The 288,358-nt window shown below is 40.6% G+C and overlaps 3 protein-coding genes, 1 long non-coding RNA gene and 1 pseudogene across 14 annotated transcripts; 1 reads left to right on the top strand and 4 right to left on the bottom strand.

Moving 5' to 3' along the window:
• The first annotated feature begins 17,066 nt into the window (after positions 1-17,066).
• CLTA (clathrin light chain A) lies at positions 17,067-36,456 on the top strand. Its single transcript, XM_061200248.1, has 5 exons — positions 17,067-17,387; positions 24,312-24,349; positions 26,456-26,573; positions 30,604-30,715; positions 36,001-36,456. Exons 1-5 carry the CDS (start codon positions 17,186-17,188, stop codon positions 36,170-36,172), a joined length of 642 nt encoding a protein of 213 aa, XP_061056231.1. The 5' UTR covers positions 17,067-17,185; the 3' UTR covers positions 36,173-36,456.
• Positions 27,817-37,873, bottom strand: LOC133097874 (uncharacterized). The gene is made up of 3 exons (XR_009702079.1): positions 37,712-37,873; positions 37,291-37,415; positions 27,817-28,540 (listed from the first exon to the last, which is right to left on the bottom strand). It is a non-coding gene; the product is annotated as an uncharacterized LOC133097874 (long non-coding RNA).
• Positions 37,874-40,661: 2,788 nt separating this feature from the next.
• On the bottom strand, positions 40,662-81,563 carry GNE (glucosamine (UDP-N-acetyl)-2-epimerase/N-acetylmannosamine kinase). Of its 3 annotated transcripts, XR_009702078.1 has the most exons (13): positions 81,414-81,563; positions 75,882-76,087; positions 60,164-60,615; positions 57,275-57,427; positions 54,717-54,929; positions 52,242-52,329; positions 51,281-51,491; positions 49,033-49,162; positions 48,437-48,658; positions 46,283-46,465; positions 43,540-43,656; positions 42,548-42,836; positions 40,662-41,753 (listed from the first exon to the last, which is right to left on the bottom strand). XR_009702078.1 is itself a non-coding variant. In XM_061200246.1 (12 exons), the coding sequence occupies exons 1-12, from the start codon at positions 81,486-81,488 to the stop codon at positions 42,601-42,603; spliced, it is 2,286 nt and encodes a 761-aa protein (XP_061056229.1). In that variant the 5' UTR covers positions 81,489-81,563; the 3' UTR covers positions 40,662-42,600. The 3 variants fall into 3 exon arrangements, 2 of the variants coding, with proteins under 2 accessions (XP_061056229.1, XP_061056230.1); XM_061200246.1 differs by having other exon boundaries at positions 40,662-42,836; XM_061200247.1 differs by lacking the exon at positions 81,414-81,563 and adding an exon at positions 81,204-81,341 and having other exon boundaries at positions 40,662-42,836.
• Positions 81,564-96,892: 15,329 nt separating this feature from the next.
• Positions 96,893-112,643, bottom strand: LOC133097301 (pro-neuregulin-2, membrane-bound isoform-like; annotated as a pseudogene).
• Positions 112,644-141,338: 28,695 nt separating this feature from the next.
• On the bottom strand, positions 141,339-270,861 carry RNF38 (ring finger protein 38). Of its 9 annotated transcripts, XM_061200240.1 has the most exons (13): positions 270,761-270,861; positions 211,802-211,872; positions 192,325-192,372; positions 180,945-181,138; positions 172,688-172,901; positions 156,928-157,095; positions 155,537-155,707; positions 153,340-153,501; positions 152,742-152,848; positions 151,314-151,398; positions 147,865-147,986; positions 146,198-146,297; positions 141,339-144,764 (listed from the first exon to the last, which is right to left on the bottom strand). In XM_061200240.1, exons 4-13 carry the CDS (start codon positions 181,049-181,051, stop codon positions 144,702-144,704), a joined length of 1,299 nt encoding a protein of 432 aa, XP_061056223.1. In that variant the 5' UTR covers positions 181,052-181,138; positions 192,325-192,372; positions 211,802-211,872; positions 270,761-270,861; the 3' UTR covers positions 141,339-144,701. The 9 variants fall into 9 exon arrangements, with proteins under 9 accessions (XP_061056223.1, XP_061056224.1, XP_061056220.1 ...); XM_061200241.1 differs by lacking the exon at positions 192,325-192,372; XM_061200237.1 differs by lacking the exons at positions 211,802-211,872; positions 270,761-270,861 and adding an exon at positions 200,169-200,305 and having other exon boundaries at positions 192,223-192,372.
• Between the last annotated feature and the right edge of the window lie 17,497 nt (positions 270,862-288,358).

Genomic DNA, 288,358 nt, shown 5'->3' with positions numbered 1-288,358 from the left:
AATCAGAGTCCAATTCTTTTGTTGCTAGGGGAACTTTAGCAATTCATAGCAGAGATTATGGTCTTGAAAGACATGACTTTTGTACTACAATCCAGGTCTTCAAACTGGGGTACATGAAGTCTTTCCAAGGGAAACTCAGACATTCACAGTTTTAAGGGAATCAGTTTCCAGATCCTCAACTTTTTCCTAAAATTGATCTGAGAATACACCTGTGGTGGAGATTTCATTCTAGCTCCCTTTTCCCGTCTTCCCTTTCAAAATTATCTGTCAAACATTTTACACACACACACACAGAGCAAACTTTAACCATCCCAAATCTTCCCAGGATGCACTGCCCCGGATGCCACGTAAGGGTATAAACTGGTGTCAGTGAAGTGTCGGTGAAGACTCCTTTCATCAAGACACCAATATCCAAAGAAGAGTTTGTTGTATTTTTCTGGCTTTTCTAGACAGTGTTTCTGCTAAGGTGTGAAATCTGGTGTTAGAAACTGGGGTATTTTGGTCCAAGTTGGGTTTTTCAGAAATGTTAAATAGCACAATGGTACGATGACATATTTTTAAAAGCTTTATTGAGGTGTAATTCACATACTACAATTCACCCATTTAAAGTATAGAATTCAATGGCTTTTATATATTCGCAGAGTTGCACAATCATTGCCACAATCAATTTTAGAACATTTTCATCGCTCCAAAAAGAAACCTTGTACCCCTTACCTGTAACACTCCAACCCCCTCATTTTCCCAGCCCTAGGCAACCACTAATCTACTTTCTGTCTCTATGGATTAGCCTATTCTAGACATTTCATATAAAATATGACCTTTTTTCTAGCTCTCACTTAGCATAATGTTTTCAAGGTTCATCCATGTTGTGGCATGTGCTAGTACTTCATTCCTTCTTACAGCTGAATACTATTCCATTGTGAGGTTATACCACATTTTATGTATCCATTTATCAGTTAGTTGATGGACATTTGGGTTGTTTCCACTTCTTGGCTATAATGAATAGTGCTCTATGAACATTTGTGTACAAGGTTTTGTGTTCACATATGTTTTCATTTCTCTTGGGTATATACATAGGAATAGAATTTTTAGATCAAATTTTAACTCTATGTTTAACCATTTGAGGAACTGCCAGACTGTTTCCCAGAGGAGCTGCATCATTTTACATTCCCACCTACAATGTATGAGGGTTCTAATTTTTCTGCACCCTCACCAACACTTCTTATTATCTGTCTTCCCAAATATAGTCATCCTAGTGGGAGAAAGTAACATCTCATTGTGGTTTTGATTTGTATTGCCCTGATGCCTAATGATGCTGGATATCTTTTCAGGGGCTTTTTTTTTTCTTAATTAATTTATTATTTATTTATTATTTTATTTTTGGCTGTGTTGGGTCTTCGTTTCTGTGCGAGGGCTTTCTCTAGTTGCGGCAAGCGGGAGCCACTCTTCATCGCGATGCGCGGGCCTCTCACTATCGCGGCCTCTCTTGTTGCGGAGCACAGGCTCCAGGCGCGCAGGCTCAGCAGTTGTGGCTCACGGGCCTAGTTGCTCCGCGGCATGTGGGATCTTCCCAGACCAGGGCTCGAACCCGTGTCCCCTGCATTGGCAGGCAGATTTTCAACCACTGCGCCACCAGGGAAGCCTCAGGGGCTTATTTTTGATTACAGTTGTTTAATAACCTTGCCTCTTCTGTGCTCGACTGTTAGCAGAGAAAGTATTACTCTTGAGGAAGAGTTCTGTGAAGACAAAACAAAGATAGCATGGCTCAGAAACATGACAGTTGTAGCGCATTATTTCATTCAGGCCACAAAATCATGACAAGTCTCTATGCCTTCCTACCTAGCCATCTATCTTAGAATATTTAAGATTTTAAAAAATATGTTAGAAAATATCCACTACCAAGCATGTCCTCTCTGCATTTTCACCATTCTCAGTAATAAGAAAGCACTCCCATTCTCCTGGGTCTATTTGCATATTTGGTACCATTTAAAGGATGATATAAAAAGTTCCACATTTATTTTCTTTTTTTTTTAATTTTTAAAAAAATTTATTATTTAATTTATTTATTTTTGGCTGCGTTGGGTCTTCGTTGCTGCGCGCGGGCTTCTCATTGCGGTGGCTTCTCTTGTTGCAGGGCGGGCTCTAGGCACGCGGGCTTCAGTAGTTGCCACGCATGGGCTCAATAGTTGTGCCTCGCGGGCTCTACAGTGCAAGCTCTGTAGTTGTGGCACACGGGCTTAGTTGCTCCGTGGCATGTGGGATCTTCCCGGACCAGGGCTGGAACCCATGTCCCCTGCATTGGCAGGCAGATTCTTAACCACTGCACCACCAGGGAAGTCCCCCACATTTACTTTCAAAAGAACAGTGTTATATCTTTGAGCAAAAGTAAATATATCAACTGTAAGTTAGACCGCTTATTGGGAATTCCTTGGCACTCCAGTGGTTAGGACTCCGCCCTTTCACTGCTGAGGGCACGGGTTCAATCCCTGGTCGGTGAACTGAGATCCCTCAAGCGCGCAGCATGGCCAAAAAAATTAAAATTAAAAAAATCAAAACAAAATTTGGGACTTCCCTGGTGGTCCAGTGGTTAAGACTCTGTGCTTCCACTGCCGGGGGCGTGGCTCTGATCCCTGGCCGGGAAACTAAGATCCCACCTGCTGTCCAGTGCGGCCAAAAAAAAATTTTTTTAATTTTATTATTAGAATGCTTTATTCAGACTTGTAAGAAACATTTAAAACCTTTTTTATTAGGGATATAACACACATAGAAAAGTGACAATACATAATTGTATAGCTTAACGAATTATTGTAAATATTATAAATATCCATGTAACCACTATTGAGTTCAAGAAATAGAATATTGCCAATACCTCAAAAGTCTCCTATGTGGCCCCCTTCCTGATTATATCCCTTCTCTCCCCTCTGACCTTTATGATAATGCCTTCCTTGCTTTTCTATATAGTTTACCATCTAAGTAAGCATTTCTAATACACAGATGAGTTTAGCCTGTCCTTGAACTTTACATAATAGAATTGTACAGTGTGAATTATTTTGTGTCTGGCTTCTTTCAGTCAAATTGTTTTCACAGTTGATCCATGTTGTTGTATGTAGGTGTAGTTCTTCCCATCCCTCTTCTGTATAGTTTTCTGTCATATGAATGTATTCTTTCATTTATCCAGTCTCCTGTTGATGGACATCTGGGTTGTTTCCAGTTTGGACAATTACAGGCAATGCTATTCTTGTGAATGTATCTTGGTGCACGTGTACTCAAGTTTATCTGGGACATATACCTAGCAGTGGAATTGCTGTCTTCATTTCTAGATAATGCCAAACTATTTTGCAAAGTGATTGTGCCAATTTACATTGCCATCAGCAGTACGTGAGAAGTCCTGTTGTTTCTACATGCTTGCCAGTACTTGGTATTGTCCGACTTTTATTATCGCCGATCAGATTATGAAGTATTATCTCCATGCAGTTTTAATTTGCATTCTCTTGATTGATAATTATAGGTTAAGCACCTTTTAATGTTTACTGGACATTTGGATTTCCTCTTTTGTGAAATCTTTGCTTTTTTCTATTTGGTTGACTATTTTCTCTTTTTGACTTGTTGGAATTCTTAATATAGCCTGGATATGAGTCCTTTACCTGTTTCAAATGTGGTAAATATCTTCTTCCACTCTGTGGCTTGCCCTTTCACTCATAATGGTATATTTTAATTTTAGTTAGTCTATTTGTCTTTTCGTTTTTGGTTACTGCTCGTGATACTTGAGGAAACCATTCTCTACCCAGAGGACACGAATATCCCATATGGATGTATAGTTGTCCCAGTACCAATTTTCCCACTTCTCTGCAGTGCCACCTTCGTTGTAAATCACGTGTCCATACGTGGGTGGACATGCTTATGAGCTCTCTTATTCCATTAGTCTATCCGTCTGACCTTATGCCAATACCACAGCCTCCATTTCTATAGCTTTAACATATCCTATACAGTTTAGAATTCATTTGTCAAGATCCCCCCCAAAAAAACTTTTGGGATTTTGGTTGTGATTGCAATGAATTTACAGATCAATTTAGGAAAATTTCATATATTTAGAATATCAGTTTTTAAAATTCACGGACGTGGTATGTTTCCATTTTGGGGAGTCTTCTTTAATTCCTCTTAAAGTTTTATACTTTGTAGAGGTCTTACACAACTTTTGTTAGATTTATTCCTAGGTTTTTGATGTTTTAAAATTAACAAATGTTATTAAAATATATATAGTTATGTATATTATATATAATATTCTTTTAAAAATATGTAGTATTCTATTAAAAATTCATTTCCTCTTTTTATAGTTAGTCTATAGAAATACAGTTGATTTCTGTATATTCATTATGTACTTAGCAGATTGTAGGAGATGTTTAGATATTCTAGATGTGAGCCCTTTATCAGTTGTACATGTGGTAAATATCTTCTCTCCACTCAATATGAATCACAGCTCTAAATGTAAAATGTAAAACTACAAAACTTCTGGAAGAACACATGGACAAAATCTTTGTAACTGGGGGTTAAGCAAAGATTTCTTAAATACGACACCAAAAGCATGATCCATTTAAAAATTGGTAAATTGGACCTCATCAAAATGAAAAACTTTTGCTCTGGGAAAGGCACTGTTAAGGGGATGAAAAGACAAGCCACATATTGAAGAAAATATTTGCAAATCACCTATCTGGCAAAGGACTTGTATCCAGAATATGGAAAGAATTTGTAATAATTTATTTGGAGATATTTCCATAGTTTCCATATACACAATTATATCATGTATAAATAATGACTTGTTTTTTTTTAGGGAAGTTCCCTCTATTCCAAGTTGCTAAAAGTTTTTATTGTAATAGATGTTGAATTATCAAATATTTTTCTGAATCTATTGAAATGAGCATGTTTTTTCCTTGTTTTAGGACAATTCACTTTTATTAATTTTTCAATGTAAAACCATCCGTCCATTCCTGGGATAAACCTAACTTGCTTATGACATATTACATATATATTTTTATATAAAATACAATATACATTTATATAATTATTAGCCTCAGTAATTATATAATTTCTTTAAAATATTACCGGATTCCATCCACTATATATTGACTCAGGTTTTTACTTGTGAAGTTCTCATATGGAGCTATTGTAAACGGTATTTTCAATTTTTTAGTTTCTAATAATACACTGCTAGTACTATATAGAAATACAATTGATTTTTGTGTGTCGACCATATACCTTGCAACTTTGCTGAACTCACTTATTTTAGGAGTTTATTGGGTAGATTTCTTGAAATTTTCTATGTAGACAATCATGTCATCTACAAATAGGGACAAATTTATTTCTTCCTCTCTAATCTGTATGCCTTTTATGTCTTTTTCTTGTCTTGCTGTGCTGGCTAGGACTTCCAGTACAATGTTGAATAGGAATGATGAGTGGGAACATCCTTGACTTATCCCTGATCCTAGGGGGAGAGCATTCAGTCTTTCACCATTAAATAGGTTTTTCATAGATGTCCTTTATCAGGCTGAGGAAGTTCTGCTCCATTCCTAGTTTGCTGAGATTTTATAAAAAGTGAATGTTGAATTTTGTCAAATATTTTTTCTGTGTGAATTAATATAATTATGTGAGTTTTATTCATTAGACTGTGAATGTGGTGGATTACAATGATTTATTTTGCAAATATTGAACCAGCTTTGCATCCTGGGATAAGGTACATTTTGTCATGATATATTGTTCTTTTTATATGTTGCTAGATTCAATTTGCTAACATTCTGTAGGATTTTTGCATCTCTGTTCTTAGGGGATATTGATCTACAGTTTTCTTTTCTTTTTTGGTACTACCTTTGTCTACTTCTGGCATCAGAGTAATGCTTGCCCCATAAAATGAGTTGGGAAGTGCTCCTTTTTCTCTCTCTCTCTTTTTAAAAACTTTTTATTGAAATATAGTTGATTTACAATATTGTGCATTTCTCTCTTTTTTCTTTCCCCTGGAGACATTGTGTAGAATTTGTCTTACTTTTTAAAATATTTAGTTGAACTGGCCAGCAATGCCATCTGGTCTGGAGGTTTGTTTTCATGAAAGGTTTTAAGCTACAGACTCAATTTCTTAGATCGTTATACGACTATTTAGAGTATCTATGTCATCTTTGGTGAGTTTGAGTAGCTTATGGCTTTCAGGAATTTGTCCATTTCACTTAAATTGTCAAATTTATGTGCATGGAGTTGTTCATAATATTCTCTTATTATCCTTTTAATGTTTGCCAGGTCTTTCATTCTGTGATAGTGGTAATTTATGTCCTCTATCTTTTCTTGTCAGTCTTGCTAGAGATTTATTGAATTTTTTCAAAGAGCCAGCTTTTAATTTCATTCATTTTCTATTTTTCAGTCTTCAGTTTTATGGGTTTATGCTCTTATTATTTCTTTCCTTCTGCTTGCTTAGAGTTTATTTTGCTCTTCTTTTTCTAGTTTCTTAGGTGGAAACTTATATTAGTTACTTGAGACCTCTCTTCTTTTCGAATATAAGCATTTAATACTATAAATTTCACTCTAAGAACTACATCCCACAAGTTCTATATGTTGTATTTTCACTTATTCAGTTCAAAATATTTTCCAATTCCCCTTGAGACTTCCTCTTTGACTCATGAGTTATTTAGAAATGTGTTGTTTAACTTCCAAAGGTTTGGAATTTTCCTAATATCGTTCTGTTTGTGATATCTACTTTAATTCCATTACAATCAGAGAACATACATTGTACTTTTTCCAACTATGATTGTGGATTTGTGTTTCTCCTTTCACTTCTGTCAGTTTTTGCTTCATGTATTTTGAGATTGTTGTTGCTTACATACATATTTAGAATTGTAATGTTTTCTCGGTGAATTGATCCTTTTATCATTATGTAGTATATGCCTTTATCCTTTGTAATTCTCCTTGCTTTGAGTCTACTTTGTCTGACATGAGTGTTTGCATGGTATATCTTTTTTCATCATTTTACTTTGAATCTATCTATATTATTATATTTGAAGTGAGTTTCTTATAGGTAGAATACAACTGGTTCCTGTTTTGTTATTCGTTCTAACCACCTCTGTTATTTTTTTCCATTGGTGTGTTTAAAATACATTTAATGCAATTGATTGATACATTTGGATTTAGGTCTATCGTTTTACTGTTTTCCCCCTTTTCCCTCTTTCATTCCTCTGCCTTCCTTTGGGTTATTTGAAAAAAATTTTAGTATCCCATCTTAATTTATTGTGTTTTGACTATATCTCTTTGTATAAAGGCTTTATGGTTGCTTTAGGGATTACAATGTACATACTGAACTTAATAGTCTTTAAAATTTTTTAAAATTTTATATTGTAGTATGGTTGATTTATAATGTTGTTTTACTTTCAGGTGTACAGCAAAGTGATTCAGTTATACATATACATATATTTTATTCTTTTTCAGATGCTTTTCCCATTTAGGTTATTACAGAATATTGAGTAGAGTTCCCTGTGCTATATAGTAGGTCCTTGTTGATTATCTATTTTATATGTAGTACTGTGTATATGTTAATCCCAAACTCCTAATTTATCCCTCCCTCCCACCTTTCCCAATAGTCTTTTTTAAATTAATATTTTCCTACTTCAAGTGGAATATAAAAACCTTACTGCCATGTAGATTCTTTTACCTCCCTCCTTTATATTATAGTTGTCTTATATATTACACCTACAAACACTGAAAACCCCATCAGACACTGTTATTTTTTTGCTTTTCAAATATCAAGCATATTTTAAAGAACTCAAGAGGAAAATAATAGTCTATTATATGTACCTAGATATTTATCATTTCTCTCACTCTTTCTTCATTCCTGATGTTTCAAGTTTCCTTTTGGTGTCATTTCCCTTTTCTCTGAAAAACTTTCATTAGCACTTCTTTTGGAACATGTTAGCTGGCCATGAATTCTCTTACTTTTCCTCCTTCTGAGAATGACTTTATTTTATCTTTATGAAATCTTCATGAAATATTCCCTGAAGGTGAAATAGTCTCACTGGATATAAAATTCTAGCTTGATAGTTCTTTTTTCCAACACCTTAAAAATGTTGTGCCACTTCCTCTGGCCTTCATGGTTTCTGATGAGAATTCAACATTCATTCAAATCATTGTTCCCTTGTCAGTAATGTGTTATTTTTGTCTGGCTGCTTTCAAGATTTTTTATTTTCTTTAGCTTTCAGCTATTTTATTATGATGAGTCTAGATATAAATTTCTTTGGCTTTATTTTGTTTGGGATTCACTGAGCTTTTTGAATCTGTAGATTTATGTCTTTGCCAAATTTGGCGAGTTTTCAGCTCTTATTATTTCAAATATTTTTTCCAGCTCTGCACCCTTTCTCTTTCTGGGAGTCTGATGGAATGAATGTTGGACTTTTTGTTGTGGTTCCACAAGTCCCTGGGGCTCTTGTCAGCTTTTTTCTTTTTTTTCCCTCACTGTTCAGACTAATATCTACTGATCAATCTTCATGTTCAATAACTCTTAACCTCTGTCATCTCCATTTTGTTTTGGGGTCTATCCAGTGAGTTTTTTAAGTTTGTTTTTAAAATCTTCCAGTTCAAACATTTCCATTTTGTTATTCTTTATATTTTCCATTTCTTTACTGAAACTTTATAGTTTTCCATTTGTTCCAAGGGTGTTTACAGTTATTTGTTACAGCATTTTTATAATAGCTGATGTAAAGTTTTTGTCAGATAATGCCAATATCTAAGTCATCTTGGCATTGACATGTGTTGATTGTCTTTTTATTTGTGAGTTGAGATCTTCCTGGTTATTCATATGCCAAGTAATTCTAGATTGTATCATAAATATTTTGAATACCATGACATGAGACTCTTGAGTCTTATTTAAATCCTATGAAGAATGTTGATATTTTTGTATTAGTATGTAATTGACCTAATTAGTTTCAGGACATAAGTTCCAACTGACCTGTTGTGAGCTGTGGTTAGAATTTCATTTCAATCTTCAAATATTTTGCAATGGTATTTGGATCTGTCCCATGTTTGCACACCCAGTGGCCAGTCTGGGACCTGGATGATGGTAAATTCAGTTCTGTAAGTCTTTTATATGCCGACTAAGACCAGATCAACCAAACTGCAGGTAAGGGTTGAGCCCAGGAATTTGTAAACAATTTTTTATGGGGTCACTCTCCCAAGCTTCTCACTCTCTATGATCTCCCTTGTACTCTTCAGTTCCCCAGGGTTACTCTTTTTGATTCGCCAGCCAGAGAAAAGTAAAAGCTAGAGCTTTACTTAGCCCACTCTGCCATGCATTTTCATAGCTGTGCCTATGTCTGCGGTCAAGTGGCAGAAGGACCAGAGGATAAAAATGGTGAGCTCATTGCCAGTTCAGAGCTCCATATTTCGGTCTTCCCCAATTTGCCAGAGTCCTTTCCAGAGTCCTCAGATAGCTTCTGCTCTGTTTATTCCGGCTAGGTTTTATAGCTGCATTCAGTGGGAAAGACCAAGAGGGATGTGCTTACTCCATCTTACTCCCACTCAGGGTTTTTTCAACTATATTCATGAATGACTTCATCTATAATTTTCCTTTCTCTTACTGTCTTTGTTGGGTTTTGTATCGAGATTATGCTTCCCATAAAACGAGTTAAGAAGTGTATTCTCCTTTTTAAAATTCTCTGGAAGAATTTGTGAAGACTGGAATTTTCACTAATGAAGCCAAATGGAATTTTCTTTGTGTGAAGTGTTTTAATTTATTAAAATGTTTTTACTAGTTATAGGAATATTCAGTTCTATTTCTCCTCGTGTTATTTTTTTTTTTTTCCCTCGTGTTATTTTTAAGTTGTATTTTCTAGGAATTTCTCTATTTCATTTACATTTTCAAATTTATTAACATACAATTGTCTGTATATACTTTTATGATCTTTATAATCTCTTTAGACTCTTCAGTGATCCTATTTTTATTCCTGATTTTGAATTTTTAAAAAACTTTTATCAGTCTCACGTAGGTGCCTTTATGACTTTGGATAGTCAGTAGTTTCTTAGATATTACCAAAAACATAAATGACCATCATAAAAATTAAAAACTTTTGTGCCTCAAAGGACACCATCAAGAAAGTGAAAAGACACAAATGGAAAAAATATTTGAAAAGCACATATATGACAAGGAACTTGTATTAGAATATATAAGGAAGTCTTACAACTCAGTAATAAAAGGGAAAAAAAGCAATTTAAAGATGGGCAAAGGATCTGAATACATTTCCTCAAAGAAGATACACACATAGCCAACATGCACATGAAAAGATGCTCAATATCATTAGCCATCAGTGAACTGCAAATCACAACCACAATGAGATGCCACTTCATACCCACTAGGATGGTTATAATAATTTTATTTTTTAATTTTTTTTTATTTTTGGCTGTGTTGGGTCTTTGTTGCTGTGCGCGGGCTTTCTGTAGTTGTAGCGAGCGGGGGGGCTACTCTTCGTTGCAGTGCGCGGGCTTCTCATTGCGGTGGCTTCTCTTGTTGTGGAGCACGGGCTGTAGAGCACACGGGCTTCAGTAGATGCGGCACGTGGGCTCAGTAGTTGTGGCTCACAGGCTTAGATACTCCACAGTATGTGGGATCTTCCCGGACCAGGGCTTGAACCCATGTCCCCTGCATTGGCAGGCGGATTCTTAACCACTGCGCCACCAGGGAAGCCCAGGTTATAATAATTTAAAAAAAAAACAGATAAGAAATATTAGTGAGAATGTGGAAAAACTGGAACCCTCAAACAATGTTGGTGGGAATGTAAAATAGTACAACCACTTTGGAAAACAGTCTGGCAATTTCTCAAATGATTAAACATGCAGTTACCATATGACCCAGTAACATATATACTGGGTATACATACCCATTAATTTCATTCCTAGGTATGCATACTCAAGAGAAATAAAAACGTATATGCACACAAAAACTTGTACGTGAATGTTCCTAGCGGTATCATACATAATAGTTAAAAAGTGGAAATAACCCAAATGCTCGACTCATAAATAGATAAATAAATGTAGTATATCCATATAGTGGAATATTATTAAGCCATAAAAAGGAATGAAGTGCTCACACATGGTACAACATGGATGAACCTTGAAAACATTATGCTAAATGAAAGAAGCCAGTCACAAAAGACCACATGTTGTATAATTCCATTTTTATGAAATGTCCACAATAGGCAACTCTACAGAGACAGAAAATAGAAAATTAATTGTTGCCTAGAGCTGGGGGATTTGAGAGTACTGAGAAGTGGAGACTGAAAGTACAAAGTTTCTTTTGGGGGTAATAAAAAGTTTCTAAAATTGATAGTGGTGATAGATGCACAATTCTGTGACTATACTAAAAGCCACTGAATTGTATACTTTAAATGGGTGAATTGTATGGTATGTGAATTTTACCTCAATAAAGTTATTAAAAAGATACCATGCCTCTGTCTCGGTCATTCTTTCTTTCTTGGATTACTCACTCTGGAGGATGTCAACTTCTGTGTCATAAGCAACCTTTTGGAGAGGCCCATGTGGCAAGGGACTGAGACTTCCTGACAACAGCCATGTGAGACAACCTCATGGGAGATGCCCCTCAGATTCCTGACCCTCAAAAACTATGTGAAATAATAAATGTTTGTTATTTTAAGGTACTAAATTCTAATTACACAACAATAGATAATACAAGCCCATCAAGATTTTTAAGACATGATGTTCTAATAAAAGTTTACTTTTTCTATTTAGTAATATTTAGTAATTATAAAATTTTCTGGTATATTTTGTTGCTTTGGTTAAATGTATACTACTAATAATGATGTCAATGCAAAACAAAATTTTAACATTCAGAGCCTTATTATGGTCATAGGATATTTTAAAAAGTTAATTATATTACATATTTTTGTTACCAGGAAGTATGATAGGGGCAAGTGTTGGAATGGTAGTATGTGTTCATGGAGCAAAAGTAAGAATCTGAAATTTAATACTAATGAAAAGCTTTATCATTTTTTAATGGATTATGGTATCAAATCACTATGGTATTTAGATGCTACCAGATACATTTAAAAGAGCAATGCAATGATTTTATTTGAAAGGATCACTATTACAAGATATGAGAAATTATATCCCTTGCAACTAATTAAGTTATGAAAAAAATTAGATGTCAATTTAAAAACGCACAAGAGGCATGTAGATTTTAACAGTTCCTTTAGGGAGCGTTTCTTTTTATCTTGCTTGGAGTTCATGGTGATTCTCTTAAATCTGTGGTTTGATTTCCTTTACCAATTTTGGGAAATTCTTAGCCATTTTCTCTTCCAACATTGCTCCATTCTTTCTCTACTCTCCTTGCTAAAATTTTTTTTTAATTAATTTTTGGCTGTGTTGGGTCTTCATTGCTGCACGTGGGCTTTCTCTAGTTGTGGTGAGCAGGGGGCTACTCTTTGTTGTGGTGCGTGGGATTCTCATTGTGGTGGCTTCTCTTGTTGTGGAGCACGGGCTCTAGGCGTGCAGGCTTCAGTGGGTGTGGCACGCGGGCTCAGTAGTTGTGGCTCACAGGCTCTAGAGCACAGGCTCAGTAGTTGTGGCGCACGGGCTTTGTTGCTCCGCGGCATGTGGGATCTTCCTGGACCAGGGCTCAAACCCGTGTTCCCTGCATTGGCAGGCAGATTCTTAACCACTGCGCCACCAGGGAAGTCCTCTCCTTGCTAAAATTATATTATAAAACCTGTCCCTCATATCCCATGTTTTTTATGCTCTTTTCTGTGGTTTTCATCCTTTTGATTCTGTTTCAGCTTGGATATTTTTCTGCTCTGTCTTCTGGTTCATTAATTCTCTTTTCAGCTGTGTCTAATCCACTATTAAACCTATCCATTGAACTCTTAATATCAGATACTGTAAATTTTAGTTCTCAAAATTTTAAACTGCTGAAATTCTCATTATTTTAATTCCTTGAAGTCTTTAATCATAGCTAGTTTAAAGTCTAGGTCTGATAACTCCATTATCTGAATCCTCTGGAATTTCTGTCGTATGCCTGTCCTTGAAAATATTTCTGAACATGTTTTGTCTTTTCGTGCTTATTTTTGGATGAAATTTTTTTCTGTCAGAGAGAATTTACTCTTGCTTTTGGCAGGCAGCTCTAAGGTAAGGGCACTAGAAAGCCTGGATCACTTTAATTCAATCAAGGCCTTTTCCCCCTTTATTCCTAGTAGGTAGCCCTTTGGGGTCCCAACAAAAAGCCTGGTACATTTATCAGGGCCCCTTCTTCTTGGTAGGCCCTCAACTATTTTCTTCTCCCAGCCTTGTTTATTGAAAACTCTACTCAGCTTCTCAGCCTCTGCTTTTACAACTAACAGTCTCCTTGAGAGGAAAAATGGCTCCAAATGTTAGGCTCACTTTTCTTGGCTTCCCTCCCCTCCTAGAACTTTGGCCCACAATTCCTCACTGCTTTGGTAGTCCTCTGATGCCTTTAAAGAGATTTTTAAAACTTTTTGCCCAGATCTTCTAGTTGTTTTCAGCAGAACAGTTGGCCCAAAACAACTTGCCCACCATTGCTGGAATTAGATCCTCCTCTCTCCTGAACTTCAGACTTAGATTTCCAATATCCTGTGGAATGTCTCCTGAATATCCCACAGGTCCCTCGTGCTCAATATGTCCACACTGAACTCTTCATTTGTCTCATCTCCTCCCATTCCACACAACTGGCTTTTCCTGTTGTGGCTATTTCTGTTAATGGTTTCACAAGCTATAAAAGTTATCTGTGAATCTCCTCTCTCTCTCTGTGCCTCCTCTCTCTGCTATTACTTACCAAGTATTATACTATGTATATTAACTCCATTATTTTCCTTCCACCTGAGCCCACTGCTCTGTTTCCTAGAATATCATACTTGGCCCCCTGCATCTCCCTCCTGAACCACTGCAGCAGTCTTTCCTAACTGTCCTCCCTGCTTTCAGAACCCTCTGCCATGCTAACTGCCTGAGCTACCAGAAGATTCTTCCAGAACAGGGTTCTGACCGAGTCATTGGCCAGGTAAGGTCCGTCAAAGGCTCCCCACAGCGTCTGCAAATTTAGTAATAATCCTCACCTGGGCTCTCAAGTCCTCCATGATTTGACTCCAACACACTTTCTTCAGCTGTATCCATTTACTTTCCTGATCTTCCATCACGTAGCCAAATCACTTCCCAGAGCACAGCCTGCCTTTCTTCCTCTCCATCATATATATCTCACAGCCCTTCTCCTTTGAGATCCATCTCAAATGCCACTCCATTCCAGCAACAAATATTTATTGAACACCTGCTATGTGCCAGGTATAATGCTAGACCCTAAGAATACAAAGATAAGTAAGGCATACATGGCCCCTGCCCTCACCTAAAGGTCTAGTGGGAGAGATAGACACTGCACTTATCTCCCGTATGAAACTTTTCTAGGACTTCTCAACCAAATGTGACTCGCCTCCCTTCCGTCTTTTCAGTTCTTTGCTTGCTCACCACTGCCCTCTCCACACCCCTACCATATCACCATCTGCACCTATCTTAGAGTAATTTGTATGCATTTCTTACCACCCTTCTTCTGGATCAGATACTTTTTGGCTTTAGAGAGTGGGGTCTGTGTCTTAACCCCTCAACCAAGACCCATCAGACGTCACTGTGTGGCCCTTGGTCTGGCTCTGGCAGAGTGCTGAGGAAAGATCCTGCACAGTCCAATCTCTGCCTCTCCCTAGAACCAAGGGTTCTTCCCAGCTGTGTCACCCAGTACTTCCCTCTCCCCATCTCTCCCACTCCAGGCCAGGAGCTCCCCTCCTTGTGTATACTTCTAACTACCTTCTGGATATCACCTAAATCTTCTTCTCTGTCTCCTGGCAATTACTGGAACTCCCCCAGAGAGCATAAACTAGTGGCTTTGGTGATTTCAGGTATGATTTATGATCTCATCCTTTCCCCCTGCAACTCTCCCAGTCCCTACATCTTGTGGTAGGTAGGGACTTCCCATCAGTGCTCCCTGGATCATCCAACTCCACATCACTGCCCTGCCCAGACCTTCATCATGCCATTCCTCAACTTCTTTCCCACAGCCTCTGTTCCCATCCATCCTGCACACAGGGATCAGATTAACCACCTAAGCAGCACTTTGATCAAAGCATTCCTTTTTCTGGAACCTTCCATAATTTCCTATTGCTAATAAGCCTCCTTAGCATGGACTGCATTCAAGACCCCAGCATATGTCTCCAGATTTACCTTCAATTGTTCCTCTACTTAACCCCTTCAGGTCCAGCCAAACTAATTTACTCTCTGTCCCCAAAACATGCCAAGCTATGAAACCTTGCACAACTGTAACATTAGGCCGCCAGGAGTAACTCTTCTAAACCTTACCCAAATATCATAACTGAACTCCAAGCCACCTCCCCTGTGAAGTCATCCCTAAACACCGCAGCTGATTTCCTCAATTTTGAGTGAATAAACACTTGCTGATTTTGCATGATGAGAGGTGGTGCCCCCTCTAGCAAGTGACTCTCAGGACAGCTTCCCCAGAGTTACGTGCTTGCCCCTGAGAGAATGCTGTCTGTCCCTCAGCTACTACTGCTGTGAGCAACCAAAAGTTGTCTTCCTTGGGCCCTCTCAGGGTAGTCCCTGTCCCTTATCCTCCTAACAGGGGCAGGATATATTGTTTCAAAGAGAAGAGGAATGTGAAACTACTTCATGCATTGTTGCCAGTTTCTGTTAGTGATGAGCCCATTTATGTTAGGGATGAGCATTAAAACAAAAAGAGAGGGGGGAAACTGAGTCAGGTGCAGGCCCTAAAATTTTAAATTTGTTAAATGATTTTCTTCAAAACTTTCCTACACTTCATACTTTAAACGACTTTAAAGGTAAATACATGCTTTAAGGAAGCAATTACCCTTTTGTGTCAACAAAGATTAGTGTATATTTTTAGGAACCACTTTCTTGTCCCTTGCTGACTATCTCTGGAGGCAACTTTGACCTCTGGCTGGTTCTTTTGGTTTGTTTCTGTTTTCGACTTTTTAGGGTGGTGGTGGTGAAGGAGGAAGGTCCTTCTTTTGGCCAGTGGATAAGCCCCTCAATATGAGCACAAGAAACTGGAATCACTGGATTATCCTCCCTAGGGTGTAGACAAAATTAACTAGCCATGTTATTAACATGTCCCTGATTTAAAAGAAATACTGACAGCACTGTTTTCTAAGCAAGTTCCTGCTGTCCTTAGGTGGGAAGGGTGTGCACATATAAGATGTTGTGGCTAGTACCATTCGGGATTGCCCAGGAGACCTGGGTTTCCTCTTGGCCACTGACTCCCTGTGGGACTGACCCCTCATGGGGGCCTCAGCTTCCCTACGAACCCGATGATCTTTGAGGAATTTTTCAGTCCTAGAAACTTCTGTCTAGCTCTGAAAAGAGTACTGGCTGCAAAAGGGCTTTGTATAAGGGGATATATTCGCCTTTTTATAACAATACTATAGGGGAGAAACGTCAGAGTGGATTTGAATTGATTACATTTAAGTCAGGCGGCTCTAGGGGAGAAAACAACCCAGACTGGGTCAATGGGTTAACAAATAAAAATTTTTTTAGAAAGCCAGTACACAGCCGTAAAAGGAGTCAGTTTTCCCAGTAATCCTGGGAGGGAGATAGTGCAGGATTCTTGTTCCCATTTTACAAATGAGTAAACTGAGATTCAGAAAGCCTAAGTGGCTTGACTCTTCTGCAATCGGCCAATCATCGCCGCCCGAACTTCACCTCACTTCCCGGTTCAGCACGAGAGTCCTCTGTGAGGTGGCGGTCCCGGGTCTGTCCAGCCCCAAAGGCGGGTCAGGCAAAGCTGCTTTAAGTCACTCACCACTTCCGCCTGCCAGGGGCCGGCCGGGCTCAGCACGCTCCACGCAGGTGCTTCCCGAGTCACGAGCCTCACTCGGGGGCCCAACCCTCCTCCGGCTGATTGGTTAGCTCTTGAACCACTTCTGTCCTCTGATTGGTTATTACCTTTTCGGCTCTCCAACACCGCCCAGACCGACCGGATATTGGGGCAGGGTTTCCGCTTCCGTCTTCTCCCTCCTCCCGCTTGATATCAGTCGCCAGCACAGCGGCCGCTGGCGGGCGCGGAGTCGGCTGGTCGTTTGGTGTGTCTCTCAGCGTCGGTGTCCGTGCTGTTGAACTGCCCGCCATGGCTGAGTTAGATCCGTTCGGCGCCCACGCTAGCGGTCCCGCGCTGGGGAACGGAGTGGCCGGCGAAGAGGACCCTGCCGCGGCCTTTTTGGCGCAGCAGGAGAGCGAGATTGCGGGCATCGAGAACGACGAGGCCTTCGCTATCCTGGACGGCGGCGCCCCCGGGCCTCAGCCGCACGGCGAGCCGCCGGGGGGTCCGGGTGAGTGTGGGCGCGTTCGGGGCGGGAGCACTTGTACGGAAACTCGGCCCGGAGCGGGTCTGAGAGCTCTGTGTAACTCTTGTACCTCGCTGAGCGGGAGGTTAAGGAGGAATGCAAAAAGGAAACGGGACCCCGGCTCAGTCATGCAGAAACGCAGGCTCGGCAAGCCTGGTCCGTTCTGTGAGTGTGTTTGAGCGCTCCCGGGCACGGGCGGGGGATAAAGTCAAGAAAATAGGATGACAAGCTGAGGAGCCCGAAGAAGCCCGTTCAATGCAGGGATCTTTCATTGAGCACTTGCTGTGCCTTGAGCCTGGCCTCAGAGGCACAACCGCATTGGCGCACTTTGGCCAGACTTACAGGCCAGTCTGAGCCTAACACAGACCAGTTAGTAGGAAGGAAGGCCGGAAAAAAAAAAAAAAAAAAAAAAGAATCGTGGTATCGTTTTCGAGACAGAAACGAAAATGGCAATGCAGTTCAGTATTTCAGCACTTAAGGTGTACAGAATGTTGGGTGAGGGGGAGGAAAGGAGGAGTGAATAGGGAACGCGAGAAAGACGGTCTAGCCCTGGAGAAACTCTGGCCAAAGAGGGCAAGAGTTTTACCGCTTGTGGAACGTATCACGGCTAGGACTTCCGGAGCTCTCCTTCCTCTGGGAACAGCTTTGGTAGGCAGTGTTGCCTAAGCAGAACCTGAGATTAGCCTGGATCGGTCTTCCAGGAGGTGAAGGGGAAAAGTAGTGTGGCCTTTCCCCAGCCAAGCTCCAGCAAAAAAGAGAAAGCGAGCACGTGGCAGGCTGCCAGTCTGACTTCTGAATGCCTTACCTGTGTGCAGTGCTTCGGATTGTGGCGGTAGGAGGAAAGGATGAGTCGAAGAGACCTTTTTAATTGTATAGGGAAGTAGGAAATGAGCTAGAAGAAACGGGAGGCAGCTTTTCATTTCTTTAAAAAACGTTCCAACTAAGGGAGAATAAGGTACAGGTGGGACAGATAGGGTTGTTTATGCTACCCTAAACTCAGACCTTAAGGGGCCAGGCAGGTAACATAAATGAGAGAAACATGCGGGCTGTGAGATAATAAGGAGTATTGGAGACTGCGGCTTTGGTGCACTAGAGTAGTGAGTGGTCTTCGTAAAACCGTTCGGACTCTGAAATCTCAGTCTTCAGCCAAGCAGAACCTGTTTGGGGAGTGGGGGTGGGGAGACTGCTAGTTTGCAGCCTGAATTTTTATACTACATCATGCTGCCTCCTGAGCAAATCAGTTCCCCAATAAGAATTTATTTACAGGAGAATGGGTAGTATACCTGAAAATGCAATTTATAGCAAGCAGGTTGGGCTGAACTAGGCTGTGGCTGGAAAATGAATTTGGCTTTAGGTGATTAGGGTTTCTTTGTTGTTGTCGGGAGGTCTTCAACATTTGCCTGAGAATCGTAATATTTTTAGATCCTTCGTTTATCTCCCTCATTGAATAGAAGGAGAAAACTGAGTCCTGCAGAGAAACGACTTGCTTAAGAAAAAAGGGCAAGTTAATAATAGCTGAGCGCCAAGTCCCCCCACCTTAGACTGTGCCATAGTCTGTTGCAGTTGTTTAAGCAGGGGTGGCGTGGGGTAAGAGATTGTCATTTCTGAAAGGCAGTTGTGGCTGCCCTGGGGAGGACAGTTGGGGGTATCAGGACTCATAGAAGACTGTCCTGATTGAAGGACGGTGTTGACTCTTGCTCACTGTTGTATCCCTGGTGCCTAGCAGGGTGTCTGGCACGCAATAGATAAAAAGGAATGTGCAAAAATGTCAGGTACAGGGGTCCTGTATAGAACCAGCAGATCTTGGTGATGGGAGGGGTAAAAGGGGAAGAAAAGAGCTGGACACACAGATCCCTTGTGCATCAAGCTTTCAGCAAAGGGAAGGAAGGGATGATTGCTGACTTAGTTCCTAGGAAGGACTTTCTTAGTGAACTAAGCATTTAGTGACTTAAAGCCAGATCTCTGACAGTGTAGTTGAGGTTGGTAATAGTGCAGTGGTCAGCACTTCCTTTGAGGATTAGAGCACTAGTTGGACACTTTATCTTCTTTCTTTTTCTCTTTTCTTCTCTCTCTCTAGGGGTTAAGATTCTGTGCTGTCCTAGACTGCTTGAATGTGAGTTTAGCTTTGTGGTCTCAGACAACTTACATAACCATCGCTGCCACTGCCCTGCCTCAGTTTTCTTCTCTGTAAAAGGTGCGGATACACACCACACAGGATTGCTAGGATTATATTGGAGAGCACCTGTAAAGTGCTTACACACAGAAGCTGGTATGTTATGACTACACACAGTCCCTGCCTATTATTCCTTGGGAGTGAGGTGAGAAAGGTGTTACAAAGCCTATAGGCTTTGGGGTGTACTGAAGACACAGATTTTAGGAGGGAGCTCTGTATCTGATGTGTTACCGTACGGAGATATATAGGCAGGAGGCACTAACAGAGATTGAGGAGAGAGGAACATACCTAAACTCCCCTAGCCTTGGGGAAAACTCCCATGGAGGAGGGGCTAGGCCTGAGCCTTGGATGACGCCCTCAGTTGTTAGGACATCCGGAGAAGAACATTAGCTTAGAGGTGGGAGGTAACCAGCTGAGTGAAGTGGCTCGGGGATACTGAGTAAGAACAAACGGTCAGGAAAGAGGCAGCCTGAGTCTAGAGCCGAGGAAAAGCCCTCAATCGTGAGGGCTGAGGATGGAGGAGGAGAAGAGAGGCGATTAAGGAGCTACTGAGAGAGTATGGTAGTGAGGCACTCATCGAAGGAAGAGAGGTACATAAAGGAAGGCTTTCTGGAGGTGGAGAGTAATTTTCTTGGTAGCAGTGGTGGGGGGAAGTTCGGGGAAATTGCATGCATGATACTTAGTGATACTGCACACTTGCTGTGCCCCGGGTTCTCTGTGTACTTTCAGATCCATGCAGTAACTCTGCAGGCAGAGTGGTAGTGTCATCCTGTTTCAGGTGAGAACTGATGGTTGTGGAAGTTAAGCAGTGTTCCTAAAGTGGCAAGCTAATGCATGACTCCACAGGAATTCAGACCCAGGTCTGCTTGACTTCCATTGGTTGGGGAACATGGGAAGTTGAAGGTGAGTTTGGGATAAAGAGTGTTTCATCTCTGGAAACTTATTCTGGCCCTTGTTTCTGTCTGGAGTTCTAGAGATGCCCTAGAAAGTTTCCTTCTGGAGCATTAAGTTGGTTAGCTTAGTTGTCCTAATAAATCAAGGCCCTGGGTGGCCTTTCTTCTGCATGTTTCTATAGCAACAGATGATCCTTTGACTTGAGGCAGTTGAATGTCAGTACAGTAGTACTGTAACTAATAAAAGCTCAAAGCACTTGCCAGTGAGTCTGGTTGAGTCTTCAGACCTAAAGGACAGGCAACATGTGACTTAGAAAGAGCTATGGGATGAGAATTGCTTCTGATGTTGTGTCTGGAGTAGTGACCAGGGTCTCTCCTACTGACAGTGGCCCTGGGTTGAAATAAATATTAACTGGATAGTTGGTGTGTTAGTTGTAATATATTAACCAGAACGTAGGCCTGGCCAGACTAGCCATTGTAGGCCCGAAGATTTAAAATTATCTCACTTTTTTTAATAGTATTTACTTACTTATTTATGGCTGCGTTGGGTCTTCGTTGCTGCGTGTGGGCTTTCTCTAGTTGTGGAGAGCAGGGGCTACTCTTTGTTGTGGTGCGCGGGCTTCTCATTGTGGTGGCTTCTCTTGTTGTAGAGCACGGGCTCTAGGCGCGTGGGCTTCAGCAGTTGTGGCTCTCGGGCTCTAGAGCGCAGGCTCAGTAGTTGTGGCACCCGGGCTCTAGAGCGCAGGCTCAGTAGTTGTGGTGCATGGGCTTAGTTGCTCCGCAGCATGTGGGATCTTCCCGGACCAGGGCTCGAACCCGTGTCCCATATCTCACTTTTTAAATTTTACTCAAAAAAAAAAATAAATTCCAGGTGGATTAAAGAGAGGCTTTTTTTTTTTTTTTTTTAAGTACCAGAAGAAAAGTGAATATTTATCTTAGAGTAGGAAAGGCCTTCATCATAAATGCAGACAGAGAAATCATAAAGGAAAAAAAACTGATAGTGTCTCATACAAGTTAAGTAGTTCTAGGCATTGACTATTGTAAACCATACAAAAATATAATGGGGAAAATATTTGCAATGTGAGAAAACAAATAATACAGAAAGAATACTTAGAGATCAAAAGATAGCAGAAAAATGGGCAAAACTCAGGCAGTTTAGTAAAGAAGAAAATCAAATGTCAGGTGATCACCTCACAGAACATTGGCACAACAAAGCCACCTTAAGGGTTTTTTTCCTGATAATCAGATTAGCAAAAATTTTAAAACACGCTAAAACTCAGTCTCTAGTATCAATGAAGGTCTGAAAAATGGGGCACTCGTGGTGATGGTGGAAATACAAATGGTGGACCAAAGGGGGCAAATGGCTGGTGTTTAGAGGTCTTTAGAATATATATTCTGTGATCCATCAGTTCTATGTCAAGAAATTTATTGCTGAGGAAGGATTGAATATGCCCCCTGCAAATACTTTTATTAGTTTTTTGCTAAATTTACATTTTCAAAACTTGATAGAATACTTTAAAAATGATAGGGATAGGTGGCACAGAAACAGCTTAAAGTAGAAAAAAGCCACTGACAAAAACTACAAGAAACTCATTTTTGTACTTTCATAAATAAAGCATAGGAGTAAAACAAGTAAGGAAATTAAGAAAAGTACGAGAAATATGTTGAAATGATTGATAAATAACCAGCAAGTGAAACATGGATCAGAGCTGTGGTGGGTTGGTAAGTGCTTAGATCCTGTGGTTTGTCTTCATGCCTCAGGTTATCAGATGATCCTTCCTCTGACTTCTTGCTTGCCCAGGTATTGCACCACTTTTTAAATGCTGATTATCTCATGATACATGCATTTAATGTTTTTCTTATATATCTTAAACATAAAAAATAAATTTAAGAGTGAAAATAGTGTCATTAGTTATCTGCCCCTTCAAGAACACCTTACTTACCTCTCAAGGAACCAACCCTACATGTATTTTAAGGTAGTTTGTGAAGTGCTGATACATACAGATGTTGTGAGGATTAAACTTAATGTATAGAAAGTGTTTAACGTTGTGCCTGGCACATTGGAAGCAGTAAGTAGTAGGTGTTTTCATACTAAAAAAGTTGAGAATTTAATGATACAGATGAATGGATTACTAAAAAGCATCTGTTATAGGAGTTGTTTTGCTGGAAGAAATTTTATGTATATGCATTAGATAAAGTAAAAAAATAGAAACCAATAGACTGAGTAATGAAATTATGTGGCATCTTCTTCTGTCTCCATTTTCCTTTTTTTTAAAACAATGTTTTGGTATCAGGGAGACATGCTGGGGAAATGAAAGTTTTCAGTACTCCCAAAGCTAAGAGGAGGGTAATTGGGAGAAGCAAGAGAACGAGGCTGATTTGGAAAATAGGCGGTTCAAGTTGGGTTTAATTAGTTAGGAACCAAGAAAACTGGAGGAGTGGTTTGATGAAATCTTTGCCTGTTCAAAGGAAAGAATGCGGCTGAGAGCACCCTGCCTCTGGCTTCTAGGAAAACCTCTGATGTTTCTGAGGGCCTTGTGATGGTGGCCCACACTAGCTGCTCTGCATTCCTTTTACTGCTTGGGTTCTTGTATCTTTTAGGTTCATCTCTTTTCTCCTCTTCCCTCTCCCATCCCATGCAATAACATGGTCATCATAGTTTGAAAACAATTGGACAAAATACTGGAAGTCCTACATAGTAGGCAGTAAATACGGGTCAACCAACAGATAGAGAATACGTAGAATATGTAGGTGGACGCTGCATTTTTATGGTGCCTGTATTGACGCTTTCAAGGGGAGGCAGAGCAGCCACTCCAAAGGGCTGGTGTGCGGCCTGGGACAGGCTGTCTCAGTGACGGTTGTTGGGTCAGGGCATGGGTTAGAAACACATGCTTATTGGGCCAATCAGGTAACTGAATTAGTGACACACAGAATGGGTTAAAAAAAAAAAATGAGGCTAGTGGGGACTGGCAAATTGTCCAGAGCATGCTGCACGTAAAGGCTGCCTTCATTTAAGGAATGCAGGCCCAGTATTGCCAGATCTTCTGTCTGCACCCCCCCACACACACACACACACACTGGGAATCCTGATTTTGTGAAATTTCCTGATTTAGTGCTTTGTATTTTAAATAAAATATGTTCAGCCTGTGGACCACCATTTTGTACTGTATGGATTGATAATCTCTGGGTCTTAACTTAGACATTTTTCATATTTCTGAGATGGACTTTCTCATTTAGCTCATGAACAATTAATTGTGCCAATAAGATCAGATTGTATACAATCTGAGTTTTTGTAACTTGCATCCTTGAAAACACTAATTTAATTTGGTATGCCCAAATCTTACTGTTCTGGACTAATTCCAAGTAGACTAGAGGAATTAGCAAGAAGTCTCAACTGTAGACCCTCAGGTGCCAAACCTATTCTAGCCAAAGGATGGAGAATCATGACCCCCAAGAAAGCACCTTGGTTTAAACATGAAGCTGCATATCTCTGCTCGCTGTGAAGGATTCCGGGCCACCCTTATCCTTTGCCTTCTCTAGAACTTTCATAGAGAAACTGTTGCTCTGTGAGGCACTTCTGCCGGGCTTCTAAGTGTTATCTCTAAGCCAGAAGACAATTATCAAAAGTTTTTGGACAGATTTGTCCACATTTTGGTGAAGTCATTTGTGTAAGCACATCTTGATTTCATTAAATAGAAAGTTGTCCATTCTTCTATCTGGTACCTAGCACAGGGATAGTATTTAGTAACTTAGAGTACTTACAGCACTGTGTCATACTCTGTAACCCTTTGGCCCAGCATATGACCAGCCCTGATTGACAGATTGAAATCTTATGTCTTGCAGATGCTGTTGATGGAATCATGAATGGCGAATACTACCAGGTACAGAGTACTCTGATTACGTTGCATGATAGTGTTGAGAGTCTTCCTTTCCTGTGATTTGAATTGACTGACCTGGAAAGGACCCCACTCCTTTGACTTCCCTGGATGTATTAGTAACTGGTATGTTACCTGCCAAAGTGGAAGGATTTGAAGAGAGGTGACATTGATAGAGTAGTCTTTTAAAATGTGATTGACCTGGCCCTAGTGTTACCAACTTAATTCTCAAGAAATGACCCTTCATGATGATGGCAGTGGTGGTGGCAGTGGCAGTGGTGGCTAATTTAAACACTGTGCCATGTAGTGTCAAGCACTGTTTATACTGAATTTTCTTTAATTCTCACAACAATCTGAGGGACCTGAACTATTGTTATTCCCATTTACAGATGAATAAACTGAGGCACACAGAGGTTAAACCAGGAGTCTAAAAGTAACAAAGGTAGTATGTGGTGGGGCCAGCATTGGAACCTTTTAGCTTTTAGATTGTCTTGAGGGTGGGGGGTGGCTGGTATTTGTGATGGCTACCATTATTTTCCCTCTGTATCACTGAGTTTTTGGTCACCAGCCCAACTTGCATTGGCTTAAATAGAGAGAATTCACTAGCTCATATAATTGAAAGAACTCTGAGATAGGCTAGGGGTCCTCGGACCTGGATTCCGACTCAGTTCCTCTAGGACTCTGGTTCTGCCAGCTGAGTGTGAGGTTTTATACTCTTTCACGGTGGCAGAATGGCTACAGCACTTCGAGGTCTCACATGTACATGTCATACTATCTAGAACAACTTGGAGGTTTCTCCCAACCACTCAACAAAAGTCCTATGTTTCCCTCTTGACCAGATGGAAGTAATCACTGTAGGCTGAGGAAATAGCGTGGTGCTTTGCTTCTGCCTGGGTTTCTGCCCACCCTTCAACCAGTTAACTGTCAGGAAGGATGAGATTAGTCTAATTGGTTTAAGCCAAAGGTGGACTAACTTTTGCTGTAAAGGACCAGATAGTAAACATTTTAAGCTTTGTGGGTCATAAGGTCTCTGTCAGCCTATTCTGTTGCTGTAACATGAAAGCATCTGTAGACAGTACGTAAACGAATGGGCACAGCTCTGCTCCAGTAAAATTTAATTACAAAAACAGGTGGCCGAGCCTGGCTATAGTTTCCAATCCCTGGTTTAGAGCTTGGTCTTTAGAGTGAGATGGAATGGGGTTCAGTCCTGGCTTTATCCCTTACTAGCTGTGAATTTGGACATGTCATTTCTCTGCGCCTCAGTTTAATCCCCCGACTGTTGACATGGGAATAAAAATTTGACTTGCAAGGTGTTTGGGAGATAAAGCTTTTATGTGGCTGAAACATGGAAAGTGCTAACAAGTTAGTTACTAATAAATACTACTGTAAATAATTTTCTTTACATCTTTGTTTATAGTCTGGTTAAGTTAAGCTGGTAATATTCCCTAGTTCAGTAGGTGAAATAATTCTATAAAGATTAGATTCTATTTGAATCTTTATCAATTTATTAGCTCCCAAATCTTAAACACTGTAAAGAACCTGTGTGTCTCCCTCCCCTCCCCATATGCTGTGGCTCACATTGGCCTGCCTTTTTATTTTCTTTGGTGTGACTGTAGTAACTATACATTTTCTTTTGGACTCTCTTTTTCCTAGAATTCACTATATTTTGATTAGGTGGTATTAAGTGTACTTTTCCCTGTATTGTATAACAACATTCAGAAGTGTCAGGTTCTAGACCTTGCCGTGCTGTGTATTTACCTTTGTTACTTTGAAGATATCACAATCTCTGTGTCAAGTAAGGAAACTAAAACTGATCACACTGTTTCCTAGTAAGTCCATTACTCACTTCCCCAGCTTTCCTATCTCCCACTCATGTCCCATTTATTAACAGGATAAGAACTACTCAGGCTCCCTTGTGGATTGCAAGGATTGAGTGCATAATGTTGAAAGCTCCCTATTGGCACGTAAGGTGGTGGTGTTGCTCAGAAGGTAATCCTTTATATTTACCACAGCCGTCAGTGTTGCACATAACCAGCAGTTCTAACTTGGGTGAAGCGCGTTTCTGGGAGGAGGTTTTGGTACTGACAGAGCACAACTGTGTTTTGTGTTAAGGAGAGTAATGGGCCAACAGACAGTTATGCAGCTATTTCACAAGTGGATCGATTGCAGTCAGAGCCTGAAAGTATCCGTAAATGGAGAGAAGAGCAAACGGAACGCTTGGAAGCCCTTGGTAAGGAATCCCTTTCTGTCTTTGGGTGTCTGTTTTCAGTGGAATAGTTGACTTTGACTCTACTTTTATCCCTTTTTAACATGAATTAGCCATAATGTCCTTGTACAATTTCGGGGAAGGTATCTTTCCCAACAAGGTCACAAGGCCACCACATGGAGATGCTTAATCACAGGCCGCTGTGTGGGGATTCGGGCAGCCCGGAGAGCCACAGTGCATCTCTCCTCTCAGGAAGGGCAGAGTGGTGCTGTGGAAAGAGCCTTGGACTTGGAGTGAAAGACTGGGCTCCAGGCCCAGCTGTAACTTACCAGCTGTGGGCATTTGGTTGCTCAAACCTTACAGAGCCTGTTTCTTCATCTGTGAAGTAAGATCAGTGTTATCAACCCCAAGGGTAGTCTGAGATGGTATTTATGAGAGTGCTTTATAAACCTGAAGGTGTTATATCCATGTGAGGGACTGCACAGTCCATTTACCATTTGAAGGCTGAATTTAAAGTAATGCTGGAGAGGAAAATGTGAAGGATGTTAGGTAATATGTACGATTTGGTTTTCTTACCCTAATATCCCTGTAAGTTTTTACTTTTTATGGGTGAGGAAAGTGAGGATCATAGGAAGAGTAAGTTTTTGAATCACCACGGCCAGAAGTGGTAGAGTCAGAATTTCAGCTTAAGTCTGCTCTGCTTCAGAATCCACACCCATCCCTTCAGCCACATTGCATTTAGTGTACGCCATCTCGAGGGGCAGGCCGAGCCTGAGAATCAGGGCCAGCCAGCCTGGCCTTTGCTGAAGAGCCTTCTCCATGGAGTGTCAGCTGTTGGTCAAGATCGGGAGAGACTTGGTATCTGTACATGTGGGTTGGAAAGGTGTGGCAGAGGCGGGGGGCTGTTATCCACAGGGTATTTTCTCAATTTTTTATTAAAATTTCAGACACAGAATAGAGTAAAACAAACGTGTGTGCCCCTTCCTCCAGATTCAGTAATGAACATTTTGCCATATTGGGTTGTCTTTGTATAAATGAGGCATGTATGTCTATGTTTTATACACTCACATGTGCATACATTTATATGTGTATTGTGAATATACACATAATTTTTTTTCTGATCCACTTTAAGATATAGACACCACCACATACATCGTACCTAAATATTTTATTGTACATCTAGAAATAGCAACATGCTTCTGTGTTACCACAGTGTCAGCATTATTATTCCTTCTTGGGAATCGCTGAACTAGTGAAAACATGACTCAGATGGTGTAGAAATAGGAAAGGACACCTAGAAATAGGAAAGGAATTGACCCAGATAATACAGCCAATTAGTGTCTCTCCAGCCCAGTTTCTGTGGCTTTCAGAACAGAGGGCACACTTATGTTTAACCTTTACAGCAGTATCCAATAGTAGTTTCTTTGATGACGGAAATGTTCTATATCTGTGCTGTTCTGTATGGTAGCCACTAACTGCATGTGGCTGTTATGACTGAGGAACTGAGTTTTAAATTTTATTTAATTTTAATAAATTTAAATAGCCACATGAGGCTAGTAGCCACTGTAGTGGATAGTGCAGCTTTAGAAAGATGAAGATAGGTCTTCATGGTGCAAACAGCCTTGGTCCTTGCTTGTTCTTCTTTGAGCATCTCTTCTGAGTAGACTTAGAGGCAAGACTTAGCAGGTATTAGTACTATTGGAGTCTTTTTCATGATGCAGAACCCAGCTTTATCTTTTCTCTTTCCCCAAAGTTTAGCAAAGTTGTCTTCTCCATGCAGAAGCATACACTTTGGTGTCTGGAAAATTTTCATTTTCTTTTTCAATTATCAAATTGGGCTCTTTGGGAATATTCCATAAAGTGCTGTTTTCTTAACTCATGTTGCCTTCCTGAGGGAAGTCAAACATTTGGCCTCGTATTCCAGTAGAATCGAATTAAACTGGTCCATGAATTAGGTGTTTCTGCAGTTTCACCTTTTTCCCTTGCAAGAACTGTGAGAAAGTGCAAGATGCTAAAAATAGAGAAGCAATGTCCATGGTTTTAAGCTTAGCTGTGTGCTACGTTTTCCAATAATTTTCTGTGAACAGTAATGCGTATGGCCAGAGAAGACAGCTGTCAGTGTACCCTGCTCTCTAAGAGGATTTTTCACCCTCTCCTCTCCCTCCCAGATTCAGAGATGCTGTATTACAGCTTGGATCTTTGTTCCATCAAGCTAAGCATTTAAGAATTCTAAATTCTTGTTGCCAGTGTCACTTCATAAATTTATAAAAGCAAGAAGACGATTTAAAGGAACTATTTTATGCAGTAAAATGATCATTAGACTATACAGAAAGAAAATACTCTCCAATCAAAAAGTAATTCTTTGGAAGTAATTTCACAACTCTTGAAAAGGAGACCTTATTCTTTAAAGTTTTTTCAGTTTCTTGTCCACAGGGCACCGTCGGCCCACAGCATCTCTCCCTGCATCACAGCACCCTCCATTCCACATATACTTAATGCCATGGACAGACACACATCACAAGTTTACTGTGTATACTTGAGTCATCAGTGGAAAATTTGAGCAAAATAATTCTCCTCCTGAGCCAATAGTTCACCTTCTGATAAGTTAGGTAACAGGGTAAAAAGTTCTTTATAATCTGAAACTTTGGGGGAGTTTCTAGCTGCTACTAGGTTATTTCTAGTAGTTACAAAGTCTTCTGCAGGTTGTTACTACAAGACCTTTCTTGCAAAGGCCCTAAAATTGCCCCTGAATGCTTACTTTCTTCCCTTCAAGAAGTTGTTTGCTTTGTACTTTGCTCCTCAAGGACACTCATTACAGGTTGGGCTCTGGCTCTGCACTGTCCAGACTCTGGTCTGGATCACTGATGCCCATCTGCTGGTCACATCTGTGACTGTTGCTGGGCCTGCCTCCCTTTCCGTCCCTCGTCCCTCTCTTTGGAGGCAGCACAGTGAAGTAAGAATGTGTGAGCTTTAGAGTCAGACCTGGGTGTGAATCTTGGCTCTGCCACTTATTATAACCTTTGGGAACGTTACTCAAACTTGCCAAGCTGTAGCTTTTCTCACTGCTGAATATGGGACTAGTTTACCTTCTTGGGATTGTTGTAAAGATTAAATGAGATGTCTGTAAAACACCTGCCAGAGAGGACATCCTTAAGAATGTGCTTAAAGTTTAGGTATTAGGGTGACTTCCGGTGTCAACTATGGCAAAAGTATGACCTGTATTTCCTTCTCTCTACCATTTACTGACATGTTTCTTTAGCTCAGTATCTTAGGGAAACTCGTATTTAGTCCTGAGAAACTTCGTGGCTGAGAATCCAGTCTGGCACACCTGCTAGGTGTACATTTTCTCTCTCACCTAGAACCTTTTGGATAGCTGTTAATGACGACCCTCACCTCTCCCCCCACAGTTCTCCGCATTGGAGTTTCTCCTTTAGTTCTGCCCTAGCCCTGCCACAAACTCGCTCTGTGGCCTAAGCAGGAGTAGATATTTTGTGCTCCCCTCAATTCCATCTGTACCCTACTGTTTCCTGGTTCTGGAATCATCTCTACCTCTGATAATTTTTCTCATAGCTCCCTGCTTCATAGATGTGCATCTACCATTAATTGTCCAACCTGTGTGGAATATAGTTTGTGAGGAGATTTTATTAAAAGATTATCTAATATGAATAGTCCACCCTGAACTGGCAGCATCATTAAAGAGTCACCTGTAATTGCTTTTTCCCCAGTTGGTGTCCCAAAAGCCTTTTTTAAAATTAAAAGTCAGTATTTCCACCTCTCCCCCACCTCAAAAAAACCCCCAAACTAGTGATCCACTAACGTGTAGGTGGACTGGGATAAATGGTGGTGAAACACTTTGAATAGAATTGCTGAGCTCGAGAGCTGGACATACAATCAGGGAAAAGAGAATTTTATCTTCCCTCCCGACTGTTCTCCCTCCAACACACACATGCGCCCGCACACAGCATGAGATTAATAAGCCCAAATATACGGTGAAGCGGACTTCAGTTTGCATTTCGCCTCATTTGTATTGTCTTTCTTTTCCTTCCCTTCAAAGATGCCAATTCTCGGAAGCAGGAAGCAGAGTGGAAAGAAAAAGCAATAAAGGAGCTGGATGAGTGGTATGCGAGGCAGGACGAGCAGCTACAGAAGACGAAAGCGAATAACAGGTCAGTCCGCACTGCTTCTAGAACAGCTCGTTTGTCAAGACAAAATCAGGTCCGTTTTCACCAGCCAGTGTAGGTTTTCAGCTGCCGCGTCTTTTAGTGTGAAATGTCTTTGCAGGTTTTCAAAAATATACTTGAAACATAAGGGTTACAAGTCTCTTGGATCTTGTGAGAGTAATTCAGCCTGTTTTTTCGCCACACTAGTTGTAGTGAGTCTAGCTCTGCAGCTGAGAGTTTGGTTAGTATGCACTACCTGTAATGGTATGATTCTGCAGAAGGAAGTGTCATCTCACGGGATCAAGTCCACATGTAAAAATGTAACCCTGGAATGAAAGGCCACTTTCATGACTATTCCAGGATCTCAGTACTTTGGAGGTGATTATAGACTCAGTCATGTCGCATCCCCTACCTCTGAGGGCTGCTCCCCAAAGGGTCCAGTAGCAGGGATGTGTGTTTCGTCATTAGGTGGCCAAGATTTTCCAACACAGTGACTTCAGAATTAAGGGTTCTCTGGGTGCTTATTATCTGTGTCTAAGAAAATCATGAGTTGACTTTTTAAAAATGCTCTTTTCAGAATTTACTCACTTACTGAAGGTTAAGTAGTTGTAGGGAGTAAAGGGTGTCATTCTCCTTCACCACCGACCAGCAGCTGTGGTCTTTAAATGCTCCGTGCTCGGAGTCCACTTGGAAGCAGCTCAGAGAGAGAGATGGGGGCAGCACTGCTCGCCTGGGCGCAGGCCGGTGGGCTTGCTTCCCCTGCCAGACTCGAGACTCTGAACTGGCCTTCACTTCATAGTCACTCCACCCACTTCAGTGTAAAAGATAGGTTAGACTCGGCCTGGGGCTATTTGTAATTTTCATGGTAAAGAGCCTTGGGTCCTTGTTCTCAGAGGCAGGAGTGGGTTTAAGTACCCTTGTCTCTGGCAGCTCTTATGTGGAAATCTGCCAGAAGAGAGGGAGCTGACCTCTTTGCCAGACAGTTTCTGCCATCGTGGGGCGGCTACGGCAGAGCAGATGGACTGTTTGTGCAGCAGCCTTCAACTACCTGTCTCCCGTTGCCCGTTCTTGGTTCTGTCACTGCCTCGGGTGGCAGGCTCGAGCCTCTGTCCTGGCCACCTTCCTGTGGGGCATGCGTGCCTGTCAGGTTCCATTTGAAGTTTTATGACAAGTGTGGTGGGGCTGCCCTCTGGTCAGGGTTGTGTTGCTGAGGGTAGTAGCGTTAGCTCCCGGGGCTTCTGCTGTGAGATTGTGGTCAGTTTGAAGTGCTGACAGGTCCAGGCTCCTTTATCCTGTGCTCATTCAGGATGATTTCCCCCAGATGCAAGTTCAGATTTGCCTCAGGCCGTGAATCTGCTCTGAAGTACTTGGTAAAACCAGGCTGACCCTCCATGTGTGGAGTCCCCTTCCTGCCTTGCCTGAGGATTGCTGCTTTCAGGCCCCTCTAAATAGGTGGAAGGGCCAGCTGAGTTTTTGTGTGTGGTTTCCCTTTTGTTCTGCGGCTGTAGCCTCGACAGGGCTGTGCTGTCCTGTCACCAACAGCTCCTTCCTCTCGGGCTAGCTGCAAAGGAGCAAAAGCCCGACAGCAAGCTTTTGTTGTCTTAGTAATGCTTTGAACAGGAGTCATTAAACCTTTATTCTCTCCCAGTAGAGGCAAGCACAAGTTGAAACTGACTAGGTTTAGCCCTTTGTGTAAACTAAAAGGATTATGGGTTTACAAGCTGGCCTGCCAGTTCCTTTCCCTCCCACTCATTGTGCCCACAAACTACTCTGTTTTCCTGCTGACTTATTTGGAGTTACAATCAGTCTGTTCTTTTTGCTTTCTTTAAATTTCCACAAAACACCTCCTATGTATAAACCAAAATGGGAGAGAAGCAAGGGTATGTGTGAGTTTAAAAATAAAATTACTAGAATTTCCCTGCAAATAAATATGGGAGCTTAGGTTAATGACCAGGCATGACTATCCTTAAAAGGTCCCTCCCACTCCTGTGCCCCAAACCCACTGGACAAAGGAGAGGGTAAGACTCATTGAGGGAGGTTCCCTGCCCACCCATGCTGGATGAGGGGGGCTGGCTGGGCCCAGGGATTCAGCCTGTCCCCTGCTTTGTGAACTTGTCCACCCAGCTTGCCCCCCTTTCCTTCTTGTCCCAGAGTTGCCATTTTGGTCCATCCCCGTGTGAGAGTGAAGGGGGGATGAAGTTCTGGCCTCTGGGCTGTACGTTGTCAAAGCAGTCGAGTCTGGCAGGGACTGAGCGGACTGACGGTTGTGTTCAGGGACACACAGTACGCCAGAGCCAGGACCCTTGTCTGCTGGTCTTCTCACTGCTTGCCTCCAGCTCCTCTTTTTTCAAAGGTGGGCATTTTGAAATGACCATCTATGTTCCCAGGATACTGGCAGTTGGTCCCAGCTAGTCAGTGTGGGGAAGCAGTAGTCGGATAATCCAAGATTAAGCTGGCTTTGGGCCCTGGCGTTCCTGGCGTCTGGCAGCGTTTGTGCCCAGTGGTGTTTTCTGAGGCTGGCAGGAAGGAGGCGTGGCTTCCCGAGCGCGCACCAGCTGGGGAGCAGCAGTAACTTACAGTGAAAAGAGCCAGGCTGCCTTGGTTGTGAGTTCTGCCACCCCTGTTGCTACTTGCTGCCAAACAGGTTGCTTCTTCTCGAGGCCTCCCTTCCCTATCACGTCATCTGTAAAGTGCGGGGAGAACACTCAGCGTCCTAGGTTGTTTGGGGTTGAGGATGGAATGGACACAATGTCTGTCAGAGGGCTCAGCCCATAAGTGGGTACCTAGGAAATGCTCGTCGTTGCTGGGGCAAGGCCTGGGGATGAAGCTGGCAGCACTCACTCTGGAGAATCCCGTGGGGAAGGCCAGTAGGAAACCTCACCTGCTGGAGTGTCCGGTGCTGGAAGCCTCGCTCGGTTAGGATGGAGCCTTGGGAACAGCTCCCCAGAGCACAGTCGTGCCTCTACTGTGGATTTGAGATGTTTCTGCTTCTCAATGTTCTCTCTTTTTTCCTGCCTGCTTGCCTGCCTTTTGGACCTCTTGCTGTCTAGGGTGGCAGATGAAGCTTTCTACAAACAACCCTTCGCTGACGTGATTGGTTATGTGTATGTTGCAAAACTAATTCCTTTTCTTGTCTTGATTTGTTCCTACTTTTTGTTTATAGTTAATGCTCCTTTTATGTCACAAGTTGCTTTGCTTTTAAAATTATTTCAAACTGGCACTGTGGGGGCTGCCTAAGAGTTGATAAGCTGGGGGAATGTTCCATTGATTGTCTCACAGAACCACGACTCCCTGCAACTCTGGTTGCCATTTTTCATTTTGGGGTTTGGAGGGAAGGAAGCTAACTCACTTTCAAAACGTGAGTCATTCGTGATCTCGTCTGGGAAGGCTTTGGGACTGGGGAGGGCGCTGACCTCTTGTTGCTGCTGCCACTGCTGCCTCCCTGCAGCAGGTGGGAAGGGGGAGTGTCCCCGCCTGGGGAGGGGGAAGAAGCCCTGGGTTAGGAGCCAGTGCCGGCAGCATTTTCTACACTGGGTTCCTTTGAAGAATGTGAGGTTAGGGCAGAAGAGTCAGCAGAGGGGGCAGTCTCCCGTGGGGTCTGTAATTGTTTCTCTGTGGTCTCATACCAGAAATTGTTGTTTAGTGGCCAGCTTCTGATGCCCTGTCCCCCACTCTGGCATAAAGAGACCCCCCAGCTTTGAGGTTGAGATAGCCAGAGCTGTCTGATACAGGCCACTGTGGCTTTTCCTCCTAAAGAAAACTGCAACTTCTCTGGAAAAGTGTTGTTTTGTTTTGGTTTAAGGATTCCTGTTATCAAAGCAGTATTGCTGAATCGCTTGTTTCCTCCTTGAAAATTAGGACTAGCCTTTTGATGTAAGGGAGATGAGGGTGGAATGAAGGAAGTGAGGAACTTGTGGGAAGAGTAGACAACAGGCTGAGGTCTGTAGAGCCTCTTAGGGCGCGTGACCTTGAGCCCTTCATCCTGTTAGGAGATAGAGCTGGGTTTCCTGGGCCCGTGGGTGCATTTGCAATGAGACTTGTGAAATGCTGGACTTACAGGTGGTGTTGGATTTACTTTTTGCACATTCTCTCTGGAGTAGAAATGGAGACTGGAAAAGTCAAGTCTGGGTTTGCTGGGCAGCAGGGTGGCCCAGCAAAGCCAGCCGCACGTCCCCAAGAGTACAGAGTGGCAAGGGCATGTCTAGCTTACTGACCATCTGCATTGAGCTCATTCTCATTTTCTGTATCTGACCTAAAGTTTTTCTTGTTTCTTTTCTTCTCTTCACCTTTAAGCACAAACATAAACCATCCTTGCTACAGCCTAGAACAGTTAAGTAAACCTTTCTCACTGCCCCTGTGTGTGCCATGAAGTCGCAGTGTTGTAGTGGCTCTGGGCTTCAGCGGTGTTTGCCACAGCCATCCCTGTGAGAGTGCTACCCCTCTGTCCCCACAGACCAGTCATCTCCATTGCTTTCGCTTTGCCCGTGATGCCTGTTGGGAGTAGATGAAGTAGTGTGTCTTCCCTCCTCTTAGCATTGTCCTTTTAGGCTGTAGCTCCTACAAGTTAGTTCCCAACTGGGGATGGGCTGACCTTGGTGTGAAAAAATGTTGGAGCAGCATCCTACCAAAAAGCAATTCACACTGATTGGCTCTCGGCCATTGGGTGCCCACCCCTGCCAGAGTGCCCTGAGAAGCCCATGGTACCCGGCTGGAGGGAAAATGGCAAACTTTTGGCTGAACTGGAGAATGTTGTAACAAACCCCTTCCAGAATGGCTTTAGTCTCTAGTGCCTGCTAGCATGGGAGCTTTGTCTTGAATTCCTTTTGATCTGCCCTATTTCTCTCCAGCCTTAGGAATAAATCCAGAGGCTATTGTGCAGTGACCTGTGGGCTTCTTTGGAGGTCTCTAAATTTACTTGAAACTCAGTACAGCCCAACATAAACTGCTGTTCAAGTTCTTGGCCAGCCTGCTGCTTTGCCCTTGCTAATGAAGGCGGTGAGTAGCTGGCTAAGGACTGGCTTTTTAAATTCTCTGTATCAACAGAGAGAGTGAGCCCTGAACCAAACACCTGTATTCCAACATTTTACACAGCAGTCCGGGCACCCTGTGCCTAGGAAAGCTGGCCATGTGTCTGCTCCCGAGTCTGACCTGGGCCAGGGGCTGTTATTCTTTGGAAAACCAGAATGCCATTAAGTCAGGCATAAAGAGGCAGTTGCTTCCATAACAGGGCAGCTGCCAGGTAGCTAACAGGGATTCTACATTAAACCAACATCTTTTGTTGTTGCTTCCAGGGCAGCAGAAGAAGCCTTTGTAAATGACATTGAAGAGTCGTCCCCAGGCACTGAGTGGGAGCGGGTGGCCCGGCTGTGTGACTTTAACCCCAAGTCCAGCAAGCAGGCCAAAGATGTCTCCCGCATGCGTTCTGTCCTCATCTCCCTCAAGCAGGCCCCCCTGGTGCACTGAAGAGCCACCCTGTGGAAACACTACATCTGCAATATCTTAATCCTACTCAGTGAAGCTCTTCACGGTAATTGGATTAATTATGTTGAGTTCTTTTGGACCAAACCTTTTGTCTTTAGAGTTGATCATTGTTTGTGATTGCATGTTTCCTTCAACTGTGTTGTCCCTGGCATTCAAAGAGGAGGGGAGGCAGCGGAGGAAGGGAGGGAAGCCTCCCAATGGCAGCCTCAACCTATGCTTTTGTGCATTATTCTGAGAATAAATTTCTGTTTCAGACAATAAACAAACATGAAGCTTCATTATTGACCACAAGATGTGCTGCAGTTGGGAGTGAGGTTGGTGAGGAATTTCCTTTTATCCTTTCTAGGGCTGAGGCACAGCCACTGGGTGCCAACCCCTGCCTTGAACTAAAATAGCTCTGAGTTTCTATTGTCTATAGTAGGAGTCTGTGGAAGTTTCCATTTGAAAAGGGAGTTCCTTGGCTAAAAGTTAACCCCTCATTGCCCGCCAAAGGTAGAGCTTTGAATCCCCACGCCACCCTAGACATTTTCTCCCAGGTGGCTCTTGTTTGTCACTGTCCCTTACTGTAGGATCTTGGATAGTATATTTCAGCAGGGGTCTCTCTGGGAAATAAAGCTAGTGAGACCCTTACTCCTTTGGATTCAGCCAGTAAACCTGAGTCAGGATGGCATGAATGTGGCTGGCCCCATTAACTCTGAATCCCTGTAGCACACATTGGGATCTGTGCCATCCTTAGCACTTTGCTAATATTTCTATTGTCAAGGCCTTCATCTAGACCTTGCTGGCCAGTACAGTAGCCACAGGTGGCTATTTAAATCAATCAGAATTAAAAATACAATTCTAGCCCCTAGCTCCATTTCATATGCTCTGTGGCCACATGTAGTTAGGTAGCATTCGGATTGCACAGGGCAGATTATAGAACATTTACGTCATCACGGAATGTTCTGGACCACACTGATCCACACAATAGGTGCCTGTAGGAGACTGTTCCATTCAGGCATCAACACATTCATTATTTGCTCTCAGAACCTGTCACATTTTAGGTGATGGTTCGAGTGACTGATAAAGCCATATTTCAGAAATCTGCTACTAATGGTTACCTGATACTAGTCCAAGTTGGAGATTGATGTAAACACCTGTAATGCCACACTCAGGAGGTGGAGCAGGGTTAGGTCTTGCCATTGCCGAGAAGGAAAGTCCACCATCTCTCCTATGGTAATTATGTCTGGAAGGGAGAGGAACATTTACTTTTCTGCCTACTTTCCCCTCTCCAAGCTTCTTAGTTGGGCATTCCTTGATCTGGCCCACATTTCTGGCCTCTTTGCTATTCCTCCCCTTTAGCCACCTCCACTTGTAATCAAGCAGTCACTTGCTGTTGTTCACCAACCATTAGTTGCTTCTGGGCCTTGCTAATGCCCTTGAAAATGTTGAAATCTGGTTTAAGAACTAGCTGAAAGGCCACCTCCGTAATGCCTTTCCTTTCCCCTGAGCTCCCATGGCCCTCTATGTGCAACAGCTTACCTTTTGATATTGTCTTGGTTGGTGTCATCTGGACTTGTCTTGCCTCCCACACAGGATGGGCTTCTTGAGGGTGGATGTGGCAGTTAATCAGATGTCAGTGAAGTCTGACTTTCTCAAAATCAAGAGGTGACTGGATAATATGACAAAAGTAATGCTATATGCATCCAAGGTTAGGTTGTAAAAGGCAACACAGCTTACGGCTGGTTTGTTGGAACACAGAAGCTGGTAGTCCTTGAGCCACCATGTAAAAAGCTCTACAATCCTGAAGCCACCATGCTATGAGGAAGCCCAAATCAGCCCACATGGAGAGACCTGGAAACTACAAGCAAAGAGAGATGCATGGCCAGCCCTATTCCAACCTATTCCAGCTCCAGCCACTGTCTAACTGCAGGTGCATCTGAGGCCCTGAGTCAGAATTGCCAAGTAGAGCCTTTCCAAAATTCCTGACCCACAGAAACCATGAGAGAAAATGATTACCGTTTAAGCCTCAAGTTCTGAGGTGGTTTGTTACACAGCAGTAGTAGCTTTGGATTGTTTCTAATGCCTACATTACTCACATGGGGCTTCATAAAAAAGGAAGGAGTTGGCTCAGAAACTCAGTGAGTGCTCAATATTTAGTTTCAAACCTTTCTTGGGACCACTTTGCTTTTTATGTCAAATTTTAAATGGATTCAACATAGTATTGGAAGTCCTAGCCAGAGCACTTAGGCAAGAAAAGAATAAAAGGCATCCACGTTGGAAAGGAAGAAATAAAACTGTCACTATTTGCAGATGACATGATTTTATATATAAAAAACCCTAAAGACGCCACCAAAAAACTGTTACTAATAACAACTAATAAATGAATTATGTTGTAGGATACAAAATTAGTATACAGAAATTTGTTGCATTTCTGTACACTAATAACGAACTATCAGAGAAATTAAGAAAACAATCCCGTTTACAATTACATCAAAAAGAGTAAAATACCTAGGAATAAATATAACCAAGGAGGTGAAAAAACTGTACACTGAAAACTATCAGACACCAATGAAAGAAACTAAAGACAAACAGATACCAAGCTCATGGACTGGAAAAATTAATATTGTTAAAATGTCCGTACTATCCAAAGCAATCTACAGGTTCAATGTAGTACCTATCAAAATCTCAATGGCATTTTTCACAAAAATAGAACAATCCTAAAATAAGTATGGAAACACAAAAGACCCTGAATAGCCAAAGCAATCTCAAGAAGAACAAAGCTGGAAGCATCACTCTGATTTCAAACCATATTACAAAGCTATAGTAATCAAAACAGTCTGGTATTGGCATAAAAACAGACACAGAGATCAATGAAACAGAATAGAGAGCCCAAAAATAAACCCATGTGTATATGGTCAGTTAATTTATGACAAACGAGCCAAGAGTATACAATCAGGAAAGATAGTCACTTCATAAATGGTGTTGGGAAAACTGGACCATTATCTTACACCATACACAAAAATTAACTCAAAATGGATTAAAGACTTGACTATAAGGCCTGAAACCATAAAAATCCTAGAAGAAAACACAGGCAGTAAGCTCCCTGACATCAGTCTTGTGATGATTTTTTTGGATTTGATGCCAAAAGCAAAGGCAACAAGAGCAGAAATAACTGGGACTACATCAAACTAAAAAGCTCTGCACAGCAAAAGAAACCATCAACAAAACGAAAAGACAACCTACTAAAAGGGAGAAAATATTTGCAAATCGCACATACAGTGAGGGGTTCATATCCAAAATATGTGAAGAATTCATACAACTCAATAGCATAAAAACAATCCAATTTAAAAATAAGAGGATTTGAATAGACATTTATCCAAAGAAGCCAAACAGCTGGCCAATGGGTAAATGAAAAGGTGCTCAACATCACTAATCATCAGGGAAAATGAAAATCAAAACCACGAGATACCACCTCACATTTCTTAGAATAGCTGTTATCAAAAAGACGACAAGTGTTGGAGAGGAGGTGGAGAAAGGGAACCCTTGTGCACTGCCGGTGGGAATGTAAACTGGTGCAGCCACTATGGAAAAAGAGTATGGAGGTTCCTCAAAAAATTATAATGGAACTCCCATATCCAGCAATTCCAGTTCTGGGTATTTATCTGAAGAAAACAAAAACATTAACTCAAAAAGATATATGCACTCTTACATGCAGCATTATTTACATAGCCAAGGTAATGGAAACAACCTAAGTGTCCATCAACAGATGAATGGATAAATAAAATGTGGTGTAAATATATATGACAGAATAGTATTCAGCCATTAGAAAAAAAATGAAATCTTGCCATTTGTGAAACATGGCTAGACCTTGAGGGCATTATGCTAAGTGAAATAAATCAGACCGAGAAAGACAAATACCATATGATCTCACTTATATGTAGAATGTTAAAAAAACAAAACAAAACCAAGCTCATAGAGAACAGATTGGTGGTTGCCACAGGTGGGGGGTTGGGAGGTGGGGAGTGGGTGAAGAGGGTCAAAAGTGGGTCAAAAGTGGGTTGCCACAGGTGGGGAGTGGGTGAAGAGGGTCAAAAACTTCCAGTTATAAGTCATGGGGATGTAACGTACAGCATGGCGACTATAGTTCATAATATATAGACATATAGTTCATATGGCATATTTGAAAGTTGCTATGAAAGTAGATCTTAAAAGTTCTCATCACAAGGGGAAAAAACTCTTAACTATGTATTGCGACGATATTAGCTAGACAGTGTGGTGATCATTTTGCAATACATATATTTTAAAGTTATATAACAATGCTTTCTATTAACAAAGTTTTTTGGTGGGGTGGTTGTTAAATCAATATTAAATGCCTTAAAGAAGTTATATGACCTTCAGGAAGTAAGGAGCACAACAAATCTCTTGGGAAGGGGAATGCTTTTAGCTAATGAGTTAATTAAGAACAAAACAAAATACAAAAGTGGCAGGATTTCCACAAGGAAATACATTTATTTTTTTAGAATTTGGCTCAGAACAGTAACATAAAAATATTTACATTAAAATAAATTAAGATGTGATCATTTATCTATATGTAATAATTATGTTGGAATATATTAGCCTTTCCATGAATTTAATAAAAACTAAGATTTGGTTTTAGATTCAATACCATCCTTCCAAATATTTGGTATGAAACTTGGTAGCAGTGCAACTGTCTGGTGTATACAGTGGTTGTAGGTTTTGTCAAAGAACAGCTGATGCCCCTTCACGGTATACCGACCTGCCCCAGACACTGATGGCCAAGCCAACTAGCTTCCTTTCCAGGAATCAACCAGGACCTGGAGATTATTTCAGAGCTGACAGAGTTCTAAGAATCAGCCAACCTATCTTTTCACATTAACCCACCAGGAAGGAAGTAATTCAAATGCAAACTTGATTCCTTCATTTTATATGTGAACACTGAAATAATGTTGTAGAAACCTTCAGGTTTTCCTAAAATAATAAACAATCTGAAAAACATATGCATGTCCTTTTTTAGGTCATCTAAAAGTACCCATAAAAACCTGTCACTAGGCCAAATACTGTACTGACAAAATTTCCACAGCATACAGGAATATTTTATTAAATTCACCACTGAGAGTGTCAAGGATGAATCGATTCATTTGGTAATGAGATATTCTTGTGAAAGCTCTTGGTAGCCTGGAATAAATTAGAATATATTTGCACTTTGGAAGTTTTTGATATGAAGAGAGGTTTGTGTGGCTTAGCAGAAAAAACACAGAGGGACCCGGGTCAAACCCTGTCTTTAAGACTCATTAGCCACGCGGCTTTAGGCACACCACTTAAGACTTAGTTTGGGGTTCTATAAAATGGGAATTAAAACACCTACCTTACTGGTTGTGAGAATTTAGAATAATGCATATGAAGCACCAAGTTCAGAGCCTGGCACACGGTAGGCACTTAATAAATGGTGGCTATCAGTATTTCTTCCAGGTTGAAATTAATAGCTTGGCCTTTGTTATCTTGACACCAATGCGAGCGTGGAATCCTATTTAGCCAGAATCCAGATTCACAGATGTGGGCTCTAGGTATGACACACAACAAACACTGCCTTAATCAACACTCCAGGGTCATATTCAACATAGTATGAAAAGCTATTGAAGGGAGAGGTGTCTGCTTGTCAGTAGCAACGATCCTTCTGGGATGGTTAATCTTTCAGAGGCTGTAAGTCCTAGTGCTTCTCAGCTGGCCTTAAGAAGATAAGGACAAGGTCACTAAGGCCACTGTAATTCAGATCCCTGATCTAAAGTTGCTCAAGATTCTGAGAGAGTAATAGCAAATAACATCTTTCAACAAGTAACGTTTGGGGGTGAGAGATATATACACCTGATGTCCTTATCGTGGCCATGGTTTCATAGGTATATATATGTCAAAACTTAACCAAATTGTGCACTTTAAAAAATACCTCAATAAAACTGCTTTTAAAAGGTTTACTTAAGCCCTTCATGGTGAGATTTCCTTCTCTTCCCTGACTGGATCCCTTTCTGTGTTCTGAACTTAGGGTCAGAGGAGGCAGGATTAATAATCCAAACTCCAGTATCAAGGTCACACCCCAAGCAAGGCCTGCAGGTCTAAGTGGTACATCTAATAAGCAGAGTCATAAGGCTTCCTCGGCTGCTACTGTAGCTCCTTTTGGCACAGAAGATTGTGACAAGGTTTGAGCTGAAATGACCCCACAAGGAGCAGCATCTACAAAAACGGGGGTTGGGAAAAGTGACTTTGGAAGAGGAGACTAAAAGTAGAAACTGCCAAAGTTGCCTGCCAAATAAACTGAAATACCAAATTTGCCTTTTAAGAAATGCTCATCTAGAAGACAACCTGATTCCACTAAGGAGCTCTTGAATCTCGGTCCACGTCCACTCTTTGGAGGACTAGTAGATCCTGCGAGTCGTGTAGTCCAGAACCATGCTGGCGGCGCCGAGCAGGGCGGGTTCCACCAAATCCGAAACCACCACGTCCACGTCCTGAACCGAGGATAAGGCTTGCTGGCGGATGACGTCTTTGACAGTGTGGATATAGTGACTGGCCAGGACTCCAGAGAGGATCACAAGGGAAGGATTCATAGTGTGGAGGATGTTCACAACCCCAAGACCCAATGCTGTTCCAGCTACAGGAAAACAAAAATTAAAAACAAGTTTTCAGGGAGAGAGCCAAATCCAAAGTCAAAGAGGAAGGTGGAAAAGAGCACCAGCCAGGAATAGTTCGTTCACACTACCTCATGGAAGCAGTACTTTTAAAGCTGTTTATATGATTTATCCTTAATATGAAAAGATGATTATGATACTTGGAAATGAAAAGAGCTGGGTATAAAACTGTACATATACTATACTATATGATCTCAACTATGTAAAAAAAAATAGACTGGAAGGAAATGTTAATAGTTGATATCTCTGAACAGTAAAACTAAAAGATACTTTTTCTTACTCTCCTGTATTTCTCTAAATTTCCAGAAAATGGACAAGTAGTTTTTTCATAGTTGTAAAACAAAACAAAAACCTGTTTAAAAAGGCAATGCTGCCAAATACCTTGAATGCAGCAAGTAGGACAATTACCTCTGCACTGGTCCTGAGGGCTGGGCATTTGCCGGAGCCCTGGGCCGTCTGAGGGCTCACCGCCCCCCCGCCGCCTCTCACCGCCCCCCCCCGCCGCCTCTCACCGCCCCCCCCGCCTCCCACCACCCCCCCCCCGCCTCCCACCCCCCCCCCCCCGCCTCCCACCACCCCCCCCCCCGCCTCCCACCACCCCTCCCCCCGCCTCCCACAACCCCCCCCCCCGCCCCGTGGCAGAGCTGCCCAGACCTGCCTGCTCACCTGTTCTCAAGATGCTCTGGGCCTTTGCATTGCCAAGTTTCGCAGCTTGGATGAGATGGAGTGCGCCCACAGCTTCGTCTTTTGGCACTGACATCCCTTCCACCAAGAGCTGGTCTTCTGTTTGAGCAGAGGTGAGAAGGAGAAGCAGTCATTCATGAGCTGCGGAAGGCCAAGCTCATAATTATGCCTGTGGGCGGCAAGCCCCCCCCCCCAGTGGGAAGATGATAATCCCTTTTCACATTTGCAAAGCTTTTTATCATTCGTAAATATCAATATACATTTGCCAGAGGGCTTTGCTGCCCTCTTGCTGCCTGCTTATACATCATCCAGAACTTCTCTAACTGGAAATCCTCAACTCTGGTCAGAGCCTCCTTCACTTCCCCCTTCCATATTAAACAGTCTCGAAGTGTTTTTTTCCCCCAAATTACCAGAACTCCTCTGCATTCATCTCCTTCCTTATCTATCCCAGATGCAAGGCTGCATTATTTGCCAGTGACCCACAGTGGCAGGAAGGCGCAGCACCTCAGAAACGGACAGACCTGGGTTCAGCTGTCAGCTCTGCCACCACTGGCTGCACTACCCTGCCCATGTCGTGTCACCTCCACGTGTTTCTCTTCCAAGACTGGGGTAATGATACCTACCCTAGCAGGATTCCTTTAGGGATTAAATGAGAAAATGGACTTAAGTACTCAAGTGCTGGCCAGAGTAAATGCTAAATAAACGGTAGATATTTCTGTAGTTATCTATAGTCCTTGACTTTCTGCCCCTCACACTGCCAGCCGCCAACCCAGATCAGACTCCTTCCTCATCTGCTATTACTTGGGCTCTGATGGGAGAAAATCCCAACCAAGCAGACGGTTACCTAGACGCCAAGTGGTGGTCTCCTATCTTCCAGGGGCCCTCACAGCTGCTCTGGCCACTCTCTCCCATTCCCATTCATTGCCCTTCTCAGCCTTCATCTCCTCAGACCGTCTATCCCACTCCCGCTACCAAGAGATTTCCCCATTTCTGACCGCTCAGATAAAGGACGCCTCCAGGCAGAACTCCCTTACTCTTCTGCCCCTGCTTATAAACAGGTCTGTGTTCGCACATCCCGCTGCTCTCCCTCTCTCGCCCCTCCACCAGGGCTTTGCAGCTCATCTCTTCCGCCCTCCCCAGGGGCCTTTTGTAAGGGCTCGTCCACCCTTCCTCTCCTGCGTTCTCAGCCCTCGCTTCTGCTCTTACTCAGCGTAGTTAGGCTTCTGCTCCCACTTGACTGAACTTCTTTAAGATATGCATTTACCCCCATGGGGGCAAAAACTGGTTCTTGTGGGCAAAAAAATTCTTACTCTTTTTATACAGACAGTAACAAACAACAGATAAACAATGTATCTGTGGTATTGAAGTTTCATGGGGCTGAATGATTAGGAAAATATGTCTAAACATTTAGGCTCCTCAGTGGGGGCGATGATAAAAATGAGACTGAAAAATAAACACTGTTTTCAGGGCTTCAAATGATGTCCTTCCTCACGGTCAAAGCCAATGACCTTTCTGGTTTCCTCTTACTCAGCACTTGACACTACCCACTACTCTCCCTGAAATACTCCCTTTTTGGTTCCTGTGACTTTACCCTTCCCTGGTTTTCCTCCCTGCCCTCAAGTGCTGACATTTCACAGGATTCCACCCTCGACTCTCATCTCACTCCAAGTCTCATTCACAGGTTTAATGGCCACCTCAATGCCCATGATTCCAAATCCCGACCTCCAGTCCTGTCCCCTCTCCTGAGCATCAGACCGCTGCAGCCAGCTGCCTCCTGCGCAGTCCCACCTGCATGTCCCACTGGTTCCCAACCGTCAGCTCTGCCAAGCCCTGTTCCTCCTCTCATGTCCCCACCCCCAAAGTTGTCCACCCAGAAAACTGGAAGTCACTCTAGAACTGTCCCCCTTAAAGCCAGCCTCCATTCAACTACCATTTTCCCGCTAGGAAAAAAAAGTGTGGTGAAGAATCTAAAATTTGGATCTATGTCTTTTCCCTAAAATTTTTCAGTGGTTTTTCCATTAGCTGCAGGTCCTGGCTTACCTCTTGCTGCACTATACCCTGCCTTGCCCTTATGCACCAACACCACTGTTTCCTATGCTTGGAAATGCTCCCTGGCTCATCCAAACTTGCCTCAATAACTCTATTTACCCTCTTGACTCTCAACTCCCAGGACAGCACCCTAACGCTCCCTTCCCTATATGGAGAGGGCGGGGAGGGAACACTGGTGTCCTTCCTATATGCATCTATGTTCCTTGGCCATCGTTCTCATTGCACTTGACACACCATGTTGTAATGATACTAAACGACTCCCTCTTGCATTAGACTAGAAACCATCCTGACATTTATAACATGTCCAGAAATAGGTGTAATTCAAATAAACCTCTCAGAGTTGAAAAATTGTAATATGTTCATCCATTTAATTCTCCATTAAAATCTGTATTAAGTACCCAACCTGTGCTAGGGGCTGAGAAGGCAAAAATGAAAGACATCTCCCCTGCTATCCTGGAGCTCAAGACCCCAGCCCTCCCAGTGCTGGAGAGGAAGGGTATTAATATGGGTCAGGACCAAGGAGACTTTGAGCTGCAGTATGTGGAGCCCTGATTTTCCTCTAGGGAGTGAAAAGGTTAAAAGTTCTGGCGTCAGCATTCAGCTCTCTTTGGAATATCTACTTTGAAGTACTTGTCTACCATTTGGCTATTTAATTCCTCAGGTGAAAGAAACCGACCATCATGTAGCTTTTTTGCTTCCCTCTGCAAGGCCATTCCAGAGGCATATGCTTCAATACACCCATGGCTTCCACAGGAACAGTCAGGCCCATCCAGGGACACCACAATGTGGCCAAGCTCCGCAGCGCAGAAGGAGCTGCCATGGATCAGTTCATGCTGATGGATGATCCCCCCGCCAATTCCTATAGTGAGAGACGACAATCACTGAAGTGGCTCTGCACCTGAAACAGCAAACTGTGCTATGGCAATGCCTCCTCTGTTTAGCAAAGCTTTGGAATGTGAGGTTCTATATGGTGCCTACTTTCCTAGATAGCTGAAACTTACTAAGTACCAAAGCTTTACCTGGAATCATTTTGTATGGAAATATTTTTAGCTGATCCTCCGATGCCCTGTGTTGCATCTGCTTGGCTCACTATGATTTCAACTTGGTTCTCACCAAGGCCTTCTCCAACACTCAAGTAAGAGCCTAGCAGCCATGCAAGCACAGTTGCCCAGAAGCAACCGTCAACCAAGGAGAGACAGGAGCCAGCAGATTAAGTGGACAACTCTGGGTAGTAGTCTGCAGGCTTTCTGGGAGGTTCTGGTAGATTTCAGCCCCCACTGTCCTCAAGGCAACTTTGATAATACATCCTCTAATGGCTCTCCTACTCTGTTCCACTGTTCCCACTCCCTCACTCCTGCTTCTCAGAATCACCTCCAAAATAAAATACCCACACTGAACTCCTTGTCTCAGGCTCTGCTGTGGGAGAAACCCAAGATAAGACAATCTTTCTGAAAGGATTCATACACCACCTGCTTTCTTAAACAGAGAATATGAAACATGGTTTTGCCTCTTCGTAATGCCACCATGGCTAAAAATCTATGATTCAATAATTATGAATATCGATGACTATTTTTTGTTATGGAGTTGAGGAGTTAGTAAGGGGTAAAGGGCATTTTGCTTTAATAGGGTCTGCATTTTAGAGTTGTCCTGCCATCTCTTACTTCTTGTGGCACCTACTCATCAACGCTCACTCCTCTAATTTGCAGGTTATTACTGCTCTGAACTAGGAAATGATATCCAAGCTTGCTAAAACTGTGTCCGAGACTAAGAGAAGTGCATGAGCTCAGCATTAGGGAGGTAGTATAATGTGGAGTTTAAGAGCACACACGGTTTTATACATATTAGGACAGCGCAGGGAACTCCACTTCGCTGTACAGTAGAAACTAACACAACACTGTAAAACAGCTATACCCCAATTTAAAAAAAAAAAAAAGAGCACGCATGGTTTGAAGTTAGGCATACGTGGGACCAAGTGCTGCCTCGAACACTGACTAGCTGAGCCCGTCTTCTCATTTAAACAACAAATTGGGACATCAGCAAAAGTGGCAGAGTAGGGAACTCCAAAAGCCCATCCCTCCAATAAAGCAATGAACAAACTGGCAAAAACTGTCAGAATCGAGTTTTTTGGAACTCTGGAAACTAACCAAAACTTTACAACCAGGGGAATAATTAATCAAGAAAAAAAAGGCTGAATCTTAGTAAGAGATTTCTGGCATTTTCTGGTCCCATCACGCCCACCCCTCACGCCCCAGCTTGGCGATGGCCTAGAATAATAGCCTACATTCCCAGTACAGATGGCAGTACTGGAGAGAGCAGAATGAACCTTCTTCTCAAAAAACTGTGGTGGTTTGTTTTGACCTGCTTGGTGGCTCCCGGAGGACCAGCTCAAAGGGCTTGCCTTTATCTCACCTACCCCAGAACTTTCCCAGGGCTGAGGGGGCTATCCAGGGGGCACTCATCAAAAACATTTAAAGGCAAAATATAGTTATTAGTCTCTACTGCCTAGGGCAATAGACAACAGTTGTGACAAACAATATACTAACCAAAGAGAGTAGGAGGAAATCCTGGGGAATGAGCAATGAGAAGCTTTGGGGAATAAGAGCTTTGACTAGCTCGGACAATTCCTGGGAATTTAGAAGGCCACATGCATGCACAGGGCCGGGCACATGCTCAGAAAAGACATGGGCGGGCCCTCAGCTCTCACCTTCAGGCTCTACTCAAGCAGGAAGTGAAGGTGAAAGCTGACTTGTAAACTGCCTGGCTGAGTGGTAAAGGCACGTGCCCCAACACACACCCTAGCTCCTGAAGCAGCCGTCTCTACTCCTCTTACCTGTGCCTGTGATAAGTGTCACAAAGTTTTCAAGGCCCTTTCCTTGGCCGAATTTCCTTTCTGCCAGGGCAGCACAGTTGCCATCATTGTCTACCCATACGGGGAGATGCAAAGTGTCAGACAGAGGGGTCCTGAGATCCACAGAGTTCCACTCTTGAATCAGTTTGGTTGAATGCAGCACAATTCCCTCCCGAGGATTTACACGGCCACCTGTGGAAATGCCTGAGCTCCACCACAAACACAAGGAAAATGATTCTGATGAGCAATCTCAGAAAAGTGTGCCGACTTTCTGGGCTTGGAACACAAATTAATTCACCCAAGATCTCCTAAAACAAACATTACCAAGGACTGCAAGGAAATGTAAGGCAGTTCTGAGCTAAATCTGTGGCTCCCCATAGATTGACAGTTCCATCAATGCTTCCCTCACAATGTTTATTGGGGTCCCAGGAAGGCCCCATGCTTGGGGCCCACAGACAGGACCTGGAGCCATCTACACACAGGGCAGACAGTGACCTGATGTTCCATCATGCATCAGAACTCAGCAAACTCTGTACATTAAAATGAACATTGCTTAGGTATGTAATTTACAATCTCACCTACTCCCAAAATTCTGCAGTTCAGTTTTACAGCTTCTGCTGCAGCTTCTACACACATCTGTAGGATTAAATTAATCCTCTCTTCATAGGTTTTAGGATTGAACTGAGTATACTTCTTAACTATTTCACCCTAAAAGAGAAAAAACAGATCTGTCTCATGGTCTCAGCTAAGGAGCATACAGTGAATCTTTGACCTTTTTCATGATAAATCAGACATTACTCTAGGGCAGTACTGCAGAGTCAGATGACTGCTGGGGAAGGGATCCACTGTCTGGCTTGGGCCAGCCCTGGGATACACTCAAGTAGTTTCCTGGGAAGACAACCTAGCATATGGCCGTTGAAGCAATGACAACTCCACAGCCAACCAGATGGGCCCTCTCTTAAACATAAGGTGAATGTTGGCTAATCTGAATCGTCATTAAAAGGTCATTTTTAACTCTTTCAGGTTGACAAAATTTCCTTGTTTAAATACTGAAGCAACTAAATAAATATCCTAAGTCGTTAAGCTTTAATCATCTGCCATAACTGAAGTCAATAATGGTATGGAACCATGATGTTTAAATTACTGTGCTTGGTGATATGTTTTAATACCAATCAGGGACCGTCCCTCCTAATTATTCTTGTTTTTAAATTTCTTTGCTCTTCTCACTTGTATATTATTTTAAGTAAATTTTAGAATAATGCTGTTAAACTTTAAAAAACCTCACTGAAATATTGACTAGAATTACGTTAAACTCATAATTCAATTTGGAAAGTGCTGACATTTAAAAAAATACTCAGCACTCCTAACCAGGATATTTTTCAAGCCTTTATATTTTATAGTAAAGTTTTTAGATTTTCTTTTTATAGATCACATAGTTTTCTGGTTTAGGAAACCAGAAAACTTTATTTTATAAGTTCTGCTGTTGTTCTAAATAGGATCTCTTTTTCCATTCTTCTGTTATTAATGGATTTTTATCCATTTACAAGGGTTAAAGCTGTCACTAATGACTGTCATTAAAAATAAACCTAGTTGTGCTTCTCCGCCTTCACTGTGCATCAGAACCACCTGGGCAGCTTTGAACAAATATTGATGCCTAGTCCCTACCCCCAGAGACTGGCATCTAACTAGTCTGGGGTGGGAGCCAGGCATCCATATATTTTTTAAAGCTTCCAGGTAACACTAATGTGCAATCAGGGTTGATAAATACCTACAGAAAAACTCAAATCTTTACCTACAATTTCATATAAGTGAAAAGTTACTGATCTTTATCTATTTATCATAATATCTAGCCATTTTACTCAATTGTGTTATTAATTCTACAAGCTTGTTGGTTTATTCATATTGTCTATAAATAATATTTTTTGTTTTACCCTGTCCACAATCGCCATTTTTGCTATTCGTTCTTGCTTTATTCCCTTCCTAACTTTGAGAATTATGTTAAATGTTGCAGAAAACATCCTTCTTTTCCACTTGATTTTAATAGGAATGCCTCTAGAAATGCCACTACAGAGGGTGTTCGCCATTGATATGGAACATATCATCTTTATGTTAAGAAAATATTTTTCTATTCATACTTTTTAAAGAGTATTTATAAAGGAGGCCTTTGTCTTCACTAGATAAAATTATGTTTTGTTTTGCTTTTCTTTATTTGGTCTAAACAACTCTGTGTTTAAAATCCTCTGTATTTCTCATGGATTCCTGAAACTTCACACATCTACAATGCTTCAAACAAAGATTTTTCTGTTAGGTTTATTCTTCCTTGTTAAGTCATCAGAGATCATTTTAACATGGACAGTTTGGTGTTTTATAAAGGCTCTGTCAACACTGTGGTGATGGTTTGGTTAAGAGATTGAAGGTATGCTGTACGCAACTAAAATCATGATCTAGAGGAGAAGCAATTCCCCTCACCATTTGCAGACACCCTCCCCTGGGTAGTGAGAGTAATCAACATACTCCATGCTCCAAGCTGTTACCAAGTATAGAATTTCAGGTCTCCTGGGTGGCAGATGCTCTCTCTGATGCCTAATGGGTCTCCCATTGTCAACTCAAGTCTACTAACTTGGATTCCCTGAGAACTTTACTTCTTTAAAATGTTAGTGATTAGTAAAATAGTGAGACACACATTGTAATGGAACCAAAAGTCAATACTGTGGGCAAATGATTACAAGCTCTTGTGTATGTTTCTAGTCCTACCTTCCAACCACACTTTTTAAAAATCAACTACTCATATGGGATATAAAGTTAAGACCTTAGGAGTTATTTTACCTTCATGCTGACTATTGCAACTCGGAGGTTTGTCCCACCAAGATCAACAGCCAAGGCACTTAGAGTTTCAAGAATATGGTCAATATCTTGGGAGATGTTATCCTTCACAGGAGGAAAACAGAATTTCTTTTGTAGTGGCTCTTGAAGATCAATAGATTTGAGAAACTTCAAAATCCTCGGAACAGCATTTCCATCCCCATATATCTTTGAACTGCAATGTCCAAAAAGGCAATTAAATTGTTTCTCTTGTACATATTAAATTATATTGAGGACACAGTATTATTGGAATCTGAAATTTCGGGTAATAAATAGTTTGGGCTTCTTCTTTTAAAATAACAACATCTGGATCTCTTCAGCAACACTGTAACTAAATACCTTCATATTATCAATAGAATATCTAAAACCATTGTTGATTGAAATACAACTGTTTCCTGCCTGAGATATCATTAACAAATTGCCTGTAAGATCAAAGAAAAATTACCTTTGTTAAGCCAATTTCAGAATATATCATAGTTTGGGACAGTAAAAAAATTTTTTTTTGCTTTTTTCATCTTTTTGTTTTCATCTTTACTTCTGTAGGGAAAAAATTATTTTCAGAAAAAAAGATTCAAATAAAGGAAAATCTGATTAATTTGAAACATGATAGTCTAAATTAAAATGCTGAACTATACTATTTTTAAAGAAAATCGTTACATTACTTTCTAATACTTATAAAAATTCAAAATAGGCTAAAGCAGTAGTTCCTAGCAGAAGTGCTATATTAATTAACTGAGACAAATAAATTATTCTCCACTGGAACCCTTGGTAGAGTAATAGGGGGTATATTAGCAAGCCCTGTCTCACCAGCAGATAGGGACCTCTAAGGATGTAGAATGAGAGCACCATTAGGATGACTAAACAGCTTGAAAATGGTGCCCAGAGCAGCTCCTGTTTTAAAATCACTTTAAAAGTATACACTCACCAAGGGTACTGTTTACCAAACTGAAGGTGCAGCGCTTGCAATATTTTGTCTTGGGTATCAGCATCCCGGACATGAAGGACATTCTCCCCTAGGTAAATCCAGTGCCGTATGGTGATTCGGAAGTGGGAGAAGCAAAACAATATAGAAATGAGCAGTGTGTCGTGCTCATAAGTAGCCCTGAAACCCAGAAGCCTTCGAACAAGTCTTCTATTAGAGAGACGAACTTTTCTACTTTGTACCTTTTAAAGCACTCTCAGCAAGATCTCCATATATCAGATACTTAAGGGCCATAGGTTCCTTTATTCCCAAAGAGAATAAATCAAGCTCTTGTTTATTGGAATAAATAAGGTAATTAATCCAGTATCCACTTGCCACTCATCTATTCATCCAGCATGTCCACTCTTTCCATCTGCCCTGCCTTCCATCTACTCAGCCAGTTGTGGGATCAGCTGGTCAGGCCAGGTTGCCAGTTAGTCAACTGGCCAGTCAGCTGTTGATGCAGTCACTTCCTTTCCATACATTTTCTGACCAATTTGAGGGAGTAAATACAGTGACAATGACATGTTTTTTCAATAGACTTGGCTATGAAGAGGAGAAAAGCAGAAGGGTGGTGGCTGGGGAGAGGTGGTTTTGTATTGTTTTGTTTTGAAGATACCAGCGACTTAGGCATGTTTAAATGCTGAGGAGGCTAAAGATACATGGAAGAGAAACGTCCTTGAGAAGGGAAGAGGGGTGGGGATTTAGAACACAGGCAGAAGGCTGAGCAGTGGACAGGCAGGGGTGACCCCACACCCTCCAATGTAAAGAAGGTAAGAAGGAAAGGATGGAGGGGCACGTGTTTGTGTAAGTGTGATGGCAGAAAGGACAGACTGCCATTTTTTTTTTTTTAAGAGAAATCTTTTTTTTTAAATAAATTTATTTATTTTTGGCTGCATTGGGTCTTCGTTGCTGCGCACGGGCTTTCTCTAGTTGCGGTGAGCGGGGGCTACTCTTCGTTGCGGTGCGCGGGCTTCTCATTGTGGTGGCTTCTCTTGTTGTGGAGCACGGGCTCTAGGCGTGCAGGCTTCAGCAGTTGTGGCATGCAGGCTCAGTAGTTGTGGCTCGCGGGCTCTAGAGCGCAGGCTCAGTAGTTGTGGTGCACGGGCTTAGTTGCTCCGTGGCATGTGGGATCTTCCCGTACCAGGGATCGAATCCATGTCCCCTGCCTTGGCAGGCGGATTCTTAACCACTGCGCCACCAGGGAAGTCCCAGGACAGACTGCTTTTGATAGAAGACCCTGGTACCAAATCCAATGTTCACATCTTATTTGAACTCTTAGCATCATTCAACACCATCTCCTTGAAACCCTTTCTTTTCTGGACTTTATTAAATATCACACTCCTGGTTTTCTGGCAGTTCCTTTTCAGTCTTCCCTCCTGGCCCTTCCCTCCTCATCAGAAGGGCTCCAGAGTTTGGTCCTAGGCTCCATTCTCTTCCCTATTTACATGTTCCCCCTGGGTTATCTCATTTCATCCCTTGGTTTTAAATACCATTTCTGGCAGAGTGCGTCATTATCCTCAATATCCTTTGTACGGTAGCAGAATTTTTAGCTTGGCATCTAATCACCCAGCTAAAGGGTATATGTATTCTTCAGCTACCCTTGCAGCTGGATGTGGCCATGTGACGACATTCTGATAGGATGTATGAAGAAATACTTGCAACTTCCAAGTTGTGCTTTTAGAGGGAAGGACATCTTCCCCTCTCCTCCTTTCCCAGTGGCTAAAATGTGCACTTGACAGCAAGAGCTGGAGCAACCATCAAGAAGATAGATGGAGGCTAAGTCTCTGATGACTTACCAGTGAGAAACAAAGAAAATCTAACTTATTTGAGGCACTATTATTTTGGGTCTCTCTGTTACAGCAGCTGAACTGATATCCTAACTAAACACCATCTATATGCCATCACTCTCAAATTTGTATCTTCAACTTCAACTCTCCCTGGAACAACATAGCTGCCAACCTGCCATCTCCACTCATATCCAATAGGCATCTCAAACTTAACATGGCCACTAGAGAACTCTTAATTCTACCCGCTCCCAAATTATTCCTTCCTCAGGGTCCTCCATATCAGGAAAGAATACCCCCACTACTCAGACCAAAAGTGTAAGAGGTGTTGTTGATTCCCTTCCTCATTTTACTGGGCACAGGAAAATGAAAGACTAGCATTCATATAACACATTCAATCACATTCTCTCTTAAACACACCCATCAAAGACCATAATTAACTAAGAAACTCTTAGCTCCGATATTACACAGACAATAAAAAATTTGGTAATCATTGTGTGCTACCTATAGGTTTCAGGCTACAACTGGTCATTAACCTCATTCACTCACATATTGATAAACACATATGCCGGCACTGATACGTGCATACTTTATAATAACTCATACAAATGTATTAAGCTTAGTCAGTTGAAATATAAGCAAAGGTAAATACCTGTTTCTCTTCCAATCTGACGTGTTCCTAGGTTGATCACAGGTGTTCCAAAAGCTCCAACCTCTCGTACCCCACAGCTGCTGTTCCCAATCATACAACCAGCATGGGCAACCAGCTGTATAAACTGGTCAAATGGGACATGTTTAACTGCACGAAAATTGGGATGATGCTCAATGCCCTTCTTCCGCATCACTCGAACCATCTCTTTGCTCCCTGTGAAAATGAAAAGAACCAACTGTTAAATGGTTTACGAGATAAAGGAACAATTTTCATTGGCAAGTATAGCCCCACTTAAAGAAATATCCCCAATAAAAACTCATAACAGTTATTAGGGAAATAGTCATTTTAATTACTGATCTTTTCATGAATGATGAACATCCAAAACACCTGGTCAGCCCTCTGTTTCAACTCATCTAGAAATGTCAAACAGCAGCAGTGGGTCTCTTCAAACAGCGCTCCACAAAGCAAATACTAACACCCCAGTAAAAGCTTTTACCTTACCAATTAAGAGGCTCAAGACAGGCCAACAGTCTCTATCTCTTAAGCCAAGAGTTCCTAAATGGAAAGGTCTCGGGCTCCACATATCAAGCTGATCAGAGGGCCTCTGCCTCAGCTATGCTCACATCTACATTAACGACAGCTCAAGGGGACAGCAAGCACTCCCACTTACATGGACTGAACAAGCTCTAAGCAAATACAGATAGATTCTGATACTGTGGCTGATATTTTACTTTAAATGCATGACTTTTTTTGGAAAAGTTACGGGTGTATGAGGGGGAGACGATATTCAATGCCCCTCTGCCTGCCTCTCTACTCACCCTTTCCTAGTGGCTGTGACCAAGGCGGGCAAGGCGGCTAATCTGATCAGTTACAAGGCAGGACAACGACCACACCGTGTCCACTGGTGTGCAGGAGCCGTGAATTTAACAGAAGCTGGGCATGCATGTGTTCTCCTTTTAACTTTCTCCATGGCAAGGTAGGCAACAAACTCAGGGGCTAACTCCTTAGAGCAGGCCCGGCCACTTCTCTCCTGCCAGAACATGCCAGTCATTGCACGCCAGAAGCTGCTACTATTCCAAGATTCAGATTTGGGTTCAATTGAAGGCTTCTCTTTGGCCCTATATCTAAATGACAGGCACTAAACCTGTTTTCCAGAAAACTCTACATTAGGGAATGGGGCACTAAGTCAGATAATGAGAAAGTGATGCCTTGATTCTTATTTCCCTCTTGTTCCTTCTGTATATTTTATCAAAAACCCTGTGAAAAGGAGAGGCGAGTGGCAGACATGATTTAGGCATTCCTGGGACCCTTTCCTTTCATAGGGGTAAAAAATCTCAAATTCTAAAGTATATACAATAAGGAAGGTATATTACAAACAGAATATCACTGACAATGAATACTGAACAAGAGAAATAATTACATTATAAATATTTATGCAAAAATTTAAAGGATTAGAAAAGAATAAATATTAAGGTTTTTGAAATATTGATACATAACCTGGATGAAATCTGGGTTGGGGGTCTTAAAGTTTTTTTCCTACTAACACCCTACTTTGTTCCCCCTAACGGAAAAGATTATTCAAGACACACTAAGGGAAGGATTCTTTCAGTGTAAGATGGTGACATCTTGGCACTGCAGAGAAGGGATCCTGCCTCCTTTACCAAAAAATGCCTAAGAGCTCAGCAATGAGTGGTATCAGCTAATAATAACCAGTATCTGAAAATCCCTCAGTATCAGGCCCTGTTCTGGCATTTCCCATTTATATATCCCTACCATTAACCTAAGGTCTTACCTGCACTGGTTCCATCCACCAGTAGGTGATCAATCAGGTTAGGCTTAAGGATCAACTGGTTGGGAACTAGAGATCTAAATTGCTTAAGCTCAAGATTAAATTAAGGTATAGCTAACATAAATAAGAGAACAAGAAATAAAAATAATGGCTATTTTACTGCAGTCAGTAGGATCATTACTTTCCTAGAGACACTCTTTCAGCTTCTAAGGTTTATATCTCTTGGCTATTGCATTTTTTTTTAACATCTTTATTGGAGTATAATTGCTTTACAATGGTGTGTTAGTTTCTGCTTTATAACAAATCAGCTATACATATACATATATCCCCATATCTCCTCCCTCTTGTGTCTCCCTCCCTAGAGTCTGTCATACAGAGTGAAGTAAGTCAGAAAGAGAAAAACAAATACCGTATGCTAACACATATATATGCAATCTAAAAAAAAAAAAAAATGGTTTTGGCTATTGCATTTTCTCGTTGATGGAAACTGGAGGGAAGAGACTAAACATGAAACTAGAATGGAGAGTTGAGATTTTTTTTTAAGTATTTATTTCTTTCCTATTAAGTTTCTACTAGACTTGACAATAATATCGCAAACTCCTCAATCTACTGCAAAATCGGTGATCCTTTGAAAATCAGAATGCATTTCAGAATAGAATGGCCTTCAATGATAAGATGAGCAAGATAGGAAAATCGGTCAAAAGAAGACATAATAGAAACATAAAACTGGAAAGGTAGGTGGCATACTTTCATTTTCAAGTTCAATTACCTGCATCAATATTTGGAAACAGAACTAGGGTCCGCTTGTTAAATGAGATAAGTGCATCCAATGTTAATTCAAACATTTTTATGGAATGCTTAATGTCCGTGGTCACAGGGTGCTGTAGTGCAACAATGTAATCTTTAGATTTTACATCATCACCTGTTTAAAGAAAATCAAACCACATTGCTTCATTAGTTAAGAATCTTAAAGGAGGAAGAAGCAAATTCTAAAAAGCAAAACCCCAAAGTCTATGTTTTAAAATTCTAAGGAAAAAAACAATTTGTCACATTCTAAGCAGGGCATCCAAATTCGGATCAAAGGATAAGAACTTATAGCAACAAGCCCAAGGATTCCTCAGGGAACTTAACGTTTTACAAAGGTGCTTGCTACCACAAACAAAATATATAATTTTAAATAGTAGACACTAGACTTCATTGTTTTAAAATTCAAAATATTTCAAAGCGTTAGAAAAATGTGACTCTTCCCAATTTCTAACTAGTGTTTCTAATGAATTATCAGCAATATTAATGAGTAATAATGTGTTGCAAATCAGGGCATTGAGAGATTGATTGAGCATGAAATAAATTTCGTATAATGCATAGGCATTTCCCCACTATCGCCCACCAGATTCAACAAACCATCAGTGTTTCTAACTCTGTTCAAAGGACTAGAAAGGCTTCACTCATCCCCAGGCTGGGATCCCAAGGACAGTTCCTCAGCAAAAATGTAAAGTGTAAAAGATTTGGATGGACAGTGCCATGCCAAATAACACAAAGAATTCTGCAACAGGGCCTATATTATCCCATAAAACTGAAGATGAGCTCTACTCACTTATTTTTTTGTTTGTTTTGTTGTTTTTTTCTACTCACTTATTTTTAATGAAAGAATATATTTCTTTGTGATATTAATTTTAATGATCAACTTTATCATGAACTATGTTTATCATTAATCCAAATTCAATCAGTAGCAGTTACTTTTTATGATTTAATGGTAACAGAAATTTTTTACTAAGAATCTTCAGTAGTATTTGATTTAAAAGACTACAGGCTCCAAAATTTTATTTTAAAAAATGACTGGTTCTATATCATGTTCTAAACTGGGGGTGGGGTGGGGATATAATTACTAAATTTTTGTACAAAGTAGTAAAAAAGAACAGTGAAAAAGAAAACACAGAGCGATGAGCTGGAGCTACCCATCCCTGGCAATAATATATTTTGTGCAAAGCCTGCACCTGGTCCTCGATGTATGACTTCTGACATTTATCTGCCTTTGTCTCCAGAACTCAGCAGCTTCAGCCCTTCCATACAACCCTTTCCATTACGGTACCATTACTTGGTTTTGGGTCAAAAAGTTCTATATTTACTGTGGTATTTCTTTCAGTATTAGGAATGTAACATGTCTTTTTAACTTTGCTAATATTTTTATTAGGACTGTTATTTATTAATGTTCTGGTTACAAAGCTGCATGTTCTGAGTGGCTTACCCAATACTATTTTTCTTATAAGCAGAAGGATAATGTCAGAAATTGCAGGTTGAGAAGCAGGTACAGGCTTTGCACAAAAGGTATTATTGCCAGGGACAGGTGGCTTTGGCTCAATGTCTTTTCCCCCCCAACTGGTTTAAAAAAAAAAAATCTAGTTTTTGCTATTTTGTCATTCTTCTTTTCACAAACAAACTGCTTAAAAGGTTCCAAAGAGAACCTTAAGCCCTACAAGTACAATTTTGCTGTATTCTGCTTTATAAGGGTTATTTTCTATTCATTACAAGTTTTTCAGAAATACAAAGTTTTTCAGAAGACACAGTGAGCTAACACTATAATCAGAACAGAATGCAAGAATGTTTACGTAGAAGCATGCAGAAAGGGGAGACTGAAGAGACAGAAGCCTGTTCCATCAGCATTATCTTGACAGGTTCCCTGGTAGCTACGAATCTGTCCAAGGATAAGAAATATATAGACTGGATTAACTTATATAGTGGAAAAACCCAATTTATTTCCTGTTCTAATGTAATCTGGATTTAAAATATACACAATCACCCAATCAATTTACTATTAACTTCATTATTCAACAGATCTACCTCTTCACAGAGGAAAGTCCTAAATACCTAAATAGACGATTAGTCCTGATTGGCCCTCTAAATAGTACTCTCACTATAAATTAACTAATTGACATTGTTTGTAAACCTATTTTCTTTGCCTCTGATTAGCAAAAAGTAATTTCCAGGAATCTAGATCATTGATCATTGAAGATTTCAGACCTTAAGGCTTACTTACAGAGGTAACAATCTCTAATGGTACAACTATGACTTCTCCTTTTTAATAATAATCATAATCCCTTATAACTGCTTTCAACATTCATTATCTCATCTGAGTATTCCAACAAACCCATAAGAAAGGCATTAAAATTAAAAATAACAATTTTTTTCATTGTGCTAAAAAGCAAAATAAAGGAAAAAAAAAACGCTTAATTCTACTAACCAGAAGTGAATATTATAAATGACTTGGTGCACATACTTCCCACCTTTCTACGTTACTGTTTTTACAAAAATGTATCATTATACATATAATTTTATAGCTTGCTTTTTCTTCCTTTTTGATATATCAGGATCAGTCCCTGTAACTAATATTCACCTATAACATTATATTTAATGGATTAAAAGCATTCCATTGTATAAAAATAGCACAGATTTAAAAAATTCAATCCATTAAGTCTATTTTATAGAAAAGGTGAGTCTCAGAGAGGTGAAGTCATACCATAGGGTGAGATCTATGAACTAAAAACCTTGGCCTTCTGATTGCTAATGGAACATTCTATCCACAGTAGTTTCCAAACGATTGAAGCATACCCAAACTTTCGGACAAAAGCAACTATTAGACTGAATGAAGTCTGATACATACCTAACCACATCCGAATGATGCTCATGTAGTCTTTGTTCTTGGCGGAGAGAAGTTTGTCATAGGAAGGGCAGCCTGCCAACAAGATGCGATCATGGTCCTCACACATGGAAATCAGGTGTTGCTCTGCACTTCGGGTGCAGCACACATGATAATGAGCCAGTTTCGTTATAGCGTGTCTGATAGAGTCATCAATGGTCCCACTGACTTCCCCCCCTTCAATGTGAAGGATTCGGATGTTCATCAAGGCAGCAGACGTAGCCAGAGCCAGGGCATCAAACCTGTCTCCATGAACAATCATGATATCAGGCTTCAGGCGGTTAAGAACATCTGGTAGCTTCACAAGGGCCAGGCCCACTGACTCCACCATGGCTGCCTCATCTTCCCCTCTGACAATTGTGTGTAGTCTGGTGTTAATGTCAAAGTCATCTTGTTCAATCATGCGATATGTGTTTCTAAAGCAGGAGAGAAAAATGTGAGAGCATGTTCTTAAGTATAGGGCTATAAAAACATCAACATTAACCCTGAAGGGAGAAATATTTCACAAAATTTCCTTGTTAAAATAAACTGAAGTGTAACGTACACACAAAAATAAAAGCACAGACCATAAATATACAGATCACTTGGTTAATTTTTCTACACAAACACCCCTCTAGCCACCACCCAGGTCAACACATCCCGCACCTGGGAGGTCTCACTTGTGCCCCCTTCAGTGAGCACCTGGAGGGAGAAACATCGGAGGGAGAATGTTTTTATCAGGAAAAAAGAGAGTAAATTTTATGGTGGTCACAACTTTTTCTTTCTTTTTTAAAATATATATACATTTTTAAAAAGAAATATGCTATTTAATAGAAAAAAATTACTTATAAAAGCAGAGCTCATTAAAAAAAATAGTATGGAACCAGGATACCTGACATGTCACTATAATATAAATTTCTGAATGATGGAAATTATCTCCTGAATTCTCTTTGTATGTTACCATTAATGCAGCATAATTGTGACTGGGGTGAAAATGTAGGTTTTTAAATTGGCTGTGAAATGCAGTTTCAGGTCTGTTTCATGCTTCAGTAACAACAGCAATTCTCAGTGCCTTAAAGTTTCCTGCCTGTTATGACTAGATATTAAAAGATCTGACTTTTTTTTCTAAATATATAGTACATTTATTATTTAAAACTTGGAGGGGCTTCCCTGGTGGTGTAGTGGTTGAGAATCCACCTGCCAATGCAGGGGACACGGGTTCGAGCCCTGGTCTGGGAAGATCCCACATGCCGCAGAGCAACTGGGCCCGTGAGCCACAATTACTGAGCCTGCGCGTCTGGAGCCTGTGCTCCGCAACAAGAGAGGCCGCGATGGTGAGAGGTCCGCACACCGCGATGAAGAGTGGCCCCCGCTCGCCGCAGCTAGAGAAAGCCCTGGCACAGAAATGAGGACCCAACACAGCCAAAAATAAATAAATAAATAAATTAATTAAAGAAAAAAAATTGGAAAATACAGAAAATTATCATGCATAAACCTACCACTCAGCAATATCAGTATTACCATTTTGATTTCTTTCTAGCCATTTTATGCATAATATTTTAACATGGTTGAGAACACATCATAGTACAATTCTGTAATCTAGTTAATCCATTTAACACTATATTTTCTCAGATCATGAAGGATTCTTTACATACATCATACTGATGGCTTAGTAGTCATTTTATAGATTCCTTTGGATTTTCCTACAAAAGCTATGATGTCGTCTGTAAATAAAGACAATCTTGTGCCTTTATTTATATTTCTTGTTTCATTGCACTAACTGTTACATCCAGTACACAGAGAAGTGGTGAAAGTGGATGTCCTTACCTTGTTACCAATCTTTGGAGAAAAGCACAAATTTTATGTTAGCTATAGGTTTTTCACAGGTGGTCTTTATCAGACTGAGGAATTTCCTTTCTATTCCAAGTTTGCTAAAGGTTTTACCATAACTAGTTGTTGAATTTTGTCAAATGCTTTTTTAATATCTATTGAGATGATTGTGTTGGTTCTCCCCCCGCCCCGCCTTTTTCCTTAATTGGGGTATAGCTGTTTTACAATGTTGTGTTAGTTTCTACTGTACAGGGAAGTGAAGTAGAGTTCCCTGTGCTATAGAGCAGGTTCTCATTAGTTATCTATTTTATACATATTAGTGTATATATGTCAATCCCAATATCCCAATTCATCCCACCCCCCCTTTCCCCCCTTGGTGTCCATAAGTTTGTTCTCTACATCTATGTCTCTATTTCTGCCTTGCAAACCGGTTCATCTGTACCATTTGATTTTCCCCTTTACTCTGTTAATACGTGAATCACACTAATTGATTTTCGAATGTTAAATCAATCTTGAATTCCTGAGATAAACCCACTTGGTTATGACGTATTATCTGTTTTTGTATATTGCTTGATATGATTTGCTAATTTTTTGTTTAAAATTTTTATGTCTATAATTCGTGAGGGATACTGATCTGAATTTTCTTATAATGTCTTTCTCAGGTTTTGATATCAGGATTATGCTGACCTTATTAAATAATCTAGGAACACAAATCAAGCCTCAGTAAATTTAAGAAAATTGAAATCATATCAAGCATCTCTTCTGACCACAACGCTATGAGATTAGAAATGAATTACAGGGGAAAAAACGTAAAAAAACACAAACACACAGAGGCTAAACAATACGTTACTAAATAACCAAGAGATCACTGAAGAAATCAAAGAGGAAATCAAAAAATACCTAGAGACAAATGACAATGAAAACACGACGATCCAAAACCTATGCGATGCAGCAAAAGCAGTTCTAAGAGGGAAGTTTATAGCTATACAAGCCTACCTAAAGAAACAAGAAAAATCTCAAGTAAACAATCTAACCTTACACCTAAAGCAACTAGAGAAAGAAGAACAAACAAAACCCAAAGTTAGCAGAAGGAAAGAAATCATAAAGATCAGAGCAGAAATAAATGAAATAGAAACAAAGAAAACAATAGCAAAGATCAATAAAACTAAAAGCTGGTTCTTTGAGAAGATAAACAAAATTGATAAGCCATTAGCCAGACTCATCAAGAAAAAGAGGGAGAGGACTCAAATCAATAAAATCAGAAATGAAAAAGGAGAAGTTACAACAGACACCGCAGAAATACAAAGCATCCTAAGAGACTACTACAAGCAACTCTATGCCAATAAAATGGACAACCTGGAAGAAATGGACAAATTCCTAGAAAGGTATAACCTTCCAAGACTGAACCAGGAAGAAACAGAAAATATGAACAGACCAATCACAAGTGATGAAATTGAAACTGTGATTAAAAATCTTCCAACAAACAGAAGTCCAGGACCAGATGGCTGCACAGGTGAATTCTATCAAACATTTAGAGAAGAGCTAACACCCATCCTTCTCAAACTCTTCCAAAAAATTGCAGAGGAAGGAACACTCCCAAACTCATTCTATGAGGCCATCACCCTGATACCAAAACCAGACAAAGATACTACAAAAAAAGAAAATTACAGACCAATATCACTGATGAATATAGATGCAAAAATCCTCAACAAAATACTAGCAAACAGAATCCAACAGCACATTAAAAGGATCATACACCACGATCAAGTGGGATTTATCCCAGGGATGCAAGGATTCTTCAATATACGCAAATCAATCAATGTGATACACCATATTAACGAAGAATAAAAACCATATGATCATCTCAATAGATGCAGAAAAAGCTTTTGAGAAAATTCAACACCCATTTATGATAAAAACTCTCCAAAAAGTGGGCATAGAGGGAACCTACCTCAACATAATAAAGGCCATATACTACAAAACCACGGCAAACATCATTCTCACCGGTGAAAAACTGAAAGCATTTCCTCTAAGATCAGGAACGAGACAAGGATGTCCACTCTCACTATTATTCAACACAGTTTTGGAAGTCCTAGCCACGGCAATCAGAGAAGAAAAAGAAATAAAAGGAATACAAATTGGAAAAGAAGAAGTAAAACTGTCACTGTTTGCAGATGACATGATACTATACATAGAGAATCCTAAAAATGCCACCAGAAAACTACTAGAGCTAATCAATGAATTTGGTAAAGTTGCAGGATACAAAATTAATGCACAGAAATCTCTTGCATTCCTATACACTAATGATGAAAAATCTGAAAGAGAAATTATGGAAACACTCCCATTTACCACTGCAACAAAAAGAATAAAATACCTAGGAATAAACCTACCTAGGGAGACAAAAGACCTGTATGCAGAAAACTATAAGACACTGATGAAAGAAATTAAAGATGATACCAACAGATGGAGAGATATACCATGTTCTTGGATTGGAAGAATCAATATTGTGAAAATGACTATACTACCCAGAGCAATCTACAGATTCAATGCAATCCCTATCAAATTACCAATGGTATTTTTTATGGAACTAGAACAAACCATCTTAAAATTTGTATGGAGACACAAAAGACCCCGAATAGCCAAAGCAATCTTGAGGGAAAAAAACAGAGCTGGAGGAATCAGACTCCCTGACTTCAGACTATACTACAAAGCTACAGTAATCAAGACAATATGGTGCTGGCACAAAAACAGAAACATAGATCAATGGAACAAGATAGAAAACCCAGAGATAAACCCACGCACCTATGGTCAACTAATCTATGACAAAGGAGGCAAAGATATACAATGGAGAAAAGACAGTCTCTTCAATAAGTGGTGCTGGGAAAACTGGACAGCTACATGTAAAAGAATGAAATTAGAATACTCCCTAACACCATACACAAAAATAAACTCAAAATGGATTCGAGACCTAAATGTAAGACTGGACCCTATAAAACTCTTAGAGGAAAACATAGGAAAAACACTCTTTGACATAAATCACAGCAAGATCTTTTTTGATCCACCTCCTAGAGTAATGGAAATAAAAACACAAATAAACAAATGGGACCTAATGAAACTTCAAAGCTTTTGCACAGCAAAGGAAACCATAAACAAGAGGAAAAGACAACCCTCAGAATGGGAGAAAATATTTGCAAACAAATCAACGGACAAAGGATTAATCTCCAAAATATATAAACAGCTCATTCAGCTCAATATTAAAGAAACAAACAACCCAATCCAAAAATGGGCAGAAGACCTAAATAGACATTTCTCCAAAGAAGACATACAGATGGCCAAGAAGCACATGAAAAGATGCTCAACATCACTAATTATTAGAGAAATGCAAATCAAAACTACAATGAGGTATCACCTCACACCAGTTAGAATGGGCATCATCAGAAAATCTACAAACAACAAATGCTGGAGAGGGTGTGGAGAAAAGGGAACCCTCTTGCACTGTTGGTGGGAATGTAAATTGATACAGCCACTATGGAGAATATGGAGGTTCCTTAAAAAACTAAAAATAGAATTACCATATGATCCAGCAATCCCACTACTGGGCATATACCCAGAGAAAACCGTAATTCAAAAAGACACATGCACCCCAATGTTCGTTGCAGCACTATTTACAATAGCCAGGTCATGGAAGCAGCCTAAATGCCCATCGACAGACGAATGGATAAAGATGTTGTGGTACATATATACAATGGAATATTACTCAGCCATAAAAAGGAACGAAATTGAGTCATTTGTTGAGACGTGGATGGATCTACAGACTGTCATACAGAGTGAAGTAAGTCAGAAAGAGAAAAACAAATATCGTATATTAACGCATGTACGTGGAACCTAGAAAAATGGTACAGATGAACCGGTTTGCAGGGCAGAAGTCGAGACACAGATGTAGAGAACAAACGTATGGACACCAAGGGGGGAAAACTGCGGTGGGGTGGGGATGGTGGTGTGCTGAATTGGGCGATTGGTATTGACATGTATACAGTGATGTGTATAAAATTGATGACTGATTAAAAAAAAAATTTTTATGTCTATAATTCATGAGGGATACTGATCTGAATTTTCTTATAATGTCTTTCTCAGGTTTTGATATCAGGATTATGCTGACCTTATTAAATAATCTAGGAAGTCCCGTGGCTCCTCTATTTTCTGAAAAAGTTTATATAGAATCTTAAAAGTTTGATAGAATTCAAAAGTGCAGCCAACTTTGTAGGAAGTTATTTTTATAGGAAGTGTTTGATAATGAATTCAATTTCTTTAATATAGAGCTATTGAGATTTTCTATTTTTTTCTGTCAATTTTGGTAAGCAGTGTTTTTCAAGGAGTTTGTCCATTTCATCTAAATTGACTGTCAAATTTACTGGCCTAATATTCTCCTTTTATTCTTTTAATGGCTGTAAGATCAAGATGATATTCTCTTTGTTATCCTATATTGGTAAATACTGTGTTCCCTTTTTCTTGTTCTGCAGGAGCTTGTCAATTTTATTATTTTAAAGAAATAACTTGCCTCGATTAATTTTCTCTACTGTTTAATCTACTCTTATATTTCATTGATTTCCACTCTATTGTTCCTCCCTTCTACTTACTTTGGGCTTAATTTTCTTTTTCCTGTTTATTAAAGTGGAAATGGATCCTTGACTTTAAATTTCTCTTTTTTCACGTAAGTATTTAAAGCTATAAATTTCCCCATAAGCACTGCTTAATCTATACCCACAAATTTTGATATACTGTAATATTTTTAATTTAAATTTATTTTTGACTGCATTGGGTCTTCATTGCTGCGTGCGGGCTTTCTCTAGTTGCGGTGAGCAGGGGCTACTCTTCGTGCGGTGCACAGGCTTCTCACTGCAGTGGCTTCTCTTGTTGCGGAGCGTGGGCTCTCGGTGCACGGACTTCAGTAGTTGTGGCTTGCGGGCTCTAAAGCGCAGGATCAGTAGTTGTGGCGCACAGGCTTAGTTGCTCCGCAGCACATGGGATCTTCCCCGACCAGGGCTCGAACCCGTGTCCCCTGCATTGGCAGGTGGATTCTTAACCACTGCACCACCAGAGAAGTCTGATATACTGCAATATTTATTATCCAGTTCAAAACATTTTGTAATTTCCCTTAGGATTTCTTGTTTGACCCCTGAGCTTAAAACTCAACAATAAAAAACCCGATTTAAAAATGGGCTAAAGGGCTTCCCCGGTGGCACAGCGGTTAAGAATCTGCCTGCCAATGCAGGGGACGTGGGTTCGAGCCCTGGTCCTGGGAGATCCCACGTGCCACGGAGCAACGAAGCCTGTGCACCACAACTACCGAGCCTGCGCTCTAAAGCCCGCGAGCCACAACTACTGAGCCTGAGCGGCACAACAACTGAAGCCTGTGCACCTAGAGCCCATGCTCTGCAACAAGAGAAGCCACTGCTATGAGAAGCCTGCGCACCACAACGAAGAGTAGCTCCCGCTCGCCGCAACTAGAGAAAGCCCGCACGCAGCAACAAAGACCCAACACAGCCAAAAATGAAAAAAAATAAATTTATTTTAAAATAAATAAATAAAAATGGGCTAAAGACCTTAACATACACCTCACCAAAGATGATATAAAGATAGCAAATAAGCATATGAAAAGATACTCCACATTATATGTCATCAAGGAAATGCAAATTAAAACGAGATACTGCTACACACCTATTAGAATGGCCAAAATCCAGAACACTGACAACACTAAATGCTGGCAAGGATGTGGAGCAACAGGAACTCTCATTCACTGTTGCGGGGAATACAAAATGATACAGCCACTTTGGAAGACAGTTTGGCAGTTTATTGCAAAAGTAAACATGCTCTTACCAAACGATCTAGCAATCATGCTCCTTGGTTTACCTAAACGAGCGGAAAACTTATGTCATACAAAAATCTGCACAACGAATGTTTATAGCAGCTTTATTCATAATTGCCAAAAATTGGAAGCAACCAAAATATCCTTCAGTAAGGGAATGGAGAAATAAACTATCATACATCCACACAATGGAATATCATTCAGTAAAAAAAAGAAATGACTATCAAGCTATGAAAATACATGAAGGAAACTTAAATGCGTATTACTAAATGAAAGAAGCAAATCTGAAGAGGCTACATAATATGATTCCAACTATATGACATTCTGGAAAAGGCAAAAATCTATGGAAATGGTGAAAACATCACTGATTGCCAGGAGACTGTTGGGGGGAAGGGATGAATAGGCAGAGGAGAAGACTTGGGGGGCAGTGAAATGACTCTGTGTGATACTATAATGGTAGATACATGTCATTATACATTTGTCCAAACCCAGAGAACTTACACCACCAAGCTGAACCCTAATGTAAACTATGGACTTTGGGTGATAACAATGTGTCAGTGGAGGTTCATCAATTGTAAAAAACGTACCACTGAAGTGTGGTAGGGGATGTTGATAACGGGGACGCTATGCATGTATAGGGGAAGAGAGGTATATGGGAAACTTCTGTACCTTCTGCTCAATTTTGCTGTTAGAGCTAAAACTGTTCTAAAAAATAAGGTCTATTTTTTAAAGACATTCTTTCTTTTATATATATGCATACATTTTACCATTTCTAGTCACTCCTTCCTGTAGATCTAAGTTCCCAACAGGTATCATTTCTCTTCAGTTTGAAGAATCTGCCTTAGCATTTTTTTGTAGTATATACCTGATGGTGATAATTTGCTTAGCTTTTCTCTTCAACTTTATTTTTGAAAGATATTTTCACAGATAAAAAATTCTAGGTTAACAGGAGGTTTTTTTTCCCCCTTTGAGCACATTAAAGATGCTCCATTGTCTTCTGGCCTCCATTGTCAGACAGTGAGTTAGTTATCATTCATATCATTGTTCCCCTGTAAGAAATGTAATTTTTGTCTTGTTGCTTTCAAGATTTTCTTGTTTTCAGCAAATTGACTATGCTATTGTCTACAGGTAGTTTTCTTTGTATTTATCTGTTAGGGGTTGTTGACCTTTCTGGATCTGTACATCAATGTTTTTTTTGTTTGTTTGTTTGTTTTACCAAATTTGGAAACCTCTGGCCAGTATTTCTTCTAAGATTGCAACATAGCTTTAATTCTGAGACTGTCCTGCCTACAGAATGTTCATACCTAACTGTTTGAATCAGGAACCAGAATCAGAATCCCCTTGAAATAGCATCTCAAAAAACAAAACACTATGTCCCATAACACCAAATATACTTGAAGAATTTGCTAAGCCCTGAATTAAACTGAAATATTGAGTTTATTTTTAAACTAAGTTCTGTATTAAACATGTATTAAACAAACATGTTTTAAGTATTTAGTTTGAACTGCTGCCAAACTTGAACATTTTCAAAAACTATGGGACTGTAACAAAACTAGGCCACCGATATAGTCTCTAAATGAAATTAGACTTGATCCAGTGCATTTGTCTTAAGTCCCCAAACTGAACCTCTTCACAGCAGTAGGGGCTGTCATGGTACCCACACCACCACAACCAATCTTCTCATTAATCTTTACTGATAGTACCTCTCCTCCTCCTCTTAAATAACCTTGTCTCTAATTTGGAAGCATCATTCTTAGATGAAAATCAGTTGAATGATCTATCAGTTGTTGTTTTCTGATTATTTCTTTTCTTTGTGCTGTTGCATATTAAAAGTATAAAAAAATATGATTAGCAGTTCTCAAACTTCACCTCTCCAATAGCAGAAGGAATCATCCCTGAGGGATTTAAGTTTTCTCCTCAGGTTTTATATTTGGGATGGTCCCCCTACCATGTCTCTTCCTGCAGAAAAATGCTCAGACAGCTGCATAAAGAGTGCCAACTATCTGCTGTCTTGAGATACAAAAGTTATGCACAATTGTGCTGAAGATACTTATTCTGTTAGAGTCAATTAGACTTAAAAATTACTCAGTTCCTCCCGAGAAGATACTCCCACCTCCACAATTAATTAGCATGTTTGGCAGTCTTATTCTAAGTTTTTCACCTTAATTTGTTTTTATTTTCACTTCCTATCCAGAGCAACTTCCTTTAGTTATTAGAATATTAATCCTTCTGAGTCTACGACAGTCATTTTTAACCCTCTCTAAATGAGAAACTAGTTGGGATGGGAAAGTCTTCACAATGCAGTGAGCACCAGTTGAGCATACAGTGCAGGGCACTCTATCTGTGTTAAATATTGTGTGTTGAGGAGAGAGAGAAAGAAGAGAGAGAAAGAAGGTTATTTACTTACACACACAGAAAAGAAAGTACAGCAGATTTTTTCATGCATGACTTTAAAATTCTCAAGCATTCCTAAAATACCAAGTCATGGAGTCATGAAGTCATGCGCAATTTTGCTAAGCATGAATTTGAATCCCACCTATTTGACATTAACCTTAATAAGCGAGCAAGTCACTTAGCTAATGATTAAGCCAACCTTTCAGACCAAAATACAGCATTGTTCCCATCATTTTCTTCATGTTTCTGTGGGGGAAATACCATAGAGCAAGGTCTCTCAATGTCAGCAGTATTGACATTTTAGGCCAGACAGATCTGTGTCGTGGAGGGCTGACCCATGAACTGTAGGATGTTTAGAAACATCCCTAGCCTCTTAAAAAAAATGTGCTGAGATCGGATCAAACTGGAGGAGTAGGATGTGGAGCTCACCTTCTCCCACAAATATGGGGTTGGCCAAAAAGTTCATTCGGGGTTTTCCGTAACATCTTACGGAATATGTTACGGAAAATATATATCAAAATGTTTAAATCAAAATATATCTACCTGTGGAATGATTCTCACAGAACATCTACTGAATGCTGGCAGAAGACCTCAGACTTCCAAAAGGGCAAGAAAATCTCCACGTAACTGGGAAGGACAAAAGAAAAAAGAAAAAAGAAAAATAAAGAGAGAAAGGAATCAGGATGGGACCTGCACCGCTGGGAAGGACCAGTGAAAAAAGAAAGGTTTCTGCACACTGGGAGGTCCCCTCACTGGCGGGGAGATCAGCTGGGATGGGAGGGGGACTTCAGAGCCTCAGAAGAGAGCGCAGCAACCGGTCTGTGGAGGGTAGAGTGGAGAGAGACCTGCACCAACGGTCGTGCTGCTGCTCGACACTCCCCAGCCTGAGATGCTCGTCCGCCGGGGCGGGTGGGGGCTGGGAGCTGAGGCTCGGGCTTCAGAGGTCAGACCCTGGGGAGAGGACTGGGGTTGGCTGCGTGGAGACAGCCTGAGGGGGCTAGGGTGTGGTATGGGAGAAGGCCTGGGCCCGCCAGAGAGGCAGGGTGCCATTGCTGGGTGGCACACAAGAAGAGGGGTGGGACCGCCATAGGAGCTTCTTTCTCTGCTCACACACTAGCCAGCGGCAGGGCACTGCCTACATGACCCCCAGGGGTAGGCGAGAGCCGCCACTGCCATCTTGGACTCTAGAGGCAGGCACGGACCACTGCTGCTGCTGAGGGTCCTATGAGCAGGCACCGGTCACTGCCCCCACCTTCCTGGGAACGTGCGTGGCCTGCTGCCACTGCTGCCAAGAATCCCTCGACCAGGTGCCATCCGCTGCCCCCACCTTCCCAGGAGCACACACGGGCCATACACCTGCACACCCCCTATCAAGGGGCTAACAGCACATGCTGAAGAAAGAGATGGCAAGCACCCAAACTAAAAAAAGCCCTTGTGCCAAAAAAATATTAAATCCACACAAGCTATGCAGGGATGCTCCCACATATAAATAGCCCTCCAAGACTAGGGTAGATAATTTTTCACCTAAACTCACAGAGTAAAAGAAATATAAGCAAAATGAAGAAGGAGAGAAAGCACTCCCAGTTAAAAGACCAAGAGTATTCCCCTGAAAGAACAAACAATGAAACAGACCTCTTCAGTCTAACAGACACCAAGTTCAAAAAGGAGGTAATGAAAATACTGAAGGAATTAAGAAAGGCTATCACAGAAATGCAGAGTACTGTAAAAAGGAACTAAAAACTATAAGGTGGAGCCAAGAAAAATTAGAAAATTCATTTGCTGAGATGAAAGCTAAGCTAAAAGCAAAGAATAGCAGGATGAATAATGCAGAAGAAAGAGTAAGTGATTTGGAAGATAGAATAATGGAAATTACCCAATCAAAACAGCAGACAGAAAGCCAAAAAAAGAAAGTAATATAAGAGACCTATGGGATAGTATAAAGCATGCCAATCTATGCATAATAGGAATTCCAGAAGAAGAAGAAAGAGAAAAGGGGATTAAAAATGTATTTGAAGAAATTATGGCTGAAAACTTCCCAAACCTAAAGAAGGAAACAGATATCCAGATACCGGAAGCACAGAGGGTCCCAAACAAGATAACCCAAACAGAGCTACACCAAGAAAGACATATCATAATAAAAATGGCAAAAGTTAAAGAGAGGATTCTAAAGGCAGCAAGAGAAAAACAAAGAGTTAATTACAAGGGAACCCTCATAAAGCTATCAGCTAATTTATCTACAGAAACACTGCAGGCCAGGAGGGAGTGGCAAAATACATTCAAAGTCTTGAAAGGGAAAAATGTGCAACCTAGAATACTCTACCCAGAAAGATTATCATTTAGAATAGGAGGAGAAATAAAGAATTTCTCAGACAAGCAAAAACTAAAAGAATACAGCAATACTAAACCTATCCTAAAAGGAATATTGAAAGGTCTTCTCTAAACAGAAAAGAAGCAAGAAGATATAGGAAGGAGGAAATCACAGTAGGAAAGTAAATCACTTAAGCCAATATACAGATTTCTTTTAAAAACGCCTATTTGTGAAAGCAACGATAAACACAAGAAACGGCAAAAGCATAAACATGAAGTTGTAAAAAAGGAAATCAAAATCACAAAATGTGGGGAAGGAGAGTAAGAAAATGTAGATTTTTTTTTTTTTTTTAGAATGTGTTTGAGCCTATATGACTATCAGTCTAAAGCAAGCAAATATAGGAAGGGGTTAATATAACATACTTGAAAAACAGGGCAACCACAAATCAAAAACATACAACAGATTCACAAAAACCAAAAAGAAGAAAACACAAGCATAAAATAAAAGGAAATCATCAAACCACTAAAGGAAAAAGAAAGGAACAAAGAAGAAACATAGAATCAACTGGAAAACAAGGTTTAAAATGGCAATAAATACGTATGTATGAATAATTACCTTAAATGTCAATGGACTGACTGCTCCAATCGAAAGACACAGAGGGGCAGACTGGATTAAAAAACAAGGGACAACAATACACTGCCTACAAGAGACCCACCTTAGGGCAAAGGACACACATAGATTGAAAGTGAGGGGATGGAAAAAGATGTTTCATGCAAACGGAAATGACAAGAAAGCAGGAGTTGTAATACTCATATCAGACAAAACAGACTTTAAAACAAAGGCCATCAAGAAAGATAAAGAAGGACACTATATAATGATAAAAGGATCAATACAAGAAGAGGATTTTACACTTGTCAACATATATGCACCTAATATAGGAGCACCCAAATACATAAAACAACTACTAACAGACATAAAGGAAGAAATTGATGGGAATACAACAATAGTAGGAGACTTTAACACCCCACTCACATCAATGCACAGATCTTCTACACAGAAAATCAATAAGGCAACAGAGATCCTAAATGATACAATAGAACAAGTTTGACTTAATTGATATTTTCAGGACATTGGTTACATCCAAAAAACCCAGAATACACATTCTTTTCAAGTGCACATGGAACACTCTCTAGGATTGACCACATACTAGGGCACAAAACTCACCTCAACAAATTTAAGAGTATAGAAATTATTTCAAGCATCTTCTCTGACTACAATGGCATGAAACTAGAAATCAACCACAGGAAAAGAAATGAGAAAAAACCAATTACATGGAGACTAAACAACATGCTACTAAAAAACCCATGGGCCAATGAGGAAATCAAAACAGAAATTTAAAAATACCTTGAGACAAATGACAATGAAAACACAACCATACAAAATCTACGGGATGAACTGGGAGTTTGGGGTTAGTAGATGCAAACAATGACATTTAGAATGGACATGCCACAGCAACTAAGCCCGTGCACCACAACTACTGAGCCTGCGCTCTAGAGCCCATGAGCCACAACTACTGAGCTCGCGTGCCACAACTACTGAAGCCCGCACGCCTAGAGCCCATGCTCCACAACAAGAGAAGCCACTGCAATGAGAAGCCCGCACACCACAACGAAGAGTAGCCCCTGCTCGCTGCAACTAGAGAAGCCCCACACGCAGCAATGAAGACCCAACACATCCATAAATAAATAAATAAATAGATAGATAGATAAATAAATAAAAACAAAACTCAAGATACAAAAGCTTGTACAGTGAAAAGGCTACTTCTCATTTTTGTTTTACCAGTTATCCAGTTCTTCTCCCCAGAAGCAACCAATTTCTTGTGCTAGAATGCACTGTAGACATACATTTCCATTAAGTACTAGTCAAGTTTCCATTTCAACAGTCTCACCTGACAAATACTACCTTCCCCGCTTAATTACTGTGGTAGGCAGATAAGAAACCTACCACAATCTCCTTGAAAGTCTCTCCCCCACTAGTCTTCTGCCAAACTTTTCTCACAGAAGTAAAAGAACACACTTAGACTTTCCCCTCAGGCTCTAGCTAAAATTTCTCCTTTACTTTGTCCTATCTCAATAATGTAAGAAAACCCAAGTGGATTTTCTTAGATAGCCAGAATTCATTTCACATTTTAAAAATCTATGAACTTTTGAGCTCTCCATAAGTTTCTTCTCTTGTCTTTAAAAGTATTTTCTTAGAGCAAATTGCTAAACTGGTTTTTGGGGGCAGGTTTTTATTTGTTTTTGCTGTCATTATCTTATTGTTAAAGGACATTTAAAAAGACAATTTTACCTTAACACAAGCTTCTTTCATATTTAATACTTTGGAGGCTGCATTAATGTTTTCATGCCATAAGGGTGCACTAAGTGCCACTTTATTACATATAACAAAATGAATGTTCATCTTTGGTTTATACATCTGCTCCCTCAAAGATTTCCCAAGTTTCATTTTTCATATTTAGAGTATGATCGATAACAAACCTAATGTCACCAAAATAAGAATTAATGGTAATGGAAATGTAAAATAGATAGCTAGTGGGAAGCAACCGCATAGCACAGGGAGATCAGCTCGGTGCTTTGTGACCACCTAGAGGGGTGGGATAGGGAGGGTGGGAGGGAGGGAGATGCAAGAGGGAAGAGATATGGGAACACATGTATATGTATAACTGATTCACTTTGTTATAAAGCAGAAACTAACACACCATTGTAAAGCAATTATACTCCAATAAAGATGTTTAAAAAAAAAAAAAAGAATTAATGGTAATGGTATTATAAAATTCTACCTTATCTTGTGGATCAATTAGATTTTAAAAATCTTGTTCCATATCTACTACTTTATATGCAGTTTTAATATAGGATTAGCATTAGAACTCACAAAACAGATTACATAGAATCACATTATAGTCACACAACATATATTTATAAATGACATTTCCGGATGTAATAGCAAATAAAAGTAATAATAATAATAGCTATAATTTACCAACCATCTAATAGGCAGCATCCCTGTATAGATACTTTATGTCACTATCTCCATTCTTCACAATAACCTACAACACAAGTTTTCACTCCATTTTATAACTGAGGAACCTGAGGCTCAGAGATGCTAGGCAACTTCTCCAAGGCCACCTAAAAACTAAGTGGTAGAATTGGGATTTGAAGCCAGGTCCACACAGCTCCAAGACCGAAGTTCTCACCAGTACATCATGTTGCAATGAAGAATATCATAAGAAAATGCTTTCATCTTACCCATAGTCATCTATCAGGTGAGAGCCAAGTACCACCACATCAAGTTCAAAGAACTCAGGTTCCATTTTAATGCCAAACATGATTGGGGCGAGTTTAGAATAATCAGCACGGTTGCAAGTAGCAACACAAACCCGAAGCTTTCGGTTATTCTCCTTCTTCTCCATGACTTGTTTTTTTCTTTTTGAGAGGTTCTTAAAATAGAGTTCCTGAAGTTGCAAAAATAAAAATTAATATCCTATGATAAACCATAATGCAAAAGAATATGAAAAAGAATGTATATATATGTATAAATGAGTCACTTTGCTGTACAGCAGTAATTAACACAACATTGTAGTTCAACTATACTTCAGTAAAAAATAAATTTTAAAAAGACATTATAAACACAAAAAATAAAAATTCTTTATAATCAGAATGATAGGTCCTAGATATAAACGTAAAATTTTGCAGTCTTAAGTCCTTAAGCACCGTTTAGTATAGTGATTCTTAACTTTTTTCCACCCCACTTCTGTGTGACACACCCAACTGGTATATCAAGTTATGAAATTCCAGCAGACCAACTATGACTCCACCCTTTTCTCTTACACTTAAGAAAGCATGCTGGAATGCAATTTAAAAAGAGTTTAATATAAATCAACTCTCATTTAAAAGGCAAGCAAACATCAGCTCTTTATTATTAATTAAAAATTACTTGCCATTCCTCACAATTGATCCAAACATACCAGACTAGAGCTAAAGTTTGGTTGAGAACCACTGACCTAGTTCAACTCCCCCACTTACAGAAAGAGAAAAACACAAGTCTTAAGAGAGGAAATTACTTCCCCAAGATTCAAGATCACACCTGTAAGGAATGTGAGCTATTCACCCTCACGCTACACACTATATACAAAGCACTGTGATTAGTGCTGAGGAAAAGATGAGTAAGATGAAACAAAAACCCCTACCTTCAAGGCCTCATTAGCATCCATAGCCAGTACCTACACACTTGACCACTCCAAATACCTACCAGCTATCTCCTGTCCCATAGGCACGTCAAAGTCACTGTCCCAAACTGAACTCACTTTCTTTTCCAAACCTGTTCCTCCTTCCTTATTCTCTGTTATGAACTTCCATTCATCCAAATGCCTTGACATCCTTGTCTTCTCTGCTCCTCACCCTGTACCTCCTCAGTCCTGTCAATTCAACCTCCTGAATGAATCTTTCAAATCTATCTCCTCTCCATCCCCACCCACCAGAACATCCCCCAGTCCAATCCCTGATCTTAGGTCAGAACTATTCTAACAGCTGTCAAAGTGGTTTGCCTGTCTCTAGTCTTGCCCTGCCTCCCAAAAACTTTCAGGGTGATCTTTCCAAAGTGTATAAATCTGATTACATTGCTGAACAGGATATACCACCTATGGATAAATTCCAAATTGCTGATCTGGACCTAGTTCATCCTTCCAACCATTTGTCCCCTTACAACTATCCTTACTCTGAACCAAAGCCATGCCAAAGTGCCTGCAGTTCAACCTGTGGGTCTCCATATCTCTGTGCCTTTCTAGATGCAAGCTCCTCTACCTAAAACTTCCTTTCCCTCTTGCCTGGATTCTTCCTCATCCTTTAGAACTCAGGCTAAGTGTCATCTCTTCTGGAAAGCCTTCGCATAAACCTCAGTTCCTCCTTACTCCACCCCTCTTCGTGGCTGCCTCCCTCTCAGCAGTGTGGCCCCATCATACACACATATACTATTCCTCAACTCCTTTGCCCACCCATCCCCCCACCATTCTATACCCTCCTTTCAAAAAGTAAAAACCAGGGGCAAGGGATAAGAGCTATGTTTCAAGGAGCTTTTTAAACTTCCTTATATCAATGTAAAATTTCACTTCATGGACTGATCTCAACGCTTATGTCTCTGGAAGTGTATCAATATTTAGAATTTGCAATCAGGAATCCAGAGAAGCTTGAGTAAAGATGCCAATAAAAGGGGAGCTGCCTTTTCAATCAGGGTAGACTCTGAAACTCAGTGGAAATCTCGTCAGTAGCCTTCTGCTATTGATATCTCATCTCTCGTAGGCTAGAACTTCTATAATCACACAAATTGCCCATCATTAGGCCCATTCAGAATTTATAATCTCCAGTAAGAGCTAATTCCACCCAATGGAAAGCATTTGTAAGATAGTGAAGTGAGCATTCGTCAAGCGAGTTGTATTTGTGAGATCTAAGCACTACCTAACCAAAGAGACAAAAATATTTTTCCAAAAACGGTTGTCCTAAGTGTTCTTGTACATAAACCTTTTTCCACTCATCATTAAATTTGAGCTGAATAAATTGTTGGTGATATTTAATTTGCTGGGTGAGGCAAAGCAAATCATTTATGGTTGATAAATTTGTATTTATTTTAAGAGAATAGTAAACTTTCCATTGGGCAATTCTAAAATGTTAGCATTTACCAAGTAACTCAAAGGTTATTATACCAAAACTGAAAGTAAGGTAGCCATATACACAAACTATGAAAAATAAAACAATGTTACTAAGGCCAAAACTTTTTTAAGGAAGAAAGTTAAATCTTAGGGGGAAAAAAATGGTAAAAATCCTTTGTTAAGGGGAGAATTCTTTTTTAAAAATAATTTTTTATTTAACTAACTTATTTTTTTTGATTAGGTAGTACATTCACATGGTTTAAAATTGAAAAGGCACAAGAGGCTACAGAGCAAAAAGTCTTCCCATCTGTGTTCCCAGACATGTAGTTCTTCTCCCTGGATGGTTAGAATTACTAGTTTCTTATCTATCCTTCTGCAGATAAACTATGCATATACAAATAAATACACATTTCTTCACACATATAAATACAAATATATTTTATAAATACATAGAGTGTGTATCATGCAGTTAGTAACATATGCTACACTGTTGTTGCATACCTTGTTTTTTTAACTGCTCTTAATTATGTTTCTGAATTAAGTGGTAAAATGGGAAAGTTCAAAGGCATTAGAAATATCAAACCTAAAAGTGCAATTTTGAAAATTGCTGGCCATCAACTTTTCAAATATATGTAGGGTTATGAGAACCCTGGAAGTAAAAATGACCAATGTCACAAACACTTATTGAGAATTGACTCTGTGCAGAGCATGGTAAAGAAAACTGAGAGGGACTTCCCTGGCAGTCCAGTGGTTAAGACTCCACGCTTCCAATGCAGGGGGCGTGGGTTTGATCCCTGCTCGGGGAACCAAGATCCCACATACCACATGGCATGGCCAAAACAAAACAAGAACTGCGAGACAGAGCTGAGAAAGACCTCACCTCTGATTTTTAGGAACTTACAATCTAGTACATGACACCTGGCCACATAATAGATCTTCACCAGTTCACTTTCCCAAACAGAAGCACCAGGAACAAAATTAACAAATTTTCTTTCTCCACCTAGTATACATTATTATTTGTTCTGTATAAAATGTCATGCCCAAGGATCCATTTTTATACTAAGAACTGTGACCAAAGTCTCCATGACCAGTATGGAATGAATAAATGTGACATAATGGACTTAAACTATAATCGGAGGATTTAAGTTGCATAAAGTGCAATGTAAAACAAGATAAAACTAGTTTCTTTACACAATGGAATCCTAGTCAGCAATGAAAACAAATGGACTATGTCTAAATGTGTCAATATTGATAAACCTCAAAAACATAACATTAGAGGAAAACAAAATTCTAAAAAGTTAGATAAAAAAGGGCCATTTTAAAAAATATGTAAAACATTACTGTATGTTGTTTATTAATCTGTAGTAAAATTACACAGCAACTCAGGAAAGTAGTTACGTCTGAAGGAGAAGGGAAGGGAAAGGAAAAGAGGGCCTAAAGGGTTTTTGTTGTCTATGTAAACATTTATAAAAAAACATAAGTAGAGGTCTGAAACTAACATGGTAACATGTTAATATGTCTTCAATCTTGATGATTGGTAGAGTGTCCTACTGTTCTGTCCTTTTCAGCATATTTGAAATATTTTATTAAAAACAAGAAATCTTTTAAATGGACACTGAAGATGCACTGTCCACAGTCCTTAAAGCCTAAAGCTCAGAAAGCAGGTGGACTGGATATTTACATCCATTTCACTCAATTCCGTAATAGTTAGTAACCAGAGCCACTAAAACCAGAAAAATACCCGAAAAATACACCTTCACCTTGAACTCACTGGCAATCTCTGAGAAACCTGCATTCTTTCAACTCAAGACTGACCATTATAAATACTGACAAAAGGTGAGTGACCCTGTCCAGAAAAATAAATACTGTTGTCCCACTCAACTATGGAAAAAGACAAACACTTGGCTCAAGCAGTCTCTGAGCAGAGGCAACCAAAGTAAACAACTGCCAAGCACTGTGTTAAGAGCTTTACAAGCGTTAACTCACTTCATCCTCACAGCCCTATCTTATTAGCCCGATTTCACAAACGGGCACACTGAGGTACAGTGAAAACCAATTTACTTGCCCCAAATCACAGTTAACAATTACCAGAACCAAATACCAAATCAGCATTCAAGATAGTGCCCATATCCAGTGTTTGCCTGTGTCTGTTCATTTCATAAACACCCATGAGTGAGAACCTTCCTTATGCCTGGTCCTGCCAGGCACCATGGGAATGAAGGGAACGTATGATGTATCACTCTCTTCCCTCAGTGCAGACGGGATGACACAGGAATCAGGAGGATCTGAAATTCAGAACCCTATCCTGAGCTATACTCTGGTGTGACTTCTTCCTGAGCTTCCATAGTCGGCTTAACCAGTTATCTCTAAATGCCAAGCTGTACCACACCCCTCTTCTCCATCAGGATTCCAAAAAAATACTTTTTCGTGCTTTTTTACAAGTGTGCTCCGGATTGGGGGGAAAATAAACGCATAACAAGCTTCCTAGGAAGCCCAGACTCAGAATACAGTCAGGGTTGGGCGCAGACCCTCAAGATGATCTTTCAGTCCAACCCTTTACACCCCGGGGCCACATGTCCGTCACGGAGCTCTCCGCCCTCTCCTGCACACCTCCGTGACGGGATGCTCGCTATCTTTCAGGACAGCCGGTGGGATGGAGTGCAGCTGGCCTCCCTCTAACACCCCGCGCCCCACTCCCGGTTATTCGCCCGGGGTCCGCACTCAACCCGTCTGCTCCACGGGCCAAAGGCTGAGCCCACAGCGGAACTAAAGAGCGGCCCTGGCGTGCAGGCCCGCGGGGGACAGAGCGAGGCCGGGCCGGGTGCGGAGCCTCTGGCCGGGGAGCTGAGGCCTCAGGGTGCGGGCCCGGAGGCTGCGCTCCCCGAGCCCGCCTCCCCCGAGTCCCCAGCGGGCGCACGGGTCTCACCAGGCGCCGCTCCGCCGTTCCTCCCGCGTCGCCGCTGCCGCCGCCGGGCCTCGCAGACGAGAGCTGAGCGCCGCGCCGGAAAGCAGGCCGGCGCGAGACCGCCCCCTTGGCTTCCGCCACTCGGTCCCGCGGGCGATGACGCGCCTCGACCCCCACCCCGCACACCCCGCGCGCCCTGCATTCCCACCCGAATCTGCCGACGCGCCTTACGTGAGCGGGGAGGAATTCTGCGATTGGTTGCGCGAGGAGGCCGCGGCGGGGTGGCGCCTTCCGTGGTCGTGGCATAGCCCTGGGCGGCCGGCCAGTGTCCCGCCCCGGCGGGGCTCGTCTGTCTGTTACGCGAAAGTTCGGAAGCCGAGCGCCGCACGAGGCAGTTGTTTTGGCCTTGGGCCCGAGATGCAATTTCTTACGCCTTCCAGTCACGCAGTCATTTCATAGGCATGACCAAAACAATACGGTCGTCTGGGGGTCGACCCAGAGCCCTCTCCTGGGTGAAGCTGTGCCACTCCAGAACCGTGTCTGCTAGAGGGCTCAGTGAGTGCTGATGATGACCCAGGCAAGGCAGAGACCAGCTGATCCTTATAATGAGCTCAGCCTCTGCCTCCACTGCAGGGAACCCCCAGGCCTTCCTGCTACAGGGAGGAGCACATAGGTGGCAGAGAAACTGGCGGGAAAGGCCTCACACAACTCCTGATGAAGACTTTCTAATGATCGTTTCAAATTCCTAGTCACCATTGACAAGAAGCTTTGAGTTGGTGATACAAAACATTAAAATATTTTTTTTTACAACCATTAAAGAATTTATCACAGGCGAAACTATTTAAACAGCCTAACAATTCATTGACGGTTCTTGCTATAAAGTGAATTTCAAGTCCAATCAAACTTTTGCACTTGATGTATTTCAGTTAATGATGCTCTAATTTGCGGAATACTTGTGAACTGTTAGTTCCCCTGCAGCTAGCTTGGAGCCACCAAAAGGTCATATCAGCCACAAAAGGACAGACATTAAGGGGTTTCATGCAAGGAAGTGCCAGGAGATTTCTTTTTTAAATATCACTTTGGCTGTTCTGTGGAGAAGGGATTGGGTGAGAGTCAAGAATGGTAGCAGTGGGGAAAAAAAAAAGCCTCTGAAATACACACACACACGCACACACACAAACATACACATACAAACAACCTGGTACCACTAATTGCATCTGGAAGGGCTGGGAGGAGATAGACTTTTCACTGAATTCCTACTTATATCTTTTGTATTTTGTAGTATATGCACACATTCCATATTAAAGAGAATAAAATAAAAGTAACTGTAAAAAAAATGGTGGCAGTGAAACTCATTTGAAGTAGATCGATATGATATTTAGTTTGGAAGTAGAATTGATGCAACTTCATTATGGATTGGGTATGAGAGGATGACAGAGAAAACGAAGGAAACAAGGTTGACTTCCAGATGTCTGGCATTAGTAGTTGGGTGATTGGTGCCATTTACCAAGATGAGTAAAGCTGAAGGAGTGATCAGGTTTGGGGAGTTAAAAAGAAAAGTTTAATTTGTGATGTTAGGTTTGAGATGCCTATGAGATAGCCACATGAAGCTATTAGATAGGCAATAAGATATATGATTCTGGACACAGATTCACCAGACTCCAGATGGTGTAGTAGTTTCCTACTGCTGCTGTAACAAATTACATAAAACTTAGTGGCTTAAAAATACAATTGTATTATCTTCCAGTTCTGGAGGTTAGGAGTCTGAAATGGGTTTTGAGGGGCTAAAATCAAAGAAGCAGTGTAGATATCATCACAAGAAAAATTTTTTGTAACTATGTGTGGTGATCAATGTTAACTAGATTTATTGTGGTGATCATTTCATAAGATATACATATGTCAAACCCTTGTGTTGTACACCTGAACCTAATATAATGTTATATGTCAATTATATCTCAATTAAAAAAAACAAAGGTATCAGTAGTTTTGTCTTCCTTAGGCTGCAGGGGAGAACCTGCTTCCTTGCCTTTTCCAGTTTCTAGAGGCTACCCACATTCCTTGGCTTATGCTCTTTCTGACATCTGCTTCCCTTGTCACATCTCCTTCTCTGACTCTCCTGCCTGCCTCTTTTACTTAAAAAGACCCTTATAATTTATTACATTGGATCCACTCAGATAGTTCAGGATAATCTTCCCATCTCAGAAGCCTTAATTCAATCACACCTGCAAAGACTCTTTTGGTATGTAAGGAAACATATTCACAGGTTCTGGGGATTAGGACACGGATATCTTTAGGAAGCTATTATTTTGTCTACCACAAGTGATATTGAAAGTCCCAGAAGGGGGACTTCCCTGGTGGTCCAGTTGTTAAGAATCCGCCTTACAATGCAGGGGACGTGGGTTCGATCCCTGGTCCGGGAACTAAGATCCCACATGCTGTGGGGCAACTAAGCCTGCGCGCTCCAGAGCCCGCGCACCACATCTAGAGAGCACAAATGCTGCTACTACCTAGCCCATGTGCTCTGGAGCCCGCGAGCCACAACTAGAGAGAAGCCCGTGCACTAAAACGAAAGATCTCGCATGCCTCATCGAAGATCCGCTGTGCCGCAACTAAGACCCAACGCAGCCAAATAAATAAAAGTGAAAACAAAACACACAAAAAAATAGAAAGTCCCAGAAGATGTTCAAGATGGGAATGTTGCTTTTAAAGTTACATGCCATACCATCAAGTATCCAGAATAGAACATTAATTTTTTCCTCTTGAAAGTGAATAAAAAATTTCAAAAGAGTGTTAATGTTCAGTTTTTATCTAGGGGCTTATAACATGGGTATGTGTAGTTTGTAAAAATTCATATTGCCCACCTAAGATATGTGCACTTTTTTGTATGTATATTGTAAGTACAATATGTTTCTAAAATACTTAATGCTTAAGATTATAGATAGGAAAAATGTAACTAGAAATATAAATACTTGTAATAATAAGAAATACAATTTTGAGAATTTGTACACTTATTAAGCCACTTGGAGATTTTGTGTTTGTTTGACCAATATTGAGAATTTTATATTTCCATATATAGTTGAATGGTTCTGTGTTCATAGAATCATTTAACCCTAAATAAAGTGACCCCTTTTTATGGTTTTCTCCTATGTTCTCTTGAGATGAAGTTGCAGCAAGGAGCTGTAGGGGGCATTTTCTCCTGACTTTTTAAGATCACTTTTCTTTGGGTAAATATTACATTTCTGGATCTCTGTTACTTTGCTATTTAATAGTATAAATACATATCAAAAATCTCAAGCCATTAAGTTTTAATTTTTTTACTTTAAATAATAATTTGCTGACTTTTTCCCAGTTTCACTGAGTTATAATTGACATACAGCACTGTATGAGTTTAAGGTGTACAATACAATTTGACTTACATACATCATGAAATGATGAACACAATAAGTTTAGTGAGCATCCATCATCTCATATAGATGCAAAACTAAAGAAATAGAAAAAATACATTTTTCCTTGTGATGAGAACTCTTAGGACTTACTCTTCCAACAACTTTCATTTATAACATACAACAGTGTTAATTATATTTATCATGTTGTACATTACATCTCTAATACTTATTTATCCTGTAACTAGAAGTTTGTACCTTTTGACTGTCTTCATTTAATTTCCCCTCCCCTCACCACTGGTAGTCATAAATTTGATCTCTTTTTCTATGAGTTTGTTTGTTGGTTGGTTTGTTTTTGAAGGATAATTGAATTATAACACTATATTAGTTCCTGGTATACAACATAGTGATTCAATATTGCTATACATTTCAAAACGATCACCATGATAAGTCTAGTTGTCATCTGTCACCATACAAAGATATTACCTAATTATTGACTATATTCCTCATGCTGTATATTTCATACTTATGACTCATTTATTTTGTAACTGAAAGTTTGTACCTCTTAATCTTCCCTCACTTATTTCTCTCCTCCCCCTAGCCCCCTTCGCTCTGGCAACACCTGTTTGTTCTCTGTATCTATGACTCTGTTTCTGTTTTGTTATGTTTGTTAATTTGTTTTTTGTTTTTTTGGTTTTTTTAGAGAAACTCCTTTATTTGGATGTTTTTGGTATTTAGATTCCTGGATAGTTAATCTTCTATTGTATTTTTCTATTTCTTCTTCTGCCTTTTCAGTGAGATATTGGGGTGTGAAAAGATGTTCAGTCTGCTGTTTCAAAATGGAAAAACGTTGTTTTTTATTTTTTTTTTTTAAATTTTAAAAAATATTTATTTTTCTTTTTTATTTATTTATTATTTATTTTTATTTTAGTTGCAGCAGGTGGGCTCTTCGTTGCGACACAGGCTTCTTTCTAGTTGTGGTACATGGGCTCCAGAGCGCATGGGCTCATTTTCATTTGTTTTTTAGATTCCACAGTAAGTGATATTATGCAATATTTGTCTTTCTCTGTCTGACTTATATCACTTAGCATAACACCCTCTGATCCATTCATGTTGTCACAAATGGTAAAATGTCATTCTTTTTTTTGTGGCTGAGTAATAGTCCTGTGTGTGTGTGTGTGTATCACATCTTCTTAATCTTTCATCTTTTGATGGGCACTTAGGTTGTTTCCATATCTTGGCTATTGTAAATAATGCTGCAATGAATATAGGGGTGCATATAGCTTTTCTAATTAGTGTTTTCATTTTCTTCGGATAAATATACAGAAGTAGAATTTCTGGATCATATGGTAGCTCTATTTTTAATTTTTTGAGAAACCTCCTTACTGTTTTCCACAGTGGCTGCACCAATTTACATTCCCACCAAAAGTGCATGAGGGTTCCCTTTTCTCCACATCCTGGCCAACAGTTGTTATTTGTTATCTTTTTTATAATAACCATTCTGACAGATGTGAGGTGATATCTCATTGTGGTCTTGATTTGCATTTCCCTGATGATAAGTGATGTTCAGCATCCTTTTCACATGCCTTTTGGCCATCTGTATGTTTTCTTTGGAACGATGTCCACCCAGATCTCTGGCCATTTTAAAATCGGGTTGTTTGTTCTTTGATGTTGAGTTGTATGAGTTCTTTGTGTATTTTGGATATTAATCCCTTATTGAATATATCATTTGCAAATAGGTTCTCCCATTCAGTAGGTGGCCTTTTAATTTTGCTGATAGCTTCCTTCACTGTGAAAAACTATAGTTTGATGTAGTTCCATTTTTAAATTTTTGCTGTTGTTGCCCTTGCCTGGAGATATATGAAAAAAAAAGTATTGCTAAGACCAATGTCAAAGAGAGTACTGCCTATTTCTCTTTCAGGAGTTTATGGTTTCAGGTCTTACATTTAAGTCTTTAATCCATTTTGAGTTTATTTATTTATTTATTTATTTAAATTTTATTTATTTATTTATTTATGGCTGTGTTGGGTCTTTGTTTCTGTGCGAGGGCTTTCTCTAGTTGCAGCAAGTGGGGGCCACTCTTCATGGCGGTGCGCGGGCCTCTCACTATCGCGGCCTCTCCTGTTGCGGAGCACAGGCTCCAGACGCGCGGGCTCAGTAATTGTGGCTCACAGGCCTAGTTGCTCCGCGGCATGTGGGATCTTCCCAGACCAGGGCTCAAACCCATGTCCCCTGCATTGGCAGGCAGGTTCTCAACCACTGCGCCACCAGGGAAGCCCCATTTTGAGTTTATTTTTTATATGGTATGAGAAAGTAGTCCCGTTTGATTCTTTTGCATGTAGTTGCCCAATTTTCCCAACACCATTTATTGAAGAGATTGTTTTTCTCCATCGTATATTCTTGTCTCCTTTGTCATAGACTAATTGCCCATATAAGAATGGGTTCATGGGCTTTCCTGGAGGTCCAGTGGTTAAGTCTTTGTCTTCCAGTTCAGGGGATGTGGGTTTGATTCTGGTCGGGGAGCTAAAATCCCACATGCCTAGCGGCCAAAAAACCAAAACATAAAACAGAAGCAATATTGTAACAAATTCAATAAAGACTTTAAAAATGGTCCACATCAAAAAAATCTTGAGGACTTCCCTGGTGGTGCAGTGGTTAAGAATCTGCCTGCCAATGCAGGGGACATGGGTTCAAGTCCTGGTCCAGGAAGATCCCACATGCCGCGGAGCAACTAAGCCTGTGCACCACAACTACTGAGCCTGCGTGCCACAACTACTGAAGCCTGTGCACCTAGAGCCCATGCTCCGCAACAAGAGAAGCCACCGCAATGAGAAGCCTGCACACTACAATGAAGAGTAGACCCCGCTCACTGCAACTAGAGAGAGCCCACACGCAGCAACGAAGACCCAACGCAGCCATAAATAAATAAATAAATTTATTTTTTAAAAAATCTTTAAAAAAAAGAGTGGGTTCATTTCTGGGCTCTCTTTTTGGTCCCATTGATCTATATGTCTGTTTTTTTTTATGCCAGTACCATACTGTTTTGATTACTGTAGCTTTGTAGTATAGTCTGAAGTGAGGGCACATGGTTCCTCCAGCTTTGTTCTTTCTCAAGATTATTTTGGCTATTCTGTGTTTGTATTTTTGTGTTTCCATACAAATTTTAAGAGTTTTTGTTCTAGTTGTGTGAAAAATACCATTGGTATTTTGATAGGGATTGCATTGAATTTGTATATTGCCTTGGGTAGTACGGTCCTTTTAACAGTATTCTTCCAGGGAATTCCCTGGCGGTCCAGTGGTTAGGAGTCTGCGCTTCCACTGCACAAGGCATGGGTTCGATTCCTGGTTGAGGAACTAAGATCCCCCATGCCATGTGGCGCAGCCAAGAAAAGAAAAAATCCAATCCATGAACACAGTGTGTCTTTCCATCTGTGTCGTCTTCAATTTCTTTCATCAGTGTCTTATCAAGTACAGGTCTTTTACCTACTTAGGTAGGTTTATTCCTAGGTATTTTATTCTTTTTGATGTGATTGTAAATGGGATTGTTTTCCTTAATTTCTCTTTCTGATAGTTTGCTGTTCACATATAGAATTGCAACAGATTTCTGTATATTAATTTTATATCCTGAAACTTTACCAAATTCATTGATGAGCTTTAGTAGTTTTCTGGTGGTGCCTTTAGGATTTTCTATGTATAGTATCATGTCGCCTGAAAATAGTGACAGTTTTACTTCTTTCTTTCCAATTTGGCTTCCTTTTTTTTCTTTTTCCTATCTGATTTATGTGGCTAGAACTTCCAATACTATGTTAAATAAAAGTGGTGAGAATGGGCATTCTTCTTTTGTTTCCGATCTTAGAGGAAATGCTTTCAGCTTTTCACCATGTGTATGATGTTAGCTGTGGGTTTGTCATATATGGCCTTTATTATATTGAGGTAGATTCCCTCTATACCCACTTTCTGGAGAGTTTTTACCATAAATGGATGTTGACTTTTGTCAAAAGCTTTTTCTGCATCTATTGAGATGATCATATGATTTTTATTCTTCAGTTTGTTAATGTAGTGTATCATATTGATTGATTTGCAGATCTTGAACCATCCTGGGATAAATCCCACTTGATCATGGTGTATAATCCTTTTAATGTATTGTTGAATTTGGTTTGGTTTGCTAATATTTTGTTGAGGATTTTTGCATCTATGTTTATCAGTGATATTGGCCTGTAATTTTCTTTTTTGTGATATCTTTGTCTGGTATTGGTATCAGGGTGATGCTGGCCTCACAGAATGAGTTCAGGAGTGTTCTTTCCTCTGCAATTTTTTGAAATAGCTTGGGAGGACAGATGTTAACTCTTCTCTAAATGTTTGGTAGAATTCAGCTGTGAAAACATCTAGCCCTGGACTTTCGTTTGTTGGAATTTTTTAAAATTACTGATTCAATTTCATTGCTGGTAATTGGTCTGTTCATATTTTCTATTTCTTCCCGATTCAATCTTGGGAGATTGTACACTTCTAGGTTGTCCATTTTATTGGCATATAATTGTTCATAGTAATCTCTTATGATCCTTTGTATTTCTATGGTGTTGATTGTAAATTCTCTGTTTTCATTTCTGATTCTATTGACTTGGGTTCTTTTTTATTTTTTCTTGATGTAACAGCTAACAGCTTATTGATTTTGTTTATCTTTTCAAAGAACCAGCTCTTAGTTTTTATTAGTATTTTCTATTGTTTTTTAGTCTGTATTTCATTTATTTCTGCTTAAATCCTTATGATCTCTTTCCTTCTACTAACTTTGGGTGTTGTTTGATCTTCTAGTTCATTTAGGTCTAAGTTTAGGTTGTTTATTTGAGATTTTTCTTGTTTCCTGAGGTAAGCTTTTATCAGCATAACTTTTCCTCTTAGAACTGCTTTTTTTTTTTTTTTTTTTAATTTATTTATTATTGGCTGTGTTGGGTCTTCATTTCTGTGCAAGGGCTTTCTCCAGTTGTGGCGAGCTGGGGCCACTCTTCATCGCGGTGCGCGGGCCTCTCACTGTTGCGGCCTCTCCCGTTGAGGAGCAAGGGCTCCAGACGCGCAGGCTCAGTAGCTGTGGCTCACGGGCCCAGTTGCTCCGCGGCATGTGGGATCTTCCCAGACCAGGGCTTGAATCTCTGTCCCCTGCATCGGCAGGCAGACTCTCAACCACTGCGCCACCAGGGAAGCCCCTTAGAACTGCTTTTGCTGCATCTCGTAGATTTTGGGTCATTGTGTTTTCATTTTCATTTTTCTCCAGATTTCCTTTTTAATTTCTTCGATTTCTTCAGTGACCCATTCGTTGTTTAGTAGTATATTGTTTAGCCTCCACGTGTTTGTGTTTTTTGTAGTTTTTTTCTTACAGTTGATTTCTAGTCTCATAGGTTTGTGATCAGAAAGAGGCTTGATGTAACTTCAATCTTCTTAAATTTACTGAGACTCGTTTTGTGGCCTAGCATATGATCTACCCTGGAGAACATTTCATGTGCACTTGAAAAGAATATGTATTCTGCTGCTTTTGGATGAAATGTTCTATATATATATATTAAGTCCATCTAGTCTAATGTGTTGTTTAAGGCCAGTGTTTCCTTATTGATTTTCTCCCTGGAAGAGCTGCCCATTGCTATCTGTGTGTTGTTAAAGTCCCCGATTATTGTTTTACTGTCAATTTCTCCCTTTATGTCTATTAATATTTGCTCTTTGTATTTAAATGCTCCTGTGCTGGGACTTCCATGGTGGCACAGTGGTTAAGAATCTGCCTGCCAGTGCAGGGGACATGGGTTCGAGCCCTGGTCTGGGAAGATCCCACATGCCGGGGAGCAACTAAGCCCGTGCACCACAACTCCTGAGCCTGTGCTCTAGAGCCTACGAGCCACAACTACTGAGCCCATGCACCACAACAACTGAAGCCCACGTGCCTAGAGCCCATGCTCTGCAACAAGAGAAGCCACCGCAATGAGAAGCCTGTGCACAGCAATGAAGAGTAGCCCCTGCTCACTGCAACTAGAGAAAGCCCATGCACAGCAACGAAGACCCAACACAGCCAAAAATAAATAAAATAATAAATAAATAAATTTAAAAATAAATAAATAAATAAATGCTCCTGTGCTGAGTCCATATATATTTACAATTGTTATATCTTCTCGTTGGATTGATCTCTTGATCATTATGTAATGTCCTTCTTTGTCTCTTGTTACAATCTTTGTTTTAAGATCTATTTTGTCTGATATAAATATTGCTACCTTGGCTTCCTTTTTGTTTCTATTTGTATAAAATACCTTTTTCCATCCCCTCACTTTCAGTCTGTGTGTGTCTTTAGATCTTAACTGAGTCTTTTGTAGGCAGCATATATGTGGGTCTTGTTTTTGTAGCCATTCTATGTCTTTCATTGGAGCATTTAGTCCATTTACATTTAAAGTAGGTATTTGCCTTTACTGATGAGCTTTTTCATTTTGTAATTTTTATGTTCCTAGGTGTGGCCTTCTCTTTTTTGCTCAGAGAAGTCCCTTTAACATTTCTTGTAACACTGGTTTGGTGATGCTGAACTCTTTTAACTTTTGCTTGTCTGTAAAACTTTTGATCTCTCCATCAAATCTGAATGAGAGCCTTGCTGGGTGGAGTATTCTTGGTTGTAGGTTTTTCCTTTTCATCATTTTAAATATATTGTGTCACTCCCTCCTGGCCTGCAGAGTTTCTCCTGAAAAGCCAGCTGATAGCCTTACGGGAGTTCCTTTGTATGTAACTTGCTGCTTTTCCCTTGCTGCTTTTAATATTTTCTATTTATCTTTAATTTTCACCATTTTAATTACAATGTGTCTTGGTGTGGTTCTCTTTCAGTCAATCATGTTGAGACTCACTGTGCTTCCTGGATCTGGATGTCTATTTCCCTTTCCCAGGAAGGGACGTTTTCAGCTATTATGTCTTCAAATATTTCTCTGCCCCCTTCTCTCTCTCTTCTCCTTCTGGAACCCCTATTATGTGAATGTTAGTATGCTTGATGTTGTCCCAGAGGTTTCTTAAACTGTCCTCATTTCTTTTTATTATTTTTTCAGTTCAGTTTCAGTAATTTCAGACAGTAATTACTCTGTCTTCCAAATCACTGATATGTTCCTCTATATTATCTAATCTACTGTTGATTCCTTCTAGTATATTTTTAATTTCAGTTATTGAATTCTTCACCTCTGTTTGGTTCTTCTTTATATTTTCTAACTCTTTGTTAAAAACTTCTAACTTCTCACTCTTTTCATTCATTCTTCTCCTGAGTTCTTTGAGCATCTTTTTTTTCCCCCACAGCAACTAATTATATTTATTTAGTACTCATTTTATATTTTCACAGTTCTGAGAACCTTTTCATTTAATCCTCACCAAAAATCCACAGAGAGAGGTTCTGATTTTATGCACATTTTCAGATGAGAAAACTGAAACTGAGAGAGGATAAGTTAACTTGGTAGAATCACCCAGCCAGGAAGTGGCTTAACTGGTATTCAGATCTGGGGCCTCTGACTTCAAAACTCAAATTTATTCAGTCTCCTCCTAAGGAAGCATTTCTAAGCTTAGCCAGAGCACACTGAGGGAGGCAGGTATCATCCTGGGCTTAGGAGACTAAGGAAGCTGTAGAGCCAGATCCAGTTAATTAGCACAGCTTCCTCCCTGCCTGTGGTTCTGTCAATAGCCACCTCTCCAGGCAACCATTGACCCCTCTGTCCGGCCCCTCCTACTTTCCTTTATACCTTCCCTGAGACCAGAGGAAGGCCTTACAAGGTGATATGATTTTCTGTGAATAACATTCCCACAAGATAGGAGCCACCTGCAGGATGTTTCAAGGGTCTTACAGGATGAGAGAGACAGAAGGAGGCTCTTCTTTGAGCATCTTTATGATCATTGCCTTGAACTCTTTATCAAGTAGATTTGCTTATCTGCACTTCACTTAGTTCTTCTTTGGAGGTTTTTTTTCTTTTCCTTTATTTGGAATATATCTCTCTGTTGCCTCATTTTGCCTAATTTCCTGTTTTTATTTCTATGTATTTAGTTGGTTGGTTATGTTTCCCAATCATGGAGAAGTGGCCTTATGCAGGACATGTCCTATGGGTCCTGGCAGCACACTCTCCTGTGGTTACCAGAGCTACTTGCTTTAGGGGTGCCCTCTTATGTGGGCTGCTTGGGACCTTCTATTGTGGTCGGCTGACTACTGTGGGCATGCTGGTAGGTGTTGCTGGCCATCATTCCAGTTGGTTGTAAGGCTCTGTTTTGTTCAGGCTGGGTCTTGGCATGGCTGACTGCACAGCCAAGGGTGTCCTGGTCCTTGTGCCAGCTCACCAGTGGGCAGGCCTGGGTCATGAGGCAACTGTCTACAGATCCTGCCTGGGGGTCCCAGGGATAGTGCTAGCCCATTGGTGGATGGAGCTTCGTCCCAGTGTGGCTGAATGCTGGGTGGGGGTCCCAGAGCTAGTGTTGGCTTACTGATGGGTGGGGCCATGGCCCAGGAGTGTCCTGGGGCTGGTGTGGGATGCTGGTGGGTGGGGCTGCTTCTTGATATGGCTGGCTGAGGGTCCCAGGTGACCCAGAGCTGGTGATGGCTCACCATTAGGTGGGGCCGGATCCTAACATGGATGGCTGAGGGGCCCAAAGTGTCCTGGAGCTGGTTTTGGCCTCCCATTGGGCAGGGCCAGGATCCAGGGCATCCTGGAGTGGTGCTGGCCTGCTAATGGGTGGGTGTGATCTTGACATGGCTGGCAGTGGTCTGTGTGGTCCTGGGGTTTGGTCAGCCCACTGGTGGGTGGGGTTTGGGCCCAGGGGGTCCCAGGGCTGATGCCCATCCACTAGTGGGCAAGGCCAGGTCCTGGGGCTACTGCTAGCCCACTAATGGGTGGAGATGGGTCCTGGGGTCTCTGGCTCTGGGGGCCAGGGTTTGCAGATTTGGTGCTGGCCCGCAGGTGGGCAGGGCCAGGGCCCTGGTGATCCTGGAGTTGGTGTTAGCTTGCTGGTGAATGCACCGGGTCCTGACACAGCTGGCTGCAGGGTCTTGGTGTTCATGGGGCTGGTGTCCCCCCAGTGGTGGGTGAGGCCTCTTCCCAAGGCTAGTGTCAGCCCACTGGTGGAGCTGGGTCCTGGGGTCTCTGACTGAGGGGCTGGAGGTTCCAGAGCTGGTGTAGGCCCACTAGTTGGGTGGGGCTGGGTCCTGGGCCATCTGGTAGGTGAGGGTGTGTCCTGGGGCAGGGCTGGGGCCTCAGGGGGTCCTTTCTGCTGGCGGGTGAGGTCGTGTCCCTGCCCATCTGGGGCACCTGGTCTGGGGCGTCCTAGGAGGGTGCTGACTGGCTGGTGGGCAGGTAGGTTCCAGCACTAATAAGCTAGAGGGAGGATTCCAAAGTGGTGCTTACCAGTGCCAGTGTCCTCATGGTGGGTTGAACTCCCAAAAATGGCGGCTGCTGGCATCTATGTCCCCAGGATGAATTTCAGTTGCCTCCTGCCTCTTCAGGAGGCTCTCCAAGATCAGCAAGTGGGTTTGATCCAGCCTCCTTTCAAATTACTGCTTCTGCCCTGGGTCTTGGAGTGTGTGAGATTCTGTGTGTGCCGTTTAAGAGTGGGATCTCTATTTCCCACAGACCTCTGGGTCTCCCTACACTGGCCTTCAAAGCCAAATGTTCCAGGGGCTTGTCTCCCCAGTGCAGGATCCCTGGGATGGGAAGCCCAGTGTGGGGCTTGGACCCCTCGCTTTTGCGGGAGAACTTCTGCAATTGTAATTATCCTCCCATTCATGCGTCATCTACCTGGGGGGCATGAGTCTTGACTAATTGCATCTCTGCCCCTTCTCCCCTTCTCATTGTGGTTCCTTCTTTGTAACTGTCAGCTCTTAGAAGACCTTTTTTGCTAGTCTTCAGGTTCCTCTCATGGATACTTTGTCTATAAATAGTTGCAATTTTGGTGTGCCTCTGGGAGAAGGTGAGCTCAGGGTCTTCCTGCTCCACCATCTTGGCCACTCCTCAAGTCATTAAGTTTTGTTCATTTGGTTTGATTGCCTTTGGCTTTAATCTGAGGGCTCTACACGCTGCAAAAAAAGTCCTGATGGCTTTGTAGTATAATAAAAGCAGATTTTTAAAAAATTAGCAAACAATTTCTTGCAAAAAAAGCAAGGCAGTTACCTTGATATTGTTGGCAGATTACTGAAGGTGTATATTCCTATTGGGCCTAATGTATATTTCAGATGATGTGTAAAGGCAGGTGTTCGTTTTAAAGAACAAACGAAGCAGCCAAATCTCTGTTTCTTTCTTCTTTCTTCAGTTTTACAGGTCGGTGTTTTTCTCTAGGTTGAGGCAATGTATCTTTCTCATGTTTTCACCCAACATTGGAAAGATAAGCTACTGGCTTTCCGAGTTCTCAGATGTTTCCAAAGCATGCCCATTTTGTTATGGGTGACCCCGTCTCCTCTTGGCAAGTAATTCTATAGAACTACTCCATAAGCAGAATTATAACTTCAAGTATTTAGGGCACAATTAGACTGTCAAAGAATCCTAGACCTTGAGAGATCATCTAATCCAATCTTCTCATTAAAGGAAGGGACCTCTTTACAGCATCCCTGACAGATGTTCATCTGACCACTTTGGGGACATTTCTTCTAACAGGGACTTGTCTTGCTCTTTAACTTGGTGATTTAATTATAAAGTACTCTGCCACTGTACAAATTCTACCTGCATATTAGTGGCCTACTATTCTGAACACTATTTATGTTCACTCAGTACTCTAAACCATCTTAAGATGTAGACTCTATCACTCCCATTTTATAGATAGAAAGACTGAGGCACGGAAGGAAAAGTTCCCTAAGGTCAAAGAGCTATTAAGCAGAAGAGCCCAACCCTTGATCCCACATGCTTGGCCTGTATTTCCTCTCTATACTAAACAGAACCCTCACACATTATGACAGAAACCTATCTTCAGGATGATCTTGATTGTCAATTTTTGGGTAAGTTGTTCCACTAGTTAAGAATTCACATAACTCTTCTACTATCCAGCCCGCATCTCTCTGAACTGCACATAACGGTCTTAGGAAATTTTAAAAGATGTCTTCTTTAAGATGAACATATATGTCTATGACATTCTCCTGATGTACTAGTTTGATAAAGCCTTCAAAAAAGAAAATGAGATCAGTTTGCCACAACTATTTTTAGAAAAATAAACTTATTAAAATATAACAAAGAAACTTGCACATAAGCACGTGTTGAATTTTGAATTTTCATGAAGTGAACACACCTGGATAACTACCACTAAGATAAAGAAAACATTACCAAAAAAAGAAAAAAGAAAACATTACCAGTATCCATGGGCTGCCTACCCAAGGGCTGCCTATTCATGACCCAGGACAAAACCTGGCACCAAGGCTACCCTTAGTAATAGACACAATGGTAATTAACGAAGCATGTTAAATTAGCTCTCTGAAGCATTTAGACTGTGGAATACAAAGAGGATTGGCCAGTTGGGAAATGGGGGCACATTAAAAACAGAGACACAGATATGTTATGAGAGGTTGAACAGGTGGCCCATAGGGCGAGAATCCAGTCTCTGACTTGCCTTGGATCCTGAACAACTCTCTGACTCCAAACTATGTGTATCCTTAAAATAAATCCTCTTTTTCTTAAGGTTCCCTGTTCCTTGTAATCAGAAGATACTAACACCAAAACTGTAAGCCACAAAGAATCCCCAACCTCATAATTTCAATTCCCCACTCGAACCAACTGGTAGTGGCTGCCTGGAGAACTGTGGAAAATGACTCTGAGGCTGAGTTCAATGGAAAAGAGTATTGTGGTGTCTGCCATGCGGGCTTTTTTTTTTTTTTTTTTGGTGGGGGCGGGGGTGTGCGTGGAAGAGAGGCAGGGATGGTGCCATGAACTTGCCATTCCTGCTCTTAGCCCATATGATGAAGAAATCAATAGATGGAAAAAACTGAGTAATTAATCACCATATTAAGCTGGATATTTCAGTTTAATAAATATCCTTCCCTTAGCTGTTCCCCTCGCCCCACTCTATATCTCAGCCACAACATTTTTATTTTTATTTTTTTTCTTTTTATTCTGTTTATTTGTTAGAAATAACACATTCTGAATTGAAATGAACTTACCATCATTTCAAGTGTGTACTGGTTACAACTTAGCAAACATCCTTTTCAGGATGGGGTCATTTTATAAAGAAGATGGACTGTCCAGTGGAATGATTTTATTTTATCAGTAAAAGTGAGACTTTTAAATGCCTTTATTATCATTGTACTGTATGTATAGACTATCATTTTGTATCACATTATTCAAGATAAATTTCAGAAACATCGGAGCCTCACACACCTATGAGTGTCTCAGAGCCAACTAGGCATGAACAGAGGAAGTAATACAGTTGCTTTTGTTAATGTTCTCATGCGACAGGCAGAGGCAGTCAGTGTTAGACGTGGTAAAACACATCTAGCTCTAGGTGAAATCTGAGGGAAGATGCAGCAACAAGAAAGCAGCACCGACTGAGCATGCTCCTATTCAGGCAGAGACAGAAAGGGAGTGGACGTACTGTAGAAGCTGGCCATTACGTAGTTTTGGCAGAGATCACCAGTAAACTCATTTGGGCACTTGCACAAGTATCTTGAGGGGTTTGAAAGGTCTTTCACCATGAAGCACTTGCCTAAATTCACACAGAAAGTTTTCTCCTTCTGGCACACTTGACAAGATGGCTTGTCCCAGTGGTAGATGTAGATGTGGATGAAGAAGTGTTTGCTCCTTCTGTTGATACTGATATTCTAATGGGAGACTCTGAAGACACACACGTTGTCTCAGTTGAGGCTGGCATGCCAGTGATGATCTCATTTGAGTCCACAATGGTGATATTGGCAGAGGCACTGTCATTTCCTAATTTGCTGATCACTTTGCACATACATTCTCCAGAATCAGCCAGTGATGCTTTGTTAAGGCGAAGTTCTCACTTCCCTGGCCTTTTTTTGTATCTTGATGTTTTGAGGTTCGTTCTTTCGGTTTAATTCATTCCCATTCTTGAACCATTTGAATTTGAGAGAGGAGTATTCAGAACTGGTCTCGCACCGAAGCACTAGTTTCGAATCTGCTGCAGACTCCTGACTTTTCATCTCTTCCAAACGGGGAGGCAAGGCGCACCGATTGCGCAGCACTCGGCTGACCTCCATCTTGAGGTTCCGGCCCGTCTCGAGAGGAGGGAAGGATGCTCAGAAGGCGGCCGGCACGCGGCCGCTGCTGTTGGCGGCATCGGGCTCCATGAAGAAGATGTACCTGCTGTCCTCCTTGAGCCGCCCGCAGGAGGGGAACGCGGGGTGGCCCCAGGCGCCCAGGCGCACGCTGAGCAGCGAGTCCTTCTTCAAGCTCCCGGCTTTCACCGCCCACACCTGGTGCACCTTCACCAGATAGGGCGCCTCGTCTCCGGGCTCGGCGGCGCTGGGCGCGGGGCCCGTGGGCCAGGAGGGCACGGTCCGGTTGCCGGCGGGCAGCGCTCCCAGGCCCACGGCTGGCGGCTGGCGCTCGCCTCCCCGCTCCCCTGCCTCGCCGGCCGCCCCCTTCCTGTCGAGTGTCCCCCTGCTGCCGCCGCGGCGGGTGCGCATTTCCCTCTATAGCCACCGCGGCGCGCTGAGCCAGCTCCTGCACCGAGCCCACGCTGGGCGGGGATGCCTAGCACACCGAGGCCCCCGCGGGAGCCGCCTCCTCGCCGGCGGCCGCCCCCCGACGCCACGGCCGCGGTCCACGGCAGCGGCAGCGGCGGCGGTGAGAGGGCTGCGGGGCCGGGCCGCGGGACCGGGGCGCGGGGCCCGGTGGTCGGTCCTCCCGGAGCGGTGCGGGGCGCGTCGCCGTCTCAGGGTGCGAGGTGCGTGCTGGCTCCTGGCTGTCGGTTCGGACTCTCCAGCCACAACATTTTTAATGGCCAGTCTCTTGAGTATATAAAGAGGTAAAGCACATCTTACAAACCAGGTATCACTGCATAAGCCAGATGGTTTACAGCCTAACCAAGTCATATGGGCACTTCCCCACAAGAGAGAGAATTGCTCCTGTTACACTGATGAGGCTTCACTACACAGAGGGGAAAGCACTTCTGTTCCTCTTGGGAAAGGCATGTGAGGATTAAGTTTACACTAGCTGAAAATAATTCAGTAACAATCTAAACTGTATGGGTCAACTTCAGGTTTGTAAGAGCATGAGATTGAAAGATATGCTTGCAAACGTCCTAAGATACTCATGACAAGAGAAGCCTTTTTGAAGTTTGTATTTCGGGATCATATATCACAATTCATATCCCCAATTACTAATCATGTCAGCCAATCAGCTTCTTAGAGCTCCTGTGATGTTGAGACATGCCTGTGCTAGCTCTCCCAATTATAGAAGGAAAATACAAAAAAATTCAATGACTATGTGTTTGTTTCTGAGAAATACTGCCCTTCATTGGACAATTTTTATATGTATTTTTATGGGCTATGAAAGTATCACATTTTAAACCAATAAATAGTTTTATTTCTTATCTGTCTGCTAGGGAAATGAGGTAAGCCAGAGAGAACTAAGTCATCCCTGACTAATAGGGGTTCAGAAAGTTTAACTGGCACAGCTATTCCAGCTGAACTGGTAAAGTGCTAAAAACTAGTTTGCCTTTAACTTTGACTCTGTTATAAAAAGTTGGGTCAACAAAATTACATTCTTAGATAACTGCTCATTAAAGAGCTAGGTGGGAAGTACGTTCTTTTGGACTTTATAGGATCTGGCTAAGATTAACTGCACGTGATACTAGCAACAAGCCTTTGGAGAAATTTCATGATTGCTCGACAAAGGCTGAGGAACCAGCCAAGGTACTGGTCCAGAACTCCTGGAGCTGAGGAATAGCCCACAGTTAGTAGCCAGCATCCAGCTAAGGATGAAGGTGGGGGCCCAAGCGAACATTGCTTTGGAATACTGCAGTGGGCTTCTTCACACCAGTGTGAAGGCTTAAGGCACACCCAAATGCACATGATGAACACCCATAAATCCTAAGCATGAATATAAGGCTTCAACCTCCCTCTTCTTGTGGCTTTCATGCCCCTACTATGGAATGAATCTAACTCAACCTTTCAGATCATTTCTGTTTTTCTCCCTTACCCTGCTTCCTGTCCTGAAACGTGGGCACTCCCTTGCAATTACACCTCTGCCCCGGTCCTCTACGTGCTTGACCTTTCAGAATGTCATTCACTCTCAGACCTTGCATTCCGACTTGTGTGTAGCTAATGCCTTGGATAATAGATCCAAGATCTATTATCTAGAAAGATCTAGCCTGATCTTCCTTCCTAGTTCTAAGCCCATATCTTCAACTGTCTATTAAATATTTCCTCACCTCCAACTCAATATATAAAATTTAGTTTGGTTTTTTTTTTACCTCTTGACTTCCCCATTTCTTTTAATGGTACCAACTTGGCACTTTCATTCAGACTCAAAACCATGGAGTCATATTTTAATCTTCTCTCTCTGACTTTTAACATCCAAATTCTCAAATTCTTCAAGATTTTTTTTTCTTGTTGCATCTACTCTTCCCTTCTCATTCCCACCATCACCACCTTAGTTCAGATCTTCATCTTATTTCCTTAATTCTAAGATGCCTACATTTTTGTAATTTTACATACCTAAAAATAAAGATTTATTTTATAATCAGTGTATACGTTTAATGTGAGTTTTTTATTACAAAAATCTATCATGTCAATAGTCTTAGAATCAAAATCTATAGCATCTCAGACCTACATAACTGCTTCTACTTGTTCTTCTGGCCTCCATTCCCTTGCTTTTCTAATCTGTCCTGCACACTATTGCCTGATTAATCTCCTTAAAAGACTGCATTCATTGTGTCCAGTGGTTAAGACTCCACGCTTCCGCTGCAGGGGCACGGGTTCATCCCTGGTGGAGAACTAAGATCCCGCATGACGTGCAGCGCAGCAAAAACAAAAACAAAAACAAAACAACTTCAGTGGTTCCCATTCCCTGATAGGTAAAGTATGCAAGTATGCCTAGGGGATCAAGCTGGGCATTGAAGGGACACCGCAATCACACCCTGATGTCTTTCTGTCCTTACCAACATTATTCCCCTACCCAGGTCTTTCTGCCATGAACACATCCTCCTCTGCCTCTGTTTGTGTCATTCCCCACAATTAGAAGGCTATTCCTCCTGCTATGTACACCCTACTCAGGCTTCAAGTCCTATGTCTGTTGTGAAACGTTATCTGAACACCCTATCCGGAAGTAATCTCTTCCTCCTCTAAATTCCTGTAGGACTTGTACTGACTACTTATTTCACACTTACTATTAATTATCTGGTATCTTTGAATGTCTGTATATGTTTATGAGTGTAAAGCAATGAATCCGATGTTTTATAATGAATGGGAAAAAATCAATCACATTAGTTACCTCATTCTATATGTCTTATCGCTCTCATCAGATCATAAATTCCTTGCAGTTAGCTCTATTAGGTATACTTGTCTCCCTTGAATTGTGATTTATTTAAGAAATATAGTCTACTAAGCACTGAGTTCAGTGGGGGGTATCACATCTCTCATCAGAGAGGCACCGCTACCCCTATTCTTTTCTCTATGGCTGGTCCAAATCACTTATATTCAACTTCTCCCGTCTGCCCTCCTCCAGCACCCAAGCTTATAATCTTAGTAGCACAAGACTGTTGCTCAGGCTTTAGAGTGAATCAAGTGTAAAGGAGTGGGTGAGTTGAAGAACAAGGAGAAACTTCGCGGTGTTCTAAGACAGATGTGTGGAGGCAGAAGGTCACTGTGATGCAGCGAAGGTGAGGGGGCAAGGCCAGGTTGGCAGGGACCTTGCATGATGTCATGCTAAGGAGGTCAGACCTTCTTTCTCCTCACTGGAATTGGGAGATTTTTTTAACCAGTGGAGGGACGTGATCAGATTTGCTTTATTAGAGTTGTGGGAGATGGACTGGGAAGAGGAGGAAAGACTAGAAGAAGGTAGGCCAGTTAGGAATACTATTTCAGGACCTGGATACAGTGGCAGCTGTGGTGGTGGGAATGAAAAGCAAGAGGATGGAATCAAAAGAAGGTGGAGAAAGAATGGACAGAACTTGATGACAGAGATGAGACCAGAGGGATGATGATGGAAGAGAACGAGTGACAGAGGTTTCCACTTCAGACTACGGGGTGGCTCCAGTGCTATTCCCTGAAATAGAGGAGAAGCAGGTTAGGGATGGGCTGGAGTAGGTGAGAAGACAATGAGACATAATTTGGATATGTTGAATTTGTAGCTTCTAAAGGACATTTGCATGAGATTGGGGACCTGGAGACAGATATGGGTTGGAGAGACAGACTTGTGATAGGCACAACTCACTCAATAAAATGTATATCTGTCTTGAAGTACCCTGCTCACTCTAAGCCCAATGCATCCAACTACATTTCTTGTCCTACCTGTTTCACCAGATTTTTATAATGTTCCTGGCTCCCAGTTTGTTATACTTTTACTCTTGGCCAGTTCAGAACTCTTTTTATAATATTTTACGTATAGTAGTTATCTAAGTCTTAGGCAATCTGACTCTTAGACATTACTCAATTTAATTTCATAGAGAGTAAAGTTCTGTGGAAGCTCAGGGACTTCAGTTTACTGCACTTAATGTTAAACATTCCGTGGTGTTTCCTGGCCATGTTCCCCCTTTTCCAGCTCACTTCATCCAACTGCTCATGCACATAATCTTTTCTGCCCTCCAGCTTCTATGCTCTTAACCCCTTCTTTACACTTTTGGCCACTGCTTTATTCTTAAAACTTTCTTCTTCCTGGGCTTCATGACATTTCCCGCCTACCTCCAACCTCTCTGGCTGCTATACTTCCCCAAACGCCCACTTAAAAGTTAATGTTTTCTAGGATTCCTTATTTAGCCTTCCCTTCATCTCGTTTTAGTACACACTTAGTGTGACCTCATCCACTTGCGTGGCTTAACAAACAACCATTAATATTATTTCTAAATCTGAAGGTCTAGCCCAGTCTTCTCAGTCCAAACCCAAATATCCAGCTCTTTTTAGGACACCTTTATTCGGATGTGTTCCACGGGCATTTCAAATCAACTTGCCACAGTGAAGTTTTCCTCTTCTTCCTCTTCTGTATCAGTGATGGTATTGTCACCCTCCCAGTAACCTGTGAGCCATCCCTGACTTCTCCTCCTTTCTCTTTCAAACTCAGTCAGCCAGGAAATCCTGCCTATTTTACATTTTAAATGAGCATTTTCCTAGATGAGAACACAGTGTGGTTGAAGATAACAAAAAGGGAGTGAGACTAGCCTGGTGGGAGAAGTTTTGTTGAGAAATATTGGGAAAAAATGGTTGGATTATTAAGTGGGAGAGTACCTTGGAAGGTAACGTTAAGGCCGCACAGAGTATTTCAGAGTTGATGTGGTTGGAGAACCACCAGACATTAGGCAGATGGATGAAATGGTAATTTCATCAGTCACTTGAAAAAAGGGAGTCAGAGCAACTATTACCTTTGTAACTAGAGACAGCCATTTCTTACACTTCATTGACGACATGAGGAAAAAAACCCGAACAAGTTACAACTAGAAGCTCAGAAAATCTGACCCTGAATTTAAATGATGTACAAGTGCTACTAAAAAATAAAAATAATAAGTTCTCTTTGAAGAAGACAAATTGAAATTAGGCATTAGTGATATAACTAGAAGTAGACTGTGTTGAAAATAATTGCAAGAATGACATCATTTGATGGAAAAGTGCTTATAAGCCAATTCCTTAACTGTAAATAATTTTAAAATTGAATATATATAGACATCTTTTTAAAAAATCACCAGGCTTCCCTGGTGGCGCAGTGGTTAAGAATCCGCCTGCCATTGCAGGGGACACGGGTTTGAGCCCTGGTCCAGGAAGATCCCACATGCTGCGGAGCAACTAAGCCCGTGCGCCACAACTACTGAGCCTGGGCTCTAGGGCCCGCGAACCACAACTACTGAAGCCTGCTTGCCTAGAACCCATGCTCCACAACAAGAGAAGCCACCACAATGAGAAGCCTGCGCACCGCAACGAAGAGTAGCTCCCGTTCTCAGCAACTAGAGAAAAGCCCACACGCAGCAACGAAGACCCAATGCGGCCAAAAATAAATACATAAAATAAATAAATTTTTAAAAAATCACCAAATTGAAATGTAATGATGATTTCCTAAAACATCTGGATTTCTATATGCCTCAATAAAAATTTTAGGCTAAATAAGCTCTGTTATAATATAATACACTATATGACATATTTATATATTGATAAACATGGTAATTTCCATTTAATTTGGCTTAGATACTAATTAACTCAAAATAAATGCACTCCCCTCACCAATGTAGTAAGTCAATAGGTAAAGAGCTGGGAGAAAAAGTACTCCAAGCCAGGCAGCTCTGTATGTTTCAGAAGCAAAGGAAAAAATAAAAATAGTCACAGTAAACACTGCACTTCTGGAAATAAACTACATTTATGAAGCAGAAGATTCAAAAAGTGAAAGCTAACCCTCTTTATGTGATGAAAGCATCACTGAGAAACAAATAGCAACCAGAGAATGACTACCAGGAGTTAGCAGTAAAAAAAAAAATGACATTAGAAAAAAATGGCAGACGTGACAGATTTAAAACCAAAGCTTTCCTCTTACTCCTTGTCATTTTCTCCTTTTTTCCTGATTGCAGTTTCAATGATAAAGGTCTATTGAATTGCTAAGTTACTTACATGAGGGCCTGGAAAGCACACTTGGTGAGGATACACATTGATTTCCATCCTGTGGCACAAGCTCCGTACCTGGTGTTGTTTGAATCAATGAGGAGGGCAGCTATTTGTTCTCTTGGTTTAACTGCCACAGAGCAGTGATAAATAGGCATCTGATTTCCAGACTAAATCTTGAGCCCCGGCTCTCTGAAAAGGAAGAAAAAAAAAAGGTGACTCTAAACTCTTCCTGTATTTCTGGACAGTAGCTTGAAAGTAGGACAGTCAGTGTCTGAGTGTTACTTTCCTGTTTTTGATACACAATTCTACCTGATGATTTTATTTTCCACTAGAAAAATTATTTTCTTCTGAGTTTCTTGAAGGTAGAAACAAAAATCTACAATCAAAATCTCAATAGTCTTTTTCACATTGTTTTCACACAGGTTCATTTAAAACATTTATTGATATGCTACTTAGAGGAAAGAAGTAAAAGAGATTAAACTAGAGGATTTAAGGTTCTTTAATAGTCACAGGCCTCAACATACTTAGAACCCTTAGTTTCATGAGATTGAAGGAAAAATCAATATTGTTGCACTTTATCTAAGCTATATTAGGATAGAAAACTGTTGCTACATTTTATAAAGGAGGAACCTTATACTTTTGGTGCTCAGGGACCACACAGCCAGATTGGTGGCAAGGGATATAGGCTGATAATCTGCTTATTTTGATTTCATTGGTATATGTTCATTTGAACACATCACCATCCTAGCCTTTTCTACCACATAACGTTACATTCTACTTAAGGAAAGCTAAAATTAAAAGTGATCCATTTTCTACTGTATAGCACAGGGAACTCTGCTCAATATTATGTAACAACCTAAATGGGAAAAGAATTTGAAAAAGAATAGATACATGTAATGTGTATTACTGAATCACTTTGCTGTATACCTGAAACTATCACAACATTGTTAATCAAGTATACCCCAATATAAAATAAAAAGTTAAAAAAAAAAAAGTAATCCATTTTTGGGAATGCCCTGGTGGCCCAGTTGTTAGGACTCGGTGCTTTCACTGCGGGGGCCGGGGTTCAATCCCTGATGGGGGAACTTAGATCCCACAAGCCTCTTAGCCAAAAAAAAAAAAGTAATCCATTTTTAGGAAGAGAACATGCTATACTGCCGTTTTTAAAAACTAATGAACATAATGGGGAGCATATAGCCTAGCATAGGCTAGCACATTTACTGAACTAGCACAGGCTGGCACAAACCAAAATATGAAATTGATTTAAAGAATCCTAAATAAAATATTAGTAAATAAAATCTAACTACGTATGAAAAGAATAATACCTAAATGACCAAATAATGTTTGTCTCTGGACTGTGAGGATGACCCAACTTTAGAAGTCTTTTGATATAATCTGTTATATTAACAAAAAAGAAAAACTAAATAAATTAGATTTTGAAAAAGCGTTTGCTTCACCCATTTCTAATTTTTAAAAAAAAAACAAAAACCAAGACAAAAGCTCTTTTTGTCATGTAGGATATCTGGAAACTTCCTTAACTCATTAAAGTACAACTACCAAAATCTATAGCAAGCCTCACATGTGATGGTGAAACAAAAAACCTCTCATGCTATTGCCACCACTATTCACATTGCGTTGAAGGTTGTAACCAGTGCAACAAGAAAAATATATGCCATATAAATATTGGAAAGTAAGAATTAAAGCTATTATTATTTGTAGATTATGTGGTTGTCTACCTAGCTATCCCAAGAGGATCAACTAAAATAACTATTATAATGAATGAGAGGTTACTGAGGTGACTAGATACAAAATCCCTAGTAATAATCAACAAGAAAATGTAACAGGAAAAAGAAATCCCATTCACAAGAACCACAAAGACAATTGAGTACTTGGAACTAACCTAATAAAAATTGTGCAAGACTTATATGAGGAAAACTTACTGGAAGAATGTTGATTCTTCCCCGATAATCTACACATTCATTGGGGAGCCCAATGAAAATTTTCACAATATTTTTAATTGAACATGAAAAGCTGCTTATCAAGTTCTTCTAGAATAGAAAATAAACAAAAATAACCAAAAAAAAAAAAATTGAGGAAAAAAATGAGGTGAATTTGCCCTACCAGATAAGAAAAAAATCTATAAAACTACAGTAATTAAAACAATGGAGTGTCAGAGAACAAATAAACATATGGATTAATGAAAGAGAGTAGAGTCCAGAAATTGACCCATGTATTCAAAGGAATTTAGTGTATGATAAAGGTGGAATTTCTAAACAGTGGGAAAATGAAAGATTACTCTAAAAATAGTACTAGGACAATGGGAGCCACAAGGAAAAAAAATAAAGTGAATCACTTCCTCATCCCATACTCAGAAAAAAATCCAGATTGATTCAAGATCTGCATTTATAAAAGTATAGAAGAAAACACCAGACAATACGTTTATAATCATGGGGTGGGAAAGACTCAGTCGTCAAGAAAAACCAGACAGATTTTATTAAACAGAAATTTAAAACTCCTCAGAGCAAAAGACTGGGAAAAATATTTGCAACATATACCACAGACAAGTGCTTAATAACTATAATATATATCTAGAATTCCTACAGAGATGTGACAAAACATAAGCAAGCTAATGGAGAAAAAAGGCAGGGGAGAAAAACATAATTCTTAGAAGAGGAAATAGAAATATTTCTCTAAATATTTGAAAAGATGCTCAACCTCACTAGCACTTAGGGAAATATACATGAAAACAAACAAGGAGGAATTATTTTTTGCCCATCAAATCTTACAAAGCTAAAAGGACTGATAATGTATAATAATGGTGATGGTGTTGGGGAAGAAAACTCTCATATTCTGTTGATGAGAGTATAGATGGTTGGAGGAACAATTTGGCAACATCTATCAGAATTTGTAATGTACATACTCTTTGACTCACTTCCACTTCAAGTCATCTATCATACATGTATACCTGCTAACGTGTACAAAGATATATGTACAATTACGATCATTGCACCTTTAAAAAATTGGAGATAACCTAAATAACTCTCACTAGGAGACTGGTTAAATATATATAGAAATCCATACTGTAAAATACCATATACTTGTTAAAAGGAATACCTAAGTATTCCTTTGTATCAGTATGGAATACTTCCTAAGGCATATTACTAAATGAAAAAGCAGCATCAAAACTATATGAAGGGTGGGAGATGCAAGAGGGAAGAGATATGGGAACATATGTATATGTATAACTGATTCACTTTGTTATAAAGCAGAAACTAACACACCATTGTAAAGCAATTATACTTCAATAAAGATGTTTTAAAAAAAAAAAAAAAAAAAACTATATGAAGGGACTTCCCTGGTGGTCCAGTGGTAAAGAATCCACCTTGCGATGCAGGGGACGTTGGTTCGATCCCTGGTCAGTGAACAAGATCCCACATGCCGCAGGGCAACTAAACCCAAGCGCCACAAATACTGAGCCCACGCCTCAACTACAGAGCCCGCGTGGTGCCAACTACAGAGCCCACGCACCCTGGAGCCTGTGCACCACAACTAGAGAAGAGAAAACACGCCCGCGACAACTAGAGAGAAGCCTGCGCACCACAATGAAGAGCCCGCACACCACAACGAAAGATCCCGCATGCCTCAACAAAGATCCCGTGTGCCACAACCAAGACCCGATGAAGCCAAAAATAAATTAATTAAATAAATAAATCTTTTAAAAAGCTATATGAAGTGTGATCCCACGTATGTAAAAAATTATCTAAACTATATTCTATGCATTTTATAGACAAGTATGGATATGTAACTAACCGTATTGTAGTCATTAAACCACATGTTTTATTCCTAAAGCAATTCAACATTCAAAAAAGCACAATTCAAACAGGATTTCCAATTTTCATTTATGCCTCTTAAAAACTTAGAGAATTCAGATATATAGTCTTTACTATTTTAACTATTTTACTATCATGACACCCTTTAGTATTCTCTCTATTCTTTGCTTTTCCATGTAAATTTTAGGATCAACTTGCCAAGTTCCATGAGAAACTCCATTTGGGATTTTTATTGGTTTAATTAATTTTTAAAATTTCTCTGTCCCTATAGACTGAAAACTCCTTGATGACAAGAGACCATGTCTGTCTTGTTCTTACTGTGTTCACAGCACCTAGCCAGTGCCTAGAGGATAGTAAGTACTCAATAAACTCATTCTAGAATGGTTGGATGAATGAATGAATGAACTACGATAGCATAATGATAATATAAAATGTTTTATAGGCGTTAAAATTTTATTTTGGGGCTTCCCTGGTGGCGCAGTGGTTAAGAATCCGCCTGCCAATGCAGGCGACACGGGTTCGAGCCCTGGTCCGGGAAGATCCCACATGCCACGGCGCAACTAAGACCGTGTGCCGCAACTACTGAGCCTGCGCTCTAGAGCCTGTGAGCCACAACTACTGAGCCCACGTGCCACAACTACTGAAGCCCACGCGCCTAGAGCCCGTGCTCCGCAACAAGACAAGCCACCGCAATGAGAAGCCCACGCACCACAACGAAGAGTAGCCCCCACTCGCCACAGCTAGAGAAAGCCCGTGCACAGCAACGAAGACCCAAGGCAGCCAAAAATTTTAAAAATTTAAAAATTAAAAAAAAGAATGTATGCACATGCATTTTTTTTAAATTTTATTTTCAAACTATTGTAAATTATGGGAAAATGTTCACAATGTATTATGTGAAAAAAGTAGGCTTCAAAAAATTTTAAATAAAATGATCCTAATATTGTAAAAAAAAATCTATCTATACTATATATAAAGTTTATGTATGCATTAAAAAAACTAAGAAGGAAATAGAAAATAACAGTAGTTGCCTGGGTGGTAAAATTGCAGATTGTAATTTTCTTATTTATACTTTTCTAAATTTTCTATAATTAGCATATAGTACTTTTAGAATAAAATAATAGACATAATTTTAAATGATTAACAAAAGAAAATATCACAATATTTAAAGTTTCTGGGATAGTATGAGAGGGAAGTGCTAATTTGATAAGTTCAGGGGATTAGCTTGAGTTACTGTATTCTAGTTAAGGCTGGAGTTTTGTCAGTGGACCAAAGGAAAATTTTAAACTTTTTCTTTTCACTTGAAGTAGAACACATACACAAAAAAGGGGCACAAATCATAAGGTGTACAGCTCATGAATTGTTACAAGGCGAACACACTGTGTAACCATTGCCCAGGTGAAAATGGACTGTTAGCAGCGTCCAGAAGCCCCCTTCCAAGCACTGCTTCCTCCCTCCTCCATAGAAGCTGCTCACTGGGTTCTGCAGGACCTCCAGGCTCAGCTTGCCAGGCAAATTCAGGGAAGTCCACTGGGGAAGCGGGTAGAAACACCTCTGGGCGAGGGGAAGAACCTTACCACCACCCCAGCCTCCCTCCCAAACTGGGAGCCCCTGGCCACTGCCAAAGTGTGATACCAAGATTTTCTAAAGGTAGAGTGCAACAACACCTAAAATAAAAATTTAAAATACCTCCAGACTCACTCTCTCCTGTCTTCCTCCACTGCATCTGCCATTGTGACCCCAGAGATGGGGAGAGGTCAAACGCCACCACAGCAAGGAGATGAGGCAGGGGAAATTCATGCGAGAGAGAATAAGCCCACTTCTTGTAGCCCCATTGGATGGCGGGAGGAAGATGGGAGTGGGGTGGGGCGACAGTGATCAGGGGAGCCTGACTTGTATTCTCCCTCTCCAGGCTGAAATCTGGAGTGTGCTCTGGGGTGTTGACAGGTTAAAAGGGATGACAAAAATAGAGGAGATTTGACCCAACTTGCCATTTGGGACCTGGGATGCCTTAGTCTGTTTGAGCTGCTGTAACAAACTACCAAAGCACTACCATAACACATAGTGGTTTATAAACAACAGAAATTTATTTCTCACAGTTCTGGAGACAGAATGCCCAAGATCAGGGTGGCAGCGTGGTGAAGTTCTGAAGAGGACTCTCTTTCGAGGTGCAGACTATGGACTTCTCCGCTTCTTGTGGTACCTTCACGTGGCGGAGAGCAGAGGGAAAGCCAGTGCTCCCCTCTTTTTTTTTTGGCTGTGTTGGGTCTTCGTTGCTGCTCTCAGGCTTTCTCTAGTTGTGGTGAGCGGGGGCTACTCTTTGTTGCGGTGCGCGGGTATCTCATTGCGGTGGCTTCTCTTGTTGCAGAGCACGGGCTCTAGGTGCGTAGGCTTCAGTAGTTGCAGCACGGGGGCTCAGTAGTTGTGACACTCGGGCCCTAGAGTGTGCGGGCTTCAGTAGTTGCGGCACACGAGCTCCAGTAGTTGTGGTGCGTGGGCTCAGTAGTTGTGGCTCCCGGGCTCTAGAGCGCAGGCTCAGTAGTTGTGGAGCACGGGCTTTGTTGCTCCGCAGCATGTGGGATCTTTCCGGACCAGGGATTGAACCCGTGTCTCCTGCATTGGCAGGCAGATTCTCAACCACTGCGCCACCAGGGAAGTCCTCCCCTCACTCTTATAGGTGCACTAATTCCATTCATGAGGGGCTCCACTCTCATGATCTCATCTAATCCTAATTACGTCCTTAAGGTCCCACTTCCTAATACATCATATTTGGGGGGGGGGTGGTTTCCAACATATGAATTTGGGGGGACACAAACATTTAGTTCATAACATTGTCTCTCAGGATGGGCCCCCTTCACCCGGCCCCATCAACATGGGGTGGCTGCAGAAGTGAAATAAACAGTATGATAAGGTTAGGGAGAGGGAGGCTTGGGCTGAATTTCCCAGATATTCTCCATCTTCTCCTGGATGGCAGTCATTCTCAAGGGAGGCAATTCCATCCCCAAAAGGGGTATATTCCAAAATGTGTATGGGGGCAGGTAATCTTTAGCTGTCACAATGAAGAACAGGTGCTTTTGGTTTCACTGGGTAAAAAGAACTTTCTTGCAATGCCAGAAATTGTCCTGCACACTAAAAAATTCTCCTGCCCCAAATGGCAGGAATATTTCCACTGAGAAATTCTGCTAAAGTATTATGCCCACTCTCCTTTCACCATATGTAGAAAGCTTAAGGAATTTGCAATTCCATAAAAAATAATAGAATTGTCTTCTGCAATTTGGTTGGGAAGTTCAAGAGGGTTAGGCATCATGGATCTCCCTCCAGGCACAGAAATTCCTAGTTAATCATTATATATTTACAGACTATGAAGCAAGCCATGGTCTGAACTTGAAGCAGTGTTGCAATCAGAGAAATCAGCTGGGCCACCAAAGAGTAATTGTTAAATAACTCAAAATTTTTCTTACGTTTCCCAAATATGATGAAGGGTATACATAACCCTCAGCAGCATTTTTTTGTAAAATATCCACCCTTCATTCCCATCCATTTCCTCACATCCAGTTTGCTTTTTCTCACTTAACTAAAAACTCTATTTTAAAAAGCACTTTCCCTCCTTTTCTAGTCTCTGTCACTAAAGCTCAGCTCTGAGGGCTGACTTGGAGAATGTTCTCATTGCTGGGTTTCAAGCTGGGTATCTGGGGGCCCGATGGCTCAGCCATGAGCAGAGTCTTGTGCAGGGCACCCAGGCGACAGCTGCCCTTTGGTTGCTCATATTTGTCAAGCACACGGCAGGCCAAAGACGGGGCCTGACCAGATGAAGAGTAAAGATACAACAAGCCACTTTCATGGTGCCAACTCCCTTGGTCCCTGTCACACACACCAAACAGGACAACACAGAGACAAAAAGGGCCCGTTGACTGCAATGCGAGATGTGGGACACCCCATTGCTGAGGAGCCTATTCTAGGCTACAGCAAGGAGTTTCACATTCTGCAGCCCTATTTTGAGGGGACTGGGGCAGGAAGCCCCTTCCTCCTCAGAACCCAGAATGCCTAAGAAATCATGCCATGATATCCTCCCGGGGAAGGTAGGGAGGTAGGTGGGAGACGGGCTACAAGCCTCCCATTCTCTCACGTTAAGGTGTCTTTAAATAGAAACACACACCAAGCAAGGTTATATATTGACCAGTGGGCAAAAATGTTGTGACCAGAGGCTCACAGGAGCCTAAGTTTATGTTTCTCTTAGGGGTGATAAACAGTTCGGTATTCACTAACTCGGCGTTTCACAGCAACTGTATAGACCCTACGTACTGCAAAAAATGAGAATAGGCTGTATTATGATGAACACAGCAGTATGTTTGGGCTTCACACACAGCCCATCTCAGGGACTCCTCCTCCCTTCCCAGCGGACCCCAGACCACACTTTGAGAACCGCTGCTCCAGTGCACGACAGTTCAACAGGCTGGCGCTGGGAGTAGACTGTAAACTCCATTAGGGTCACCACAGCTATTTTGTTCATCTTTGTATTTCCAGAATCTCGCATAGTGCCAAGCACATAGTAGGCACTCAATATGTGAATTAAATTAAAATGGGCTGGGATGAGGTATTTATGAGAAGGCTAAAGAAACCTGAGAAAGGCAGAATGGTCTCTTCGGTGCTGAAGGTCAGCTCAGTCTTAATCTTCATGATTTTATGTCTAGAGAAGATTATTTGATCTATTAAAAGTGATTCAACATGCTTTAGATTATTGAAAGCAAGAACAACTATATCAAAGATATGAAAGAGGATTTTTTTTTAAAAAAGAAAGTCAGATGTGGAGAAAGCATACTCATACTCAAAGAATATGAGACTGATAAATAAATACAAATCTATACTGATGAACTATCTTGATTATTGAAGTGGATTTTGCAGTGTGAATTTTTTTTTTCTTTTAAGATGCAGGATTTAAAATCAGGCCTCACCTCACATTTTTCTAGTACTGTGTTAACACTTATGTAAACTTTAACTACTCTAGATTGGGAAACATAACATCATTGTTCCTTATCTTTTCTTATACAAACACAACTAACATTGGGTCCATGGCTTTGATGAAATAACGATTGGTAACTCCTTGTGTCAAATTCAGCCTCTGCCTTACTTCCATTTGGCCTATGGCTTCTTCCACAGCAAAGACCAACAAATGACACCGTGTACATTTTTAAGAGGGTCCACAGTTAAATTCTGGTTCTAATATCCCGCACAATGGGATCCTTGCACCCAGAAGGTAGAGGAGGGGCAGGCACTAAGCAGATTGCTAGAAACTGGTGGCAATTGCTAGAAACTCCTTCTTGTGTGTGCAAGTGCAAGGGTGAGGAACCACAGCACAGAAGTGAGGGAGAGGAGCCTCTCACAATTGTCCAGCTGAATTAGTTTCCCATGGCAGCCGTAACAAGTCACCACAAGCTGGGTGGCTTCAAACAACAGGAATGTATCCCCTCACAGTCTAGAGGCCAGAAGTCCAAAATCTAGGTGGTGGCAGGGTTGCACCCCCTCTGGAGACTCTAGGGAAGGATCGTTTTTTGCCTCTTCTCACTCCTAGCGGCTTATTTGGCTGTGACTACATCACTCTCGTCTCCTGTCCGTCTCCACGTGGCCTTTCTCTGTCCTGTGCATCTCTCCTCTGTGTGTCTCTTGTAAGGACCCTTGTCATTGGATTAAGGGCTTACCTGGATGATCCAGGATGATCTCCCCATCTCAAGATACCTAATTCCAGAAACTCTTTTTCCAGATAAGGTAACATTCACTTGTTCCAGGAATTTGACAGGGACATACCTTTTGGGGGATATGATGGTGAATTTTATGGGTCAATTTTGCTGGGCCATGGTGCCCAGATATGTGCTCAAACATTATCCACTGATTGGCCTCCATATTGTGGGTGGGCCTCACCCAATCAGTTGAAGGCCTGAATAAAACAAAGGCTGACCTCCCCAGAGCAGGAGGGAATTCTGCCAGCAGACAGCCTTTGGACTTCATCTGCAATATTTGTTCTTCCTGGGTCTCCAGCCTAACTGCCTTTTGACTCAAACTACAACTCTTTCCTGAGTCTCCAGCCTGCTGCCTCCCCCATCAGATTTTGGACTTGCCAAGCCCCCATAATCATGTGATCCAATTCCTTAAAATAATCCTCTTTCTCTCTCTATATATTTACATCCTATTGGTTCCGTTTCTCTGGTGAACCCTACCTAATACAGCAGACCACCATTCAAACCACTACACGAGTATCTACCCCAGGGGAGGGGGGATTTGTGAAAACTTCAGACTTCCCTTGAATGTGGGGATAAGTGTAAAGGTATCTTGCAGTGGACAAATCCATTAAGTATTAGTTCCTGACGCGGGGTGCCATGGGTGTTACACACTCTCTAAGTGTCTTCCTTTCCCAGTTCTTTTAATTTTCCATTAGTCAGGGTGATTTCTTATCAAATTCCGCACAGTGGCTCAGCAGATGGACTCACCACTGACTTCATGGAGACAGAGAACCTTCCAAGGAAACTCCCTCCTGCTTCCTACCCTAAGCTGAACATTTGCTATAGACTGACTCACTCTTCTCCTTGCCTGGCGGATAGTGAAAGGAGCAGGGCTGTGAAGTCAGCCAGAGCTGTGCTTGAATTCTGCTCTGCCATTTACAGTTGATTGATCTTGGACAAGTTGCTTAACTTTTCTAAGGCTGACAGTACTTTTGAAGAGATAATATTCAGAGGGCTGGTACCAGGTTGAAGGAGACACTGACTCAAAATGTATACCCAGTACCTGACACTCAGTGAATTTCTTTCCTTTCCCCCAACCAGGACGGAATGGTGACAAGGCCCTCATGAGCGATGCAGGCAATGGGGGAGACAGTGCACCTTGGTCTGATGACTGCCCTATCTGCTTGTAATGTTATTTTACTTATATTTTTTCCTGAAATTAAATCAATTCTTTTTTTTAAATTAGCCTTGTCCTAGACACTTGTGAAATCATGGGTTTAACTTGCTAATTATATATATATATATATTTTTTTTAATTAATTAATTTATTTATTTATTTTTGGCTGTGTTGGGTCTTCGTTGCTGTGCATGGGCTTTCTCTAGTTGCGGTGAGCAGGGGCTACTCTTCGTTGCGGTGTGTGGGCTTCTCATTGCGGTGGCTTCTCTTGTTGCAGAGCACGGGCACTAGGTGCACGGGCTTCAGTAGTTGTGGCGCACGGGCTTAGTTGCTCCGCGGCATGTGGGATCTTCCCGGACCAGGGCTTGAACCCATGTCCCCTGCATTGGCAGGCGGATGCTTAACCCCTGCACCACCAGGGAAACCCTATATATATATTTTTTCCAATGCACAGTAAATACACTTAGTCGCTCATTCAAGAGTGCATTTTATGATCTCAGTAGGGTTAACAGGCTGGTTATAAATCTTTTTTCTAATATGCAATAGATGAATACGTTCAAGTAGTCATTCATTCAGCAGGTATTAGAGTGCCTTTTTTTGTGCGAACAGCCTGGCACAGCTCTAGGCTCTGAGCACCCAGGCAAGGCAGTTGACTCCAGACGCCACTCATTCCCAGGGCTGAGAGGGTCAGTCGCACTGGTTAGGAAGCTCTGTCAAGTGTTTACCAAGGTACCTAGTTGGGGTGCACTAAACCCCAGGCCTCGAGTCAGAGGCTTTCTTCTGCTCTGCATTTGCCCCCATGCAATGGGAGGGAGGTAAGAAAGGGCGGTGGATCTATTTTAGACCCTGGGTGTCTTCTTGCTTTCCATCTGATTCTTCCTTATAGGTGACTGAAAGAAAAATTGACTCATGCCTGCTCTGTGGGTTTGGCCATCGTGTGTGTGTGTGTGTGTGTGTGTGTGTGTGTGTGTGTGTGTGTGTTTTCTCTCCCTTTGTTTCCTCTTTCCAGGCAGTTGCATGAGTAAATGGGCTCAGGACCTCACAGTGACTGGCCAGCCAGCCACACTCCCCCTCTTCCTTTTCCTCAGGGGTCCACATTCTGCTCACAAGGCTGCCCTGGGCTTCAGGACCAGGCCCCGATAAGATGGCAAGACTCAGATTTGGGGATAGTGTAGGAGAGGCCACCTTTCGGCTGAGCCAAGAGCCCCAGCCCAACTTTACCTGCGCCCATCAGAGACGCACCCAGGGTTCCACACGCTGCCTGCCCTCTCACAATGCCTCCCACCTCCAGCGTGATCTGGGGACCCGGCTTTGTCAATACCTGTTCAGTCTGTACCTTTCTCCAAGGGCTTCCTCTCTGAGTACCAGCGTGTTTATGGCAAAACCAAACACAACCTGTGCAAACCAGTTCTCCCTGTTACGTGCCCCTTGCATGTCAGTGCTGTGCCTCTCCTTCCTCACGACAGCATGCTGGGAGAATGGGGTACACTTAGGGTCTCCCCCTGCCAGCCACCTGCTCGTTCCTGACTTTCCCCGGTCTGTCCTCAGGCCCCACCACCCTCCTGAAATGGCTGTAAGAGTCAGCAGTGACCTTCCCAGGCCCCTCACGGACCCCAGCAGCCTGGGGCGTGTGGACCCTCCCTGGCCGCCGGCACGTGCTGCCCCATCTCAAGGCTCCCGGACCCATCTCCTCCTCCCCGCAGGACAAGGGCCCTCCTGTCTCCCCACCCTCGTGCTCTCCTGCAGCAGCCTTGTCTGTGCCCCCTGCCCTTCCATCCTGCGTTGGGCCCTCGGCCTCCACGAGAGAAAGGCTGCTGCACTTGGCTGTCCTCCTTCCTTCTTGGAGCCCAGAACTAAAAATAGAAATGGCCAAAGCCTCATGACCAGGCTTCTGGGAAGGCCGGTGGGAACAGCTCAGGGTTTCAGAAAGGAAGCGTGACGTGAGCCCGGGAGTCAGGCGGCCCAGAAGAACGAGGAGATTCCTAAAGAACGGGGCGCAGCAGACCCGCCGCCCTGCCCTCTGTTGACAGGGAGCCAACTGGTGAGCTGCCAGGGCCAAGTGCAGACCTGGGCGCCTGGGTCAGAGGGGCATCAGTCACAGCTTATCATCATAGACTATGGACGAGAAGGCAACCTGGGCGCCAGGTGAGGGGGAAGTCAACCTTTCACCTTAAACAGCTGTGGATGGAGCATAGGGAGAAGGCAGGGCTCCTGAGGCACCAGACTGTGTCAGGGTGACCTGAGGCTCCTCCGGTAATGGTGACGGGAAAATAGAGGCCCCGGTAAGTGCTCCAGGGACGGCGGGTGAGCAGGGCCCACCCCCTGCTGCTGCTTCAGGCTCCCTCAACCACCCACGCTGCACAGACCTGGAGGCCCTTACAGATAGATGCTCCTTTTATCAGGCAATGGCGATACCTGTTTTAAACATCAGCGGGTTCTGAATGCAGCCGGCAGAGAGCTCTCCACTGTTCAGGAAATAGGCGTCCCGGGGAGGAACGAAGTTGTGCTTTCCCAGAACTGTGCTCAAGTGCTGCTGGAGAAGCCCAAGCTCCTTCAAACTCCTTGGGCAGACGCACCGGAATGCGATGAGGGAGTAGAAACAGGTGGCTCCCACCTACCCGATTACGATTACAGCAGCAGCTTCCAGAGGCAGAGGGGATGAGTTAGCGTCAGGCATAACTGGGCAGGAAGCCCCAAGCTGTGGTTTTTACCAACAAATATTTGTAAATAAGTTGCAGAACCCCTAACACACTGGTCTGGGCTGTGTACGTGTGCGTGTGTGTGGGTCTGTGTGTGTGAGATGGGGGACACATTTATGAGAATATAAAATAAAGCATGCAGACACAGAGGGGAGGAATAGAAGAGAGGGATGGTAGAGTGGAGTGAGACCTGCAGTCAGGACCCGAGAGCCAGAGGAGGAGAGGAGGCCTGAAGAGACTCTTGTGGTCTAAAGCAGCAGATCTTATTCTTGAAGGATCTCCAGGAGCTGTGCTGCACTTCCTAAGAGACGGTGTCCAAAAGCAGGAGGCATCCTTCAAGTAGAAGACAAAAAGGGCTGTTGACCAGCAGGCCAGACACGGATGAGAAGAGCCAGTGGTCTGGGAGCAGCGGGGGCAGCACCAGATCCCCAGGGCTTTTTAAGCGCACCTGGCACCGTCCCTGCTCTCCCTCTGCTTCTGTTTCTGCTGTTAGAGCATGGCTCAAAATCAAAACAAATAAGTTAAACCTTTTTCCCTCCAGATTTTCCTTTTCTTCTTAATGATAAACTTATTTTGTATGAAATATAAGAGGCAATTAGAGAAGAATATAACAACCCAGGTTTAAAATTTTAGCATTACGCCATTTTGCATCAGATCTTGTTCAGAGAGAAAATATCACAGATGCAGTGGATCTGTGGATCCAATCTTTCTGTTTCTAAGAAGGTGCTTCATCTCCATCAGCCCCATGGTCAATGGGGCTGCCTTGTGGGAGTGGACAACACATCCCTCTGAGAGTGATGTAGGAAGGCAGGAGCTGAAGTGGTCCCTAAATTCACTCTCTCTTCTCAGGAAGGAGGGCAGATGGCAGAGGGTGGGTGTGTGGGCAGGTCTGTTGTTAAATGAGGTCTAAAGAAACAGAATATCTAAAGACGGCTTCAAGCTGTATCCATGTAATTAAGAGCTCCGGCCCAAGCACTGGTACCAGTTTTTGTTTAGGACTTTAGTCTTGCTGGTTGTCCTTTCACTCACATCTTTACTGAATTTCATACCCTTATTTACCATGTGCCCTTTTAACTGCCAGGGTTCACGAACCATTACTGTAATTTTCCACTTATGTGACTTGATCTGCAGATGGGTGCTACCATACTTAATCAAATATTTCCTGTTTACTCACCTGCAAAATTAGGACAATAATACCTATTTCAAAAATTTCCCAAGGGTTGAGATAATATATGTAAATCACCTAGCGCAGTAATTGGCAATATAATAGTAAATGTTTTTTCCTTTTTCTTTCTAAATTCTCATAAAGCATCTGTTTGAGAACTCCATTTAGGATTCTCGAAGAATTGCCAACAAGCACCACAGTTAGAATTTCTGGAAACTACTTTTGGCTCAGTAATGGAAATTGTGGCAATTCCTTTCTTCTGATTAACCTAGATGCTGGAAAACCTGCAGGAGTTAACAGTGTTAAAGTATGATTTTTTTAAATGTAAAAATATAACGGTTACACAGTTATAAAATGAACGAGTCAAAGATTAGTTAGTGGGTATCATACTGGTACCCATTAATTAATGAAGGCACCAGTAAGATGTTAAGACTGTTTCAAAGGAGAATTTGAGGAACAGAGAGGAAATGACAAAAGATAAAATGGTTTTGCTAATACACGCAAAACTGGTTAATATTCTCACGCAATAAAATATAATGTTTGGGATTACCTTTTCTACAGAGGAGAAATCAATTGTATCTTCACCAGACAAAATTCACTTGCATTGCTAAGGACAAGAACCTTTTGCATTACTATAAATTTTTTTACAAATTTACTTCAGCTCCTCCAGAGATGGAAAATAGCCTGGTCAATAAGAAATCAATTTGCATAAACCTGTAGAATCAGAAAATGACAGAGATTCCAGCAGGCAACGATAAGCATTCCACTGAAAGGAAACCTAGTAATCTCTCTTGTCCATTTCCAAATCTTGGACAGTTTTCCCCAGTGATACCTATACATTTAGACTGTGATCTAGGAGGGAGGCTTTGGAATTTTCTCACCCTGAATCATGGGACCAGGCCCCTGTTATAGCCAGTGCCTCACTCCCCGTCTCTGATTACAGGAATTCTCCTCTCCCTGAGCCATGATGCGGATTAGGGTGAGGGTGCTGAGGCAGCCAGTTCCGACATTAACCATTTTGTTCCTGTGTTCTGTAGCTCAAGGGCTAGCTGTATATGTAGCACCACAAACTGCTCCAACTGGCTTCCCAGACTGCTCTCCTGCTTTGCCCTTGCAAACCCTCAACCCAAGCCCGAGAAATAATTAACAGACCCTGAGGGACTTCCCTGGTGGCTCAGTGGTTAAGAATCCACCTGCCAATGCAGGGGACACGGGTTCGAGCCCTGGTCTGGGAAGATCCCACATGCCGCGGAGCAACTAAGCCAGTGCGCCACAACTACTGAGCCTGTGCTCTAGAGCCTGTGAGCCACAACTACTGAGCCCACGCACCACAACTACTGAAGCCCACACGTCTAGAGCCCGTGCTCCACAACAAGAGAAGCCACCACAATGAGAAGCCTGCGCACCGCAATGAAGGTAGCCCCTGCTCACCAGAACTAGAGAAAGCCTGCATGCAGCAACAAAGACCCAACGCAGCCAAAAATAAAATACATAAATAAAATTTTTTTAAAAAAGCATCTGCCCTCCAATGCAGGGGACACGGGTTCGATCCCTGGTTAGGGAACTAAGATCCCACAGGCCGTGGGGCAACTGAGCCTGAGCGCCGCAACTACTGAGCCCACAAGCTCTGGAGCCCATGCACTCTAGAGCCCGTGCGCGCCACGACTAGAGAGCCTATGTGCAGCAACTACTGAGCCTGTACACTCTAGACCCTGCGTGCCACAACTAGAGAGAAACCCGCGTGCTGCAACGAAAGATTCCATGTGCCACAACTAACACCCGATGCAGCCAAGTAAATAAATAAATAAATACTAAAAAAAAAGGAAGAAATGCTTCTCAAAAACACACACACACAAAAAATAACAGACCCTGAAATTTGCCAAATTTCACAAAATGGTTTGTTGAACAATTCATCATGTACTGCCTTGGAACACCTTTTGTGTCATATTTTTTAACTTGTCTACAATTTTTTTTTTAACATCTTTATTGGAGTATAATTGCTTTACAATGGTGTGTTAGTTTCTGCTGTATAACAAAGTGAGTCAGCTATACATATACATACATCCCCATATCTCTTCCCTCTTGCGTCTCCCTCCCACCCTCCCTATCCCACCCCTCTAGGTGGTCACAAAGCACCGAGCTGACCTCCCTGTGCTATGTGGCTGCTTCCCACTAGCTAACTATTCTCCATTTGGTAGTGTATATATGTCAATGCAACTCTCTCACTTCGTCCCAGCTTTGTACACAATTTTTAAAAGAGTTATTTCTTCTGTCTTCAATTAAGGTACACTTCTTTGATAGCAGAAACGATCCCCCTCTACCAGCACCCAATATTAGGTGTTAAATTAGGTGTTCAAACAGGTGTTTAATTAGATGTTAAACAAATATTGATTGAAGGGATAGATAGAAGGTGTTAGAATAGAGAACTTCTCTGCTCAGAAAAACTCTTTGACTTCCCAGCACCTTCAGAATAACATGCAAACTTATCAGAGACCTCACCCTCCCCATCCACGTTGTCTACCTACTCCTGCCAGCCGGATGCTTACTCCCAATACATTTTTTTTTTTTTTTAGCATCTCTGTATCTCCTCTCTCAACCTGGAATGCTCTTTCCCTTCACCTTCAGGGCTTAACTAAAATACCGTCTCTTCCACGAAGCCTTCCCTGATCTCTTAGATGTGACCTCATCACTTGCCTTGTCCTCTCAACAGCTGGAGTGAGACCATGAAAGATGAAGGCTGCGGAGCCAGGTGGCCTGAATCCACTTAGTTTTGTGATCTTTGGTGAGTGACGAAACCATTCTGTGCCTGAATTTTCTAAGGTAAATTTGGGGAGAATACTACTGCTCACCTCAGGGTTTTTGTGACGATTAAATAAACGAATACACTTAGAAGACACCTGGGGACTTCCCTGGTGGTCCAGTGGTAAAGAATCCACCTTACAATGCAGGGGACATGGGTTCGATCCCTTGTCAGGGAATTAAGATCCCACATGTCGCGGGACAAATAAGCCCGCACGCCACAACTACTGAGCTTGCGTGCCTCAACTAGAGAGGCTGCGTGCTGCAAACTACAGAGGCCACACACTCTGGAGCCTGCGTGCCACAACTAGAGAAGAGAAAACCTGCATGCCACAACTAGAGAGAAGCCCGCGCACCACAACGAAGAGCCTACACGCCGCGACAAAAGAACCCGCATGCCTCAATGAAGATCCAGCATGCCGCAACTAAGACCTGACGCAGCCAAAAATAAATTAAGTAAATAAATAAATAATAAATAAATTTTAAAAACACGAATTACAATTTAAAACAAAAGAAAAGAAGAAGATGCCTGGAACATAGTCAGTGCCCAGGAAGGTTAGTTATTATTATTCCTTTTGGATGCTCTCCTAATTCTATACTGGAGCCTTGTCCAGTTAGTTCATTCTGTCTCACATAGATTTTGTTTACTGGTTGCTCTTCTGACCCATGGCTGAAGTAAGTTCCTCAAGGGATGTTTAGGGAACATTTGCTGAATGAATGAACAAATTAAAGAATAAATGAATGGTTAAATGCTGCCCTGGCTTTCAGTAAATAACTCCTCATCAAAAAGCAGATTTTTTCCTCATGGTATGTGGGACTTTTTTTTTAAACCACCGAAACTTTTGAGCTTCTCTTTTGCAATTTCAGGCCTCTGTTTGCTCTGAAGTGTAATGTTTGCACAGATGTGACACCTCCTACAGCAGCAGGATCTTTCTGGCATAAACCATCTTGGGCATATTTGTTTTCTGGGTGTAATTCAGAGTAGTAACTTGATAGTCAATTTGTCTTGCCTTATAAAATTCACACATATAGTTAATTTTTTCCTAATGCAAGTCCCAATGCAAGTTGGAAGGAAGGAACATTACTGCTGGAAAGTTATGTTACCTTGAGCAATTCACTTCCACAACCTTTCTATTTCCTTAGTTTTAAAAGGAGGTGATTTCACTGCTTATGAGGAGTGAATGGTTTGCACCACACATCTAGCCGCCCAACTTTTTTTTTTCCACATAGAAATCTGTACTTTCACCTTATTTGGAAAATTGAAAAATGTGACAACTCTGAACCTTTATTCCCTCTAAGAAATATTGGCTGGCACTGAACAGGAGTTGTGAGTTGGGTAGGCACTCTCCAGACTGCCACCGTGCCACCACTCCAAGTTGTCTCCATGACACCCCTTCACTTCTCTATGTTATTTTCCTATGGCTGCTGCAACAAATTACCACAAACTTAGTGGCTTAAAACAACACATACTTATTATTTAACTCATATATTTCAGAGTTCTTAAAGTCAGAAGTCCAAAATGGGTCTCACTGGGTTAAAAACAAGGTGTCTAGCCCCCCAACTTTTAAGACTCCCACCTGAGGGACAGGCCCGCAAAACACCTAGCTCTGAAAGACAATGGGGCTGGTGTCCACAAGACCCACAGGACTATAGCAAACGAACCGTTCCTTATCCGTGCCTGAGCGTTCCCGGCAGCTATCCCTGCACAAAAGGAAGGAGCTCAAAAAAACGCTCACCTCCTAGGCTTTCCATGAAAGAGGTTTGATTGCTTACTTTACAAGCTGCTGCCTGAGGGTCTGGCTTCTAATTTAGCATACAACGAGGGGCTGGCTGCGATCCTCCCTAGAGTCCAGAGTCTGGAGTTTAGGAAAACTGGTGGGCACTTCCCCTGCCTTCTCCCACCAGTTGCTCCAACAATAACATTAAGTCATCAGTATCTCCCTAGAAGGAGTTTGTCCACACCCCAATTTTTAGGGCTGCCACCCAAAGGACAGTCCCCCAGATCACTCAGCTCTGAGAGCCAAGAGGGCTTGCATCCACGAGGCCCCCAGGACAATAGCAAACAAAGAAGCAGTTTTTAAATGGGCTACCCCAAACTATCTATAGGTTCAATGCAATCCCTCTAGAGATTCCAATGGAATTTTCACAGAAAAAAAATTCTAAAATTTGTATGGAACAAGAAAAGACTCCAAATAACCAAAGCAATCTTGAGGAAGAACAAAGCTGGAGGCATCCTGCACCCTGATTTCAAACTATATTACAAAGCTATAGTAATCAAAACAGTATGGTATTGACATGAAAACGGACATAGACCAATGGAACAAACTAGAGAGCCCAGAAATAAACCCATGCATATATGGTCAATTAATTTTTGACAAAGGAGCCAAGAACATATAATGGGGAAAGGATAGTTTCTTCAATAAAGGGTGTTGGGAAAACTAGCCTGCCACATGCAAAAGAATGAAATTGGACCACTGTCTTACAAAATACACAAAAATTAACTCAAAATGGGTTAAAGACTTGACCTGAAACTGTAAAATCCCTAGAAGAAAACATAGGGACTAAGCTCCTTAACATTGGTCTTGAGATGATTTTTTTGGGAGTTGACACCAAAAGAAAAGGCAACAAAAGCAAAAATAAGCAAGCAGCACTACATCAAGCTGAGAAGCTTCTGCAAAGGAAAGGAAGCCATCAACAAAATGAAAAGGCAGGGACTTCCCTGGTGGCACAGTGGTTAAGAATCTGCCTGCCAGTGCAGGGGACACGGGTTCGAGCCCTGGTCCGGGAAGATCCCATATGCCATGGAGCAACTAAGCCCGTGCGTCACAACTACTGAGCCTGCACTCTAGAGCCCGCGAGCCACAACTACTGAGCCCGCGTGCCACAACTACTGCAGCCCATGTGCCTGGAGCCTGTGCTCCGCAACAAAGAGAAGCCACCGCAATGAGAAGCCCGCACACTGCAACAAAGAGTAGCCCCTGCTCATCGCAACTAGAGAAAGCTCGCACACAGCAACGAAGACCCAACGCAGCCAAAAAATAAATAAATTTTTTAAAAAAAGTGTTAAAAAAACAAAATGAAAAGGCAACCTATGGAATGAGAGAAAATATTTGCAAACCACATATCTGTGGTAATACCCCAAATATGCAAGAAAGTTATACAATTCAATAGCAAAAAACTCCCAAATAACCCCATTTAAAAATGGGCAAAAGGGGGACTTCCCTGGTGCTCCAGTGGCTAAGACTTGGCACTCCCAGTGCAGGGGGCCTGGGTTCGATCCCCAATCAGGGAATTAGATCCCACATGCCACAACTAAGAGTTCGCATGCCGCAACTAAAGATCCCATGTGTGGCAACGAAGATCCTGCGTGCCGCAGCTAAGACCCAGCGCAGCCAAATAAATAAATAAATAAATATTTTTTAAAAAATGGGCAAAGGACTTGAATAGACATTTCTCCAAAGAAGACATACAAATGGCCAACAAGTATATGAGAAGGTGCACAACATCACTAATCATCAGGGAAATGCAAATCAAAACCACAGTGAGATATAACCTCACACCTGTTGGAATGGCTCTTATGAAAAAGACAAGAGATAAATGCTGGTGAGGATATGGAGAAAAGGGAACCCTTTTGCACTATTAGTGGGAATGAAAACAGTTACATCCATTATGGAAAACAGTATGGAGGCTGGTATACAAACTGTCAGAGATAAGATGAATAAGCCCTGAGGATCTAATATGTGACATGGTGACTATACTGATAATACTGTTTTGTATAATTGCAATTTGCTGAAAGAGTAAGAACTTGTGTTTGCACCAAAAAAAAAAAAAACACCGGTAAGTATATGAGGTGATGGATGTGTTTATTAGTTCAATGGTAGGAGTACTTTCACAATGTAGACATATACAAATCATCATGTGCACATTTTAAATACCTTACAATTTTATTTGTTAATTATACCTCAATAAAGCAGAGAAAAAAGAACAAGGCCTGGCATCAAGTAGGCACTTGATGCTAAATAAATGGTTATACTCAGGGATGAAGTGACAAGGGCTTGGGCTAATTGAAAAAAGGGTTCAGATGTAAAAAATACTATGAAGAAGCACCTTCAGAACTTGGAGAGAAGACCTAGGCACGGCTGAATTAAATAACTTAGCAACATTAAATGCATACAAGGCAAGAATGCAAGAAATGTCATAAAAATCACATGACCATCATCAGATAAAAAGCATAGGCAACAGTATGTCCATACAGAGGAGAGGGCATCACTTCAGTGTGGACAGGAAAGGCTCCCGCTGGGCCTCAAAGGATGGCTGAAGCAGGGGTATGCTTCCTGTTAGGGTGGTGGTATAAGGCTAAGCCAGACACAAACTCCTGGAGCCAAGGGTTTACATGGAACTGTCCCTGTGGTGGCCTAGAGAGCCCTGGCTGCCAGGGGAGGGAGGCCAGATTTCCACCCTCTAGTCCTTCAGATCAGAACTAAAGCTCTGTCTGTTTTGTATTTATAACAACCAGCCAGGGCTTTCCTGGTGGCGCAGTGGTTAAGAATCCGCCTGCCAATGCAGGGGACACGGGTTTGAGCCCTGGTCTGGGAAGATCCCACATGCCACGGAGCAACAAAGCCCGTGCGCCACAACTACTGAGCCTGTGCTCTAGAGCCTGTGCGCCACAACTACTGAGCCCACATGCCACAACTACTGAAGCCCGCACGCCTAGAGCCCCCAAAACAAGAGAAGCCACCGCAATGAGAAGCCCGTGCACCACAACAAAGAGTAGCCCCCGCTCATCACAACTAGAGAAAGCTCGCGCACAGCAACAAAGACCCAACGCAGCCAAAAATAAAAAAATAAATAAATAAAAATAAATAAATAAAATAAGTTTAAAAAAATAAAATAAAATAACAATCAACCATAATGTATAGGTTATGTATAAATTGCTTTCTGATACAAGCTACCTTCTTTTTAAAAGTGTTTCTAGAAAAAATAAAAATGCACCACAAGAACATGGTTTTAAGACCTTCTTAAAAGAGAATTTAGTCCCATGATTGTGAGCTGAGATTGGTTTCATCCCCATAGTGCCAGGACACACACATACCTTCATATTCAAGGAGCATTTGGTGAATGGGTGAATAGATGCACGAATGGACCTGAGGTGGCCGTCTGGATCCCTCAGTGGACTAGAGCAGGGTGACAAGGGTGTTGATGGGGGCCAGGTGAGCCATCCAGAAAGAGGTCTAATGAACAGGTTTTTAAATCTGAGGCAAAGAGAGCAGAAGCAGACGTCTGCCTTTGTGGGTCCGGCTTTGTTCAGCCTCAGAGCTCTGTGTGCGGGAGATAGTGTGACCTTTATTTCCCCTGTGTCCGGTCAAAGAGGCTTTCTGATTAATGTTTGCAGTACACGGAGACAATAAACATAGGCAAGTCTGGCCTCTGGAGGGAGAGGTTTGGGGTTGGATCCTTTTCTCCAGTTTTGGCAGTGCCGACAATGGGGGAAGCATTATTTTTAAATCTTTGCCAAATGACATTTTGAAACCCGCACATGTTGGGGTGTGCCAGGCCAGAGCCCTTGAAGAACAGACAGGCAAGGCCACGGGAGCGCTCGGCTGCCCAAGGTGCACTGGCAGCTTGAAAATCCCCCTATCACAGGCCCCGCTCTTTGTTTAGATGAACACTTTCTATAGCCAGAGGGAGGCAGGGACAGGCATTGCTCTTCTGGGGGGAAGAGCCCCAGGCCTAGTGGGAAGAACATTATTTTGGACACTGACAGATCTGGGTTTGGAGTCTGACACTCATGGAAAGCCTGGGGAAGTTATACATAATTCCTGCCTCTTGCCAAATCAATCTTAATCGGAAAATGTAAGATTTAGCCCTGCCTGAATAGCACTTAGAAGAGGCCAAAGGAGGCGAGAGAGAGAGAGAGAGAGAGAGAGAGAGAGAGAGGTGAGAATAAAGGGGGAGCCAGGCTGCAAGACCCAGGCCAGCACTACCAGGCAAAGAGCCCACTGCACAAGCCTTGACTCGGGGGCTCACAGTCAGAGGCCCACAGATAGAACCAAGAGGGTCTGTTTTTCCTTAGCAAGGAAAAAATTACACCCTGATTTTCATTAACCTCTAACTGCAATTTACATTGCCCTTCAGTTAAGCATGTGGGTAACAAACCATGTGTTTCAGAGAACCTGTGACTTTATCACAACTAGAATCACAGATGCTTTCACCATCATACTCTGGTTGTCCCAGAGACCCTGAAGTATCACTTACATCTATCACTTTTTCAAAAGCACAGCCGTAATTAGACCTATTGCTAGATCATGTCATTTAATGCATTAGTAAACTAGCATTTTTTCCACATCACAAATTTGTTTATATTCTAATAACTATATTCCCATATGCTCGGTTTCCTCTATAGCCCTTCGTGCTTATTTTACATTAGAATCAGCAACGTGAGACGAGGTCCATAGGCTTCGCTGGCCTGCCAGAGGGGTGAGTCAGAGCACACGGAAAGGTTAAGAGCCCAGAACAGCAGCCAGCAAAGGGGAGGTTCTGAAAACACAAGACATATGTTGAGTTCCGTTTCAACATCCTTTTCAGAAGACACAAAGCCCTTTGCTGCTCATGTCTTTTGCCCTCAAAAGTTGATTGAAGGCCAACTGAGAACAGGATGGAGATGTTGGGAGCAGAATGGGTAGAGGGCCCCAGAGACATACAGAAAGGGAAGATCATGGCCGATACTCCCCACTGCCGTCCCCCAACACGCTGTATGGCCGAATCCAAGCTCATAAGTTAGAGCTGAACCAGCAGAGGCTCAGAGCCCATAGCCTTTGGGTACCCCTCACAGCACAGCAGCAGCTGGCTGCTCACAGACTCAGTAGCTGTCTGCTCAAAACTCCCAGGCTGCTTCTAACACCTGCCCAGCCTACTGAAAAACTTCCAGACCTCAAACATCTTTTCCTTAAGAAGGTTGAGAGGAACTTTAGGGTCTTTGTTTGATGAGTCTATTGCTATTTGATCACTGAGTGTACGAGCCAAAGCTCAATACTAAACACCCACTTGAACTTTGCAGCTTCCGCGTTTCATTAAGAAGGCTATTGTAGAGTTTGGCCATGTGTCAAGGACACGTTGACTCTGGGGCCACCCCATTTACCCGAGTCGGTCCTGGAGGAGGGAAGGGTGTGGCCATGAGCCAACAGGGAGGGACGCGGACCAGAAAGGAGAGGCTCTGCTGGCAGCTGGCAGCCCTGCCTCTCACTCCCTGCTTGACCTCGGGTGACTCTCGTCCCAGGGTGCCTCGGTTTCCCCGTCAGAAGGTTAACCATGGTTGAAGATCAGTGGAAGAGGAAGAGGGAGGAGGGGCAAGGGGGCAGGTGGGTGGGGTTCTGGGGAGCCAGGCTCACACGGGGAGAAACGAGGGAGCAGTGAGGTCTGGCAGGTGGCGGAGTCCCAGCCAGAGACAGACAGGACTCTCAAGGTGCTGGTGTCCCCACTGGTGGCTGGTCATGAGCACAGACCTGTTCCCAGTGCTGGCTGAAAGCCCCCTCCTCGGTGTGGGCAGCCAGAGAAAAGAGGAGTTCTCTGGGCCTGATACCTGCCGCCCCACAGCAGAGATCGGACTGGCCAGCTGCCGTCCTACCCAACTAGTCAGAGTTCTGCATTTAAATGAGAGAGAAGAGGGATGCAAAGCTGGTCTTTCTGGTAGCTATCTTTTTTTTTTTGTAAATTTATTTATTTATTTTTGGCTGCGTTGGGTCTTCGTTGCTGTGCGTGGGCTTTTTCTAGTTGTGGCGAGTGGGGGCTGCTCTTCTTTGAGGTGCGGGGGCTTCTCATTGCAGTGGCTTCTCTTGTTGCAAAGCACAGGCTCTAGAGCGCAGGCTCAGTAGTTGTGGCTCACGGGCTTAGTTGCTCCGCGGCATGTGGGATCTTCCTGGATCAGGGCTCGAACTCGTGTCCCCTGCATTGGCAGGTGGATTCTTAACCAATGTGCCACCAGGGAAGTCCCTGGTAGCTTTCTTTAATTCATTCATTCATCCATTCATTCAGTGTTATCTCTGGATATTTTTCTGCTTCTAAAAATAAAACATGCTTATTGTAAAAAAATTCAACATAATGAAAATCTGAAATCACTGGAAATGTTTCTCAGTACTACCCCTTGAGCAAACCATTTATCGTTATGTGTTCATTGTATGTACTTTTAAAAAATTCCTTTATTTTCTCCTTTTTTGGTAACATAAACATGTTTATTTCGGGCAATATAGAAGTATTTGGAATGAAACATCAGAGTTTCTTTCCACACCTTTTGACCCCTAATTCCACTCCCCTCTGCAGAGAGAGTTGCTGCTAACGTTCAGGGTTCTTTCTATCCTTCTAGAAATTCAAATGCAGGGAGCTCACTCTCAAGCTTGCTGTCCAGCACCGTCAGTGGTAAGGCAGCTCGTGCCAGTGCAGCCCTGCCCAGCCTCTCCACGCAGCCCTGCTACACTTCTCAGCTAGGCATCAGACCCTGTCCCCTCTGTCCCCCAAAGTCCAGAGGGCACATGTAAGCCCTCTAGTCGTTCCCTGAAGGCTCCTCTCACATTACTTCAGGTAAAGGGGAAGCATCTCTCCCTCCCTGTGGGGAGTGTGGGGAGAGGGGACAGGAAGCCTCTGCACTCCAGTAACTCTCCAGCCCTCTGTCCCTTGTGGGCTGGATGGGGTGAGCATTAATGCCAGCAAGGCTGGTTTCAGGACATCTTAGCATGTCCTGCATATGTGGTCTGGCTCCTCTCTTGGGATGCAGGGGAATTAAGCCTCTATCATGTACTCTCAGCCTTTGGGGTCTCAGCTGAAACACAGACAGAAAGAGGGTATGTGTGTGTATGTGTACGTATGCTTACGAGGTACCGCAGGCAGGCTTTTAATTTAGCTGCTGATTCTTCTAAACAGTTGTCATTTTGGCCTCCCCAGACCATCCCACCAGTCCTGGAATAGGTCCCCCTGCCCTGCTTCTCAAACTGGGAGAAGCTTAGCACTGGACATACCCAATGTATGCCACGGGGTTTATGAGAGCATCTCATTTATGTAAAAGTTTTGGTGGAAAAGGTGATGTAACATAATTATTCAGTATTTAATACAAGAGGGATAAATTGGGAGACATCAAGAACATTTCTCCTTTGCAGTTAGCTGCTTAGGACTTTGGTGCCAGACCTCCAGGAGATGCACAATTATTCTCCTGTGCCCCGAGAGATGTTCTCCTATGTCGTTCTCCTATGCCTCTCGGGACATCTTGAAATGTGCTGCCTCCAAGAAGGCCCCTGCTGATCCCTGCCTCCCAGTAGTCACACCTTTGAGTAGTCCCTTCCCACACTGTGCCAGGGCTGGTCTGTGTGACCAATAGAATATGGCAAAAGAGATGTCATGTCACTTCCAAGATTAGGTTATAAGGTTACCAGGTTATGAAAGACCTGAGTTCTCTTTCTTGGATCATTTGCTTTGGGGGAAGCAAGCTACCATGTGAAGCAGCCCTATGGAGAGGCCATAAGTGAGGGGCTGAGGGCTGCCAACAACCATATAAATGAGCTTGGATGCAGACCCTTCAGCCCCAGTTGAGTCTCCAGAGACTGCAGCCCCAGATGACAGTTTAATCACATCTTCATTCACACCTTGAAGTGTGAATCACTTCAATCACACCTTGAGCCAGAACCAGCTAAGCCGCTGCTGGATTCCTGAGCCTCAGAAACTGTGTGACATAATACATGTTTATTATTTTAACCTGTTAAGTTTTGGAATAATTTGTTATGCAGCAAAAAACTAATGCCCTGCCTTATAACACAGTTTCTTTTATAAAACAGCTTGACTACAGGTTGTCTTTCTCTTGATCTCTCTTACTCTTAGCCTTTCTGGATATTAAAAATTTATGCTGAAGTAAACATGGCAGGCATGGGCCTCCATATGCAACTATTTCTGGACCCCTATGTGGTTTTAACACAAGGTCAGAAATTCAGGATTACTGCTGCTGACAACTGCAATTTGAGAGGGCTAACTTCTAGAAGGATGACCTGATCAACAGCCCAGGCCTTTCAACTTGAGCACCTCTCTTCTTTCTGAGTTGCCAAGGGGACATCCAATCTGAGGCTCAGGAGAGACGCAAATCTGATCATTATTGACATATGAGTAATAGCTAAATCCAGGTGATTAGAGGAATTTCCTTGGGGTAAAAACTTTGGTTGAGAACTCTGATGTTTGGGGAGAAATTTGAATAAATTGTCTTTCATCTCAAATACTAGTGCTGCTTCTGTTTAAACACTGGCACAGTTCATGGTTATCTTTTTCAAATCATGAACCCCAGAAGATGTTTGCATGGTTCTATCAGTTATGATCCTATTTTGCCAGTTACAGAAAAGCCAAATTGAACAGGGGCTTTGCTGGCTCACATGGCCAGAAGTCAGATGAGAGTGAACTTTGGTCCCATTTCTTTCCGAATCTCCTTTGCCTTCACGGGGTCAGCTTCATCCTGAGGCTAATTCCTGTAGGATAATTCTGGGTAGCCAGAAGGGACACATACATCCATGTTTACATCCAGGGGGACAGAGGGCATTTCTGAACCAACATTCCAAGTAAGAGCTGGAGATTCACCATAACTTGCCCCTCAAAGCCCTGACTGTGCCCAGAGGAATGGAATGTCCTCACTGGCTTTAACTACCCAGGGCCCACCTGGAGCCAGGACTGAAGTCCATTTCCTCCTGAGAACGTGTGCTGCATGGGGAGGGTGGTGGGGACTTTAAGGAAAAATGAGGGAATGGTAGGTAATGAAAAATATCCTTTAGACAAGCATCTAGATCTGCCATCCTAAGAACATAGTGCAGAGAAAGATGCTGCCTCTTCAGTTTCAGAAGACACTCAATGCTCTAGTCCTCTTTTAGGGGGAAAAAGAACTGATTTTTCATCCAATTCTGGGTTTCAACCACCCATCACCAATATGTGAATGACTCTGGAGTCTTCTCTCCAGATCTTTGCGGGGCCTTTGGTCTCTTAGGGAAGGAGTCGATGGGAAAGTCATCAGTCACGAGCCTGCTGTGTGGGTGGTACTATCGTCAGCACTTTCCCTTGCACTACATTATCTGATTTAGTTCCTTTGATCCTGTGAAGAACCTTATTATCCTCAGTTGATAGATGAGGAAATGATGCCCAAAGAGGTTAAGCAAATTACCCATGGGCACTGAGCTAATTAGTGGCACATTTCCAGGACTGATTAGGATTCTCAGTGAGTTGGAGTGGACTTAGCCCAGTCAAAATCCCGGACGTTTGTCGTTAAGGATGCAAGGGTATCTCGTGGAGCCTGAGGGCTGAGACACAGGTGGGAAAAGAACCAGGCACTGAAAAGCCATCAAGATTCTATTCTTTTGTCTCCACTCATTTCTGTGTTTCTGCTTCATTCTTCTCTCCTCCGGCAGACATGTTCTCTGCTTCTCCAGGCCTTGAGGCAGGAGAAGAGGCCAGTAAGTCACTGTCCTTTTCTTCCTCCCCAAATCCTGGGAAGGCACACCCCGATACAGGGGGTGAATGACGTTATCTGAAATGGCCGCTCCCCTGGCCTCCCTTTGGATGGGTGTCAGCTAAGTAAGGCCATGGTGAGCTGAGCAGATACCCCAGAAGCAGTATTTTCTCTGCAGACCAGCAAAAGGGATCACATCTTCCAGCTAGCGGGTTGCTGAGAAAGGAGCTTGGCACCCACGACTTCTGCTGGTTGCCTACTTTTTCTCTCTGTGGGCATTTGGTCCAAGCAGCCCCTGTGGCTGTTTATTGTGCAATTCACAAAGTGGACTGGAGCCCGTGATGAAATAGTCACTTGGGACCTCAGAGTTCTCTGCCACGTTGTGTCATGAAGAAATTCTGGGGCATTTCCTCCAGCATGGCCTTTGGTTCCAGGTTGGGTTTGGGCGGTGGATTCCCAGGAAGGATCATAACACTCCAGCCCCTGGGGGGTAAGCAAGGCCCTCTCTGGAGAATCGGCCCTGCTGGACCCTGGGTGGTCAAAGAACTGATGGCATCTGTGTTCGGTGCCCAGGCCAGGGCTTGCTCCTGATAGTGGTCTACTAGTGAGTGAGGCCAGTATGAGGGGCGAGGCTCTCACCTGCCTGAGTTAATGTTGACCTGAACCAATTCACCCCACATGCGAATCCAGGAAGTGCGGTTCTCTCCGAACTGGGAGAGTCACTGAGAGCTGGGGCAGCCTCTCCCTGGCGTGTTTGAGTAAAGGAGTGTCTGTTTATCTTCCACTATTCAGAGCCACTAGGAGCCTGGCCCAGGTCAGCATGCTCCAGTTCATGAGGAAGGGAGGGTTGGTCCCCCACCTCTCAGCCAGCCCTGAGGAGATTCCCTCCTGAGGCCTCTGAAGTCAGCCGTGTCTTCTTAGCTGACACAATTAAACGCTTCCAAAACCCAATGGCCCAGGCTTCTCTCCAGAGCTCCAGACCTGGTCATCCAGTTGCCCATTGGACATCTGCCCTTGCGTGTGCTCCTCACCGGGAGTCTAAAAGGCCAGGCCCCCATCCTTCACACTCTCCTCTCCCATCCTCACTTTTGTCAAAACTGCTCCTAGTGCAGATTCATCCCTTGGGTGATTGTTCCCACCAGCCACCTAACCATTCAAGCTGGGGAGCCATTCTCCATTCCTTCACTCAGGAAACATTTCTTGAACCTTTACCCTGTGCCAGATTCTGTGCTAGGCCCTAGAGGTAAAGACATGCCTCAGTGCAGACTCAAGATGCTCACAGGCTAGTGAACAAACCCCACAAGTGCTGACAACACCCTGGGGAAGAGAAATGGCTCATCCCAGGCTGTTACAGAAGGAGTTAAAAGCATCTGACCTGACTTACAGTACCAGGAAAGATCTTCTGGTGATATCTGAGTTGAGCCATGCGAGGAGACAGCAAGGGAGGAAGAGGCCTTCCGGGCAGAGGGGTCTGCCTGAGAAAATATACAGAAAGAAAGAATACGATGTGTCTGGGGAACCTTCAGCAGATTGATACTGTTAGAGGGTAAATTACAAGGCAAAGGGGTCTTGAGCATTGAGGCTGGGACCACAGTCAGCAGCAGACCGAAGGGGGGCTTTTGTTGGAGAGGGGCTCCTGCTGTAAGCTTGGACTGTGTCCTGCAGGCAATGAGAGCCTTTTAAGGGTTTGAGGCTATGGGTGGGGGTGGGGGTGAAGGGAGCCAGATTAATACTTTGAAGGACTCGTTTTGGAGGCTGTGGAGAGGTCTGAATATGAGGGGGTGGGGTGCAGAGCTGGAAGCAAGAGCTTGTAAAGGCAGATGACGGAACCTGAACTAGGGGGCTGTGGAGGAAGGGGAGGAGACAAAGGGGAGACTGATTAGATGTCACAGAGGCACAAGATGGATGAGTCAGGGACGACTTCCCTGTTTCTGGCTGGGTTATTTGGGTGGGTGGTGGGGTCAGCAATGGAAACAGAGAATGCAGGAGGAGAAACAAGTTTGGGGGAAATTTGATGAGTTCACATTTGGATGCACTGAGTTTGAGTGCCTGTGGGCTGTTCGGAACGGGGAGGGGGAAGTTCAGGAGGAAATGTTCAGTAGGCAGAAACTCTGGAGAGAAGCTGGGACCGGAGATGTGAATCTCTGGGTCATGAGGACTGATCAGTTGAATCAGTAGGACAGGATGCGGTCACTCAAGAGAAAGGGTGCGGAATGAGAAAACCAGAGGGTGAGGGACGCGTCCTAGGGAGCCCTGATATTAAAGCAGCAGGCCAAAGAAACTGAGAGAGACAGGAGAGAGAAGAAACTCAAGAGAGAAACAGGAAGATGGGAGTGAGAAGAGGACCGTTAACAGCCAAAGGCACTTAAAGAAAGGAGTCTTTTAGCTGTAGTGATCCTGTACTATTCTGGGAAACAGATTTTTTTAATGTATGCTTTCTGTAAATAAAAGCAACATTAAAACAGATTTTGGATGTTTATAACCACATCAGTCCTGACCTGTACATTAAAAGGCTTTTATTTGGAACCTGGTTTTGTACAACAGTGCCCCCTGGTGTAGATGTCATGCTTAAATACTTACCTTTTATTAGCATGGAGGCAATATCCTGGAAATATTGTTGCCGCTCTCACACTTTTTTTTTAACTTAAAAAGAAAATTCAAAACACAGATGTTCTGGGATAGGGAAGTGTTTAATTTGGGGAGCTTAAGTTTTATGTGATGCAACATTGGGGGTATTGATGTACCTGGTATGGCTCATTTAATATGACAAAAATTTGGAGTTCCCTGGCGGTGGTCCAGCAGTTAGGTGGGCCCTGGTTCAATCCCTGGTCGGGGAACTAAGATCCTGCAAGCCATATGGCAAAAAAAAAAAAAAAAAAGATAAAAATTCATTTGCCCACGTTCATTGTATGCTTCTACCAAAGGGTCACAGAGTGGGACCTACAATTTATTTTTAAAATAAAGTTCATAAAATGATATATACAGAAAACTGGACAAATTGTAAGCATAGATTACAATTAATTTCTCAAATAGAACCACTGTGTAAAGAAGCACATATATTAACAAACAGAAAATTCCTAACAGCCCAGATGCCCCTCGTGCCCTCTGCTCCTTTCAGTCACTACCACTGCTGCCAAGGATAACCACTGTCATGCCTTCTCATGGCATAGATCCATTCTGCTTGATTTTGAAATTTCAATAATTGGAATGATCAGTATGTATTCTTTTGTGTCTTATTCAATATATTCGTTGAGATTCATCCATGTTGCTCTGTGTATTTGTACTTTATTCTCTCTGCTGTTTTAAAAACCATTGCAAAAATCAACCATAATTTATCAATTCAGTAGTTGGTAAAAATTTGGGTTGTTTCCAGTTTGGGGCTATTAAGAGTCTGCTATGAACATTCTTGTACGTACTTTCTGTGTATGCATTTCTGTTTGGTATATACCTAGGAGAGAAATTACTGGGTTATAGGATATGCTTAGCTTTAGTAGATACTATCAAGCAGTTTTCTAACTCGGTTGTCCCAACTTATATTCTCATCAACAGTGTATGAGAATTCCTTTTGCTTCATGTCCTCACCAACACACGGTATTGTTAATCTTCTTAATTATAGACATTCTGATGGGTATTGTGTTGTGTTTTTGAAAAACAGCTTTATTGAGATACAATTCACATACAATTCACCCATTTAAAGTGTACAATTCAATGGCTTTCAATATATTCACAGAATTGTGCACCCATCACAATTTCAGAATACTTTCATTACCCCAAGAAGAAACCCATACTCCTTGTCTGTCACCCCCAACCCTCCTAGGTCAGCCTAGTCAACAGCTAATCTACTTTCTGCGTCTACAGATTTGCCTTTAACATTTCACATAAATGGAATCATACCATATGTGGCCTTTCATCTGGCTTCTTTCACTTACCATAATGTTTTCAAGATTCAACAGATTTTGATTCAACAAAGGAACCCTCATGGATCAAATCGTACACCTGGGACATAGAACGCAGGCTTGTTCCTATTTATTCATCCCCCTTTAAAAAAAAATTGCTAACTGTTCACTTACCTGATGGTACATTTCATATTGAACTCTCACAGTTAATTTCATGGATATACTAGGAAGCTGTGCTACTCTGAATCAATTTGTGAGAGCATGACTGAGGTTTATCTTTGGCTGCAAGAATGAACTGAAGATAAAGGAAGGAGCCCCTTCAACACTTTCCAAGTCAAAATTATTTTGGTCATGCTTTATAAGAAATTCTGGGGGACTTCCCTGGTGGCGCAGTGGTTAAGAATCTGCCTGCCAATGCAGGGGACACGGGTTCGAGTCCTGGTCCGGGAAAATCCCACATGCCGCGGAGCAACTAAGCCCGTGCGCCAGAACTACTGAGCCTGTGCTCTAGAGCCCGCGAGCCACAACTACTGAGCCCACCTGCCACAACTACTGAAGCCCACGCGCCTAGAGCCTGTGCTCCGCAACAAGGGAAGCCACCACAATGAGAAGCCCACGTACCGCAACGAAGAGTAGCCCCCGCTCACCACAACTAGAGAAAGCCCATGCACAGCAACAAAGACCCAACGCAGCCAAAAATAAAATAAATAAATAATAAGTCGTAAAAAAAGAAAAGAAATTCTGGAATTTTGAGTTCATTCATTGAAACAGATTCAAAAAAGTTACTGAGATTGGACAAACCTGGCTTTCCCTTGGAGGTACCCTTATAGCTGACTTCTATGTAGAGGTGTGGGGACTTCCATTCAGTTGAAGACACACAGAGATGCAGGGGAGACATGAAGACCCATGTACAGACAGGCAGAGACTGGAGTTTTGTGTCTACAGGCCAAAGAACTCCAAGGAGAAAGAAGCATTAAAGATTCTCACTTGGAGCCTCCAGGGAAAAACAAGGCTGCCAACACCGATTTTGAACTTCTGGCCCAAAAGCTGAGAGATTAAATTTGTTCTAAGTCACCAAATTTGTGGAAATTTGTTACGGCAGTCATAGGAAACTAATACATTAAGACCTCCTGATTCTGAAGCTGCCTTGCCTAAGCTGGTGCTTAATAAAAACTTGTGTGGCATAGTCTGTTCATAGCAGACTCCTTAGGAAGGACTTGGATCTCTCCTTATTTTGTGGGAAACAGAAATTGATTGACCTTGAACTTTTTCCTTTCTGATTTGCTTCCCCAACTAAAATTTAGTAGCTTGGATTAGACAGAGGATCCAAGTTTCTTTTAGATATTCTGGAATTAGAGTAAATGCAATCTATGTTTCTCCTCACTGATATCAAAACTGGGGCATTCTGAGCCTGAATCGCCATAGATTGAGATACATTTTTTCTTGGCAAGGCTGGCTTTGTTTCGGTAATGGAGGTAAGGTTATTGTTCTCTGATTTAGCTGAAGTCCAGTATGAACATATCCAAAAGCAGAAGGGGAGAAAAAGAACCAACTAAAACATGTGGATACCATATTGCTTGCATTGACTACAGAAATGTCTATTATTACCAGGATTACGTTGGCACTGTCAGAAACCTACTTGGCACATGTTTGGAGAACTCTTCTTTATTAAAAGATAATAACTACCAAGAAGGCTGGATAATATAAAGCTTATTCTCATCTAAACCTGAAAGTACTGTGGTAGTGAGAAGAGGGAGGCTGCTTTAGAATCTCTTAAGTTTACTATTAAGGGAGGGCTGTGGGGAAGGGATTCTAACACTGAAAGGGAGGCTAAGAAGGCAGCTGGTGAACACCTTTACTGTATACCTGGTTGGGTACTGGCAGACTGCTGGGTGTGGGCTGTAGGTCCTTCTATTAACCAGCCGCTATACTTTGTTTCCATGTGTAGACCAAGAACCAGAGGTTTGAAGGGAATGTGGGTTCCTTCCTCCTGAGTAATTCTCTTCCTCTTTGTAGTGAGAAAACATCCATACTGATTCTGCAGCACATTTCCAAAATATGACGTTCAGTATCCCTGGCTGTCACTATGGTTTTTTTTTTTCTTCAATCTTTCTTATTCCTGCATCTCCTGCCAGTTTGGGAGGCAAGAGATAGCCACATGAAAAAGGTTAAGAGCATGTGCACTGTAAAGCAATCTCGGGATCCACCCCACCCTCTCCGTGTGGGTTCAAAGTTTCTTATTCTCTTCAGAATGCCCAATTTTCTGATTGGCAAGTTAATCTTTTAAATAGGTATGAATCCTGAAGGTGCTATAAGCAAATGTTTGATTTGGGAACTTACTGACAAACAAGGAACTTTGTTCTTGAATGTTAGCCAGGGAAGCTATATATGATGTTCACAGGAACTAAGTCTGATTTTTACGTATTTATGTATTGAATATAGCAACGCGTTACATTCAACTCTACAAAGAGTAAAATATTTCTAATCATACTGTAGTTTATTAAGGCATGCAATGAAAACGTTAAGAAGCCTTGGGATATCAAGAGTAACCTTCAATTATTTGGAAACCAGATAACCTGGCATCTAGACCTGTCCTGTCCAACATGGTAGCCACCATCCACATGTGGCTATTTGAGCATTTGAAATGTAGCTAAATTGAGATGTACTGTAAATGTAATTTATACACTGGATTCAAAGACTTGGTACGAGAAAATACAAATTATCTCAATAATCTTTTATACTGACTACATATTGAAATATTTTGGGTATGCTACGTTGAATACATTTTTTAAAAACTTAACTGTTTCTTTTTACTTTTTAACATAGCCACTAAAATTTTAAAAATTACGTATGTGGCTAATTACACTTCTATTGGACATCCTTGTCTATACAGTTCATTAGTCTGAAGCACACAAGAGACCTGAAACACTTGATAGTGATCTGACCACATTCAAAAGAATTTTATCCTGTGGTGCAAATCAGATCTTGTGATCTAGTAAGTTAACTGTAGCCAGTGATGTTTAATTGGCACATTTGAGGATTAGTATTACCAAAATGTAGTTAGAATAAGACTAAAAAGACTTGTAAAGGGGGGAAATAAACTGGCAAAGATGAAGTCCTGATGAAGAGTAGTTTAAGGACCTCTATTTATTGTTAACAGAAAATCTGTGGAGTCCAGTGGCTTTCTAGGACAGCTCTCTTCCAGACAGTGGCTCAGGATCCAGGGCTGCCATCAACATGGCAGAGGAAAAGAGAGCTAGCTTTTAAATGCTCCCCCATGGCCTAAGCTTACAGTCCTTTGGTCAAACCCAGCTGCACGGGACTCGCTGCCTTATTATAGGAAGGGGGATGGGAGAGAGTGCATAGGTACTGACTGGGCAGTAAATGCTTCTGCAGTAAGACAGTACAAGTTTTGAGTCATTCAAAGTCCAACACAAACACTCACTCTTTCAAGTATGCTGGAAAAATGAGGGAAACAATCAGTCCCTTTTCTGAATGCTTCTGTCAAGGGAGTACTGGAGCCAGTCTGAGGGTATCACCTTAAGCCAAAGGATTGCTTCCTGAAAGAGTGAGGAGAATTGGGATCTATTAGTCTCATATTTTTTGGTATTTTACTTCTACTTTCAGCATATATATAGACTGCTTTACTTTCTTCCTTTTTTAGTCGAAGGAAAGCAATTACACTAACATGTATGGAAAATGATAAGCAGAGGCTCCTCTTTCCATATTATATTGACAAGTCAGACATAAGCTACTATAGCTAATGTGAACAAATCTGCCCAATTATCTTTTTTTTTTGGTTTCCATAGTTTATTTTTTTTAACATCTTTATTGGAGCATAATTGCTTTACAATGTGTGTTAGTTTCTGCTTTATAACAAAGTGAATCAGCTATACATATACATATATCCCTATTATCTCCTCCCTCTTGCATCTCCCCCAAGTATCTTTTGTACTCTTATTTCCTACATCTTATAGTTGACATACACAGAAAGAAATCTAGCTACCCACTTATGTAACCTTACTGTTCAATAAGCTTATACACCATGTGTGTGCCTACACTCAAGCTATCCTCTTGGCCTTTGTAAAGATATAAATATGTACCGTATGAGTTATAATGCAAGTTGCTTTTATGTTTCTAAGTTGTTTATACACAAACACAGAAACAAAAATCTGAATTACTGCCTAAAAGTTAATTCTGGCTGCTAGTAGCTCAAGAGCTCTATCTTCCTGTGGGAATCCCTCTCTACACCCCTCCCTCCAAACATACACAACCCCTACCCTTCCCTAACACAGTAACACCAAACACACCTGAATGTTTTAAGTGTACATCATACATTTATTACCAACAACCCTCTCAACTCCAAAATTGGGCACAGGGATTAAAAATAAAAATTCATTGCACTACTTAGTAAAGCATTACTAGTAACTTTCATAAAAAATGTACAAACTTTGTTAAAAATTTATCAAGCCTTCAAATGATTTGGTTACAGATATTTATAATACGTACATTTAAAACTATATGTTAACTGATACAATGGAGTATGATTTGAGGAAATGACTCAGCAAATGATTCCAAAGATACACCCCTGTAAGCTTTCATAATCTGAAAGAAACAGCAAAATGAGGTAACCAAATGTACCAACAGGGGGAAAATAGCTAACAGGCCTAAAGATATCTGTGAAAAATATTCTCATAAGTGAGTTGGTAGATCTCTTTCAAAATGTTATAAGAGGCCCAAATGTAAGAATCTTAACAAATCACATTTCAGAGAGTGTATAAAATCTAAATATGCTTTCATGTTTTCCAGATTTTGCTCAAAAAAATTCAGGACAGAAAATCCTAATGAGATCTTGAAACCTGGAGGCCTTGTTTTTTGTTTTGTTCTGTTTGGGGAAGAGGGGGCGCTAAAAACAAACAAACAAAGATGGTATTTCATGCATAGAAAAACAAAAAACACAGCAGAGTTAAGGTGGTAAAGCCAAAATTGTTTTAGGAGGAAAGAGGAAGAAGGCAACAAACCAACATCTGCCTGCTATCTGGTGCATCACCCAAGGTGTTAACAGCTGGGTATGAATCAACTGTTCTTTCTCTTCTGCTAGCCACAAAGTTGCTCACTGTGGCTAGTCTAAGCTGGTTCAGAACACAGGCACGTATGCTCCTAATATGCACTAACCACTTAATAAGCAAGTCTGCACACATCCTTAAGAGCCCCATGCAAGGAAGACATTCCCAAAGACAGATCAGTCACGAGGGTGCAACAATTAATTCAGGATTTTACCAAAATAGACCCTGCTGCCTCCTAAATTGCCAACAACCTCTCAAAATTTTAATGGAAAAGGGGTATTAAGAATTCATCAGAGGGAGGGAAGAAAGAGCTACTTTTCCTAGTCATTAGTACAATGTGCCTTGTTAATTAGGTATCTATATAAATTAGAAAAAGTGCTTTACTTGCATGCTTCAATAAAATGAATACTGAGTGTAGTAGTGTTATGTTAGATCTGTACAGATATAAATTTTTTGCAGCTATATAAAAGAGTCTATGTATAAGATGGGCTTTTGCCATTTTAAACATGATTTCTTAATTAAAAAAAATAAAGATTAAACTATACGTGATTTGTAATGTAGCGGATTATTACGCCAATAATTTTGGTCTTTAACACACTTTATTCATCAGGAACAGGTGGAGGATATTCTAATGATTGAAAAGTAACGTGCATTTTACCACTGTTCAGATGTATTTCTGATGCACTGACAAATACAGGGGCAAACAGAAGGTACACAAAATCCTACTTGTATGACTAGATAGAGGCAACAGTGTCTGGAAAAGGGCAAAATTGTGCTTCTGTGTGAATTGACTTTACTGAGCTCTAAGCTGTGATGAGCTTATAGAGTCTTCAAGGGAAGGCAAGTAGCACGGCAGTAACAAGTAGTTAACACTGAGTAGAAAACGGACACAGAGCCAACTGAAAGCTGAGTGAGGCTGGCAGCAAGTCATTACAGTCCCGACTGGAGTTATGCAGCTTGTGCTACTGCAAACAGAGCAAGGACATCAACTGCAGGAAGAGGCAATGTTGACCACGCTAGAAGAATGAGAGGGGAATCCAAACATTGCTGGAAAAATGATTTTACACAATCTGAATTATGCTCAATGACCCTATTAAAAAAACCCACACAGCTATGTATTATTTTCAGATCAACTAAATGAAGGTCAATTCCTGTTTTACAGCATTATTTTTTATACAAAAATCAAATCTTCATTTATACTGCAAGTATTCTGGACACCTGTTAATTAATCTTTTTCTCATTCAAACAAAAATTAAAAAGAAAAGCAATAAAACATCAAAGCACATCAGGTCTAAAGAACTTGAGCTGTCGCAGCACTTGATCCATCCTGGAAATGAGGATTTCGATGAGAAGCACATTTACTGAGGGGAAAAGAACTAGACAACTTTCAGAACTGGAGCTTGGCAGAACAGAAATAGAGTTTTCTTAAAACAATTTAGTTGCCTATGGGAGCTTGAACAAAGAACATATCAGAAGTCAAGCTGAGTTAACAGATTTTGTTCTGGTGGAAGTAGAGGAGGTGAGACTTCATGGGACCAGTGGTATTCTTAGAAATATATTACTCAAATATCTTCAGAATAGACTACAAATCTAAACATTAAAAAAAAAAAAAAAATCACAAGTACTTCCGGTAAGAAGCTTACTGGAAAGGTAAAGGAAAAACAAGAGAGTATCAACATTCAAATCATTGATTGAAATGCTAATATTGCTAATTGATGATGTATGATATTGCACCTTCTTTTTGGAAACAGCAAGTTGGAGATTTAAAAATTTCTTTTTCACAACAGAATCAAAATATCAGGTTCATGGAGTGAGAATCTGTTACACTTTTTTCCTTAAGTGACCCACTTGGGATCACCAACGAAGAGAAGGTGACAGCTGCCTGAAGCAAAGGAAGAAGGCTTTTCTCATTCCATTCATTGGGAGGGAAGGGGATGGAGTATTCGATGCTTATAATTGATGCACCCTTAGCAATCAGTGTGCAACAGCAAACACAAGGGAAAAAACCAGTGTACAGTACTAGTGCTGTTTAAATAACACACCAGATTATACATTGCAGCATAATTAAAACTACACACACATTCTTGGTACATGCTGGTATATAGGATCTCATACACACTTGAGCTACCATGCCCTCACACAAGTAGTTTCACACATTCTCTCTCACACACACACAGATACATTTATCACCAACAGTCATACGCTGCACTCATTTCCACTCACAGTTTCTGAAGGCTCTATATAAGGTAGATTGCTATATCATCTGGAGCTACCACTTTTTATAAAAGCACATGCTAAAAGATCACGTCCACTGTAATCTTGCAGCAACACTCGGAATGATCACACGAAAACCAGGGAATGTTAGTGCACACACAAAATTAAGCTAAAGAAAAAGTCTTTGGAGTTCCAATCACACGGTTAGTATAACAATCCCATAATTGTGAAGACTAATTGTAAGCTTTTATAGTTGATTAAGTCACACAGTGCAAAGAAAGGTCCATTGACCCTTTTGGTAAAGGGAGGGCTGGAAGCCACACAGATTAAGTTCAATGGATAGTCCATATATACATGTGATGAGGAACACCCAAATTAAATTTGTGCTCTTAGGTTGGTCATTCTGAATCCCGATGCACTTCTGAAGCATCAGCTCGGCAGATTGGGCAAGTACGATTTGCCTAAAACACAGAAGAGAAAACTTGTTTGAATTCTGACTTATAACAGTGAAACATATTAAAAGCAATAGAACTATTTTTCCTTTCCACATAGTTTTTACATTCTTTGTTTCTTTAAGAAGGTACAAAGCAATCATTTAATCTTTTAAAATATACTCCACAAACCTCAAAAACAATAATAGCCTATGAATAATTTTTTAATAGGTCCGTTTCAACATACAGACAAAACTACCCATCACCAGTTTAGACAAATTTAATAACTGGCTTAAAACTCCATCTCAACAAATGGCACTACCATTGGCTGTGCTGCTAAAATCAGAAACATAAGCAACACCTGCTCTCTTAACGTTCTATGAAGCATTTTTCATCAAATACTCTCATTTCTACATCATGATAGCTCTCAAATCAAGTACTCTTCTTTTCATCCAACTTCTACTGTTTCTTCTCCATCTGGCCCAGAACATCCTTATTTCATCTCTCTGTCTCTCAGAAATTATCTCCTCTATTCCATTCTCCAAACTGTGGCCGTGATCTTTCTAAAACATATCCTCTCACACGTTTTCAGGATCAAGTCCAAACTCCCGCACACTTCACAGTGACTTTGCAATAAGCTGGCTCCTGGTTTTACCTCTGAGCCCCTCTCTTCTCTTGCCTCTCTCCCTCACACTCTAGCCATCAGCCACATGGAACCCGTGTTTTTCTGGTCATTCTCTGTTCTCACATGTCAGGGCTATGCATATATAATAACCTCATTTTTCTAAAAAGTCTAGACTCTTTGCCTTCAGGATTCACTTTGGACTAAACTGGGTACCCTTAATCTGTGCTCACACAGAGGACTGATTCTATTTTATTTTAACTCATCTGTCTTCCTCACCAACCGTGAAGTTATCTAAGCCAGTATTATCATCTCCTACTCAGAATAATCTAAAACAAACAAACCATAAAGTTTACTAAATTATTTTACTTCATCACATTTTTATGCTACTATTATAAAAAATAGAAAATAAGAAGTCCCTGAAATAATTTTACCCTGGCATACTATTAGAATTTGTGCCTTTGGACTCCCCTCCACCCATATACACAAAGGAGAAAATGGTCAGAATTATGTAAAAGCACTAGAGGTTTATTTCTCATGTAAATCTCTGACAAAGAACCTCCAGTGAGGTCCCCTCTAAACTCTTAGAAGAAAGTTAGGACATACTGATTATCAAGGACAGAAAACCCATTTTCAGATTTTGCTCAATCACTCCCACGTTGATGATTGTAGTTCATTTCTACTGGTCTTTTCTCTTAATTTGCAGAAATCATACTGAAAGCTGTGTTTCAGTTTTGTCTCCTTAATCACCCTCCACCAAACTATGGACTTACTCTACATGAAACTATGATGAATAAGAAAGAAAATGCGATGTCATTCTCTTCAGATGCCATCATTTTACCTTAAGCCATTTGTCGACACACTTGGCATGGAACTCGTGGTTACAGGGTAAAACTCTAAGTAGCTGCCTTGACTCAAAATCACACATGCATACTACACACCTAAAATAAAGCAAAAAGATTGTTTAACCATAAAACCAAGTGGTTTCTATTTTGTTACAACTGTCGAAGCCTACGAAACCACTTACCATCTCACTTATCAAAATATTTAAATTTTAAAGCAAAATAATCTATCAATACCTTGAAAAAAGCATGATATTAAGAAATTTAGTAGGAGTGCTTTGCTTTACTGAGAGATCATAAAGAAAATTTCTGGCTTAACATCCAAGACAACCTTAATACTGAAGATACTATTATATTCAACAAATGGTGTTGGAACAGCCGGATACCCATATGCAAAAGAATGAAGTTGGACCCCTACCTCACACAATATACGAAAATTAACTAAAAAATGAAAAGCCTAAATGTAAAAGCTAAAAACTATCAAACATTTAGAAGGAAACACAGGAGTAAATCTTCATGACCTTGGAATAGGCAATGGTTTCTTAGAGATGGTATCAAAAGCACAAGAAACACCAACCAGAAAACGCAGATAAACTGAACTTCATCCATTAAAAAAAGAAGTGCTTCTAAAGATGCCAATCTATAAAGTGAAAAGACAACTAACTCACAGAATGGAAGATATTTTTGAAAATCATAAATCTTATAAGGACTTATATGTATAACATACAAATAACTTCTACAACTCAATAAAGACAACCCAATTAAAAAATTGACAAAGAATGTGAATACACATTTCTCTAAAGATATATAAGTGGTCAATATATAAATGGTCAATAAATATAGTAAAAGAGCTCAACATCACTAGCCATCTGGGAAATGGAAATCAAAACCTCAGTGAGATACCACTTCACTCCCACTAGGATGGCTAGAATCAAAAGACAGACAGTAACAAGCGTTGGTGAGGATGTGGAAAAACTGAAAACTTCTATACATTGCTGGTGGGAATGTAAAATGGTATAGCCAATTAGGAATGAAGTGATATAGTAGGGGGCTGAGCCAGGGTTTAGAGGGTTGGGGAGAAATGGGGAGTGGTTACTAATAGATGAGGTTTCTATTGGGGGTGATGAAAACGGTGTAAACTTGATTGTGATGATGCAAATCAAATTCAGAGTTGCAAAATTCTATGAATATACTAAAAACCACTGGATTATACACTTTAAATGTGAATTGTATCTCGCAGAGTTGCTATTAAAAAAGATACTATAATAAGGAGAATCTTCAGGTAAAACCCTCAAATTTTACAGGTATGAAACTTTTCAATCTAATATAATTCTAGCGTTTGAATTTAAAACCTTAAGATTTCTAGGCCACCTAAAAATCCAGAACGGTACTGTCCAATAGAACTTTCTCAGGTGACAGAAATGTTCTACATCTACATCTTCTGATATAGCATCACTAGCTAGTGCAACTAAAAATTTTAACTTTTATTTTATTTAATTTAAATAGCCCCATGTGACTAGCAGCTATCTTACTGGACAGCATAGGCCTAGAGTATGAAATAGTCACAACTTATCTTTATCAAGTTATCTTTGACTTCCAAGCTTTTATTTCACAAAAGGTGGAAAAGGAAATTTAACACAGAATGAGGTCAGAAAAATATACTTACAAAGTCTGTTCTGACTGGTGGTTGTTAGGATTGAACCGGTAAGAAGGAAGTTGTTCAATATCTGCTTTAGTCAGTCCTCGAGGCTTGGCCTCTCCCAGTCGCTCTGCTAGGTTTAACAGGGCCTACAGAGGGTAAGAGAGACGTAGCTGCATTTTTCTTTAAATTTTATATTCCAATATATATTTTTTTAAACTACCTTTATTATGGAAAAATTTTAAATACATACAGAAGTAGAGAAATAGTATAAAGAAATTACTTCCATATGCCCATTACCCAGGCTCGACAATTCACAGCTAATTTATTTCATCTTTTACTGTCCACTCCTAAACCCCAGATTATTTTGAAAGAAAACTAAAACATGGTATTTCATTGGTGAAATAGTTCTGTTTGTTATCTTTAAGACAGTCTGTCAACCTCAGCATTTTGGACATTTGGGGCTGGATAAAATTTTGTGGGAGGTTTTTCTGTGCACTGTAGGATGTTTAGCAGTAACCCTGGCCTCTACAAAAATATCTCCAGATGTTGCTAAATAGCCTCTAAGGGATAAAACTGTCCCCAGGTTAAGAACCACCACCAATCTACAAACTAAAACACTTTTTACAAGAATATAATCACACTAACATCATCACACCCCCAGAATTAGTAATTCCTTAATGTCAAGTACCTCTGATTGTTTCAATTATTTTCAAAACACTTTTTGAAATAGTTTGTTCAAATTAGGATCCAAATAAATCCATGTTACCACTGCTTGACGTCTCAAGTATCTTTTTTTACTCTTTTATTTGTTAAAGAAACCAGGTCAATGGCCTGAAGAAATTCGCAGTCTGAATTTTGCTGACTGAACCTCCCCATCCCTGACTAGTGTGGTTTAATAACGTTCCTCCCTTGTCCCCTGTACTTCCTATAAATTGGAAGATTTTACTATTTCCATCGTAAGGCTCAGCATGTCTAGCTGTTATGTTAGTTAGCACTGATGGAACACTGCCTAGATCCATTAATTCATTAAAGATGGCAAAATGGTAATATTCTATCACTCTTTCTTCATTAGATGAAATACTTCTACACTGATCAGCTGCCTCATATTAAACTATACTCAGTAGTTTAATTTATATAAAATAGGCAGGATAAGACCAATGAGTTTATTTTTTCTTTTATTTTTTGAAGTATCACTTATGAATTCATGGATTTTAACACAGTTGATATGTTTCAACACATTGCAGCTATTATGCTTGATTTTATACTAGTATCTCCTTTCTCCCAGTTTTCAGTGGCTCTAATTGCTCATTTGCTTTATCCTACAATCAGGCAGCCATGTGCATGCTGCTTCCCCTCTTTTTTATTTTTTTAAGGCTGCCACAGGGTTAAGAGAATAGGTAACAAAGAAATAATGATGGACAATGAGAGGAATAAATTTAATTTCCCATAATATCAATAATCAATGCTGTGATAACTGTGTGTTTTAACATGATGCTGCTGCAACACTGCTTTTGGTACAGCTTTATTTGGAGAATTGTGTCATCTAAATAAATTGCTCCCCCTTCCCCATGCATGCCCCTAAGTCCTTCTAAATGCTAGTAGATGGTAATTTGTTAAATTTAATTGATGCTGATTACAATTAGCCATAAAGTTTATGATAGAGGTGATATATCTTTTACACCTATATTTTATATTCTATAGGACACTTAGGTCAAGTAATATAATTTATGACCATTATTTTAAGCCCTTATTGGATGGAGAATGTAATGATAATTGAGCCCTCAACAAACCTACATGATCTGAAAGCAAGACAACTGAAGGCAGGACATGATTAGTATGTATTGTTTTATAAGACCTATGAGATCGAAAAGGAGGGAGAGACTCACATAGACCTGGGAATGGGCTAGAAATGCCTTTCACAGAGGTAGCAGGTTTTTAACTGGTTCTTGAAAGATGGCCATGTGCAGGAAGGGGGAAAAGTTCTTAAGCAGAAGAATCAAGGGGAATAAAGGCACTGAAGCAAGGATGTATAGGGCAGACTCAAAAAATGGTGAGTACTCTGGACTAGGGTGTGTTGTAGGCATGTATACTATGAGACAAAACCAGAAAAGCAAACAAGACTATTGACTGGATTAAAGTATGCCTTTGCAGAAGATTAAACATAGTCAACCCAAAATACAATTTAGAAAGGGACTTCTGGGACTTCCCTGGCAGTCCAGTGGTTAAGACTCCGCGCTTCCACTGCAGGGGCGCAGGTTTGATCCCTGGTCAGGGAACTAAGATCCCGTTGCCACATGGCGGGGCCAAAAGATAAAAATTAAAATTAAAATTAAAAAAAAAAAGGTACTCTAATGCCAAACACAAAATATTTTTCTTATACTAGGATGGTATCACTGTTTTTTTTTCACTGATACGTATATGATTTGTTTAACAAAGAGCTGTCCTTTTCAGCAACATGACTTATGACTTAATTTTAATACAGAATGCCTAAAGCATAACCAACTCCTTTTCTTACTACTCTGTACAAAACTAGCATAAACAGTGTAGAAACAGGAAATTATTATAGCCCCTTTCTCAAGAAATCTGAGAATGCAATCCAAAGGACACTGCAGTGTGACTGTATATGCAGAAAGTAACATAATGGCATTTTAAAAGAATATAGATAGCATTTGGCCTGATCTCTTCCACATGCATTAAAAAAAAAAAAAAAAAAAAAAAAGGTGCTGGAAGACTGTGTTTGCATATGTGTGTCTTTCCTCCCTGTTCCCAGGTTCAATTCACCTAAAAAAGTGAACAACAAAAAAAACCCTGTTCCAGTATTCATATTGCATAGAGACTCATAAATAGAGTGAGGCTGGGGTAAGGCAGTACCAAAACAAAGTCACATAGTCACTCACATTCAACATTTCCAAATCCAAATGTGCCTTCCAACCCTTAAACTGTCTGTCCTATTCCTAACCTCAAATAATATAACAATGTCAACATTTTCTATTTGCCCCATCATCTTTGAGTTTGCCTTCTGCACAAGCTATTGTAGTCCTTTTGCAAAGCATCTTCTCTTGCAACCTTCCCACTCACAACCCTGACACTACCACAAACCATTCAATGATCAAATCCTGTTGATTCTAGTGTTAAAATGTCTTTCAAGATGTACTCTTTTCTATTTGCAGTTCCCATAGTTCAGAACTTGCATGGTTTCAGAACATCCACTCATAATTCACCATCTTCTCATTTACATTCTTTCACAGGAATTGTATGTAATTCTCATAGAGCACCAAAGTCTATCTTGTTATCATAACTGTGTGGTACATGCTGAAATATCTTTAAGGATGAACAGTATTTTTGACACATTTGTATCTTGAAATATACAATGGATTTACCTAATAAATGTTTAATTAGATCAATGAGTTGAGTAGCACAATATTTTTATGCGTACAAAATTCCCCAAATTAATTCACGTTTCACCTACTAACCTCGTAATTTTCTACTTCTCCATCTTCCACATCCAATTCAAAACTGAAAGTTGGGCCCACTGCAGGTGGCACTGGAAGCATTGATCTGCAATGAAAATAAGCAACACAAGCATTGATAATGCATTAATACATTATTTCAATGAACAGGATGAGAAGAACAAGGCCAGTGTTAAATGGATAAAGAATGGTCAGTGTTGATCAGTGACAACCTTTTAAAGAAACTGACTTCACTAGTAATAAACAATTAAAAACTGACATTAAAAAAATACCATTCACAACAGCATAAAAAAACATGAAACATTATGGATGAATTTAACTAAACATGTGCAAGAACTGTATAATATAAACTGTAAAAATACTGCTAGGATAAATTTTAAAAGATGAATAGAGAAATATACCATATAAGTAGGCCAGAAGACTCAATACTGTTAAAGATGTCAATTCTCTTCCAAAACTCACCTACAGATTTCATGTAATCCCTACCAAAATCCCAGCTTTTTTGAAGTAGAAACTGATTGCTGATTTTAAAATTTATATGGACATGCAAAAGACTTTAAATAAAATCAGTTTAAGAACGAAGTTGGGAGATTTATACCATCTGATTTTAAGACTTACAATAAAGCTACAATTATCAAAATAGTATGATATAGGCACATGGCCCTCTGGTATAAAGACAACATTCCCCAGTCTTCCTAGAAGGTAGTTACAGACATGAGACTAAATTCTGGCCAATGGGATGTAGGCAGGAGTCATACATGCAACTTCTAGGAAGTATCCTTGGAAGGAGGCAGGTAGGCAGAGAGATCCATCTTCATTTTTGCTAGCTGGAATGTGGATGTAATGGCTAGAGCCTGAGGAGTCATCTTACATCATGCAGAGGAAGCCATAAAATTTTGAAGACAGTAGAACCATTCCTCAGGGTTATGGAGCTAACAAACCATGTTTGAACTGCCTACTTCTAGACTTTATTACATGAGAAAGAAATAAAGAACTGTCATATTTAAGCCATGGGTGTTTCTGTTACAAACTTAATCCTAGAAGAGTATTTCTAAGATACAAATACAACTTCTTTCTCCCTCTTCCTCTGAAAGAAGTAGCAGCATCAAATGCTAGATAACCAAAAGAAGGTAGCAAGTGATGCCAGCTGTAAAAGATGCAAAAAATTTAAACTTCTCTATCTTTTGATTTGTTAAACCTATCTTCTGGCTCACAAATTTCTCCCCCACGCCCCCCAACTTCTACCTTGTCCTTGCTCTTTCTTTCACCCTTAAATGGTCCCCCACACCCCAACCTCTTAACATTAAATAAAAACAAATATCTAACACACTCTAAATTAAATATATACCACACAGAAATATTCATAAAGGAAAGAGAATCTCAAGGATGTCAAAATTCAGAACTCATTAAAATAAGAAAGACAGAACTTACAATACATATGGCAGTAAGCTGGGATGATAAGGGGGAGGTGGTATTGGCTGCTGGGATCGATATCTACTACGTCCTGTGAGCCTCCGAGGCATAAATGGAGGATAAGACTGTAGAGAAAAAAATGGTAAAACAATTTAAGATCATTCTACGTTCACAACTTTTTAAGCTGTCGAATAAAGTCTCTTCCTTTTTAAAAACCTAGGAAGTTATTTACTGTTCAAGTGGTATTTAATATTTCTTAAATGTTAACATAGATGCGACAGCTTGTTTAAAACATACACTTAGGTGTACTAAATATAATTTTCCAACTGACTGCAAGAATACATTTAAAATTCTAAACATGTAGAGTTATACTGAAACAGAACTTGAGGGGCTTCCCTGGTTGTCCAGTGGTTAAGACTCCGCGCTCCCAATGCAGGGCGCCCGGGTTCCATCCCTTGTCAGGGAACTAGATCCCACATGCCACAACTAAAGATCCTGCATGCTGCAACTAAGACCTGGCGCAGCCAAATAAATAAATAAATATTAAAAAAAAAAAGAAACAGAACTCAAAACAAGTAATCAAGTAATAAATTAATAACAATGAATGAAAACTTACTACTCCAAAGGAAACCTCCTGATGCAAAGGATCATGTGTTAAGAACTGCAAAGGAGCTGATGGAGGCAATGTTGGGGGATGGGCTGATGGTGGGTAAGTAAAACCTCCTACAGGAAGATGTTCTCCTAAGAGTTCCACTTCGTTTTCTATCCTTTGCAGAGGCTGAGGGGTGGGAAAAAGCAAACTAATATACTTCCAATATTTAGACAGATTGTGCTTTATAACAACAAAAATCAAAAACCCCAAAAGACATCTTTAAGGTCATGCATTTCTTGATGTTTACATCAATCTAAATTCATACATGTGGACATATAGCCTATAGTAAAATCTTACTGCCTTTAACTGAATTTCAGTAAGAAAATCTCTCAAACATGTTATTAAACATTTCCACTATCCACTAAAGGATACATTTCTTTCACTATTTGAACGTTCTCTAAAAAATGATAGAAGGAAAGACAAAAAGTCATGTAGTAAGCCAATTATATGAAAGTTAAAATTACTTTAGTCATGGCACACTGACCTACATCAGATTTTCAGACACAACCTTTAACAGATGAAATCAAACACAGTACATATTGTAAATGAGAACTAAATAAGGCTAAATGGAATAGAACACAGCAGGCTGTACACTATAGTAGAAAGCTTACAGGCTTTGGCATTAGACAAACTCTTGGTGCTGCAACTAATGAGCCATGTGGCTTTTATATAAATTACTTAATCTGAACCTCAATACTGTCATCTATAGAACTGATATGTTCACAGCCCACTTCAAAAGTGTGTTGTGAACACTGAGACAATGCTCAAAAAGCACACAGTGCTATGCAAAGCACATTTGCTATAGATTTGCTTATTCTGGACATTTCATATATGTGGAATCACACAGTATGTGCCCTCGTATCTGGCTCCTTTCAAGTATGTGCCCTTGTATCTGGCTCCTTTCACTTAGCATAATGTTTTCAAGGTTCATCCATCTTGTGTTTGTGTATCAGTACTTCATTCCTTTTTATAGTTGAATAATAATCAACTGTATAGATATGCCATGCTTTATCCATTCATCAGTTAATGGACTTTTGGACTGTTTCCACTTTTTGGCTATTAGGACATTTTGGGGATAATGTTTTCATTTTGATTCTCTTGGGAACATATATTCTTAAATGTTAGTCTAACTTCTTTCCACGGTTAGAAAATGGCAACACAGTATTCAAATACAAGTAACTGCTAACACTTTATTTTGGAAGCCTATGTATGCTTGTATGATGGCTAAATTTAGTTTTAACCTTGAATTCCCAGGTATGGGAAAAGCTTCCTAAGGAACATCCTGGCATGAATCCTGTCCTGATTCTAATAAAAGATTTTTTGGTAGGAGTAACTTTAACTTTTCAGATTAGCCAAGTAACCTCACCTCTCACCTCTGCCTGAGACCAAGCATGGTGCATAAACCCTAAGTAAAGGATGGTCAGGCTCTGCTAGAGTAACCGTCAAGCTCCTTTCACAGGGCCAACCATTTCCACTCCAGTTCCACTCTAACCATTTCTATATGTTCTTTTCCCCTGTTCTCCCTTAATGCCTGATGGTTCAAATGTTCAACTTGGCCTGTCCAAAAAACAATGGGGTCTTCTTCCTGTGTCCTTCCTTCCACTGATACAGTGCTTACCTCTTCCAGCCCTGTGAAATAATATGCCCCTCAGCTATATTCCAGCCCCAGGACAGAGTTAACTATATTAATAGACTATCTCATCTACTTTTCATCAAAACACAGCAGAAAACCAGCCTTTGGAAAAAACAATTGCAGTTCAAAGGATTACTTTACTTGCCTAAATGAATATAAATATTATTCTAACAAGTATAAATAATTTTATAATATTTTCATTTTCCATTTTAGAAACACATGAAAGGAAAAACCAGACTGTATTTTTTTTTAGATTTACTTCCCAAAGGACTGCAGATACGAAAGGACAAATATGATTAGATAAGTAACATATAAAATAACTAGAAAAACTTAAGAAGCCAAGATAATTCTAGGTAAATTATATCTATATATATTTGTATCAGTGGGGATTCCTTAATTCTTTTAAGAACCAGAGAAGTGCCTAAGTTATAATTTTTAAATGGTAACAACTTACATCTACTGAATTAATCTGTCTTTTAGGTCTAAACATTCTGTGAAAGTTAAAGATATAAGAGTAGAGATACCTACCGATCGTGACTGCTGTGTTTGAAAAGGGACAAACTGGCCTGGAGGTGGCAAATGAGGAGGATGATGGGGAGAAAGGTGAGGAGGATGTAAAAGAAATGGATCGCTAGAAATAAGGGGTGGAAACGCAGCGTATGGTACTGGTAAGTGCTGAACTGAACATGCTTGAAGCATCTGTAAGAGAAATCATTATTTTTTGTTAAAAGTATTAGAATATATAATTAATTTTAAAAAAACCTATACAGTGAGATTGAAATGTTATTGCCATATCCCTCCCAAAAATCATATCAAAATGTTTTAATAGCCTATATTAACAATGAAATACTAGTGTATTTTTGCATCTGTTAGTAAAATAATGGGAACTAGTAGTTATTCTGGATCTTACATAGTTCTTATAAATCAGTCAAAACACCTACCTTTTACTTAAGCTTTTGTAACACCTATGAAATGGAGGGAAAGTGCTGCAAAGAAGAGGAATCTCTTTCCACTTGGTTTAAAATATAGCAGATATTACTACTTTCCAAGAAGCTCTCCTTTTCAATCTTGTAGATTTTTTTATTTCTAAGAGCCCAACTCACAACTAAATGCTTTATGGTCTCTCAATATTTTAGTCTGCTAATTTAGAACACTGGTTCTACAATCTATTACTGAGAAACCAAGCATGGGTAAATTAATCTGTTAAATTGGTGTTGGTATTTGTATGTATGTGTTTGTTTTAATCTCAAATTCAAACAGGGATATTAGGATTATATTAAGATTTAGCAAAGTGATTTACTTTGAAGACATTATTGACCTTCAGCAAGTCATTTAAATCCTCTGGTTTTCAGCAACCTCATTTTTGAAATAAGGAGGCTAGACTGGGGGCTGGTAAAGGATAAAGCATAGCTTGTAAGAGGCAGAAAGAAGTGAGCGTGAACCCCCATTTTCTCAAGCTAATTTTCTCTATGATACTAAGCAAGTCATTTTCAGTTTCATCAGGCTTCCTATAGTGAGGAATAAGTAAGACCAAGTATTCAAAGTGCCTGTTAAAACCCAGTAAGTGCTGAGACTATTAATGTTGATCACTAAAGTCTCTGAGACTTTATTACTAACCAGTCCAATATCCTATGTTAAAACCCCAAGCCCAATCTTTATCAAGGTTTAATGATAAAGTGCTGATATGTGAGGAACATGCTTTGACCTTCAAAGGATATTAAAATATGTGTAATTTAATTAATGTAAAAACATATCAAGTTTTAAAGCTAATTTTATTAAACTGTTACTGTACAGGTGCTATTGAGATTTCTGTTGCAATAAAATTGCCTTTTTTACTTGAAAGTGAAAAGGTACAAGTCTCTCAGGTTTTGCTTATATAACACATTTAGCCACTCTATAGAAGGACTGCACAGACTTACTGGAGGAGGCACACTACAGACAGGGAGGTGCTGTCCACTGAAAACCACAGAGCATCCTGGGACCTGCTGTGTACTGCAAGCAGGGATGTGCTGGCCTGTGCAGAGGGGAATCCCATGTGGTGCCACTGTTGTTACTGTGTAAGAAACAGGAACGGTGCCCTGATGGAGCTATTAGGAAAGAAAAACAGAACATTAGAACTTATAACTGTTTGGATAAAACATCAACTATTAAAAATTAAGATCTGGGCATTTATTGATTCTCCTCTTCACTGCACATATTTTCACAATGTACTACAGTTTCAACCAAAATATTCTTGTCAAAAGAAAAAAAAGGTGACTGTTTCAAGAGTACTATATGATACCCAGTGACCTGGGTCTAAAGTCTTCCCTCAAAAAGACTTAAAAAGTCCAGGAGAATAATGAATTGCTATATTAACTCTTCTAGCCTGCTCTAAAGAGCAGAAAACTTTTCTAAAGTTGGGTGTACTCTGATGCTTTTGTAAATATGTTCCTATAAAAGGGTTTCATCTTCAGGAAATTCATGGAAAAGACTCTGACAAGTACAGGTTTCTGGTACCTGACTGTACTGCTGAACTGAATGAGTAAGCATTTTCAGAGCTCTAATGAAAAGCTGATGAGCTCATAAAAGTGCTAACAAAAGATCAAGATGAAAAAAAAAATTAATTACATGGGACTGAGTGAACTGATGAGGATGAGTATAATTTTTGTGACTTTCTGTTTGAATTTAAAAAAACAAAAAATCCCACAAGGACTCAGAGGCAAAGAATATACAAATCAATTTTCACTGCAAAGTAAAGGAGCTGTTACAATGGAGGATTACTGGACTGAATGTCAATATTATGACATAGTATGAGTGTGTTTCATGTTTGGTAATTGCAATCATTGTTGTTTTTGTTGTGGTCATCCATGTACAATGCTTGGTGTCAGTCGATTTATCTCTTGTAAAAATAAAATACAGTGTGTGTGTGAAAAAAAAAAAAAAAGAGGACATTTGGAAAAATGAAACATATCTTCTAATAACCTGGTCACATTCAACAGAAAAAAAAACTTTTGTTTAATTGCAACTAGTGAAACAATGTAAAGTATTGATAGTATTTTTAAAAAGTTAAATAATTTCCTTCTCTCCTGGCCAGTTTTATTCCCACCCTACCTATCTGGAAGAAATCAATATTAATAACGTGTTCTCCCACATCATTCTCCATGAGTATATAAACATATGCGAGCATGACTACCCATTAACTATTGTCATGTTTGGTTTTGTTCTTAACAGAAATGAGATATTACCCTGCAACTTACTTTTTTCAATTAATATTGTAGATATCTCTTCAAGGAAATTGAAAGCAATTCATTCTTTTTGACACTAACAAGATATTTCAAGTACACTCATCACTTTAACACAGTCCTATCATTTATATACTAATGGACATTCAAGTTGTATTCACTCTTTTTACCAATTCAAATACAACCATAAAAAATGTCACTGAACATATATCCTTACATGTTAGTTTCATTTATTTCATAGGGGTGACTGGGTAAAGGGGTGAATGTATTTTAAACTTTAGCAAAAGTCTGGATGGATTAAGTCACAATCCCAACAGTAACAATAGGACTCCCAGCACCTCCATTCCAGGTAGATGTATTTGCATTACAAGCATGCTTACCTACTAGAAGAATGGGGGAGGTTAAAAAAACAATATCACAACCGGCTTCCTTTAAATTTGCATTTCTCTGATTAGAAAGGTTGAACATCTTTTAATATGTTTATTAACCATTACAGATTTATGTAAATAATCTATATCCTTTGCTCACTGCCCACTTTCTACAAGGCTGTTCATTAACATTATAGTTTGGCTTTCTAATTAGAGATATGTGTAACAAAAATATTTTCCCAGTCTATGTTTTATCTTCTGTTAAACCCTTTGTTTAATGGTAAATAAACCCTCCCTTTTCCTCTAAACTGAAATACATCTTTTTTCCATCAATAACTTCCCAAACATACCTGGATCTATTTTCTGCCAAATTTGTGCTGTGTCAATTCTAGTATCTTATTAGAAAAGTTAGTATCTAGTAAGACAAATTCTTCTCATTACCATACTTTCTTTTCATTTTATTTTTGGGCCATTTTCACACATTTATTCTTATGTAAATAACCTCAAGTAATTTTATCCAGTTTCAAAACCCAGTGGAATCCTAATTTATATTAATTGTATTAAATGTTATTTTACAAAGGACATAATTTTATACTACAGCTTTTCACTGGAATATCATGTCATTACATGTTCAATACTACAGTACTGTACCTTCAAGAAATTAGCTTTCTTCATAAACATTATATTATTCTTATTAAATTTATTCCTCAAAATTCTTTTGTAAGTTTGTAGACTTTGTTATATTGCTGATAGGTTATTTTTCTCTATTTCCATGTCAAATTGCCTTTTTTCTTCTTTCTTTTTCTTTTTTGGCCATACCACGTGGCATGCGGGATCTTAGTCCCCCGACCAGGGATCAAACACTTGTCCCCTGCAGTGGAAGCTCCGAGTCTTAACCACTGGATCGCCAGGGAAGTCCCCACGTCAAATTGGTTAAGTGCTAGTAATGAGAAAAGTTACTAATTTTATGTTTCTCGAATCTAACAACGTTATCCAATTTTTTAATTCTAGTACTTTTAAAAATTAGAATCTCCTTTTCTATGTATACAACTATATTTGCTAAGACTCAACACAATTATTTACTCTTGTCTTTCTGCATTACTAATGAAGAACCTTCAAAAATGATGCTCACAGGCACCTATCTTAGATCTGATTTTAATGGATATGTATACAAAATTTTTTTTAATGTTCTGGATTCTAGTCCTTTCTCAGAAATAGTATTGTGAATATTTTCTTCCAGACAGTGGCTTGCTTTTTCACCTTTAAAATACTGTCTTTTGGATGAGCAGAAATTTTTTATTTTAATGAAATCCAGTATGTTGGTGTTTTATCAAGCAGCTAGTACTTTATATATCCTGTTTAAGAAATCTTTGCCTACCTTATGAAGACATCTCTTTTATTTTATTTTCTTTATCTTTCACATTTAAATCTAGAAACCAACTTTATTTTTGTGTACTATATGAAGTAGAAGCCAAGGTTCAAATTTATCCACATAGATATCCAGTTGTTTCCACATCATTACTGAAAAAGACCTTTCTTTCTCTCCTGGAATTCCCTTGGCATTTTTGCCAAAAATTAAGTGACCAAAATATATGTCTAAGTCTATTTCTCACAATGAACACAAGTTCTTTAATTTATCAACAGTTCTCTGCATAGTTAGTGCTTTTCCTATGTCTTAAAGAAAGCCTTCCCTACTTAAGGTCATGAAGCCATTCCCATTTTACTTTCTTAAAAGCTTATATTGCCATTAACATTTACGTCTTTAATCTACCTAGAACTGACATTTGTGGATGGTATGAGATAAAGGATCCAGTTTCATGTTTTCATTTGGATATCTAATTGTCCCAGCATCATTTATTAAAAATTCTGTCTTCTCCCAACTCATCTGCAGTTATATATCACATATAAAGTCTTCTTAAATCTGTTAGTTCATCTCTGGGCTTTATATTCTATTTCACTAGCATATTTAATTATTCTGGCCAAAATACCTTCATATAGCTTTATAATTAGTCCTAATAATTGGAAGAGCTACTCTACCCACCTTGTTCTACTTCAGAATTATACACCAGAGGTTCTCTTAATTGTACTGTGCATTAGAATCACCTGGGTTAAAACAGATTGCTGGATCCCTTACCTAGTAAGTCTATTGTATGGTCTGAGAATTTGCATTTTTAACAAATGTCTAGGTGATGCTGCTGCTGCTGATCAGCTGATCCAAGACATACTTTGAGGACCAGCTGGTCTTAGAGATTCTAGACCAGAGCACTAGTTGGCCAACTATTTCAAAAAGGGCCAGAAAAGTAAATACTTTAAGCTTGTGGGCCATCCTGGTCCCTGCAAAAAGCAGCCACAAATGACAGATAAATAAATAAGCATAGTTGTATTCCAATAAAACTCTACAAAAACAGCCAGCAATACTTTGCTTTTCCCTGCTCTGGATAATCCCAGGTCCTTTAAAATGCCATAGAAATTGCAGAATCAGCTTCTCAAGTTACATCAAAAAACTTACTGGAAATTTACTTGGGAGTACACTAATTCTACACACCCTGTATGTCAGTTTTGAAAGCAGACAGTTATTACAAATTTGGATCTTTCAAGCCAAATCTTTTAGTATTTAGACAGTTTTGTAATCTTCTACATAGAGGACTTGAACATCTTTTGTTAAGATTCTTAACTTCCTTCATACTATTTTGATTTTTCAATTTTACTTTCTTATTTGCATGTTTATTATGGAGAATTTCAAACATGCTCAATACCAGTATAATGAACCCCCATATCTAGCACATAGCCTCCAAAACCACAAAACCATATATCCAATCCACTCCCATCAACTTCTCCCTTTCCTGTACTTTGCTGAAGCAAATCCCAAGAACCTATCACTTCATAAATATTTCAGAACTTATTTCTAAAAGACAACACTCAAAGCACTCAAAGTTTTACCATTAATTATGCTGTTTGAAATAGGTTATGTGCAACAAACATAGAAGATGGCTGTGTGGGAATATGCGGAGCTAGCATCTCCCCACAACTAGGGCACCTGCCGGCCACTGGTGGGGGACTCTGACACCCAAAGAGACGGGAGGAACCCCAAAGTGAACTAGTAGGATGTAGGGGGACTGAGTGGGGAGGAGAAGTGGAGGCCACACAGGATCAGTGCCCCTGAGGCCGGGGAAATCAGGAGAGGCAGGTGGGAGGGACTCTCCAGGAAGAGCATGAGAGAAGCAGAGGGCAATCGCCTGGCCCACGCAGGCCGGGGAGCCTGCTGAGCTCCCAGGCAGGTCCCCTGCCCTCCAAGGCCCCGTCCAGGCCTCGGAAATCAGGAGAGGCAGGTGGGAGGGGCCCTCCCAGACCAAAGGAGCAGGAGAGGTGGGAGGGAGTTTGCCCCACCCACTCGAGCCCAGGAAGCCTGCTGGGCTCCCAGGTGAGGTCCCCTGCCCTCTGAGACCAGAGGTGGGGGGCACACCTGGGTCCCTTCTGTTCCTTGAGCCTAAGCCCCACCCCCCACAGCCCCCAGGGCCTTTTCCAGCCCTGTGGGTCCTGAGCATTAGCCCCACCCACCGCCTAAACCTCGCCCTTGCTTAGGCCCCGCCCTCCACAGCCAAGGCCTCCCACCTTTTCTTCCTTTTCCCCCCTCCTTTTTACTACTGTGGTACTGATGTACCTTCCAGTTGTTGATTCATCTATATTTTTATTTTTATATTCTTCCTAACATATTTGTCAGTTTCCTAGTCTAATTTTATTTTTTACTTTGTTATTGTTGTGGTTCCCACACCCACCACCGCGCCCCAGGTGGCTTGCGGGATCTTGGTTCACAAGCCTGGGGTCGGGCTGAAGCTCCTGCGGTGGGAGCTCTGAGTCCAAACCACTGGACTAGCAGAGAACCTCAGATCCCAGGGAACATGCATCAGAGTGAGGTCTCACGGAGTTCCTCATCTCAGCACCAAGACCCAGCTCTACCCAACAGCCTACAAACCGCAGTGTTAGAAGCCTCAGGCCAAACAACCATTAAGAAAGGATCACAATCCCACTCATAAAAAAAAAAAGAGAGAGAGAGAGAGGATGCAAAAAAATATGTCACAGATGAAGGAGCAAGGTAAAAACCTATAAGACCAAATAAATGAAGAGGAAACAGGCAATCTACCTGAAAAAGAATTCAGAGTAATGACAGTAAAGAAGATCCAGAACCTCGGAAATAGAATGGAGGCACGATTGAGAAAATACAAGAAATGTTTAACAAAGATCTGGAAGAACTAAAGAACAAACAAACAGAGATGAACAACACAATAACTGAAATGAAAAATACACTAGAAGGAATCAATAACAGAATAACTGAGGCAGAAGAATGAATAAGCGAGCTGGAAGACAAAATGGTGGAAATAACTGCTGAGGAGCAGAATAAAGAAAGAAGAATGAAGAGAATTAAGGACAGTCTCAGAGACACCTGGGACAACATTAAATGCACCAACATTCGAATTATAGGGGTCCCAGAAGCAGAAGAGAAAAATAAAGGGTCTGAGAAAATATTTGAAGAGACTATAGCTGAAAACTTCCCTAACATGGGAAAGGAAATAGTAACCCAAGTCCAGGAAGCACAGAGAGTCCCATACAGGATAAACCCTAGGAAATACACAGCAAGACACATATTAATCAAACTAACAAAAATTAAATTCAAAGAAAAAATATTAAAAGCAGCAAGGGGAAAACAAAAAATAACATACAAAGGAATCCCTATAAGGTTATCAGCTGATTTTTCAGCGGAAATTCTGAAAGCCAGAAGGGAGTGGCAGAATATACTTAAAGTAATGAAAGAGAAAAACCTACAACCAAGACAAGGATCTCATTCAGATCCTACGGAGAAGTCAAAAGCTTTTCAGACAAGCAAAAGCTAAGAGAATTCAGCACCACCAAACCAACTTTACAACAAATGCTAAAGAAACTTCTCTAAGCAGGAAACACAAGAGAAGAAAAAGACCCACAAAAACAAACCCAAGACAATTAAGAGAATGGTAATAGGAACATACATATCAACAATAAACCTGAATGTAAATGGATTAGATGCCCCAACCAAAAGGCACAGACTGGCTGAATGGATACAAAAACAAGACCCATATATATGCTATCTACAAGAGACCCACTTCAGACCTAGGGACAAATACAGACTGAAAGTGAAGGGATGGAAAAAGATACCCCATGCAAATGGAAATCAAAAGGAAGCTGGAGTAGCAATACTCGTATCAGATAAAATAGACTTTAAAATAAAGACTGTTACAAGGGCTAAGGAGGGACACTACATAATGATCAAAGGATCAATCTAGGAATAAGATATAACAATTATAAATGTTTAGGCACCCAACATCAGAGCACTTCAATACATAAGGCAAATGCTAACAACCAAGAAAGGAGAGATCGACAGTAACACAATAATAGTAGGGGACTTTAACACCCCACTTACACCAATGGACAGATCATCCAAACAGAAAATAAAGAAGGAAACACAAGCTTTAAATGACACAATAGATCAGACAGATCTAATGGATATTTATAGAACACTACACCCACAAGTGGCAGAATACACTTTCTTCTCAAGTAAACATGGAACATCCTCCAGGACAGATCACATCTTGGGTCACAAATCAAGCCTAGGAAAATTTAAGAAAATTGAAATCATAGCAAGCATCTTTTCTGACCACAACGCTATGAGATTGGTAATCAATTACAGGAAAAAACCTGTAAAAACACAAATACATGGAGGCTAAACAGTGTGCTACTCAATAACCAAGAGATCACTGAAGAAATCAAAGAAGAAATTAAAAAATACATAGAAACAAATGACAACGAAAATACAACGACCCTAAACCCATGGGATGCAGCAAAAGTAGTTCTAAGAGGGAAGTTTATAGCAATTCAATCTCACCTCAAGAAACAAGAAAAATCTCAAATAAACAATCTAACCCTACACTTAAAACAACTAGAGAAAGAAGAACAAAGAAAACCCAAAGTCAGTAGAAGGAAAGAAATCATAAAGATCAGAGCAAAAATAAATGAAATATAAACAAAGAAAACAACAGCAAAGATCAATAAAACTAAAACCTGGTTCTTTGAGAAGATAAACAAAATAGATAAACCCTTAGCCAGACTCATCAAGAAAAAAGGGAGAGGACGCATATCAATAAAATTAGAAATGAAAAAAGAGAAATCACAACTGACACTGCAGAAATACAAAGTTTTATAAAAGACTACTACAAACAACTATATGCCAACAAAATGGACAACCATGAAGAAATGGACAAATTCTTGGAAAGGTACAATTTTACAAGACTGAACCAGGAAGAATTAGAAAATATAAACAGACCTAACATAAGTAATGAAATTGAAACCATAATTAAAAATCTTCCAACAAACAAAAGTCCAGGACCAGATGGCTTCACAGGCGAATTCTATCAAACATGTAAAGAAGAGCTAATACCGATCCTTCTCAAACTCTTCCAAAAAATTGCAGAGGGAAGAACACTCCCAAATTCATTCTATGAAGCCACCATCACCCTGATACCAAAACCAGAAAAAGATATCACAAAAAAAGAAAATTATAGACCAATATCACTGATGAACATAGATGCAAAAAATACTGAACAAAATACTAGCAAACAGAATCCAACAGCACATTAAAAGGATCATACACCATGATCAAGTGGGATTTATCCCAGGGATGCAAGCATTCTTCAATATACGCAAATCAATCAATGTGATACACCGCATTAACAAATTAAGGAATAAAAACCATATGATCTCAATAGATGCAGAAAAAGCTTTTGACAAAATTCAACACCCATTTATGATAAAAACTCTCCAGAAAATGGGCATAGAGGGAACCTACCTCAACAAAATAAAGGCCATATATGACAAACCCACAGCAAGCATCATACTCAACGGTGAAAAACTGAAAGCATTTCCACTAAGATCAGGAACAAGACAAGGATGTCCACTCTTGCCACTATTATTCAACATGGTTTTGGAAGTCCTAGCCACGGCAATCAGAGAAGAAAAATAAATAAAAGGAATACAAATTGAAAAGAAGCAGTAAAACTGTCACTGTTTGCAGATGATATGATACTATACATAGAAAATCCTAAGATGCCACCAGAAAACTACTAGAACTAATCAATGAATTCGGTAAGGTTGCAGGATACAAAATTAATGCACAGAAACCTCTGGCACTCCTATACACCACCAACAAAAAATCAGAAAGAGAAATTAAGGAAACACTCCCATTTACCACTGCAACAAAAAGAATAAAATACCTAGGAATAAATACCTGCCTAAGGAGGCGAAAGACTTGTACTCAGAAAACTACAAAACACTGATGAAAGAAATCAAAAATGACATAAACAGATGGAGAAATATACCATGTTCTTGGATTGGAAGAATCAATATTGTGAAAATGACTATACTACCCAAAGCAATCTACAGATTCAATGCAATCCCTATCAAACTACCAATGGCATCCTTCACAGAATCAGAACAAAAAACTTTACAATTCGTATGGAAACACAAAAGATCCCGAATAGCCAAAGTAATCTTGAGAAAGAAAAACGGAGTTGGAGGAATCAGGCTCCCTGACTTCAAACTATAACACAAAGCTACAGTATTCAAGACAGTATGGTACTGGCACAAAAACAGAAATATAGATCAATGGTACAAGATAGAATGCCCAGAGATAAACCCACACACATATGGGCACCTAATTTACAACAAAGGAGGCAAGAACATACAATGGAGAAAAGACAGCCTCTTCAATAAGTGGTGCTGGGAAAACTGGGCAGCTACATGTAAAAGAATGAAATTAGAACACTCCCTAACACCATACACAAAAATAAACTCCAAATGGATTAAAGACTTAAATGTAAGACCAGACACTATAAAACTCTTAGAGGAAAACATAGGAAAAACACTCTTTGACATAAACCACAGCAAGATCTTTTTTGACCCACCTCCTAGAGTAACAGAAATAAAAACAAAAATAAACAAACTGCACTTAATTAAACTTAAAAGCTTTTGCACAGCAAAGGAAACCATAAACAAGACAAAAAGACAACCCTGAGAATCGTAGAAAATATTTGCAAATGAAACAACAAAGGATTAACTTCCAAAATATACAAACAGCTCATGGAGCTCACTATCAAAAAAAACAAACAATCCAGTTAAAAAATGAGTGGAAGACCTAAACAGACATTTCACCAAGGAAGACACAGATGGCCAAGAGGCACATGAAAAGATGCTCAACATCACTAATTAATATTAGAGAAATGCAAATCAAAACTACAATGAGGTATCACCTCATGACGCTCAGAATAGCCATCATCAAAAAATCTACAAACAGTAAATGCCAGAGAGGGTGTGGAGAAAAGGGAACCCTCTTGCACTGTTGGTAGGAATGTAAACTGATACAGCCACTATGGAGAACAGTATGGAGGTTCCTTAAAAAACTAAAAATAGAACTACCATATGACCCAGCAATCCCACTACTGGGCATATACCCTGAGAAAACCATAATTCAGAAAGAGACATGTACCACAATGTTCACTGCAGCACTATTTACAATAGCCAGGACATGGAAGCAACCTAAATGTCCATCGACAGATGAATGGATAATGAAGATGTGGCACATATATACAATGGAATATTACTCAGCCATTAAAAGAAACGAAATTGAGTTATTTGCAGTGAGGTGGATGGACCTAGAGTGTCATACAGAGTGAAGTAAGCCAGAAAGAGAAAAACAAATACTGTATGCTAACGCATATATATGGAATCTAAAAAAAAAAAAAAAAAAAAAAGGTACTGATGAACATAGTTGCAGGGCAGGAATAAAGAGGTAGACACAGAAAATGGACTTGAGGACATGGGGTGGGAGGGTGAAGCTGGGGCAAAGTGAGAGTAGCATCGACATATATAAAATACTGAATGTAAAATAGTTGGCTGGTGAGAAGCAGCAGCATAGCACAGGGAGACTGGCTAGGTGCTTTGAGATGACCTAGGGGGGTGGGATAGGGAGGATGGGAGGGAGGCTAAAGTGGGAGGGGATAGGGGGACATGTGTATGCATATGGCTGACACGCTTTGTTGTGCAACAGAAACTAACACAGTATTGTGAAGCAATTATACTCCAATAAAGATCAAAAAAAAAAACAAAAACCAGAAAGAAATAGGTTATGTGAACTCACTGTAGATCTATTTCTGTTGGTTTTCATTTGTAGTCTTTTTTTCCTCACGTACTTGGTTAACTTTGTTTACTGCTTACTGTCCTTGAAATTTTACTGGAGGGAATTCTTTGAAAACTAGCCTGAAGATTTCTTCCTCCAAAGAGAATCTGCATATCTTCTAGGCCCCTGCAGTCCAAAGTACTTTCACTAATTTCACAGTCTGATGTGAATTTGGCTGCAAATTACATTTGTTTCTGGTCACTCTTATTCTAAGGATACAGCCTTCTAAGGTGCCTATTTTATGTAAGAAGGGTCACCTATGTAGGAAGGGACTGCTTAAACTTAGTGGTCTCTGATTCCTGTTCTCTTGTGCCTCATGATGGGACTTAAAATTGAAGTTCAAGTTTGCATAAATGAACAAAATGCCTTCAGGATAGAACTAGCATCCCTACTCTCCCTTAAATTTTGACCTGCCAATTCCTTCTGATCTTTAAGCTCTTTTGATGCTTTTAGGATATTGTTAATAATTTATCTAGTATAGTCAATTGTCTTCAATCAATGGGGATGCTCTCAATAACCTTGCCTACCAGCTCTAGAAAATAAAACTCCCTTTTCCATTATAAGACCTTTTATTGGACATGATGGCTAAATTTTATATTTTTGCATCTATTAACAAAACATTCTCCCTTTAGAGTGTTGATGAAATCTATTACCTTAAAAGATTTCCTGGGCTTCCCTGGTGGCGCAGTGGTTAAGAATCCGTCTGCCAATGCAGGGGACACAGGTTTGAGCACCGGTCTGAGAAGACCCCACCTACCACGGGGCAACTAAGCCTATGCGCCACAACTACTGAGCCTGCACTCTAGAGCCTGTGAGCCACAACTACTGAGCCTGCGTGCTGCAACTACTGAAGCCCGTGAGCCTGGAGCCTGTGCTCCACAACAAGAGAAGTCACCGCAATGAGAAGCCCACGCACAGCAACGAAGAGTAGCCCCCTCTCGCCGCAACTAGAGAAAGCCCGCGCACAGCAACGAAGACCCAACGCAGCACCAACGCAGCCCCAAACAAAACAAAACAAAAACAAACAAAAAAAGTTTTCCTAATGTTGAACTTATCCTGCATTGCCAGGATAAACTCTAATAATCATTATTTCAACTTTGCTAATAGACTATTTTAGTATAACACTAGCTATGGTTTATTATTTAAAGTATCTGCATCTGTATTCAGGAGGGAAACTAGTTGAATGCTTTCATCTGTTGTACTGTCTGAGGTTTTATTATTAAGGTTATGTAAGCTTCACAAAATATACTTTGAAAATTTCTATCTTTGTCTATAATCTGGAATAGTTTAAATTGGAACTTTCAGTTCTTTATAGAGATTAGACAGAATTCAGATGTAATCTATAAAGACAGGTTTTTTATTATGCCTTTAATTTCTTCCATAGCTATTGGTCTGTTCAGGTTTTCTATGTCTTGTGTTGTTCTGGTGTTTACATATGCAACTGTTTCAATATGTAGACCCAGTAAGTAACTTTACATAAACGAGATACCATCTTTTCTGAAATTAAGTCTTTTCCTTTTCTTTCTTTGGTTCCATCTCTACCCTCCTTCCCTTTCCCTTCACTTTAGCACTCGCCCCCCTCACGCCTAGTATATATTTCTCCGTATTTTCCTCTATGTTCAGAGTCCTATGTATACAAATATTTAATCACCATGTTTTACAAAATTAACATAACACTTTCCTCAATTTTGTTTTTCTTGCTCAACAGTATCTTGCAGATATCACTCACATTCCTGGCATAATTCTAAGTAATTCTTTGTAATAGTTACATTCCATGGTATGAAGGTATCCTAATTTATTCTACTATTCTACTAATGATAAGCAATCACTTCATTCATACTTTGTTTCTATTGGATTTGCCTATTTTAGACATTTCATATAAATGAAATCATACAAACTGTGAATCTGTGGCCTTTTGTGACTGGCTTCTTTTACTAAGCATGTTTTCAAGGTTAATCCATGCGGTAGCATGAATTAGTACTTCACTACTTTTTGAGTGAATAATATTCCACTGCACAGATATACCGTATTGCATCTATTCATCTGCTGATCGACATAAGTTATTGTTTTCTGTACATTTAATTTGCATTTAGGCACTGTATCAAATTCTTTCAAACTAGAATATCTTGTGTTTTCTTCTACTACAATTATATAATGAGAGGAAGAAAGATACAATGATTTCTTTCAATGTTTTATATCCATTACAATATCATTCTGCATTTGGTAGAACTCCTAACATAACACTGAATAAAAACAAACAGAGTCAAGTATCTCTCTAGTTGCTGATTTGTCACTCACAGATTAGGATACTTGCTACTAGTTTTATTTATTATAATTAATTTCCTTCTTGCTCTATTTTGTTAGAGTTCTTAGTAAACTTTAACTGACTTTTCAACATCTTTTGATTATAATCATATGCTTTTTCTTCTATTATTTGCTGATGCGATATGATTTTCATACAAAACTATCGTCTCTTACTTGGAATAGATCTTATTTGGTCACAGTTTATTACTCTTTTGATATGGTGCTATAGTGTATTTTCTAAACATCTATTTAGAAATTCTGCCTATGCATTAGGGAGTTTGGGGGGATTACTATCTTTATTTGCTTTTGGTATTAAAACTATGCTGGTTTCACAAAATAGAGAGTTTGACTTAAAAAAAAAAAAAGCCGCCTGGAATTATTTGAGCGCTCTCTAAAGGTTAGAGAAAACAGCTGTGAAGCTATCTTGTCACCGTGCCTTGGTAAATCTCTGATTAGCTTTCACACTTCTGTGGTAATTCAAATTTTCCTGTTATTCTTGGGTCAATTTTTGGAACTTCCTTTAAGTTTTCTTTTGTCCCCCCCAGGATTATATACAAAATTTCATTATAATAGTTAATAATGAAGCAATACTTGAGCACTTACCACTTGCACTAGTTTCAGTGCTCAGAATGGATTAACTCTTAATTCTTTCAACATCCCTTATGAAACAGGTGCTATTTTCATTTTACAACTGAAAAAATTCTTTGAATGTTTCCTACATATAGAGATATATCTTTTTATCATTCCTGCTCTTCTTTACATTTGTTCTTTTTTCTATAACCAAGCTCAGAAGAGGTGTGCCATCCTTACCAACTTTTCAAAGCACTAGGATTGGGTTTTCTTTGTGCTACTTCTCTTATTAAAAGAATAGATTTTCAAATCATTAATTTTAGTTGTTTGCCTGGTAAGTTATTCATCCCAATTCCTGTTGGTTTATTCTGTAACATTTCACCCTAATTACTCAAGCAATTAAGTGTTCATAATGAAGGTTTATAAAAATTTCTTGGAGAACAGCTTTGGCCTGTCCCACTGACTATGGTATGAAGATTTTTCCTTTACAACCTTGCCTCAAATACTTCAGTGTCATTTTTTAAAATCTTTTTTTAAAACTTATGATTTACAGTTTTATCAGATTATGACCACAAAAAATATGGTCTGGAAAAACTTTTCTTTTTTCTTTTTTAAATAAATTTATTTATTTATTTATTTATTTTTGGGTGTGTTGGGTCTTTGTTTCTGTGCGAGGGCTTTCTCCAGTTGCGGCGAGCGGGGGCCACTCCTCATTGTGGTGCACGGGCCTCTCACCGCCGCGGCCTCCCTTGTTGCGGAGCACAGGCTCCAGACGCGCAGGCTCAGTATTTCTGGCTCATGGGCCTAGCCGCTCCGCAGCATGTGGGATCCTCCCAGACCAGGGCTCGAACCCGTGTCCCCTGCACTGGCAGGCAGACTCTCAACCACTGTGCCACCAGGGAAGCCCCAAAACTTTTCTTTTTAAAACTTATTATTATGTGATTAATTTTTTAAAAGTGTTTCATGAACATAAAGCAAAAGAACATGGCTGAAGGAAGAAGGATGTCTGAGCAAAATCATATTTTCTTTCAATTGTCAGTATACGGTACTTTCATTGTTTTCCATCATCCAGTACAGTAGATTTAAAAAAAAAATCAAATGCTAGTCTGATTTGATTTCCTTTCCTTTGTAATTTCTGCTGTCTATAAACTTGGAAGATTTTTTTCCCTTATCCTTAAAATCCAGAAACTTTATAAGAATATGTCTAGATTTGTCTTTCTTTTTAATAATATTTACTTATTTACTTTGTCTGCGCCGAGTCTTAGTCGTGGCATGCAGGATCTTTTAGTTGCCGCATGCATGTGGGATCTAGTTCCCCGACCAGGGATTGAACCCGGCCCCCTGCATTGGGAGCATGGAGTCTTACCCACTGGACCACCAGGGAAGTCCCTAGATTTGTGTCTTTTTTGACCTCAGAAAATCATACAATTTTGGTCTCAGGCTCTAAGGACTGGCAAACCCTCTTCTCAGCTAGTCCCTCAGTTCCTGGAAGGAACAAAGGGAAAGGAAGCTCTGTACCTGTCATCTCCGTGGAGACCTAGAGAAACTTCTAAGCAAAGATGCACCCAACTGTCTTGCCTACTGAATTACTCCAGAAGAAACCGGAAGGGAGAGGGAAACAGGAATACAGACTCAAACCACCAGCTGTCTGATATCCGCTATAAATCCTGTATTGGTCATTTTAAACCAACTATTACAATGAAGTCATTCTGAGCTTTCACAACCTTGATCCTAATTGTTTTTTTTTAAAGTTCAACTTTCTTCTAAGGAAGCTGTGTAGAATTTAAATTTTAATCCTCAGTGAAGAATGATGAACTTACCTAAAATAGCTTCATTTTGGGTAAAATTGTTTCCTTTCAGGTAAAATTAAAAGAAATCTACAACAAAAACCAACCAACCTCAATAAACTGCTACCAACTTTCAGCATCTGTATTTCCTGGGCATTCTGTTACTATACCTGATCATGTATGTCAACCATTACTGCATTCTGCTGGGGTGGATGAGCAGCAGGGTGTAATAGACGGGGAGATACATTCGGAGGGTGGAAGGCTCGAGGTTCCTCTATTGCTTGCTGCTGTGCATAGGGGAGATGGTGATAATTTTCATCTTGACTAATGGAATTATGTCGAGACAGACGATCCCTTCTTCCTCTCTGGCGCCTGACAGGAGGACTGTAATATAGCAAAAATGTCAAAAAGGTTGTTATAATGTTTTCTGTTGTGATCCATCAGGATTCTGTATTGTCTCTCGTTGTAATCCATTAGTAGTATATGCTAAGGTAGGCTTGAGTATTAAAGAATTGCTGTGGTTCATCATCAGCTCTGAACACTTACAAATTTAAATAGAATGTATATGTTTTTTAAAAAATAACAGAAGTAAACAAAATTGATATTCAGCTCTGAGATTATTTAGAAATCAATAGCCAATCACTGTCATTGTGGGGGAGGGGGTTTAATTGTATAAAATTGATCCTTTTATAGGCAAATATAGTCAAATATCAGCAATTTCGTATGGTTTAACCTATTATTTTGCCTCCTTTATTTTATAAACATTTTAGAACAAATTTTAATTTGCATATGTACCTTGGCCGTAATCCACATATGCCTAATGGACATTTTATGTTTGTCTATCTGGCTAAGACACATAGAAAAGATATAGTTCCTATATGCCCAAAATGACAATTTTAAAAAATGAGAGTAGAAAATACATGAAAAAACTAAAGAACATTTAATTTGTTGACAATTGCAAATAATCGAGTAATTGGGTAAATGCTGAGAATGGAAATGATGGCAAAATAGCGTCAGCATAAATGTTCCAGTAATATACAGAATTTTTAGGTAGAATCTGGTCACTGAAGGAAACCACTTTTACTCCCCATGCACTTGTCATGGACATAGTTTAACACAAATAACAAGTTATCATGAGTAGACTTCCATCTTCCACTTCCCTACAATTCCACAATTCAGCTCCACTGCTTTTTACAATGGCTCAGCACGCGTAACAATTCGAAAAAGCAGCAGGCCTCATTAAAAATGTACTCCATATTAGGCAAAAGAGGCCGAACAGCCCCCTTCAAGACACAGCTGCACACAGCCACCTCAGCAGTATTTACTGAGGACAGGTCACCTTTCCCTTAATTGTTGCACTCTGCACCTCTAAATCTGTTTCTTCTCACTCTCAACTGCCCAATCTTAAAAACAGTAAGGGACACTCCTTTGCAACATCAACTCCTCTACAGAGCTCTTAAAACTAACCCCCAGGTTCTCGCTCCATTCACTGCTTCCTCTATCTTTATTTTCAGCGTAACTCTTTTTTGCATTTCTGCTTCAAAACTCACATACTGTATTTCACTGATTTTCAGATGCCATCCACCTTCGAACTCACTTTGATGTTTTATTTTGAGATAATTTTAGTATAATTTTTGCGTACCCCTCACCCAGCTTTCCTTCATGTTAATATCTTCCATTAGAATAGAAAAATTATCAAAATTAAGAAATAAACCTTGGTATCATACTGTTAACTAAACAACAGAATGTATTCAGACTTCACCCAGTTTTTCTACCAATATCCCCTCACGGTCTAAAAATCCAGTGCAGGATGCCATTATTGCATATAGTGGTCATGTTTCCTTAGTCTTCTCCAATCCATGACAGTTCTCAGTCTTTCACGACCTTGATACCTCTGAAGACATATTTACTCTGCAGAATATCCTTTAACCCGGGTTTGTCTGATGTTTTCGCATGATCTACATGACGTTATGCATTACTGGAAAGGATATCACTGAGGTGATAGGCCCTTTTCAGTGCATTGTATCCAGGGGCACATGACATCACATGCATCACTCATGCCTATGTATTTAACACCAATCACTTGGCTAAATTGGTTTCTGCCAAGACCCTCTACTACAAAATCACCATTCTTCCCTTTGTAATTACCAAATATTTGGGGGGGAGATACTTTGAGACCATGCAAATATTCTGCTTCTGCTAAAAGTTTTGCCAATAACTTTAGCATGTATGAATGGACCTTCAGCTATCACTATTATGATATTCCAATGGTGATTTTCTACTCCCCTCATTTCTTCCACATGTATTAATTGGAATTCCATAAGGAAGAACTGTTCCCTCTCTCCCATTTATTTGTTTATTCACTTATGAGTATGGACTAATGGATATTTATTTTATTCTTTAGGTTATAATCCACACTATTGTTTTATTTTGTTGTTAAAATTATTTCAACTTTGTCCAATGGGAGCACTTTCAGTTTAGCTCCTGTGCCCTTTTACTATTGTTCCTTACTATATGGACAATATGCTCTAGGCTTATCTTGTATTTTCCCTATACCAACTTTGGAATTAACCAGTTCTCCAGAGCCCTGGTTCCTTTGATTATGGAATGGTATTTAGAAGGTAAGTGCGCTGACTGCTACACTATTTTTAGTCTCTCTAAGAGAAAAGAACAAGAAAATTTATCTATGTATACTAACTCATGTATATGTACATACCTTTATACCTGTAAAAATATTTTAAAGGACTGTTTAATGTATCACTAAAAAGAGGAGGAAAGCTGCCAATTAGATTATGCTATACCATCAATTTAGAGACATTATGATGTGAAAAAATGTGCACCTTACAATCAAAATAGAAAATATATACCCAGATCACTCATCTCCCAAAAAAACACTCAGCCTGTCCACAAACTTTAAGGGTCCCTTTTAATATTGTTTTATTCTGTTGTTGCTTCTTGCTCTCACTTCCCTACTCAAACATAATTTCAATAACTCAAACTTAACACAAATTAAGACCCAAGCTCTCATGCTGACATGTAAGTTCCTTGACAATTTTGGTCCTTGTCTTTCCTGAATTGCCTCTCATTAAATCTGTTACGTATGCCTTTGTAGTAGAACATTTAGAAAGCAGAATTACTGGAAAATCTAGAAATAATAAAGTGAGAAGATGGACAAATATTTCTTTCAGTTGACTTTTATATCTATGATAGATACTACTTTGTCACTTTGTTTTAGATGTATCACTTGTAAACAGCACAAAGCTGTTCCCTCCTGGCCTCAATGACCTGCCTTTTGTTGGATTGCGTTTTCTATATATGTTGTTTATCTGTTTCATTGTGTGGAAGCTATATATTCCAGTTCTATTCTTCTAGTGACTACACTTAAATTTTTAAACACATACTTCCATTTTTCTGAAAACATCTAGATTGCACATTTTTACTTCTCTCTGCTCTGTCCCCATTTTACATTCAGATCTTTCCTGAAATTTTTTCTTCTTTTTTTAACAATAGACCTTTATTCAGACTTAGCAGTATGTCTTTTTTGTTTCCTTTCCTAATCAAATGGTATTAAATCCTACTTCTTGCATTTATTCTTCCACTTCCTAGAGTACAGTATTTAATAATTCTTTCAAGAAGGTTCTTTTTTTTTCTTTTTTTATTTCTTCTTTTTTAATTGTAGTTGCTGTACAATATTACATAAGTTAGAGGTGTACGATACAGTGATTCACAATTTTTAAAGGTTATGTTCCACTTATAGTCATTATAAAATATTGGCTATACTCCCCGTGTTGTACAATAAATATATCCTTGCAGCTTATTTTATACCTAATAGTTTGTACCTCTTAATCCCCTACCCTTATATTAGCCCTCCCCCTCCTCCTTCCCTCTCCCCACTGGTAACCACTAGTTTGTTCTCTGTATCTGCGAGTCTGCTTCTTTTTTTACATTCAACTAGTTAGCTGTATTCTTTAGATTCCATATATATAAGAGATGTCATACAGTATTTGTTTTTCTCTGACTTATTTTACTTGGCATAATGCCCTCCAAGTCCATCCATGTTGCTGCAAATGGCAAAATTCCGGCCTTTTTTATGGCTGAGTAGTATTCCATTGCGTGGAATACACACACACCCTTTATCCATTCACCTGTTGATGGACACTTAGGTTGCTTCCATACCTTGGCAATTGTAAATAATGCTGCTATGAACACTGGGGTGTACATGTTTCTGAATTAGTATTTTTGGTTTTTTTGGATATCTACCCAGGAGTGAAACTGCTGGATCATATGGTAGTTCTGTTTTTAGTTTTTTTGAGAAATCTTCATACTATTTTCCACAGTGGCTGCACCAATTTACATTCCCACCAACAGTGTATGAGGGTTCTCTTTTTTCCACACCTTTGCTAACATTTGTTTTTTGTGTTCTTTTCAATAATAGCTGTTCTGCCAGGTGTGAGGTGGTATCTCATTGTGGTTTTGATTTGCATTTCCCTGATGATTAGCAATGCTGAGCATCTTTCCATGTACCTGTTGGCCATCTGCATTTCCTCTCTGAAAAACTGTCTACTCAGGTCTTCTGTCCATTTTTTAACTGAGTTTTTTTTGACATTGAGTTGTATGAGCTGTTTATATATGTTCGATATTAACCCCATATCGGTCATATCATTTGCAAACATCTTCTCCCATTCATTAGGTTGTCTTTTCATTTTGTCGATGAATTTTGTGCTGTGCAAAAGCTTTTAAGTTTAATTAAGTCCGATTTGTTTATTTTTGCTTTAATTTTCTATGCTTTAGGAGACAGATCCAAAAAATACTGCTGCAATTTATGTGAAAGAGTTCACCTATGTTTTCCTCTAGGAGTTTTATAGTTATCTGGTCTTACATTTAGCTGTTTAATCCATTTTGAATTTATTTCTGTATATTGTGTTAGAGAATGTCCTAATTTTATTTTTTTACAAGTAGCTGTCCAGTTTTCCCAGCACCACTTACTGAAGAGGCTGTCTTTTCTCCATTGTATATTCTTGCCTCCTTTGCCACAGATTGACCATACTACGTGGGTTTATTTCTGGGCTTTCCATCCTGTTCCATTGATCTATGTGTCTGTTTTTATGCCAGTATCATACTGTTTTGACGACTGTAGCTTTGTAGTATATAGTCTGAAGTCAGGGAGTATGATTCCTTCAGCTCTGTTGTCTTTTCTCAAGATTGTTTTGGCTACTCAGGATATTTTGTGTCTCCATACAAATTTTAAAATTATTTGTTCCAGTTCTGTGAAAAATGCCATTGGTATTTTGATGGAGACCACACTGAATCTGTAGATTGCCTTGGGTAGTATGGTCCTTTTAACAATATTAATTCTTCCAATTCAAGAACATGGTATATCTTTCCATCTGTTTTTGTCATCTTCAATTTCTTTCATCAGTGCCTTATAGTTTTCCAAGTACAGGTGTTTTAACTCCTTAAGTAGGTTTATTCCTAGGTATTTTATTCTTTTTGATGCGATGGGAAATGAGACTGTTTCCTTAATTTCTCTTTTTGATAGTTTGTCATTCACGTATAGAAATGCAACAGATTTATGCATATTAATTCTGTATCCTGCAACTCTACCGAATTCATTGATGAGCTCTAGTAGTTTCCTGGTGGCATCTTTAGGATTTTCTATGCATAGTATCACATCATCTGCAAACAGTGACAATTTTACTTCTTCCTTTCCAACTTGGATTCCTTTTATTTCTTTTTCCTGTCTGACTGCTTTGGCTACGACATCCAAAACTATGTTAAGTAAAAGTGGTGAGAGTGGACATCCTTGTCCTATTCCTGATCTTGGAGGGAACACTTTCAGGTTTTCACTGTTGAGTGTGATGTCAGCTGTATGTTTGTCATATAAGGCCTTTATTATGTTGAGGTATGTGCCCTCTATGCCCACTTTCTGGAGAGTTTTTAATCATAAATGGATGCTAAATCTTATCAAAAGCTTTTTCTACATCTACTGAAATGATCATATGGTTTTTATTCTTCAATTTGTTAATGTTGTGTATCACACTGATTGACTTGTGGATATTGAAAAATCCTTGCAACCCCAGGATAAATCCCTCTTGATCATGATGTATGATTCAGGGAGGATCTCTTATTGTTCAACATTCTTCATCTCTGAATGTTTGTGCATATTCTTAAATTTCACTAAGATCTTGCTCAACACTCAGTCTTTCTTCAATTCTTTTTTTTTTTTTTTTTAATATTTATTTATTTATGGCTGCATTGGGTCTTCGTTGCTGCACACGGGCTTTCTCTAGTTGCGGCGAGCGGGGGCTACTCTTCGTTGTGGTGTGTGGGCTTCTCATTGCGGTGGCTTCTCTTGTTCTGGAACATGGTCTCTAGGTGCGCGGGCTTCAGTAGTTGTGGAACGTGGGCTCTAGAGCGCACGCTCAGTAGTTGTGGCGCACGGGCTTAGTTGCTCCACGGCATGTGGGATCTTCCCGGACCAGGGCTCAAACCCGCGTCCCCTGCATTGGCAGGAGGATTCTTAACCACTGCGCCACCAGGGAAGTCCCTCTTCAATTCTTGAAAATGATTTTGTACTATTTCTGTCAAAATTGTTCCCTTCTATTGTTTCTGCCTGGAAATATGATTAGACATATTTAGAACTGATGACTCTTGTCTATATTTAAATTTCTTTTCCACTTTCCATTTTGCCCTTTTACACTACATTCTGGGAAAATTCCTTCACTTGATCTTCCAGGGACCAAGATGCTTTTTCTGCCTGTTTATTAATTTTACCAACTAAGATTTCCAGTTGATTTTTATGGATACAATCTCTTCCACTTCTCTAATGTTACACTTAGTCTAAAATTCTATTTTGTTTATTCTCTTGTTTTATTTCTTCTATTAACGGTTTCTTCAAGTTCTTTCTTTTATTGAGTTTCAGTGCCCTTCTTTCACTTTGTTGGCTTTCCTCAAATGTTTGGGAGTGATGACAAATCACAGGACAGGGGTTATCAGAAGGAGGGTTTTTGATGTTCTATTTTAACCTAGGTGTTGGGCACACCTGTGTGTTATCAAGTGTACACTTGTTTTACAAGTTCTCCTGAATGTACGTCACATTTCACCATAAAACAATAGGAAAGATTACAGCAGGGGATCAGGCTGTAACCTTGAAACAACCAACCTTATTTCCTCATGCTATTACATTTAACAGCTATAAAATATTTTACCTGGTTGGCATAACATTATTTTACTTAAACATTCCCATATAATTGGGTAATACTGCACCAGATAATGTAAAAGTCTTAGTGTGTCAACAGAATACAGCTCAGAACAGGTTTATCTTGTCTCATTTGGAACAATGAATGATGGGTTTTAAGATTCCTTCAGTATTAGTTTCCTAGGGCTGCCCTAACAAAATACCACAGACTCAAACAACAGAAATTCATTTTCTCACAGTCCTAGATACTATGTCCAAGATCAAGGTGCCAGCATGGCTGGTTTCTAGCGAGAGCTCTCTTCCTAGGGTCTCCTCTTATAAGGACACTAATCCTCTTGGATCAGGGCCCCATCCTTATGATTTCATTCAGCCTAAATTACTTCCTTAGAGGCCTCATCTCTAAATACATCCACACTGGGGGTTAAGGCATCAACCTATGGATCTTCAGGAGACACAAACATTTAGTCTGTAATACCACCCTACCTCAAGATTATCAGTACTTCTTATATTATCAACATCCTGGACATATAAACAGTTGTCTCACCCCAAGTATGCTTTATTTCCTTGGAAGAAGAAAGGTATGACCTCAGGCAACTACTAAAGAGGAAGCAGCTCAGGAAATGTATTCCCCTGGGAAGGAAAGGCAAGGAGCAAGTCCTATATGAAAGATAGGACTGAAAGTCAAACTAAATTTCAGTCACTCTTCATATCACAGGCTCCACAATTTTAAAGAAACTTAATTAAGCTCCCAGTTGCCTTAGAGGATACAGAAGGAATATCTGGAGAGAGGTTATTCATTTCTAAGAATGGAGTGGATAAGAATGGCACGAAAAAGAGGCTGCTCATTCCTAAGACTATGGTTCTATATTTCCTTACAGTTGTAAACTATAAAATGCATTTTTCAGTAATATGGATTGAAGGCTAGCCCACAAAAAGTCTTAAACCTTAAGGTAGTTGAATTCACATATAATGGTATGGACTGATTTTAGGTAAACCACTTTAGCCTCTTTCAATTTCTTCTTCTGTCAATCACAAGCTAAATGAACTCTCATGATGGACTGTAGAAGTCTAAACAACTTGTAATGTTGTTTCTCGTGTGTAAGCATACAAGTAAAAAGGTGTTGATGTGTTTATAAAATTCCTACAGAAAAAATGCTTTCTGATGTTAAAAAAAAACTCACAAATCTACCAATGACCACAAATTTAATAAGTAACTGTAACCAACTAACCTTCTTCTGTTGCGTGCAGGTGTGTTGCATCGTTCCCCTGAGAAGTGATGTTGGCTTGGTCGAACTGAAGGGGGCTGCCTATTTGATGTCATCTCCCATGGTCGCATTGGTGGTGAGGGAGCTGGTGATGCTGATGTATAATCAAAGACTGAATGAGAGAGGCGCTGTCTCTTGGGACTTGGACTATCTTCACTCTGCCAATGCAACAAAATCAGTCAACTGAATAAAATCTTTTAAGGATTTTTGCATTACTGTTTACACGCATAGGTGTTTAAGTATGTTTACCACAAAGTGTAAAGGAGGGAAAAAATACACTATCAACCTGAATTAAATACCTTTAAAAGATACGAGGGGTGGGGTGGGAAAGGGAGATGCACAGTAAATAATATCAAATGAAAAGTTAACTCTTTCTTTAAAATCATCATAAAATTAACCAGGTAACAACACACAAGGTACACAATAGGGCAATAAACAATTTCTATGGTACTTGACCACCTCTTTAAAACTCCAATTCAACTGAGAAAATCTACTACGTCCTCCCATCAGTTAATAGTTACTCTTTTAGGCATTAATTCTTAGCTGAGAGATCAATTTAGGAGGGGGTATAATTTAAGTAGGCCCTTGATTTGATTTAAAATCACACTTGCCTGCCTCCTTATTCCTGTTGTTTAAGGCCATTAGATTTATTATTTAATAATGTTTATGTGGACAAAGTAAAATGTATTTAAAACATTAAAAAACAGTCAACTGATTTAGTTCATCAGTTCTTAACTAGAATATCATAGAATATCTTTGGGAAAGACATGGCATTTCAGGTAGATCATGGGAGTGTTGGATAATTAAAAACCCATACGTGTTAATGTTGAAGCACAGTCTCAAGTTTTCAAGAGTTTAGCTATAAAATTGGTATGGATCACTTAATTGAATTATTAACTCTCCAGGATTCCCCACACAACTTAATTTTCCAATTGAGTCTCTAATCAAAACTGTCAAAATTACAAGTTAACTGAAAAGTCTGATGAGGGCTGTGTGTTTTCTAATAGAGCCTCTCTTATCTCCAGTCTACTGCAAATTCTAATCATTTGGGCATTAGGGAACTTTTGACTGCCACCTGCTGCTAGAACAAAAATGTTACTATTAGTTAAAGAATATATGAGGTTACATACTATGTTAGATTTTAAAATATAAGCATATAAAACAGAACTGATTAAACTGATAGGAATGAAGCAAACTGCTAAATGGTTACTTTTGATCATTCTAAATTATTTAGCATATGTATTCAAAAAACCGTATCATTTTCCTTCTATACTTAAGAATATTATAATTCAAATTTGTTATAACTAAAACAGAAAATAGTTTTCAGAACCATACACAAATGCTCTTGTAACTTTCCTCACACTAACCTTATTTTCTCCCTATATTTAATGGTGCTATTAAAAGTAGTTGTTTTTAACCCCTTGATTTTAATAAGGAAATCAGTTATGTTCTGATAATCCTAAAACTTAGAAAGTAAAAAATAACCATTAATATTTAGATATTCTGATTAAAACAAAACAGCAGAACAACTAAGACTTGACAAACTCATACATGAACTACGCATAAGCATTAGAAATGTGATCTCCACGTGTGGTAAAACAGACTTGATTAACATTGAATTTTTGAGGTACAAAATGCTAGCAACCAATCATAATCATTGGCTTTCATATGTATAAACGCATACCGCAAATCTTGATGCAAGCTAAGATATGGAACTCTGAATTCTAAAAATTCACTGCCCGAATGGAGAAGAATGCTACAGATACACAAAATAACTAAGTATTGAAAAAACACTTAGGCTATCAACCTTTACATATTTTCAGTGATGTTCAAGTTGTGGGTTAGCATATTCTTATTTTACAACAAATGCATTACTTTTAAGAGTAGAGATAAGGAAAGATGACTGAGAAAGTTTCCCATCCCTTCTCTTTGTGTTGTGAAAGGTTCTCAGTGTGTAAGAGGAGACAAAGACTAGGAAGTGAAGGGAAATATGTGGAAGTGAGCTCTTCATTAGTATTATGGTAATAAGCCTTACTTTTTCACTCAAAGTAACAGGATACCACAACTGATATTTAGGGACATGGAATTACTAAAAAGTTATTTTACTATATGCAATATGGTTTCATCATATTCCTTATCAATTTTAATACTCTAAGGAACTGCATAAAAAAATCCTCAGTTTCCAGAAAAAGAAAGGGGGAGCAACCTACAAAGAAAAAGAATTAGATTAGCATTAGACTTCCCACAGAAAACGAAAGATGCTAAAGTGCTCTGGGGGAAAATAATGTTGAATCTAGAGTTTTATATTCCAATCAAACTATTAGCCTAGTATAAGGGAAAAAACAAAGACCTTGCCAGATGTATTAAGATTCAAAGTTGCTTCTCACATATCCATTCAGAAAATTTTACTTGATTGATTTTTACGTATGCGTGCATGCTCTCTCCTTCACCTGGGGACATATATATAAATACAGGATCCAAGAAACAGAAGTAACCCAGAAGTGCAATGAAAAGAAATCCCAGGGTGATGGCAGTACAGCAGGTCTGAAAAAAAATCATTACAAATTAGAACGAATCAGAGGACTCTGAGAAAAATACCATACACAATGTGGATTCAAAAACAGTATGATTGAGAACTTACAAGTTCTTAATAAAACTTAAGCCCACAGCTCTCTTATCATAAGAAATATAAAAAGGCAATCAGGGACTTCCCTGCTGGTCCAGTGGTAAAGAATCTGCCTTCCAATGCAGGGGACGCGGGTTCAATCCCTGGTCGGGCAACTAAGCCTGCACACCTCAACGAGAGAGCCCGCGTGCCGCAAACTACAGAGTGCACGCGCTCTGGAGCCCGCGCGCCACAACTAGAGAGAGAAAACCCGCACACCACAACTAGAGAAAAGCCCGCGTGCCCCAATGAAGAGCCCACACGCTGCAACGAAGATCCCGCATGCCTCGATGAAGACCCCATGTGCCGCAACAAAGACCCAATGCAGCCAAAAAAATAAAGAAAATAAATATTAAAAAAAAAAAAAAGGCAATCAGAGAGCGGAGGACAAAGGCGAAAACAAATCCATATCATTTTGTCACCTAAAGCATCCTCTGAGTAGGATAGGTAGTCAAAACATTACAACTCCTCCTCCATGGGCCAAACATGCTACTTGGTTCTGCAAAGACTATACAAGTATTCCTAATACTATGAAGAATGTTTACTGGTTTTCAATTATTATAATCAACATAGGACAAGGCATGAAAGATCACTGTTGTAATTACAGAACAGAAATAAGTATTGTAAACTTTGATATAAAGTAACTACAACGACTTCTGTGACAAAATCATGGACTAAAAGTGAAAATCCTAACGTAAACATCTAGAAATAATGGCTTAAATACAAAAAACAAAAAAAATTTTTTTAAAGGTATTGCTGGATTCAGAGAAAAAGAAATTTCCAAGGACCAGAAACAAAGAGGAAAACTGAAAACCAGGTTTGTTTTTTGATATTCGCAGGAGGGACAGAAGATAAGGTCTTATCACTGACACCCCTGCATAAGGCCAAAATTTCCAAAGTACTATGCTTTCAATAAAAGGGAAGACTAGAAGTCAGCCATTGGCACAGAGTGTCTACTCTGTATGTACTGAGAACTGGAGGAGGGATCACATCCCTGAGAACTCAAACCACAGGTTAGCTCCTCACACCAAGGCTGGGGTTCAAATTTTTCACTACCCATGTTGTCTGTGAACCTCTAAACTTAGAAATTAATATAAAAACTGATTTAGAATTATGCTACCACAACGACTCTTGACAGAAGTAAATGCAAAGCAGAATCTGGAGGGATACTCCCATTACCCAGGACAGTGGTTCTCAAACTTTTGCATGCATCAGAAACACCAGATTGTTGGGTCCACTCCCCAGTCTCTGATTCAGACAGTTTGGATTGGGACCCAAGAATTTTGCATTTCTAACATGATCCCATATGATGCTTGGTATTGCTCGTCTGGGACTACACTCTGAGAACCACTGAACTAAGAGATAAGGGACTCTCTTAAGAAAAGTCCCTAAGGATAAACTCACCATTACAGAAAAATTTACGTTTTGAAATCTCAGGGGGGAGCAGTTCCCTCCTGTCCCTGCTGACTCTGTGCCAGTAGGCTGACTTTAGAAAGTACTAGATGTTGACAACTTAAACCTGTAAGATGTTGAGTGAAGTCAGGTACTAGTACTGTCTCTACTGGTACAGAATACTGTAGAGATACTACAGCACAGAATACAGATGCAGATTCAGGGATCAAGGGAGGAAGGAAGGAAGGACAGAAGAAAATCAGCTAGCTAGCTTTTATACTCAGTATTCAGCATCTGATAAAATGAGTACAGGGTTACACCTCTGTAACACCAAATCTTTATAACCAAAACATCATTATTAGAAGTGAAAACAACCCATAAGAAAGTATTCCACAGTTTCGAAAAAAGCAAATCAGAAATGATTAAATGCTAAATACCAGGGGAGAAAAAAAAATACAAACACACGTGCATATGTATAAACACACACACATAAAATATAAATAATATTTATATATATGTCAATCAGGAAGTCTTGAAGATAATGCAAACTTTCCCCAAAGTAGAAACAGGTTCCAAGTTCTAGATTAAAAATGGTGATTGAAAAGTACCTCTGATTTCAGCAAACACTAGCGAGCCCCAAGGACTTCTCAAAGGAGCAAGGGGGCAACTAGAGTCGGGGAGGTAAAATCTCCAATAACCTGGTCTGCTCTCCCCTCATTATTCAGGACTACTATTCATCTCAGATTTACAAATAAATAAGCATAGCATGATTTATGAGTTCCCAATCCTCTTTTAAACTTCCAGACTCTATTTGCCTTATTCTATCTGGCAAAAGATTAAGTTTCTCATTCCACAACCATTAAATTTAAATGGCCCGCGAGAGAAAACACTTACTGAATTCCATTCGTTTAAAATAAGAGACACGAAAGCACTTAGAAAACTGAAACACTCTACATAAAGCAACTTGCTAATAAAGAACCACCACCAAGACAGATCCCTTTTTGTAAATAATAAGCAAGTAATTAATAACTTTACATTTGAATCACACAATTTACAAAATGATCTCTACACATTCTTTCATTTAATTTTCCACAAATGAAAGTCTCTGTTTAAACTATATTCAAATTTATGTAAAATGTTTCTATTACTGAAGATGTACAAAAGACAATTCAGTGAATATACTGCCTTTGAACTACACAACATATATATAGTCCTGTTTCATATACTTCACAAAGGACTTTAATTTTCCAATGCACAGCTTTGATTCCTCAGCTCAAAAGATTTCAGAACAAAATCCAACCTCATAACCACTCAAACAGTACATCCTCCTGGAATGTTATTTTACTTGTAGGTACGGGAGGGAAAAGAGACTTCAAATATTGTTTTCAAAAGTTACCATAGCATGCATTAAAAAAAAAAAAAATCAGACCTTTGCTTTTTGACATGGTTCAAGTTTGTGTTTTTTCATAAAAGGCCAAAGAACAGGACAACTTTATGTGCAGTGAGTGCCTGCAAAGGGAATGTACTGGTATAACATATTGCAATTCCATCATAATGAAGAGGATAAAACACCGTGTGAAAATATTATGTTTCTATATTCATTGGCCATAACTGCTAACCCAGCAGTGGCTTCCTGAGTTTAGGGAGGCCTGTTTGGCTAATTTCTGAATAATGTATTAACAACCTTAAGTCCCAGATTTTTCTTAGAACATCACTGGTTCACAAAAACTGATTTACATTGATGCGGTAATTGTACTGTTTTCAAATGCTATATTTAGTTCCACAGAAGCTATAAACAAGGATCAATGAAATAATCTGAAGCATAAACATGAAACCAACAAAAACAGAAAAGCTGTTAAGAACAACCTGAAATCAAGGGATCCCTGTGAATCAAGGGATCCCTCCACATGGAGTCGTTCTGCAGACAACTGAAGCTCAGACTAGATATGTCAATCAGGACTTTTTGGTATACTACAGATAGATGGTACGTCGACGAAGTTACAGGCATTGACAAAAATTGCTCAAAATAGTTTATACAATGAAAAGGAGGCCCAATACTGAACCCTGAGAAGCTCCAATATTTTACGTTGACTACCTGATGAGAGGAGAGTGGAGTGTGATGGTGAAAGCCAGTGTAATGGAGTTTCAAGGGTTCAACTAGGAGGTCATGTAGAATGAGGGCTGCAAAACATTCACTGTATTTTAACAACATGGAACTCACTGACTTGAAACTATTTCTTTACAATATGATTTAGTATCATTATGGTGTATTTCCCTTTATGACAATTTTTGGAAAAGTTTTTGTTCCTGTCTTTCCTTTGATGATCTTATGAATTTAAGGATAACTCTAGGACTTTCCTGGTGGCGCAGTGGTTAAGAATCCGCCTGCCAATGCAGGGGACATGGGTTTGAGCCCTGGTCCAGGAAGATCCTACTTGCCATGGAGCAACTAAGCCCGTGTGCCACAACTAGTGAGCCTGCGCTCTAGAGCCTGTGAGCCACAACTACTGAGCCCGTGCTCCACAACAAGAGAAGCCACCACAGTGAGAAGCCCGCACACTGGAACGAAGAGTAGCCCCCGCTCACCACAACTAGAGAAAGCCTGCGCACAGCAATGAAGACCCAACGCAGCCAAAAGTAGATAAATAAATTAATTAATGGGGGGGAAAAGGATAACTCCGTAAAGCTCTAAAATAAAAAATTTCTTATATTTTTGGCTAAAATTTTTATTAAGTCTATAAATTTGCTGGAGAAGAGACATTTTTACAGTAGTCTTTCAGAAATCTAATATATTTCTTTATATGTATAAATCAACAAATTTCAATCACCTAACTTTAGTAAATTTACAAAATAAAGTTATCAAATAGCTGTATTAAGACACGTGCGTGCATGCACACACACATACACACACAGCCCTGAAGAGAAAAGGGAACCCTCCTACACTGTTGGTGGGAATGTAAGTTGGTACAGCCACTATGGAAAACAGTATGGAGGTTCCTCAGAAAACTAAAAACAGAATTACCATACAATCCAGCAATCCCACTCCCGAGCATATATCCAGACAAAACTCTAATTCAAGAAGATACATGCACCCTTACATTCATAGCAGCATTGTACACAATAGCCAAGACCTGGAAACAACCTAAATGTCCATCAATAGAAGAACGGATAACGAATATGTGAGGGGTGTGTGTGTGTGTGTATACACACACACAAATGGAATACTACCCAGTCATAAAAAAGAACGAAATAATGCCATTTGCAGCAACATGGGTGCAACTAGAGATTATCATGCTAAGTGAAGTCAGAAAGAGAAAGACAAATACCATATGATATCACTAAAGTATGGTACCAATGAACCTATCTACAAAACAGAAACAGACTCACAGACATAGAGAACAGACCTGTGGTTGCCAAGGGGGAGAGGACTGGGGGAGGGGTGGAGTGGGAGGTTGGGGTCAGCAGATGTAAGCTTTTCTATATAGAATGGATAAACAACAAGGTCCTACTGTATAGCACAGAAAACTATATTCAATATCCTATGATAAACCGTAATGGAAAAGAATATTAAAAAAAAAGAATGTATATATATGTTAAACACACACACACCTGAAATCAAGGGTTGTGCCACACATGAAATTCAAGTTCCCCACAATGTACATGACTTTTTAATGAAAGCATACAATCTTCAATCACAATCACTGAATTGGTTGGTAGCACGAAACTGCTAATTTTAAAATTATAGGGGGCTGATAGCAAACAGACATGAGGGAATTTTGGGGGGTGCTGAAACTATCCTATATCTTGATTGTAATGGTCCCACGTCTGTATGCGTTTGTCAAAACTCACAGACCTGTACACGGAAAAAGTTGAATTTTACTGTATGTTAATTATACCTTAATTTTAATTTTAAAAAGTTACAGGAGGCACTTTGATTCTAATGTGCATCTACTTAAACCTCTTTTGTAGGGAAAAAGAAAAAACAGAGCAAGAAATACACAAAGCCACCATTTTAAAAGGAACATTAAAATACCAACTAAATGTACACCAGGAAACATACAAGAATATTCATGGCAGCACTGTTTGTAATAATAATAATAGAAAACTGGAGACTACCCAAATGTCCATCAAAAAGAGAAGGGATAAACTACAGTACAGTACATTCATATAAATGCAACGCTAAAAGCTGGAAAATGAATCTACAGGACACAGCCACATGCATCAATATGGATGAATCTAAAAATGACAAAAATACACAAAGTATGATACCATTTACATTAAGTTCAGAAACTAAATAGTATAGTATTGAGGTATACTATATGTGGTAAAAACCACACAGAAAAGCAAAGAGATACTAAACACAAAATTCAACAGAGGTTTACCCAAGGCACAGGTTTGGGACAGCACTTGAATATACTATGGAAGCTTCTAAAACATTGGCAATAGCTGATTTCTTAAGCTAGATGTGGGTTTTTAAAACTTATACATATTGTCTTCTTTATATTCTATAACTTGCATATATGAAATATTTCATAATTTTTAAAATTAAAAAACATGCAAAATTTGAAAGATTTTGACTAGAAAAACAAGTAAAAAGGAGCAAAGTGCAAAAGTCTTTAATAAACAAGGACAGTGACACAAACTTGGTAAGTAGTGGAGATGAATGACAAAAAGAGATCAAAAACAGGATGAGCTTTTTGTTCAAAGAAGACTGGTGATTAAAAACAAGGATCCAGGAGAGTATCAACACTTTCCTTCACCTCTATGACCATCTTACCTACTTGCCACATACCCAATCCCATGCTTGGAGCAGGAAAAAGCAGTAATTTCTTTACCCTTAGAGAAGGCTACAGGGAAAATGATGTCCTCATAAAAGAGACTAGTTTCAGCTACAATATGGAAGTGGAGAGGGTGCTTTAAGAAAAAAATGGAAGAGGTAGGTGAGTCTGTTTAGAATGGATGGAGTCAAGGGGGAAGGAAAAACAGAAAGAGTTGGGAGGAAAGGAACTTGGAGGAAAGCCGAGAGAAAACAATGCATTAAGGGAATAACTTTCTGAGGATACGACGTGGCTGCATAGGTTCTCGTTTTTACATGGCAACTAAGTTTTATAAGGATGAGAACCATAACTGGAACTAAGAAATCACACCCAATTATGGTATCAGAATTGGTTGAAGGTATCTGACAATATCTCGAAGGGGATGTGAGAAGGATTTACTTTGCTTCATGTGGAACAGTGGTAGGGTAATAAGTGGGCAAAGAAAATCTCCAGTCCCTCTTGGGAGCAAAGTACATTGAGGGCCTTATTCTAAAGTTAGAGAAAAGTAAGATTTAAGTTAAATTAGGACTATAAATAAAAACTTACCAGTAACACCTTTCACCTTTCTGCAACATCCAAATGGAATTGGGTCTAACTTTTTGGTTTTATTTTCAAAACATGGGTTTAATTCTTTTTTAAAGAAACTAATTAATTTATATATTTATGGTTGCTTGGGTCTTCGTTGCTGCACGCAGGCTTTCTCTAGTTGCGGCGAGCGGGGGCTACTCTTTGTTGCGGTGCACGGGCTTCTCATTGCGGTGGCTTCTCTTGTTGCGGAGCTCTAGGCGCGCGGGCTTCAGTAGTTGTGGCGCACGGGCTTAGTTGCTCTGTGGCATGTGGGCATGGATCAGGGCTTGAACCCGTGTCCTCTGCATTGGCAGGCAGATTCTTAACCGCTGTGCCACCAGGGAAGTCCCAAAACATGGGTTTAATCTATTGCATTTGGCAGCTACTCTTTGCGTTTAAAGTTAATATTGAGTTAATATTAGCTTAAAGACTCAAAGGAGGTATGGAGAACACAGAAAGTGTCAAATAACTTTATTAGTGGCAGTAGCGACGGTACAAAGTCAATTTCTTCCTTAGCTATATTGGTCTACTGCTAAAGATCAAGCTCTTGCAAGCTAATGATGTATCCAAAATGGCAATCAATATGCCATTCAATTCAATACAGATGATGTCTCTTAACATACACTGAACTGTGTTTACAGAATTATCTGTTAATATCCAAAGCTGGTATGATATAGTAGACAAGAAATAGCAAAAGTTGGATTTGAGTTTCTGTTCTGCCAATAACTAGATATGTAATTGGGCATCTCAGCGAGATTCTCTGAGCCTATTTCTTCATCTAGAAAACCATCCAGGACTAGTTTATTATGACGGTTAAAAACAAAAGGAGACAATACACACAAAGCAGAGAACCTGGCACAAATATTAACAAGGAAAGCAGATTAAAGAGCCCTAGATCACCTACACACCTACCCTCAGAAATCCTACACCTCCAATTTAATGTGTCACAAGCATTTCTCTTTCAGAACTAGTCCCAAGTCCCAACCTGTCACTCCCACACAAACAGAAAATGAGCTAGCTCTATCCAGAAGTCCTAGCTTTGATTAGCAACTCTCACTACCTCAGGTTTATATACACATGTACAATTACATGACTTGGCCCACAACCCTAGTATACAAAAGCAATTCTGTAACTTAGTTTCCTTTGTGGTAGTAACGACTTCCATTACTAAAACTTACTTCTCTAGGAATAATGGATTGTAAATGTAGTAGCCAATGATTTATGTGAGCACATCCTAGTATTCTTGTTAATAACCTAATGACAGTTTAAATCCATTCATACCTTAATTTGTTTTCATTTTGTATGTAACCAAATTTTTAAACACATTTTACCCACAGGTATAAAAAGTCACAGAAGGCAAGTAACCATGTTTTCTCTATGAAATATGCATTACTATCAAACTCTGGATCCTAAGCAAATAAGTAGTGATGGCTTTAAAAAATACCTTACATGCTTCCATTTTTCCTTCCCTATACAATTTCACATATTCTGTAATATCTTCTACCTTCTTACAGAACTTGACCTATTAGGACAAGTGATTAAGACCAAAAGATCAAAAAACAAGAATATTAAGTGGTCAAATAGTAACAGCAGCTCAAGACAAGACAAACATTCTTCAGAAAAGCTGGCTGAAAAAGTTATGTTAAAGACGCCCTCTAAGAAGAATACTTACTCCCACATACAATAGAAAATAAGAAGTAAGAAGATTCTGAGAATTTTGTTTCAAGCCTTCCTAGAAACAACCTAGAATGTATCTTGTGGCTTTCAGCCCTATGAAGGGAAAGGGTAAATATATAAGAACCTGGAAGAAAGCTTTGAAGTGAGCATCCTCTTGAACGGTAGTGTTCTGATCACTTGGGAGGAGAGGGAACAGGCTCTGAAGTCTCACCCTTTCACAAATCACCTTGTTAGGATGGCCAGGTAGAGGTGCTGAATTGGCCCCGGGAGATATCTGGGAAAAAGAGGGAGAAGAAAAGGATAGTTCATGGCTAGCTGCACCAATGTGGAGAATCATGCCTACGAAGGACAGTCTGGATTTTCTAGGTATTTGATGATTTTGTTAGCAGAGACTGAAAAGAAATAAAAAATTAATCTTAAACATCAAAACAAATATAAGGATGACAAAGGTTGCCTCTGGCAATGGATCTCTCTTATAAAAACTTTCTTTAAAGGCAAAATAGCACTGCTCAAGAACGCAAAGTCCTTCCTATGTTTCCCATATAATATCTATTGATATCTTTTCTGTTGGCATTAATTCTGAAACCCTAAATGATAGATAAGACTTCATGTCAAGAAAACCTGAAGTAAAAATCACTTAAGTACAGAAAGATTAGTGTCTTCCTGGCGATGATTAATTTTTCATTCTCTTTTTAAGCTAACCTTCCAAATGATCATGCAAGGAAAGAGAGATTTCAGAACATCTATGGCAAAATTTCTATAGTGATCACAAGTATAGAAAACAAGATTTTCATTGTGGATATCTCAGCTCTATTCAACACAAACCTAGCAACCTTCCTAATGAATAAAGGACAAGATCATAAGCCTCAAAGTAAATGACTGCATGTTTTAAATGCTTGACTAGATTGTGAGTTATCCCCTTAAACTCATATGTAAGTATACTTAATCTGTAGCATTTTTGATCACAGACATCATGAGTATCACCTGTTCCACTGTGCTGTGGCATGAACTGCCTTTGGGGGTTAAGGTTTATGTACCCGCTTGTTCCTACACTAAAAACCATGTGCTTTAAGGCTGTCTTGTTTTTAGTTTCATTGCTGCACTCATTCCCTTACATGTTAAGTGTCTATTCTGTGAACAGGCACTAAAACAAAAGATAGTCATGATTTCCTACCTTCAAGAAGTATATGCTATAAAAGAGAAACAAAAGCAAATCACCGTATAAAAAAGTATCTTTCTGTGATAATGGTCCATACTGGTGCTTTGGAGAGGTACTGGTAACAGTGTAGTCAAGAAACTACAAAATGTTCAGTGTAACTGGTCAGTAAGGAAGTAGCCAGAGAGGAAGGCAGAGACAGATCATAAAGTGGCATGCTAATTACATGAATAATCCTGCTATAATAACCTTCTTTAGTCCCTTTATACATTTTTGTTTCTGGTTTGCTATGAGCCTGGTAAACAGATAAATGACCAGGCCTGTTGCTAACAGTAAAATTACTTCCAAAGACCTTCCTAGGATTGAAAGCAAAAAACTTGAGGGCAGTAACTTTAGAATTCATTAGTACTGCTCCACAAAATGTTGTGGACATGAACTAAAGCTTATCTCTGTACTATAAACATGAATGTGCCAATATCCTTTACCACTGTGATGAAGCATGAATGACTGAATCAAGGAATATTTACTCACTGCCTCTTATAAGCAAAGAGCTATGTGAGAAAAGAAAATAAAACATGGATCCCACCCTCAAGGAGCTTATTCTAGTTTTAAAAAAAAAGATGCAAGCAGCCAACTACAGAAAAATGTTTTAAATGCCATAATACAGGCAAAACTTAGAATAGAGGTAGGAGCCTTGGGTTTATCTGAGGGCAAGAGTAGAAAATATTTCAAAGGAAGAAGTATTTTTCACATTCCTGACTCATTCAATGTAAGGAGTGCTTTTACCACTTTAAAGCAATTCTCTCCTCTCTCAAAATAGTCTGTTCCTTGATGTAGGCTTCATGTTCTTTCTGCAATCTTAAGCTTACACTTTGCACAATAAGTACATTTGAAGAGTGTTTTAACAAGGCCATCTACCTTCAACTATCATACCTAAAGCAGTCTCACAAACTGCTAGTACAAGAGCTGGCTGGGAAAACAGATTTCAGTAATATGTAAGTAAAAAATTGGCAAACCCTGGTCCTTGCAGGGGGAAGCGGGGAGAGTAGGGGGAGAGAAGGGAAGAGAGAATTCTAAGATGGTCTCCAAGATTCCCACCTCTGGTGTATATCTCTTGTATAATCCATCCCTCCCTGGTGTGTGGGTAGGGCTGTAAATATGGTGAATTTCATTCCCATGATTAGGTTAAATTATATGACCTAAATTACACAAACCCTTTCACAGAGGTGAAGGGATTTTCAAATATAATTAAGATTCCAAGTCACTGAATTTTAAGTTAATCAAAGGGGAGATTACCTTGGGTAGGCCTGACTTAATCAGAGAAAGCTCTCAAAAGAGAAGTTGAGCCCTTCCTAAAGAGATTCTCCTGCCAACCCTATAGACTAAGCTGCTGTGTTTTGAGAAGTCATATGAAGGGGGCCATGTGGTAAGAGACCTGAGGGCACCTAGGAACTGAGAATGGTCACCAGTGGACAGCTAGCAAGAAAATGGGGGAACCTCAGCCCTATAATCACAAGAACCACATTACACCAACAACAGTGAGCTTGGAAGAGGCCATCAAGTCTCTAATAAAAATCACAGCTCCAGCCAAATAAGACCCTGAACAGAAGACTCTACAGCTAACCCATACCAGGACTTCGATCCATGGAAACTGTGAGATAATAGATTTGTGTTTTAAGCTACTAAATTTGTGGTTATTTGTTATACACAATAGAAAACTAACATAACATACATGTACATAATAGAATAAAAACTGTTGTGCCATACTCAAGGAGTTTCTTCTCCAAAATCTAGCTGTATTAGTTTAATTATGAAAGATGACTTTTTATCTAAGCAATACAGCAGTTTTTAAAACCTCAATCTGGTAATAGTAAACTTCATGCCAGGAACCAAACTGGGCTTTCTGATCTTTACATACTGCAAGTTAGGGTTAACCAACTTGCTTAAAGCGAAACATCTCATAAACACCAGAGCCATAATTTGAAGCCAAGTCTATCTGGCTCTAAGGTTCAGACTCAACCCACTAAACCACCTTCTAACTGCAGAATTTTAAAAGTAACATTCTTCTTTATAATCTATCTAGTTGGATTAGTAAGGAACAACTATTCCACAATGCCTATTTAAAGCTATTTTAAGCATTTAAAAATAAATGTTTCCTTGTAAGTTGTTTCTGACTTCCACTACTTCCCTAACTCTCCCTCAGTTAAGATTACTGAGGTTATACTATATCTGAAAATCAATACAGTTCTATTTTTCCCTAACCTACCAACTGCTGAGCATTACAAAGACATGGTAACTTCAGCCTTCTCTCAGGATGCACCTATATTTAAAAAGTCCTGCCATGAAAACATTTCTGAGATGGGACTGAATCTGCAACTCCCTACACTTCTCATTTCTAATGTTTATTTACATACAACTATATGACTAATTCACCCAGCATAACTTTTCTGTTTCACAAGACTAGAATTATAGAAAACAGTTTAACCTTTTAAGCAATAACACATTACTATTTTAAGGACATCTTCTGTTTAATGTGGCCTTTCCCTGTCTTGGTAACCATAATATAACCAACAATTTAACCTTTGTGTTAGAGTGTAGTATTATTGTTACTGTGGCAAATTGTTGTAGTTATTGTGTTAAAAATAACATTGGACTTGGGTCCACATATTGTCCCAGAACTTGCTTCCTCCAAAATCACTTCTGATGACAGCTTCCTTCATTTACATTTTTCTCATATAAGTGAAGTAGAAGATATACAGGTGTATGATCTCTAGGCCAATATTAAATAATGTACTTTCCACAAAATAAATTGCTCAAAAGGCCAAACGGCCTTCTCCAAAATGGCCACATTACTCTCCAGAAAAAAAATTGTTCACTGTTACAAAAGCTGCGTACCATCTGCTCAAAGGCACTCAAATCATAGGCTAACAGACAAAGGGAAAAAAACAAAACAAAAAATGACAAGGTAGGTGCTTGGTCAACGTTGACTCCAACAAGTGCCTTACTCCTCTAGGTCCAAGTCTGGGTACCTAAAAAATGAAGAGGTCGAATCCAAATTATCTAAAAATCCAAATATTCTCACTACTTCCATGATGGCAAATATTAATCTCCTGGAAAGTAATCAAGGAGATTTCATTAACAACTTAACAGTTCGAATCTGACAAATTCTGAGATTATATTCCAAAATATGAGAAAAGCCATAAGCACAAATGTGTTCATCACATTACAGCAACAATTTAAAAGGGAACTAGAAGTAACCTAAATGTTTAACAAGTAAGTATTTGTTAAGTGAGATTATGGTATGTGCGCTTGGCGGACTGACTATTATGCAGTCATTAAACCATTCAAGAACTGGTACTACTTACCGGGGAAGGATCATTACTGTCCAGCAATGGGACACTCTTTTTTTAAAATAAACTATTATTCCCATTCTTGAGTTAAGGCAAACGACAAAATGGGCCCATGTCTTTCTGGGAACAGAGCAGAACCAGGGCTGGTGAAAATAGCTGAAAGGCTCCACCCTCCTTTCTCACCCCACAGTCCAACAAATTAATGGGAAAGGGGGGAAGGGAGGCACGTGCAACTAAGGAAGTCTCTAACCATTACATGTACCGAGCAGGTGAACATAAAGGTTAGGAAAAGTTAAGATTTACACATTATTTTAATAAATTTTTCTTTCCCTCACTACCACAATCCAGATTTGCACACACAAGGATTATTTTCCCCTCAAGGAAGTATGTCTAAAATCATTTTACTTACGCTGGTAACCTCAAAGTAGGTTGCTCTAAACCATCTTTTCAAGATTTATCTCTTAAGAATTACATGGATTTGGAAAATATCTAGACCATGACCAGTCCCAATCAATAAAAAATTTATACATATATACACACACATACACACATTTGAAAAGATGAAGTGTGACCGAGTGCTTTATAAGTCTTACTGAATAAAAGTCACAATTAATTCAAATACTTACTGCATGTCTACCATGTGCTAGATGCTGTGAAAACAAAAAGAAATATTTCCTGCCCTCAAAGAGATTCAGTCTAGGGAGGGACAAATTCCACAGGAATAAATGAGGACAACAGGGACCCCTAACATAGAGGGGAGAAGGAAAAGTGTTCAGATCCTTTAAAAAGGAACATGAAATGACAGAAGAGCTAGGGGAAAAATAAGACTGTGTACATGGCTCCTCTTTGTCTACTTGCTCAAAACTCACTCGTTAATTCATTATAGAGTTCAAGCATTTGCTTGATCTACAGATAGACAATGTGATGTTAGGAATCTAACACTTGCTGAACAAATTAACTAGACTACAACTATAGAGTTCAAATATGTGTTTACAATCATACACTCCGTAGAGAAAAAACATAAAGCAAGCTATGATTTAACCAAAGATGAACCTACATGAAAACAGATACCTGATATATGTGGTTAGCAGGAAACAACCAGAAAACTAGTGACTAGACCCAGACACTACACAACAATCACAGGACTAATCAAAAACTACCTTACCGGGGCTTCCCTGGTGGCACAGTGGTTAAGAATCCGCCTGCCAATGCAGGGGGCACAGGTTCGAGCCCTGGTCCGGGAAGATCCCCCATGCCGCGGAGCAACTAAGCCCGTGCGCCACAACTACTGAGCCCGCATGCCAAAACTACTGAAGCCCGCGCACCTAGAGCCCGTGCTCTGCAACAAGAGAAGCCACGGTAAGAAGCCTGCGCACCGCAAAGAAGAGTAGCCCCTGCTCGCCACAACTAGAGAAAGCCCGCGCGCAATAACAATGACCCAACACAGCCAAAAATAACTAAAATAAAATAAACAGTCTAGCGATGTAACTAAAAGCCTCATCCAAAGCAATTGCAGAAACACAACAGGTCTACGCTCCACATTATGATGCTAACACATTCAATTATGTCTAACTGTGCCATCCTCTGTCCACCCTTGCTCAAAAATCAGGTTGCTCTAGTAAAGAAAATTCTCAATATTTACTCAGATTAATAACTTCCAACTTAAGTTTAGCTATAAAAATTGGATAGGTATATAAAACTCAACAAGTACAGAAACACACTACCTTCCAGAGTCACAGAAGATATCAGAAGTGGAGGGACCACAGAGAACATTTAAATCCAACTCTCACATTTTACAGATGAGGACTTGAGGAGCACGTGGCTAATTTGTGGCAAAATTTATTCAACTATAGCCTCTCAAGGCTACCAAGTCTTTTAGAAACAAGCCTTACAGAAAATTACAAATATCAACTTAAAATTGAACCCCTATAATGAAGAGATTTAAGGTTTAATAGGTTTTCAAAAGTGAAATATACTATGCCAATACATTTATGAGCCAGCAAGAGCTGGAGTACATTAAATGATACAATTCCTACTTAAAAATCTAGTTAGTAATTTTTATCTATTTACTGCAAGTATTGAATACATGCCAGCTGCAATGCAACTGATCTGATCCCTATATTTGGTCTTGTATTGTTACTTCTATAGAAGCCCAATTTCTTCCTAATGGAAGACAGAAACAATTTTACTTTGATCCCAACTGTCCCTAGATCCTCATTAAGTTTTGATTTCTTAAAAACTGAGAGAATGGATTTAAAAAAAAATTTAAGACTAGTTACCAGGGCTGCTACCTACTTAAAGGAATTTTGCGGTAACTGTGTTAACAACAGTATCTGCAATCGAGGTCAAATAGTATCCAAAAAGGCCTGCAATTCTAAGGTAATAAACCACTGTGAATGATTTGCATACACTTAAATTTTCGTATATTAAGTGCGCTTCGTAAGAAAACAGAAAAGGCAATTCAATATTATTACATTATTCGTTTCTATTTACGGTGCAAGAACTAACATACCCAACTTTTAATGTTAATAGTATACATCATTTTGGAGCATAAAGAAAAAACAAGGTCTTACAAGTCCTACACACGTAAACGAAAACTTTATTCTCTTTGGCCCTCAATACTCTGAAAAACTCTCGGCTCAAAACCAACCTCTTTCATTCTTCAGCCCTGAAAGGAAGAATTCCCATCCCCTGAGAACAAAACGCAGCCTGTTCAGAAACGCGCGGCGTCACAAGGACGGAAACAGGACCCTTCTGACCGGGTTCTGCGTTCTTCTGAGTGACATCATTTCACCTGCGCCTGGGCAAAAAGGGAGGGAGCGAAAGAGCGAGGCCATCTGCCAGACGCGGCGGGCCGGCGCTCCCGAGGGCTGTGCCCGCACCTCCTCGCCGCTGCCTCGGGAACAAAGAGCGCCGGGCGGCCCGGCCGCGCCCCGCTCAACACCAAGCAACCTCATCTCTAGCGCGGCCCCGCAGGCTCCCAACGGCCCAAGGCTCGGCCCGTCCCGCCCTCGTGCGGAAACCAACGGCTGCGACAGCCAGTACCTGCAAGGGAAGGCTCCGCCCTGCGGGGCTACTCCCGCGGCTCCTCGCCGGGCCACCGCCTCCTATTGTGACCACTCGTCCAGCCAGCGGCCAGCTCGCCAGATCCTCTGTTCCCGGGCCTTCTCAACCCTGGAACCCGGGCTCCGACCGAGGCGCTATCACGGCGCTTCCTTCCTCCCGGCACCATCACACGGGCCGCGCCAAGAAACGACGGCTGCACGCCCAGAGCTGACAAAAGTCGGCTAACGCCTCGGGGGCTCCATCCTCTCGGCCCCCGCGCCCTAACCGCCGCACGACCCAGCACCGCTGCACGAGGGGGGGGGGCCCCGCCCCGCTGCGCCCCTCCCCGCTGCGCCCCTCCCCGGTGCTCGCGGACCGGACGCGCCGGCGCAGTACCCTCCGCTGCGCGCGCAAGCGACGCCCCCCGCCGCTAGGCCGCAAGATGCGCGAGCACGCGGCCCTCCTACTTCTCGGGTCTGGGTCGCTCCCACCCCACCCTGCCCCCTCTCCGGAACAAACCTCGCGATCCCAGGGCGCGAGACCGCCAGTCGCTCCGCCCCTTTCCCCCTCGGCTGATCGCCGCGCGCGGAGCCCCCTTTGTTTCCACCCGCGGGGGGAGGGGGCGGGGCGGGCTACGTTCGTCCAGGCGCGCGACTCGGACTAGTTCCGGCAACAGAGCCGTCGCGCCGCACCCCTGCGCAGCCCCGCCCAGCCCCGCCCGGCCCCGCCCCCCGCGCCTGGCGCCCGGAAAGGCTGCCGCTATGCCGGGCCGCGGGCGGGCCGAGTCTACGAGTTCTATGTATTTCTCCGCAAGTGTTGCTGCAAGTCCGTGCGTACCGCCTCCAAAACTCAGCCATCAAACAGTAATTGACCTCACTCAAATTCCCAATATAGTATGTATTCATGTGGCCTAAATGTTAGGAATTTTTATTGACGTAGAGAGAGGTGATTTGGCCAAGGTGTCTTTGGCCAAGGTGTCTCAATGGAGAGGCAGGTTCAAACCCAACTTGTCCTACTGTAAGGCTCAATTAAACAGTTATTCATATTGTGCTGAGGACAGGAAATGAGATAGGTACGAAGACCGAAGCTGGTATGGTGCCTGTCCTAATCACGTTCGAGATCTAAAAGAGGAAGTAAGATCTTCCATAAAAGCGCAATAAATACAAGGACAAAATAGTTTAAATGGTATCGGAGGAAAAGAGGGCAGTCAAGGGGACATTATCGAAGAAGTGGGTTTAAAGCAGATAGGAATTATGTCTTCAAGGATGGTGATCATATTTCAGTCCAATCATCAAAAAACCCAGGTTCTGGTTCTTTTGGCATTACTTAAACCAGTCTCCTTCCTGCTGTGGGCCTCAGCTGCCTCCTGTAGAAAATTAGGGAACCAGACTAAAATGATGTTCCAGGACCCTGTGAACCTCTATGCATTGATATGAATAACACGAAAGGATAATTATTTGTGAACATCTGTCTCCCATATCACACTGGGCGACCTGTTTTGACTCTAACCCTAAGGTCTAAACCTACAGCCTGAAATACAACAGCAGGTGCTTAGCAACTGCTGAATTCAAAGTTCCAGCAACAACATCACAGGTTTTTACAACTCCTGGACAAAGAGAGGCTAGAATGAGATAACAGGCCCCCATGAACAAGTCCCCTCCCCCAGCCCCACACCCCCATTATGTAGCCCAGTTATCTAGCTGACTCTTCTCCCAAAGCCCTCTCTGCTGGTCTTCCAAAGCAGCCAATTTGGAGATGATTACATCCAAACTTTTAAGGTTTTTTTTCCCCCTCATTTCACAGTACAGAGTCATAAATCCCAACCACACCTTTAGGTGCATCCAATGTAATCCACTTCTAACATCTGGATCCCCCACAATACCCCCTTTACTGCTGTGGATTCACCTAGCATTACAGATCTTCCAACAGAATCTCAGCTATACAAGCTTCCTTACATAATACAGACCACCCCGAAACAGCTTTTCTTGTTTACTTGGACATGGGCTATGTAATGAGAGGGGGAAATAGAGACAAAAACTGGGAACAGGGAGGGAAATTACCATTTGGAAGCTGTCCAATCCTAAGAGTCAGGTTCCTCAAGTGCAGAATTTCAGCAGCAAATATCTATTACAGTCCTCCAGGGTTCCTAACCCTTAAGCTTATGTGAATTCCCCCTGGGCTTCAGCCAATCCTTTGTCAGGCACTCTTTGAGAACCCTTCTCAAATGGCTGAGATCTTAGTTAACTGGGATCTGAAGGCTTCACTAAGAAGTCTGTCTACATGTAAACAATGCTCCCACACCTCAAGGTTGAATAGTTGGAAATTTGTACTGCAATTTCTTTTCTAATTGATTTTCTTAACCAGAAAATCTGGTACCCTGCTAATAAACACCTGATGAGTGGGTTATGTTTTAAGGTGGGCCACTGACCACCTAATGTGGCAGGAAGTAAATTATACCAGAGCAGTGGCTCAACCCCAGTCCACCTAAAATTCTACTTGGTGTCGGTCCAAAAAGGTGGGAAGCCTTGTTGGAGAGGTGTCCAATGGATCTTTCTGCAATGATGGAAATGTTCAACATCTGCAGCATCCAAAGGGTAGCCATTAGCTACATACATATAGCTACTGAGTGAGCACCTGAAATGGGGCTAGTGCAACTAATGCATTAAGCAGGATTGTTTAAATAGTCACATGTGGCTAGGGGACAGTACAGCACTTGTGCGAAAAGTAGTTGCTTGTAGCAAGAACTTTTGAGAATTCTGACTCCAAGACTGCCCTTTAAAATTAGTTTTCATAACAGAAATGAAAACTGTGAATGCCTACTAAAAACTTCTTCCTGGGGTACCTAAGTCATTTAAGTCCCCTCAACTTCTAAAATAAAAATATACCAATATGTTGCTTACCAAACAGGAAGATACTGCAGTTCCTTCAAATGTATCTGGTCACTGGGATTGTCTACCCTGGTGCCCTACCAGTCTAACACATGGGAATGACAGCTGAGATTTTTTATTGGGCAGCATGGGATCCAGAGATAAATTAGGTGGTATTGATATCTTTACAATATTGAATCTTCAATCTGTAAGTAAGATGAACCCTTCTATTTACCCGAGTTGTTGATTTTTTCAATAATGCTTCACAGTTTTCTGTAGAGGTCTTGCACATTTGTTCTAGGGTCTATTCTAGGTTTTATATATAATTATTAATTATAATAGTTTTGTTAATTTTTTTCAGTTTTCTACGTATACAGTCCTGTTGGCAGAAAATGACTGTTCAACTTCTCTCTTTCCAACGTGTTTTCCTCTTGTCTGCACTTGCTAGGACCTCCAGTACAATGCTAAATAGATACAGTGAGAGCATGCATCTTCGTCTTATTCCAAAACTGGAAAGCTTCCAACATTTCACCATTAAGTATGATGTTGGCCGTAGGTTTTTTGTAGATTCCTTTAGCAAATCAAGGGAGTTCTTTTTTATTTCAAATTTGTTAAAAGTTTATCATAAAATGGATATTTAATTTCATCAAAATTTTCTGTATATGAGATAATCATGGATTTTCTGTTACTGGGTTTACCTTGATTGTTTTTTGGAGGTTAAACCAATTTTACATTCCTAATAAAATCATGTCATATTGCACTACTCTTTTTATATATTGTTGGATTTGGTTTGCTAATATTTTGAGAATTTTTACATCTGTGTTCTTAAGTGAGATTAGCTGTTATTTTCAATTTTTTGTAATGTCCTTATCAAGTTTTGTTACAGATATTATGCTAGCCTCAGAAAATGAATGACAGAATATTCTCTTTTTCTATTCTCTACAAGAGTTTCTATAAGATTGGTGTTATGCCTCCTTTAAATGTTTGGTAGAATTTGCTAGTTAGCTATCTGAACTTGGAATTAGATTTCTTTAGTAGTTATGGATTTCTTGTCAGATTTTCTGTCTTTTCCTTATTTCTTTTTTCTTTTCGTTTCTTTCTTTTTTTTTTTTGGCCGCACCGAGCAGCATGCGAGATCTTAGTTCCCCGACAAGGGATCGAACCCATGCCCCCTGCATTGGAAGCACGGAGTCTTAACCAACTAGACCACCAGGGAAGTCCCTTTTCCTTATTTCTAACAAAAGAAAAACAATTATAATCTTAGGACATATATAAGGAAGATCTCATTCCGAAACTCACAGGCAACAAGAGAAAAAAATAGATAAATTGGATTACTTCAAAATGAAAACATCAGTGCAACAGAGTGAAAAGGCAACCTACGGAACAGGAGAAAATATTTGCAAATCATGTCTGATGAAAGGTTAATATCCAGAATATATAAAGAACTACAACCAAACAAAATCCAAAACCTGATAATAAAATGGGTAAAGCACTGAAATAGACACTTCTCCAAAGACGTACAAATGTCCAGTAAGCACATGAAAATATGTTCAACATCACTCGTCAGGAGAGAAATACAAATCAAAACCACAATGAGATACTACTACCTCACACTCATTAGGATGGCTACTATTAAACAAGTAAAAACAGAAAACAACAAGTGGTGACAAGGATGTGGAAAAACTGGAATCCTTGCGCACTCCTGATGGGAATGTAAAATGGTGCAGTCACTTTGGAAAACAAAATAGTGGTTCCTCAAAACATTAAAAATAGAAAAAAAAAAAAAGAAAGAAAGAAAGAAAGAAATGATCTAGCAATTCCACTTCTAGGCATATACCCAAAAGAGTTGAAAGCAGGGTCTAAGAGAGATATTTGTGCACCTATGTTCCAGCAGCATTATTCACAATAGCCAAAACGTGGAAGCAACCCAAGTGGCCATCCATGGATGAATAAACAAAATGTATTATACACATACAATGGAATATTATTCAGCCTTTAAAAGGAAGGAAGTTCTGAGGCATGCTACAACATGGATGAACTTTGACAACATTATGCTAAGTCAGTCACAAAAAGACTTCACTTGTATGAGGTACATAGAGCACTCAAATTCAGAGACAGAAAGTAGAAGGGTGACTGCCAAGGGTTGGGGGGAGAAGAGAATGAATTATTGTTTAACGGATATAGTTTCCATTTTGCAACATAAAAGAGTTCTACAGATTGGCTGTATGATGTGAATGTACTTATTAACACTACTGAACTGTACACCTAAAAATGGTTAAGATGGTAAATTTTATATTGCAGATTTTACCACAATTTTTAAAAATTCTTATCACAACAGGAAAAGGGATATTTAAAAAAATGTAACATCACTCCTTTGCTTAAAACCTTCCAAAGGCTTCCATAATACACAGAATTTAAACTTCTTTCCCTGGCTTACCAAGATCCACTTGATCTAGTCTGTGCCTACCCCTTCAACCTCATCTCATACCACCACTTCCACCCTCATCCACCTTGCTTGGGCACATCAGCTTTCCTTCTGTTTGTTTCAATTTCTAGCCTTATGGCCTTTGCACTAGCTGTTTCCTCTCCCTAGCATGTTCTCCTATGGCCCAGATTTTCTCGATTTGTTCTTTTCCATCTGTCAGATCTTAGCTTAAGTGTCACCTTCTTAAAGGCCTTCCCTAACACCTAATCTAGAGTAGCCAACTGCCCAATTACTTGCACAGTACTTAAGAGTATCTGATTATTTACTGGTTTACATATACACTTCATTTTCTGTCCCATCCACAAAAAATAAGCACCCAAAGAACAAGGACCTTCTTTGTCAGTCTTTTCACCATGGTACCCTGGTGACTCAATTATCCCTGGCACATAGTAGGCACTTACAAGTATTTGCTGAATGAATAAATGCACAATTTTTTAAAAATGACCTAAAGCTCCACAATTAAAGACAAGTTAAATAAATTACCATGTACCCTTATGGTGGAACATTATGTAGACATTTTAACTGATGTTTCATGTATATATAATGTGCAGATTATATTTTTCAAGATGGCCATGATACGTTCTCCCATCCTTCATTCTCTTCTTATTATGTAGACATTCCTCCCCAGTGGTAGGATTGATGCTCCCTCCTCTTGAATTTGGGCAGGCCTGTAACTATGGTGGAAGTGAAGCTTTGTGACTTCTGAAGTTAGGTCATAAAAGGCCATACAGCACCTGTGTGGTCCTCTTGGGACAGTCACTCTTAGAATCAAAGCTACCATACTGTGAGGAAGCCCATGCTACATATAGGTGCTCAGGCTGAGGGCCCCAGTTGAAGTCCCAGCTGACAACCAGCATCAACCATCAGACATGTGAGTGAAGACATCGAGATGACTCCAACCTTAGCCACCATCTGACTGCAACTGCATGAGAAATTCCAAGCAAGAGCCCACCTAGCTGAGCACAGGAAACCCCAGAACCATGAAAGATACTAAAAGATATGCTTTGCACCACTGAGTTTTAGGATAATTAATTACACAGCCATAGATAATCAGTGCTTTAGTTTTGTTTTAACCATGCAGAGAATGCAAAGAAAAATTTGAAGAAAAAAATGTATGTTAAGAGTGTTATCTATTGAAAGATGGTACGTTTACTTATGACATATTCTATTTCCCCACATTTCCCTAATGGAACACATGTAACGATATAATACGAGGCATATGGACTTCCCTGGTGGTCCAGTGGTTAAGAATCCGCCTGCCAATGCAGGGGACACAGGTTTGAGCCCTGGTCCGGGAAGATCCCACATGCCGCAGAGCAACTAAGCCTGTGTGCCACAACTACTGAGCCTGCGCTCTAGAGCCCGTGAGCCACAACTACTGCAGCCCTCGTGCCTAGAGCCTGTGCTCCACGACAAAGAGAAGCCACCGCAATGAGAAGCACGACGAAGAGTAGCCCCTGCTCACCGCAACTAGAGAAAGTCCGCGCGCAGCAACGAAGACCCAACGCAGCAAGCAAGCAAGCAATAAATAAATAAATAAATAAATAAAATAATAATAATATGAGGCATAGGGAGATTTTTTAAGCACAAGGGCAAGAACAATAAAAGGACCTTTAACTGACATTTTTTAACTGACCAGAGAAGATTTAGGAATGGCCAATAAACATATAAAAAGGTACTCAGCATAGTTAGTCACTAGAGAAATGCAAATTAAAACCGCAATAAGATGCCACTTCACACTCATTACAGTGGCTATAATTTAAAAGACAACTAGGGGCTTCCCTGGTGGCGCAGTGGTTAAGAATCCACTGGCTAATGCAGGGGACACGGGTTCGAGCCCTGGTCCGGGAAGATCCCACATGCCGCGGAGCAACTAAGCCCATGCGCCACAACTACTGAGCCTGCGCTCTAGAGCCCGCAAGCCACAACTACTGAGCCCGTGTGCCACAACTACTGAAGCCCGCGTGCCTAGAGCCCGTGCTCCGCAACAAGAGAAGCCACCGCAATGAGAAGCCCGTGCACCACAACAAAGAGTAGCCCCCGCTTGCTGCAACTAGAGAAAGCCGCACACAGCAACGAAGAACCAAAGCAGCAATCAATCAATCAATCAATCTATAAGAGACAACCAGGAAAAAAGTATTGGCAAGTATGTGAAGAAATTGGAACCCTCAAGCATTTGTTGGAATGCAAAATGGTGCAGCCACTTTGGAAAAGTTTGGCAGATCCTCAAAGTGTTAAAATCATGTGAAAACAAAAACACACTCACAGGCAAATGTTCACAGCAGTGTTATTCACAATAACCAAAGCATGCAAACAAATATCCACTAACTGGGGAATTGATAAACAAAATGTGCTAGATCCACACAATGGAATATTATTCACCCATAAAAAGGAATGAAGTACTGATTTATGCTACAACAGAGACAAACCCATGAAATCATCATGCTAAGTGAGAGAAGCCAGACACAAAAGGCCACATATTGTGTGATTCCATTTATATGAAATGTGCAGAACAGGCAAATCCATAGAGACAGAAAGATTAGTGGTTGCCAGGAGCTGGCGGGAAGGAATAATGGGGAGTGATGGGTATAGGTTTTTTGGGGGGTGGTGGTGATAAGTGTTCTAAAATTAGATAGTAGAGATAGATGAACAACTCTCTGAATATACTAAAAACCACTGTTTGCAAAGATGAAAAACATTTTACACAAATATAACTTTAAAAAATCCGGTTAATACTAAAATTCCAATTGCTGTTACTTCTGGGGAGAGGGATTGAAGGTAGTGCTGCATATCTTTTTACAATCAACATGTAATTTTTAAAAAAACTAAAAACTTAAAAGATTAAGACAAAAGGAAGTATATAGTCATGGAAGAAAAACCAGTAGCACATTTCCCATCTTTCTGAAAGCAGTCTGTGTGGGAATACCTGTACACAAATTGGATTGGTACCGTCTTCCATGACAAAGGGCCTGAAGGCTAGCAAAAGGAAGTTTTGTCCAGAAAAGACTTCTGCTCTGAGTAGCCATTCACATGCAGTTTAGAAAGAACTCTCCATTTCCCTCTCTCAAATGGCCAGCCTTCCCAGAAGTATTACCAGGCCACTATGGAAGAGTGTACCATTGAGGCTACAAATTAATTCATCTCACCTGAAGGAATAGTCTCCTTTTATCAAATTGTTCAATGTTTTATCTCATTCTCAGGACAGACCTATTCCCCCATGTCAAGCTTGTTCTCACTGTGAAGATGACTACTTAATAATCCCAAGGTGACATTAGCTGATTTAGGTTAACTTCAATATCTAAGTGAAACATAAATATGCTATCACAATCACATTTTTGTGTTATTCTTTATACTTTTAAACTGCTTCTACATAACCATCACATTTGATCAGTGCAATACAGCAATATACAGTGTGAGGTTTCTTATAAAGAAGCACAGATTTCTGAGTATGAATCAAGGCAGGGGTGTCAGGTTAGAGAAGCCTGGAGTAACAAATAGTCATGAATCACAATGGAGGCCAAAAGGAGCTGGTCAAGAAAAAACTGACAGGCAAAGATTACCTGCCAAGTGACTTGGTTCACTGTGATTCTCCAGGGCCTTCTCCACTTGAAGATATTTTCCCCTGAGCATGTCAGAGTTGAGTGGGTAAAGCTACATTAGGAACAGATTTCTTCAGATGGTCAAGTACAGACTCTGAATTAGGTAGCTTGTGTTTGAATCCCAGTTTTACTAACTGGGTAACCTTGGGGAAACTACTTAATCTATGTCTCACATTCCTCACCTACAAATGGGGATAAAACAACCCCTATTTCAAAGGGTGTTTAGAAGGTAATCTTCTCCCAATACTCCTATATCCCTTACCTGATTTATTATTCTTCATAACACAAATGAACTAACAGTATCTTTATTTATGTCTTGCCATCTCCCTAACCCACTTACAGAGAGCAAGCTCCATAAGAGTAAAGATTCCTGTCTGTTTTGTTCAATACACTGTCCCCAGTGCCTAGAACAATGCTTAGCTCATAGTAGGTACTCAAATATTGATATATAATAAGTAATTATGGGGAAATTATGCTACCTGGAAATTATGGGGTATGACATTGTGAATGAATATAAAAATATTGCTGGAGGGCTTTGTGTGAATTGCTATGCCCAATATAAACTGAACATGAGAGTATGTAACTCACAGTAGTTAACAGTAAACCTCAGAGCTGGAAACAGCTCCTTCCGGCACTGTAAGTTACAAGCCGATGTATAGCAGCAGAGAAACTTAAGTTGGAAAACAAGCCAAACCATGGAATTTGGGGGCTTGCCACCACTTCCAAGGTTGTAGAATGGAAGTCCGACAAATGGACTGGCCCTTTTTCTCCTTGGTTCCACTCACATCACACATGAATTAGTTAAAATTCAGACAACGTTTAAGAAAAATCAACTTTTGTTCCCAAATCTGAGAAATGGACCATGCCTGAAAGCTAAGTGAGGATAATAAGCAAAGCATCAATATGTGTTTTGACAATGTGCTCAGAATAGCTAGACAATTACTTTACATGGCTTGTATCAGGGATAGAAGATGTGATCTAGCTGCAGCACTCCAGGGTGACTCCTGAACAAGTCTCCTCTCCCACTGGGGTCACAGCTTGCAAGTTTATTTTAAAAAGAGGGTTGAATTAGCTGTACTCTATAATCCCTTCAATTCTCAGAGAGAGAGAGAGAGAGAGAGAGAGAACACACATACCTATCCAAGTGGCATATATCAGGCAGCAGGTTTTGTTGTTGCTTTTGCAAAACCAATACCCATTTATTATAGAAAGAAAGAAGTCAGAAGCTGCTACAAACACAGAAATCTGATTCTTGTCCTATCCACCACTCTCCTCCCCAGAATGATGTCTAATGATCCTATTCAAAGCTGCAATCTGTAACATCCAACTCTTGGTGGTCCTCATCCCACTTATTCTGCTGTACGTTTCTTTAATCCATTGTGCTTATTGTAGCATACTATATAACTTATGTGTTATGTTTATTTTTATTGTCTGCCTCCCCCAGTTAGACTGCACACTCATGAAAAAACAGCAATCTTTGTTTTGTATCCTGATATATTCCCTAAGTGCCAAGAAACATAGCTGCCTATCAACAAATATTATTTGCTGACTGAATCAGTTGAATCAATTATAAATATAGTCAAGAGACCCTAATCCATTCTCTCCATTTCCCTCTGGGAGACCATCATAAATATATGCATGGTAGGCAGGAGAGGAGAGCAGTTTCTGACAGTTCTTTGATCTGCTGATCAAGTGACAAAAATCCCTAAAATTTCTCTTCCCTCCCCCCATGTATTTCAGGAAAGATCCCATCCTAAAAGCACAAAATCAGTCATACAAAGATTCAGAAATTAGGAGGAAAACCATTTTAAAGCAGATAAAAAGTATCTGGCAGAAATGGACAGAAATCTCATCTCTAGACTCTAAACCTGGAGACAGAACAGAGAATAGTCTGGCTTCTCCACTGTAAATGAACAATGGATAGAGGCATATTATACCCAGCTGCGGAAAGAAATTTTAACCCCCAAACATCTTTACAATGATGTAACACAATTCTTTGTAATATTACTGACCGAAAGTGATTTTGCCTTTTCTATCAGTCTTATTTTCAAATGCTCGTCTAAAATCTGTGGTATACTGAATTTTAGGGAGCTAACTATATAGTCCAGAAGTCTTTTTCAGTGGCTTGTTTCTAAAAGAAGTTAAAAGTTAAACCCATGCCTCTGGATTACTATCATAATAAGAGAGAATCTGGAATACTAAAAGCATACCACTCTCTCTGTAAACAGACTGAAATCTGACTGAGCAAAGCTCACAAAGACAGAGAGATCAACACACAGAACAAAAAGGCCATTTGGAAAATCCCAATGATCAACCAACATCTTGATCGAGCTCCAACAGGATGAGGGAGGAGGATCTTGATTACAACAGCACAGAAAAACAGCACTTGGATTGGTCTGCCTGGGGAAACTACCAGGGGAGTGATACATTCCTGCATACAAGACACAGGAAGTGGGAGGGAGACCACTGGAAACTGATGATGGAAAAGACTAAATTTAAGCCCATCCAATATCAGCAGCCAGAGGTTCCAAACACCAAGCCCACATTAGTATCTACTTCAAGGGCTGGGCCATCAAGGGTGCTGATGAGTACTGGAAAGCCCCCAAAGACCAGTTTCTTTAGAGATAAAAAGAACACAAGCAAAATACCAAAAGTCTGGGCCTGATTTAAAAAATAAAAAAGGCCCAAAGCAGGCTTCTTTTGCATGAATCAGACAGGTTCCACCGTCATTCCTCAACATTTAAATTGGGCTTTGGAAACAGAGCCAAAAAAAAAAAAAAGAAGTAAGCATGAGAATAAGCCATAATACAATCAACTACAAAACAAACCAAATTGGAATGTCTGAGATATTTCAAATTGGAAACAGATACAAATTGCTGAAATAGTTATCAGCTTTGGGAGCACCTGTTCGTATATTAAGATAATCCATCCAGGCTGTGCAGGAAAAGAAGCGCAGTGACAGAGACAGGAACGGGGGTAAGGAAATGGGTTATCAGTAGTCCAGCCCACCTCCTGGGAATTATCTGCAAGTTTTCTGGAGCAGTCTAGTGAGCTGGCACACAAACCAGCAAGGCTCTCTGCATCTCATTGTGCCCCCCAAGTCACACTCTTCTGCCCCTACGACCAGAGTTATGCAAGTGAATCCAGTGATATAAGGGCAGCATGCATTTTCACCATTGTAGACATCAACACGGACCTCACCTTGTCACTGTCATCATGACAAATGTGGTCGTGATGGATGGACTGGCACTGAAAAGAAGCACCAACACTACCTACAAGAGAAAGGGAGGAAAAGTTAAGATGCAATAATTCCTTACATTTAAACTGCTTTACCAATTAAAAGTGCCTTTATATCCATCATCCCATCTAATCCTCAACAATACTCGGAAATAGGCAGGATAGGGATTGTTATTCATGCAGTTTGAGCAAAACAAAACACAGACAGGCTGACTTGCACAAAGGAGCAGTCAGTGAAGTGGCAGGTCTGAAACCAGAACCCCATTACTCAAACCCCTAATTCACCACTTTCTACTACACAGAGTGGTTAGTTTTCAGAGTAAGGCCACCTAAATAAGCACAACAGCCTTCAATAGGCAAACTTCTATTTAGAAAAAAGTATACTGCTTTTCAGACTACACTTACTTTCTTTGCGAAAAAAATTGACCTTATAAATTTTCAGCATACAAATAACACAATCTAATACACAATCATAAGATTATAAATATGTTTTTATTACTTTAAAAAGTACACATTTTTAATATACACAACCATTTGTTAATTTGAAGAACTATCTCCTAATAACTGCTCTATGACAACAGTGACATTTCTAACCAATAGGAAAACAAATGACATTTAAAAAATAATCTTGGAGTAAGAAAAACCTTCTGAAAGATGATAATACTAAAACAAGAAGGCATAAATGAAAAAAAATCTGCATGCATGACTGTGGACCAAAGATGAGCAAAACCCGTTCTCCCTATGTATGAGAATTCAACCTCAGGTTAATCCCTGTTAACCTGATTAAACAGCATGCCACCTATGTTACCTGGCAACATTTCTTACGACAGAAATTACCAAATTAGTAAATTGTATCTGGACTGGAAGTACAATAGCCACTTAGTAGGAAGCCACGTTCTTGAACTTCTCTGAGTATGATGACATGTTACCTAATTAGGCATGTCCTGGCAAAAGACCCTGGAAACTATGCCCATGGAGTTCTCTGCACCACACAATGTGAATCGCATCTCTTTGAACCTAAGCTGTGAGAAGAGTACTTCAGACCTAAGCTGTGAGAAGAGCACTTCAGAAAGAATGAACTGCTGCGAGGACTCCCACTGTCTTACTGATAAGTTATAGCTTCTGTCCTATATCCTTCTGAATAAATGTTGCCAAGTGAGACCTATGGTGGTTTTACCAGTCTGAATGTGCAAATGTTTAGTTGAACCTAAGAAAACATCCCCCTGTCACTCCTGTGGACGTTACACTAACAAATAAAATTATAAAATTTACAATGTCATCAATTCAGATGTCCAATTATTCTATATGCTTGAGAAAGAATGCTGCCAACTAAACTTTGACACATTTTCTTAATAATAAAAATTTTCGTTTTACACTTATTGAAATAACTCTTTTAGACTTTAAAGGTAGATTTTTATCATATATTACTCTTATGCATTCATAAAAAGAAAATGAGAAAATAATTGGCAATAACAGAGAAAATTATTAAAAACTACAAAGGATAAAAAGTCCTAGGGGAATTCCCTGCAGGTCCAGTGGTTAGGACTCGGCGCTTTCTTTCACTGCCGGGAACCCAGGTTCAATCCCTGGTCAGTGAACTAAGATCCTACAAGCCTTGCAGCACAGCCAAAAAAAAAAAAAAACAGTCCTTACTAGATAACTTTACCAGATAATTTCTTCAAATGTACAGAATCAATAATCCCAGTGACAGTGACTATTCCTAACTTCCCAATATAAACTGTTGTTTCCCAACTCATTTTATATGACATTGATTATAAAATATAAAAAGGATCAAAATAAGAAAACAACCTCACTGAAACACAGGAATAAAAATACTAAATAAAGTTGTAACATACAGAACATATGTGTGTGTGTGTGTATATATATATATAGATATAGCATACTGACAGCATATGTAATATAGTGTGTCACTATAATCTACTCAGCCTGATTCCTTAACTAATTCAATAAAAGAAAATTTATCAACAAAGTATTAGCATAAAAAAACAATTTTAAAAAGTCTGATCACATCAAAAGATCTTTCTAATTTCTATTTCTCGGAAATATTAATAAGCTTAACAAGTTTTTGCCACTGGATGACAATTCTGGGAAGGATGAGATGGGGGAAGGTACAGTCGCCAAAAAGTTACAATTATGGATAAGAATAATATAAACCATAGAGTTCCCACTGGTACTGATAACAGTTAACATCATTTAACATATTCAACAACCGTAATTTGGAAGAAAGAATATATATACGACAATGTTCCCAAATACTAAAATCTCCTGGGATAGTAGAATGACAAATCTAATCACAATATAAACTATTCTGTCAAAAATTCGGTAGATGAGGGCTTCCCTGGTGGCGCAGTGGTTAAGAATCCGCCTGCCAATGCAGAGGACATGGGTTTGAGCCCTGGTCCGGGAAGATCCCACATGCCACAGAGCAACTAAGTTCATGTTCCACAACTACTAAGCCTGCGCTCTAGAGCCTGGGAGCCACAACTACTGAGCCCACGTGCCACAACTACTGAAGCCTGCGCACCTACAGCCCGTGCTCCGCAACAAGAGAAGCCACCGCAATGAGAAGCCCACGCACCGCAACGAAGAGTAGCCCCCGCTAGCCGCAACTAGAGAAAGCCCGCGTGCAGCAACAAAGACCCAACACAGCCAAAAATAAAAATAATTTTTTAAAAAATCTGAATTATTAAAAAAAAATTCAGTAGATGAGTTTCAAGGAGTTAGTAAAAATTATACTTTCAGTCTCCTATTAGTCTAATATCATGTAATACTAAAGTTAGACTGGTGAAAAGAACCCTAAGAACTGATGATTATAAGCATACATTTAGATACCTTTCAAAGAGGTACCAAAACAGACATTTATCTTACTCTTATGCAAAACCGCTGTATTTAACGTATCATGTTATGTGTGTTTCTCTTGGACACAATCTAAGAAAAATGAAACTTTGTTAGAAATAGTTCACATAATACCATCTAATAACTATGAGGGAGACCACCATTTGGGACCATTGTCAAAAACTTGGACTCCATGAAGTTGGAAAGATGAAGGTTGAGATACATTATTTAGCACCTTAAAAATCTCTTCCAAAAGAGAGTATTAAAAATAAATGAATAGACATCCACATACAAAAAAAAAGAACCTAGACACTAACCATACACCTTTCACAAAAATTAACTCAAAATGGATCATAGACCTAAATGTAAAACACAAAACTATAAAACTTCTAGAAGATAACAGGAAAAAATCTAAGTGTCCTTGGCTTGACACCAAAGCATAATCCATCAAGAAAAAAATGGTAAAATGGACTTCAATAAAATTAAAAACTTCTGCTCTGTGAAAGACACTTAAGAAAATGAAAAGACAACGCCACAGGCTGCTAGAAAATATCTGCAAAATGCGTACCTAATAAAGGACTGATACCCAAAAGTATTCAAAGAACTCTTAAAATTCAACAGTAATGGGAATTCCCTGGTGGTCCAGTGGTTAGGACTCGGTGCTTTCATAACGGGGCCCTGGTTTGATCCCTTGGGGAACTAAGATCCCACAAGCTGCGCAGCCAAAAAAAAAAAAAAACCGAAAAACAAAAAACTCAACAGGAAGAAAATAGAACCCAATTTTTAAATGGGCAAGGTTTCTCTCTTTGATTTTTTCCGCTGAATATCAGAATTCACTCCTTTGCCACAAAGGAAAGGGCCCTTTGCTGGAAAACAATGCAGAAGCATCCTAGAGGCAAATGAAAGCACAAAAGCACCAGTTTCACTCTCCAGCTGCCCCTGCCCCATAAGAAAAAGAATGTAGACAGATCACTCAAACTGAACTCCTGAAGAATAAAATACAGATCGTAAGCAACTTTGGATAGCTAGTCAGGGAAAGAAGCACACAGAGGCAAAAGAAGAAACCTTCTATACTAAAATAAAGGAGCCAATTTTTGAAAATTGAAAGAATCTAGCCAAACATACATTAAATGACAGTGTTTACCACGAGTTTTCTGATGTTTTCAAATGCATTTTATAAAGTTATTATTCCTGCTCAAGAACCTACCCTGGCACTCTACTACTCAAGGCATAAAGTCCATGTCTGAATCCTCCACTCCCCATGAGAAATGTGGCAGGATGCTTCCATGCAGATGAGGCTTGTTCCTCCACCTGGTGAGCACTCAGTGCTCTCCTCACACCAGCATGACAGTTCTCTCTCTAGGTTCTTAACCAAGACTTACATGGGAATAAAATTTTATCTTTATTTTCATTAACTTGAAACTAAATGTAAAAAATCTACTCTATTATGAATACAACAATAAACCACATTAGGATTGACAGTACCTGTGATTTTGTCTCTAATAAAAACCACATATATTTTCATATAATACAGTTGCTGGAGGTATATTGCAATATCATTTACACTTATCATTACTTTAAATTTACAATAGCTATTAGGCCCACTGCTAGAATGTGTTATTTAATACATTAAATATAATAACAAATATATTTTTATCACAAACTAGTTTTTAATATTTTGATAACTACATTCCAGTATGTTTGGTTTTCTTTGTAATCTCACGTATTTTATTTTATGCAATTAAAAGTATTCTCCTGGGAAGGGGCCTATAAACTTCATCTGATTACCAAAGGAGTCCATGACACACCCAAAATAGTTACAAACCCCCAAAATGGTTAGCAGAAAGTGCTGGGACCAGAGGGAGAACCAGATCAGGAGCGTTGTAAGGGAAAATAGATGTGCAACATCTTGGGAAGAGTCAGACAAGTATGTGAAATCGAGGGAAGAGAAGAGAAGTGAGGGCTCAAGTCGGGGTATGAAGCCCATAGTTTAGAACTAGGAAACACAAAGACGTCGAGGTTGAAACAGTGGTGGCAAGTGGAGAAGTTTCCGAGCAACTGCCAAGAATATCAGATAGTGTTTTAAGTCCACAGGGGTAAAGGTAGTGAGGTAAAGCAGAGACATTATTTGTCATGTTCCCGGAGACCACTATACTGCAAAATCTAATGGTCAATTCTGAATCCTCACCTTTCTTGACCTACTGGCAGCATTTGACCCAGTTGACCCTACTCTCCTTCGTGAAACCCTTTTCTTCACTTGGCCTCACAAAAGCTTCCTACATCACTGACTGCCACTCAGTCCCATTTGCTGGATTCTCATCTTCCCATTATAAAGGTTGGAATGTCCCGAGGATCAATCCTCAGACTTCTCTTTTCTATCTATATTCACTCCTTTAGTGATCCAAACTAGTCCCGTGGCTGATGACACCAAAATCTTTATTTCCAAGCTCTGACTCTCCCACCTCCCATTCCAAGGAAACCCAGATTTCTATATTCTGCTACCTATTCGAAATCACTTAGATATCTAAACAGCATCTCAAACATAACATGTCCAAAATTGAGCTCTTGATCTTCTCCTCTAAACCTGCGTCCAGTTTCAGTAAATGGCAGAACTATTCACCAGCTGCTCTGGCCAAAACCCTTGGCATCTTCCTCAACTCCTCTCTTTAATTCACATCCCACATTTGATGAGTTGGCAAATCCTGTTGGTCCCACTTCAAAAATATGCCTGAAATATAACTACTCAGCATCATCCACTGCGGCTACCCAAGCCAAAGCCTGGACTAATGCAATGGTTTCCTGACTGGTCTTAGTTCCACTCTTTCCCCATGAACTTTCCCTACCTCCTCCCCAGTCTATTCTCCACGTAGTAGCACGAATGACCCTTTTCAAGGTTCAGATAGATCATGTCACTCCTCCTTTGAAAACCTTGTTCCGTCTCTCACTCAAAATAAAATCCAAAGTCCTTACTCCTTGGTCTACGAGGTCTCACATGACCTGGGTATCCTAGACCTTTCTGATCATGTCTCCTACCTCTTCTTCTTTCCTAAAAGGGAACTAAAACACAATAAACACACCTGTAGCAAATTATCATGCTATTATGTTATATCCTTAAAACACTGTCAAACAACACCATTTCTTTATATGCAGTAATAAGGCCTCTTAGTGCCAGGCCCATCTAGAACTCACACCCTCTTTGTTGACATGCAGCATGGTTTTCCAAATGTCATGTTCTCTCAAGGATAATTGGAATGTATCAACAACTGAAACTCTTCTGCACATTGCTTTGAAGAAAAAAAATGTACTGAGTTAGTGAAACATTAACATATAATCTTCTTAGATAAACATCAGCAGAAAACCATTGTTGAGATATATGCATATTCCTCGAAATCTGGGTATAAAAAACGAGGGGCATTAAACCACAAAACTGAACTGCAGAGACTTGGGCAAAATGTGCACATCTCTTTAAAAGTGGTTAGGCTCTTTAAGTTGTCATGAAAATGTGGCATTTTGAGCACTGTTAGAATTATTCCTCAATGTGCACATGTGAGATGGGGGTTTGCATTGTAATAGTACTGGGTTAATCTAGAAGTATGAAGTGAGCCCCTCTCAAGCATTTCCTAGACTCATTTTTGGTTTTGTTTGTTTTTTTTGGCCGCACCACGCAGCTTGCGGGATCTTGGTTCCCTGACCAGGCATTGAACCCAGGCCCTTGGCAGTGAGAGCGTGGAGTCTTAACCACTGGACGCCAGGAAATTCCCAAAGATTTGAGGGTTTAAAAGTAAAGGTTTTGAGCTACAAAAGTGGACAATGGGGAGAGCAACAGCACCAACCTAAGCACCACAAGCTTTCTGACACCTGTTCTACAGGACCAAAAGCAGCGGCTCCCACTGGCCAAACTTTTACCAGTTTAAGCATTAAAAACAACAACAACAACAAGAAAAGACTGTAGCTAACCAAAACACATCATATCAATGAAAATCTGGGAGTCCCTTAATAGCAACTTTTAAAAAATCATGCATTTATCCTAACTTTTAGAGTAACTGAATAGCCCTAGTTCTACATTGCAGAAGAATGCCAGCTAATAGATACAGAAGGAATTTCAGAATTAGAAAACATCATTTTGCAAGCCCCATAAAACTGTTGATTCAGGCAAGGGTCACCAATTAGGCTAAAGTCATTAAGTGCATGGCTGATGGGGGTTTGTAAAGTGCCAAAGTAACGCTACCCACGTTATCTATAGTTGCAGGGAGAACCTAACTACACTGTAAAGAGACCTAATCCCATCACCTTAATCCAATGGCCAATCTTAGCATCATTAACAGTGGGCCAACCAGATGTGACTTCTGATGTGATACACTGTGAAATTCAGACATAAGCTCTGTTTGGCATCCAAGCAAAAAATACTTTCCTTGGCTCCATCAAACTATTGGATATAATTGGCAGTTTACAGGAAATACAAGGGATAGACATCACAGGAAGCAATAAGCTCATCCAAAAGTTGGTTCTGCAGAAGTTCTCAATAAGTCGGTGTTATTATTATTATAAAAGGAAAAAGAAAAGACAGGAACTGTGCTAGATTAAAAGAAATTAAAGGAAATAGATGCCACAATGTGCATACCAGATTGCATATTAGTTTAAATAAACTAGTTAAAAAGGATATTTGGGAGAGAATTGGAAAAATCTGAATATGGTAAAATTAGATGAGATGAAAACTTACTGAAATAAAATGCTAACTTAAAAAAAAGCGGAGCTTCCCTGGTGGCGCAGTGGTTAAGCATCCACCTGCCAATGCAGGGGACATGGGTTCGAGCCCTGGTCCGGGAAGATCCCACATGCCACGGAGCAACTAAGCCCGTGTGCCACAACTACTGAGCCTGCACTCTAGAGCCTGCGAGCCACAACTACTGAGCCCACGTGCCACAACTACTGAAGCCTGCGCACCTAGAGCCCGTGCTCCGCAACAAGAGAAGCCACCGCAATGAGAAGCCCGTGCACCACAACGAAGAGCAGCCCCCACTTGCCGCAACTAGAGAAAGCCCGCCCACAGCAACGAAGACCCAACGCAGCCAAAAAGAAAATAAAAATAAATAAATAAATAAATTTATTTTAAAAATAAATAAATAAAATAAAATAAGATTAAAAAAAGTGGAGTAGAGAATATGAATACTATGCTTTCATGATGGTTAAGTAAATACGTGTATGTGTACACAGATATACAAAGGAAACGTTCAGAAGAATATACACCATGATACTAACAATGGTAATCCCTGGGTGACAGGAGGAAATTTTTTTCTTATTTTTGCTCATCTATATTTTCTGATTTTCCATGATGCCCATTAAAAAAAGGGCCTAGCTCCAAGGCTAGCTCCCAGTATCCCTAGGAATACTAGACCAAATAGGACAAACAAACTCAAGAAAAAAGACTCAAAAAAAAAAAAAAAAAGCCAGGGAATTGCCTGGCAGTCTAATGGTTAGGGCTCCTAGCTTCTACTGCAGGTGGGGCACAGGTTCGATCGCTGGTTGGGGAACTAAGATGCTGCAAGCCACACAGCAAGGCCAGAAAAAAAAAAAAAAAAAAAGAGGACTCCAACAGCACCCCCATGACCATGAGCAGGATTCTTGAGGTGAACTATCCATTATCTTCTCTCTCCTTTGAGACCCTGTCTACAAAATAATCTTGGTGGCAACTGTTAGGATGTTCTGCTAAGATGCAACCGTTAGCCTAAGTGTAGGCAGGAATATCTTTAGCCCATTCTTTTTGTTATTAAGCTCCAGTCCAAATCTGTAATGGCTTCTGACAAAAGTACCTTGGAGAAGGCAGTTGAGACCAACCTATGAGCGCTTACCTGGCTCGTTCATGAAACCCCTCAAAGGTGATGTCTCTCTCCTCTCCATCCCATCCTCCCCCAAACACATACAGAGAACTGGGAGTAGAGACATAGATAGAATCACTCACCTGGCCTGGCTCAAGGACAGCATTGGGCAGGTAAGGACTGAACCTCATGCCTCAGTGATCTACCCAGGGCTTTTTATACACCAGTTAAGTACACGAGATGATGATCAAGGCTTGGAACAACTATTGTCCACACATACCAAGGAGGTCAAGTGATTAACTGGGGTCATAACTGGGCCAAGATGGGAGTCATGTCTCAGACAGACTCTCCTTGATAATCCAAAGACTAGCAAGGGAGAATTCAATTATGCATTGTGGCAGATGGATTTATAAGTTCCAGCAAGGAGACAGTAAAATTCAGATAAAAGATGCTAGGTCTTACACTGCTTTTAGATTCTTTAGGACACTGGTACAGGCCCTTGCACGTAGTGGGTATTCTATAAATTTAACTAATTATTCTGAAATCTGGTCCCATTTTCTGAGGTATTAACAACCCTTCCAAATCAGTGTTTTGAAAACTTAATTAGCCTACCAGCCACCACAACCCAAATAATTGGCATAGATACTAAAAAGCATCTGAACTCAATCAATAATATAAAAAAAACTAAACAGCTATTTTTTTGTTCATTCTACAATAAGAGAGACAGGTAGACTTTTTAAAAATCCAGCCCCAGGAACTTGCATGTACTTTATAAGTAACTGTCACTGCAATTACTGTCCAAAAGAGACTCTCAGCACTTAAGTCTAATTTTTTGGTTCTTCTCCCATATACTGTTTTTTCAGGGTTCTTTTCCTTTCACTCTAGCAGAAAGAATTTTTTTTAAGTGCCTGATTTTGTAGCAGGACACGAAAACATATTGAGCCTTATCCAATACTTGGCCTGGGGGCTGCTACACTCTGGAACGTGGTCTCTCTGGGTTTTAATCACATCACTTGCAGCAGCCTTCACAACTGCTACCGGGATACCAGAGTCTATGGCACGGCTTTGAAGAAAAGTGCCAGGAAGGTTCTGAGTTTTAACAACCCACAATTTCCATATATCTGCTCCAAAGACTTAAGTATCAACCAATTGTTAAAACCCAACTTTAAAAAAAAAAAACCCCAACTTTATTTACACATCTATCCTCAATGCTTCAAGCTTTCTCCAAATGAACTTACAAAACAGGCTGCACTATTTTTAGAAATCTTACTTAAAACTTACTAGACAAACTCTATTAGCTAATAATACACTTTAAGACATTATTAGGGACTTCCCTAGTGGTGCAGTGATTAAGAATCTGCCTGCCAATGCAGGGGGCATGGGTTCGATCCCTAGTACGGGAAGATCCCACATGCCATGGAGCAACTAAGCCCGTGCACCACAACTACTGAGCCTGTGCTCTAGAGCCCGCGAGCCACAACTACTGAAGCCTGCGCAACTAGAGCCTGTGCTCCGCAACAAGAGAAGCTACTGCAATGAGAAGCCCGCGCATCACAACGAAGAGTAGCCCCCGCTCGCTGCAACTAGAGAAAGCCCGCATGCAGCAACGAACACCCAACGCAGCCAAAAAAATAAAAGACATTATTAACGTAAGGTAAATGTTGATAAATAACATGCGAGGAAAAAGCCAGTCTTACTCTGTAAGTGACGATCAGTTGCTTATTTATTTTTACAATAAGTAATGATACTTCTAGCTACCTAGAGCAGAAAATTCAATTTCAGAGTCTCAGGATGTTTTGTTTTAAACAATTTTGTTGAGATACAATTCACATACCATTCAATTCATCCATTTAAAGTGTAAAGTTAAAAGTTTTTTTTTAGTATATTCACAAAGTTATGCAACCATCACAATCAATTTTAGAACATTTTCATTACCCTAAAAAGAAACCCAAGGCCATTACCTCCTTTTCCCCTTCCATGAGCCCCTGACAATCACTAATCTAACTTGTGTATATGCCTATTCTGGACATTTCATATAAATGAAATCATAAAATGTGGTCTTTGTAACTGACTTCTTTCACCTAGCTTAATGTTTGTTTGCAAGGTTCATCCATGTTATAGCATGTTATCAATTCATTTCCTTTTTATGACTAAATATTCCAGTGTATGGATAACCATTCATCAACTGATGGACCTCTGGGTTGTTTCCACTTCAGAACTATTGTGAATAGTGCCGTTATGACATTCATTTTTGGGTCGATGTTTGTTTTCATTTCTCTTGAGTGGAACTGTTCGGTCATATGTACCTCTACTCAACCTTTTAAGGAACTGTTTTCCAAAGTGGCTGTATCATTTAACAATTCTACCAGCAATATATAAGGATTCCTCTAGTTGTTTCTCGAATAGAATGAACCTTGGAGTCAGACCTAGATATAGTTCAGTCATTTACTGAATATGTGATCTAAGGCATGTCATTTAACGTTATCACATGCCTTCCTCATCTCTAAAGTGGGAAGAGTAATATCTACTTATACCTACTTCACAGAGTTGTTCTGAGGACTATTATTAAGAGTAAATATATAAAAATGCTCACAGCACAGTGCCTGGCTCATAGTAATTCAAGAAATGGTGTTATAAATAACACTTCTATTCAAACCAAGGCTGCTGATTTTCCTGTGAGACACTGCCTAACTCCTTAATTTTTTGCTAGAACTCTTTCATTGCACTCATCATACTGTAATTTTTTGGTTACATGTCTGTCTCCCCAACCAGACCATAAGATCCTTAATTTATCTTTTCAATTCTGGCAGGTAGCACGTTTCCTGGCTCATGGCAGGCACTAGGTAAATGCAGCAGAAACAAAGGAAGGCAGAAAGGAAATAAAAGAGAGACAGGCGGGGGTGGGGTGGGGAGGAGAGGGGAACAGAAAGCAAAGGAAGCCTTCCTAATTCATCCCTTCCCTTCCCTGGTCTGCACTTTAATCAGTCTCTCTACCCTCCCACCCCCAGTGAGATTTAATTATGCCTTCCTCCTTTCTCCCACACAAGCTGCTTAGGCCTCATAATATGTTTTGTATATAATAGTTAAACACATAGAAATTCGATTTCCCCTTCTGGACTATATTTTCTTTGGAGTCAGACACTGAGCCTTATTCATCTTTATAACCTCTATAGAGCCTAATGCCAAGTTTTGTTCATAGAAAGCCCTACTAAAAAAGTTTACTGAATACACAAAGACTTTGTGCAATTGATTAGCTCTGATTTTATGCCTAACAAAGGATCAACCAAGTGAGGCAAGGAGTATGCTTCAGCTGGATAGATGCAACAAGACACAAGCTGAGGGAAGTACCCTTACTACTCGCCCTCAAGGCTATAATTCTTGAATTGTCCATTTTAAAGAGAGCCCTGCGCATTTGCTGAGTACCTACTCTACACCAGACACCTATGTACAAGACACAGCAAAAAGCAAGCAAGACCCCTTGCTCTATGTAGTTTACAGCTCAGTGGAGAGCATTTGCCTTCTATCCTGAAGGTTCTAATCTCATTCATACTCCAGAAATTTCATCTCTGCAATTGCTTCATTCATTCAGTAAGTATTTATCAAACCCCCACTGTGTCAAGTCTATCCTAGGGACATGGGATAAACAAGACAAGGTCTCTGCCCTTCATTTACCTTATATTTTAACCAATTCTATAAAGATGCATTTCCCAGTCAACTCTGTGAAATGCCATCATGTAAAAGTAACACATGCACATAAGTTTAAAAAATAAAAAAGAATGAAGTGGTTTATGATGAAAAAAGAACTCTTCTACTGCCCCTCCCCAACCCGGTCTCCCTTCCCAGAGGCAAGTATCGTCAAATCTTCTAGGCATTTCCTCCAGTACTGACCTCAATTTTCCTACATAATATGCATATATGACTACTGTTTGGCTATCAAATTTTATGAGTTATTTCTTGAATTTCTGTCATGCCACTATCAGACGACTGAACTCTTCCATCCCTCCTGTTTCACTTCCTATCTCATCCAGTCCTCCAACATAATTATGTCACATTTTGTGTTTGTATCAAAATGATAGTCATCGAAATTTCAGAAACAGATAAGCCCTCTTAAGGAGAGTAGAGTTTTCTAGGCAACAAATATAATCTAGTTCTTTGCAATTCTGTGTTTTCTTATCTAGCAGGACTTACAGATTTTTATTTCTTAAAAAATATAACCTGTTTCAGAAACAGACTAACAGATATAGAGAACAGACTTGTGGTTGCCAAGGGGGAAGGGGGCAGGGGGAAGGGAGAGGGATGGACTGGGAGTTTGGGGTTAGTAGATGCAAACTATGACATTTAGAATGGATAAACAACAAGGTCCTACTGTATAGCACAGGGAACTATATCCAATCTCCTGGAGTAAACCATAATGGAAAAGAATATAAAAAAAGAATGTATATATGTGTATAACTGAGTCACTTTGTGTACAGCAGAAGTTAGCCCAACACTGTAAATCAACTATACTTCAATTAAAAAAAAATTCTGACTTGCCTCAAAAAAAAAAAAATCATCTGTTTCAAAATCGCAAAACAGGGGGCTTCCCTGGTGGCGCAGTGGTTGAGAGTCTGCCTACCAATGCAGAGGACACGGGTTCGAGCCCTGGTCTGGGAAGATCCCACATGCCGCGGAGCAACTGGGCCCGTGAGCCATAATTACTGAGCCTGCGCGTCTGGAGCCTGTGCTCCGCAACAAGAGAGGCCGCGATAGTGAGAGGCCCACGCACCGCGATGAAGAGTGGCCCCCGCTTGCCGCAACTAGAGAAAGCCCTAGCACAGAAACGAAGACCCAATACAACCATAAATAAATAAATTAAAAAAAAAAAAAAAGATCTTGGTTGCTTTAAAAAAAAAAAAATCGCAAAACAATTCATTTAAATATTAAACTTCCCACATAATGCTGTCAGCTCCTAATGCTAAAGATAGCCTTCTGTGGGTATATTCATAATTGTGTAATAACGTTTTATAGATGAATCTTCCACTAAAATTAGGCTTTTATCACTCCTAAGTGGTAGCAGGGTGTTCTGTTTTGTTTTTATGAGGAAGGTACCAAAATGTGAAGAGTGAGTAGAAAACTAAAAAATTGGGGAAAGTTCATTGTAAAGTATCCAGGGATGCACTAAATGATCTCCATGGGAAAGCTGACATTAAACTCATGATCCAAACGAAAAGAGAGCCCAATTCAGTTTGGAAAGAGCTAAACCACTCAGCTCCTTTTCTGAAAGATGACTGCCCATTATTAAAATAGTAATGATAAACTTAAATAGCATATTCTGAATTATCATCTTAGATTCATTTATATCCATTTTTTCCTTCTGTAATGTGTGGAAGATATTCTAATTTACAGAAGCATAATCAATAGCAGGAAACAGACACAATAAGATTAGCACTAAAGAATGGGAACATAAGAATAAATAATATAAAAATGAATTATCATCCATCTTTTAGCCTTGCCATGGCAACCTGGGTCACTAATCTTTGAAGTTTGTTTCTTGACCTGCTAGATCTGAAAGAAAGCAGTTTCTACCACCAGCAAAAAGTCAGGCCCTTCCTTTTTCCCTTTTGGTTGCCCCTACACAGCTAAACGTTGAGGAAGCAAATAGGATAGGAGTGGCTACTTAAAAGTCCACTCAGGCTGCAGTGGCACGTGGCCAGCCCTTCCCTCCCTCTCCTGGCATTTCAGCTGATCAGGACAAGAAAAGTGAGAGGATTCATGCGTCAATCTTACTATCAAAGATGCCACTTCTCACCCAGCATCAGATGGGTCATATGTATACTATCTGCTTTTTTTCTCAACAAATCTTACAATTAAAATATCTTCTTATATCAATTCTTGGTTATCTATGATGATATTAGTGAGACCAAATACAAATGCCAGTATGTAAAATCAACTCAGAGGAAAATCTACCTAAGCTTGGTCAGTTACTGTTGTATCTTGCCTAAAATTATTCACACATCCTTAACTGTAAAATATTTATCCTCCATCTGGGTAACCAATCCTTTCCACCTGAATTCAAACCTTTCTAAGGGCAACACTCTAAAAACCAGTGTTGTTCACTTATCACCTGATGAGTGATAAGCCAATTAATGCTACTCGCTGTCAGACTGAGCTTGGTGCTGGAAGGAGGGTAAAGGCAGCAAAAATATGGTCCCCATCTTCAGGCAGCTTTCAACCTAGGAAGGGAAACAAGGCCTAAATATCAGAGGTTGACCCTAAAATAGCTTGTCAAGAAGTTTTACTTCGGACAGTAAGTGAATGGTTTTTAACAGATTCTCACAGGTTCACTACTCTAAAATCAAGTATCCAAGATTCCTCCCCCCACACTTCATCCCAATCCCCTTACAAGCAGGAAGAGCTTCAGGACATTCAGTACAGTACAGAGAAAAGCTTTCACTGAGCTGAGCAAAAGGCCTGGAGGTAGGAAAGCACGTTCATTCTCAGATACATTTACTTCCACAAAGCCAAAGAGGTAGGGGGTGGGGGAAGTGTCAACGCCATTCCTAACTGGAAGAAGAAAAGTTCCCTCTACCCAGCTGGCTAGGTAAGAGGCCTGACATCTTCCCCTGCTTGGGTAGAGATGCCCTCTCTCTTGCTCTCACTACCTTAGAGTGCCATGGCCTGGGGGAGGGCAAAGCAATACACAAGGTAAAAAGTTTTACAATGCAGACCTCAGAAGCTTAAGAATTATTATTAGGTGCATGTATCTTTTTGAATTATAGTTTTTGTCTGGATATATTCCCAGGAGTGGGACTGCTGGATCATATGGTAATTCTATTTTTAGTTTTCTGAGGAACCTCCCTACTGTTTTCCACAGTGGCTGCACCAACTTACATTCCCACCGACAGTGTAGGAGGGTTCCCTTTTCTCCACACCCTCTCCAGCATTTGTTATTCAAAGACTTTTTAATGATGGCCATTCTGACTGGTGTGAAGTGGTACCTCATTGTAGTTTTGATTTGCATTTCTCTAATAATTAGCGATGTTGGGGCTTCCTTAGTGGCGCAGTGGTTAAGAATCACCTGCCAATGCAGGGGACACAGGTTTGAGCCCTGGTGCGGGAAGATCCCACATGCCGCGGAGCAACTAAGCCCGTGCGCCACAACTACTGAGCCTGAGCTCTAGAGCCCATGAGCCACAACTACTGAGCCCACGAGCCACAACTACTGAAGCCCGTGCGCCTAGAGCCCGTGCTCTGCAACAAGAGAAGGTACCTCAATGAGAAGCCTGTGCACCACAACGAACAGTAGCCCCCGCCTGCTGCAACTAGAGAAAGCCTGCACACAGCAATGAAGACCCAACACAGCCAAAAATAAATAAATTTATTAAAAAAAAAAAATTAGCGATGTTGAGCATCTTTTCATGTGCCTATTGGCCATCTGTACTTCTTCTTTGGAGAAATGTCTATTTAGGTCTTCTGCCCATCCCTATGTTCGTAGCAGCACTATTCACAATAGCCAAGACATGGAAACAACCTAAATGTCCATCGACAGATGAATGGATAAAGAAGATGTGGTACATATATACAATGGAATACTACTTGGCCATAAAAAATAACGAAATAATGCCATTTGCAGCAACATGGATGCAACTAGAGATTATCATACTAAGTGAAGTAAGTCAGAAAGAGAATGACAAATACCATATGATATCATTTATATGTGGAATCTAAACTATGACACAGGGACTTCCCTGGCATTCCAGTGGCTAAGATTCCATACTTCCAATGCAGGGGGTGCAGGTTCGATCCCTGGTTGGGGAACTAAGATCCCACATGCTATGCAGTGTGGATAAAAAATAAAAAATAAAAAAAAAGTAAGTAAACTATGACACAAATGAACCTATCTATGAAACAGAAACAGAATCACAGACATAGAGAACAGACTGGTGGTTGCCAAGGAGGACGGGGTTGGGGACGGCTGGAGTGGGAGGTTGGGGTTAGCAGCTGTGAGCTTTTATGTATAGGATGGATAAACAACAAGGTCCTACTGTATAGCACCAAGAACTATATTCAATATCCTATGATAAACCATAATGGAAGACAACTTTTTACAAAAAGAATGTATATATAACTGAATCACTTTGCTGTACAGCAGTAATTAACACAACATTGTAAATCAACTATACTTCAATTAAAAAAAAGAATTATTAATTAGACATTTCTCTCAGCCTTGAATACTACTACATAGTATACTGCTACTCTCTAACCCACAAACTAGAATAGGAGATAGAATGAGCCACAGGGGCCACTTCATATTGCCGTATTTCAAATCTACTCAGAATAGAGCTATGCATGAAAAGCAACAGAGAGGAAAACTACAGAACTACAAATAAACAAGAAGTGAATTTTAAATTAGAACATGAAAATTATATTCAAGCTAATTCTAACATCACTGGCAGAAAAAAATTTTTTTTTACTTGCTAATACTATATTTAGACTTAGAAATGAGAAGTGGAAAAGGAGCAGGGTTTTGTGATGACACAGGCTTGGGTTTTAACCCTTGTTCTTTCATTCATGGGCTGTGAGACCTTGGGCAAGTGAGCTTCAATTTTTTTCCTTACCTGGGAAGGGGTGTTAACACCTATGACACAGATTGTTGCAAAGTTTATACGACGTATGTAAAAAATTTAGCACTGCGTCTGGCACAAAGGGGGTTAATAAGTGGTTATTCTTATAATATACCAAAGAAAAAGTTAAAGTACCAACCTCCTTTTCCAGACCTCCAGAAATTGTCTGGCATAGTCTGTAACTAGGAAAATCTTACCAGTATCCATCAATATGAAAGTGGTTAAGTAAATCATTGCTATTCCTTCCCATGATCTACTTATTATACAGCACTCCTAAAAGTTACTGACATAGAAAGGCCACCAAGATATATTGTTAAGTATATATATATATATTGAAAAAAAGCAAGCTGCATAACAATAAATACAATAAGGTCCAATTTATCTGGGAATATATACAAACTGTTAACAATAATTATCCTTGAAAAGGATAATGGGACTGGGGGTATTTACATATTTTATATTGTTTGCATCTTCAATTACAAGCACTACTTGCATAATTGAAAACTAATAACAAAAGAGAAAAAGGTATTACCTGTATAATTAAAATGAAAATTACTTGTACAAAGCACTTATATAACCCCAGATACTGATTTAACCTCTCTATCCAAAACATGTTTTTCCTAAAGTAGCTCATGGTCTGACACCCCATGAACACCCCACGAGCAGACTTATTTTTGGCTCCATCTGCCAGCCAATCTAACACAGCCAAGGCAAAGCTGGGCATGGCTCCTTTAATCACGATAGTGGCTAGGGAGTGGGGGAATGGGGTGCTGGTGTGGGTAGAGGAGAAAGTGGTAGAAGAAATGATGAGAAAGAAAAAAAGAGCACCCTTCTCTATTTCATACCGTACTGTTGGGGTAACAAAATGGTCTCTGCCCACACTGGTAGGCACCTATTGTGGCCTCAGCCATCCATATGACACATAGCCAAACTCTCCATGAATGTCAGCTGCTAAGTAAAGATGTAATTCATGTAATTTCATTTAGCAGGCTTTTTACCTGTTCAGGGTTACTCTGCCAAATCTTAACATTGAATCATATCACCTTGGATGGATTCCAAAACTATTTTTCTCATCTCATTTTATTTTGCCAGACACTACAAACAGTCCAACGTACATTAATAAAAACATCCCTCAATATAAAACTTGTACATCTCCTTCAAAAAGGCTTGCTTTGGGAAGTTAATTCTAAAGGCTAAAAGACGACTCCAAGTCCATCTAAATCAGCCTTCTATTCAAAGAAATCACAGCTACTTAAGGAATGACTACCTTCAAGAAAGATTATTTCCTAATATATTAAATCATTTGTGCTTCCAAAATGATTTACAGTGCACATTAGGTGGTACTAATAGCTGTTACCACTAAGTGTTAGCCTGCTCTTAGACACTAATGATGATATATTCTTGTATGTGTTATACTTTATTGAAACATCAATTCATAAAACTCTTTCCTAACATATAACTTTAACATTACCATTCCTCTGCATGGGAACTGTCAATTGTTTTCTGCTACTTATAAGATTAAAAAGTCAAATTTCTCAATCAGGCATTCAAAGTCCTATACAATCTGCCCTGGTCAATCTTCCTGGTCTCATCACTACCAACATCTTACCAAAGCCTTTTGCTCAAGCCGGCTTGAACTTGAGTTCATGTTCCTGTTCTTTGAACTCATCTTCATCTGCCTGAATTTCTCAAGTCAACACATTTTAAAAATCCTACCTGAATTCTGCCATCTCTCAATACTCACCTCAAACCTCAAAAAAGCTAGAATCATGTTCCCTATGAACATTTTGGCAATGATTACCACTGGGGTTTAGGGGATCATTAAATAAAATCCCTTCCTCCCAGCTACCTACCTACCTACCTACCTACCCACTTCTGGAATAATTGAGAAACAAGACAGAAAAGTCAAATAGATGGAGATCAAACTGTCAGCTTTATTATAGGTAAAGCTCATATTTTTAAATGTAACTTAAAGGCATAGCAACAATGTCTTCCTAAAACTTCACCCAAGAACTGAGCTAATTCACTGGCCCAATCACAGTCACAGTCAGAAAACCACAGGTTTCCCCACACAGAGGTCAGTTTCTGGAAAACATAGAGGAACAGGCTACCGGTACCTTGCTCCCCCGGAAAGGAGAGAGGAGAGGGACTGAGAGCTAGGCCCTGACTAGTTCCTTGCCCAAATTATCCAATAAGATCAGCCACTCCTCCCTGGACAAAGATGGGCCAAGGGATTTACATGGAGTGATATCCCTCTACACGGAAACATGAATCTAGGCTGAAAGAGATTTCCACCCTTCAAAAAACTGCCTGTATAACTTTATTAGCAATTTATCAAACATAGACCTATGCCACTTCTTCTATAGATGACTTAAAATGTTATTTTTATGTAAGACTTTTACTGTTTTTATGTACTTACTATGTTTGTTATCTCCAAGTAGATTTTAAGCTCCTAGTGGGCAGCATATTAAATGGATTGTCCACAGGCATAGCAGTGGCAAGATTTAGAGTGAGGATAGCAATACTATGAACCAGATGACAAAATCGCTCATGAATCGAGGGGAACAGGATGAGAGAAATGTCTGTGCCAGAAGTTTTAGTGGATGATCACAAAGAGGGGTAAAGGGCAATATGGTATAAACCTCAAAGACAGGTTTTTACACAAAGGTATTAAAGCAAAGGTAGGAAAGTTGCAAGAGTAAGAAAAATGACAATGCTGCTGAGTATATACTTACATTAAAAAGTAAAAACAAAGCAATTTAATCTTTATATCGTTTATATGCACAATTCGACAACCACTCAGTTGCTGGGACATGGAAGACTCAAATGACAGCTGGAAATCACTACAAGCAGATAAAAAGTCTCAATTAACATACATAGCCAGAAAATTGTTTCAAGCTATCAAACTTTATAGACCTGAAAGCAACGAAAAGAACGTCATTAAAATGCAAAGAAGAAATGAACTCAAACATTGAAAAGCAGGCATAACCACTGAACTGAAAACACATTCCTTAAGATGGCAAACAGACTCGTCCGCCTGCCTTCCGCGACTGATGGAGGCAGAGGTGCTCAGGGAGAGCACGTGGAGAGGAGAGGAGAGGCCTCAGACGAGAACCTGGTGAATATACCATGGAAGCTGGGCTGCAAATGCAATGTACAGATGCTAGGCGACAACAAATGAGTGAAGTGCACGGCATGGAGCCAAAGCACTGGAGCAAACATGTGCCCCTCCCAGAGGAGCAGCTCTGAGGATCACTGCCACAGGGGAACGGCCACCCAGTGCAGCCAGGTCATTTCCCCCCAAAAGTTACATTCAAATTCTTAATATAAAATATTATATTTTTATTATTGGCAACTACTATAAACATTTTCAAAACACTTTGAAGGCCAAATAAAACATGTCAACAAACCAGATTTGAACCACAGATTGCCAGTTTGCCATTGCAAATTTGAGGCATGAACAAAGAAAAAGCCACCAAAGCACCTAAAAAGAAATACAAAAAAAAGACAGTGAATGATCAGGACAGAACAGTTCACTGAAGCAAAGGCAGAAGGATTTCAAGAACAGTGATAAACAGGAAGTTCAACTAAAAATCAAGGCTGAAAAGTGTCCAAAGAATTCAATTCACTAGAAATTCACTGATAGAATAAAGGCCTGGAAGAGACAATAAGCTGACAGCTACTTTGTAGCAAAAATACTTCAGGAAACTGCCATTTTTGAAAACTCAGGGTTCAGAAAATTTTGCTAATCTAACAAAATTTTCTGCATATCCCTGATTAAAAATGAAAAATCAAAAATCAAATGTAGACCGTGGCTTTACAAATACTACAACTGTATAGTTTAGCTTTTCAGAAGAAAAAAAAAGTAAAATCTGAATAAACAAAGGAATACTCTCCCTCCCCCCACCAAATGCTATTCTCTTTATTAACCTGAAAACAGAGCATGATTTCATACAACTTTAAGAACCATTCTCCTTTCTTTTGACAGCCACCTCTGAAGATCACTTATGATACACTCTGGTTAATCCATTATCCCTTAGGCCCCAGCAAATTCTGCATAGATCACAAAGGCTCAAATCTCCTAAACTACACTGGCTGACCCAGGACACATGGTACCTCACCAGGGTTCAGCATCCACAAGGGTGGACCACCTCATTCTTTCTTATCATGGGACAGCATGTTATGATGATACTCCCACCCTAGAATGGCAGAGAGGGTACACACGAATGATGTGACTTAGGAACACTCAAAGACAACTTATCAACAAGAACCATCAAGTAGAAGCAAAGAACAACAACAAATTCCAGATGGGAAGAAATTAATCATGAGATCCTTTCTGAGAAAATTTGAACATGGCAGAGAAATTGAACATGGTTAGAGAAACAGACAATAGAAATACAAAGTAGATTTCATGGCCATGTGTCCCCAACTTTGAGAGAAAATGATTTCACGTAATTTTTTTTCTTTTTAATAATGGTTACTTATTAACTGAATAATCAAATGAACTTATCACTTGTTCCAATCTCTTTCATGTTCATAGTTCTACAAATCAAGAAATCCTTTGTCAGACGGTGTACACAATTTGAGATTGGATAACTGGTTGCCACATGTATCAAAGCAATGGAGGCTACAACACTGGTATAGAGATGCTTACAAATAAATTATGGAGTTGGGATGAGAGAAAGTGTAAGCAAACAGTCCATGCTAAGGCAGGGAAGTCAAGCCATAGACCAGAAAGACCTGGGGAGGGTAAGAGGGACAGAACCAGCTATTGAAAGACTCTCCTTAAGCACGGAGGCACATGGCTCTCTGAAAGCCAGGCTACAACTCCTTAATCCAAGTTTTCAACTCAGAACTTCTGAGTGTCAGCTGATCTCAAGGAGTGTCACAAAACAATAAATAACAGCAGTGAACATGTTCCTTTACAAAAACAACTCACAGCTTTAACATGTCACCTGAAGTGACAGCCTAGAAAAAGATGTATTGAAATTCTTCCCCCTTTCATCCAGGCTTGAAACACATCACCTTGAAGTGGAACATGAGAGCCAGTCCCACACAGTGCAATGCTTAGGACTTGAGTTGTTTAGTCCTCCCATACTCATTCTGCCTCTAAACTAGTCCTTGTTTTCCTTCCTCCTCTTCCCCCAAAGTTTTGGCTCCTGCATAGAAAAGTCCACCAGGCTTTGTGATGCACTAAAAACTCACATGCTGTTCTGTGTGGTCCACATGCACAACTGGACCTCACTCATGTCAGGGAGTTTCTCTGTGAAACAGCCCTGCAGAGTCGTAACTATGCTAACAGCCTCCAGGCAGGAGTTCTGGCCCTTCAAGCACAGGCTCTGGCAATGTTACACTGATTTTTATTACATGAAGGGTTATTTTCTGTTCCTGGAGTTTTAGGGCAAGGAGTTAATATAAAGGGCTCATACACAAAGTGAGGATTTTCCTGACAATTTCTTAAGAGTTGAGGACAATGTGAATTCAGTACAGTAGTTTATATGAAATGTTTTTTTTCTCCCCTATGCTTCTTGGAAAAAAATTTTTGAATAAGGGAATGGTTTGGAGACAACTGTTTATTTCTTTGCATTAAAATAAAAACGAAATCTAAAAACCATTTATTATAAAGTTTAAATACATGCACATTAGACTGATTAAGCTCTGTGATTAAGTGTGGTTAGAAATTTTGACTCCAGAGTCTCATCACTGTGCCTGAATAGCATGATCTAGATACTCCTCTGTGCTGCCACAGACCTCTGCATAACACGTCAAAACACATCACAACGCTTTGCTTCTCCTGCTACACCAGGAGCTGCTTGACAACAGAGCCATGACTTAATATTTTGCTAAACCAAGCCCAACACAGTGCTGGGCACATGATAGATGTTAAAAAAACACTTCTCAATGGAAAGACATGATACTCATTCTGAATTCAGAAGACAAATTTCTAACTAAAATTCTGCTATCTCTGAAGGATTCCAAATTAGCAATAAATATCTACACACCTCAAGCCCTAGATGTGTGGGCATTTGGTAATGTGATGTTAGTAAATGTTAAGTAACAAATGACCTGATAAAATAGATAACCAAGGAAAGGAATAAGCCCTTAGAGAAGCAAAGAAAATACAAGTACTTTATGGACTCTGAATTTTTTTTTAAACAATCATTTCAATTGTTTTTTTTTTTAATTTATTTTATTTTATTTTTGGCTGCGTTGGGTCTTTGTTGCTGCGCGCGGGCTCTTCTCTGGTTGCAGCGAGCGGGGGCTACTTCCTTGCGGTGCGCGGGCTTCTCATTGCAGTGGCTTCTCTTGTTGCGGAGCACGGGCTCTAGGCTCACGGGCTTCAGTAATTGCAGCACGTGGGCTCAGTAGTTGTGGCTTGAGGCTCCAGAATGCAGGCTCAGTAGTTGTGGTGCACGCGCTTAGTTGCTCCGCCGCACGTGGGATCTTTCCGGATTAGGGCTTGAACCTGTGTCCCTTGCACTGGCAGGCGGATTCTTAACCACTGCGCCACCAGGGAAGCCCTGGACTCTGAATTTTTGAGCCCCCTTAGCAGGCTTGGGATTCAAAACAACTACTGCATAAGTAACAGAAATGTAAACCCAGAAAGGAAATGGTCTTGCCAACTACCTTTTACTTTCTCTGTTTTCTTTTCAAACCCAATAACCTTAGGACCAAGGCCAAGAAGAAGCTTGAGATTTCCACATTCAAAAATCTATTAACTGTATTAAGACCTAAATAAAAATTTATTCATGTGAACTTCAAAATTGGGTTTGTTTTCACTATGTGCATAATTACTGTCATGGGCAACCAAGAGTAGCTGCTTCTACCCTGAGAGTATTTTTTAACTAAAAGCATGGAAGAGGGTGATTCTTCATTGCAATATTGAAGCCTACATTCAGCTTAACAGCTCTGGATGGCACTGCTGCAAGGAACCTTTCAAGCTCATCAGATCTAGGGAATTCCTTGGCGGTCCAGTGGTTAGAACTTCGCGCTTCCACTGCAGGGGGCACGGGTTTGATCCCTGGTCAGGAAACTAAGATCCCACAAGCCGCACGGCATGGCCCCTCCAAAAAAAAAAAAATCTACCTCTACCAGTTTCCACTGAGCACAAAACTGAGGTCCACTGAGGTCAAGATACTTGCCCTGGGGCATAAAGAGAGCTAATGGGAGAGCAAGGGCAGAACAGGTCTTAAAGCTGAGTGAAGCCAGTGATTTACTACCCCAAACCATCTCTCTGCAGCTACTAAATGTGTGTTTATTGTGATAAACTGTGTCAAAGTATTATGCAAATGCAACACTGAAATGATCAAATATAGCAAAATCTTCCCAAGCAGACTTCTCAGAAAAACTGCATATTCTAGTTGATTTAATTTTCTGGTTACCAAAGGTTTGTTTTGATAACTGAACTTCACAATTATCAGGAAAAAGAACATGAGAAAAGGGAAAAAGCAGAATGAATACATACTATCTTGCTCCTAGACATGCTATAAAGTAGTGATGGTACAGTACAAACAGCCGGCCTTACCACTGACTGACGAGCTGTGAGGCACTGTTCAAGCCAATCTCTCTGGAATTCAGTTTTCACATCTTTAAAAAGAAGAGGTTGAACTAAATAATGTAAGATTCCTTCCAGCTCTGAAACTCAAAGCATCTAGAACACTAAACATGTTTTCTTATCATTTGCAATGTTCTCCAGAAAGTGCCTACGTCCCATGCCCTCCTCCCATAAAAGTTTTGAGTATATGATTATCACACGTTGAACTAGACCTGAATGGTAAACTGCTTAAAACACCCAACTAATACCTGGATCTCCCCTACAAATACTTTTAACTCTAATGAATAATGGTTTTGGTTCATAAAGGAACTGCTCAGAGATCTGCCATGGTTTAAAACATTTTGGGCCCTACAATGGGGTGGGAGTGGGGGAAGTTGCTCAACTAGATGGAAGAAGCTTTCCAGACCCCTCGCTATATCTAAGGAGTTCCAATTTTGTGTTTTATTTATTATGTTTTGCTGTTCAAAGTAATTCTGGAAGCTCACTAGGTCTTTCTCCCAAAAAATGAAGACAGCATAACAAACACATATTAGTTATTTTCACAAGAACCATACTACTGAATCTCCTCATGTATTTATATGCTATCATATACTGTTATGAGGTTGGGTTGTCCCCCCCTTTTGTATTTTTTTTATTGTAGTGAAATATACATGACATAAAATTTACCATTTTAACCATTTTTTAGTGTATAATTCAGTGGCATACATTTTATTTACAATGTTGTGCAACCATCACCACTATCTATTTCCAAAACTTTTTCATTACCCCAAACAGAAACCCTGTAACCATTAAGCAATAGCTCCTCATTCTCCTGTCGTTTATTTTTTATAATTATAGTCTCAAAGGCCTTAATAACTTTCAAACTATGGTATGCTGCCACCAGGTGGCAAGAGAGTGTCATGGCTGCCCAAGATTGGAACTTGTTTCAAAATAATCCAAGATAGGTATAGGGGAAGTAAGTAAAAGCGTAGATGAAATAAAACTGTCACAGTCTGGTCAGGAGTTCATTATACTAGTCTCTCCAAATCTGTACATGTTTGAAATTTTCTATAACAAATATTAAAAGTGTGCCTACAATATTACAAATACAGAGATTTCATACATTTTTAAACCCTAGAAAGCAAAATATACATCAATATTGCACAGATAATTGTTTTTCTTCAGGTATTTTTAAAACCTGGGAAGACATTTTATACCTAAGTATCGATTATACATTAATTTTAAATCTTGTAATTAGATGGCAGATTTCCAAGGTTACATATTTAAACTAGTTAGCAAAAACTTTGTGTTATATCCAACTAAACCTCATCAGCTACAAATGTGAAAAATCAAATTTATCAGCATTCAATTCCCACATGTATGTAGAAATAAATTTCTGAGTAACTGCAAATGCAATATTGGACTTTATCTCAATTAAGAAGCTTTTGTTTCTTTAATAGTAAGCACAAATATACAAAGGTGCCTCTCAAACATCTCCAGGGGAAGGAAGCTAGGAGGCAAATAAGTCAGTTTAAAATTGTACTTGTGGGCTTCCCTGGTGGCGCAATGGTTAAGAATCCGCCTGCCAATGCAGGGGACACGGGTTCAAGCCCTGGTCCGGGAAGATCCCACATACTGCGGAGCATCTAAGCCCGTGAGCCACAACTACTGAGCCCACGTACCACATCTACTGAAGCCCGTGTGCTCTACAGCCCGTGCTCCACAACAAGAAAAGCCACCGCAATGAGAAGCCCGCGCACTGCAACGAAGAGTAGCGCCCCCCCACTCGCTGCAACTACAGAAAGCCCGCGCACAGCAACAAAGGCCCAACACAGCCAAAAATAATAAATTTATTTTTAAAAAATAAAACTGTACTTGTTTTCCTTCTTTCTTTCTTTCATAAATTGCCAGTTGACCAGATCACAGAAAAGTCAGCTCAGTAATTTTTAATTTTTCTAGCATCAGTAGGGAGTAGAGGCTGCACTTGGATGAATTTTCTTGATATTCAGCTGATCTAACAAATAATTTTTATTTCTACCATCTTTACTGATATTATTCCAAAGTATAATATGCATTCTTCTGCTTCATAAAACATTAAAAGCAATTAAAAATTTTTCAGGATACATAATCATCATTAACATCAATTATCAAACTCTGATGTTTGCTGCTGTAGAATCAAGGGAGACTTAGACATTTGCTTTCCTGAATGCCAGGCTCTTGGTTTTTCTCTTCAATGATCTATCCTAAGCTCTGACTTGCAAGGGAAACTGCCTCCCCACCTGGGTTGAGGCTTTCTCTTGGCCTCTTCCTGCAATTCAGCTCTCAGCCTACTGAACTCAGTGAATCTAATGAATGCCCACTGCTTCTGTTCCTAGCTAGCTCAAGTGCCCCACACCTCCATGGGTCCAGAATGGCTACATCCACATTGTGCCAGTTATGAAGACCAACAGACTGGGTTGTTTTGGCCACTCACCGTGTTTACCTATTTAATGGTGGATGTGTTTTAGTATTATAAGATATGAAAATCTTAGTGATAAGAGTTCAATCTTCCTATTTAATACATGAGTAAAAGCCCAAGAAGATGAAGTGACCCATCCAAGGTCACAGGATTATTTACTGACAGAAAAGATATTAATAGTCAGAACTGCTGGTTTCTAGTCCAAGTGCTTTTTGCACTACTTACATGAACATTCACATCCTCCAAGATTATCATACAATAAGATATAAGCTGATAAAACCATTAAGAGTGCCAAATTTTACCCAAATTCTTTAAATTCAGGGACACTAGTCCTTCTAGGAATAAGACAGTAAAACCCTAAATTCTGATTTCTGCTAGATGAACTTGTATTAAGGTAGGACCAGCTTGATCACAGGTATTTGCTTTCTTCCAGAACATGGAGACACTGAACTCATAGGAAGCAATCCTATTTAAACTAAACAGGGAGTTCCCCGATGGTCTACAGGTTAGGATTCAGCACTTTCATAGCCCGGGTTCAGTCTCTGGTCAGGGAACTGAGATCCCACAAGCCGAGTGGCGCAGCCAAAATAAGAAAATAAACAAACAAACCAAACATAAAATAAAACTATCTCACAGAACCACACATTCTACATATAGGTAACAGTTTAGAGTAGAACATGCTTTAAATAGACTCCCTCTGACTGAATTTAAACCATCTAATTGGCAACTCATCTTTTTTTCTCTTTTTGGCCGCGTTGGGTCTTCATTGTGATGCGGGCTTTTCATTGCGGTGGCTTCTCTTGTTGCGGAGCACAGGCTCTAGGCCCGCGGGCTTCAGTAGTTGTGGCTCGCGGGCTCTAGAGTGCAGGCTCAGTAGTTGCGGCGCACGGGCTTAGTAGCTCCGTGGCATGTGGGATCTTCCCAGACCAGGGATCGAACCCGTGTCCCCTGCATTGGCAGGCGGATTCTTAACCACTGCACCACCAGGGAAGTCCCAGCAATTCATCTTTTAATTTTTAACTCCTTTTTTACTGAGTTATGAGAGAATAGCATGCATCTATCCTTTCAAAAGAACTACACCTCATACCATGGAATTCTGAAAGTCTGCAAATGAGCACAGGCGTTAATATTTATTTAAATAGTTTAAATGTCTTTGTTCAAAATAACTTAAAACCCTTATGTATAAATTTTATGGTAAATCTCGTTCACGTTAATCTTTAAGGCACAGGTTCTCACATTGAAGTCCACAGCCCTAAAAAAAATTTATCAATGGACTTTAGGAGGTCTGTGAACTCCCAAAAAACTGTACATAAAATTCTGTGAGTATATGCACAGATGCATGTGTTAGGAGAGAAGATCTACAGCTTTATCAAAAAGATCAGCATCATGGCTTTCAGTAAAACAAAGTTTTCAGGCCGTGGAGGCAAGGCAGCTAGTTCACTGCTGGCTGCAGAATGCCCAACAGCAAAGGTTTGCTGTCTTTACTCATACCAACCCTTCTGGAATGCAGAACCTCAACAGAGTGGTAATCTTGAGAGACCAAAAGTTCCCTGGTCACAAGACTGGGAAACAAATCCACTGTATACACTAAGTCCACTATATCTTCCCACCAACCTATCACCACATTTAGTCTCTTAACAAAAGAGCATCAAGATATTTTTTTAATTTATTTATTTTATTTTATTTTATTAATTTTATTTTTGGCTGCGTTGGGTCTTCGTTGCTGCGCGCAGGCTTTTCTCTGGTTGCGGTGAGCGGGGCTACTCTTCGTTGTGGTGTGCAGGCTTCTCTTTGCGGTGGCTTCTCTTGTTGTGGAACACGGGCTCTAGGCACGCGGGCTTCAGTAGCTGTGGCACACGGGCTCAGTAGTTGTGGCTTACAGGTTCTAGAGCACAAGCTCAGCTGTTGTGGTGCATGGGCTTAGTCGCTCCGCAGCATGTGGGATCTTCCCGGACCAGGGCTTGAACCCGTGTCCCCTGCACTGGCAGGCAGATTCTTAACCACTGTGCCACCAGGGAAGCCCAAGATATTTTTTAAGAAAGCAAGATTGCCCTCCGTGGCCACACACTAAAAAGATGGGGGAAGGGGTGGAGACATGATGGGGGAGTCCCTAAGGTAAAGAGCCTTCCAGCATCCATGAACTAGCAAAAGCCCACCCTGAAAATACTTTATCTCAACTACTACTGCCACCTCTTAGGGTTAAATTTACTAACCTGTGTTAAGATATTAACTCCTTTTATTGTCCAAAAATAAAACCTCTTTGTCAAACATGGGGGATGGAATATTTCCTCATTTGGTACTTTGAATATTTAGTATTGTGAGAATAAATTGATTATCATGATTTTGTAAATGTGATCACAAATCCCCTTAGAATTTTCTGAGAATGAAGAATTATTTTATATTTAACACCCTGGACGCATATGAGAGAGGGAGGGAAGGAAAGAAGGGAGGGAAGGAAAAGTATATATATATGTGTGTGTGTGTATTAGAGACTATGTGTACATACTCCATACTCCATCACATACAGACCACATAAAACATTAACTCTAAATACTGTATGTTGCTTACACAGAAATCCTTTCCTTCCACCACCACTCAGTAATAATTGTTCACTTTAGAGGTTTGTTAATTTTTGAAATTTTTATTTTCATATTCTTCTTCTACTACCATGTAAAATGCTAAGAATGAGTTTTAACTGATTTCAGTATTCTTGCAAAAGAAAATAAAGAAAGGATTATTTAGTCAGGAAATCTGTGAACACAAGATTCTCCACAGTGATTGGTAACATCAGCATAAATGCTCTGTTTTACACCTATGTATTTTTAGGCTACTGCTATCCAACACTTTAGAGGAAAAATTTTTATCTTAATGCAAAAAAAAAAATTTTTTTTTTTAACTTAAAAGGCAGAGAAATTCAATTCATTCACCAAAATTATGCCTCTTAATATCTGAAAACTATACTCAGGGCCAAAATCAATGCCTCCAATTAAAGATCACAAATGTAATTTAAAAAGCATTTTTCTTGTGGTTTATTAAGATCATGATCAACTGCCTACAAAACAATATTGAAAATTAAAAACTGTAATGACCAATAAATACATTAGAAATTCCAATTCTCCCATTTATAGGCACAGCATAATTGTTTGATATAAGCACACAGAGTTAATTACCTGCACACCTTCTCCACAACTCCATGCAGGTGTCTGACAAACAAGGTAGTGGAGAATATTAAAAACAGGTTGTTCTTAGCAGAGGGGAAAGAGCGGGGTGGAGGGTGAAATGGATAAAGGAGATCAACTGTATGATGATGGATGGAAACTAAACTTTTGGTGGTGAGCATACTACAGTATATATGTTAGTAGAAATATAATGTTGTACACATGAAACGTATATAACGTTACAAACCAATGACACCTCAAAATAAATAAATTAGTAAATAAATAGGAAGGAGGGAAGGAAGGAAGGAAGGAAGAATAGGTTGTGCTAGTTGCAAAATTGACGGTTTACTTCTCTAGCGTAAGTGACCATAAGTAGGAAGAAACTAACCTAATCCAAAACTTAAGCAACCAAACAGGAAATTCAGAGGCAGGAATAAAAAGAACTTTCTTTCATTTCTATTGGTTTAGTCAAGGTATCATATACACATACATACTGGAGTAAATGTAAATAGAGTGACAACAAAGTGTGTGGGTGCAAGTGCCTGCCCCACACCAGCCCCTACCACAAGAACAGGGTTCATTCAGAGAGTAAAGTAAAACACAGTGGTAGAAAACAGGTTTTTCCTAGGCCCAGGAACACTTAATGGACTGGGAGAAGCAACTAGCTTAATCAGTGACATGAACACGTAACATATAAAGAAACACAGGGCCACCTGAAGGTGGCAATAAGCAATGAGAAACAGGTTCTAAGACCACTCGTGTCATGTCCAGCTCTGCCCAGAGGAGAGGACAGGCACAAATCTGGATACTAGAGGCATCTACTGCTGAGAGGAAGAGATTTTTCATCAAGCCCCCTATCACTGAGATGAAATTCTCACAAGATGAACTACCTGTTTTTGCTCTAATTCCATTCTATGCTTATTCTATACGGAGCAGCTACCAAGTGCCAGGCACTATATAAACCCTGGGTACATCATGATGGTGAAAACAGGAGACATTAACTCCTCATGCTGCTTGCAGTCTAGTAGGGAAGACAATTTCTAAAGGGGCGGGGGAGGATAGGGGGACCCGAGTCCCCTTCATTCCTCTATTCTTCCCAATGCCAAACTTGTGGTCAGAAGGAGGTACTTTAGGATAATATACCAAAGTTAATATTAGGAGAGCTGGCCAAATAAGAGGGAGGTCTTGGTCTATCCTATAAATGTTCAGTTTTGAAGAACATGATGATCAAAACCACCTTACTGGCTGGAGCCAGGAACAAGTCAACCCAGGCCTGAACACAAGCTGTCAAAGATCTCTCAGTCTTGGGCAAAAAAAAAAAAAAAAAAAAAAAGGTTATAGAAAAGGAAGGAAGATCAGAGAATGGGCTTCTGGGAACTCACCCAAGACAAAGTGGAAAATTATTTGCAGCCTCTTCTGAATTCACTTTCTCTGTGATCAGTTACAATGAAGACCAAACTCTTCTGCTAAAGGACAGGACAAGGATCTGGGCCACATATGCAAACCCATGAATGAGTAATTGTAAATTGTGGTTAAGTGCTATGAAGGAAAAAACAGGGTGTAATAAGAGAGCAGAGAAGTAGAACCTCCTTTAGACAGGGTAGCCAAGGAAAGCCTCAGAGGAAAGCTGAGCACTAATGGATGAGTAGGAACTGAGCACTCAAAGGGCAGAATGAGAAGTTTATGCAGAGAAAACAGCTTGTGAGAGGGAAAGGAAAAACTGGGTAAGTTCAAGTGCAACAGGAAGCCAATGAATGGCTTTAAGTAACCATGTGACCCAGTCTTTTAAAAGCTCTCTGGCTGCTGTGCAGAGAAAATGGGAGGGAAGCCAGAGAAGTGTGATGACCAAATGAAAGGCTAGAGTGGTAGTTCGGGGGAAAGGTGAGATGGATACGATGGAAAGAAATGGAAGGGTACAAGATACATTTTGGAGGTGAGATGAAAAGGACTTGGTGAAGGATGTAGAGGGAGGGGTGTGGGAGAAAAACAAAGGTACCAGAAATGACTCCTGGGTTCCTGGTTTAAGCAATTGGATGCCATTATCTGAGGGGGAAAATGGGGGTAGGGGAACTTTTGGCTATCAGTTTTGGCTGGATAATAAGTTTAGTTTTTGACATGTAAAATATGAGCTCCTTGTAAAATATAAATTTGGGAATTCTCAGCATATAAATGATATTTAAAATCCTTGGGAACAAACGATATCATCAAGAGAAAACAGAAGAGATGAGGGTACAGGACCAAGCCCTGAGCAACTCAAACCTGTAGCGATTGAGGGGAAGGGGCTAACAAAAAGTACACACAAAGGTGAGAGGAAAACCAGGATTATGTGATTACAGAAGTCAAGAGATAAGGATTCAAGAAAGAGGGAGAATTCCATGGAGAATTCTGGTTAGACACGTACTGAGATGTGGCCTGAACCACAGGCCACATCAACTCACCATCATTGATCTTGGCAAAAGCAGTTTCCAGAAGTAGAAAAAAGGGTCAAGTAGATGAAGGCTGACTTCCCAGCTATAACCAAGAAGCAGGCAAATCACTTCATCTCCTGCTCAACCAAAACAGCCTCTTAACGGCTTTTCCTCCTTCAATCCTTACCCTTCTACAGCCCATTATCAACACAGCTGCCAGTGACCTGGCTAAAAAGAAAGTCACATCATATCATCATTCTCTCTCTGCTCAGTGACCTCATCTCGCTCAGAACAAAAGTCAAAAAGAAAGTCTTTATAATGGCCTAGAAGGTCACTATCTACCTCCTGCCACTCTCCTCCTCTAGGCGCTCAGAATTCCCTCCTGCCCCTTGAAGCCTCAGGGCTTCTACATCTGCAGTTTGACTCCCCACTTCCTTCAGGCCTCAGTTCAAATGTCACCACAACAAAGAGGCCTTCTTTGGCCAATGGATTTAAATAGCACTTGCTTGTTTCATTCTTTGCTCATCTTTCCTTACCTACTCTATTTATCTTCTTAGCACTTACTCCTTTCATTCTTTGCTCATCTTTCCTTACCTACTCTATTTATCTTCTTAGCACTTACCATCTTTATGACATATTATATATTTATTAGTTATTGTTTGTCTCACATCATCAGAATGCAAGCTTCATCATAAGAGCAGAGGTTTTACCTGTTTTTGTTCACTACTGTATACCCAGTAAGTAGGCCTAGTACACAGTAGATATTCATATTTATCTGTTGCATTTAAATCATTAGAAAGGCCCTTTCACATTACAAATTAATAAACTTGTACTTTCAGTATGGATATAAGTCTTCTGTTATTTAGACAGCATGAGTCTTCTGATCACCTGTAGACATGCAGAAAAAAGCCCAGTTTCTGGGCCCATGAAATTGAATACTAGCCCCTATGCCTTGGAAAACTAACAATATCATCCTGTGGGCCATCCCCTATAGACTGTTCAAGGAGTATTTCCATTTAGATTTCAATATGAACTGTTTTCAATATGAACTTTTGGCTAAGGCAAAGTACACCGGACAAAAACTATTTGTAATAACTCAGAAAAGGGGTCATGGACGGAACAGTGGTACTGATGAATCACACAAATATGAAGACAGATATATACATATTATATTTGAACAAAGGCAAGTAGATATGATGCTCTGGGATTAGTTGATTCTTCCAAATAATGGAACCATGCTCTCCGCTCTGTCCATCTGGTTTACCTATTCATCTCTCTGATCACAAAGAAACAGACTATATCATTTTTCTCTGCAAACCCCCTACCTCAGGCTGTTCTCCCTGGAAGGGTAACTGAATGAAAAATATTACCTTGAAACTCCTGATGAATTTAGAGCACACAAAGCTCTGAATTACATCAATGAAATGAAAATCTTAACCATACCTTTGAAATGTTTAAATCAGTCATACAGATCATCAACTCATGTAATCTTATACATAATCTGTGAAAACATGGATCCTGAAAACTACAGTACTCACCCAACGAAATGATTCACAGTACTCACTCAATGAATTGATTTACATTTATTGCATAGCTAAGAATGGAAGGCAACAGCAAAACAATTTAAAATTCTATTGTAAAGGGACTTCCCTGGTGGCGCATTGGTTAAGAATCCACCTGCCAATGCAGGGGACACAGGTTCGATCCCTGGTCCAGGAAGATCCCACATGCCACGGAGCAACTAAGCCTGCGTGCCATGACTACTGAGCCTGCGCGCCACAACTACTGAAGCCCGTGCACCTAGAGCCCGTGCTCTGCAACAAGTGAAGCCACTGCAATGAGAAGCCTGCACACCACAACGAAGAGTAGCCCCCGCTCGCCGCAACTAGAGAAAGCCCACACGCAGCAACGAAGACCCAACGCAGCCAAAAATAAATAATAAATTTAAGAAATAAAATAAAATTCTATTGTAAATCTGGCTACATAATTACATGAAAACATTTAAAAAATCATTCTCAAAAGAAAATATGTAATTTATAAAAACAACAGATAAATAAAACTATAGATTATATTTATATAGAAAAAATAAAGAGTGGAGAAGTATAGATGTACTGAAATGCTTGTATAAAAATTATGAGGACACTAAAGATACTATTTAGCTCTGCCTCTGACAATTAGAGAAAGTTTAAAAGCCTTTTTAAAATCTACATGGATCAATAACACATGAAAAGATGCTCAATATTATTAGCCACTAGGGAAATGCAAATCAAAGCCACAATGAACTACCAGTGTACCCCCAGTAGGATGATTATGATAAGAAAGACAAATAGTAACAGGTTTTGACGATAATGTGAAGAAATCAGGACTCTCATACATTGCTGGTGCAAATGTAAAATGAAATGGTACAACCACCTTGGAAAACAGTTTGGCAATTCCTCAAAAGGTTAAACACAGAGTTATAATTTGACCCCGTAATTCTGGGGTGGGGTGTGTGTGTGTGTGTGTGTGTGTGTGTGTGCGCGCGCACGTGTGTGTGTGTGTGTGTGTGTCTTAAAGAAATATAAACATATGTCCACGCAAAATCTAGTACACAAATGTTCACAGGAGCATTATTCATATTAGTCCAAAAGTGAATGCAACCCAAATGTCCATTAATTGATAGATGAATAAATAAAATGTAGTATATGCATACACTGAGTATTATTTGGCCATGAAAAGGAATGAAATGTTGATATATGTTACAACATGGATGAACCTGAAAACACTATGCTAAGTGAAAGAAGCCAGTCATAAAAGACTGTATATTGTATGATTCCACTATAAAAGGTCCAGAATAGGCAAATCTATAGAAAAAGAAAAGTAGGTAGTTGTTTCCTAAGCTTGGGGTGGGAGGAAATGGAGACTGACTGCCAGTGGGTACAGGGTTTCTTTTCTGAGCAATGAAAAGATTCTGGAATTAGACAATGGTGATGGCTGCACAATTATGAATATACCAAAATACTAAAAGCCATTGAACTGTACACTTGGTATGCGTGAACTGTGTGATATGTGAGTTATATCTCAACAAAGCTGTTAAATTTTATAAAAGAATGAGGTAGGGGGCACAATGGAAGGTGTCTGGGGTAACTGTAATATCATATTTCTTGACCTGACTGTTGGTTACACAAGTGTGTTCACATTGTGATGATTCACTGATTGGCAAACTTACAAGATGTGCATGTTTTATAAATATATCACATGTCAAATAAAGGTTTTAGCAAAGAATAACTAGGTCTATAAATACTGACTTGGAAAGGGATCCAAGATATAAAGTGGAAACAAAGTTTCAAAACCGTATAAACAATATGGTCCCACTTTTTATAAATTTATACACATACACATACATGTATGTGCAGAGTAAAACACACACACACACACACACACACGAGTATACACACAATCCTGTTCTCATTGATCTCTGAAGAATTCAGATAAAGGGACTTAATTTTCTGATACATATTTCTGTAATGTTTGAATTTTTTGCAATGTGCATTTTTATAATCAGAAGACAATAAATGTATACATTTAAAAAATCTTTTAAGGTGTATAGAAAGAATTTAATAAAGAACAGAAATTCCTCAATCAGTATACAAAAACAGAAATAATAGATCCAAGAATAAAAGATAATCATTTTTTAAAAAAATAACAGCAACAATCATTTGATTGCTTACTATGTAGTTGGCACATATATTAGCTCATTTTCATTATACCTATTTTACAGATGAGGAAATAGGCCGGGAGATTTTAATCTAATCAAAATAGAACAAAATATAGCTTATGAAGAAAGTTCATAAAATCATTTACAGAGAAAATTTTTAAAAGAACATAATGAACTCACTCATACTTTTTTTTAAATCTGGAAAAGAATTTAATTTTCTTAAAAAAAAAAAAAAAATTTGCCAAAATCGACTACTTCCCCCCCTACACACACACACACCAAAAACCGAAAACTGAATGGAATAAGCTAAAAAACAAAATAGAAATGGTTACTGTCCTTCCTCCCAAAAGGCTATTTTTCCATGCTACCAAAATCCTTATATCAAGAATGGTACAAGGAAGGAAACTTACAGGCCTTCTCTCTTGTGATTATATACCAAAGCCCTAAATACTAACAAATCAATCCAGTACTATGAGCTCCATTACAGAAATTTAGGGATAATTCCATACTAAAAATTGATTAATGTAATTCAGCACATAAATAAGTAAAAAGAGACATAACCTGGGGAGGGGCAAGATGGCGGAAGAGTAAGACGCGGAGATCACCTTCCTCCCCACAGATACATGAGAAATACATCTACACGTGGAACTGCTCCTACAGAACACCCACTGAACGCTGGCAGAAGACGTCAGACCTCCCAAAAGGCAAGAAAATCCCCACGTACTTGGGTAGGGCAAAAGAAAAAAGAAGTAACAGAGACAAAAGAATAGGGACGGGACCTGCACCAGTGGGAGGGAGCTGTGAAGGAGGAAAGGTTTCCACACACTAGGAAGCCCCTTCGTGGGCAGAGACTGCGGGTAGCAGAGGGGGGAAGCTTCAGAGCCACGGAGGAGAGCGCAGCCACAGTGGTGCGGAGGGCAAAGCGGAGAGATTCCCGCACAGAGGAGCGGTGCCGAGCAGCACTCACCAGCCCGAGAGGCTTGTCTGCTCCCCCGCCGGGGCGGGCGGGGGCTGGGAGCTGAGGCTCGGGCTTCGGTGCTAGCCGGGAGGGAGTCCGGGAAAAAGACTGCAGCTGCCGAAGAGGCAAGAGACTTTTTCTTGCCTCTTTGTTTCGCGGCGCGCAAGGAGAGGGGATTCAGAGCGCCGCCTAAACGAGCTCCAGAGACGGGCGCGAGCCGCGGCTATCAGCGCGGATCCCACAGCAACAGGGACGCAGAGGGAAAGACGGAGAGATTCCCGCACAGAGGCTCGGCGCCGAGCAGCACTCACCAGCCCGAGAAGCTTGTCTGCTCACCCGCCGGGGCGGGCGGGGGCTGGGAGCTGAGGAGCGGGCTTCGGTCGGATCCCAGGGAGAGGACTGGGGTTGGCGGCGTGAACACAGCCTGAAGGGGCTAGCGCACCACAACTAGCCGGGAGGGTGCCCGAGAAAAAGTCTGCAGCTGCCGAAGAGGCAAGAGACTTTTTCTTGCCTCTTTGTTTCGCGGCGTGCAAGGAGAGGGGATTCAGAGCGCCACTTAGGCGAACTCCAGAGACGGGCGCGGGCCGCGGCTGTCAGCGCGGACCCCAGAGACGGGCATGGGACGCTAGGGCTGCTGCTGCCGCCGCCAAAAAGCCTGTGGGCGAGCACAGGTCATTCTCCGCACCGCCCCTCCCGGGAGCCTGTGCAGCCCGCCACGGCCGGGCTCCCGTGGTCTGGGGACGGCCTCCCCGGGAGAGCGCACGGCGCGCCTCGGGCTGCTGCAACGTCACGCCGGCCTCTGCCGCCGCAGGCTCGCCCCGCCTCCTCCGTACCGATCCCTCCCCCCGGCCTGACTGAGCCAGAGCCCCCGAAGCAGCTGCTCCTTTAACCCCGTTCTGTCTGGGCGGGGAACAGACGCCCTCAGGCGACCTACATGCAGAGGCGGGTCCAAATCCAAAGCTGAATCCCGGGAGCTGTACGAACAAAGAAGAGAAAGGGAAATCTCTCCCAGCAGCCTCAGAAGCAGCGGATTAAAGCTCCACAAACAACTTGATGTGCCTGCATCTGTTGAATACCTGAATAGACAACGAATCATCCCAAATTTAGGAGGTGGACTTTGGGAGCAGGATATATTAACTTTTCCCCTTTTCCTTTTTTTGTGAGTGTATATGTGTATGCTTCTGGGTGAGATTTTGTCTGTATAGCTTTGCTCTCACCATTAGTCCTAGGGTTAGGTCTGTCCGTTTTTTTTTTTTGTTTTTCTTTTTTTTTTTTTTTTGCTTAAAAAAATTTTTTTCCCCTAATAAATGTTTTCTTAATAATTTTTTCCTTATTTTCTATTTTTAAAAAATTAAAAAAAAATTTTTTAATAAGTTTTTTCATATTTTTTATTTAAAAAATTTTTTTTCTTAATAAATTTTTCTTAATAATTTTTTTCTTATTTTTAGTATAAAAAATTAATAAATCTATTTAAAAAAATTTTTTTCTTAATAAATTTATTCTTAATAATTTTTTTCTTATTTTTTATTATAATTGCTTTATTTTATTTTATTTTATCCTCTTTTTTTCTTTCTTTCCATTTTTTCTCCCTTTTATTCTGAGCCGTGTGGATGAAAGGCTCTTGGTGCTCCAGCCAGGCATCAGGGCTGTGCCTCTGAGGTGGGAGAGCCAACTTCAGGACACTGGTCCACAAGAGACCTCCCAGCTCCACGTAATACCAAACGGCGAAAATCTCTCACAGATCTCCATCTCAACATCAAGACCCAGCTTCACTCAACGACCAGCAAGCTACAGTGCTTGACACCCTATGCCAAACAACTAGCAAGACAGGAACACAGCCCCATCCATTAACAGAGAGGCTGCCTAAAATCATAATAAGGCCACAGACACCCCAAAACACACCACCAGACGTGGACGAGCCCACCAGAAAGACAACATCCAGCCTCATCCACCAGAACACGGGCACTAGTTCCCTCCACCAGGAAACCTACACAACCCACGGAACCAACCTTAGCCACTGGGAACAGATACCAAAAACAACGGGAACTACGAACCTGCAGCCTGTGAAAAGGAGACCCCAAACACAGTAAGATAAGCAAAATGAGACGACAGAAAAACACACAGCAGATGAAGGAGCAGGGTCAAAACACACCAGACCTAACAAATGAAGAGGAAATAGGTAGTCTACCTGAAAAAGAATTCAGAATAATGATAGTAAGGATGATCCAAAATCTTGGAAATGGAATAGACAAAATGCAAGAAACATTTAACAAGGACGTAGAAGAACTAAAGAGGAACCAAGCAACGATGAAAAGCACAATAAATGAAATTAAAAATACTCTAGATGGGATCAATAGCAGAATAACTGAGGCAGAAGAACGGATAAGTGACCTGGAAGATAAAATGGTGGAAATAACTACTGCAGAGCAGAATAAAGAAAAAAGAATGAAAAGAACTGAGGACAGTCTCAGAGACCTCTGGGACAACATTAAACGCACCAACATTCGAATTATAGGGGTCCCAGAAGAAGAAGAGAAAAAGAAAGGGACTGAGAAAATATTTGAAGAGATTATAGTTGAAAACTTCCCTAATATGGGAAAGGAAATAGTTAATCAAGTCCTGGAAGCACAGAGAGTCCCATACAGGATAAATCCAAGGAGAAACACACCAAGACACATATTAATCCAACTATCAAAAATTAAATATAAAGAAAACATATTAAAAGCAGCAAGGGAAAAACAACAAATAACACACAAGGGCATCCCCATAAGGTTAACAGCTGATCTTTCAGCAGAAACTCTGCAAGCCAGAAGGGAGTGGCAGGATATACTTAAAGTGATGAAGGAGAAAAACCTACAACCAAGATTACTCTACCCAGCAAGGATCTCATTCAGATTTGATGGAGAAATTAAAACCTTTACAGACAAGCAAAAGCTGAGAGAGTTCAGCACCACCAAACCAGCTTTACAACAAATGCTAAAGGAACTTCTCTAGGCAAGAAACACAAGAGAAGGAAAACACCTACAATAACAAACCCAAAACATTTAAGAAAATGGGAATAGGAACATACATATCGATAATTACCTTAAATGTAAATGGATTAAATGCTCCCACCAAAAGACACAGACTGGCTGAATGGATACAAAAACAAGACCCATATATATGCTGTCTACAAGAGACCCACTTCAGACCTAGAGACACATACAGACTGAAAGTGAGGGGATGGAAAAAGATATTCCATGCAAATGGAAATCAAAAGAAAGCTGGAGTAGCAATTCTCATATCAGACAAAATAGACTTTAAAATAAAGACAATTACAAGAGACAAAGACGGACACTATATAATGATCAAGGGATCGATCCAAGAGGAAGGTATAACAATTGTAAATATTTATGCACCCAACATAGGAGCACCTCAATACATAAGGCAAATACTAACAGCCATAAAAGGGGAAATCGACAGTAACACAATCATAGTAGGGGACTTTAACACCCCACTTTCACCAATGGACAGATCATCCAAAATGAAAATAAATAAGGAAACACAAGCTTTAAATGATACATTAAACAAGATGGACTTAATTGATATTTATAGGACATTCCACCCAAAAACAACAGAATACACATTTTTCTCAAGTGCTCATGGAACATTCTCCAGGATAGATCATATCTTGGGTCACAAATCAAGCCTTGGTAAATTTAAAAAAATTAAAATCGTATCAAGTATCTTTTCCGACCACAACGCTATGAGACTAGATATCAATTACAGGAAAAGATCTGTAAAAAATACAAACACATGGAGGCTACACAATACACTACTTAATAACGAAGTGATCACTGAAGAAATCAAAGGGGAAATCAAAAAATACCTAGAAACAAATGACAATGGAGACACGACAATCCAAAACCTATGGGATGCAGCAAAAGCAGTTCTAAGAGGGAAGTTTATAGCAATACAAGCCTACATCAAGAAACAGGAAACATCTCGAATAAACAACCTAACCTTGCACCTAAAGCAATTAGAGAAAGAAGAACAAAAAAACCCCAAAGCTAGCAGAAGGAAAGAAATCATAAAGATCAGATCAGAAATAAATGAAAAAGAAATGAAGGAAACAATAGCAAAAATCAATGAAACTAAAAGCTGGTTCTTTGAGAAGATAAACAAAATTGATAAACCATTAGCCAGACTCATCAAGAGAAAAAGGGAGAAGACTCAAATTAATAGAATTAGAAATGAAAAAGGAGAAGTAACCACGGACACTGCAGAAATACAAACGACCATGAGAGATTACTACAAGCAACTCTATGCCAATAAAATGGACAACCTGGAAGAAATGGACAGATTCTTAGAAATGCACAACCTGCCAAGACTGAACCAGGAAGAAATAGAAAATATGAACAGACCAATCACAAGCACTGAAATTGAAACTGTGATTAAAAATCTTCCAACACACAAAAGCCCAGGACCAGATGGCTTCACAGGCGAATTCTATCAAACATTTAGAGAAGAGCTAACACCTACCCTTCTCAAACTCTTCCAAAATATTGCAGAGGGAGGAACACTCCCCAACTCATTCTACGAGGCCACCATCACCCTGATACCAAAACCAGACAAAGATGTCACAAAGAAAGAAAACTATAGGCCAATATCACTGATGAACATAGATGCAAAAATCCTCAACAAAATACTAGCAAACAGAATCCAACAGCACATTAAAAGGATTATACACCATGATCAAGTGGGGTTTATTCCAGGAATGCAAGGATTCTTCAATATACGCAAATCAATCAACGTGATACATCATATTAACAAATTGAAGGAGAAAAACCATATGATCATCTCAATAGATGCAGAGAAAGCTTTCGACAAAATTCAACACCCATTTATGATAAAAGTCCTGCAGAAAGTAGGCATAGAGGGAACTTTCCTCAACATAATAAAGGCCGTATATGACAAACCCACAGCCAACATTGTCCTCAATGGTGAAAAACTGAAACCATTTCCACTAAGATCAGGAACAAGACAAGGTTGCCCACTCTCACCACTATTATTCAACATAGTTTTGGAAGTGTTAGCCACAGCAATCAGAGAAGAAAAAGAAATAAAAGGAATCCAAATCGGAAAAGAAGAAGTAAAGCTGTCACTGTTTGCAGATGACATGATACTATACATAGAGAATCCTAAAGATGCTACCAGAAAACTACGAGAGCTAATCAATGAATTTGGTAAAGTAGCAGGATACAAAATTAATGCACAGAAATCTCTTGCATTCCTGTATACTAATGATGAAAAATCTGAAAGTGAAATTAAGAAAACACTCCCGTTTACCATTGCAACAAAAAGAATAAAATATCTAGGAATAAACCTACCTAAGGAGACAAAAGACCTGTATGCAGAAAATTATAGGACACTGATGAAAGGAATTAAAGATGATACAAATAGATGGAGAGATATACCATGTTCTTGGATTGGAAGAATCAACATTGTGAAAATGACTCTGCTACCCAAAGCAATCTACAGATTCAATGCAATCCCTATCAAACTACCACTGGCATTTTTCACAGAACTAGAACAAAAAATTTCACAATTTGTATGGAAACACAAAAGACCCCGAATAGCCAAAGCAATCTTGAGAACGAAAAATGGAGCTGGAGGAATCAGGCTCCCTGACTTCAGACTATATTACAAAGCTACAGTAATCAAGACAGTTTGGTACTGGCACAAAAACAGAAATATAGATCAATGGAACAGGATAGAAAGCCCAGAGATAAGCCCACGCACATATGGTCACCTTATCTTTGATAAAGGAGGCAAGCATATACAGTGGAGAAAAGACAGCCTCTTCAATAAGTGGTGCTGGGAAAATTGGACAGGTACATGTAAAAGTATGAAATTAGAACACTCCCTGACACCATACACAAAAATAAACTCAAAATGGATTAAAGACCTAAGTGTAAGGCCAGACACTATCAAACTCTTAGAGGAAAACATAGGCAGAACACTCTATGACATAAATCACAGCAAGATCCTTTTTGACCCAGCTCCTAGAGAAATGGAAATAAAAACACAAATAAACAAATGGGACCTAATGAAACTTAAAAGCTTTTGCACAGCAAAGGAAACCATAAACAAGACCAAAAGACAACCCTCAGAATGGGAGAAAATATTTGCAAATGAAGCAACTGACAAAGGATTAATCTCCAAGATTTACAAGCAGCTCATGCAGCTCAATAACAAAAAAACAAACAACCCAATCCAAAAATGGGCAGAAGACCTAAATAGACATTTCTCCAAAGAAGATATACAGATTGCCAACAGACACATGAAAGAATGCTCAACATCATTAATCATTAGAGAAATGCAAATCAAAACTACAATGAGGTATCATCTCACACCGGTCAGAATGGCCATCATCAAAAAATCTAGAAACAATAAATGCTGGAGAGGGTGTGGAGAAAAGGGAACACTCTTGCACTGTTGGTGGGAATGTAAATTGATACAGCCACTATGGAGAACAGTATGGAGGTTCCTTAAAAAACTAAAAATAGAACTACCATACGACCCAGCAATCCCACTACTGGGCATATACCCTGAGAAAACCATAATTCAGAAAGAGTCATGTACCAAAATATTCATTGCAGCTCTGTTTACAATAGCCAGGACATGGAAGCAACCTAGGTGTCCATCATCGGATGAATGGATAAAGAAGATGTGGCACATATATACAATGGAATATTACTCAGCCATAAAAAGAAATGAAATGGAGGTGTTTGTAATGAGGTGGATGGAGTTAGTCTGTCATACAGAGTGAAGTAAGTCAGAAAGAGAAAAAGAAATACAGTATGCTAACACATATATATGGAATCTAAGGAAAAAAAGAAAAAGGTCATGAAGAACCTAGTGGCAAGACGGGAATAAAGACACAGACCTACTAGAGAATGGACTTGAGGATATGGGGAGGGGGAGGGGTGAGATGTGAGAGGGTGAGAGAGTGTCATGGACATATATACACTACCAAATGTAAAATAGATAGCTAGTGGGAAGCAGCCGCATAGCACAGGGAGATCAGCTCGGTGCTTTGTGACCACCTAGAGGGGTGGGATGGGGGGGTGGGATAGGGAGGGTGGGAGGGAGGGAGATGCAAGAGGGAAGAGATATGGGAACATATGTATATGTATAACTGATTCACTTTGTTATAAAGCAGAAGCTAACACACCATTGTAAAGCAATTATACTTCAATAAAGATGTTTAAAAAAAAAAAAAAAAAAAAGAGACATAACCTCCAAGGGTAGATAACTGAGTTGGAAGGCATTTGACAAACTTATTCTTTCTAAGAAAAGCACTTAATAAATAAAAATACTACTTCTTTAACTTGTTAGCTTTCAGACCCACAGTCAACCCCACAACGAACAGTGAAACACAACTGAGGCAGCCTCGTTACGCTACAGTCAAATATTGAATATGACATTTTCTGGATGTTATAGTGTAGCCAATGAAATAAGAAAGAAAAATAATAAGAGGAAAGTATTGAAAAGGAGTCTAAATTAGCAGCATTGTCCAATAATAGAGTTGTCCAACTGGTATACCCAAGAAAAATCTATGAAAAATTACTAAAATGACTGAAAGAGCTCAGGAAATTGGCAGGTTTTTAAATAAATATTCAAAAAATCAGCTTTTCCTAACATCAGCAAAGCTCAAAAATATGATGAAAAAATCCCACTGTCAAAAGCAAGAAGAGGGGCTTCCCTAGTGGCACGGTGGTTAAGAATCCACCTGCCAATGCAGGGACACGGGTTTGAGCCCTGGTCCGGGAAGATCCCACATGCCGCGGAGCAACTAAGCCCGTGTGCCACAACTACTGAGCCTGCGCTCTAGAGCCCACAAGCCACGACGACTGAGCCCAAGTGCCACAACTACTGCAGCCTGCACACCTAGAGCCCATGCTCTGCAACAAGAGAAGCCACCGCAGTGAGAAGCCCGCGCACCGCAACAAAGAGTAGCCCCCACTCGCCGCAACTAGAGAAAGCCCGCGTGCAGCAACAAAGACCCAACACAGCCAAAATAAATAAATAAATAAATAAAATTTTTTTAAAAAGCAAGAAGAACATAAAATACTATGGAATTGACATTATGTGAATTAAACTACTAAGCTCTACTAACGCACATACTATAAGAAAAGTAAGGGGAAAGAAATCATGTTAATAGATTGATAGATGTTAATAGTGTGATGAGATTAACTATTTCCAACTTCATAAATTTAATGCTTTTCCAATCTGTGTATCAGTGGGATTTTCGCAGTAATCCTGACAAAAACTTTTAAAAAATATATCTGGACGGTGGGGAAAAGCATGTAAGGAAAGGCAAAAGTCTTTTTTCAAAATAATAATAACTACAAGGAGTTGCCCTACAAAGCATTTATCCATATAAAACTACAGTAAGTAAAACATATAATATTGGTGCCAGAATACTGACAGATCAATAGAACAGAGTGAGAAACAGATCTAAGTATTAATGAAAATTCAGTATATGATTAAAAATGTCATGTTAAATATATAAGGAACTGGTTAAATTGTGGTACGTCCATTATCAAATACAATGGAATATTACAGTTACTAAAAATGAGGTAGATTGCACTGATGTAGAAAGATGGTCGCAATATAGTATGATGTAAAAAAAAAAAACAATGTAAAGAATAGGAAGTATAATATAATCCCTTGTGTTTTATTTATTTGTTTATTTGACAGCCACGCTATGTATAGAAAATGTCTGGAAAGATACACATATCTAAATAGCACTGTCACTACCTCTGGGATTATAGTAAGGAGAGGAATAAGAATGGAGAGTCCACCAGTCATTACCCCAACAGTGAAGAGATGGCAAACTCAAATTAGAATAATCTGAAGGGGGTTTATTTATAAAAGGAATAATTACAAAGTTGGGAGGTGAGGCCTACAGAAACCATAGGGGATGAACAGGACTAGCTATACCATAACAATGATCACTCTGGCTCCCAAAAAGACAGGACACAGAGAGTACCAGAACCCAGGTAATATAAGGCCGGCTACCCTGAGAGGAGAGAGAATGAATATTCTGACCTCATTCTTCTCCTTCCCTTCAATCTCCTCTTAAGGCTGAACCCAACCAGAAACCAGAAGACCTGGGAACTCTTTCCCTGGGGCAGAGAACCAGGTGGAAATGGGTGAAGGACAGGCGTGGAGAAGTAAATAGAAGGTACCGGGCCCAGATTTCTTTTACCTTTTTATAAAATTAATTACGTAAATAGAAGTACAATATCTTCATTAAAAATGAAAAACTTACATAGAAAGCTAAAATCCCACCCTCCATAATCCTGGATCCTTCTCCAGAAGTAATCATCTTTATTATCATCATTTTGATGGGGTTGTCACTGACTTTTTTCTAGACAGAGACACATACTCACCACAATAAAACACACAGAATTGCTTTAGGAGGTGTTGTTTGCTCAACATGAACAGTATTAATCACCCTATTACTTTCTGCAACCTTTTTTTCTCACCATTTTCAGTTCAGTTATAAAATAATGCTCAAGAAACCAAGAGGAACAGTTTGAATCTCCTCAGGGTTGTTTACACCCTACCTCAGTGGTTCTCAAAATATCCCCCCACTCCCCCAACCACTGCATTAGCATCACCTAGGAATTTGTTTAAAAGGCCCCACCCTAGTACAGTGAATCAAAAGTTCAGGAAGTGGGGCCCAGTAACCTTCCTTTTAACCAGCCCTCCACATGACTATTATGCAGGCTAAAGTTTGAGTGCCACTACTCCATCACCTGTGCCCTTGCTAGGAATCTGCTTTTTAACTAGATCCCGGGGTGATGCATAAGTAAACTGAAGTGTTAAGAAGCCGGTCTACCTCTGAGCCATAAACCTAACCCCAATCCATATTACCCGCACCTATCCGCACACAGGGTATTATGAGTGGTTTCTGGGAATGGGAAGGGGGGAGGCCAGCAAAAAGAGCAGTGGTTTTTAACCTCTTTGAATTTAAATCTATCACTCCTGTGGGAAAAAATCAGCACTGCATGCCCTAGTTAGGCAGAGCATGTTAGCAGTGTCGTCTTTTGTGCGTGACAGATAGCACATAACTATCTTTAAACCACCCTGGAAATGTACTGCTCTTAGGTGTCAATATTATATCATAAGTTCTCATTTTTCTTTTAAAATAAGTTAATTTCAATGTTAACCCCAGGCATAATAAAATTACATAAGACTAGCTAACCTGTTTGTATCACTAATACTGTAATGGGAATCCATCATTTTAAAACAAAGCGCAGGCATACACCTTTTCTGCTCTAACAAGGATACTTTTATCAACATTTACAAGTGTATCTACCCTCCACTTCCATACTGCAGCCTCCACCTCTACAGAGATTGTGGGGAGGGGAAAACGTCCCCAGAATTCCACCTTTAACTTCCTGCTGCCTCCCTCAAAGGCTGACATTTTCTTTCAAAACCTGCACCCTAAAGCCCCTCTTCCTTTGCTCTTGTCTCATTTTTCCCCACGGAGTCTTCAGGTCTGTCCTGAGTCACAGGCAAACATGTTAACTTTCTCAGGAAATCTGCCAAAGTAACGACATATACATCTGTGCTTGAGAATCATACTGTCTCACTGCTTAGGCAGCCTGATTCGGGCTAACACAACGATCTGCTTTTTTAAGGCACTTCCAGTTTCACTTCTAGTTCCTACCAGGCTTATGCCCCGCCCCAAGGCAGCACAGCCCCCTCTCTCTGAGCTTTCCTGACACAGGAAGTAGCACAGTCAATTCTGTGGGGCCCAAACCCAATTTGACTTGCCTCTCCCTTCTTAGAGCAATCTCAGAATCAAAATTTCTAAAGCTCCTTTTCCATCTGATAACTTTTCTTCCATACAAAAAAAGTTTTAATCAAGACAAAATAAATTTGGGCCTTGGGTTTTTAATTACATAGCATCAGGAAAAATAATATAACTATTCTATCAAACAATTCTATTTCGAAAGGAAACATGTTTCTAATAAAGATGTTAAAAAATTAAAAAAATGAAAAAAATGAAAAAAAAAAAGAAAGGAACATTACATCTCAAAAGTGCTATAAAAAGATTTTGGTATGGTAAAACTAGTTTGATTTCTATCCCCACCCCACACAATTGTTTCTTAAACTCATTTATGGCAATTGAGACAGTTCATTTTTTAAAGATTTTCTTCTACCAAAAGCTAGACTCAAAATATGTACAGAATTACCTAAACATTCTAGAGTCAAATTCTGACTTTAGTTTTATCTCATGGACATTACTAACTTCATGAATTAAACACAGATTCACTTTAAGAAGGCAAATCTTTTGACTTGTTGCCTTTGTAGGGTTTTGGGTTTACCTGTTGTTGTTGGTTGTTGTTGTTAAGCACACAATGGTGGCTTTTATTTAAAGTTAAAGCTCAAAAATATCATGGAATAGTAATTTGTTTTCAATATATGCATAGTTTTTAATAGAAATATTGGATAATTAGATCAAAAGAATTCATGACTCATATTCTTCATATACAGCAAAGACAGTCAACTATGTCTTCCATTAGAGCCCCAAACATACTGTAACTCTAGAGATGTTCTGATGTTAAGGTTCTTAAAGAAACGCAAACCAGTAAATGGGTGGAAATTCCTCAATTATCTGGATTTAATCAGCTTTTATCCTGCCTGAATAGAAGACTATCTTCCTATGAATTAATTCTCATATTGCTTAGTAATTTGAAAGGTGGAGAATTCATTTTTCTTTTCCAACTATCCATAAACAAAGAAAAAGACTGAGTTGGCAGTGCTCAACTCAAAAACAGGACATGTTCCAAAAGTCTAAAACTACTGTACCTCGTTTTGACCTTAGAATCCCATTTTCCCATAGAACATTTTCTAAATGGATGGCCCACCAATGCCTATTAAGCCCACAACATAAACGAAATAATATTAGAAACACTATAACTGCTTGAGAAAATTTAATCTCAGATTCCAACTTTGGGCCACCTAAAGACAGAATTTTCAACAAGCATTCCAACCAAGATTGAAGTAGTTCATTTGGGAACCACTATGCTACATTATCTTCCTCAAATAATCTACTATGTCAGACAGCATCAACACAGCACCAGGCTCTCCAACTGACGCCTGAAATATTCATATTCTATACCACTGAATAAAGGGATATGTTTATACTTTAGCTTGTGACAAATTAAAGTTTATTATGGAAATTAAGAAGGCTAAAAAGAAGTCTAACATCCATTCTTGTACTATTTCAGAGAGGGAGGTACTCATATCCACAAAAAGGTGGGATTCTGAATAGGGCCTAATTTTTCTATGAGAAGTTTTGTATCTGCTTAAGTGACCAAACAAGCACTGAGTTAAGACCAATGTTCAGAATCACAGAACATGGGAGATTTTCTAAGAAGCAATTTAAATATGCCTGATCTGAGGTGAACCCACTCCAATGCAGGTACTCCTACTCCTTATTATGTGAAAAAGTAATGAATGACTAAAAAGAAAATTAATTAAATAATCCTAACACAAAAATTCAGAACTTAAAAGGAGTGTATTTCTCAGGAGGAACAAAGGTAAAACTGAAGACTGAAAATTCTCTCTAGTGGCTAAGACAGTGGCCACCTTTGCTTATGTTCAATCTCGTTACCAAAACTTAACTGCTATGTTTGCTTAGGCTATCTATAAAGTGAGACGTAAAGCATGATGGCTAAAAATACAGACTCTGGAATAAGACGGCTTGGGTTCATATCCTAGATAACACTCTTAATAGCTGCGTCATCTTTAGCAAGTTATTTAACCTCTCTGTGCTCCAGTTTCTTCATCTGCACAATAAAGATGATAAAAGCATCAACCTTAGAGGACTGTAGTGAAAATTAAATGAATTAATCCAGGTAAACCACTTAGAACAGAGCCTTGCACACAATAAGCACACAGTAAGTGACCACTATTATCTAGATATTAAAAAATAAGCAGGATTTGGAGAAGATAGGAAAAATTAAAGCTGAAGCAACAAACGAACAGAGGTGAAAAAGTGATACACACACATGGAAACAGGGCATTACACTTCCCTGCAGAATATTCATGAAGAATAGTAGAGATTGGAATAATGAAGACCCAATTATGCTGGCCTTGAATGCCAAACCAAAAAATATTTTACTTACAAGGCAGCCACTTAAATTTGTGACCTGATTAGATCTGTGCTTTAGCAATGTTAATTATCATGATTATATCATATCACTACTATTTATGCAATTTTGATGTTCTCAAACCCAAAAATTTGTTTGGTCAACTAACACATTGTCGGAGTCTATTGCTAAACTGTTGTGTATCTGAATCAAATCTGAAATCCTCACTGTGTCTGGTACATAGTAGGCATTCAATAAATGTTTTATTGTTACTTTTACTGGCCACCAGAGCAGCGAAGTAAACAGTCAGAGGTTATATGTATATGTATTGTAAGAAATATGTATTATAAATGAAGCAAATGAAATAGCCAAATAACAGCTGGTAAAATGTTAAGTCACTGCTGAGCAGTATACTTGCCTAAAACAGGGGTAATCACCCTTACTTTTCATTAAAAGCAGATAAAATGGAACCTTGTATATTTTTAAATCTCATAAAATTTAGCTGTCAGATTTATACAGTCTTTTTAAGGATTATTTGGGCAATATCTTTGTAATGGACTACCCAGTATTCTTATGTGATGATAAATTTAAGGCAGATTTCCTCAAGACATCTGCACTCCCACGTTCATTGCAGCATTATTCACAATAGCTAAGATAGAGAAAGAACCTAAGTGTCTGATGAATGAGTGAATGAAGAAGTTGTGGTATATACGTACAATGGAATATTATTCAGCCATGAAGAAAGAAGGAAATCCTGCCATTTGCAACAACATGGATGAAACTGGAGGACACAATGTAAAGTGAAATAAGCCAAAGAGAGAAAGACAAACACTTTAAGATGTCACTTATATGTAGAATCTAAAAAAATAATAATAATTTGTTTTTTAATATAAAAGTCAAACTCATGGAAACAGAGAGTAGAATGGTGGTTACCAGGGCCTGGGGAGTGGAGGAAATGAGATGTTGGTCAAAAGGCACAAGCCTTCAGTTATAAGATAAGTTCTGAGGCTCTAATGTACAGCATGGTGACTATAGTTAATAGTACTGTATACTTGAAATTTGCTAAGAAAATAGATCTTAAGCATTCTCACCAAGAAAAAAGGTAGTTATGTGAGGTGATGAATGTATTAATTAACCTGACCATGGTAATCATTTCGCCATGTACACAAACATCAAACCATCACATTGCACACTTTAAATACATACAATTTTATTTGTCAATAAAAAAGGGAGAGAGAGAGAGAAAGAAAGGAAGGAAGGAAGGAAGGAAAGAGAGAAAGGAAGGAAGGAAGGAAAGAAAGAAGGAAGGAAGGAAGAGAGGGAGGGAGCGGAAGGAAGGAATGAAAGAAGGGAGAGAGGGAGGGAGAAAGGGAGGGAGGAAGGAAAGAAGGGAGGCAGGAAGGAAGACGTTTGAGACACTAGTAAAAGTAACATACTAATAGTTAACATAGTAAAAAAAAGTGTTCACTAGAAGATTGATTGCCAACAGATCTCAGAAGCACATCATGACAGGATGGTTGATATAAGAGGTTACTAAACACATATCCCCAGATTCACTGATTTTTTTCTGGTGGTGGTAGGCGGAAATCAGCTTCCCAAGATGTCAGTCAGTGCTAACTTTTAGAAACTTAAAAAAAAAAAAAAAAAAAGATTAGTAAGAGCACCCCATGGATAGTAAGCAAGTTATAGATTTGGCTTTCTTGGGCAATCAATCATTCTGGCAACACAAGCATAAAACAAAGTAGGCCTGGATTTCTACATACCTTCTTGTAAAGTACTTTTTTTTTAAAATATAAGTTTATTTATTTTTTATTTATTTATTTATTTTTGGCTGTCTTGGGTCTTCATTGCTGCACACAGGCTTTCTCCAGCTGCGGCGAGTGGGGGCCACTCTTCGTTGCAGTGCGCGTGCTTCTCATTGCGGTGGCTTTTCTTGTTGCGGAGCAGGGGCTCTAGGCAAGCGGGTTTCAGTAGTTGTGGCACGTGGGCTCAGTAGTTGTGGCTCGCGGGCTCTAGAGCACAGGCTCAGTAGTTGTGGCGCACGGGTTTAGCTGCTCTGCGGCATGTGGGATCTTCCGGAACCAGGGCTCCAACCTGTGTCCCCTGCATTGGCAGGCGGATTCTTAACCACTGCGCCACCACGGAAGTCCCACTGTAAAGTACTTTTCAGTTACAGTTTTAGACTAGAAAAAAAAAGTTCCGGCTGTCTTGTGCTTTTTAAAGCTTCAAGTATCTTGCAAGTATTAGAATTTAAAACCTTGAAATGTATTCACTTAAACACATTCCTGTCAGCATTACCAACAACGCTCCATTATCCATTTTGGTACTGTCTCCAGATGCTTTTAATCCCCGCCTGACTTCTCCCTACCAACAAGTACTTGGATACCATCTTTACCCTGTCTGCCCCCATTACTTGGTTGTGCTTAGGGAATTATAATTACAGTGATCCCGCCTTTAAAACATCCTCAGAGCACAAAGCCTCTTTGTATGATTGGGGGTGAGCGGGGCGCCTTCCAGGCTCCACAGCAAAGTGTGGGTGGTGGCAACATAGGCAGCAATGAAAGAAGAGGAGCTGGGGCCACTCTGGAGGCCTTCGGGTCTGGTTCAATATTGTTCGAGGGGTTTTACTTGTGGGTGTCCAGCCCAAAGGTTCTACAAAGCCTCTGCACCCCTCCCATGAGGAGAGTAAAGGACAGGACCTGTTCTGACAGATGGAGAGATCACCACCAAGCCCAAAAGGCCAGGGAGCAGAAGGAAGCATGAAAAGGGGGAGAAAAGAAAGCAGTAGCTGAAACATACTCCTTTGTGCTGTTCTCAGTACTTCAGGTAATGAAGTCTCTGACAGTGAAGCTATCACCCCAATGAATCAGTGGCTAGTACTGGTATTACCAGCACCCAGTAGGTGCTCACTCAAACACGTATTCAGGCGGCAGCAAAAATCTACATAGGAAGACAAATCTGTTAAAAATTTAAAAAAATAAAATAGCCTAAAAGCCAAATGAAAATCCTTTTTAAAAATTATTAGAGTCCCATCTTCTAGTTGCAAAAGTGATTATGCAATGAATACTTGTTTTACTTTGCCTCTCCTACTACTTCAGTGTAGTCTTCAAAACTGCTCGCTTTCCAGCTCTGTGACAATAAAACAGACTTCAACTAAAGATCAGTGAGCACCATCTGCAAACACTGAAATCAAAGGTGCTGAAGCAGAACAGATACTGACAGGTGACTGTCAACTCAAGGTACATCCCAGAAGCACTACAAAATGTTCTACTACTTAATTGCTTGCAGCTCTCTCTTCCATGCATGTATTTCTTCCTCTTTACCACCTCTTCCCTTCTTTCAACAGGGTCAAATGGTTATATCAAAACTTACAATCTCTCCCTCATTTCTACACACATTTTATCACAAAAGCAGACAATACAGCGACAGCTTTCCATATCATGACTGGAGGGGGCTACTGATAAACTCTAGTATAATCCCATCATTCTCCTCCACCTGCCCAACATGGTTAACTGTCCCAAGCAGTCCCTAGAATAGCACTAATATCCATTTAAACTAAGAACAGAAAAAAACCCCTGAAACTGCTTTGGGTGAGGCTTATAGGTGAGAACTGTTTATTCTCCTTGTGTGGGCATAAGACTAGTTTTGTTAAACATTTTCAGTTTTATTTACATACATTTTCTTTAAAAAAAATTTCTTCAAGACAGCAACAAAAGCACAATGGAACCCTCTATCCATCACCCTCAATCATGTTTAAAAATAATAATAAAAAAGACAATAGAAACCACTTCAAATTGTACCTCTCCCTTGAGCCCGCAGGACAGCACTCTTCCATGACAACTGTTCTGAAAAACACACTGCCATTATTTGCAAAAGCAGTAGGAAGTCCAGTCTTGTCCTTGGTTCAGCACTCCCCCTTCCTCTCTCTCCAAGAAAAAATGAAACAGCAGGAAGCGTAAACAACCGCTTAATGGAAAATACAAATGGGCAAATATTTTCAAAATTGGCTAAAAAGCCTCAGGTCTTAAGAAATTCAGGAATACTAGTGTAGAGGGAAATAGGAAGAGAAAAATAGTATCGTATTTCCCCCTCAAAGTGAGCACTATGTGACTGCATGAGCAAATGTGGCACATAGCTACTTTCTCTCCTTCACTTACCAGATGCTTTTATCTTTTTAACGATTTCTTTCTCATTGTCTTTCCATAAATAATGGTATTTATCAAATTGTTTATTCTGTACAATTTCTCCAGGCCCATAACAAATTTTACAATTTTGAGCTGAACTCTTTGGTTCAACTCTTCGGTTCAACTGAGCATGGTAATGAAAAGCCAGGGGTAGGCCCTTGCCCATGAAAAGTTCACATGGAGAAAACTCTTTTGGAGTCTCAGGCCTAGCAGTGACCAGCCCTCTTCGCAGAGCCTGTGGTGAGTATGGACGGGTAACAGCTGGACCAACAGTTCCAAAGCCGCAGGGCCATGCTAGTTCACAGAGCACCTTTGTGAGGATTAGAAAAGGGTGCCCCCACTAAGGGGACACAGTTTCCACACAAGGTGTTCATCTTGGTAAGCGGAGCACAAAATGGGTTTCTACTCCCACTTGCAAAACAAAACAAGCACCCAGTGCTGAGAACAAGCTATACAACCCTAATCAGCAGCCTTGCAAAAGTGTACCTGGGGCAAAACTGCACCTCCAAAGTAGGTCTCCAGAAAGAAGAACGTCACCAACAACAAACAGCATTTCACAAATTTCATTACCAGAAATCCTCACACATGTTAATATAAATTCATTCATAAACATATTAGGACCAGAGGGAAAAGGGTCTAGCAAAGAAGGAAAACTAGCAAATTTGAGAGAAGGGAAACTCTTCCATCTAGAGGAATAATCAGTTGTTCCTAAAGCCCCCAATCTTTGACTACAGGTTCAAATAACTGAACTTCAAATGCATGTGCTAAGCTAAAACATGCAAACAATCACTATCATCTGCAGAGAAAGGCATGATCACATACATTTACCTTTGGGGGTTTACTTTCTCCAATTTGCTAGTTTTCCTTCTCAGTCAGACACTTTTTTGCTCCTATCCTAACTATAAAACCATACACAGTGATACATGTGGTTAAAGTTTATAAAACCTGATAAACAGCCCTGGTGGGTGGTGGGCCCCTTAGCTACCTGCATGAAAATAAGAGGAATAGACAACCTGGATTATGAAGGGTTTAACATTCAATGGCTTCCAACTCGATCATTCTTTTATGCCCTACAAAAGAGCTAAATATCACATGGGTCCAAATTAGTCCCAGTCATGCAGGAGGGGCAACAGAAGGCAGCCTGGGGACTAGGCTGGGCAAAGCTGAGAAGTACAGCCCAGAGTCAGAAGAAACCTTAAGGCAGTGGTTCTCAAACTTTAGTGGGCATGAGAATCTACCAGGGAACATGTTCAGAATCAGATTTCTGGGTCCCTCCCTACATTTGATAGATCAGAATGTCCTGGAGCACTTATATTTTGACAAAACTCAAACTGCTGACCTAGGTCCACCAGAAAGTTTAGAAAGACTGGGAAATCCTCCACGTGCCTATCAGCTGTTCCAAAATAAAAGTCATCCATCACAAAACTAGGCTTTGTGGGTCAGAATGGGGTGAGAAAAGGATCACCAGCCAGCATGCCTAACAGGCTGTGCTGGGCTGGATCCTGTAGCTAGAGTTTCACTATTATGGGACAAAAACCCTCTGCTATGTAAACAAGAAATTGTTTTGCATGTGAGAAATATTTCAAACATCTGAAAAATATTTAAATATCTCTGTACCCTACATCCAAGATAAGCAAATCTTAATTTGCAATTATCTGATTCAGGTTTAATAATAGAATACTAGATATAACTAAAGCCCTCTGTGTACCCCTGATCAATCCCATTCCTCACCCACTCTCCTGAGAGATAACCACTACTCTGAATTTGGTGTTAGTTGTTACCATGAATGTTTTTATACTATTACTACATATGTACAGAGACACAGACAATATTATTTTGCATGTTTTCAGATTTTATGCAAGTGGAAACATTCTCTAATAATTCTTCTATTACTTGCTCCCCCAGCCCCTGTTATGTTTGTAAGATTCAACCATTTTAATGCATGTGGTTATAGTTTATTTTTCACAGTGCTCTAATATTCAATTGTGTGGGACTATCTAACAATTTATGTATTTCCCTATTGGTGGACATTTAAGCAGCAATAAACATTCTTGTACTTCTTTTGTACTTATTTTCTTGGACAAGTATGCAAAGATTTCTTAAAGTATATACCCAGAAATGGACATTTTAGGTAAATAGATTTGCTTGCCCTCCTTCAGCTAGACATCACTATGCTACTCTCCAGAGTGACTATCTATTTACATTCCCACTAGCAGTATATAAAAGGTGATTTCCCCATAACCTTACTAACACTTGGTTATCACAGCATTTAATTTCTGCCAATCTGATGAGTGTGAAATGGCATGTCACTGATGTTTCAATTTGCATTTCCCTAATTTTAAGTCTTTGACAAGTAAATTTTCATACTTTTATATATATCTGTCAAATATGTTTTTCTCAGTTTTTTAGAAAAATTTAACCCATCTTGTCTGAATCAGGGCAGTTCTTCCCAAAGAACCTTGCCAACAGCCACAACTGGAAAGCTGAGGTGCGGGAGGGCAGCAAGAAAACAGCTGACTTAAACAAGGAATCATCTTGGACAAAGAGCCCTAATTAATGCATTTGCTAATTAGTCTTTCCCTTCCCTCTTTTGTCAAGGCTTACTTCCAAGACAATACTACGGGCCTGCAGCCTTAGAACATGAGAGAGAATGGGGGGGATGGGGAGTACCCAAAACATTATGTAAAAGTACTTAACAACTGTCTTTACTCAAAGAAAATGATGTGATTGCAGACCAATACTTATTACTCAACCTTGTAAGATACCATGCACCTCTAACAGACTCCTTTCAAGCTCATTACCTTTGGCTCCCTCTTTGAAACAGCCCAATCTTTTTCTCTACACTAGACACTGTCCCCCTCCCTTCAAGCAACCCTTTCATCTCCCTTCCCCCCCAGTGACTAAATTTCCTCCTTTTCCCCCATTCTACAGCTTCTATTTTCTAGCTCCACAGGCCCCTCTTCATTGACTATAACACTACTCTCTCTCCGTTGCCTCTAGAACCCCAAATCCCTTTCCAAGATGCATCCACAATAAAAACAACCCACCCGAAAGAAAAACAGGAATCCCATGCAGTACATGGCCCTCTTCCATGCCAGGCAGGTGGGTGACCTGTCCCAATCCTCTCACTTCCTACCCCTTCACGCCTGGGATAGCTGTTCTTTCTCTGGGGGTTCCCCAAGTGTGACAGGTCCAGACCACCTGGGAAAACCTCATTTGGCTTTCTGTGGCAGAAACGTCTTTACTAGGGCCATATATACACTTGTTTGGGGCAGGAACGAAACTCGGGCCATTTCGTGAAAAAGACACCTTACAGGCGTCTCCACAAAAGCAAGCAGGCCTCCCTCCTATTAATTCCAGCTGGATTGGTTTAGTCCGTGCAGTGGTGGGAAAGGTGGCCTGGCAGAGACCAAATGGTCCCCCCAATAAGAACTTTCCGAAGCTCTGACCCACTCACTCAAGAAAGCCCTCTTCCCCGAGAGGACAACCTCACAGGAGTCTCTCCCCCTGCGGCTCCCCAGGACACCACCAATCCCCCAAATCAGCCGCCGCTCTCCTCCGTCCCAGCCTGCAAGAGATCCTTTCTCCTAAGCCAGCCCCAAAAGCGCTGGGTGGGCGTGCCTAGGGCCGGGGCCTAGCGCCCCCTCCTCCGCGATCAATCTCTCTTGGTTCTCCGGGGCTAGGGGCTCTTCCTCCTCCCAGCGCCCCCTGCTCCGGGCCCGCGCCGGCCCAGAGTGACCCTGGGTCCCAGCCAGGTTACGACTTTCGCCGGCTATGTGACCTTGGGCAAGTCACTTCCCCCTGTAAACCTCCGTTTCCTCCGCCGCCCAGAGGAGACCTAGAGAGGTCCTGCCCTGCCCACCCTAGGGGAGGGGGTTACCCACCAGGGGGGAAAAGGCTTTGTGAGCCGCTCCGCGCAGCGGAGACGCAGGGCTCACAGGGGCTCCGGGGCCGGACTAACCTGACCCGGACAACGCTCCACCCCCGCCGCGGGGCCGGGCGGCTGGACCACACGCCTCTGGGCGCCCCCCCAACACACACACCCGAGACCAACCCACGCCCCTCCCCGCCTGGTCCGCTCCTGGACCCCGTACCTGCTCCCGGCGCTCTGCCGCAGGCGCCGCCACCCTGGGTGCCCGCCCGTAGAGGCCCGTGGCCCGGAGGGCTGAGGCGGCCGGCTGCGGCGGGCTCGGGCCGGGGCGGCGGCGGCAGGGGGCGCGGGCGGCGCGGGGGCCCGAGCTCGGCGGGGCCCGGCCTGGGAGACGACGACTGAGGCTGGAAGTGCGCGGCGGCCGCGGCTGCTGAGGCGGCGGCGGCGGCGACCGCGGCGGCGGCGCTTCCGCTCATGGCGGGGCCGCGAGCAGCAGCTCCGGCTGCGACTCGACTCCGGCGCGGCGGGCGCTGGCTGGGCCCGGGCCGGCAGCGGCGGTGGCGGCGGCGGCGGCGGCGGCGGCGGCGACGGAGGCGGCTCCCGGAGGGGGAGGAGGCGGAGCCGGGAAGCGGCGGCGGCAGCGGAGGGGGCGGGGACGCGGAGGGGGGTGGGGACGCAGCGCCGCCGCCGCCAATGGGCGGCGAGCTCCTCGGCCGGCCGAGGCTCACGGGCTGGGCGGGCGGCGCCGTGGGGCATCTTCTGCTGCTGAGGCGGGGAGGCTAAGGGCCGCCCGCGGGGAGAGCCCAGTTTCGGGGGCTACTCCGCCCCCGGTCCGCCTCCGGGGTAAGGCCGCGGGCCTCCGGGGCAAGGCCTCGCGCCACCCAGGCCCGGCTGTGCCTGGGGCTCCGCCGCGGCTGCCTGTGGCGCCGATGTCGGCGCCCGCGAGTTTGCCGGGGGCTTGGCCCGGGTAGGTGCCCGCCGGCTCGCCCGCCCGCCCGCAGGCTCCCATTCCACGGGTTGTGCCGCTTCGGCCTCCTTCCTCCACCTCTCCCCACTCTAGAGCCACGGACTCCTCTCCTCTCCCTCTCTTGGCTGTTTCCTCAAAGTTTTTCCTTTTCAGACACTTAGGAAAGAAACTCTCCCTTCCCTTCTTGGGCTGTGTCTCAGTGGTAAATCAGTCCCTGTGGACCCAGAGAGGGTAGCAGAAGCAGAAACGAAACAGATGGAGATGCGCTGCCTTCTCTGAGTCTAGAGACCCATCTTGAATTATGAGTAGAAGCCAGCCTGATCCCTCGCCGCTTTCTCTGACTTTATCTTCCTCTTTCTTACTTTAAACCCCCTTGTTGTTAAAAGACAGGAAACCATCCAACTCGGCTGTGCCTAGTCTCAAGAAAGGGAGGGACTGTGAGGTGCAGAAAGGCTTTCGAGATGTGCTGACAGTTTTCTTATGAGAGAAGAACTCTGCAGATTCATGACCCCCTTGCACCCTCCTCTCCTTGGATGTGATGTTAGTTACTGAATCCATTTTCCTTTCATGTTTCTCTGACTCTCAAATCAAAGCCATAGGGGAGCAAAATAAAGTCAGTCCTGTACTAGGAGTGCCTCTAAGTACAGCCGTGGGGGTAGGAGTGCAATTAAACTGCTGAATAGATCATTTCAATAAAGTATTATGCTCAGCCTTTCCCAACATGCAGGTACCAACTGGGGACTGAGCAGGTAGAGAGAGAGCTGCAAGTTGACAAGGCATGGTGCTACAGTGGTGGGCTGGCCGCATGAGAGAAGTGGGGATGAATCTTCGGCAACATACATTTCAAATTACACCCTAACACTTAACTAAGTGTATGATCTTTTCATTTATACAATCGTGACCAATGCCAGACACTAGGATACATTGATAGAGATACAGTCCAGGACTTTAAAGAGTTTACAGTCTCCTTGGAGGCTGGTGAGATATATTCTTAGAAGTTAAGAATTTAAGGATGAGTAGGAGTTTACCAGGTGGAGCAGACTGGGGGAAAGTGGACTGGGAAGACATTAAGATTATAATCAGCCAAAGCACCTAGTATTTCCTGAATCCCACCCTTGACTTTCTGGTCGCAGAGAAGTCAGGTAACATCATATTACTAGCTGGGTTTGGTTCCCAATGCCTACTGTAGAATGCCCGTAAGCTATAGCATTCTTAACTCTTTTGATAGGTCTCACAGCCTTGAATGAAATCAGGCCTATTTCCACTCCAAAGCCCAAGCTCCGGTTTCAGCTCTTACAACTTCAGTTTGGTCACATGTTTTGCCCACCATCCCTAGAAGAAAAGGGGCAGGAAAGCAGTTTGATCCAGTAACCAAAGAAGCCCACTGAGGCTGCCTTGCAGGCCAGGAAGAAACAAGGGAGAGGGCCAGGTCAGGTCCTGGGCCGCCTCACTTTGACAGTTAAGGGATGCAAAAGAAAGAATGGATGACATCCATGTGTCCTGTGACCTTTATCTCTGAAAATTTCCATCCTCCAGCAATGATTGGGAAGAGAGACAAGCATGATGTGTTTAGGAAACCACAAGTTTAATAGGGCTGGAGCACAGCCTGGGTGGTGAGCTGAGAGATCAGACTGGAGAGTTAAGAAGAGACCAGAAGACCATGAAGAGTCTTGAGTGCCGGGCTGAGGCATTTGAACTTACCCCAAGTAACTAAAGGGAGCTATTGAAAGGTTTAATGAGAGTGACATGATCAGATTAGACTTTGGAAAGACTCTGGCTGCTTTGTAGAAAACAGACTGGAAGGGAATAAGAAGAGGTAATGAAACCAGGTAAAAAGCTATCATAATAGGCAAGGGATGAAAGTGACCCAAACTGAGGCAGAGATGGTAGGAATAGAGAGAGATTAAGGTAGTAGAATCACCAAGACATAGCTGTTGAGGGAGGTGAGAGAGAATCAAAGATGACAGATTTTTGGCTTGGGCAACTGGGTGATAGTGGTGCCATTCCTGAAGGTAGGGAATACAGGATGGGGAAGAGAGAACTACAATCCTGGTTAATTCAGTTTATTTCTCTAATCCTCACTAACCTCATTCATATAAGGCAGAAGGGCTGAGGGAGTTGCCTAGAGTCACTACTGTACAATTACTAATGTCCTTCTAAGATTGGCACCGGCAGATTTACAAGGAGAGGCAAGATACCAGAATTGCCCTTTTCACTTTTTGTTTCCATTTTGTTTTATTATGGTAAAAAATACGTATCATAACTTTATCATTTTAACGATTTTCAGGTATACAACTCAGTGGCATTAGCTACTATCTTAGTTCGGGCTGCCATAACAAAATACCATAGGCTGGTGGTTTAAACAACCGAAATTTATTTTCTCACAGTTCTGGAGGCTGAAAGTCCAAGATCAAGATGCCAACGTAGTCAGTTTCTGGTGAGAGCTCCCTTCCTAGCTTATAGATGCTGATTTCCCACTGTGTCCTCACATGGTGGGGAGAGAAAGAGAGCAAACTCTCTGGTGTCCCTTCTTATAAAGGCACTAATCTCATCTTGAGGGCCCCACCCTCATGAGCTCAAAACCTAAAATCTCCCCAAGACCCCATCTACAAATCGTATCACATTGGGAGGTTAGGACGTCAACATATGAATTGGGCGGGGGGGTGGGGTTGCATAATTCGGTCCATAGCAACTACATTCACAATATTCAACCATCACTACCATACATTTCCAGAATATTTTCATCATCCCAAACAGAATCTCTGTATCTATTAAACATAATTCTCCCACTCTCCCCTCCCCCCAGTCCCTGGTACCTCCCTCCATTCTACTTTCTGTCTCTATGAATTTGCCTATTCTAAGTACCTCATACAATATTTGTCCTTTTGACTTTGGCTTATTTCACTTAGCATAATGTTTTCAAGGTTCAACCATGTTATAGCATGTATCAGAATTTCATTTTTTAAAGCTGAATAATACACCATTGTATGTATACACCACATTTTGTCTATCCATTCCTCCATCAATGGACATTTATGTTGCTTTCACCTTTGGCTGTTGTGAATAATATTGCTATGAACATTGGTATGCAAGTATTACTTGAGTCTCTGCTTTCCATTCTGTTGAATTCTTCCTTGGAGTGGAATTGCTGCATCATATGGTAATTCCATGCTTAACTTTTTGAGGAACCACCAAAATGTTTTCCACAGTGGCTATACAATTTTACATTCCCATCGACAATGCACAAAGTTTCCAATTTCTCTACATCCTCATCAACACTTGTTATTTTCCATTTTTTATTTTTTATATTAGCCTAGCCATCCTAATGGATGTGAAGTGGTATCTCATTGTGGTTTTGATTTGCATTTCCCATTTCACTTTCCAGCCCAGCATATCTATTACTTGCATTTGTCTTCCAGCATGGTTTGCAAAAATTTGGGGGGGGGGGTGTTGGTTTTAAAGGAGGGAGATTGTAAGAAAGTACTGAAAGAGTTATTTCCTGAAAACTTGTAACAATGATAGACTTCTAACTTTATTATTTATTTATTTTTGGCTGCATTGGGTCTTCGTTGCTTCGCGCGGGCTTTCTCTAGTTGTGGCGGGGGGGGTGCTACTCTTCGTTGCGGTGTGCAGGCTTCTCACTGCGGTGGCTTCTCTTGTTTCGGAGCACAGGCGCTAGGTGCACGAACTTCAGTAGTTGCAGCACGCGGGCTCAGTAGTTGTGGCACACAGGCTTAGTTGCTCCACAGCACTTGGGATCTTCCTGGACCAGGGCTCGAACCTATGTCCGCTGCATTGGCAGGCAGATTCTTAACCACTGCGCCACCAGGGAAGTCCCACAATGATAGACTTCTAATATGTAAAACCAAAAGAAGAGCAAGATAGTCTTGGCTATGCTGCAGAATAACACTCTGCAACCTTAGCAACTGAAGGACTCCAGATGAGTGACAGGGACAGTCATAACCATGCCCAGAAAAGGCAGTGGAAATAGCAATGCCAAATGAAAGGGGCTGGAGCTGGAGATGATGAATTTAAGTACCAATACCACGTGACTACACTTGTTCACAAGCACATCACAAACACCTGTGAAACACCTCTGAGGTTTCCCTGAAACACCTGGGGATATATATTGCAGGGTGTGGGTGAGGGCAAAGGAACACATGCTGACCATTTTTCTTACTGTTACAACACTAACAAGTGTTAGTTTCTATTTGCTTAGGCTAGATTCCTAAAAGTAGAATTGCTAGGTCAATGTTTTTAAAGATTTTACTTTCCAGAACGATTGTAGTAGCTATTTAGTCATTTATTTATTTTTACTTAAATAGAGGGGATTAACTCGATCCTATTCCTCACTTGCAAAGCCTCTCACATTGGTTTATTTATTTTTTATTCTCTCTTATCCATATTTTCCAACCTCGTTCCCCTTTCTCACTGTAGGAAAACATTCCAGTCTGTTTAGTGTACATCCTTTTGTCTGCAGGTGTTTATTTGAAATGTGTACCATTGTTTTAGATGCATGTGTTTTTTTCTTATGTAGATAGTATTATAAAATATATTTTTTCTTTTTTTCTTCCTTGCAGCAACATGTTTTTAAGATCTAGTCCATTGCTTCTAACTACTGCATAGTACTCATCCACCACATTTTGCTCAAGGACTTCTTCAGTTATGGACACCCACATTGTCTCCAACTCCCCACAACCAAAAACAATACTGCTGTGAATATATTCATATATGCCCCTTATTGTGACCTGTGAGAATTTGGGGGGGTTATATATCCAGTAGCAGAATTGAATATTTTATAGTTTTTTCTCCTTTATATAGTTTTGATTTTCATTTTTTGATTACTGATAAGGATAAGAGTGTGTGTGTGTGTGTGTGTGTGTGTGTGTGTGTGTATTTCTTTAACCAGTGTATTCTTCCAGGAATTTTCTGACCACATTCTTAGCCCTATCCTCCATTACTTCTTTAAAGACTAATTTGGTCTGTAATTGATTGTAACACATTGAATAAATGTGATACATGAGTCCACATGTGAATCCATAATGATACTCAGAGAACGAGTGAAAGGAGAAAAAACTCATTTGCACCAATGGAAATACTAAGACACCAACTTCTTTGTCAGGAAATTGATAATTAAAGAGAAAGAATGGGGCTTCCCTGGTGGCGCAGTGGTTGAGAGTCTGCCTGCCGATGCGGGGGACACGGGTTCGAGCCCTGGTCTGGGAAGATCCCACATGCCGCGGAGCAGCTGGGCCCGTGAGCCACAATTACTGAGCCTGCGCGTCTGGAGCCTGTGCTCCGCAACAAGAGAGGCCGCGATAGTGAGAGGCCCGTGCAGTGCGATGAAGAGTGGCCCCCACTTGCCACAACTAGAGAAAGCTGTCGCACAGAAACGAAGACCCAACACAGCCATAAAATAAAAAATAAATAAATAAAATTAAAAAAAAAAAAAAAAAAGAGAAAGAATGAAGCATTTAACCTGCGATTTTTTGAAGAAATAAGGTTCATTCCCAATTGATGAGGGAAAACTCTCCTTTATAGAAGAATGTAGCTAATAAATGTAGAAGGACTGATAGAATTAGAAAATCACCATTTTGCAATCTCCAATAAGATAATTGATTCAGGCAAGGATCATCACTGAATGTTAAACTATTAAAAAAGAAAGAAAGAAAAAAGACCAATCTACCATTTTATCAATTTTGTACCATTCACTTGCCCTAGAACACTTCCAGTTTGGCTGCTACTCCCACCATTCTATTGAAACTGCAATGCTTAAAGGACAATGATGACTTCTCAGTTGCTAACCACAATGGCCTTTTCTCATCCTCCATGATCTCTTGATGGTATTTGACATTAGAGGCCACCTCCTTTTTCTTGTAACTCTTTCCTTTCATCCACAAAAGACTGGTTATCTGTTGCTATATAACAAACCAACTGTATTATTAATAAGTTATTATTATTTCTCATGATTCTGAGGGAAAACTGGGCTCAGTTGGGTGTTTCTCACTCAGAATCTCTTATAAGGTTGCAGTCAGATTCTCGCTAGGGCTAGAGTCATCTGAAAGCTCGACTGGGATAGATATCCAAGATGGCTTCCTCACTCACTTTTCTGGTCCCTAGGCTGAGATGGCTGGAATAGCTGAGAGTTAACGGGGCATCTCTTTTTCTCTCAATGTGGCTAGCTTGGGCTTCCTAAAAGCACCGTGGTCTCAGGATAGATAGACTTCTTACAGAGTGCCTGGCTCCCCCTAGAGTAAATGTTCCAAGTGTCCCAGGTCAAAGCTGCAAGGCTTCTTATGAGACAATTAATGGTCTCTTTCTCATCCACTATATATCACCCACTATGTCCAGCATTGGGCTCTTTAGAGGGGAAAAAGAACCTAAAGACCCTTCCAAAGATGAGTGTAAAACCTATCCATATTTTTATTGTTTCATTTTTAACTATGTGTGTATCCATATCTAAACCCAAAGCAATTTTGAAATACTTTATATCAAGTCTTTCAAAAGTGTTTAATTTAGTTTTCATAGAACCAGGAAGTCTATCTTTTTGCACTTGTGTTTCTGCAGTTACTTAATATTTAATTAACTAACATAATTGCAGTAATAAATACAACTAACATAAACAGTTTGGGGGACAAAGTACCAGAAAGCAGCCATTGGCTGTGAGTGTTCAGTATACAAGGGCATAAATCAGTGTATTTTACATAGGGAATGAAAAGCATTGGTTAATCTGGTTAATCAGTTAGAAGAGTTTCTAACTTATCTTTTTTTAAAATTTTATTGCATTTTAATTAATTAATTAATTAATTTATTTATTTATTTATATTTATTTTTGGCTGTGTTGGGTCTTCGTTTCTGTGCGAGGGCTTTCTCTAGTTGCGGCAAGTGGGGGCCACTCTTCATCGCGGTGCGCGGGCCTCTCACTATTGTGGCCTCTCTTGTTGCGGAGCACAGGCTCCAGACGCGCAGGCTCAGTAGTTGTGGCGCACGGGCCTAGTTGCTCCACGGCATGTGGGATCTTCCCAGACCAGGGTTCGAACCCGTGTCCCCCGCATTGGCAGGCAGACTCTCAACCACTGCGCCACCAGGGAAGCCCTAACTTATCTTTTATTGAACATTTTGAATTGGAAGTAACAGAAACCACGTTAAGAAACATAGAATGTATTGGCTTCATTCAGGGGCTCAAATGATGCCATCAGCTCCCAATCTTCCTCCATCTCTCAGCTGTGCTTGCCACCATGTTGGCTTCATGCAAGATTCCATGTGGTGGCAGGATGGTGATGGCAGCTCCTAGCACAGAAGAGAAAACATGTATTCCTCTCAGCAATCCTAGCAAAAGACTCACAACTCATCATTGGCTAAGATTGGGTACGTGCCCACCTCTATACCAATCTGTGGCCAGGGCACTGTGTTAACCTGATTGATTAGGACTGAGTTCCATGCCCCGCTGAAGCCCTACCTAACCCCATGGACTAAGAAAAATTGCCTTGGAATGTTCCAGCATGCAACTATAGAAGTCCATTGCTGCAGTAATTATTGAAGGAAGGACAATGTGCTCCTTGAGGGTAAGTACAACTTCTTGTTCCTCCCTGTACTCCCTCCCCAACTAACCAGCGCCCTGTCTGTTTCCCTTCACACAGCAGGCATTACTTACGGTGAACTAAAAATCGCAGGCATCTTTCTTTTCATTTACTGTGCACCTTAAGGCAGTTTATAGAAGACTTGCTCTTGGTATGCAAAATGCCAGTCCCCATTTGCCTGAATTTTATCTTTTGATCTCTCATGCTGTCAGAAGGTCTCAAAGCATGGGCTTCAACAGGGTTTGGACTCAAAGACACACAGAACTGAACTCTGTATAGAATCCTCTGGGTAAAGTCTTTCCTCTCCATCTCAAGTCTTGCATTTTGCCTTATAAGGCTGGTTATGGTGAGGCAGTTTTAATTTCATCTTCTGGGTTTGTACTAGAGTCACTTTTAAGGACTCTCCTTGGGTCTTTCCCGTAGTCCTCCTCCCTCCCTTCCCCCTTCCCTTGGTCCCTCCCTTCCCTGTAGCCACAGCTGCTTGACTCCAGGGCACTCAGGCACTGTCGCCTAGGCAACGTAGGAGGGGGCTTCAATCTACTGTCTCCCCAGAGGGGCTGGGCTGGCCCTGAGCCAGGAAGAGGCAGGGGGCAGGGGACCTGACCGGCCCTGCGCAGAGTGTGTCGGGAAGTAAACAGACCATTGGTGTGTTGCCTGCCAGAAGAGATGGGGAATGTCATGGCTGTGATTGTCTGTGTTGTACTAGCAAAACGCCAAAGATGCTATGGCTGGCTGAGAGAACAGGAATGGGACAGGAAAAAAGAAGGCCTGATGCATCTTGGCCTGATGCAGTATCAGGGGTTTAAATGGCTGAGGTTCTGCATTAGTTTCCTGGGGCTGTGGTAACAAAGTATTGCAAACCAGCCGGCTAAAAATAATAGAAATGTATTGTCTCCCGGTTCTGGAGGCTAGAAGTCCCAAATCAAGGTATTGGATGGATCACTCTCCCTTCAAACCCTGTAGGGGCATCCTTCCTTGCTTCTTCCTAGCCCCTGGTGGTTTACTGGCAATCTTTGGCATTCCTTGGCTTGCAGCTCAATAACTCCAACCTCTGCCTTCATGGTCACATGGCATTCTCCCTGACTGTCTCTTCATGTGGTCATTTTCTCATAAGGACATAGGTCATATTGGATTAGGGGTCCACCCTACTCCTGCAGGACTTCGTCATAACGAATTACATCTGCAACGATGCTATTCCCAAACAAGGTCACATTCTGAGGTATGGGGGGTTGGACTTCAACATACGTTTTCTAAGGGGACACAATTTAACCTCTAACAGGTTCCCAGAAGGGTATGAATGACGGGTTTAGAAGTTCCTGTAGTATAAAACAAAGGCCTGGAAATGTTATTTGACTGAACTAAGGAAGATTTGGAACACCAGGCTGAGGAGCTTGGCTTTTACTTAGCAGAGGGGAGTCAAGAAGGGTCTCGGAGCAGGCAGCAGTGTGACCACCTGTGTGACTGACTACCTATGAGACCCAGGATTTTGAGTCATTTGTTGCTTTTTATTTTTTAGTACCAGTGGAATGAACCCCTTCTTTCTTCAGTGCATAATCCCTAACTGTCTAAGTCTCAGGCCAACCACATAGTTGAGGCCTGGAAAAGCCTCCAAAATGAATAGCACAGAGTTTGGCACAGTTCAGAAATAAGACCGCCACTTGTCAACTATGTCAGCCTTAATTGCCTCATAGTCAAATGAAGATAATCAGAGTACCTATCTCATAATATATATCATATATATGTGTGTGTGTGTATATATATATATATATATATTAGAAGAATGCCTGGCAAAGTAAGAGCTCAACAAATGTTCACAATTATTATGCAAAGATGAACTGTTCATTTGGCGAAGAAGGCCAGGAAAAGCAATTATTATTAGTGGTGGATGTTAGACTTTAGATCCTGGAACTACCGCCCCTTCCTTCTCCCTTCCAGGAATAACCGTCTCCCACATCTGCACAGCACTTTTCAGTTTTCGAAGTACTCTGTCATTCATTCTCCTTCTGTGTAATCCTCTTGACAGTCTTGTGAGGCAGTCAGGGCTTTCATTATTGTCTCCATTTTGCAGATGAGAAACTGAGACCCAAATGGAGTAAATCAGCTGCTTTCAACATTTTTTCTTCTGGAACATTTTGAGAGATGATGCTTTCAGGTGGACACACACCCCAGTGTAATTCCTGCCATATCTTCATCTCTTTCTCTCCCTTTGGAAAGTATTTGATGTTACACAGCCTTTAAGAAAGGTAAGAAGAGCTATATGCAATTCATGTGGAACTATATCTTTGATATACTGTTGATGAAAATAAATCAGATTGCAAATTTACTATTTATAGTAATATTCTATGTATGTTTACACATGCATAAAGCTGTCAGAAAGGCCACATAGGAAACCGTTCATAGTGGTTAACCCTGGAATTGAGGAGTGAGACGTGGCAGAGAGGATGGAGGGAGCATTCACTTTTACTTTACATGATTTGTAAATAATCATGTATTATTTTTATAATGAAAACCTTATTCAGTTTTGAAAATAAAGCATTCAGTATGCAAGCAACATTATTATATGCATACCTTGAAACTGCTCTGATTTTCTTCAAGGAAATCATTCATGAACATGCATAGAATATCTCTGGAAGGGTATTTAAGAAGCTGATGACAATGGTTGCCTCTCAAGAGAGAGAATGGGGGACTGGTGTTCAGACTCAAGGATGAGAGTAAAATGGACCTTTCACTGTATACTCTTTTATAAGATTTAATTTGTTTTTAACCAAGTGCATGTATTATGAATTCAAATAAATTGAGAGAAAATTCCTAAAAGCTTCAGTGATTTATAATTACCAATGAATAATTTGTAACTCACCTCATGACCGATTACAACACACCAGTGCTTCCCACTGGATTAGATACTAAGCAGAGTGCTAAGATCCAAACTCAGGACTTCTGACTCCAAGTCTGTGGCTTTTTATACTACATTATTGCCCAATGCGGTTGCTTCAAGGACTGCACCCTCTCATCCCCAAAACCCCTCAGGCCCACCCCCCAGGCTCAACAAACCATGGCAGTAACATCACAATTGTCATGGCAGAAAAGTCAGGACTGTGGCGTTAACTCCCCAGCTAGTCTTTAACCAACCACACTTCTGTATTGTTTCTTTTTTTCACATTGAGATATAACTTACATGTGGTAAAGTGTACAAATGTTCATCTCAGTGAATTTTTATATATGTTCACCTGTGTAATCACCATCCAGTTCAAAATATATACCATACCATCTTTCCAGAAGGCTCCTTCAGGCCCCTCCTGCACATACCACCCCCTAAATATAACCCCTATTCTGGCTCCTAGCCGCCGTAGATTAATTTTGCCTGTTTTTGAACTTCACATAAATGGACTCATAAAATGTCTACTCTTTGGTGTCTGTCTTCTTTTGCTTAACGCTGTATTGTGAGACTTATCCATGTTGTATGTAACAGTTGTTTGTTCATTCCAGGAGTGGAAGTGCTGAACCACAGGGTATATGCACACTTAGCTTTATATATACTGCCGAACAGTTGTTCAATATTGTTGTACAATTTATACTCCTACCCGTAATACAAGAAAGTTTCAGATGCTCCGCATTCTCACCCACACTTGATACTGTAAGTCTTTTTAATTTAAGCCATTTTGATGGGGGTCGCAACTCAATCTTGATCCCCCCTGCCACACCTCGGTTCTCTGGTTCCCCATATGCTCAGTGTTCTGGTCTAACAGCCCCTGAATGGACTTTTCCTACTCCTGATCAATGCTTCCTGCTCTTCTTTCCTGGAAGAGAGCACTATCCTGCTATAACCCCAGCTATGGATTGAATTGTAGCGCTCACCACAAACAAATCTGATTTCTGCTGCAGGCTGAGACCTGATTCCAGTACAGACTGAGCCCTAATACTGATCACAGACAGGTCTCTTTCCTAATCACAGACTACATTCATAGCCCACCACAGACTGAGCCCTACTCACAGCTACCCGGTGAACCCTGACACCAACCACAGTCTGAGCCATGACCCCAGTAGTAGACCAAGCTCTAATGCTAGACGTAGCCTGAGCCCTGAACCTACTCACAAACTAACCTGAGCCAAACTCAGACTGATAAATACAAATGGATCAAGCACAATGTTAGAACTTACGGTTGACATTTGAACAACACAGGTTTGAACTGCACGGATCTTCTTATATGCACATTTTTTTCTCAAATACTATAAAATCCACTGTTGAATCTGTGGTTAGTTGAATCTGTGGATGTGGAACCGCGGATATGAAATACAGTAACTGGGAGTATGAAGGAACCCCGGGTATGGAGGAACCCCGGGTGAGGAGTGCAGACTATAAGTTACAGAGGGATTTTCAACCGTGCGGTGGGTGGGCAACCCTAACTCCCATGTTGTTCCAGGGTCAACTTTATTCGAGAAAGTGAAATTACAAGAATAAAGTGCACTGTGAAGTGAATTACAATCTCTATGGTCTCTTCTTGGTTCACTTCAAATTTTAACTGGAACTAAATTTTGCTAAGTTAGGGAAAAAGACTATAATCAACCCCACCCTGACATGTTGTAAAGAACAGGCTGGAGGCGGGGGAGTGTGGCTCAAGGAAGCCTAAAGCTGAGCTAGCCCTGCAGATGGTGGTGGAAAGACAGGCAACCTTCTTCCTGTCCTCACAAGATGGCAGGTTTATTTTAAGGGTGTTTTTAACAGCTTAAAAAAAATGGATTCAGAGAACACTGGGGGAAGCCTCTGATTTTTGGGCTTCTGCCATGGTGCCTTTTTTTTAAAAAAAAAAACAATGGTATTTGACTCCTAGTGAGATTTGTTCCTTCATTACATTCTGATCATATTGCTTTTTACATCCCTCTCCCTGCAGTGGCTGTTGGAAAGGAAAAAGGAACCAGAGCTTTCAAGAATGAACACTTAGAGGTTCTGTTTGCCGTTTGTCTGCTAATCAGCAGCAAGCTAAGAACACAATTTTTACTTTTTCTCATGCCCTTGAGAAAAATCTTGATTTCACCCATAATGCTAGGAGAAGTACCCTGAATGGACTGTATCCTGTGAAGGACGGGTGACAAGTCTGCCGTACAAAGTCGACCTTCACAAACGTTTTCTCTCCTGGACAAAAATCCTAATTGGTTTGAGATTTATGATTTTCTACACATTAACTGGGTAAGGAGCCACATGCTATTACGGACAGGCACTGGGCTGGGAGTCAGGAGACCTGAGCATTTCTGCCACCATTTGTGACCTGGTGCAAATCCCTTTCTCTCTCTAAGCTTCCTCTCACCATCTATAATAATAAAGTTCAAGTGTAGCTGTTCATAATATCTTTTACATACTTTATCTGATTTAATCCTTACAACAATCTTATAGAGATAAGAACTATTATTATTCCCACTTTACAAAAGAGGTAGCAGGGATGTAACAGAAAGTAAGACTTGCCCAAGATAACGTAGAAGTCAAGTAGTTTTGTTGTTATTTATCATTAATTTGCTCACTGACATACATTTATTAAGCATCTTCATGTGCCAAAAACTGATTTTAACTCAAGGAACAGGGACATTTTCAGACCTAACCTTGTTGGTTAACTATTCTATAAAGGTCAGCAAGTCAGCTGAAGGGGGTATTAATAGAGCATTTTACGTTCTCCTTCTCTTAGGACAAATTTGGGCTAACTTTACAGCTCTGTCTCCCTGGAAGTGTAATAAAGGTGCAATATCAGCTATAGTAGTAGGCAGCATTGCTTATAGTAAAAATAACCCCTGATTGGTGAAGTGCATCTGGCCCAGGGTATATAAGTACCTGGTGAGAAGCCATGGCTCTGGGCCACCCTAAGCACAGTGACTCTTGAGACTAGGTTCATCTCCCACAGAGAACCTGAAAGCTATGCCGGTGGGACACAAGGTATTGATTCCTATTCGGGACAGGGCATTTCTAAGCTAAGGCTGTTGCCCCATTCACTGGTGTGATTTTGTCTCTTTGGGGCGGGGGAGCCAAAGAAGACTAACCGCTGGATTACTACAAGAACTCCTGCTGAAGAGAAGTACCAGGTGCTGTCCTTTTGGCATGCTGTTTCTTATCTTGGCCCCTTGTTAGTTAATCTGATGCCAAATGAGGCCTATGGTAACTGAGTGAGGCTAAATGTCCAGTCGAGCCCAAAGAGCACCTGCTGATGGACATTTCAGGAACAAATCCAGGTCACGAAGATAGGATTCCAACCCTGTTTTTTCTGACTCCAGAGCCACAGTTCTCAATCTTGGCCACATACTAGACTCAAACTGAAACATTTGAATCACTTGCCACAATCGACACAGCAATGGAAAAGAGCAAAACACTGCTACACACGACATGCATGGATCTCTCTGACATAATGGTGAAGGAGAGAAGCAGACAAAAAAGAGTACCTACAGGCTAATTCCACTGATCTGAAGTTCAAAAGCAGGTGAAACTAACCAGAATAGTGGCAATTGTTGAGGGGTAGGTATTGACTGGAAGGAAGTACAAAGGAGCCTTCTAGGGAGCCATAAATATTCTGTCTTGATCTGTGGTGGTTACATGAGTGGGTGTATATATTCATAAAATATGTGAAAGCAGAGTTAATCCAGGAATGCAGAAGCAGAAAGATAGGCTGGACCCAAAGGTGGGTGGGACGTTTAATGGGAGATCAGGCAAATTTGAGGCCTTGGGTTAGAGGCTGTATCTTCTAGAAAAGCTCCCACTGATTCTTCAGGGTAGAGAGTGCGAGCCCCATGGTACAGTGTGTGAATAGTGTTTCAATCAGAGAGGCCCAAGGCTTTGAAGAGAAGAGAGATAGGGGTACATGACCTGCATGATCAACTCCCAAGGGAAGCAGGGAAGCAGCACCTGGAGATGGAACCAAAAGGCAAATCTCTACTATGCCAGGAGCTATTCATATAAAACACAGGGGAGGTAATATTTTGTGAATATCAAGTAACAGCTTTTGGGATGGTGTTTTACTTTGCATGTGTCTCCCTTTTTTCCCCATCTATTTTGTAAGAGGCTTAATTGCAGGGAAATTTAATAAAATAATTTATAAGGCCTTATTTTAGTCAGTTTGGAGACCAGACAGTACCTGAAATTAAGTCCTGCCCATGGTTGAAATGGATTCATTCATTCCCGGCTTCAGGCTGGAACAAAACTGCCATAAAACCAAATTGAAAGGGAGAACCCAGGAGTCATGTCTTATGAGAAATGGCTGAGAGGGTGGAGGTCATGGTCCTGGAAAAGTAAAGATCTGGGGGAAGAGGACAGGTCATGAGAAGTGTCTCCAGATATCTAAATGTTTGCCCTGTAAGAAAAAGGCAGATCTGCTCAGGGTGACTTCAGAGGGGAACAAGGATCAGTGAGTAGAAATTCTGGGAAATAAGAGTGCAGTGAGGAGAACCCTCCATGAGGAATTAGAGACCTCACAATTTTTCCAAAATGCAGTTTATTCATGCATATTTTCATTTACTGTGCTAGGCTCTGGGATACAGGGAACATGACCCCCAAGGTCACTTATGGGGTTTACTAAATGTGGCAGAGACTGCAGATTGCCTATCTAATATTTATTCTCCTCTTCTCTCTTACTGACAAAATTCTGATTTTGTTATGGGCTTTAATGTGTCCACCCAAAATATTACATTGCCCAATCTCTTATTTATTTATTTATTTATTTATTGGCTGCATTGGGTCTTCCATTACTGTGCGTGGGCTTTCTCTAGTTGTCGACGGCTTCTCATTGCGGTGGCTTCTCTTGTTGCAGAGCACAGGCTGTAGGCGTGCAGGCTTCAGTAGTTGTGGCTCGCGGGCTCTAGAGTGCAGGCTCAGTAGTTGTGGTGCACGGGCTTAGTTGCTCCGCGGCATGTGGGATCTTCCCAGACCAGGGCTTGAACCCGTGTCCCCTGCATTGGCAGGCGGATTCTTAACCACTGCACCACCAGGGAAGCCCCTGCCCAATCTCTCTTGTAGCTAGGGATGACCAGTGAGATGTGAATGGAAGTTGTAGGGTGAACTTCCAGGACATCGCCTTAAAAGAGGCTCACTTAGATAATGGAGGTACCATTATTTCCCTCTTCTTATATCTGCTTAGAATATAGATGGAAGGGCTGAAGTTTGAGCTGCCATCTTGGGTCATGAGTTGCCCTTCAGAAAGGAATCCACTAAGGATAGTGGAAGAGAAAGACATAAGGATCTTGGGTTTCTAATGACTGTGAAGTCTCCATATTAGCTCTATATTGACTGTCTGTGGACTTTTTTACAAACTTCTACCTTGTTTTTTAAGTTATTTGTTTAGGTTTTCTGTTGTATGTAGCCATTTCTACTCCTGATACACTAAGCAAAACTTTTTTTTTAAACTAAACTTGTATAAAACTGAGATCCATTTTAGCTCAAACAGCTGTATACTATGACTGTTATTCTCTGAGGTCCCAGTATGGTATCACCTTCTGTATGAAACTTTCCCAGATTCTTTAAGAAGGTTAAATCTCTCCCTCTTTGAGTCTCCTACAGCACTTTGTTTATTCTGTTAGGATAACACTTATCAAATTGAGTCTTATGACAGGTCCCTGACACACACATTTATGATTCCTGCCCATTATTGACTGTATAGGCAGAGTATGAGTGTTTAAATGGGGAGGGCACTTGTGTTGCTGTCCAAGGTCCTGAACCTTCAAACACACTAGGACACAGTTGCTTTCTCCAGTCCCTGAGACACTAATTTTTTTTTTTTCTTAAAATTTTTTTTTAATTTTTGGCTGCATTGGGTCTTCGTTACTGTGTACGGGCTTTCTCTAGTGGAGAGCGGGGGCTACTCTTCATTGCGGTGGCTTCTCTTGTTGCGGAGCACGGGCTCCGGGCGCGCCGGCTTCAGTAGTTGTGGCGCTCAGGCTCAGTAGTTGTGGCTCGCGGACTCTAGAGCGCAGGCTCAGTAGGTGTAGCGCACGGACTCAGTTGTTCTGCAGCATGTGGTATCTTCCCGGACTGGGGCTCGAACCCGTGTCCCCTGCATTTGCAGGCGGATTCTTAACCACTGTGCCACCAGGGAAGTCCTGAGACACTAATTCTATCTGACCAACCTCACCAAACAATTCTGATGAGGCAAGGAAGAAGCAACAGCAGGAAAAAAAACAGTAAGAGCTGAAAGAGAGAGACAAATGGACAGAGAACAGAGGCTGCTCAGAACATTTTTGATGAAAGGAGGCCAGGGAGGAAAAAAAAAAGTTTTCTTTTGACAATTTCAAATAATGTCGTCGGAGT

Source organism: Eubalaena glacialis, chromosome 9 (genome assembly GCF_028564815.1).
Source record: "Eubalaena glacialis isolate mEubGla1 chromosome 9, mEubGla1.1.hap2.+ XY, whole genome shotgun sequence".
In the NCBI taxonomy this organism is placed as follows: domain Eukaryota; kingdom Metazoa; phylum Chordata; class Mammalia; order Artiodactyla; family Balaenidae; genus Eubalaena; species Eubalaena glacialis.
Note: the sequence above shows the minus strand (reverse complement) of the source record. Positions and strands in the feature narration are given on the sequence as shown.

Bases quoted from the DNA above. Each gene is read 5' to 3' on its own strand.
- GNE (XM_061200246.1), bottom strand. From the start codon at position 81,488: ATGCCACGACCACGGAAGGCGCCACCCCGCCGCGGCCTCCTCGCGCAA. The intron at 57,428-60,163 runs GTATGTATCAGA...TTCTTTAAACAG, and splicing joins CATCATTCGGATGTGGTTAG to GTGATGATGTAAAATCTAAA. The intron at 48,659-49,032 runs GTGAGATTGTAA...GGTGGAGCTCAG, and splicing joins CTGCAGAATTTTGGGAGTAG to GCATTTCCACAGGTGGCCGT.
- RNF38 (XM_061200236.1), bottom strand. The intron at 155,708-156,927 runs GTAAGTCTGTGC...TTTCTCTTACAG, and splicing joins TCTGTAGTGTGCCTCCTCCA to ATGCTTCAAGCATGTTCAGT. The intron at 152,849-153,339 runs GTAAGTTTTCAT...TTTTCTCTACAG, and splicing joins AGGAGGTTTCCTTTGGAGTA to TCTTATCCTCCATTTATGCC.
- CLTA (XM_061200248.1), top strand. From the start codon at position 17,186: ATGGCTGAGTTAGATCCGTTCGGCGCCCACGCTAGCGGTCCCGCGCTG. The intron at 17,388-24,311 runs GTGAGTGTGGGC...TATGTCTTGCAG, and splicing joins CGAGCCGCCGGGGGGTCCGG to ATGCTGTTGATGGAATCATG. The intron at 24,350-26,455 runs GTACAGAGTACT...TTTTGTGTTAAG, and splicing joins TGAATGGCGAATACTACCAG to GAGAGTAATGGGCCAACAGA.